The sequence below is a fragment of the Oculina patagonica genome, chromosome 1 (genome assembly GCF_052425735.1).
Source record: "Oculina patagonica isolate OP01 chromosome 1, crgOcupat, whole genome shotgun sequence".
Lineage (NCBI taxonomy): Eukaryota > Metazoa > Cnidaria > Anthozoa > Scleractinia > Oculinidae > Oculina > Oculina patagonica.
Genome location: NC_135758.1, coordinates 6,529,572 through 6,742,071, shown reverse-complemented (window position 1 = coordinate 6,742,071; position 212,500 = coordinate 6,529,572). Strand labels below are relative to the sequence as shown.

Sequence of the window (212,500 nt, the reverse complement as noted above, 5' to 3'; positions counted from 1 at the left end):
AGCCATCTTCAAAAGTGGCCCTGCATTCTTTAGTTGCTCCAAAATATTTAAATAATAAAGTTTAAGTTAAGATAAGAGATCAGGGGAGCTTGACAGTTCATTACTGTTGATTCGTACTTTATTTTCCAGGACTGCAAATATTTTTTTTTTTTCAATCGAAAGGACATATGTCCCACTAAGACACCATCTTGGTCGACAAAACAAAAGAGTGGTCGGACAGATTTAATTCATCGTTGCTGTAAAATGATTTATGATCAAAAAAATTGTCTGGACATACATGTCTGACCACACTTAGGATTTCGTCGGACATGAGAAAAGTTTGGTCGGCAAATGTCCGATGACCGACTGTTATTTGCAGCCCTGTTTTCTGTAGCTTGAAGAAACTAGGAGTATTGTTCCCCGTACCCCCACCATACCTTTTCTCTCAAGTAATCCATGATCTTGCTGGATGTTGTCAAAATATCCTCACCAGATTGTAAAACGGGGAATTCTCCTTCAGAAAAAACAAACGTTATGAGTTGTTGCAAAAACATTTCTACGCCAATTAGCAAGAGTAATTAAGAGCATGTGGGTAGACATTTTTAAATGTCTACCCACATGCTCTTAATTACAGGGGAGCTTGACAGTTCATTACACCAATACTTTTTTTGATTAGAAGGGAAATGTAACCTTAAAAGGTTACATTTCCCTTCTAATCAAAAAAAGTATTGGTGTCCTAAGCTAAGAGTCTGTCGTGTTTTGCGACGAAAGTGCAGATGCAAAGTTACCAGAAGGAGCATTTCCAGGCCTTTACTATGTTCTACAGTTTTACCGGCTTTCCTTACTTTTAAGGGACTCGCGCTATATATAAGGAAAACAACTGTCTAAATGCAAGCCTACCTACCCATAGGAGATTTCCAAGGGTTGTTGCAGCGATTTACTCTTAGCGGGCATCCAGCAAATTTAGCATAAGCCTGCAGAGAAAATGAATAGCTTAAGAAATAGGCTAAAAAAAAAACGTAAAGGAAACTAATTTACGAACCAAAACTTCTAAACAGCTGATGTCTATGGAAGGAAGATTCCAATCGCCAGACCAAGATAGGACCTCCATTTTGAATTTAGTACATATTACCCAGCATAGATTGCGGCCCCTGACACGGTAAATGACTGGGCACGAGACACTGAAGACTCTGCACTAGTCTCCTTCAGCCGCGAAGGTACGGCGGTACCTAAAAAAATTGAGTCTAAATAGGACGACAAATAGCTTTGCAAATACAGCCCCCTATCAGTGCCTCCCGATTTCGCACGTAGTAGCGGGAGCGAATGAGAGGTAACCTTCTATCAGGCGTTCTTTTTTGATAAGTAGGGAGGGAGTGCATGATCTCAGCTAAATGAGAGGTGGTTGTATTCACAGACTAGACGGCAAATTGTGCTCCTAAAAGAGCTCGAGCCTAAAGGGGACATATTTTGCTGCAAAAGGTTAGGATAGTTCAGGTTCCTCTGTTTCTGCCATCCTCTTTGTAATAGCGATTTCGGTTGTCTCCTTCCTGTTCGACTTAGCCTGCGTAGCTGGCGGGATTCGCCACCGAGTGCAGGTGCTTTGTTTACGGCGTTTGGCAGAGAGCCGGAACGGCGGAGCCGCGAGGAAATTAGAAAGAGTCTCGCTATTCCCGCCAGCTACGCAGGCTATGTTCCACTCTTTTTTTCTTTCAGCTTGCTGTTCGATCCCTTTAAACAGAGCTGTAACTAGCAAGAGGCAATGGAGAAGCACTTGCCTCGCCTTGATTTCAACCAAAAATTGAAAAGATGGTTTAGCTGAAAAAAATATTCCTCAGAGAACATTTGCCGTTGGGTTATGAAGAACAAAACCGGTTATGAAGAACAATTTGCCGTCAGCTACAGTGAGTGAAATAATGAAAAAAGTCATTAAGATGAAGGCAATTTGTCCTGCGTGAACTGTGCGTGTCAAAAAATGTTCTTCAAATGCTGTACTGAGGTGTGTCTCTGACGTGCTTAAAGTTGTAAATGCCCGACTGGTAACTGGCGCTTTTGTAATACCTCTGCCTTGAAAGAACACAAGGTCGGGAATCAAGTCAATGCAAACGCTGCAAAATTAACAATCTTATCGACGCCAAATAGAAAGCAAAGAAGTACTAGGCTCTATACAACTGTGTTAAACAGGCCGTTTTTTCCTTTGAAGGTTCCTAAAAGTGCCGTTTGCATTATTTGGCTGAGGCGTAAGAGAGGCGTTTCCAAATCTTTGACGGAGTTCCAATAGGTTTTCCTCAAGAACACTCCGTGCTGTTTATATGAGAATCAGTTGTCCCGCACACCTCTGTGCCTAGCTAGCTTAACAAAGGAACAGGGAAGGGGGGAGGGGGGGGGGGGGTTGTATAAAAAAACAAAAAACAAGAAAGTGTAGGAATACTAAAACTAAACTCAAAACAGTATAAACATTAACATGGCAAAAGTATCACTTGCCATAGCATCTAAAAGGCAAAACACTTGTCATTTTTCACTAACGTGTTAAACGAGATGGATTTTTCTGAAGAATTGCTTCATGAAAAGTACTCAAAATAGCATTTTAGAACATCTGCAAATGGTTAGACGTTCTAGTCTTCTCGGATAAGGACGATACTGAAACCGTAGGCCCCGTCTCCTGCATCTTCAGTGTTATTATCAGCAGGGGACGTTAAAGAACCCACACACTAATCGTAAAGAGTAGGGCACGAAGTTCCCGGTGTTGTGGTCTGTTCTTTCACATATATCTCTAAGTTGGGTGGTGGGGTGAGATCATACACATGGACGGATAGCGGCTGCCCAAGGCGCCTGATATGCTGATATCCGGTCTCATCATTGTAATTGTGAAGCGCATTGAGCTTTGTAAATGCGCTATATAAGAACCTAAAATATATATCTATAATGGGGGGCATGCCCCTAGACCACCTAACACCTAGCGCCTTCGGCGCTCGGATTCTCTTTCTTCCTCTATGTAAAAAGTCTGGTTTCGTCCCTGTTCTAACTTTACACGATTAGCTCTCACAAATGATGTACTTAATTCTTGGACACCTCTCTTGTTCATTCTAAAAACTTCGCGTTAAAAAAACCTCATTTGTGAACATGTTTGTGTTTTTCTTGCGACGTTGACTACTGCCTCCCTTCAATGGAACCAAGGATAAATCTTGCCTTAGTTGTATTATTCTCGTTTAGTTAACCTTTGCTTGTCTTATTAAGTCAGCTAGGTGCGACTTAAAACATCGTGACACTGCTTCTTTAAATTAGCTTGCTCCTGTATGATGCAACAGTTTAAAGTACATTGTAAGATATGTGGCAACACTTATTTTCACACAGAGAATTGCTGCAAATATCAATTGCGTTTCAAGTTGAGGTTTATTTCCCACATTTTAAACAGCTTACACTAGCAGTTAACGTCATAAACAGTTTAATTTATGACTGTTCCCTCAAGTCTACCCGATTTTACTGTTACATCCCAAGCTTTTTCCATTTCTTCATACTGTTTAAGTACGGAATGGAATTTTCGCAAATATAACGAAATTTCGCCTTAGCCACAGATAATGTCGCCTTTCATGTCGTCAAAGTTGATGTGACCCCATCCGCCGGAGCTGTTGTCCACCAGTCGAACTTGTGCCCGTTGTCCATAATAGGCAATGACGTCCCAGGTCTCCCTGTGCATTGTCTCGGTGCAGTTACCGGTTGCAGACATAACAGCCTAAAAACGAGAGCAATCATATATTTTCAGATGCGAAAACTAAGGGCCTCTTACATGATTCCGTAATTTTTTCCATTCCGGAACGAGTTCATTCCATCCCCATATATATTTCACTTTAACGATTATCTGTTTACATGGTACCGAGGCGAAAGTCAAGTCATTCCGAAATAATTTCATTCTGGTTTTCATTCCGGAATGAAACTTTAGTTCTGGAATGACAACTCGTTCCGTTATCATGTAAACACAAAACGAATTTCGTTTCGAGATGAAACTGCATCACATGAAACCGCATAAAGAGGCCACAGATTGAACTCGGAGCAAAAATTGCGTAATAGTAGTTCCTGTTTAGCCCAAAGAAGTAGCCACACGGTCAAATTGCTCGTTAAAATTGCAAAAAATGGCCATAAATGGGGACAATAACATGTTTGCGCGAAACGCGCGCCATATTTGTTTTTGATCTCGCGCGAAAACAACGTAACGCACGTGAAAACGCCTTAGGTTGAGCCGGTCGACTTTGTCATGTGAATGCAGAACGAACTTCATTCCGGAACGAGTTTTGTTCCGGAATGAAAGTCTTCCTGGAATAATGTAAACAGTACCTAACACACAGACGCAGGAAATATATTACCTACAGAACATTAGATTCACGCAAGAGAGTACAAACTGGGAAAAGTAACATAAGCGAACATAAATACTGGTATACGTTAAGAGTGCTTCCGAAGGACTGAGCTATTAATCAGTCACTGAAACAGGTTGCTCAGATAGCAAATCCGATTTCTCTCAACGAGAAGCCGAACCGATGACCTTCTGCACACACTACCACTTAGCTACAGGAGACTCGTGGGAGCTAGGCCATATATCTAGGTTCAAATACTACTAGCTTCCTGTATACGTACGGCTACAGGAAGGACCAGTTTTGGTTGACTGAATAATATATTTCTCAAGAAAGCAAACAAAATTTGGAAGGTTGGTGAATTATAAGCCACGAATTAATTTGAAATCCTGCCGGGAGGTTTGAAGCATAGTTAGTATATATGGGGAAGGCAATATTTGAGGTATGTACTGCTCACCCGGTCGTCCACAAGCAACTCAGCACGAACCACGTTTTTATCGCAACCTCCTCCAATCAGGAAGGTAATGTACCTGCCCCTTATGTCAAAGAATCGAGAGGTGAGAGTTCCTTTGGGTCCGTCTCCTTGAATGGCTCCAGCTGTTGCCTCTGGCGAGGGTCGGTCTTCGAATCCTCCAATCCACCAGTCGCCCTGTTGCTTGGCAGGTTGTCCTCTTTTACGGGCTGTAGGGTTGTCACCATAGGTCGGCTGGTTGTCAAAAGCTGTACCGGTCTTTTTCCAACCATCACGAGTTCCGTTTTCAAAGTCGAACTTGCAAGCTGTAAACAAAATATTAAGACATGTAGATGTTAGGGCTTTCCACAAGTTGCTCGAGATTTCCTAAAAAGTTGCCCGTATTTTTTCAAAAAGTTGCTCAAAAGTTGCTCCAAAAATCTAAAAAAGTTGCTCCTGATAATAAAAGTTGCTCGAAAGTTGCTCCAAAAAATTCCAAAACGTTTCTGCTAATCAAGAGAATTTCTCTAAATATATGCTAATATCCCTTTGATAGTAAGATTTCTAAGCAGTTTTATGCAATTGTACAGCAAAATTAGTATCTAATCAAGAATTTCTTTAACTGAGAAAAATCGTGAAGGTATCAATGACGTCATGTTTGCTAACGAGTTTTGTAATGTTTCAATGCAAAATAAGCCGAAAGTTGAAATGTCTTCAGATGTTCCTCGTAAGTCTTCGACAAACTTCGTAAATCTTCGGAAACGTTCGTATTGCCTTTGAACAACACTCGGATAATCTTCGGAGATCTTCGGTCTGGAAATTGCTCAGAATGCAACAAGTTGCTCGAGTGGAAAAAAGTTGCTCGAAGGGTAAAAAGTTGCTCGAATCATGAAAAGTTGCCAAAAAGTTGCCGAGCAACTTGTGGAAAGCCCTAGTAGATGTTAACCTTCCTATTCTTTATTTTGCAAAAGCTGCCTTTCCTTTAATCGTACTTAAGAAAATATACTAGACGTCTGACATTAAGACAAGTAAACCTGTCTATTTATGCATCATCTGTACTTTAAGTTCGTTTTCACAAAAATGTTCTACACATAGATTTTTTTTAAACTTGTCTTTCGGTGATATAATAACGTCGGTGTTGCGAAAAATGGCTGGGTCACCGACTAGAATCAGAGATAAAGCGTGTGGAAAAAAACCTGATTTGAAAAATTGGCCTTTGTAACCCAGCATGGTCTCCGTAGTTTTAAGTTGAAGATATTAAAATGAATCGCTAGAGACAAACCATGTTGGTCAAATCAAGTTAACTGGCTCTGTTGCATAAATACTCAAAGTTAACCCTGAAAGAAGACTTCTGCAAAATAAGAGCGAGATTTAATAAGGTGTTGGCAGAAAAAAAAAATAGAAAAGTTAGATACTGGCGTCTGGGAAACTTGCCAACACAATAGAATGAAATAGTTTTGAGGAACTGAGGAAAGGAGTGGATAAACTGACAAAGCTGGACGATCCGGAAAACTGGCTACTAGATATTGCGACTACCACCAGCTCAGGAAACAAAAACCAAACAAGTATTTTTCTAGAAACCAAACAAGTATTTTTTTTTTTTTTTTCAAGTATCACCTAGCGTAAATCGTTAATTGCACTCGCATTCATACAATTACAGTATAAACACATATTTTGGCAATTACCTGGCTGTTGCATTGCTGCAATCAGTGAACACGCTGAAAAGAAATTAAGAAAATTAACGGATGATGAAACTAATATTCATGGATAGGATAAAACTATGTCAAAAAACAACTTGAATTATTGGTAATCATCTTTTGATAAATACGTTTGTTAAGTCTTTCTTTTCTCACTTTCTTGTCTCGACAGTTGTACTGATTATATAAAGAATACAGTCTATCTAACAACGAAAACCCAAGGGAGATCTCATACAATCATCACGGTGATATGTGCGCTCGACTTGATGTCATTATCAGGGGTAAAATGGGTTAAATGCTGGGTTGGTTAAAATTACAGTATTTTTGTCATAGTTGTAAGAAAGTTAACAATATGGGTTGTGTGGAAAGGGAAAGAAGGGGCCCTTATTTGAACTTCCGTTTTTTTTCTGCAAAAACTTTCCCCACCCCTTCCCAAATTCTAGGCTTTATTCTTAAGTATACTTACGATCGCACTCAACCGTTTTCTCCAGTGCATCTACCCTGGCTTCAAGCTCTTTTAAGCGCCGCCCTGCTTTCTTCCCTGCAAGGACGGGTTTGGTGTCTTCCATCAGAATAAACATTAACATGCAAGTAACAACAGCAATCCTCAATTTACTGGCCATTTCTGTGGGATTAAAAAATGTACGTATACACGTTATCCAAGTAGATGAAGGATAATTTTTATTACTGCTGGGCTGTTTTTACAACATTAAAGGGACTGTGTCACGGATTTTAGCCAAATTTAGTCATAGAAAATGACCGTCAAATTCGGTGAAATATAGAAATAACCTCTTAAAACAGTGAAGGAACATTTCAATAACACATCAAATACAGAAGAAGGTACGGATGGCCAAAAGTGACGAAGATATATTGAAACGGATTGCAATATGGGTTTTTGAAATACTGTTGGGCTGAACAGTTTTCAAAGTAAGTCTTTTTTGCTTGAACTTAAAATTCTATCACCCGGGAGACACACTTGGTTGCAATGAAGCTATGGTTTTGTCATTTAGATCCATAGAATTATTTTCTTTGTAAACATAAAGTTTCATAACAAGTATGTGGCAAAATTTAATAAAATAAAGTTAACTCAACCATGACACAGTCCCTTTAGTAGCTGTTTACAAAGAGCTTAGTTTGGCAAAAGAGATGCATGATCATTCTGTCGAGCTAAATATCATCTCGAAGTAAATAGGTTTTTTCCAATTTTTGCCGTTTGAAAAATACAGATATCGCAATTTATTTTTCACACCAAATTTTAACTGACTTCAGAAGGTCAAAACACTTCTAGTATACGTATATCTTGGCCAATAAGACGTTCCAAAGAAAGAGTTATGCTAATAGTTTGTCCCGTGGAAATTAAGCGCGCTAGACGAAAAACTATGAAGGGCATTTTAGGCAACAACATATGACTTTGCGCGCGTTTTTATAAGTTTACGTGTGTTTCAGTTTGCGTGCGTTTTTAAGCTTGCGTGCGTTTTTAAGTTTGCGTGCGTTTTTAAGTTTGCGTTCGTTTTTTGCGTGTGTTTAAGTACGTTTAAGTACGTTTGCGTGCGTTTTTAAGTTTGCGTGTGTTTTTAAGGTATTCATGCTTCCCTGTTTTCATTTTTGCCAAAAGCCAAGCATGTTGCTAAGGAAAGTGTTTTTCGGTAATTCTTTGTTTAACGATAGTTTTATGGCCTCATCAAAATCATAATTATGGCAAACAAAAAATTGGATTGCGTATACAGCAATACAAACCAAACCGAAAATAAAAATTCATACAAATTAAACAACAGGAGCTTACAGAACCTGTTTTTGCTCATCAAAACAATCACTTCAACCGCGATTTCAGCTGAAATTGTTACGCTTTATACAGCGTGCCTTTATCAGTGTAACTATACTCATTTTTGTTCACCGGTGCTGTAGTAGGGCTTTCCACAAGTTGCTCGGCAACTTTTTGGCAACTTTTCATGTTTAGAGCAACTTTTCGAGCAACTTTTTTCCTCTCGAGCAACTTGTTGCATTTTGAGCAAATTCCATACCGAAGATATCCGAAGATTATCCGAGTGTTGTTCAAAGGCAATACGAACGTTTCCGAAGATTTACGAAGTTTGCCGAAGATTTTAGAGGAACATCTGAAGACGTTTCAACTTTCGGCTCATTCTGCAGAAAAACATTACAAAACTCGTCAGCAAACATGACGTCATCGATATCTTTACGATTTTGCTATTAAACAAATTTTTCCCCTTAATATGTTATTTAGATACTTCTTTTGCTGTAAAAATGCATAACCCTGCTTAGAAATCTTACCCTCAAAGGGAAATTAACATATATTTAGAGAATTAGAAGCAGCGTCTTGGATTTTTTGGAGCAACTTTCGAGCAACTTTTATTATCAGAAGCAACTTTTTTTGGATTTTACTTTTGAGCAACTTTTTGAGAAATTAGGGCAACTTTTTGGGAAATCTCGAGCAACTTGTGGAAAGCCCTATGCTTTAGTGACAAGTGTTTTTAAAAGCGTGCTTCGGTGCGCGTCCTTCAAAAGAGAGTGTTCCAAATAGTTGTTGATACATTAGTGATGTTATTATCATTTTTAGCGTCATGCTCCTGTATCTGGCGTACGGACGTCGATGAGTTTTACAGTCCCTTGTTTTCTCGAAGTGCAACGAACTGCGAGCCCGATGCTCCGGAGAATGCGTCGGGGAAAGATTCGAAATGACGAGACCCCTGAAATTTTGCCAAAACTCTACTAGACGCGCATTTTTTGAAGGACCATTCGACACGTCGATCTATGCAGTTTTTGTCGGGATACTGAGATCTTACCTACCTTGGGTAGTTGCTAAATGATTTTTATCAATGTTTAATTACCTCAGATGAAGCAACTGATCGGCTGACCTGCAAAACATAAACGGACAGTCGCAGATTTAGTTGCAGTGTTATACGTAGAAAGAACATGAACAAATTTGAAAAAGTGCTTAGTCTTAATATCACCCTACCTGACTTTCTCTAGGAAATACACAGTCTGAACCGACGAAAATAAGGACGGATATTTAAAAACCCAATCGACGGCGTGTGATATGCTAAAACTGTTTTCGCATTTTTCTATTGGTTGGTTATGACACTTGACTTTTCTGATTGGTCGCATTGAAATGGTAACTTCTGTCATTCTGTTAGCCTAGGGATAGATGTTAACTCTTTCAATCATATCCTTGTGCACGAAAATTTCGCTCCTTAGGCAACGGTATGAAGTTCACAAGCACGTTAAAAAGCGGGCACGTCCGCAGTACAGCCATACACATAAATTGTATGTGGTAAAATTAAATAATGTTACATTTTGTTAAGATCCGAAAAATACGAAATAACAGCCAGCAGTTTTTATGATCAAAATGTATAAAAATAGGGTGTCATTCATACGTTTTTGCTGTATTGTGTCTATTGCGAACCCGTTAATTTGATTTAATTCTGCGTGTGTTTGCGTGTGTTTTTGTTGTTGCGTGAAGTTCTTTGGCAACGGCAATTATTTCACAAGCATGTTAAAAGGCAGGCGAGACTGAAGTAAGGCCATACCCGTTAATTTTATTTTATTTTGCGTGTATGATTTAAGGTTTTGACACGATATCCTGTTTCACAAGCACGTAAAGTGTACTTTGTAAAATGTAATGTAAACTATATTTTTTTTTACCCAAATAACACAGAAGAGATCTCAGGGGCTGTATTATGTCTATTGCGAATCCGTAAATTTGATTCATTTTGTGTGTGTTTGTTTGCGTGTGTTTTTACGGTTGCGTGAAGTTCTTTGGCAACGGCAATGATTTCACAAGCATGTTAAAAGGCAGACGAGACTGAAGTAAGGCCATACATATTCTGAATTATATGTGGTAAAATAAATGAATTTTACTTTGTTGTAAGATGCAAAAAATACAAAATAGCAGCCAGCAGTTTTCATGATCAAAATGTATAAAAATAGAGTTTCATACATACTTTTTTGCTGTATTATGTCTATTGCGAATCCGTTAATTTGATTTGATTTTGTGTGTGTGTGTTTGCGTGTGTTTTTACGGTTGCGTGAAATTTTTTGGCAACGGCAATGATTTCACAAGCATGTTAAAAGGCAGGCGAGACTGAAGTAAGGCCATACATATTCTGAATTATACGTGGTAAAACAAATGAATTTAACTTAAATACTACAAAAGCAGCCACCAGTGTTCAAAATGAACATGTAAACTAAACACAAAGGGTGTCATTCATACTTTTTTGTTGTATAAAAATGGGTCTATTTCGAACCTGATAATATTTTATTTTGTTTTGCGTGTATGATCTAAGATATTGACACGCTATCCTGTTTCACAAGCACGTTAAGTGTACTTTGTAAAATGTAATGTAAACTATATTTTTTTACCCACATAAGACAGAAGAGATCTCAGGGGCTCGTTACAAAGTGTGCGTGCATCGAAGATCGAATTGGAATTCGGCAGGCAGGCGAGACAAAGGCAGGCGAAACTTTAGTGTAGCCGTACCCTTTTTCTGTACCCTTTTTCTGTACTACAAGAAAATAGGTGAAAATAGGTGTCATTTATCCATTTGTTCTGCTGGATTGGGTCTTTACGAACCCGTTGATTTTATTTAGGGGGGGGGGGGGGGGGCAGGGATAGCGCAGTGGCGAGTTCGCTTGCTTACCACCATACAATGTGGCCCGGGTTCGATTTCCGAACCCGGCGTTATCTGTGGGATGAGTTTGTTGTTGGTTCTTGTCCTTGCTCCGAGGATTTTTCTCCGGGTTCTCCAGTTTTCTTCCCTCCAAAACCAACACTTCGAACTTTCAATTCGATCGGGAGTCCGAAGCCCACACGTTCGCCTGTCGCAAGACGGTTACCACGTGCAACCCTCTTTAAGCAAAGTCGATTTGTTTAAGACGGACACCTCCATAAGACGTACACCTGGTGATGGTCTCTGCCGTTTTTCAGTTACTTTAATGTAACCAAACTCCCTTTATAAAACGGACACCTCTCTAAATAAGACGGACAACCGACACTTTGAAACCGTCAACGGACACTTGAGAACGGTTGTTTTTTTTAGTGAACAATACTTCAAAACTTTTTATAGACATAGAACAAAGCTAGTCAGCACCTTAAAGGCACCAAACATACCGACCAAAAACAATCCGCTACAACGGACTACTTCTCTCCTTAAGTGTTTGGGCAACAATGAGGACGTTTTCTACTACAGTTGAGTATTACAGTTAAAAGCTCTAGACTTTTGCTTCAACAAGCGAACACGGTCTTTTTATTGTTTTAGTCTTGTTCCAGTTTGCAAAATGTACAGTACGTTTTAGACTAGAAACCGTGAACGTTATTACTTTGCTTGAACAAGAGAATAAATAATCACAGACATAGTAAATAATAAAGATGGTAGATTTTAAGCTCGGTGATAAATAGTGAAGAAATTATTCTACATGACACGAGCGTGGGACAAAGAAAAAAAAGAAAAAAATCTGAGTCCCCGACGGGAATCGAACCCATGGCCTCCCAGATACCGGTTGGGCGCTCTAACCAACTGAGCTACGTGAGACTCGCTGCAGTCTCGCTGCAGTCTCGTGTCATGTAGAATAATTTCTTCACTAATCACAGACATGTTACAGTTTGCAACATGTATGTACTGCTCGCCTTTCAAAAGCAGTAAACTAGCTATCGATTGTTACGATAGGCGAGGTGTCCCTAGCGTATACAAGACCATACAAGGCAGCTAGGGTTTTCTTGCTGTAGGATATTAATTTTTTTAGGGGATATTACGTACTTTGATCAATACTAAATAAATTACTATTCTTGATTCTTGTTGAGTACCGGTAAAGACTATTAAATAATGACTATTAAATTCGTGCGCATATATGCGCGTTATATTTGAACGGTAAAAATGTAGTCTGTCGTTTATTTGTTGGGAAGTAAGAAGTGGGGAAAGGAAAACATGTTGAAGCGTTGGTCTGCACCCAACACTGTCTGCGACAGTTACTCTCAAACATCCCCCCCCCCCCCTTCCCCCCAGTTGTCAACGTGGCCGCACGTTGAAACATTTTAAAAAACCTCGGCTAAACGATCAAACATTTTCGTCCAACATCATGTTGGAAGAGCATGTTTGACTGTTCAGCCGCCTCTCTCAATATTGCATTTAAATGGTTTCCTATGTTTGATATAGATCAAATATTTTTACCCAACATTTTGCTTCACGCGCAAATGTTTGATCGTTTAGCCACCTCTGCAAACAAAGCAAGCCCAAGCGGGAAAAAGCAACCAATCAGAAACCAATCTCGAGCCCAGAGTCCATCCAGTCGGTCAGCGGTATGGGATGAACTCTGGGAAACTGGAATCGATCAGATCAGATCAATTTCAGTTCGATTTCAGGAAGAACCTTGGTCTTCCGTTTTTTATTGCGCATGCTCGTAGCTCCAAGCGGAAGTAAATTTCCCAGAACGGAAGTAAATCGAAAAAGTTGAATTACAGTATTACTGGTGTTTATTGATTCAACAAAAGTAACAATAACGTCCTGCAGTTAACAAAAGAGAGAGTAAACAAAAATGCGTCTGGTGTTTTGATTTCCTTTAGTCTCTTTCTTGGGCATTCTGCTATGTTTGTTTTAAAATCAATGGTGTTGTTAGCCGTCCAGGATTCCGTCCGTGAAGACTGCATGCGTGTGTCCGTTGTTGTTTTGCCGAGGACAGCTAAGAAATTTACATAATACACAGCGCACAAACAAGCTATTGTTCTGTTCATAAAAAAATTTTGTTTGGCGACTTTCGCATACTTTTGTTTGGCGACTTTTGTATATTGGAAAGGCTTCTCGCTGACAGCGCATCTTTTCAGGATAGGTTGCATGTTTTCAAGCAAACAATTTTTTCCTCGTTGAATGGCGGTGATATAAATAAAGACGTTGAAGGCCACACGCACACAGGTCAACGCTATTCAAAAGGCGTAATTAGCATTTTGGCGACTTAGCACGTGCACACGTGTGTTTTAATTTTTGTACAATTCATTTTCTTCAGCAAAACAACAACGCGTTTTGTTCAAATTCTGCGTCATTAGTAATTATTTTGAATCGTGCACTGTCTGCCATATTCAGTTTTTCAACCGGAACGGAGATTTGAATAAAAACAGTAGTTCTAGCGAGATTAGTAAGTCAACTATAAATTGAGTTTTCAATCGACCTTGTCCTTGGTGACGCCGTCGTTTGTTATTTATAAAACTTCGTTCAGAATCGACGTTTAAAGGAAGTCCTTTTTTATTCATGGTATCTTTTACGTTCAAAGAGAAGGGAAGAATTAGAAAATACTTCATTTATTTAGAGCCATATCACGATTTCTTAGGTGTTTTTACAAAATTAAGCTGATACTTCTGAACATTTGACCATGGAAAACAAAAAAATGTTTTTCCAGGGTTTCCGGTTTGGTTTACTTTCGGGAAGATTTTCAGACTTCCGTGTTGATTTCTATTGTTCTGTGAGGGCCAATAGAGAAAGAGAAATACATTTCAGTTTCCCAGAGTGTCTACCGGCGACCCTACTGCTGACCAACCGCTGACGGACCGCGGAGCCGGGAGACACTCTGGGCTCGAGATTGATCAGAAACCGAAAATATGTGACGTTTCAGCGGTAATACGCACAAAGTGTTTTGCGGGCTCACTTAGGTAGATGTTTGATCAAACATTGTTTGCTCTTTTAGCCACTCCATGTAGCGTGCGACAAACACGATGTTGGACGAAAATGTTCCATCGTTTAGCCAGGATACGCAAACAAAATTGTTGAGGGTAGGAAGCTTTATAGCAATGTTTTTCTAATTGGAGAAAAGTCGAAGCAATTAAGGGGGCTACGTCACGTGGATTTCGCAGATGTTTGGTCTGTATTGCCCTGAAATTTAACAGTGGTAGGCAACTTCACCCATGAAAAACATTATCTTTGAACATCTAAAGGAAGATATAACCTTAATTTGCCGATGGAAATCAAGTTACGGCTATTAATATCGATTTTTTGAAGTCGCGCGGAAACAGCTTAAAAAGTTAAGCCTTAATTTTTCAAATTGCAAAGCATATCCATCCGAGCCATCCGCAACTAAAGACGCTTGTTTACAGTTTCAGTGCTCCAATATAGCATTCTTTTTTAAAAAGATGAAACATTATTTTTAGGTTTCCTACGAAACAATATAAATTTTGGCTGTTCAAAAATCTGGTAAGTGACCAAAAGGCAGTAAATGACTGATAGTTGTATCCGTCGTTACGCGCAATATTGAGGATACCGAAGCAGAACGCTTTTCACTTTCGTCGGATCGTTTTAATTTTACCTCGTCTACCTCGTTTCGCGCCAACGAAACTGCCAGCTACGCAGACTACTTTTTGCCTAATTAGCCAGTTGGTAGTTAACCTCGGTCGGTCGGGATTTGTACTTCAACTTCACCTACCCTGTCTACAAATGAGTTTAAAGGGTAGAAAATGTAAACGCGTTCCTAATACAAGTTGGTTTCCTCTCGTTTGCTTTTATTTTCACATTTGAGACGAAAAAACACACACTTTCTTTCCTTTTTTGTTTAAGGAAATAATTCGAAGTGAGAAGGAGTGAAGTATATTATTTTCACAACGTACGCTTACAATGAACTGCATGCATTATTATTGCGATCCTCGGGGGAAAGGGGTGGTGTCTGACTGACTGGTCTGGACTGGTCTGGACTGCCTGGTCTGTATTGGCCTGGACTGACTGGTGTGAATTGGTCTGGTCTGCCTTCTCTGGATTGGTCTAGCTGATCTTGATTGGTGTGGACTGGTGGATCTGGTTTGAGGTCCTTCCCGATTATACTAGCCTTTTTTACGGCATAATTTCGCTCAACGAGCATTTTTTGGCACTTTTTCTCCAAAAACGTATTGCTAGTATAATTTAGCATTTTCTGCCAATTGTATTTACATTTTTTTGTCAAAAGCTTTCCTCTTTTTTCTGTTCCAACACTTCTAACGACCTTTAGGATCGAAAACTTCAATTCTTCAAGCTCTCCACATAACTTGGAAGGCCTAGCCGGGGTCAGCGGTTAATTTTCAGAGGTTATTCCCAGTCCCAGTCCTTGCTGAGAATAAAAACAAGATGGCGTCAGCCACGCCATCATGTCGCCTTACAATAAGCGATGAACGCTTTGAACATGTCATAAAACGTGTAAGAGCTAACGTTGTGTTATAATTATAATACCAGACACATTTGAGAAACATTAACAAGTGTTGTATAGGTGCAAAAATAAACGGAAAGATGTTTTTACTTCATTCAGTTGAAACTAGTTGAAGTAAAACACACGTGATGCCTTATTTTTTTTAAGTATTTTTTCAACAAAAGGAGCATAACTTTTAAAAATGAGCATAACTTGAGTATTTTTGTACATAAAATGAGCATGCTAGGAGCATAAAATGCCGATTTTACGAGCATATTCGGGAAGGGCCTATCTGGTTTGGCCTGGACTGGCTGGTCTGGATTAGTCTGGACTGACTGGTCTGCGCTGGTCTGACTGGTCTAGACTGGTTCGTTTGGATTGGTCTGGTCTGGCTTGTCTGGGTTGGCATGGTCTGGTTGGCCTGGATTGGTCTGTACTGGCAACTATGGATTGGTCTGGACTGGCTGGTCCGGATTACTCTAGACTGACTAGTCTGGATTGGTCTGAGCTGACTGTTGTGGATTAGTCTAGCCTGGCTTGTCTGGATTGGTTTGGATTGGCCGGTCTGGATTGGTCTGAACTGGTTAGACTGGAATGTTCTGGTCTGGAATGGTCTAGACTGGCTCGGCTGGATTGGTCGGGTTTGTCTGATCTGGATAGGTATCGTCTGGCGGGTCTGCATTGGTCTAGACTGACTGATCTGAACTGGCTGATCTGGATTGGTCTGATAAGGATCAAAATAGGGGTTAGTAAATATGTTTTCGTTTTGGTTTGCTGTATATGCAGTGGGAGTATGATAAGTAGTAAAATATGTTGCCATTTATTGCCAATTATAATATATCAGTGCCTCTACATAATTATCTTATTATCAACTTTAAGGAGTTGAAGGTGACAATTAACGATATAAAGACTGACAGGGGAACTTATTAAAGTATATGCACCTGTCAATGTTAAACTAGAGGACCGGATGGAGGGCAAAGGTAGGGCATTTAAAATAAGCTGAGATTTTTTCCCACCCTTCCTCTAGCTTAACACTGATATGTGCGTTATACCGCATGTTTATCGGAAATATAAAATATCACCACAGCAGTCACCTGACTCAGCCCAGACATTATTGCTCGACTGTCAGTTGCGTCGTTTCTTCTGATCATGCGCACGTCCTCACTTATTGTTGTAATTGCCCCCTGCGAACAAGACAGAGATAGACAAGGTCACTTAGTGACAAAGAGATGTAAAAAATTTAAAAAAGTATTATTTTTACTTGAATGCCAGTCTCGTCTGTCCTGACGATAGTCACTTCCTCATATACTTCAGAGACTGCTTCCTGCAAACATAAAATTGAAATGAGTAAAGCTTTTAGCCTTCAATCAAAATAAATATTTAATAAATAGCCATGTTATGTGAAAGTGGCTCGCAATGGTTAACAGCTTTTGTTCTTTGGCGCATGTGGAATTCAAATTGAATACCTGTAATTGGACACCTACGTCACTTACATCATTTACGTGCATTTAAATGGGATCTTCCCCTGGGGGTGGGACTCCCATATGAAAGGGGCGAGGATGCTCGTCGGAAATTTTGAAAAGGACCTCTGGGCGTGGCTAGGCCTTTCTCGATTATGCTAGTAAAACTGGCATTTAATGCTACTAGAAATTCTCGAAAAAAGCCATAAAAATGCTAAAATAACGCCTGATTTCTTTAAAAAATGCCACTTGAATTCCAAAGAATGCTTTGTTTTATTTCAAACAAAACGTACAAACTCTTACATTATATGCTCGTATCAACAACAGGTGATACTGTAGTGGACTGTAGTGATCGATCTCTTGCTATAGATGATGGAACTAGTCTATCTTGCAAGTTCGTGGCCGACGCCATCTTTGCTGATCTTGGCCGAGCAAGAGAAAGAGTTACCCGTTGACCACCCATACCTTTTTTCCGTTGGTGTACACACACAAGTATAACACAACGCACAAACAGTCGACTCGAAACAGACAGAAAACAATAAAATTAAGTAATTAAAATTGTGAAACTTTAGGATTATTTATCCTTCTGAGTTCTGAGTGCTGCAATCTGGATCACATTCATGAAAAATGACAGAAAATGCTAGCAATTCTTTTTCAAGAAAAAAACGAAAAAAAAATGCTCGTTTTCCCCAAAAATGCCGAAAAAATGCTAGCATAATCGAGAAAGGCCTATGCGTGGCTCAATTTTTCTTTCACCCCTTAAAGATACCAAAAAAAAATAGAATTTATATTTGTATATTTGTATATTTCTTCGTGTGCAACCCTAAACGAGACCTTAACGGCTAGAAATATTGGCATTTTGCCGGGAACGCCCTAAGCGAGACCAAAAATCCGAAATTTACACCCCTAAGCGAGACGACAAACATCCCCGACCTGTTCATATGGGAGTGCCCCCGCCCCCGGGGGATCTTCCTTGCTGTCTCTGTGCTGCTTTGTAAAAGCGATTAAACAAACTGCTGACACTTTCACTAAAAAAAGTTTCTATCAGACTTCCTAACCTGGACTTTGTTATCGATACGATTATTTGGTAATTGGACCTCCTGACATATAGTAAAACTCAAGGAGTAATCGTGCTCGTAGTTTACGCGCTCGACCGATTTCGAAATCACTCGCCCGATTGCAACATACCTTAATTGTGGTATCAATTTTCCACGCATGTAACATAATAGTTTTCAATAGATTGTAATTACTCGAGCCAATCACAAAGGATGCAAACTTTTCCGTGATTCAATCAAAACTCGAAGCAAATACATGAAGCCAGAACGAAGCGCGGGTAAGCTTGTGTGAGCGGGTCACGTTTAATTTTGGTTTCACTTCTTACTGGTTGAGAAAGTGGCAAGCAAATGCGAATTACTCTAACTACTTCCGACACTCATAAGAAAACGCTCTAACCCTATAAATTACTTACTTTTGAACCACTGTTGAACAACTTCACAAAATTGCCATCGGCGCTTCCCTCTTCAATCTGAATGCCTGCTTTGTTTGAATAGTCCATTCCTTCGATGTGCTTAAGTGATGCGATGTTCAGCCTGAAACCCATGTTTGTTTTGACAAAAAGAGATCAATGAGGGAAAGGTATATCGCGTGATATATACCGTATACCACACTTGATATCTCCGAGTTTACGGGCAAGAAACCGATAAAGATACATGTACTTCGGTTACGTTATTCTTCAGTGACAATACAACTTAACCATATTTCGACTGAGAGTTTTTTGTACACTTTTCTAAGTTTTTGTACGTACCTCATGGAATATCGCTCATGCAAAATCTTGCACGAACAAGTTCTACTGGTCAATTTTGCACCATTTTCGCTAATTCCAAAGCCCGCAAAATTAAAAGGGTATTCCGTAGGGTAAATAGAGTTTTGGGAAAAAAGCATATTCCAGGTTTCGTCCCAGTTAAAATTTAAGAAGCAGAAAATGGACGAAAAACTAAAAATTCTCATGAAAAACAACTATTTTACTTTCTTCATTTTGTTTAATTCTTTATCTAGTCTGGAAGTCTAGATTCCAGCGATACTAAAGTTCCGTGGCAAAGTTCTCAGTGGCAAGATCTATGTTTGGGATAGAGCAGTTTTCAATTGAGTGTCGTACATTCACTGCCATGACAAAGAAACGAATGAACAATAACTGGCAGTGCCGGCCGGCGCGGGCGTGCGCGCGGTGAGGATTGGTTTTGGTTTTAGTTCTGATTGGCTGAGGTGGCGCGAGATCGGCCATCCTGGCGAAGTAATGCAAAACAAAGCAAACGCGAAACCGCTCAAGTGAAAATCGCTCTAATAGACAAAAATGATAGTTTGTCAAACCTTGCTTCTTCTCCTTCAATCATTTTTCTGAAAGCTGTAATATCTAAATCCAGCGCACTTTTCACTCCCATTAGGGCCTCGTCGTACTCGTATTCCGAGTCGATTATCTTCTGCATTTCTTTGATTTGAGCATCTCGCTTAGCAATGGTCTCATCAGCCCTCCTTAGGTCGCCAGCTCGCAATTTTTCCAAGTCTTCAATTCTCAGCACTAAGCTTGCATTCTAAGAGAATTGATAGATTTAGAATAGCTTTGGTCAACTTTGCTTATACAGAGGCAAAATGACAAATGAAGTGTATTAGTGAATCATATTCATGAACTGATAGTTCTATCACTTCACGGGGGTACATGAATTCATGATTTTCTTTTCTACCAATGTGCAGTTTTATGGCTGAGATTATTGAGGTGATCGATCTCGTTAAGAGAGACACCTTGGGGTGGAGATATAAATTATATACATAAAAATTTACTTCTAGACATGGTCAGTGTTGACGACTGACTCCCCCCGGGGGAGGGGGGCACCCTGTACATTTTTGGGTGGGGGATGTGCCGCTGGAACTCTGAAACCCTTTCCCTATACCAGAAAATCTTCAGCTTATTTTGCAACCCCACACTAGACTAGACACCGAAAATCCCTACCCTATCCCAGACTTGCTTCTTTTTAGAACTGCATCACTATAGTGTTTTTAATGGAAAACCATCAAATGATACCCTGTTCTAGACCTAAACTCTCTGATTTCTATACCCCATTCCAGACTAAACTGCTTGAAAAGGATACCCTTTACAGCGGCACATAGCAACCATGGCGCCACAGCAAACAAAATGTGAAAAATGTTACGCTATTTCCATATTACCTTTGACTGCCACTGTCCAATCTGTGCTTTGAGATTTTCGATACTAATGGACAAAGTTCTGTTTTCTTCTCGAACATTTGATAACTCTTCCCAGTCGTTTGCACACATCTGCTGCAGCTCTTCATACTGAAGAGGAAACAGTACATGACCCGCAGTTTATTTTTTTAGTTAAATATCAAATGAGAGAATCGTGGGTTGTGTAAGTGTTTATTTAACGAGAGAAAGAAATTAGGTCAGAGGTCTGTGGCAGTTAACTTAGTAACAGGCAGTGTAAAATTCAGACCACCTACTAACCCTGAAACTCACTCTATCTCTTAAAGGGAAGCTCGGCTGTAAAACAGTTCTGGCCAAAACCGTTTTGGTTGTTAAAAGTCGCGGATTCGTTTTTTCATTCGAATATTGGGCCTTTGATTTGTCATTTTTTGTGTTTTTAAATTTCCCGCGTGCATCAGTGCATAAAGTCGTAATTAAATGCCTTTATAGTTAGTAACTCTATATTACCTTGGATTGCCACTGACTCAACTCTGATTTGAGATTCTCGACAGTCATGGACAAAGTTCTTTTTTCTTCTTGAACAGTTGACAACTCTTCCGCAATTTTTGCATACATTTTCTGCAGCTCGTCATACTAAAAATATATTAAAAAATACAGTAACCAACGCCTTTTTTTCACGTATTATATTACTTCTTATTTTTCGGACAATCTTTCAGCCTCGGGCATTATCCCCCATTATTACCCCCCCCCCCCCCCCCCCATTAATTTTTGCGCACGCTCATTGGACAAAACGCATCACGTGGTACTAAATCGGACGACAGGTATCAGCAAATATACCCCGTCCGATTTGATATTCGTCGCCCGATTTTGTAGGCAAGCACAAAACAAACGAATGAAGTCACCTTATTCAATTCTAACTTTTATTAAAATCACAGAGTTAAAAATTCATGTAAACCAATCAACTTACATTTGTTTCAGCCACAGTTACGCCAAATTTATTACGAAGGTTTTTTTCTATAAATTTACTGGCGATAAAGCGGGTTGTAGAAATTAATCGGAGGGTTAAAAAATAAATAAATCCCCGTTCTTACTTGCCGGTATATTGGAGGATAACGTCCTTGGCTGAAAGACTGTCCTCAAAATTTCACAGTTGCCCTCGAAGCTTCGCTTCTCGGCCAACTGTTCATTTTTCGACAATCTTTCAGCCTCGGGCATTATCCTCCATTATTCAACACATGCGCGCGCTGCCCATATATGGTCAAAATGTTAACGTTATTTGTCATCCGTACATAACAGATATCCTGCGATATACGTAGGTTGCGAAGATCGTCCGAAGTAATGTAAAACGCTGCATATTACAGTTTTTCTTCTGTAAAATGTGTTTGTAATTGAAAAAACAAATCCGCTACGAATTCGTCACCCGCCTCGGGCTAGTGAGATCCCGCGTCGCAGGATAATTGTTAAATATACCAGCCGCCTGAATGGGTTTATTGTTTATTTACTAAATAGCTTTGCATATGTGTTACTGAGGTGACTTTAATTTTCCTACCTTAGAATTGTGTCCTTTGTCAGCTTCTTTCCTCAGTTCTTCCAGCTTCTGGGCCAAAATACCCTCATATCGCGCTTTCATTTCCGACTCAATTTTAAAACGCTCTGACTCTTCGATAAGTAACTGAGAATGGACCTCAAGCATTTCCTTAAAAAAGAAAATTTTAAAAGCTATATATTTTACGGCACACCGTTCACTTTTGAGTTGTCAAACCTCCCAAGTGTATTACCTAAAAGGGACAACCGTTTGAGTAGATAACAGACGTGGCGCACAGTTATCAATATTTCAGGACTATATGGAGGGATGTATTCTTAGTAAGAAGCTTTTCAAAATTACTGAGAAAATCTTGAAGTATAGTTACATTTTACTTTTTCTGCGTCGTTCCGGCTAGTGCCATGTCTCGTCACATTGGCAGCTCGCGCTCAAGTTGGAGACGTTCGTTAGCGTCCACCCATATGCATGGGCAAATGTGGGCAAATGATAAACGCTTTATTAACCAATCAGAGATCGCGCTTTCAAGTAGTTACAAGTCACAAAATGACATGACATGATATGACAAAAATTTAACTGCACTGAATTATCACCATTAGCTGGAAGACGGAGCTACAAGTCTTGCATTGGCCTTCATAGATGTAGTACGTTCTAAGATTTGTACAGGTTCTGATGGTTTTAGAAAGTGAGAAAACTGGACAGATATTTTGAAAAGTCGCAGAGACCAGAACGGCATTTCAAAACCACATTTTTAGCAACTGAGGTAGTTAAAATTCTTACCTTTTTATGTTTTTCCTTCTTAGAAACGAATTCTGCTTTCTTTGACTGCAGTTTGCTTTCAAGGTCCACCTTTAAAAGGCGCTCTTGTTCAAGGCCATATTTAGCTAATTCCAGAGCTTCTTTCAGCTCTTGGCATTCTTTCCTCAGCTCCTGTATAACAGCTTCTAAGTTCCTGACTTCTTGATTAACTGCTGCTAGCTGCCCTTCTCTGTCGGACAGTTTCCTCTGAGCTGCTTTCAAGGCATCTTCGGTCTTCCTGTGCGCTGCGATCTCTTTATCGACCCTTCATGTTAAGAGCAACAAGAAAATTGGTGCTACATGAATTCGTTACAACAAGTTATTTTTTTTACAAAGAAAAGTCCAAAGGTGGCTGTGTACATGACTACCGTTTGCTTGCTTTCATTCGGTTTGAGTCACATTAGATTGGTTGCCACGCAATTCACATGTCAAAGTCATAACAAAGAGTTCACGGTTGTCTGATTTGCAAGAAAGGAAGCCAACCCTTTCGAGTCTTGCACAGACTAAAAGGTTAGGATAGTTCAGGTTAAAAAAGAACAAAACACAATATACGTATACTAGGAGAAATTGTTCTTTATGCTTTCCACCGATTGCCACAAACTAACAAATAACACTTATCAAGAAAAATTATCCAATAGAAATTTCAAGAAAAAATTTGCTCATCCATACTCCGTGGTGACGAGAAAAAAAACGTACTTGTCACGAGTCTCGTTCTGTGTGCATTGGGCTGTTCTGTTACCCCTAACAACAACGCAGGCTTATCGGGGAATCGTTATAACTGATAAGGGTAACTTTTCTCAGACAAACGTTCCACTGCTTTACAAGGCAGAATTGACAAGAATCCCGAGGAAACAATGAGTTTAATTTATTAACTTACTTCTTCTTGTATTCATCCACCAATGCTGTGTTTTCCTATTCTCGAACTGCTCACGTGTTTTCTCCCTTGTGGACTCTTCGAGCATCCAATTTACATCTGCCAACTTCGACTCATAAAAATTTCTCAAGTTAGCTACCTCTGTTTCTGTTATCCTCTTCGTTATAGCGATTTCGGCTGTCAATTTCGTGTTCAACTCTTGTAATGCTTTCTTCTCTTCTGTCAGCTTGCCATTCGACCCCTCCAAAGTTCTGACTTTGCCGATACACAAGGCAAGACGTTCATTCAGTAACTTAAATTCTTCTTCTTTCTTTTCTAGGAAATAACGAAGCGCCTTCTTCGTCGGGGAGGTGGGAGGTAAACTCGCCATTTTGGAAAGCAATTTTTAGCAGGAGCGATAAGTTTTTGTTCTTCGAAATTTTTTTCTCCGTCATGCAGGTTGTGCCGGGTAGCTGAGTCATAGACCTAATAGCCCTAGGGACCCAAGCGCCAGGCATTGAATGGCTGCCTTGCTAGAGGGGTGGGCAAAAAAAACAATTGGTCAAGTTTTGGGTCACTTTCAACAGACTTTGCCAGTCAGACCAATGACATGGTCTTTTAAGCTTTAAGCATTGTTTCTGTGAACTACCAGTCAAAAACAGAAGGACAACGCACCAACATAAAACAACAGCCTGGGTGATAAGCAACGAAAGTTTATATGTTTGTAATATAGACAAAAAAAATTATTATCTAGTACAAAATGCGTAGCCTCGCAAGAGTACTTGTTTTTTTAAAACACACGTTCTTAAACCACACCTTAAAACACAATGTTTTTAGAACACACTTTCTTTATTTTTACTCTCCCTTTGTTAATTACTGACAAAACTACGCCAAGAATATCAGAAACATTCATAAAATACACTTTCTTAAAGCACACTTTAGAATACCTTTTTTCTTTTTTTTTTTTTTTAAAAAAGCGAACTTTCTATTAAACTCGGGCAGGAGTAAAATTTGACTTTTAAGATACTAAGAAACAATATCCAGAAAACACTGTTACACTGAGGAATCTGTGACGTTCTGCCGTTTAAATCACTAGCTTAATCGCTCTACACCTTTAAGCCCCGCTAGTTCTGAATCCCTCATTCTCTATTCCCCCCTACAATAAGGCATGACTTACTAAAAACATAAAAAGCTCAACAAATTAAAAGATTAAAACAGTAGTCATATTTTTTACTGAATTATGCAGCTTTTTCTACCCTCAACCTAGAAAAGAAAGCAAAAAAAGAAAGATAAATATATACAGAAAGCAATATACAACAACGAAGAAGCTTACTCTACAACAATACAGTAGAACCCCGGTAACTCGAACTCGGATAACTCGAACAACCCCGCTAACTCGAACTAACTTCCATTTCCCTTGGATTTGACTCCACTTTTCAGTCATTTTTACTCGGTTAGGGACTGGTCAATAAGTATCAGGGGGGGTGGGCTGGAGCAATTGGAAAAGAAGTGGCTCAAAAATTTGTGACCCACCCCTTCCGTCTGGCTCAAAACCGACTAACCCACCCCTGACAGGGGGTTGAAAATTACATGACCCACCCCCTTTGCTAAAAAAAAATCAAGGGACCTATCATTTCTTTATCATCTGTTAGGGGTTGGAGATTTTTTATTTGACTTCAGCTTTTTAAGTGAAATTCCCTACATAGACATTTTCCCTGATGAACACTGCTGTTCCATGTACGTCTTTTTTCCATTTCTTGACACACCAAAGAAGGATGAATTTATCACTTCTCATACTAGCCTTTTGTAAGTTTTTCACATATTTGTGTGTAAAGTCCATGGGGAAATTTAGACACAAACATATGCAAAAAACTGAATCAGTATATGATATTAATTCATAATCAATTATATATTGAAGAGTTCATATTTTTATACAGAAATTAATAACATAAATAAAATACAACCACTGTCCATCATTCATATTTGCAAATTGTTTGAGAAATATATCTTATTATTAAATTTTCAGCCACGGATATTGCATTTCTAGCATTCTGATTGGTTCACTCAATCCCGGTTGTCAGCTCGTATACCTTAGTTTGACCTTATTTGGAAAATGATTGCGTTACTTTTGCCAAGCTAAAATTTTTCTACGGGAAGCGACAGTTCCATCGGAAAAATGGTTGAAAAACAGCAAATTTGGCGAACTTTATGAACAAAAAATAATCAGCGGTGCCTACCACAACCACAGAAATGTCATAGTAAAATTAACTACGCAAAACAAAAGGATTGATGCGAAAAGTTTAATTAATAACACTTGTAAACACACAACAAGAGCGAGTCAATAAAGTAGAAAAGCAGCAAATAATTTACGAAAGAACGGCAAACTGACACAGTTTCATTCAGTGTACGTCATAAAACTAGGCTCAGCACTTCCGTAAAGTTTGTTACCTTTCAATCTTGGTTTTGTCCTTTTATACTTCAACAAACCTGTTCCACTTTAAGCTGAATTTCGCTTCAAATAATATAGCAGTCTTGATGACAGCCGTGGAGCCGTAAAGAAGTACAATGTAAACACTTGCTTCGTTCGACTTGCACAAGACTTGTAGTTTCCAGAAAAGCTTTTGCTTAGGATCTTCTCGTAAATCTTAACTGTTGTCACAATTTCCAGGATATTTAGACGACTTTAGAGGGGATTGTTCGAGGAAAATCTTGGAAAGAAAACTCTCTGGCTCGCTTTCCTCGTATGTTTCATTCAACTCAAGAAGTGAAACCGCGCCAGAAATTTTCGCGCCTCCTCATACTATCACTTCGTTTACATCAAAATGAAATGTCCAGTCGATTTAAACTTGAGAAGAATTTAATAAAACAATTATTCCATTCGCCCTTGTTGGATACGAGTCGTTATAGCCAACTCGGCGCTTCGCGCCTCGTTGGCTATTTACCACCTCGTATCCAACGCGGGCTCATGGAATAATTGTTAATTAACCACGCGCGAGGGCCGTACTGGGCGAATATTAGCCCGAGGTCTTGACAGTACGGTCCCGAGCAAGCTTGGTTAATAAGAGATTTATTACACGACTAGAAACTTTGTGTAGTGGGAATTGCTACCCGGTAGATGTCGTGGAAAACAATGTGCGGCAGAACTTTTACGCTCGCTATTTATTTCTGTGTTTAAGGTCATTTCATTTTCAAAGCAATAAAAACTCCGAAAAAATCTTGCAAAAAAAATCTAGCAAAAATCTTGCGCTAAATCGCGAGGGAATTAGCGCGGGATCATCCGGGACAAAACCCGGTCCGATACTTGGAAAATATCGGCCCTCGCAGGACCGGAAATTAAGTAATCTGATTGACTGATTTAGTTATTAGCCCTCGGACCACCTTAGTTGTGTAATAAAAGAGTTTACTGGTATTTAAAGGCCTAAAGCCCAGCGTGAATCTATGCAGGTTGAAGAGAGTCAGGTTAAACTAATGATATGATTACAAGCCATCTAGGGGGGTCAGGGGGTATGCTCCCCGGGAAAATTTTATATTTGGGCCTTTTGAAATCGCTAGAAATTCATTTAAAACTGCTTACATGGAGAAATTTATCAATTTTATATACTGATGAATACAACTTTTCTTGGAACTATAACAGTTAAAAGTAAGTGAATAAATAAGATGACCCACCCCCTACGTGTAGATCAAAATTACATAACCCACCCCTTTTCGAGGGCTCAAAAACTGATGACCCACCCCCTTTCTGCTCCGGCCCACCCCCCCCCCCCCCCCCCCTGTACTTATTGACCAGTCCCTTAACTCGAACTCGAATAACTCGAAAACCCCGCTAACTCGAACTAAATTTCGTTTCCTTTGAACAAAATTTGGGTCAAATTTACCCCGATAACTCGAATTTCGGTTCTTGCAACTCACTACGGTTGCCTATTGATCAGAGCAAGGCTGCAACGAACAGATCAAGTATTTGACAGCCATTTTCCACTCTTATCATAAGAATGTATGGTCGTGTTAGACTTTCTGACAAGATAAGTTTAATATGCACTGTACTGTATACTGAAGTGCTGAAAAATTAGCAAACTATCAATTATTTACTTGGCAAATTACTGTATTTAATCCGGACCCCGGTAACTCGAACTGTTTTCGTTTTCCGACAGAGTTCGAGTTAACGGGGTTCTACTGTAATTTCCTCTACATAATGTAGGTGTATTATTTTTGAGGCGTGGGGGTTGGTGTAACGGCGGAGAACTATTTTAAGATTCATTTCAAGGCTAAGAGGCGGGGGAGGAGGGGGGAATACAAAAACCTATATGGCATGTTAAGCAAAATATGTTTGGACACCACAGCACTCACCTGACGTAGTCCAGGAATTATTTCACGGTTGTCAGTTTGGTCAGTCCTTATCACACGCACTTCTTCACTTATTGCAGTAATGGCCTCCTGCTAACAAAAAAATAAAATGAGTGAGGAAGAGATGATTACTAAACGAGAAGAGAGTGTAAAAGAAATGTTCTTACTTGAACATCAGTTTCGTCACTTCTGATGATAGTGACTTCTTCATGTACTTCAGAGGCTGCTTCCTGCAAATATAAAAAACCTAAATCAAAATATAAATTAAATAATACAAATAAAATAAATATACCTCCCCGCCGAAGGTAGCATTGACAATAACAAAAGCGGGGCCAAGTAGGCCTTTCTCGATTATGCTACCATTTTTTTCGGCATTTTTTGGGAAAACGAGCATTTTTTTTTTCGTTTTTTCTTGAAAAAGAATTGCTAGCATTTTCTGTCATTTTTCATGACTGTGATCCAGATTTCAGCACTCAGAACTCAGAAGGATAAATAATCCTAAAGTTTCACAATTTTGATTACTTAATTTGATTGTTTTCTGTCTGTTTCGACTGTTTGTGCGTTGTGTTACTTATTTACTTGTGTTGTGTTACTTGTGTGTGTTTTTTTTAATTTTTTTAAATAATTTTTTCTATTTTTTTTTAAATAATTTGTTTTAAATATATATATATATTTTTTATAAACAAACAATTATTAAGTATCACCTGTTGTTGATATGAGCATACAATGTAAGAGTTTGTACGTTTTGTTTGAAATAAAACAGAGCATTCTTTGGAATTCAAGTGGCATTTTTTAAAGAAATCAGGCATTATTTTAGCATTTTTTTGGCTTTATGCGAGAATTTCTAGTAGCATTAAATGCCAGTTTTACTAGCATAATCGAGAAAGGCCTAGGGGCAAGCCACGTCTGATGAGTAAAATTAGCAAGTAAGTTAAAGTAACATTGACATGAAGCGTAACATCACTGGACATCGCCAATCAATTGTTATTTTCTGAGAAAATAGGATAATTATATCATGTAGCATTGTACATTTTATCTTATTTTATCTTATTATCTTAAGATCTCCGGTTTTTTGCATCGCGTTCATTCAAACATTCTAAGCTTTCAAAATCCACAAAATTAACAGAAAAAAGTATGGGGGAATGCAGAATTTAAAACATTATTTACGTTGAAAATGAGCAAGACCCAATCGTCTAAAGGCATTACAACGACTGGAAAATAAATTCAAGTTCAAAGCATTTTTCCCCACCTTCTTGTCGGTAAACTAACAAACACAAACCTGGCCATCAGAATCCCTCAAAACTGTCTTTGTTTCTTTGCCCACACCCCAGCTCGCCTTCTGTCTAAATACCAGATCTGTTGGTGGTTTGTGTTGACCGCCAGCTTTGGATGCCCAAATCTAGAAAGGCACAAAAGTTCGAAGTTGAAGCGGAATAGTGGCGAATCTAGGGGTGCTGCCCGGACCCCCTCCCCTCACACCCCCGCCTCTTTTGCCGCAAGACAGAGCCCATCTTCGCTACCCCGTCCTAAGACAACATGAAGCAACCCAAGCCAAGATATGGAGTGCGTCATTTAGAAAAGAATTCACTATACCACATATGATTTTAACATTTTAGCTTTTGTCAGTGTTGTATCAGCGATACCGGTTCGATCTCAAGGGTTGCCATCCTTTTATTTTATTTGAAATAAAAAATGTACTTTCTGGTTTAGGTTTTTGATGTTTAAGGCATTCCGTTTCACTGTTATTAGTTTCTTCGTGTAAGCACTTGGAAGAAAGCACTTGTTTCTTCCTCGAAGGATCCGCTGTCTCCCAGTTTGTTTCTTTGTTCGTTTTTTCAACGGTTTTATGACTGATCGATAGCTTCTTGTCCATGATTCTGAATTGACGACCGGATTGGTTTAGAGTTGGTCCTCAGAAGAAGCGTTTGTCCAGTAGAAGTTCAGTAGTATTTTGCCTAAAGAGCGTATTTTGCCTACGATTATCGTATGCGACACGCTAACGCCATGACTAGAACACGAATCGCGTCGTGTAAATCAACCTACCACATCCTTACGACAGACGCGCGTGAGTAAATGGTCGTAAGTCGTGTCGTAGGCCTGTCGCCCTCCTCCGCAGATGCTCCTTTAGTAGAGGTGAAAAGGCGAAAAAAACAAGGCACCGCGCGCTTACTTTTCACCTCTCCCCATTTCCCAGCCCGTGCCAAAAATTTTAAATTGGCAGTCTAAACAAACAGGTAGAGGAAATATCGATATATAAGAAGATTCTACTTACTGTAACATACGATCCACTTTTCAAAACATATTTGGAAGTGAACTTGTAAATGACTGGTGGTTTACCATCAACTGATCTTTCCACACTCCAACCACCAAGAGGGAAATCCTAGAAGCCGACAGTACAACAAACGACAATATAGTACAAATTAACGCAATGTTAATTTTAATAAAATAGAGCTTGCTTTGGTTTTGCATTACTACGCTCAGTGATTGGCTCATGAAACTTGCACAACTTTCTCGGCCAATCAGAAGTAAAACCAAAACAAATTGTGATTCGCTCGCGCACTTTTTCCCGCGCTTCGTGCCGGCTTCGTGTATTTGCTTCGTTTTCATTGGTTCAGTGGATTGCCTGTGTCCTTTGTGAATGGCCAGAGTGATTACCTTGGTTTTGGTTTTACGTAACTCAATTGAAAATTGCTCTATAGCTGGATATATTTTTCAAAACGTGGTTCATACTAATTTCGCCGCTTTCACTGCAACTCACTCACAACGCTTTTTTAAAAACTCGTACATAGGAATTCATCATCAACTAGCTATATATAGTAATTTTTGTCCCGGCTGACAACATGAAGGGCCACGCATGTTATGATTAACAATAATTCCATGAACGCGCATTGGATATGATATGGTGGATAGTCAACGACGCGCGTAGCGCCGAGTTAGCTACAGTCAAACCTCGATTATCCGGACCTCGATTATCCGGATTTCTCGATTATCCGGACTTCCTTCCCTGGTCCCAATTCAATGGCTAAATTCATAATGTTTTATCCTTCCATGAGGTCAAAAACATCGTTGAGTGTTTGATCGTTCGACGCCGCAAGTTAGCAACCACGTGTAGTCACCAGGCCCAATACGAAAAGATGTACAACTAGTACTGCTCAATATCCAACAAGCGCGTAATAATTGTTTTATTAAAAATATCTAAAGAATTGCGATATTCAGTGAGCTCCCCGGCTGTATTCGCTGTTCAACGCGTACACCTACCATATTTGTGGTCCATGGTATATATGAGCTCACATAACCATGACCTGTAAACCAATCAAAACTCAGGAATTGCTTACTTTAGATCCATTGTTGTACAACTGAACAAATTTGCCGTCAGCGCTTGCCTCCTCAATCTGAATACATCCTTCGTAGTCAGGTACTTCAATTCGTCTACGCTTACGTTTACTTGGGGACGTGATGTTCCACCTGCAAGAATATTTTACAGGCCACGTTTGTATTGGTAGACAAAAAAAAAAAAAAAAAACAGGTCAAACAAGGGAAATGTATATCGAGTGATATTTATTATATAGGGTACGTGCGCGGCAGCCATGTTGGGGGAGTAAAACAATAAAACCATTCTCCTTTGGGAAAAAGTTTCATTTCTATGCAAATAATATTTTATTGTTTACTCCTCCAACATGGCCGCCGCGCACAGACTCTATAAACTGCGGTTGTTTATTGGGATTTTGACCACCGAGAAAAACAGTATCACGACGTGTGTAAAATGACGATAATTTTTACGTGTTTGATATCACCAATCACGTGCTGACAAGTTTGCCATGTTTCAAGGGTGAATGAGCCAAAGTTTATCGATATTAAGTCGAAACATCTTCGGATCTTCCTCGGAAACTTCGGCAATCTTTGGGAAAATTCGGAAAAAGTCTATATATCACACCTGATATCTCCGAGCCTAAGGACAAGTTACAGTCTCGTGGTTACTCGTTTACATATGTTTGACCAATCACCTTTCAGATGGCGTGATTCTTTTTATTTTTGCATGGATTTAAGAGCGGTTTTTAGTTGAGTATCGAAAGTAATACGCATTTGCTTTGGTTTTGCATTACTAGTACGCTTAGTGATTGGTTCAAAAATCTCGCGCCACTTTCTCAATCAATCAACAGTAAAACGAAAACCAATCATTGCTTAGCTACAACAAAGCACGACACCATAAGCTGTTTTAGCTTTAAGTTTTATCGCGAGTAAATAAAAGTTGTTGTTGTCGTTGTTGGCTCGTTCGCGCACGTTTTCCCGCGCTTCGTGCTAGCTACATGTATTTACTTTGAGATTTGAATTGGTTCAATGTCTCTTGTGATTGGTCAGAGTGATAACTCCTGTTTTGGTTTTACAAACAGCGCTCTATGTCTTTGTTATTTCCGCATATCGTTATTAATTAAAGGCTCGCGGAAAAAAACCTGCGAAAGTTAATATTAATCCGCAGAAAGGAAATGGAACGATGTTAATCGCTCACTTGCTATAACACGGGTTGTAACTATATATTTGTCATGACAACCGATAAAGATTTTCTTCGTATTATTAATAATAAAAATCTATCAGTTTTTGGACTCAGCGCTTTGTACTTTTTTCAGTTTTTGTACGTGTTTCTTGGAATATCGCTTACGAAAAAATGTTTTACTGGCCAATTTTGCGCAATTTTCGCTAATTTTAACGCCCGCAAAAAGGCTGGGAAATTAGAGTTATTTTAAAGAAAGCATGTGACAGGTTCCGTCCCAGTTAGAACCTAAAATGCAGAAAACGGAAGAAAAAAACTAAAACATTTCATAGAAACAGCTGTTTTATATTGAATTTCTTCATTTTGTTTTTATATGTTATAAGTCAATAAAAGAAGTCTGGGAGACTGGGTTCCAGTGATCCAAAATTTCCGTGGCAAAGTTCTCAGTGGATAAAATCTATGTTTTTTAACATCATAACTACAGTTTCTCATACCTTGCTTCTTCTTCTTCAATCATCTTTCTATAAGCTATAATATCCGAGTCCAGCGCACTCTTCACTCCCATGAGGGACTCGTCATATTTGAAGTCGGACTGAATCCTCTTCTGGAGTTCTTTGATTTGAGCATCTCGGTTAGCAATAGTTTCCTCGGCCCTCTTTTGGTCACCTGCTCGCAATTTTTCCAAATCTTCAATTCTCAGTTCCAAGCTTGCGTGCTACAGATAGATAAAAAACATAAAAACTTCCGCAAGTTTTAAGACAGGGTGTTGTTTTCAACATTCGCCAGGTAATGATATCTTCAAGTTGCTTGCAACAATTTTAAGTGCATAGAAGTAAGGACACGTTGGAGTAAAAGATATATACTTAAAGACCTTCTGCAGGTTATAGGCTCAACTTCTGCCAACGAAAACAATATTCCAGTTAACCCACCCTCCCCCCTCCTTCGGTGTCCGAATTAGAAAGGCTTAACTGTACTTTCCTTGCATCAGAGAAATCAAGTCGTTTCTTTTCAGCTCATTTCCAAACAGTTCCTTAGTGAGAAGCCTACCCAAAATGCCTTACAAAGTTGTATATAAGCTCAGGGCTTACAACCGGCATTTCACATGTATCTCCAGAAGATACTCGGATGGTAGTAATGACTTTTTGCATCTTTGTTATATAAATAAGCAGGGAAGATATGTCCACTGAATAATTAAAGGGATTTACTTTGAAATCACAGTAAACAAAAAGTGAAGAATGTTATTTCCATATTACCTTTGACTGCCACTGGCCAATCTGTGCTTTGAGATTTTCGACACTAATGGACAAAGTTCTGTTTTCTTCTCGAACATTTGACAACTCCTCCCAGTCGTTTGCACACATCTGCTGCAGCTCTTCATACTAAAGAGGTAATAGTACATGACCCGTGAGTGCTTATATAGTTACGTCAACTTCCTAATAATGGTACAATGGCAGTTAATTAACCCTATTCAGACCGGGCTTTTTTTGGACCTTCTCAGACCGGGGGGGGGGCTTCGGAAGCCTCCCCCCCCCCCCCCATGTAACTTCCAGAATATTTAAGCAATCAACATGAAACTTATAGGATGTATTGTAAGTCCGAAACTGTTTCTTTTGGTATACGTCACGTGGGATGGTGACGTCACATCACGTGACAATTACATCATGATGTCAAAACAGCCGCCATCTTGGATCCGCCATCTTGGATTTCAAAATTTTTTCAAAATGCTAGAAAACCACCCAAAATTACCGCAAAGTACTCAAAATAAATAAAAATGTGCTTTAAACCCGTAAAAATGTAAAAATAATTCCATTTAAGTTGATTTTTATAAACAGAAACACGCAAAATTACAAATTTGGGAAAACATGCCTGTCAAAATGCCGTTGCCATGGTGATGTCAAGTTACTGACACATCATCCAACCCAACTAAATTGTTGCCAGATAAATTTTAGGAAAACTCAGAAAGTTTGGCAGCGTTTGGTTAAATCTTAAAAAAGTTATAAAAGTTCAAAGTCAGAGCGGGTCTCAAAAGCCCCTCCTCCCCGGTCTGAATAGCGTTAATCTTATAGCCCATTCACATCAAAGCTAAATCACATTTTGAACACATTTTTAAATTGTTTTTTTTTTTCGCTAAATTAAGTCGCTAACAGATGCTTGCCGACTTTTAACTTGACAAAAAAAAAAGCATATGTTAGAACTTTTAAAATACTTGAACCCTAAGTATGTAACATTCAGTCTCAGTTTTAAGTTTCATTTTTTCTCGCTTAGCCTGGTTTAGAATGGAGTATAAGTTATAACGTTTCAAGTTGATAAGGATCAAGTGATTTCATTAAAGCAAGGAGTCCAAAAGTGTCAGTACTTTTAATTAATTTGCATTCTTTTTTGCAGTTATTATCCAATCAGAAGCCGAGAACGGCTTCCAGTAAAATTCTGGTTGGAATAAACTGCACGCCATTACAGCACATTGAAACAAAAGTAAACTTTCGAAGTACATAAAAGCATTTGAAACGTTATAACGATGCAAGACACAACCACAATGAACTAGTAAATATTTGAGCACTTTGCCAAAACCAAAAGTGAAAGTTATTATTTCTATATTTTATACCTTGGACTTCCACTGGTTACGCTCTGATTTGAGATTTTCGACAGTCATTGTCAAAGTTCTCTTTTTTTCTCGAACAGCTGACAACTCTTCCGCAATTTTTGCATACATCTCCTGCAGCTCAGCATACTAGGAAATAATAATACGAAAACCAAGGCTGTAGGTTTGTTAACAACTAAAAAAGAGTAAAGCAGGGGGCTAAAGTTTTTTTACGTGTGGGACGGAAGAGTTCAAGCCGGTTTTTTTTTTTTTTTTTTTTTTTAAAAAAAATCTGAAACAGTGGTAAGGAAGCTATCAATCATACAGTAAAGCCAACCGAAGTGACAGATTTCTACAGGGGATTCTCACTTATGACTAAAATTCATGTACACCAGTCGCGCTCATGCTCTGAGGCAGTTAGAGCTATACAGGAGGGTCTTGGAAGGCTGGTTTAGTGAAAACTGGGCCCATGTCGTAACTTCCTGTACATTGCTAGGTTTCTCCAAAATATGACTGTAAGAGAAAGTGATAATGCAGCTTAGTGAATACGATGAAAAATGGAATTCATTCTGCCAGGAACAGGAACCTACAGTTGGGGCTGTTTAACAAAGCCACCCAGAAGACAGAATGAACTGGCCATTCGGCAGAGAGGTGTCTCTTGTAAAGGTAGAGATGTGACCCAGAGAGGGTGGCCTGTGCTCCCAAGATTTGGCCATACGAGGAGGCTCCGCCACCAAGGGGTACCATTTCAGGCCGGAGGTATATAAAAGCGCAGTTTAAGTATACGAAAGGGTGTGGGAGAATGTTATTTAGGTATTAAAAAGGGCCTTCCAAAGCATCTAACGGTTGATTGATCTGAGTATTTTAAGAGGTATTTCTACTGTAGGAATGAGAAAGGGGTATCATGCAAGTATTGAGTGTCATATCGATCGAGGTGTCCACGAGAAGAGGTCCCTCTATAGTTCAGAGCTTTGCTGTCGATTGTGAAGAGTTTGTGTTATTCTCCTTACCTTAGAATTGTGACGTTTTTCATCTTCTTTCCTGAGTTCTTCCAGCTTCTTGGCCAAATTTTCTTCATACTGGACTTTCATTTGAGACATAATTTCAATGCGCTTTGACTCTTCGATTCGTAACAGAGAGCGGAACTCAACTATTTCCTAAAGAAAAGACGAAAATAAACTTATATGTCATCAATCTCGTCACATCGCATCTATCACATCAGTATATCACATCACATCACATTACATCTCATCACATCACATCACATCACATCACATCTCATCTCATCACATCGCATCACATCACATCACATCACATCACATCTCATCACATCTCATCTCATCACATCACATCACATCATCACATCTAATCTCATCTCATCTCATCTCATCACATCACATCACATTACACATCACATCTCATCACATCACATCACATCACATCACATCACATCACATCATATCATATCGCATCTCATCTCATCTCATCACATCACATCACATCACATCATCACATCTAATCTCATCTCATCTCATCTCATCACATCACATCACATTACACATCACATCTCATCTCATCACATCACATCACATCACATCATATCATATCGCATCTCATCACATCTCATCACATCACATCAAAAAAAATCTCCTCACATCTCATCGCATCGCATCACATCACATCTCATTTGATCTCATCTCATCACATCTCATCACATCTTATCTCATCTCATCTCATCTCATCTCATCTCATCACATCACATTACACATTACATCTCATCACATCACATCACATCACATCTCATCTCATCACATCACATCAAAAAAATCTCATCACATCTCATTAGGGACGGACCATTATTTTTTTGGAGGGGGGGGGGGGGAAGAAAAATATTCAAAAAAAAATTGTTTGCAGGGCCTGGAAAGACAAAATAAATTGTTTGCAATAACGATATGTATAATAAAAAGTAGTAAGAATTTCGAAAAAACTGTTGCAGAGGTGCATAAACTAAAAAAAAACGTTTGCAGACGAAAATGTTTCATCCCCCCCTCCCAAGAAAATAATGGTCCGTCCCTTACATCTCATCACATCACATCACATCACATCACATCACATCACATCACATCTCATCACATCACATCAAAAAAAATTTCATCACATCTCATCTCATCACATCTCATCTCATCTCATCTCATCTCATCTCATCTCATCACATCTCATCTCATCTCATCTCATCACATCACATCACATCACATCAAAAAAAAACTCATTACATCTCATCTCATCTCGTCTCGTCTTATCACATCAATCTCATCTCATCACATCACATCACATCACACATCACATCGAATCTCATCACATCTCATCATATCGCATCGCATCGCATCTCATCACATTACATCTCATTACATCTCATCACATCTCATCACATCATCAAAAAAATCTCATCACATCTCATCTCGTCTCGTCTTATCACATCGCATCTCATCTCATCACATCACATCTCATCTCATCGCATCACATCACATTTCATCTCAACCCATCTCATCTCATCACATCACATCACATCTCATCTCATCTCATCTCATCTCATCTCATCTCATCTCATCTCATCACATCACATCACATCACATCACATCACATCACATTTCATCTCATCTCATCTCATCACATCACATCACATCACATATCGCATCGCATCACATCACATCACATCACATCACATTCCAAATATTTGGAACAGCTCCCGAAAACTATCAGATGCGATCATCTTAAAACTAGTTTTTTAACAACTAAGATAGTTAAAAGTCTAACCTCTTCATGTTTTTTCTTCATAGAAACGAGTTCTGCATCCCTTATCTGTAGTCTGCTTTCAAGGTCCACCCTTAAAAGGCGCTCTTGTTCAAGGCCATAGTTAGCTAACTCCAGAGCTTCTTTCAGCTCTTGGCATTCTTTCCTCAGCTCCTGTACAACAGCTTCTAAGTTCCTGACTTCTTGATTAACTGCTGCTAGCTGCCCTTCTTTGTCAGATAGTTTCCTCTGAGCTGCTTTTAAGGCATCTTGGGTCTTCTTGTGCGCTGCGATCTCTTTATCAAGCCTTCATGTGAAGAGTGAAAAGAAAATTTAGGTGAATTCATTGCTTCGCGGATATTGGGCGGAACGCTTCCACCGTTTTGCTGTAACTACAGGTAAAATAGACAAGCAATCAGTTTGTTTTGTCAAAACGCGATTTAATACATGACTATCCGTTTGCTTGCTTTTCATGCGGTTTGATCTCGCATTTGATTGGTAGATACGCAATTAACATGCCAAAGTCTAACAAAGAGTTCACGGTTTCCTGATTCGCACAGTGTTAACCGCCGGAAGGAAGCGTTTCGCGTCTTGCACAAAACAAAAGGTTAGAATACTTAGGGTTTAAAAACCACAACATACTAGGAGAAACTGTTCTGTATGCCTTCCACCCATCGCCACAAACTAGCAACGAAAATTTGTCCAAAAGAAATTTCAAGTTACAATTTGGTCATCCGTACACCGAGATGTCGTGACGAAAAACACACTTCAGAAGAGTACCGTTCTTTTTGTGCATTCGACTTTGCTGTTACTCCTAACAACAACATAGGTTTAACGGATAATCCTTGTCACTGAATAACGTAGTTTTCATAAATTTTGTTTAAGTTACAAAGGCATAATCCCCCCCCCCCCCCCTCACTGCGGTGCAGAATTGCCCATAATTTTTGGACAATTAGTATTAAAAGAACAAATCATGAACTTACTTCTTCTTGAATTCATCCGCCAATGCCGCGTTCTTCCTATTATCGATCTGTAGGCGTTCTTTCTGCCTTGTGGCCTCTTCGAGCAGCCGATTTACCTCTGCTAGCTTCGATTCAAAGAAACTTCTCAGGTTTTCTAACTCTGTTTCCGCCCTCCTCTTCGATATAGTGATTTCGGATGTCAACTTTGTGTTCGACTCTACCAAGATTTTCTTCTCTTCTATCAACTCGCTGTTCGACCCTTCCAAAGCTCGGAGTTTGTCGAGAAACGAGGCAAGACGTTCATTCAATCGCTTAAGTTCTTCTTCTTTCTTCTCTAGGAAATAACGAAGCGCTCCCTTTGTCGGGGAAGTTGGCGGTAAAGTCGTCATTTTGGAAAGCAATTCAGTTCAGCAGACGCGATACGTTTGTTATTCGCTCCAAACGGATACGGTTAATTTGTTTCTGAGATGTTATTTTCACCAACATGCGATTATTTAAATTGCTGGTGCATGTAAGTTGAAGTGCCTAGTATTAAAATCTACATGTGTTGAATGAAACTCGGAAAACCGTCAACTACCAATCAGATGCGAGACGCCATAGCAATTAGCCAGAAGGGTTGTATTTTATAGCTGTAGTCACGACATAAAACAACGAGTTCTAAAGTTGATACCCCTTCCGAAACTAGTTGAACCATTCTTCTTAACTTTACTATTTCACAGTCGCGACACATGCGTAGGACAGTGAACGACTTTTTAGTAATATATGTTAAACTCAGTGGATGTGACAAAAAGGCAACGGTTTCACGGATCACCTCAGGCAACTTTTTTTTTTTTTGCGGTTTCATCATTCATCTGCTGATTGGTAGCGACACAATAAACATTGCTTAAAAGCAATATTCGGTGTGTCCACGGTCAAGGTTTCACAGTAAACTGAGCGTGGTCTATTGCATTGCACAAATATCAAATAAAGACTTACTACATTTGATTCTTTGATTATCTGTTATCTATTATGTGCATATTTTTCGCTTTAACCCATCACGAATTATATTGAATAGTCATTATACATAAGCCACATACAGAGGTTGCAAAAACTCGGAAACAACTTTGTCCACGAAGGCCGAGTGACGTAAGCCCGCTAAGGGCCTGTTTTCGTTTGATAACGAAAAGTTTTCCTTGTTGAAGGTCAACCTCAGCTCCATACCGAGCCACCCCGGCTGGGACAACTTTTTTTACATTTCTTTATAAATAGCAGCGAACTGTCAACATGAGAAATCAATACTTTGTTTGGGAACTGGCAGCGTAATGCGCAGATCTGATCGTCTTTGTAATAATTTCGAACAGGTAGTTTAACTTATCTTGTATTAAGAGTGTGCCCGTGAGAGAACAGGGCAGAACCAGGTAACAAGTGATACAGCTCATATCACCGATTTCGCCCAAACTTAGCATAAATGTTGGGTATGGTGAGCTATTTACTGTGGCAAAACATTAACTCAAAATATTTTATTCCCTTCAAGTTATGGCACCTTTTGAAAAAATGGCCATTTTTCACTAATTTATGCATATTTAATTAGCTGACTTTGATTGACCAGTTCCACAAGAAAAAAATACTTCTGAAAATAAAATTCACTGCGTTATATTCTGTGGTTATTAGGCTTTAAGTACAATAATTCACTTCAACCGTCTGATTTGATTTCTTCTCCTCAAACGGTCTTTTGGAAGGTACACATTTCGTACAGTTGGAAATAGCCTTTAACTAGTGCCCAATATCTCCCATGAGCAACAACTTATATACATTATTCTTACATGGGTAATGAAATCCATTATTAAACTTCACAAAAATGCCACAAAATGTCTGGGGACTTCAATATTTTATTAGTATTGAGGAACTAAACACACGTGACTTAACGATTTCTTGCTATTTCATCAAAATTCACCGAAACACAAAAGCCATTTATTTGCCTCAATTTGGCATAAAATCGGTACGAAATAGCTAATCAAGCATAAATCTAAAGATAACAATCAAAATATTGGCGAAGAAAAGGCAGTTGGGACATTTTTCGGAGCGTTTTCAGAGCCATATAATTCGGCAATGTTGTGATAGCAAATGTAAAAATAGCAGCGAAAGATTTTCTTCAAAAGCTCGCTCAATTCAACATTTAGGCACATCAAAGTTAAGAAACAAGAAAGTAATACTACATACATGCCACTTATCGACACACAGATGCTTTCTTTTGAAGAATTTGTTCTTCCTCGCTGCACTTCGATCCTTCGATCGATCTCAATTGACATGTACTGTTGCTTTGAGGGGCGATGAACTTAGCCAATACATCGTGGTTCATTCTTCGTGAAAGTTGTAAACAGGTTGTCAATAAAGTCATTCAAAGAGCTGTTCAAAGTTCACGGAAGGACACTTGTCTCAGCCAGTTTGCATGAAATAAATTTAACTGGAAAATAAACAGCCGCCATGTTGAATTTCTACCTTTGAGCCTGCCGTTTCAGTCAGCGGTACGGCCGTTCACTGGGTATCACGCGTCCATCACGCGTGACCACACGCGCGATCATTTGCTTTTCTTCCGCGAGTGTTCGTTGGATGCGTTTGTGATGAAAATGAGAATATTTTCAAATTGTCGTAGGGAAAACAATTTCCTCCGCTACAGCTTGACGTGTTTGCCGCAATGTGATGCTGAACGAACTCTAGGGTGCTTACCATTTGTTGGAGAGAACCGGTTGGAATGACCACTGAAAAATGGAAAGGCTTCTTTCCAAAATTAGCAAACTAAGATGTCGCTTACCATTTGTAGCTCAGTTTCCTGTTATTTCTTTCCGTTGTTGGGAGACTTGAAGGATGGGAGACTAGAACTGGGAAACCTTACAAATGGTAATTAAATTTCTGACGTTCCGTCAATTTCCGAAGAGATTTTCCAGAAAAAAAACTGTTCCATTTGACTTTCACCGAAACAGAGTTCTTGATTTTTCTGTTCAACGGTCGGCATGCACGACAACCAAATCAAAATAATTGTTTATGTTCCAAAATGACGCTAAATGGCGGTATTAAACTGCTCCGACGTCTCGGCAATACTGCCTTTTTTGGGGTGGCACCCTGAAGAAGGCAGTATTGCCGAAACGTCGGAGCAGTTTTATACCGCCATTTAGCGTCATTTTGGAGCATAAACAATTATTTTTAGCATAAAAGACGCCACACAGTTAAACAAATCAAAATGTCAACGGTCTCCCAGTTACTTTTCAGACATTTGTATTTTTTTTATAGCTTGTTCAAATTCCCCTCCCCTGGCGGAAATAGTGATTAATACCGCGCATAACGATTACATTTTTTGACCAAATTCCCCTACCCCTGGGGCATGAATGGGGAAAAATGAATAACTCAGCAAAATTGGAGAATAACATTTACCACGGGATAAATCACTATACGGTGGATAGCGAGGTAGGTTTTGTAATCGTTTCTTGCGCAAGTGCTTTAGTTGGGGGAACGTCTGTGCTGAACTGAACAAAGTATTCACGTACGAAATGCCTTTAGCGACGCAGTCTATATGGCGCAGCAAATATATACATATATCTATAAAGGTGTGATTGTAGAGAGAGAAAACAACAAAGAATAAAACGGGTTTCCCTCGCGTTGACCTCGAAAAAGTCAGAAGACTACCTGTGCTGGTTGAAACATTAGCTAATAAGTTTGGCCGTCTTGCATAGTCCTAGTCTTGCAATAAATTTGTTAAAGAAATAAAAAACGCACCCGAGTGCATTGTTGAGTTATATAAGCACGCGGGAATTTTTAAGAACACGAGAGAAGTGCATAGAGAAGCACGAGGCGCAGCCGAGTGCTTCTCGCACTTCTCGAGTGTTCTTAAAAATTCCCAAGTGCTTATATAACTCAACAATGCACGAGGAGAAAGTTTTTTATTTCTTTTATGAAATGTTAAAGAAATTGCGCGCGCTAAAACTCGTGACGTAAGCAGCGTGCATTATAACTCGATAAAGCACGCGCGTGACGTATGCAGCGTGCTTTATTGAGCTTTAATATACAATCTTCGTTCACTGTCCAAAATCCACACGCGCAATTGGTTAAAATAGATCACGTGATTTTGCTTTACCTGTCGTCAGCAAACTCCGACAGTGCAGTATTGACAATAATGCACACAAATCGTGCATTATTGAAATGTCTTCAGCTTCAAGGCTTGTAGAAGTGGAAGAAAAATATATTCTTCAAATTATCAACGATCCAATACCAAACAAAATCGAAGAGGATAACAACTTGAAGCGCTTTTATGGTCAAAGGTAAACTGCAGCTCAATAAATAGATTTTTGTGTGCGATTGACTTGCTTGTAGTTGCTTGATTGTGAAAGCCATCGACTTGCTGACTGTTTCACTGCTGTTTTTATGAACGACCACAGCTGATGGACGACTTTACGAACCATTTTAAGCTTTATTTCTGTACGGGTTATTTGTGAATTTTATACTATTGATGTTATCCCGTGTAATTATGTACTACTAGACTTCTTTAATACTTTTAAACACAAAGCTTATTGTTTGAAGGTTGTTAAGTCGATGATCGCTTGCAGTGTACTCAGATTGTATATTAAAAGGGTTAGAGTCTGTCCGTTCGTGTTTTGTTGACAAATACACGCACTTGCTGGCCTCACAATGAACTCGAAATTTTCAATACTGCACTCGGCTACGCCTCGTGCAGTATTGAACATTTCTCGTTCATTGTGCGGCCAGCGCGTGCGTGTATTTGTCAACAAAACACTCACAACAGTCTCTAACCCATAAATAATGAATTCAAACTGACCAATCACAGCGCGCGCAATAACTCGGACATTTTATAATTAGTTTTAATGCGGGGTTTAAGCACTCTACAAAAGTCTGCATTTGCGTCTTTGTAACTCACATAGCCACTTAAATTGAGTCGGTGATGAAGAAAATTATCATTTGAAGCCGCAATTCGTCACTTGCAATGTGGGCATTCAAGAGGAAAAATTTGTCCCCATAAAAGCCCTTTTCTAAAACAAAACTGCAGTAATGACGTTTATCGGTAAATGGACAGATGGAGAACTTTGTGGAATCCCGAAAAAGAGAGTGGGTACAAATTCAGTCTCCTAGCTACCAAAGTGTAATATAATATAGACGATTTGAACAGAAGGAATAGATGTACACAGGCCAGGCTAACAACCTGACCGCCATTTCTTCGAATGTCCATATTCACCCCCTCCCCCACCTCCTAAAAAAGACAGAAACAACAAAAAAAAAACAATAAACATACTAGTTTTAACCTGATATAAGATGGAAAAACTTGCTCTGATTATTTAATGGTTTCCGACATTTCAGAGCTCAATTTCAGAGCATCAAAACCGATTGCATCGTATACATTACACTGCATCCAGTGTATTTCTCTTCAACTATTTATCAAAAAAATTCAATGGAGAAGTTGAAAAAAATTCTCACTTTTACAAGAAACGCACACTACTTATAAGGCTAAGATCAAGCCCCGGTTGTTCAGAGGGTAGATAACGCCATGCGCTACTTATTCCGACGAAAACAAACATTTGCGGAGGAAAAGCAAATGAACACGAGTGTGTATAGCTGTGTATAGCTGTGTAGGGCTATGTATAGGCGTGTATAGCTGTGTAAGCCTAGGCTATGTATCCCTTCTATGAATATCCCTATATAGGATTTAGTCAAACAACTATATGATGACTACACTACGTACTTGCCCCAGTGAACGCCCGTACCGCTGACTGAAACGGCAGGCTCAAAGGTAGAAATACAACATGGCGGCTGTTTATTTTCCAGTTAAATTTATTTCATGCAAACTGGCTGAGACAAGTGTCCTTCCGTGAACTTTGAACAGCTCTTTGAATGACTTTATTGACAACCTGTTTACAACTTTCACGAAGAATGAACCACGATGTATTGGCTAAGTTCATCGCCCCTCAAAGCAACAGTACATGTCAATTGAGATCGATCGAAGGATCGAAGTGCAGCGAGGAAGAACAAATTCTTCAAAAGAAAGCATCTGTGTGTCGATAAGTGGCATGTATGTAGTATTACTTTCTTGTTTCTTAACTTTGATGTGCCTAAATGTTGAATTGAGCGAGCTTTTGAAGAAAATCTTTCGCTGCTATTTTTACATTTGCTATCACAACATTGCCGAATTATATGGCTCTGAAAACGCTCCGAAAAATGCCCTAACTGCCAATCTTCGCCAATATTTTGATTGTTATCTATAGATTTATGCTTGATTAGCTATTTCGAACCGATTTTATGCCAAATTGAGGCAAATAAATGGCTTTTGTGTTTCGGTGAATTTTGATGAAATAGCAAGACATCGTTAAGTCACGTGTGTTTAGTTCCTCAATACTAATAAAATATTGAAGTCCCCAGACATTTTGTGGCATTTTTGTGAAGTTTAATGATGGATTTCATTACCCATGTAAGAATAATGTATATAAGTTGTTGCTCATGGGAGATATTGGGCACTAGTTAAAGGCTATTTCCAACAGTACGAAATGTGTACCTTCCAAAAGACCGTTTGAGGAGAAGAAATCAAATCAGACGGTTGAAAGGAATTATTGTACTTAAAGCCTAATAACCACAGAATATAACGCAGTGAATTTTATTTTCAGAAGTATTTTTTTCTTGTGGAACTGGTCAATCAAAGTCAGCTAATTAAATATGCATAAATTAGTGAAAAATGGCCATTTTTTCAAAAGGTGCCATAACTTGAAGGGAATAAAATATTTTGAGTTGATGTTTTGCCACAGTAAATAGCTCACCATACCCAACATTTATGCTAAGTTTGGGCAAAATCGGTGATATGGGCTGTATCACCTGTTGCCTGGTCCTCTTATGGACACACTCTTAAACCACCAAAAATGTGAGGCTCTACCTTTATTTCATAGTATTTGCTGTATTAGCGGAGCTCCACAGCGGCCCGAAGGGCCGCAGAGCGGAGTCCCATAACCATAAAAAATCCACAGAAATAGGAAAACCATGAACTTGAGTTTTCATGGTCATCACGGCTAGCGGCATGGCTCGCAGGCGCGTAAGGTTTGTTCTAAGGTTTGTTCAAAATAGCCTACTCGCGAATCTGATAGTTCAAGATGAATACTTTTTGGATTGTGAACTTCTGGCTGGGATAATTACTTGGAGTTTTTGCCTTATCGGAATTTCACTCTCGGGTTCACTGTACTCAACATAGAAAGAAAGAAAACACAACTCTGGGACGTTAGTTACCAAAGTTTATTTACGATATAGACAAAAACTGCAATGGCGACTAACTTCATACAAAATCTAGCCTCGCAGGATACATCTCTTCTAAAAAAATCTTTTATTGTACTGGCACAACCAGACGTTTATGACAAAGATGACTTATGGTAGAGTACTCGAGTTGACCGCTAAAGCGTTTACGAAACAACATAAACAGATCAAGCACTGTTTTGCTAGTTCCACTTCAAAAGTTTTGGTTAAACAGTAACATGCCTTTTCTCTTGTAAACTGAACTTTGTTTAAAGTACTTTAAAAATGCCTTTTCTGGTTTGCTTTATGAGAAAAACTTGCATCCAGTGAATCACTAACTCAATTATTTTATCCTTCAAACCCACTCACTGATGAATTCCTAAGTTCTGTTTACCGAGCTTCATAAAAATCCAAGCATGATGAAAGAGTTGAGAACACAAATAATATATGAGCAAGAGTTAGGGCCATTTAAGACTGGTAGTAGTGGAAATTAAGACGCATGCTTTAGAAGCTGTTGTAAACTGGTCCTTATCTTCCAGCATAAATTAAATATTAACGACACCGAGTTTACCATAAGTTAGAAAAAGTAACAATACTTATGTTGACAGTCATTCAAAGAATGTTCAAAATTTGTGTAAAAATCATAATACAATTACATTAGTTCACAGTCGAGTATTGCAAATAAAAAGAGCATCTCCAAGAATTCCTTTTTACAGAAAAAAGATATAAACCTAATTATTATAATTCAAACTGTTTCATTCTAAGGGCTAACTAAAAAGCTCAAAAATCAGTGGTTGAGTTCACATGTAAAATTGCTACTGAATTGTACAGCCTTTTGCAGTATCTCCCTAGAAAGAAAAATAAAAAGTTCATATAAAAAATTGAAACAAAAAACAAACAAACAAAAACTGAAGCACATTGTTTTCATTTGAATATAGCACGTGGTGAAGGGGAAGGGATGGAAGCAAGATGTTGTTGTGTCAGTTACTTAAATTATGATTGCTCGTATCAAACAATAGATATGTTCATAACTCTGTCAGAGCAAATCCCAAGAAAAGATCTACAAGATATTCACACTAAAAGTATAATAATTATATCACCAGCTCTACATGAAGGTTTTCTTACATGTATTCCAAAACTATCTTGAGTTACCATTTTTGAGAGGGGAGGACTGTGATTGGAGAAATCTAAGGGCTGAGTAGCGTGCATAGCTGATGGTTTTGTTGGGGTAAACACGTGCACGAGCAAGAGGCAAAGCCGCGACAACTAGCCAGGGGCCTAGGGAGAAGACAGCTTTCTTCTCCCTAGGCCACTCACGGCTTTGCCCCTTGCTTGCACACATGTTAACCCCAAGAAAACAGCCAGCTACGCAGGCTAAGGGCCAAAGGGGAATATTGCTATTTAGCAAGATATCAGCACTAACCTCACGGTGTCCAGACATTATTGCTCGACTGTCAGTTTCGTCAGTCCTTATGATACTCACTTCCTCACTTATCGCAGAAGCTGCTTCCTGCAAACAAACAAAAAATGAGCAAGACATAGACAAACAAGGTGGACTGGCCATCACAAAATACCTGTTAAGCTTTCAGTTTATACATGTATTTTTATATTTAGTAGACTCAGCTGTGTTCTATTGGAAATCCGCGAATCTGATTGGTTCTCCTACTGTTTTCTATTAGCCGATAGAAAACAGTCGCGCGCGCATAGCACTATGAGCAGTAATGTTCTTGATTTTTGTCTTCAAAGTGCACAAAATTGTAGGTTTTGGACTGCAATCCTTTAGAGTTTCTACTAAAACAATTAGACTACTCGCCCTCGTTTTCTATGAGCGATAGTCAACTCGGCTGCGCCTTGTTGACTATTCGCTCATAGAAAACTCGGGCTCGTAGTCTAATTGTTAAATAGACATACAATACATGGTTAAGTTTCACAATAATTTTATGAATAGCTGTTATTACAGTTCCCAGCAGTTTTACATACAAACCAGGCAAAAGGGTCATTCTGCATTCTTTTAAACCAATGTGTTGACCCCACTGCCTCATTCGCATACCTGCTCAACAAAAGCATATATTATTGCAGACTCAACTGCAGTAACAGCTATTGTCATGGGTCATTTACGAATTACAGAACAGAATTCTATTAAAACCAGGGGTCAAAGTCCACCTATCTGATTAAATGCATTACCAATATCTCACTGACAAATGGAAAAAACAACAACAGGCCTCTCTTTTTACTTTAACACCAAGTTCATAATCATATTGGAAATATACTCAACCCTCCAAGTTTATTTTTTTTCCTTAGTGGCCATTTGGCCACCGACTGCTCAAGTTTGGTCGTCAGTGAAAAATTTTAGTCGCTAAATTAAGCTCGCGCTTTCAATTCTTCTTCTCAATTTTAGTCTCCAGGCTGGCGACTTCAGTTCCAATTAAGCTGTCAGCTCCAAAATTTTAGTCGCCATGGCGACAAAAATGGTCTTTACTTGGAGGGTTGATACCGTTTAGTTTACCACTCCTTACAGAGCTTCTGTCTCAACCCTTCAATGCCCAAGATGAAACACTTAATTCTCCTTCTGATTACCATGTTTCTTTTATGTTAGTTTTGAAAATTTGGTGGTAGACCAAGACAATATTCCCAAGTTGATGACTTTCATTTTTCTCATCACATGTCTGTTCACAGTGCATTGAAAATGTAAGGAGAAACTGCATTTTGACTGCTACTGAGAATATGGGATGTTTCTAAAAGAGGAGCTACATGTAATTTCCATTGTCACTGTAGACAATAGCTGCAATGATGCAGTGAAAACGTAGAGAGAACTTAAAAGCAGCTTCCCAATGCTTGCATTCACATTTTGAACATCCAACAAAGAGCTTTATGCCTTTGGAAAAATTATAGTGTATATCAAAATTCTAAAGAGAGGACCCACTCATTGTCAAATCTAAGATACTTTAATCTTCACTTGAAGCTATAAATTAAAACAGTCTACTGTACATGTATAAGGGGTCATATTTACATATAAAAATTGACAGGGAGGTGACTTAAGCTACTTGTATAATGACTGTCTTAAATAATTATATAAATACAATTGAAGCACAACAATCAACTGACCAGGTGGCTTTTTCAATCAGACATTTAAAATATTTCTTATTACTAACTGCTACAGGGAAATAATTGGTATTTACAGTTATTTTCAAAAGTCAAATATGAATTATAAAATTGGAGACAACGACATCAACAAATTACAAAATAAAACTTCTTATCCTACATGTTGTACATTACACAAAGCTGTCATTTTTGGGTGACCCTATTCAGCGAAATGACGGAATGGCAGCAATGTTCACTCCAAATTTCTCCAGGTAGCTTCATTCCAGCTTGCTTGCAGTTAGCTTTTATTTGTTGGTTAGGGCAACCTATATTTTTGCCCCAACCAACCAATAAAAGCTAACCGCAGGCAAACTGGGATGAAACTACCTGCAATCAAGCAGTGCCATTCCAACATTCTGCCATTCTGCCACATAGGGTCACCCGCCATTTTTATATGTGTTGGATTTTAAAAAATATTCAATAAGTCCAACATTAACTGCTTACTTAATGAAGAAGCCACTAACAGGTAGAAATGGGAAGGAGTGAATAGAGTGAATTCGTGTAACCCGTTTTTTATATGTTAATGAGTCGTATAATATTCTTATGTTTGTGTACAACAACAAAAAATACACGAGTGGTCAGAAGACCTCAAAGAAATCACTTTAATAGTTATACGGAAAATAAGTATAAACAGAAAGTGTCTTTCTTTCAGCACTTCAAGAACATGTTCAACCTAAATTGAAAAATTAGCGGTCTGGTTCAAAATACGCAGGATTTAGTCATTTCACGTTGTTGTTTTTCAGAAGATGGGAAATAAATTTGCCAAGGAGTAATAGAACACATGCACAGCTATTTTCCTGCTCATTAAACCTTTTGTTTGCTAAACAAAAGTTGTTTGTCATCGTGATTTGCTAAAGCTCCCCATTGGATTGCGCGCGCAGAATTGCGTTACAGTCAAGTTTAATTTGTTTTTCTTTACGCGATGTAGAATATAAAATGAGTATCTAAAATCGCAAGACAATTCAAGGCATGATAATTTTTAAGCCCCGTTATCTGTTTTGGTTTTTACATATTGGTAAATGCTTGAATTTTAACCTGACTTCCACATGCAAACACTTACGATTTGTCTGCAATTTTCTGTTTTCTTGTACAGCTCATTAAAATAATACACAGCCCATTAGCATATAAAAAACGGGTTACACGAATTCACTCTAATGACAAGAAAACCCTATAAAATTATGGTTGAACCACACATTCACTTAATTAAACTGCCCTGTCATGAAAATGAGCAAAATCCAGATATTTAAAAGGCACTCCAACTTGACTGGAGAGAAGCTCAAGTTCAAAGATTTCTTCCTCTACATCTTCATTGGCAAACTGACAAACACAGACACAAACCTGGCCATCAGAGTCCCTCAAAACTGTCTTTGTTTCTTTGCCAACGCCCCAACTCGCCTTCTGTCTAAAAACCAGTTCTGTTGGCGGTTTGTGTTGGCCGCCTCCCTGGGATGCCCAAATCTAGAATTTGCAAGTGTTATTTGTTAGTCTTATCTGTTGCACTTGGCTGCAACTGATCTGTTTATAAAACTTGTAATTCTTGCTATGTATGTCACAGAAGTCAATGTACATTATACATAAATTTGTGTTACCGGAGAGAGAACATTGGCAAGTCGAAAAGAAACATTAACAAAGACTGGAGTTAAATGTACCTACTGAAACAACATTCCTCAACTTTTCTCTCACTTAAGCAGAAAAGCACTTAATGGAAAAATTGGGTGCTTTCCATTAAGCTAAATATTTTGGAAATTTTGGTTGAAAGTAAAATTGAAAGGTCTATTTCGGTTTGGTCTGATAAGAAGAGGTAAGGTAAGGTAAGGTAAAACTTTATTTATGTAGGGTGGCCCATTCAGCACAGTGGCTGGTATCCAGAGGGGCCCCGCTAAATACAATTTCTAAAAATATAAAATATCTAATAGTTTAAAATAGTTATAAAAATATAGTTAAAAACTAATGTCTAGTAGTTGAAATAGTTATATAAAAGAGTTTAAAAACTGAAACGAATTACACGCTTGAACTGGTATAAAAAAATTTATTTATCATAAATTAGGTGCTATGAACAATGGTCAGTTCCTGTTGGTCCGACCGGTCGCACTTTGAAAATGGAAAGTACCCAATGATTCCATCTTCCTTGACCTTTAATGCTTCTGTATTTTTCTTGGTTTTGCGACCCCTGTGCTTATTGCGAAACCAGGACTCTAATTACAACCCTACCTGACCCCAGTTTTGTGTTTACTATCATTTGAGACTACAAACAGCAGAAGAAACATACTTGCAAGAAGAAGTTTTCAAACTTACTGTCACATATGATCCAGTTTTCAAGACATATTTAGGAGTGAACTTGTAAATGGCTGGTGGTTCACCATCCACTGATCTTTCCACGCTCCAGCCACCAAGAGGACAATCCTGAAAGCAAACAAAAAAAAAAAACAAGGTTTGTTAACTAAGGTATAAAAAAATGCAAAATTAATAAATATCTAGGAGCTGCATGGAATCCTTTGTGAAATTTGACAAATCTACTGTTCTGAAACTATTGGCCATTTAAAGTAAATCACATTAATTCATAAGTGCGCATTAGATCAATGTTTGCACAGGCAGCATATAGGCGTGTGATATCAGAAAAGCCATGAAAAATACATATCGTGTCGAGATCAACAAATTGTTTAAATCAACAAATCAAGACACTTCCCATACTTTTTCAAAATTATTTTTATAACGCTCTTTCCACTTGTTATAGCTTGAACAAAATTCTAGACTTTTTCCAGGCCTGAAAATCTATTCTTGAAAATATTTTTAAACTTGGTTGACATTTCAGAATTTTCCAGACTATGCAGGGAAAGGCCTGGTTCACACTAGTGACATAACAACATGACGACTTGGTCATAACAACTTAAAGAAAAGTTCAGTTCTTTCTAATGTTGTTATGCTTATGTCATTGTGTTGCAGCTACGTCGTTATGTTATGTTGTTCACACTGGTGACATAAAACATCAACGTGAGGTGTTTTTTTTTTTTGCATTTGCATGACCGTGCCATTATATCGTTATGTACCGGTAGCTAGTGTGAACCAGGCCAAACAGAAACTATTTGTGCAATACGGACGGGGAGTACTTACTTTAGCACCACTGTTGAACAGTTTCACAAAAGTTCCATCATTGCTTGCCTCCTTAATCTGAATATAACCCTGGTTTGAATATTTAGTTCCTATGGTCTCTTCCTCTGTGCGTATACGTTTGGCGGAACGTCTACCAGATTTAGCAGAAGCTCCAAACACAGGCGACGCTGGGGGAGTGATGTTCAACCTGAAAGTTGATGTTACTGTTAGATACTTGATAAATAACATTTGCTGCGAAGCGTTAGCGTAGCAGCAGAACTATTTTTGACTGTCCGCGCGGGGCCTGGGCGCTTTATATAGGCGACACACTCGATTTGACTACGTATGATCAGCGGCATGTAAAATGTGGAAGCTGCGTTTGTCGTTTGCGATGTCCTTTTCGCTAAAGAGCAAGAAGTTAAATTTTAAAGCGCTGCCGCTTGCGCTTCTGTTCAGTACGTTGTAAATGCTTCCCAAGAAACCTCTCTCGAGCAAGATGGTCAAGTATAGTGCCGGGAAAACGGTCTTTTCATCCCTTATGCGCCAGCTCTGATGAATAACGAATTTACGAGGCCTTCTTATAATTCGGTTTGATAATTCCCGTGTAATTGGATATCCTAAAACATGCCCTGGCATTTTCAGAGCTACGAGAAACGACTTCCGAACGTGTAATAGTCAGTCAGAAAAAGTCAGAAAGCCAAGTTGTTGTCAAACACGAAATCGAAACTTACTCAATTTATACCGTTAATTTAAAGGTCTTTGTTCTGCAACCAAACACTAAAATTATTCATTCCTAAGCTTATTTAAGGAGAAATTTTACTTTCTGAGTCTTAAGCGCGAAATATGCACAGCAAAAAGTACAATGACTTGCGAAGGCTCCACGCAAACGTTTTCATAATGACCTCGCGCTGGAATGGAACAAGCTTTGAGCTTTTTGACGTCATAAATTGGTGTTTCTGATGGCTTTGCGATCGAATATTGCACGTGCACGCAAGGTTGTGTTTGGAAACAGTCATTAACATTACCAGCATTTCACTCGCTGAGAGAAATCACATCTTTCACATCTGAAAATGTGAAAATTCGAAACATTCCTATGACCTTCCGTTCCGTTCCTACTATTATTCTTATTCTTATAACTCTCTTCGCAGCACTTTACTTGCTATCAGCAACTCCTAGTTTATAAATTATAGACCCTTTGCATAAATGGCCTCCTCATTTGAATAACAATATAGATACATCTTATGCCTCAAATTCACGTACGGAATCCTTGTCTATAAACATTTACATGAGGCTAAGGATGTACTAAGTATTGTTATGCAAATCTGGGTGCCATTTATGCAAAGGGCCTATGGTAGTCAGGGATGTAGCTAAGAGCCAGCTACTGGCTTATTTCACCAGGGATCCATATTCGTTTTTTCTCCAAGTCGTCAGCCGGGCAAGTATTCAAGATGACATACTTGCCCTGGCAAAATTTTACTTGCCCGTTGAAAAGTGAAGAATGGCGACCGTACAACAAGTAAATGAAAAGTTGACTTTTTTGTTATTATCACATGTATGTAACACTGTGTATACATGAAATCTTCAAGACAACGAATCTGTTTTAATAAAGTTTGATTCACAAGTATTTGTTAATGAGACTTTTTACTTGTCTACCTTGGCTGCCGGTTTACAAATTTCACAAAACATCACGCCCCAAGCGGCTTGCGATGTTGCGGAAGCGTATGATGCGGGCACAAATGAAAGCCAGGGCCTCTTCGACTGCAACCACGGAAGAAAAGAACGCTTTTGCTCTTCTTATTCATATTTGGTTTGTTTTTCTGAAGTGTTAACATTGCTTTTTTTTCTTTGCTGGCGGCGCCAGACCAAGATAACGGCAAATTTTGATCAAAACATCAGCTGATGCGATCGCCTCGTGTTTTCGCGGATGCAGCTGCAGTACAAAATATCAGCGGTTGAGAGCTTGAAAATTGAGCCTGCAATGATTTCATTGATGGAAAATACCGCATCAGCCAAGATGGCGGCCAAAATTATGATTTTATCGCGACAGAAAGTTGCAAATTATGTTGTGTTTTCGAAAAGTTATGAATGGATGACAAGTGGTCAGAACGCAAGTAACTCATAAGAAAACTTAATAATTGTTTTTTTTTTCATTAAGTCAAACTTAAGTCGTCCAGCGGACGAGTTTATGTAATCATTTGGTCGTCCATACGATGTTTTAGTCGTCTCGGATGACCGGACGACTGCGAATATGGATCCCTGTTTCACCGGTTGAAAGAGAGCTTATCACCGGCTAAAATTTTACAAGGAAACAAAGATTTGGAGTTGTTTTGAAGGTGTAGAGACCAAAAGAGCCAGCTGGGCTTTTCATTGAGCCAGCTTAGTTATTATTTTCTTAGTAGTCAAATCATATTCAAAGTACCGTACACAGGAAGCAGCAGGGCAGGAATGGCTTAGGGCACTGGTGCTGAAATCCGAAGGTCTTGGGTTCAAACCCTCCACCCTGCCACTATGTGTAGCTGGATTTGTTCTCAGTATTGAGTTCAAATCCTTGGTCACGATTTATATAGCCAACTGGTCTTCCTCCTGCCAGTTGGGATTTTTAACTAATTTTGTTATGTTTATTTAAAATATTTGTTTCCTCTCCTTCAGTGGCATGCCTGTAAACTAGCTATCTCAAAGATATGAAACTATTAAAGCGCATGACCACTATAAACAACATACTGGGCCCAGGCTGCGAAGCTACCTATTCAAATACATTTCACTCATCTATGATTACCGCTAGTTTTATTATTATTTAAAGTCAGATCAGAGACTGGGATATAGGATGGCTTTATCACACCTTGTTTCCTCTCCTTCTAGCATCTTTCTGTATGTTAAAATCTCCAAGTCCAGTGCAGTCTTCACTCCCATAAGGTCTTCGTAATCTCTAAGGGCAGTGTCAATTCTCTTGCGCAGTTCTTTGATTTGAAGATCTCGGCCAGCAATGGCCTCATCTGCTCTCTTTTGGTCACCAGCTCGCAGTTTTTCTAAGTCTTCAATTCTCACTACCAGGCTTGAATTCTGAAAGTTAATTAATGAGTATTTCAGTAAATAACTCTGTTTTAAAAACCAAGTCTCTAGAAAGGCATAACTTACTAATGAAACTTTTATATATACAATGTACTGCTACAAGTTTTACAACTTGCCAAGCACACTGTGCAGTTCTGAAAGTAGTGAACCCTCATCAGAGCTGTTTCTAGCAGAGCCCGAGTGCCACAGGCGACCTACTTTTGTCTTTGGGCAACGTGTATAATTTTGCTATCATAAAAGCTTGTAAGAACTGGGCACCCAAAAAGAACATTCGGGCACCCTGCAATTATTCTCAGAGCACAGCTTTGCCTATCCTCATTCAATTCCCTTGTACATGTAGGTAATAATAATAATAATAATAATAAGGTTTTTTGGGCGCATTTAAAAAACTCAATGCGCTTACATTTCTCTATTAAAAGAAATATTAATGGGAGTAAACAGTGATAAATCCAAGAACAACCCTTATTGACATTAATTTAAGATGTGGAGCTGATTTTGTAAACTGCAGAAATGACTACAAGTGGCATTTCCAACCAGCTGAATATGCAAAGGCTAATAACTAAAAGCTGGTGAGAGGTGGAGAGGGGTGCAGGGAGATAGGAAAAAAACAGAATGCCAAATTTACATTAACTTTTAGTGTTTCCTGACAAACATTTACACTGTACACTAAAAGTATCAAGGTGAATAAAACGTTTTCTGGTAAGAAATATTAAAAACTATGAGCTTTTGTCAGCCAGGCTGTTGACTTTACGAATAAAAATAATTTTGAGAGACTTTGGGGAAATTATGATTTCCTGAATACCTTGGACTGCAACTGGCTCAACTCAGACTTGACATTTTCAACAGTCATTGACAAAGTTCTTTTTTCTTCTCTGATGATTGACAACTCTTCTACATCCTTGGCAGACATCTTCTGCAGCTCATCATACTAAAACAAAATAACATTGCAGTTAAAAGTCGAGAAATGGTTGTAGCAGTTGTGTTTGTCATATTTGTTTACAACTGCAAAGAACCCTGAATAGCTGAATAATAATGACCTTTGTGTTACTGGTATGATGCACTACATTTGTACTTGAATTAGGAAAGAAGCCAAATAATTAATTAAGTATGCAAGGATCAAGCAAAACTATCAGTAGCTGTTATAGATATTCTGTTTTAAGCTGCATGACATGCTATTATTCACAATTATAACATGCTGGGCTACTTTATGTGGTCCTTCACTTGCCTGCCAAGCAAGTGAAGCATCATTTTGCATTGTGCATTAGAATTTGGGGGGTGGGGGTGGGGGTTTGGGACAACCTAAATATATTTAACAATTATCCTGCGAAATCGTGACGAATATCGCCTGATACTTAGCTGACAAGGCCGTTTGCAGAGTTGACTAAAATCAGACAATATTTCGCAAGATTGAGCAGGAAAATATTATTGTTTTATTATTCAACAAATTGAACAGAAAAATTGTAATTATGCAGCGCTTTTCAAGGCTTCGGTCGAATCTTTGCAACCTACATATATCGCAGGATACCTGTTACATGTACAATGTATGAAGGGATGACAGATAACGTTAACATTTTGACCAATATGGGCAGCGCATGCATTAATTTTGTTGAATAACACCATCCTTGGAGACCCAGGGGCAGTTAGTGGGGCTAGGGAAATGCGAAAATGCGGGTAAAAAATAGCGCGAAACAGCGGGGAAAAAAATCGGCATATAAAAGTTGGAGTGACTCAAAGGTGCCCCTGGGGAAAGAGTCTTACCAGACCAGTTCAAAAAGCTCTCTGAATACTGCCTCCTGATTGGGCAGAAAAATCTTTTGTATTCCCTTTGTATTATTCTGCCCAATCGGCGACCAGCCTGACTATAGTCCTTTTGGTGTGTTCTCGTGCGAAGCATGTACACAAAGCCAGTTCGCTCGCCACATCTGTATTGCTTGTTCGCCAAGAATTTGTTCGGGAAGAATTTGCCAAGAATTTGCTATTGTTTACCCGCATTTTCGCGTTTCCCTCGCCCCACTATCTGCCCCTGGGTCTCCGAGGATGGAATAACACAGGATATCTGTTATGTACAGATGACAGATAACAAGGACTTCCTGACCATATTTTGTATGTTGTGGTAATTTATTGTATAATAAAATGCTGTTATCATAACTAATTTTGTGCCCTTACCTTATTACTGTAAAGGTTGTCAGTTTCATCCCTGTACTGTTTGGCCTCAGTATCATACAAATCCCTCAGCTCCTGCAGTTTCTCAGACAAAATTCCTTCATATCGTGTCTTGGTATCAGATTCAATTTTAAAATGCTGTGATTCCACACTTGATAACTGAGAGCGGATTTCAAGTATTTCCTAAAGAAAAGAAGATTATCTTGTTTCTTTATCAAGTTACGACACTCACTATAACATACATTGCACATGTAATTGAGAAATAAAATTTTCTAGCTCTTTCACTTGATGAGGTTAAATGCGATTTAACCAAGTTAAATAAAGCAATTTAACCAAGTTAACCACAAAGAGCGGGTAGTCGGCTGTCCTGGTGGTCAGCGGTTACTAGCTCTTGTCAGGCTCAGTGCGTTGCGTTCTCGGACATGACAGCGTGGTGTCAGGTCTTCGTTCAATGGAGGGTTTTCAGGGATGTTTTGCGAGTTTTTTCTGCGTTCACGGAAGGATTTCACGGGCCTCTAGCCCAGTTTGTCAAGTCTTTTACATGCACGTAGTTTGCAGCCGTGTTTCCATTCGTTCCAGGTGGTTCTCCGCGCTCCGACGTCGGTTTGATAGTTATTCATGGTCCGAATATACACAGAAGCGTCGACGTACAAGCGGCTGGCCACGCTGCCTGTTAGGGTTTAGCTTTCCATTTGTTGTTCCGCTCGCCGTTGCCAGCGGCTTTGTTGCTCCGTTGTTCGTTCTTCTGCAGTCTTCTGGCTTAAAAACCTCTGTTGTAGCGTTGGTCTTGGTCATGCCTGGAGGTATCGTGTTATCGCGTTACCGTGTTGGTCCTCGTTTTTCCCGCGCAAATCATTTTCTACAAATCAGTTACGGTAGTTTGCGAGCGTTTTTTCTGCGTTGCTCGTTTGCTCTATGTAACATATGAGGTAGGGACTATAATTATTACAGCACATAGTCGTTTTGTTAGTTTTATTGCGTGTTGCCTATTTAGATTTGCTCAGCACAACATTATTTTATGCGGGCATTGTAGTACGGCTTTTTGCGTGTTGCCTATTTAGCTTTGCTTAGCACAACATTATTTTATGCGGGCATATTGTAGTACGGCTTTTTGTTTGCCCATGTTTACTGCCAGTTTTTTTTTTGTATTTCGGGATTGGTACATCGTTTTATGCATTTGCTATGTTTTTTAGATCAGGCATTCAAGTATTGCATTTTAGTGTGTGCGCTGTTGTCTGCTTTAGTTCATTCATATGGGGTAGCTTGGCATTTTAGCTAGTGTTTGCTGTGCCAGTTTTGGCATTGTTATTGAGTTTTTAGTATGTTCGCTGTTGTATGTTTACTGTAGTTCAGGCATTGTAGTGGCACATTTCTTTCAGTGTTACGGGTTTTGCTGTTGTTTACTTATCGCAGCGGGTTATCTTTATCCCGGGTCTTTATCATGTCTTTGATCCCTCAGCTGGGTTGTGTTAGCTCAAGGAGTAGCATGGCATGCGTTCTTGGGCATTTCATACTGGTCTTACGGTTTACCTGTTTAGTTCAGGCGTAGCAGGGCATTTTAGGGTTGAACTGTCATCTGTTTTTTGTTTGGTATGTAGTAGCAGTCTGGGGGTTACTTTGCTTGTTTAGTTCGGGATTTATAGTTGTCTGCTTAGTTGAGCTTCGCATGGTATGTTTTAATAGTGGTGCCTTGTTAGATCAGGCATGGCATGGCACTAGGGTACCTTCATTGATTACTGGTTCCCATTTTGTGCAGACTTATAGCAGGGGATTTCTGTTGCCCGTCTAGTTTGGACATAGCAGGGCATCTTAAGGGGCTTACTGTTTACTTGTTTCGTTCAACCATAGCAGGGCATTTTAAGGGGGTACTGTCGTCCGTTTTAGTTTGTTGTTTGTTGTAGCATTTTGGGGGGTTACTTTGCTTGTTTAGTTCAGGCTTCGTTACCTATTCAGCCTTCCCATGGCAGGGCTCTCACGGGGATATAATTATATATAGATATTTTTAATTAGGTTTTTATATACTTATTTAACTTAGTAACAACCAGGAGCTAGCTGCTCTGTAGCTGGTGAGGCGTTTTGTTTGGCATGGTTTGGCATTCATTAGCGGACTTTGAGATACAGAGTCTGTAGCTAGTAATGGGTTTGTTTGGCGTTAGCTTGGTATTGGCGGGGTGTTTATCAGCATACTTTGACGGGCTCTGGCACTTACCGTTAGTGGTGTGCAGTCGCGTTTGTATCTGTGCGCCAGTCCGTGTGCTTGTAGTCTTACTGTGCGTAGTGCTTAGGGGTTCCTTGCTCGCTGTATGATTACCTAGCCTACAGGTCAGCTCAGGCAGGCATGTGTCTGGTTACCTATTCAGCCTTGATTTGGCAGGGCATTCACGGGGATAGCATCCATAAGGTCTACTTTGCTTACAGGTCTAGCCAGGCATTAGTTTGGGGCTCGAGTGGTTTACAGTTTCCTGTACCTTGTGGGCAAGCTTAGGCACACGTATATCTAGGCCTTTTTTTTTTTTTTTTTTTTTTTTTTTTTTGGGGGGGGGGGGGGGGCTCAGGCATAGCTTTCAGTTTTTGCATGTTTTTTCAGGCATAACATGGCATCTAGCTTGATTACTCTCTGCCTGTTCCGTTGCCAAGCATAGCAGGGCGTTTAGGGGTTCTATATCTGCCTGTTAGCTTGGGTCTAGCAAGCTGCAGTTATTTGCAGTTAGGCGTTGTAGTGGCGTAGCGTGTGTGGCGTTTTAGCGTGTGTGGTGCGTGTCATGGTTACTCATTGCCTGTCATGTCATGACTGTCGTGCATAGCAGGACTCCAAGGGGGTTTACTGTTCCTTGTTTTGTCAGGCATAGCATGGCATCTAGCATTACTACAGTGCACTCTGCCTGTTCCGTTGCCAGGCATAGCAGGGCATTTAGGGGTTCTCCATCTGCCTGTTAGCTTGGGCTTAGCAAGCTGCAGTTAGGCCTTGTATGGCGTAGCGTGTGTGGCGTTATAGCATGTGTGGCCTGTGTTGTTTTAGCGTGTGGGTGGGTCATGTTTACTCATTGCCCAATGTGTCATGTCTGTCATGCATAGTGGGACTCCAAGGGGGTTTACTGTTCCTTGTTTTTGTCAGGCATAGCATGGCATCTAGCATTACTACAGTGCACTCTGCCTGTTTCGTTGTCAGGCATAGCAGGGCATTTAGGGGTTCTACATCTGCCTGTTAGCTTAGCTTTAGCTTGCCCGATGTGTCATGTCTGTCATGCATAGTGGGACTCCAAGGGGGTTTACTGTTCCTTGTTTTTGTCAGGCATAGCATGGCATCTAGCATTACTACAGTGCACTCTGCCTGTTTCGTTGTCAGGCATAGCATGGCATCTAGCATTACTACAGTGAACTCTGCCTGTTCCGTTGCCAGGCATAGCAGGGCGTTAGGGGTTCTACATCTGCCTGTTAGCTTGGGTTTAGCATGCTGCAGTTGTTTGCAGTTAGGCGTTGTAGTGGCGTTGTAGTGTGTATGGCGTTATAGTGTGTGTGGCGTTATAGTGTGTGTGGCGTTATAGCGTGTGTGGCGTTATAGCGGGTGTGGCGTATTAGCGTGTTTGGCGTTATAGCGGGTGTGGCGTGATAGTGTTGTATCAGTTAATCATGCAGATGGGTGCCTCGGGATGTGGGTGGTGTTCGGGGCTATGGCTTCTCAGCCATGAGCCTCTTGCTCTGTTCTGACCTGGTGGTCAGCACAGAGATCCCTTCGGCTTGGCGTGGGGGCTCATGGCTGTTTTGTTGGGATTGCCAGCCTTGGCAGCTTTATCCTATCTGGGGAGGGCCGGCTGACCTCAGTGGAGGCCCTCCCGGGTATCCCAGGCACCCATCCTCCATATTCGCGAGGCAGTGGTTAAATGAGGTTAAATGCGATTTAACCAAGTTAAATAAAGCAATTTAACCAAGTTAACCACAAAGAGCGGGTAGTCGGCTGTCCTGGTGGTCAGCGGTTACTAGCTCTTGTCAGGCTCAGTGCGTTGCGTTCTCGGACATGACAGCGTGGTGTCAGGTCTTCGTTCAATGGAGGGTTTTCAGGGATGTTTTGCGAGTTTTTTCCCCTCCCTCCCTCCCTTTCCTGCTTCTTTTTATTAGTTATAAATTCATTTTTCCACTGATTTATCAGTGTGACGGGTGTCTGTGCGTGGGGGCTCATGGCTGTTTTGTTGGGATTGCCAGCCTTGGCAGCTTTATCCTATCTGGGGAGGGCCGGCTGACCTCAGTGGAGGCCCTCCCGGGTATCCCAGGCACCCATCCTCCATATTCGCGAGGCAGTGGTTAATAAAGTTAAAATGATCATATCAGCAGTTTTCAGGGCTCGAAAAATCCTTAAATTCCAGCTTGCCTTTTGGACATGCATGCTTATCTTTTTTAACGATTTAGTGGGCAGACAAGTTGCCTGGGCTCTTGCTAATCAGGCAAGTAAGCACAAAAAGTTCTATGCTTGACAGGAAAATATACAGTTTGTCCCGGATGACAAGACGACACTATTTTCAAGCCCTAGTTTTTCTTTAATAAACTGTACAATTCCTCTGTACTGACAACAATTCCTGCACATTTCACTTGTAGAATCTGGTGATTCTTATAATCTTGCATGCAATCTTTACGCACAAACTTTTCAAAAAAATTTTGCTAAAATTTCATACAAAGTAATTAAGCCATTACTTGAACACTGTCGCACGTAGAATCTAGATAAGGCTCTGGAATGTAAGTCACCAAAAAAATAACTTTCTGCATTTACTAGAACATACACAGGTACATGTTTAAACAAAAAAGAATTACAGTGTATTTTCCAGTAATGTTGGCATGTTTAAAATGTTTGAATCAATCAATTAACAAAGACAGGGGTTTCAAAATGTTTTGGAGTAGTCAGGGTTTTCATAACAAGCCAGCACCTGCCGGAGTTCCACTGGCTACTTAATTTTATAGCACCGGTTACTTTGGCCATAGCAATCAGCTTGTGAGAAACAAGATTGGCTTGTCACAGGCGCCTACTCATCCAGTTGCTGACGCCTACTTCAAAACATTTTGAGATCCCTGGAGTAGGCGTCAGCAACTTGAAGAGTAGGCGGCTGTGACACTGAGCTTGTTTGTCGCAAGCTAATTGCTATTACCAGAGTAATCGGCAACATGTTATCAAGTAGCCGGTGTAGCTCCAACAGTCACCGGCTTGTTTTGAAAACCCTGAAAGAGTTCAAACTCTCTTACCTTGTTGTACATTTCCTTCTTGAAATTGAGCTCTTCTTCTCTGGATTGTAGTTTGTTCTCAAGGTCCACCCTAGAGAGGGTCTCTTGTTCAAGGCCATATTTAGCTGACTCCAGAGCTTCTTTCAGCTCTTGGCATTCTTTCCTCAGCTCCTGTATAACAGCTTCTAAGTTCTTGGCTTCTTGATTTACTGCTGCTAGCTGCCCTTCTCTGTCAGACAGTTTCCTCTGAGCTGCTTTCAAGGCATCTTCGGTCTTTTTGTGAGCCGCAACCTCTTTGTCATACCTTAAAATACACAAAATACCTTATTTTAGGAAATTACCACTCCGACCCATAAATTGAAGGCGTAAGCGCAAGAAACGCACTTTGTGTTTTGGCCAAATTGAAAATTCTCACAAACAACTCCAAATTTCGCACGCAAGTTCGTTTACGTGTGCTCAACACTGCCCTGTATTTAATTTTGCTGGTCTTTCCTTCGTTTTCGAAAAATAACACATGCAAAAAGACAAGGTTTTTGCTTGCGCGGCGTCTTTTGACTTTTCTTTTACAAACGATTAATAAAGGAAACCTTTTGTTTCTCAAGACGATGAAGTCAGCTAAATTTTTAGGGTTAAAGTCCTAGCCCTAACGCAAAAGGTAACCCCAAGGCCGTAGGGTCGGGATTAGAGTTTCAGATTAGGGTTACAGACTTAGCCCTAACGCAAAAGCCTAGCCCTAACGCAAAAAAAAAAAAAAAAGTTTAACACTAACCCCAAGGGATTAGGGAGTTAAGCCGTTTCAAGTTAAGTTTAGGATCAGAGTCAGCCTCAACCTTTTATAGATCGCGCTTTTAATGCAGTAAGCTTTCACGCCAGTTTGCTTGCAGCTAGCTTTTTCTGCAGTCTGTTTGCGGTTATCTAGTTTTTGTTGTTTCGGGCAAGACTATTCTACTCTGTTACCGTTACCGTTAGCTGTACTGAATTTGCCGAGGTGAAAGTGAAATAAAGACTGATTGTTGATTGAATACGTTTGCTCGTGTTGTCACATTATACTAGTTTTGCTTTCAGTTGAGTGCCGCCGGCTTGCTCTCACTTCTATCTCCACTCCTCACATCATCACACATCTACAAAATCCCGCGAAAACAAGATAAACTTATGAGGTTTTCGTTCGCACGAATCGATAGATTCATTGATGAATATTTAATGAGACACAGAAAATATTTTGCGAAGGGAAGGTGTCCTGGGGAACATATAAAGAATTTTTTAAAGTCTAAAACCAGGTCACTTCTCGGCAACTTTGTCGCGGCAGCACCCAAGCGGATCCTGCAAAACTCGCGTTGACGAAGTTCCCGGCAAGAAACCTCTTGTTTTAGACTCTCTATGCCGCCAGGCTCAAAACTACCTCGGTTTGTGCAACGTTTTTTCCGAAGCGCTAAACAGCGCTGTTGTACAAAACAAAGGCAGAAACATCACTCAGTTCTTCGAGCGATGCTGTAAACTTACGGGTATTCAGACTTAATGATGTCCTTCAACCACCTGGCAGCAGCACTTACGCTAAAACTAACCAAAGGCTTCAAATGATTTTCAGGAACAAACGGCCATTTTTTTTTCTCTCTTTCCTCTCACGTGACGCCTATCAGGTGACATCGCGTCACAATGTGTTCAGTCCAGTCCTTTTCTTAAAGCGAATCCTCAAAATGGTGGATAGGAACTAAAATCATGGCTCTGACACGTTTTTCAACCTCCCCGGACAGTTGAATAGCGCTAGAAGGAAAGATTTACACGCGATGTGTCAAAAAACTCATGCTGCTGGCTGACGGTGGAGAACGTAAGCTTTGCAAAACGCCTTTGTTCTTTGCATACGTAATTTCTAAAAAACGAAGCTAGATTCAGCGAATTTGAATACAGATCAATGTTAAGCACACGTAAACGAACTTGCATGCGAAATTTGGAGTTGTTTGTGACATTGTTTTAATTTGGCCAAAACACAAAGTGCGTTTCTTGCGCTTAGGCCTTCAAGTGTCGGCTCGAGATGTTCGCTAATTCGATTATTGAGCCAAAACTAAAAGACTTGAAGGCGTAAGCGCAAGAAACGCACTTTGTGTTTTGGCCAAATTGAAAATTCTCACAAACAACTCCAAATTTCGCACGCAAGTTCGTTTACGTGTGCTCAACACTGCCCTGTATTTAATTTTGCTGGTCTTTCCTTCGTTTTCGAAAAATAACACATGCAAAAAGACAAGGTTTTTGCTTGCGCGGCGTCTTTTGACTTTTCTTTTACAAACGATTAATAAAGGAAACCTTTTGTTTCTCAAGACGATGAAGTCAGCTAAATTTTTAGGGTTAAAGTCCTAGCCCTAACGCAAAAGGTAACCCCAAGGCCGTAGGGTCGGGATTAGAGTTTCAGATTAGGGTTACAGACTTAGCCCTAACGCAAAAGCCTAGCCCTAACGCAAAAAAAAAAAAAAAAAAGTTTAACACTAACCCCAAGGGATTAGGGAGTTAAGCCGTTTCAAGTTAAGTTTAGGATCAGAGTCAGCCTCAACCTTTTATAGATCGCGCTTTTAATGCAGTAAGCTTTCACGCCAGTTTGCTTGCAGCTAGCTTTTTCTGCAGTCTGTTTGCGGTTATCTAGTTTTTGTTGTTTCGGGCAAGACTATTCTACTCTGTTACCGTTACCGTTAGCTGTACTGAATTTGCCGAGGTGAAAGTGAAATAAAGACTGATTGTTGATTGAATACGTTTGCTCGTGTTGTCACATTATACTAGTTTTGCTTTCAGTTGAGTGCCGCCGGCTTGCTCTCACTTCTATCTCCACTCCTCACATCATCACACATCTACAAAATCCCGCGAAAACAAGATAAACTTATGAGGTTTTCGTTCGCACGAATCGATAGATTCATTGATGAATATTTAATGAGACACAGAAAATATTTTGCGAAGGGAAGGTGTCCTGGGGAACATATAAAGAATTTTTTAAAGTCTAAAACCAGGTCACTTCTCGGCAACTTTGTCGCGGCAGCACCCAAGCGGATCCTGCAAAACTCGCGTTGACGAAGTTCCCGGCAAGAAACCTCTTGTTTTAGACTCTCTATGCCGCCAGGCTCAAAACTACCTCGGTTTGTGCAACGTTTTTTCCGAAGCGCTAAACAGCGCTGTTGTACAAAACAAAGGCAGAAACATCACTCAGTTCTTCGAGCGATGCTGTAAACTTACGGGTATTCAGACTTAATGATGTCCTTCAACCACCTGGCAGCAGCACTTACGCTAAAACTAACCAAAGGCTTCAAATGATTTTCAGGAACAAACGGCCATTTTTTTTTCTCTCTTTCCTCTCACGTGACGCCTATCAGGTGACATCGCGTCACAATGTGTTCAGTCCAGTCCTTTTCTTAAAGCGAATCCTCAAAATGGTGGATAGGAACTAAAATCATGGCTCTGACACGTTTTTCAACCTCCCCGGACAGTTGAATAGCGCTAGAAGGAAAGATTTACACGCGATGTGTCAAAAAACTCATGCTGCTGGCTGACGGTGGAGAACGTAAGCTTTGCAAAACGCCTTTGTTCTTTGCATACGTAATTTCTAAAAAACGAAGCTAGATTCAGCGAATTTGAATACAGATCAATGTTAAGCACACGTAAACGAACTTGCATGCGAAATTTGGAGTTGTTTGTGACATTGTTTTAATTTGGCCAAAACACAAAGTGCGTTTCTTGCGCTTAGGCCTTCAAGTGTCGGCTCGAGATGTTCGCTAATTCGATTATTGAGCCAAAACTAAAAGACTTGAAGGCGTAAGCGCAAGAAACGCACTTTGTGTTTTGGCCAAATTGAAAATTCTCACAAACAACTCCAAATTTCGCACGCAAGTTCGTTTACGTGTGCTCAACACTGCCCTGTATTTAATTTTGCTGGTCTTTCCTTCGTTTTCGAAAAATAACACATGCAAAAAGACAAGGTTTTTGCTTGCGCGGCGTCTTTTGACTTTTCTTTTACAAACGATTAATAAAGGAAACCTTTTGTTTCTCAAGACGATGAAGTCAGCTAAATTTTTAGGGTTAAAGTCCTAGCCCTAACGCAAAAGGTAACCCCAAGGCCGTAGGGTCGGGATTAGAGTTTCAGATTAGGGTTACAGACTTAGCCCTAACGCAAAAGCCTAGCCCTAACGCAAAAAAAAAAAAAAAAAGTTTAACACTAACCCCAAGGGATTAGGGAGTTAAGCCGTTTCAAGTTAAGTTTAGGATCAGAGTCAGCCTCAACCTTTTATAGATCGCGCTTTTAATGCAGTAAGCTTTCACGCCAGTTTGCTTGCAGCTAGCTTTTTCTGCAGTCTGTTTGCGGTTATCTAGTTTTTGTTGTTTCGGGCAAGACTATTCTACTCTGTTACCGTTACCGTTAGCTGTACTGAATTTGCCGAGGTGAAAGTGAAATAAAGACTGATTGTTGATTGAATACGTTTGCTCGTGTTGTCACATTATACTAGTTTTGCTTTCAGTTGAGTGCCGCCGGCTTGCTCTCACTTCTATCTCCACTCCTCACATCATCACACATCTACAAAATCCCGCGAAAACAAGATAAACTTATGAGGTTTTCGTTCGCACGAATCGATAGATTCATTGATGAATATTTAATGAGACACAGAAAATATTTTGCGAAGGGAAGGTGTCCTGGGGAACATATAAAGAATTTTTTAAAGTCTAAAACCAGGTCACTTCTCGGCAACTTTGTCGCGGCAGCACCCAAGCGGATCCTGCAAAACTCGCGTTGACGAAGTTCCCGGCAAGAAACCTCTTGTTTTAGACTCTCTATGCCGCCAGGCTCAAAACTACCTCGGTTTGTGCAACGTTTTTTCCGAAGCGCTAAACAGCGCTGTTGTACAAAACAAAGGCAGAAACATCACTCAGTTCTTCGAGCGATGCTGTAAACTTACGGGTATTCAGACTTAATGATGTCCTTCAACCACCTGGCAGCAGCACTTACGCTAAAACTAACCAAAGGCTTCAAATGATTTTCAGGAACAAACGGCCATTTTTTTTTCTCTCTTTCCTCTCACGTGACGCCTATCAGGTGACATCGCGTCACAATGTGTTCAGTCCAGTCCTTTTCTTAAAGCGAATCCTCAAAATGGTGGATAGGAACTAAAATCATGGCTCTGACACGTTTTTCAACCTCCCCGGACAGTTGAATAGCGCTAGAAGGAAAGATTTACACGCGATGTGTCAAAAAACTCATGCTGCTGGCTGACGGTGGAGAACGTAAGCTTTGCAAAACGCCTTTGTTCTTTGCATACGTAATTTCTAAAAAACGAAGCTAGATTCAGCGAATTTGAATACAGATCAATGTTAAGCACACGTAAACGAACTTGCATGCGAAATTTGGAGTTGTTTGTGACATTGTTTTAATTTGGCCAAAACACAAAGTGCGTTTCTTGCGCTTAGGCCTTCAAGTGTCGGCTCGAGATGTTCGCTAATTCGATTATTGAGCCAAAACTAAAAGACTTGAAGGCGTAAGCGCAAGAAACGCACTTTGTGTTTTGGCCAAATTGAAAATTCTCACAAACAACTCCAAATTTCGCACGCAAGTTCGTTTACGTGTGCTCAACACTGCCCTGTATTTAATTTTGCTGGTCTTTCCTTCGTTTTCGAAAAATAACACATGCAAAAAGACAAGGTTTTTGCTTGCGCGGCGTCTTTTGACTTTTCTTTTACAAACGATTAATAAAGGAAACCTTTTGTTTCTCAAGACGATGAAGTCAGCTAAATTTTTAGGGTTAAAGTCCTAGCCCTAACGCAAAAGGTAACCCCAAGGCCGTAGGGTCGGGATTAGAGTTTCAGATTAGGGTTACAGACTTAGCCCTAACGCAAAAGCCTAGCCCTAACGCAAAAAAAAAAAAAAAAAGTTTAACACTAACCCCAAGGGATTAGGGAGTTAAGCCGTTTCAAGTTAAGTTTAGGATCAGAGTCAGCCTCAACCTTTTATAGATCGCGCTTTTAATGCAGTAAGCTTTCACGCCAGTTTGCTTGCAGCTAGCTTTTTCTGCAGTCTGTTTGCGGTTATCTAGTTTTTGTTGTTTCGGGCAAGACTATTCTACTCTGTTACCGTTACCGTTAGCTGTACTGAATTTGCCGAGGTGAAAGTGAAATAAAGACTGATTGTTGATTGAATACGTTTGCTCGTGTTGTCACATTATACTAGTTTTGCTTTCAGTTGAGTGCCGCCGGCTTGCTCTCACTTCTATCTCCACTCCTCACATCATCACACATCTACAAAATCCCGCGAAAACAAGATAAACTTATGAGGTTTTCGTTCGCACGAATCGATAGATTCATTGATGAATATTTAATGAGACACAGAAAATATTTTGCGAAGGGAAGGTGTCCTGGGGAACATATAAAGAATTTTTTAAAGTCTAAAACCAGGTCACTTCTCGGCAACTTTGTCGCGGCAGCACCCAAGCGGATCCTGCAAAACTCGCGTTGACGAAGTTCCCGGCAAGAAACCTCTTGTTTTAGACTCTCTATGCCGCCAGGCTCAAAACTACCTCGGTTTGTGCAACGTTTTTTCCGAAGCGCTAAACAGCGCTGTTGTACAAAACAAAGGCAGAAACATCACTCAGTTCTTCGAGCGATGCTGTAAACTTACGGGTATTCAGACTTAATGATGTCCTTCAACCACCTGGCAGCAGCACTTACGCTAAAACTAACCAAAGGCTTCAAATGATTTTCAGGAACAAACGGCCATTTTTTTTTCTCTCTTTCCTCTCACGTGACGCCTATCAGGTGACATCGCGTCACAATGTGTTCAGTCCAGTCCTTTTCTTAAAGCGAATCCTCAAAATGGTGGATAGGAACTAAAATCATGGCTCTGACACGTTTTTCAACCTCCCCGGACAGTTGAATAGCGCTAGAAGGAAAGATTTACACGCGATGTGTCAAAAAACTCATGCTGCTGGCTGACGGTGGAGAACGTAAGCTTTGCAAAACGCCTTTGTTCTTTGCATACGTAATTTCTAAAAAACGAAGCTAGATTCAGCGAATTTGAATACAGATCAATGTTAAGCACACGTAAACGAACTTGCATGCGAAATTTGGAGTTGTTTGTGACATTGTTTTAATTTGGCCAAAACACAAAGTGCGTTTCTTGCGCTTAGGCCTTCAATTAAGGTCTTTGAAATTAACGAAACTTAAAATTAACACGCATTTTTATGTCTCTTAAGATATTTTGGATGTTGTACCGCTCTTCTGAAAGCTAAAAATTAATAAACTGGAAACTGATATTGCAGATGGCATATCTTTAAGGCTTTTACATTGTAAAAGACTGAAATATAGTGTACAGAAAAGAGAAGTTTTTGTTTCCTAGTTTCTCTGTGTTTCGACAGTATTCAGTACCGGGGTATTTGGATTTGAAATTAGGGTCTTCACTCTTGGAAATTAAAGTTTAACTAAAATAACGTCGCGGAATTTAATGCTCACAAAAAATAAAGCGACTAAATGGAGAATTCCTGTTAATTTCATGGCTACACAAAATTGTCTATGCCAAGTTACAAATTTATACTTTTTTAATAGTGAAACTCTGTAAGACATGAACAGTAGAATTTATTTCAGGAATGCTATCGGTATGTTGAAACAAACCAGGGGAGAGATGAAACAAGAATGTCAGGACAAACCAAACACCTTTTAAAAGGGAAATAATAAAATTAATGCAAAATGTTTCAATTCATCACAAACTAATATATACACAAGTTAAAATGATCACAAAAACATCTGTTTTTGGTGAAATCATTTTCCATTGTCTTTTCGCAGAAGTTTGACCCCTTAAAGATACTATTTTCAGGCCTGATCCATCTTGACAACCAAAACAGCATGACAGCATTATAATTTTTTTACGTGAACCCTAAAAAGGCCATAAGCCTTCTGTCCATTTGGGGGACCGAATTCCATAATTTACACCTCAAGGCAACTCAACAAGCATCCTCCTTTCATTTGGGAGTCCCAGGATGTCAATAAGGCCGTAATTAGAGAGCATTATGTGCTACCCAAATTAGAGGATACTTTGCATAAGATCCAGAAAAAAAGAAATTGTTTAATAAGAGTTATCATATTTTGCTTGAGTTACTGGTCGAAGACGTAGCCATTTACAGTGAAACCTTGATTTAACGAAGTGCCAAGGGACATGGGAAATTTGTTCGTTATATTGAAAACCTCGATATAATGAATTTGTGGAAAAACAACCAAAATGTTCGTTATATCTAGGTATAGTTAATAATTGTTTTTCACCCTCTGTTATGTTGTACTAGCCAGCATTTACTGATCTGAAAGACTGTCAAAAATTACATTTTGTACTTTAATGTCTAACATCCATGTAGATATGGACATATGTTTCGTTGCGTGTTAACTATAATTCATTATATCGGGGTACATTTTATGTTTGGGCTTTCAGATTGTGTTCGTGATAAGGAGGATTTCGTTATATCAAGGTTCGTTTTATCAAGGTAGTGTTCCATATATTTTGTTGTAACTTTGGCCAGGCTGAAGAATATTGTTTGTTATACCGAGGACTTCGTTATATAGAGGTTCGTTAAATCGAGGTTTCACTGTACTTACTTATTTAGGCCTCTTTACACCACATTAGAAACAGCAATTACTATGGAAAATTTTTCTCAATTTAGGATTCAAATGAGGGGATTATTTGGAACTATATTTGTTGAGTCATGCAAAAAAATAGTTTGCATAATTTATGGAAGAAAAAATTGCAAAAGAAATGTAAAAAAACACTTTTTGTTCCAATTTTTCAATGGGATTACTGTCATTTGTAATTAGCCATTTGCTTTTGAGGATATTATCATATATGATGCTACTCTGTGAATCCATAGTCAAATAAGATTTATGCATGATAATAATATATGACAACAGACAGTCTGTCTTGTATAAAAGAAATGTGAATAGTCTGACATTATGCCTGTTTTCATTTGCATAAAACCAGTGGCAATAAAATGTTATGCCTTTCCTTAACCAAACACAATAAATGTTTACAGTAAAGGTGGCTACAGACACAATTGTTAATAATTTTGTTGGGTGAATAACACAAAACATTCTAGACCAAACAAACATGAAAGAAAAAGGTAAAAACATTAAATTGCATTTTTGAAAGACGATCGCAAAATTATGCATTTGCATATTTAAAAATAAGTTAGCGTTTATAATTTTGTACATCAAACAAAATAAACCTTGTTCATTTCAGACTTTGTAACGTTTTCACATACAGTAAGCTTTTAAGATTTACAAAAGAAAACAACAAGTTAAGGTCTGACATGATTTGATCGGACAAAAATTTATGTTAACGAAATTTAATTAGAAACAACGCTCCTTGATTTCCACAGAAATATTTTCGATTTTATTCCTGACCTTATCAACCTCGCCTACTGGGGTTTGATCGATTGAGGCATGATTTGTGGAATGCGCTGGCTTCCATGGCTATTTACATTTAAAATTCTAAAGATGTCGGGTATTTTAGCATTCATTTTGCAGAGACGCTGGGACCCACCCATCATAATACAATTTTCTTTTGTCACTACACATGAACACAGCTTAGAGCTCGAGATTGATCACGGAACATTTTCAAACGCGCGTGAAATTGGTCAATTACTTGATGAAATCGACAAGCTTGTAACAACACATATCAAGAAATCGACATCAACTTTTGGATTGAAATCAATCGGCGTTACTTGATATAGTAAAAGTGATCGATCAACCGAAACATGAAAATGAAGAGACTTAATATAAATGCTTGCTTCACTGCTCTACACACGTGCCATGACTGATAGAATATAATGTCATATTTATACCCCAACACAACCTCAGTAAAGGAAAAAACTATCAAAACAATCTCAAAGATCAATGAACTTGGGAAGGCATTTCTTTTAAGATGCAGCTTTTGCGGTGCTTACGTGATTTAGCAATCCCGGGAGGGAAATAAGTTAAGGTCAATTAACTTACTTCTTCTTGAATTCATCAGCCGAGGCCGCGTTCTTCCTATTCTCAATCTGCTCGCGTGCTTTCTCTTTTGCGGTCTCGTCTAGCAGTCGCCTCGCATCTGCAAGCTCAGATTCAAACAAACTTCTCACGTTGTCCACCTCCGTCTGTGTTCGCGTCTTAGTCATAGTAATTTCCGCGGTCAACTTGCTGTTTGATTCTTCCAAAAATTTGACCCGGTCGATGTACACAGCGAGGCGATCGTTCAAGTGTTGAAGCTCTTCTTTCTCTTGCACTCGAGTCATCTTGGTTGGAGAAGCTGCTCCGAGCCTCTCTGCAGACGCTGGGGTACGAGGTGAAGCCGCAGTTGTAGCCATTTTGGAAAGCAAGCTAAACTCAAAGGAAAGCAAAACAAAGTTTGAGCGGCGATAGAACTTCTAGAAGACGCGCTCAAACCTTCTCAAGTTTTGGCGGTTCTCTGATAACACGTGACGAGAATTGACCAATGAAATGGCGTGTTTTTTCAAAAATTCTTTCAAAGCAAATAAATGATTGGTTGAATTTGAGGCGTGACTCTTCTGAGCACAGTCACGAATTCAATTAAAATTTTTCTTCAATAAAATTGATATGCGCGAATTATGAAAACCGGTGGGTAAACCTGCGATGGACTAGCATCCCATCAAGGGGGGGGGGGGGGGGAGCAGAAACTAGAAATACTCGTCGTAGTCGCTTCATGCTACGGAAACCGAAATAAGCTCAGGCAAAACAACACAAAAAAAACCTAGTCTTGTCGGCTGGCTAAAAAGCCATATCCCAAGAAAAAATAATATGAAAAGAGGGTCCTGAGGGGGGCTATAAAATCCCATTTCCCAGCCCAAATTTTACATTTCCAAGCCTATTATTTTCCTGATTTTTCAAATCCCAGTCCCAGTACTATTTTTCGTTGGTTTGTTTATGTTTCCCAGTCCCAGTGCCCCAAATCCCATTTTCCCAGTGAAAATTTGCCCAAATCACAGTTCCCATTTCACCGCTTCAAAATCAAAGCAAATCATCTTTTTCCACTATTTATATTGGAATTGACCTGAAAATGTATCTTTATCGAAGAATCAAACTACAATACAAGATTCATTCATTTCATCGCGGCTTTTGGTGAACGAGTCACGTAGAAGCCACGCCCATGGTTTATCTGTTCGATATCTTTCATCGTGTTATTTTTTATCAAAAAGTTATTTTCGTTTTTTACTTCTAGTCCACACTAGATTCGAAGGACGAAAATTGTGAAAAATGTGCCTTTTTCTTTAATACGAACAAAGTTTACAAGGCAAAATTAAGGCAAGACTCCTTGGTACAGATACGGAGGCCACCGGGGATGGGCCAGCACTTACCGTGCGTTACTTTTAAGCTTCTTATTCTCCTCTTCCAAACTCCTCACTCGGTCTATGTAAGACGCAAAACGATCGTTTAGATGTCTGAGTTCTTCCTTCTCTTTAGTGAGAGACATCTTCTTTCGGGAAGCATTCACAAGTCGATCTCCGGATGGAGAATTTCGAGTGGATTTCACTGCAGAAGCCATGTCAGATAACACGCTTCAAAATAAAACAGATCGCAGAAAACGTAAGAACAGCAATATAGCGTGGTTGCCACAGACCTCAATTTTCAAAACTCCCTGACTTTTCCTTGATAAAAATTAAATTTCCCTGACCAAAAACTGCAAAATGTTAAACAGTTGCAGCCTGACTCCATTTCCAAAAGAAAAAAACATCGCAAGATCACATTGACCTGAAAAATTTCTTCCAGCCTTCAATGGTATTACATCAGCGGTAATATATCTTCAATTTTCGCTGACTTTCCTTCATCTTGCCAATTTTTCCTGAAATCAATTTTCCTTACTTTTTCCTGACCTTGTAGAACTTTATTTTTCCCTGACCTGTGGCAACCCTGCACAGGTTTGCAGATTATCGAAAGGCACTCACCTGAAATATTTGTCGCACTTGCATTGCTTCATGCTTCGAGAAACTTTTTTTCCGTTCAATTACCTAATTAATTCGCTTCATAAAAGGTACGACGTAATATTCCATTTAGAATACAATGCAATTCCAAAATAGAAGCACGAATGAGAAAACTGATTTCATATTACAACTAGGGGTGTTGTTCATTTTACTTTTTTTTTTTTATTTGACTTTACTTTTTCGGCCGATAAATTGTTTATGTTAGACCTCCCTAGTTCAATTGCTGCGGTTGCAGTCGAACTCATACTACTGATTATCCCAGTTAGGACTAGGCGCCAGTAGATAGCGTTAAGTAGAACCGAAAGAGATCATGTGTGCGCTGATAAAAGACAACAAAAACACATTACAGGAAGCGGGTGTTATTTGAATCTCCAACAAAGCCATTATAACTAACCAGTGTGGCGTAAGTATGGCATTTGTTACTTTTGAATTGAAAGAACAGTAAAAAAAATGCGCGCGCTGAACACAAGGCAATACTTGGTGACGTCACAAGAACAGACCAGTCCTTCTCGATCCCCGGGAGTATTTTGAGATCCGATAGAGTTCTGGAGTTGGTTCAGTTGTTACGGGCAGGAGCTACTAGCCTGTTCCAGGCATTCGGTTACATGGGGAGCAGCGCGAAAAACTGGATATGCACAAAGACCGGCGAATGGAAAAAATGGCGAGGGGACTAAGGCGAGGAAGCCACGCCTTCTCCTCCACACCGCTCCCCTATTCTTTTTTTTTTTTTGGATCGCCGTCTTTTGCTTTGCTAACTAACCGAATGCCTGGAACAGGCTTCCCAGAGCACTCCGACGGCGGCGCGAAAATTTTGCAGGCTAGAGTAAACTGGTTTTGCGGTGTTTGAACAGAACGAGTATTACATTCGCGTGGTGCCAGAGCATGAGACAGTGGGACCCAATCTGGAGTCATCGGCGTCCCGCCGTAAAACTTTCGTATCACATGTAAATAAATAATAAATAAATTTACTCTATTTAGAGAGGAAGCCACATCAGCCCTAGCTGGTTTTCGTGCAGGTCCTCTATCCAGGTCGAATTGGAATTTGGAAATGTAGGGAGAAAAACCAGAGTACCCGCAGAAAATCCTCGGCTGGAATCGAAGTCGGACCACATTGGTGGTAAGCGAGCGATCTCACAACTGCGCCATCCCCGCTCTCGCCACTGTACCTCCCCTCCCCCACTCATTTTAAACTGCCTATCCTTATGTTCTTAAGTGATATTTTCATTCTGCTGACTGATAAGTGAAAATGAAGAAACATAGTGCGTATAACACTGTGTTGCAAAAATATTATATAAGCCTTTAAATTTTTCAGGTATTTTTTTTTTTTTTTTTTATAAAACTACTCAACGACGTCTCTGCTGCACAGTTAACAAAAGATGTTCATTTTAAACAGCATTCAAATTCGTATCGTTTATATTCTTTAAGAGTAGCAACTCAACGCAGCCAAGCTAATTGACGTCAGCAACAGGACAGGACATCGTCCTATCCCTAAGAAGTACATTTTAGAGCAGGCCCCGGCCGTGTCCACTTTAAATCAGTTTGTAATATTGACTGTTGTGATAAAATAATTGAAAAGTCAACGAAGAACTAACAAGAACCAAAGAAAACACGACGGGAACGCCTGGGGCGATTGACGAGGTCTAGTAGTTGTTAATGTTATTCAATCCAATCACTTCGTCTTTTAGTTCAGAAACGTATAATGTAAGTAAGCTATTGCTTTATATGCCGACATGGTTCGTGTCTAAATAGCTAGCCTGTGTACAGCCGCCCCCTGAGGGGAGGGGCTGGCTGTACACAGGCTACTAAATAGCAGGATATAAATTTAATCGTAGCAGGACCGAGACGATGGACTAAGAAAACAAGGTCACTCCTATTGGCGTAATTGGCACACATAATGTCTGACGAACGTTTTTCAAAGTGAAAGGTTCATTTTTTTCCTGCAATTCCAAGATTTTTGACTGAATGGGCAACAATGTCAGTGTCTTTTTTGTGATTTTTATCCACCTTGTAGCGGAGAACGCCATCCAAGATTCACACTCTGTATCACTGTCTGAAGAGCACATCAACTTTCATGTCAGTCGTCTTCTCCCTACTTTTACAGAGTGGTTACTGTGGAATGAAAAATCTTTAACCGAGGGTCTGTTATGCAAACTTGATGGTTTTTACTGCTTGCTACACAGACGCTGGGGAATTGCCGCTTCACTTGTGCTTTAGCTAAAAAACCAGCTTCTTCGCTCTTATTGTACCTGAAGAAAAAAAGGCAAGAGCAAATGTAAGCAAATAACTTCTTGAACAGCGTGCACGTTTAAAAGAAATTATTCCAGCTTGTTGACGGACCGAAATTCACCTCTGTCTCCTGTGTGGTCTTTGCTAGAAATATTTACCAACATTTTAAAAAAATCGCTTATCATCTCTACTAAATAGTTATTTTACGACCATCACCTGTGTCAGACATTGAATCAATTATTTTTCTCTTCAGTGAATTTTCCTCCTCTTTCGTGCTTGCTGCAGGGCCTGGTATTTTAGGGCGTGGCAATAAGTGTCCAGGGGTGGGTACCGGCTTGTTAGAACAGTACGGCATCTTGAGAGCCTAAAAATAATGTTAAATAATAAATATTCATCATCATCATCATCATCATCATCATCATCAATATCATCGTCATCAAAAGACATTACTCATGAGGGTAACAAAATTTACTGGTTGCCCAGTACTGCAGTTTACAATATGACCCTCCCTAGTTTTACATAAAATAGAATAAAGAAAATATAATTAACAACATATTATAATACTAATGACTAATCTACTACAGTAAACACCCGCGTGTAAGAACCTACAATTTTCTAAGTTTGGCAAAATAGGTTCTTGTATTTGGGGGTAGTTATTGGTAATTTAGGCTAAACAGGTTCTTAATAAGGTTCTTAATTTCTTGATTGTACGAGAAGAAAAAAAATGGGTTTGGTCCTACATTATGCAGCATTTATTCATAACTGTATTGCTTCAAGCCTCATGCAAGGTCCAAAGAAGACAATTACAGTCTATGTGAATCTGTCTTTTCTTTATTTGTAAATACAGTTTGGGATGTTCTGTTAAAAATGTTCGTAAAAAATTTCTATAACCCACATATAAGAACCTGCTGAAATTTGCTTGGCTAAACAGGTTCTTATATTTTGGGGTTTAAAAATGGCAAATTTCTGCAGCCTGTTCTTAAACCACTAGGTTCTTACATCATCATCATCATCCCAGGTGGGTTTGAACTGATGTTAAGCCATGTAAATACCAGAGAAAAAGCTCTTGTCTTCAATGAGTTAATTTTGAACATTTTTTGTACTGTACCTGTGTTGCATTTACTCTGCCTGAAGGGTTACAGTCCAGCAATCTATCCAGCATATCTAACAGATCATCACCCGCTGCAGAAAATATGTCCTTCAGGGGAATTCCTGGAAATTTCTTAAACTCCACATAGTCTGGCAAAGATGTTACACCCTAGGATAGAGAAGGAAGGAGGATTTAGCATTATGAAATACGAATAATTACCGTATTTACCCGTGTATAAGTCAACCTTTTTTCACCTAAAAATCAGTCCAAAAAATCGCCCTTGACTTATACACGGGTCAAAATTTTCGACCCAAGCACCAGTTAAATAAATTCTGCACAATTAGCATAACAATTGTTTTATATGTCAACAAACATCAAATAAACAATGTTCAGTACAGGTTATGATGTCCTTTCACTTTGCTACCTGTGTCTAAATTGGCAGTTCAAGTCAAAATTCTTTAAGATTTATCCACTTAATATAAACCTGAATGTTGTATATCATTTCAAATGAAAACTCCCAATATGTTTATGATTTGCTAACAAATAAAAAAAAATACTATTAAAAGTTAAAGTACTATTAAGTTTTGAAAGGGACAACTCACTAAAGGTAGCAAACACTTCAGAAAATTTTTTTAACTGGCTGTACAATTTCAAGCATAATCGTATCTATAACAAAATTCTCGATTTTGATTGGTTCTGGGTGCGCATATTTGTCGCGTAATTGGCACACATTCACATGGGTGTCCAATTACAGGTATCCAAATATTTGAACAACTCAAATTGGATACCTGAAATTGGACACCTATGCCATTTGCGCATCAATCATGCACATTTAAATGGGTTCTTTCTTCAGTTGCTGTTTTCCCACTTTTCGTACAACCAATTGAATTAATCCTCTGACTTTTTCACACAAAAAACCTTCTTAAAGAGTTCCTGATCTCGATACGATTAATAAGTAGTTGGACCTCAAACAATTCAAAGAGTAATCGAGCTTGTAATTTCAAATCGACCTTGTGCTACACACTTAGCCGATTTTAAAATTACTCGCCCAATTACTCCCTTAATATCATAGGTGACAAATTACTCCTTAATTTTGGCGCGAAATTTTAACGTTAATTTATAATTTTACATGTGAAATTATAAAATTGCCATGGCAACGTAGTTAGCGGCAAGATGGCGTCCGTAATAAAAGATGTTTTAAAGCTTAAACTTTGTACATATTTGCTTGAATTTCATCTTAGCCAGCTAGCCTTGACCATGTAATAAAACTTTTGATGATATTTTATATTTCAAAACGTCAAAACGACTTCAAGACTTAAGCCAATTATATAAATGGCATCGAGCGGATTTTTTAGGCGTTTTACACGGGTCCCGCTTTCAGTTCATTCAAGACAAACTACGGTCATAATGAGAGAAAAAATTGAAAGTTGATTCATCTTTGAAACTTTTTGTAAACAGCAAAAAGGAATCTCTAAGAGGTTTTCCTCAAGACTAAAAAACTTGCGAATTTGAGCAAAATGTATGCTTTCAATTTTCAAAGCTCGGAGTTCGCAATGCAATATACCAGTCAAAAACCTACCATTGCACGCGTAATTTGTCACCTCTGATATTAAAATGTAATCAAATGGTATACTTGTGAAATTGGAAAATAATTTCACTTGCATTTTGTCAAAATGCAAATAATTAGTATTTTGACAAAACGCGCGTGAAATTATTTCCTAATTTCACTCGTCACCATTTGATTACCAATACAAATTGTACTCCATTCAGTCCAATTACTATTACTAATTAATATCCTAATGGTTTTACTGTTGACTATTCTCATCAGTTTAGAAAAATTACTTACAGGCCAGGAATCTTCAGATGGTGTCCCTAAAGTTTCAAATATTTTGCTAAGTTGATCTAAATCAGACATTCCAGGCAAGAAAGGAACCTTTAGAGAATGCAAAAACAAAGACGTCAGCAAGGTTGAAGTCAGGTTGCAAATAAATAATTTTATACATGTAGTAATTTTAAATTACTACATAAAATTATTTCTGGAATGTGCATTTGGTTCATGACCTACCCGAAGAAGAAGTTCTGCCAGTATACAGCCAACAGCCCACATATCAACACCTGTACCATAGATTCTTGCTCCAAATAACAGCTCCGGTGAGCGATACCACCTATAGCCAAAAAGGTCATGAGAAGAACTTGTCATGAGACAAATATTAATAAATTCTAAACTATAAAGCTCTGAAAAATAAACTGAGAATACATTCCTGTCCCCAGGGTCTGCGATCCTTTAGGTCAATCAGCACTAAGAAAAATGACCTCTGGTGGACTTCAACTTAAAAGGCTGCAATTCACAGATGCTTGCTCAACTCAGATTGGCTGACAGACAAAAATAAGTACTGAGTGCAAGCTTAATCAAAGGTCTCTATGAGACTACGACTATTTTGCTATGGTCTATCTGTTGGCTGTCAATTGTGGTATGGAGTAGTGTTTTGCTAAAGGGTAGCCTGCGTAGCTGGCGGTATTGTTGGGTTTTTAAGTGCCTAACAGAAAGCGGCGAAGCCGCGACAACGAGCGGCGCAGCCGCGAGTGGCTTGGGGAGGAGAAGCTGAAATTTCAGCTTCTCCTCTCCAAGCCACTCGCGGCTGCGCCGCTCGTTGTCGCGGCTTCGCCGCTTGCTGTTGGGCACTTAAAAACCCAAAAATACCGCCAGCTACGCAGGCTAGCTAAAAGGTGAAAGACGCTTTTCATGTTGTTTAGGAGTGGAAGTCTTGAAAATAACTTAGCTTACCTGAATACTTTACACTTTCACATCACATTCTAAATTAAAACTGAAACCTAGAAGTCAACAACGCGCTGTTTAGAAAACTCAACCGCAAATTAAGGAGCCAAAGAAAACCCAATCGAAAACACATTGAATATACTGTAGTACTCGTGTCGCGTATACGCTTATTCCGGCCTACTAAAGCAAACAAACAGTTCAGCGGTTCAATACATTCTTCATATATACCCACACCCCCGGCCCACACCGAAAAGAAATCCCTAGAATTGAGAACGCGAATAAATGATTATTTACTCGTGTTTAGCGAGACTAACGCAATCGATTGTCGCGAATGTGAAAGACTTGTAAAAGTACAAATTTGCGTTCTTAATCGTTTTAGGTTAAATATTAGCGCTCCTTTAGTGTGTTAGACGCTTGTACCAGTCCAAACTTGCGTTCTTACGTTCTTGGTTACATATTAGCGTCGCTTTAGTCTGTGAAAGACTTATACATTGCCTTCAAGTGTTGGCTGACGCTTTGTTCACCCACACCGAAAAGAAATCCCTTGAATTGAGAACGCGAATGATTATTTACTTGTGTTTAGCGTGACTAACGCAATCGATTGTCGCGAAAACAAATCCTTTAGGTTAAATATTAGCGCGACTTATACGTTGCCTTCAAGTGTTGACTGACGCATTGTTCACCCACACCGAAAAGAAATCCCTTGAATTGAGAACGCGAATAAATGATTATTCACTCGTGTTAAGCGTGACTAACGCAATCAAATGTCGCGAAAACAAATCCTTAGTTGTGTCATATCGGATTTGAGATACTCACGCATAAAAATAATTGTTATATAACGTTTATACATGTGACAAGTCACGTTTTTAACACGAGATAACAAGTGTTGACGCAATACTAATGAGATACCCTTTCATCACCCACAGCGGCTAATGGAGTTCAAGTCGAATTTCCGGTCCAAAAATATCGCACGTAGACAAAAACAATTGTTATCATGGCGGGTGTTGAGCGCAGGTTGAGGAATGAAGTAGAAAGCGAGTTCTTCTAGGTTTTAGAAAATCTCTCAAGAGTTTTGTTCACAAAACATTTAAAGACGAACAAAGGGAGTGTATTCGACGAATAGTTTGTGAAAGAAAAGATGATTTGGCGGTGCTTCCGTTGGGATTCGGTAAGAGCGTGATCTATCACCAGTGGTGTCGAAGAGTATTACATCACACCACCAAAGACGCCAGACGATCGTGCCAGTGACGAAAACTACGACCTTTAAATGACTGACCTGAGCCTTACACAAAATCAGCCTTTGCAGAAATCAAATTTTAAAAACCATCCGATCAGCTCGTAATGTGAGTCTTATGCGTATTTTTCTCGTCTTTTGCCCGATAAAATGTGCGAAACATTCATTTTTCCGTGCTACGGCGGAATTTTAAAATAAATAAATATTATCGCTGAAAAGGGTTTCTTGAAAGTTGGGACAAGCATGTTGCCTCACTGCTCGGTGTAAGAAGAACGCGAATAAATGATTATTTACTCGTGTTTAGCGAGACTAACGCAATCGATTGTCGCGAATGTGAAAGACTTGTAAAAGTACAAATTTGCATTCTTAATCGTTTTAGGTTAAATATTAGCGCTCCTTTAGTGTGTTAGACGCTTGTACCAGTCCAAACTTGCGTTCTTACGTTCTTGGTTACATATTAGCGTCGCTTTAGTCTGTGAAAGACTTATACATTGCCTTCAAGTGTTGGCTGACGCTTTGTTCACCCACACCGAAAAGAAATCCCTTGAATTGAGAACGCGAATGATTATTTACTCGTGTTTAGCGTGACTAACGCAATCGATTGTTGCGAAAACAAATCCTTTAGGTTAAATATTAGCGCGACTTATACGTTGCCTTCAAGTGTTGACTGACGCATTGTTCACCCACACCGAAAAGAAATCCCTTGAATTGAGAACGCGAATAAATGATTATTCACTCGTGTTAAGCGTGACTAACGCAATCAAATGTCGCGAATTCAAATCCTTAGTTGTGTCATATCGGATTTGAGATACTCACGCATAAAAATAATTGTTAATGTCACAGTTCCTACGAAGTTTTACTTTAAAATACTTAAATAATCAGACACAAAACCACACCGTATATGGCGTAAAGGGGGGAACACCGCTCCGCAATCGGCGTGACAGACGAACTTCCGTTGCGTGACCAAAAGCCAAACTTATCTCCCCAGCGGTAAAACCCGCGCTGGATCGGACAAGTCGGCAAGGCCAAAAGCTTACGCGCCCTAGAAGTCTAACTCTAAACGGCACTACGAGCTGACCTCCGGTCAGCATCGTGCTAGAGTGTAGACAGTTGTCAAGCCTTACTTATCTCCCCAGCACTACGAGCCGACTCCGCCGGCACGTGCTGGATCGGACAAGAAGAGGCATAAGAGCGTAAAATAGCGCCACTAAAATAGCGAAAACGAAGCTTGGGGAAGTCGCTGCGAGACTTAACCGATAGCGTCATGCAAGAGGTGAACCCCAGTTTATTCAATTAATTACAACAACAATCAAGCCTCCAAAGGGAGGGAGGGTGGGATTTACAAATTTCGAACTAGGTTACAGTAACAAGCGATACAACTAGCGAATGATGCTAAAGTTCATTCTATAAACTTTTATAGCCAGACAGTTGTCTGGATTTAGGCCAATGGCAAATAGTGTACCATGGAAAGCAAGGATCCCATGCAGGCCCAAATGAGACATGAATAGAGATATTTAAAAGACTAGCCACACAAAATGCATGATATAATTGTGCTAGACAGTGTTGCAACATTTGTATCTAAACGGCCATTGTAATCATTGTCCTTTCGAGACAAGAAAAGCGTACAGTTTCATTGCGTTACATTACACAATCAAAATAAACATTAACGACCCTGCAGGGGCCACGGGCGTCTCGCTCCATTAACTGCGCTTTAATGTTTGGCCTTAAAGCTTAATTAATGTCACAGTTCCTACGAAGTTTTACTTTAAAATACTTAAATAATCAGACACAAAACCACACCGTATATGGCGTAAAGGGGGGAACACCGCTCCGCAATCGGCGTGACAGACGAACTTCCGTTGCGTGACCAAAAGCCAAACTTATCTCCCCAGCGGTAAAACCCGCGCTGGATCGGACAAGTCGGCAAGGCCAAAAGCTTACGCGCCCTAGAAGTCTAACTCTAAACGGCACTACGAGCTGACCTCCGGTCAGCATCGTGCTAGAGTGTAGACAGTTGTCAAGCCTTACTTATCTCCCCAGCACAACGAGCCGACTCCGCCGGCACGTGCTGGATCGGACAAGAAGAGGCATAAGAGCGTAAAATAGCGCCACTAAAATAGCGAAAACGAAGCTTGGGGAAGTCGCTGCGAGACTTAACCGCCACTGATAGCTGCGAAGCAGGTATCCCCCCAAGCAAATATAGCACAAACTTAACAGAAAGAAACGCTGGCCATTCGCGGCGCAGCGGAAAGTAAAACGTTTTGAGGTGTTCTAATATATAGTTGATAGCAGTCTGAAGACCATCTACCAAGAACTTTAATTAACCAATCTGGCAAGCCGGCAGCAGCTGCTGTAGAGGCCGCGCCGATCCGAAAACTGTGCCCCTTAAGGGATTTGTAAGGGAGACCGGCGTAACGGGCTGCGTCCCGAAGAAGGTTAACGACCGCTGACCTAGTAAGGTAGCGGCCTGACTGAAAAGCAAATAGTGGACCCCGAGGGCGCGCAGATAAAAAATAAGAACGCATGGCGGACACCGCGCATAACGGTGATGGTGAGCATGCAAGTAAAAGCCGGTGACCTTCCCGAAAATTGTCGGTCTTGGATGACTTAAGAAGAATAGACATCTGCTGCGGGCTGGCCAGAGAGGGGGAGAATGACACACAGTCGGCTGATAGGTCAAATAAAGGGCGAAACTTAGATACCCCTTGACAGGTAAACTCGCTACAACGAAGAAAACAAAAGAATGCAAGTGTAAAAGCTGCCCAAATCATAGAAAAATCCTGTTCCCCTAACCAAGAACGTAAAATGGGACGTATAGCGAGTAAAACCCCTGGGGAAACCGGCTGGCGGAGGATACGGGAGCGGCCCTGGAAGCGAAGGATACCCCTAAGAACTTTTTTCAATAATAGTTTTCCCTGGAGAGGGTCGCCATACCCGCAGGAAATGTGAAGATTCCGTACCGCCGCCAAATAAAGCCTTATGGTGCTGTGTTTAACCTTTCTCGCCAGATAAGAGGAAAAATATATAAGGGTGCCCTCAGATGCTGGAAGAATGTCCCCCTCACTAGAGACTAATCTGTTCATGAGACAAAATTGAAGAAAGTGTCTTTCCCCAGAGGCGTACGTACGGTTAGTAGTCCATGCCAGGCCCCAGTTCGCATACAACATGACTTCGTCTTTTAAAGGGTCATGAGCGAAGGCGGGATGGTGCAGGGGGTGTGCTCGGCTGTTGGAGCTGCTGCCCGGAAACGAGAAACCTGAAAACGTGAGAGAGCATCAGCAATCTCATTGGAGACCCCTGGGACATGGCGGGCCCTGACATAGAAGTTATGCTTCATAGATATAAGGACAAGGAACCGAAGAAGGTCCATGATGCGGGGGGCTTTGGAGCGACCCGAGTTCAAAATGGCAACGACTGATTCGTTGTCGCACCAGAACTGAATCCGCTTCCCGGAAAAATATGGGAACCATATCGCGCATGCCACGACTATGGGGAAAAGTTCCTGCCATTCGATGCTTATGCCCCGGTCCTTGTTAAGTTGCATATGGGGGAGCCACTTTCCTTGGAACCATTTCCCATTGAAATATCCCCCAAAGCCAACAGTACCCGAAGCATCGGTATATAAGTTCATGTCTGGGGACGGGGTGACTGTGGAGTCTAAGAAAAAAGAGCGACCATTCCATCCCGCAAGGAAGGCTTTCCACATAATAAGGTCCTTGAAGAATTCCTTGTTTAGACGAATATGATGAAAACGGTTGTGTACACCCCTAGTAAGATCTATTATACGTTGCAAGAAAGTTCGCCCTGGGACAACCGCTTTGCAGGCGAATTGAAGGGTTCCAATGAGTGATTGGAGCTCAATCAAGCGCACAGAGCGGCGACTATCGAAAGAATTTAACAATTCCCGGGCGCGGAGAAGCTTATCTTCGGGGAGACGGGCCTCCATAAGAGTGCTGTCAAGCTCAATACCCATGAATTCTAGAACTTGGGAGGGGCCCAGGGTCTTGGACGCGACAGCGGGGGCTTGAACCGACATAAACAGGCGTAATAGGGTAGCGAAGCTGGACAAACATTGTACCCGGGATGGCTCGGCAATAAAAAAGTCATCTAAAATGTGAATGACGTTTTTTAAACCATAGTTATGTTTTAAGATCCACTCCAGACCCTCAGACAATTGGTTAAAGAGAAACGGAGCACTGCGAAGCCCAAAGGGGAGGTATAAGTCGATGAAGTATTGGCTCTGCCAATAAATGCCTAACAGGTGCCAATGATCGGGGTGGACAGGGATCAGGCGAAATGCTGATTTTAGATCGGTTTTTGCCATGAAAGAACCCGGGCCCAGGGACTTAAGGATGCGAATAGCATCGTCTACCCGAACATATTGGAGGCTGTAGGGATCCTTGGGGATATGGTCGTTAATGCTGTCGCCCTCGGGATAAGAAAGGTGATAGATAGTACGCCATTCAGAGGAATGTTTTTTAGGCACCACACCCACCGGGTGACATTGGAGGTTAGGGAGGGGTGGGGAGTTGAAAGGGCCCGCTACCCGCCCAAGGTTAATCTCCTTAGAAAGGTTTGAAGAAACCACCTCAGGGTGCTGGTTAGCGGAAATGAGATTACGGGATACCCGGGATTTTTCAGGACCGGTATAGCCGACATGTGTGCCATAGCGTAAACCATTAATTAAACTAGTAACAAAATTACGATCGGGATGTAGGGATAATTCCCTTTCTAAAACATTAACATTAATCGGGGTGGATACATTAGGTGTCTTCTGCTTGGCCAGGAGGTGTACTTTATCTTTTGCTGCTTCCGCCATGAATGGAGCTCTGGTATCGCTGGCTGCTGTGGTCCTTCCTGCTGATGCTTCTTGGACAGTTGAGGATAGAGTGGCTGTTGGAATAGCAGCGACGGCAGACATGCGGGAACTGGCAGGAGCTGGTGGTACACCCAGAGGTGCGGTTGAACCGGAAGCACACTGGTCCACTCTTTGTCTGCTGGCGGGATTCGCGGGAAGGGTTGGCACTCGGGCAGTCGCTCTGGTTGTGGTGCGGGCTAGAGCAGATAGGACAGTGTGGCTTAGCTAAGCCCGAAAATGTCACTGTCCAAAGTTCAAGGTCTACCTGGCCCCAGTTGATAGTTAAGTCCTGTGCGGCTCGTTTACGGAATTGTTCGTCGTAGGTGAGCCAGGACAGACCTTTAAATTTGGTAGCCGCACAGCTTATAGTTTGTTGGTACTTTAGTAGTTCCAAAGAACGGCGAGGGTAGGCTGTGACAAGGACTAACATGTATGTGGTGTAAGCGTCTAACCACTTGTGAAAGGTGTCGATCACTGGTTTCCGCTTACGGACCATGGTCATGTTCGAGGAGCCTGGGCCCGAATCATCAAATCTAACCTGAAGCTCGGGGACCTGGGGCTGGTTTAGCGAGTCGGGGAGTAAAACAGTAAAATCGAGGTACTCACCCCGCAAGATTTTTTCCTCTGTACTTTTATCCACTGGATTTTGGAGGCCAAGTGGAGTAGCGGCGCCAGGTCGACGTGGTGGAACAAGGGATGGCGACACGGCAAGGCCATGGTGCGGCTGGGGAGGCGATTGTTGCAGTGCTTCTGCGATGGATCGTTGCACTGTCTCGCGGATGGTGGCCAACTGCGATGCCGTAAAAGGCGCAGGCTGGGTTTCTTCCAAAGCTATCTCCGCCAAAGGGTCGTCGATATCCAGCGGATCTTCAATGTCCTCCGCCGAGCTAACTGAGGAAAAATCGTTGTCAGCCTCGTCGACGGTGCCAGTCCTTGTAGGATCGCGTTCGTCTGGTTGATTGTTTGGATTCGGCTGTTTGTCACGGCGCTCACGTACCACGCGAGTGTTCGCTTTGCGTTTGCGAACACGACCAGGGTTCTCCATCAGAGCTTGCTGTGGTGGTAAAGCGGCTTTTAAACGCTTGACCATTTGCGCTTTGTTTCCTGTAATAGGAAGGTTCAACGCTTGGAGACGAAGGCGAAGTACTTCGGAGGTGAGTTGAGCCAAGTTCTCGTTCTCAGCACGGCGAGGACGACGGCCATTTGGTTTTTTGCCACGTGGACGAGCCATTGCGATCTCCAATTTACAAATTTCGAACTAGGTTACAGTAACAAGCGATACAACTAGTTTCATTGCGTTACATTACACAATCAAAATAAACATTAACGACCCTGCAGGGGCCACGGGCGTCTCGCTCCATTAACTGCGCTTTAATGTTTGGCCTTAAAGCTTAATTATATAACGTTTATACATGTGACAAGTCACGTTTTTAACACGAGATAACAAGTGTTGACGCAATACTAATGAGATACCCTTTCATCACCCACAGCGGCTAATGGAGTTCAAGTCGAATTTCCGGTCCAAAAATATCGCACGTAGACAAAAACAATTGTTATCATGGCGGGTGTTGAGCGCAGGTTGAGGAATGAAGTAGAAAGCGAGTTCTTCTAGGTTTTAGAAAATCTCTCAAGAGTTTTGTTCACAAAACATTTAAAGACGAACAAAGGGAGTGTATTCGACGAATAGTTTGTGAAAGAAAAGATAATTTCCGTTCTTAATCATTTTAGGTTAAATATTAGCGCCCGGCTTCAGTGAGTGAGACGCTTGTACTAGTACAACGCTTTAGACTGTGAAACACTGAACCACTCACATTCTCGATTAGTTGTGTCATATCTCATTTGAGATACTCACGCATAAAAATAACTGTTATATAACGTTTATATTATACATGTGACAAGTCACGTTTTTAACACGAGATCGCAATTGTTTACGCAATACTAATGAGAGACCCTTTCATCACCTACAGCGGAATATGTGACAAGTCACGTCTTTAACACGAGATCGAAAGTGTTGACGCAATAATAATAAGAGACCCTTTCATCGCCCACTAAGCGGAAAGAACTCCCTTGAGAAATTAAAACAGTCCCTTGAGAAATTAAAAAAGTCCCTTGAGAGTAGACAAGAATGTTCCAAATTTTGCCCACATCACTCCTAATCTCCTATTTGCTTGTAAACAAGCAAAATAGTCGAAAAAAGGCAAGTGTTCTTTACTGCCAGACTGTATCCTTGTTTCAGTAGCATTAAGCGTCTATAATGATAATGATAATGAATTTATATAGCGCATTTTTCATATATATATGTTCAAATGCGCTGTACACAAACTGTAATTTACTACACAAGGCCAGACAACAACACCAGGAGCTTCGTGCCCTACTCTTTGCGATTAGTGTGTGGGTTCTTTAATGTCCCCTGTGATAAGAATGAAGATACGGGAGACGGGACCTATGGTTTATCGTCCTTTTCTGAGAAGACTAGAATGTATAACCATTTGCAGATGTAATTACAAAGGCAGCACAGTCTATGAGTAATTTTCAGTACTACCCTCTGGATGGAATGCTAGTCCATCGCAGGGTGACCCCCAGCGTTAATTTTAAAAACTTGCTGGAACATGTACCCATGGCTGGGTGGAGAGAGGCACTGTTAGAGTAAAGTGTCTTTCCCAAGAACACAACACAGTGAAGCAAGCCAGGGCTGAAACCCGAATGGCTTGATCCCCAATCCAGCACACTAAACATTAGGCCTCAGCACCTCCCATTTAATATTTTGTTCACATGTAGTTCTGCTATACAGTATAAAACTATTGTAACTAGTTTTTCTAAAATCTCCACTTCATATACAGCCATAGAATGATGAATGACCACATTGAAAATTTTAACAGCGAGCCGCGTGGACGCCATTTTGGTCATTTGCTCTCTAGCAAGGAGTGAGAGACTGGGAACCAGTTGGGAAGAACAATACAACCCAAATATGGGGTTTAAAAAAAAGTCCCTTATGCAGAACTTAAGATTTTCTCTGCCTATACACTCATACGCACACAGCTCTATGATTCTGCCGCCTCGACAGCCTCGCCTCTTGGCTCGGCTGTCTCGTTGGCAATAATCAATTATTCTTCATTCTGACCTTGTCACCACTTGATGTGTATAAACCTTTGTTGGACTTCCAAAAGATCTAGCAAGTCCAAAATCACCAATCTTCAACACTCCTTTATCGTCAATCAATAAGTTGTTTGGTTTTAAATCCTGAGGAATGATATCATAATAAATTATTTATTAATGAGAAAACAGTTAGTAGTTATTTTATGTTGCAAGGCCACAGGGCGGTATTCCAGCTTGTAAATGAGGGGGGTGATCGAATGGAGGCAAAACTCAGGACCCAAAAAAATCCCTAAGTCTTCCGACATTACCCAAAAAAATCCTTGGACCAAAAATAACCCCCCAAAAAATCCCTTGTCAAATTACCCCTAAATTGCCAGGAGGGGCAATAACATAACACAAAGAACACTCGTTTTGTTTATTCATCATACCATAAATACGCCAAGGCCGCACCAAGGCACTTCAGTTCATTTTTAATACCCAAAAAAATCCCCTATCTAAATCAAGTCACCCAAAAAAATACTTGCCAAATTTTTCAACCCAAAATAATCGCGGAATCAAATACTTCAAACTAAAAAAAATCCTTCGAACATTCCCTGTCGTTACCAAGCCTGAGTACCCCCCCCCCCTCCCTTGGGTGCAAGGCCAAGGTCAAGAGTACATGTACATTACACATCACTTACTCTGTTTACTTACTCTGTGAAGTATCCAGTTCATGTGAAGATATTCCAGACCTTGTAATGTCATGATGATGTAACTTTTTATGTTTGCTGGACTTAATACAAGACTTGTGTCCTTTATTATAACCTAACACAGAGAAACAAAAATAACTAATTCTCTTAGTTCCTTGCCCCCTGGTGGGGGATAGGGCTGGAAAATAACTAATTTATGCAACAAAAACATTCTGCAGAATGTCAGCCATTTGAAAGCAAAAGGGCTGCAGAAAGGCTTCCAGTCCAGTCAAAAACAAACTTTTCGCCGAGCTTCCAACACGGGTAGACGTCATATTTTGTTTCGATTTGTTACTGGGATGTTCTGTGAAACCGTTCCAAAAATTACTATTGGGAAACTGTCATAAACAATGCTGTCTACCTCCTACGTTCAGTAATGATTATGCTCAAATAATTTGGCATTTCAAACCCTATTAAATGCGTTTTCTGCATTTGAAACGCTCTAAATTCAAAAGGTGTTTGAAACGCGTTTGAGATCTGTTTGAAACTGTTTGACACCCGTTTCAAATGCGTTTCAAACGCTGCGTTTAAACGCGTTTGAGAGAAATTACGTTAAGCCCCCTTTTCATATGGAGGGTCACATATTTTGTGAAAAATGCAAATTAAGCATTCTGGGGTCTTAATCACTACTAAGTACTTGGTACATGTTCACCTCAAGATCTGTCTCCATAAAGTCAAAGACAAGACTGATGTTGGATTTGTGACCAAACACATCAACAAGCTGGGAGAAAAAGACAATCAAATTATGTTAGACTGCAAATGAATAATTTAATGATTCATCAATGAAACTTATTATGACACAAGCCAGGAACAGACTTTTGAGAATGAGCTGATCCAAACTGTTCAGAAAGTTCTGTTTTACTTATATCACACAACACCATGATGCCATGCCGCACATATTGGTCTGCAGCTTTGTTGTTACTATATGTGCATGCATGCCATGTGCGCACCTTAGTTAATTACTGTAATAACTATTGTATCGAAACCTCTGTAAGCATGTTTGTTAAGGTGACTCAATCAAAATAAATGACGTGCTTTATGCCAGTCAAAAATTTATTATAACTTCACCATTTCTGACTCGATTTCCCTGAAACTTTTGCATTTTACTAACGCAATTTTACTACTATGCAAATTATTGACGTGCATATTATTCTTTGATACATTTCGAGTAAAATGCGAAAGTTTCAGGGAAATCGAGTCAGAAATGGTGAAGTTATTAGAAATTTTTGACAGGCATACAGCACGTCATTTATTTCGATCGAGTCACCTTAAACCATTATTGACTGATCTACCCCACAAGACACAACACATGGTTGGTAAAGAACTGCATAATTTATATACATATGGAGTCAAAATGTTTTCCAATGTGATTTCAATCTTTCACTTACAGTGTAGATGTAACACAACAGTTGATACAGAAAGAAAAAGGTTTTGAGTTTCAAAATGTCTATTATCTCTAGAATACTTGACAGCTAGATCTCCATAATACTTACCCCTATAATGTTAGGATGCTTCAGTTCCTGCAAAAGCTTGATTTCACGCAATGCAGTCCTGTTAATTCCTGTGAGGTACAAATTTAAGTATATATTAAATATTTTTATATAAAGTATGTCGCTTTATTCATTGCTGTACAATATAACTGGTATACACTTCTTCACTTCTCATATAGTAAGACCCAAAAATATAAAGAGACACTACACACTATGACTCAATCAAAATATTATTCTTTCTTTTTTTTTTAATTCAAAACTTGCTAGTCACTAACCATCTTTTGCTTCGCTCCTCTGTCCAAGTTTAATCTGTAAAGGAATACAACAGGCTATATTAAGAAAACATACATGTAGGCCTATGTCGTTGTGAAATATAGTTGAACCTCCTAGTGCTATCACATCCCATACGCAATCACTATTCCATAAGTTATGGATAGTGGAAAAAATAAAAAATAATCACTTTATTCAAGTGTCAATTTATTTAGCACTACTGTGCTAATTGAGGACACTTACACCTGTAAAATACAAGGGAAAAAAATACAATAAAATCAAACAGAAAACTTGTTTTAAATCCCACTGGCAGGAGGCTAACCAATTGGCTATTTACAAAGCAATGTGGAGTTGAATTCGCGACCACCAAAAAAAAAAACATCTAGTGGCAGGGAATGTTTTGGTGATAAAAGTTGTTATTAGGCGCGCGCATTGTTACAGTTTATGTTGCGTGCACACTAGTTTGAAAAATACAGTCGACACACAGTCGCGTGTGATCGATCACGTATGAACTCGTTTAAGTAGCGTAATGAACCGTTTTTTAGTTCAGTTGTTAAGAAAACTCAGTGCTAACCAGTTATGCTAACCAGTTATAAACAATCAGTGTTTATAAACAGCCAAAAATCAGTACCACAGTTAACGCCATACAGAGGCAACATTAAAAGTAAGTTGTAAACAGTTTTATCATGATTTTTTGTAAGTTTTCTACAAGATTTGTACGTTCAAGTTATGTTGTTAGCTAGCACTAACGTAGTTTTATTTATTTTGTATAAATTTTTAGATCAAATTGCTATATATTATCATTAAATGCGATTGTCGACCTCTGTGTGGCTTGTTCTTTGTTCAACGGAACAGGAAAGAGGATTTGAAGCTGGGACCACCGAATTACAAGTCCAGAACCCTAACCATTATGCCACGCTGCCTCCTTATTACAGTGGAACCTTGATTTAACGAACCTCTATATAGCGAAGTTCTCGATATAACGAACAATATAGACTATTTCAAGGTTACCGACGCCATATTGCAGGAGGTGCAAAACTACTGGGGCGAGCGCAAAGTTTATAGTAAATGTATGGAAAAAGTCGAGAGTTTTATCCTCAATAATTTGACTGAAGGTCAACATTCTGCAATTTCTATAATTACAAACTAAAGAAACCAGTTGAAAGAATTTGCCGAACAAACTTGAGAAATTAAGTCTCACGAAGAAAGCCGCAAATTAAGATTTTTATTTCCATACATTTATCTCTATGAAAAACTAAAAATATGATTTCTCGCTTCTCAGTTATCCTGAACACTTCAAATTTAATTGTCAAAATCTTTTGCTGGGTAGCCTTACTTCGTAATTCATAAACATTGCAGAATGTCAATCTTTTCTCAAGTTATCGAGCATCAAACTCCTGATTTTTCCCATACATTTACTGTAACTTTTGCGCTTGCACCATTAGTTTTGCACCCTTGGCAAAATGGCGTTGGTAACCTTAAAATGGTCTATTCTTCGCCCCAGTAATAGTAAAATGTATCAGAAAGTACCTCGATATAACGAGACCTCGTTATAGCAAACAAATTTTGCCAGTCCCTTGGCCCTTCATTATATCGAGGTTCCACTGTTTACCAAAGGGCATAGGATCTGGGAGATCAGATTTCAGAGATTTCCTATTTGTAAGAAAATGAGAGCCTTGTAATTGTGCAGGACCTTCAAACTTTTGAAACATTTGAACTACCACTAAGTATTACAATTAACAGAATGAATTCTTCCAATTTCACTATTTTCTAGTTTAGGTAATTCTTATTCAACTTACCGGTATATTTCTCCATCTATTAAAGTTGTATCATAGTTGACTGCTATGTACATAAATTTTGTTATACTGCTATATACTGACATGTATATGTTGTGGTTTAATTTTATCTTTGGTTTAAACTTTTTTAAACCAGTTTGAATTTTATTTCCCTTTGTTTCAGATTATGATGATGAACATAAGACAATGAAAAATAAAAATCAAACTGGTTTGAAAAATTTTAAACCAAATATAAAATTGAACCACAACATATACATTGCCTGACGAGTTCCTGATACTTTAAAGTTCTTATAATATAACGTATATAAGACAAACTAAGCTTCAGTAAACCAGTTTAGCAGTCTTAACAGTATTGTTCGGTCTTGTCATTTACTTTTTGTGCACCAGAACACGAAGACAGGGTCTAAATCTTACCTTCTTTACTGCTACAATTGTGTGAGTTTCCTGGTCTTCAGCTTTGTAAACTGTCGCGAACTACCCAATACAAATAATCACTGTAAGAATAGTAAACTTTTAACCTAAAAGCAAGACCTTACTCGATCGCTTTATACCTGTCCTTCGCCCAAAAAATCGATCTTCTTGTAACGTTTCGAACGTCCCTCCATTTTGTTTTCATGATTGTGAGCTGCGTTGAGCCTGGGTACCAGCAAAATAGTTTAGAACCCAGATTACCTCACGGTCAAGTGAGAGAATTTCAAAATGGCGGACGGGTTGCCACGAAAAAGTGTTTTGATTTGCATTGTATTATTTTGGGGACTTTTGACGAAATCTTCACCATGATGAACTTCAAGTTAGTCTTACCGCAATTAACTTTTATAATCTTTGATTTACTGCACTCTGTTTCTAGTGAAGCGTGATTTAAACTGGTTTTTTCAATATTTGTAAGTGAATTGCTTTATTTAATTTAGTGGAAGTTCACTTATAATGTTCCTTTAATAGCCTCATAAACTTAGCACGAAGCTCGCTTCAGTGACATTCTGGGGAAATGTGGAGATATTTGATTGATGTTTTCAGATAAACACGTTCTTAAAATGGAATTAGTCTCACGGGAAAAATCTTGTTTTGGAAGCTCAAAGAACATATCACTTCCTAAACCTTGTGGAGTCATCATATCTTTGCAGTTTTTGATCAATAATAACGAATTTTGCAACCATCGAACCGCGATGAAATATTTCTTCAACGCTATGCTGTTGGGTTATTTTGTAGCGGCACTTGCAAACCCAAATCTGACCACGAAACCCACGAAGAATGACAACGAAACGAAGAAAGCTTCGCTATGTAATGTCAATAATAACAATTGTAAAATTCATTAACTATTCATGAGGGTGCAAACCAATCCCAGCACAGTATTCAGATCACATCTACACAACTGTAAACCCCAATACAAATCAAACAAGAGAATTAACTTTTGATACAAACTCCTGCTCAGCTAATTAGTATTCATTAACTTTTGATACAGATCTCTACTGATTCACATAACAATACTTTGCATTCAAATTATTGTTTTCATTTCACAAGTAGAATAAAATATTCGCGTCCGATCTGTATGGTCATTTACAATGGCTCGCCTAACGGCTCGCCATTGTAAATGCCCATACAGATCTCCCGCTCATATTTTATATACTACTTACAACAGCTTCTACGCGGGACCAAACGCCAAGAAAATCGAAAGTATTGTTTCTGAAGTTAAGCAACAGCTGGTCGAAATAAAAGAAGAAATCAGAGAGATGAAAGAAAACCAAACTGGCGGCCCGGGTGGGTAAAAAACTCACTTTATTCAATACTTGGTCGAGTTTGATACTGATGTTTTCAGACTGTATCACTAGTGGTATAGTAGCCTCGATTGTTAACCTTAAGAATAATGTGAAAAAAGGCGCGTTTACACGACAGAAAAATTTAGGTACGGACTCGTCAGAAAATTGGTCCGTACCCGTCAAAATTTGGTCCGCACCTTATCACTTTTGTAGGGAAACAGTCAAATCAAAACAGGGCCATAGGCGCCTATGGCCCCGTTTTGATTTAACTGTTTCTCTACAAAAATGATTAGGTGCGGACCAAATTTTGACGGGAACGGACTAACTTTTTGACGAGTCTGTACCTAAGTTTTTGTGTCGTGTAAACGCGCCTAATAGAACACCAAGTACATTTTGATTTATATCACTAAACTTTTATTTCCTGATATAGCTGACAACAACATAAGGAATGCTTCGCAGTGTAATGTTATCTACAACAGTTACTATGCTGAACCAAACCACACCAGGAAAATTGAAAATATGTTTTCTGAAATGAAAGAACAGCTGGCCGAACTTAAAGAAGAAATCAGAGAAATAAAGCCGGGAAATCAAACTGGCGGCCCGTGTGGAAAAGGTTTGTAAGAAAGTTTTTTGAAGCTTTATGCACTGTTTCAATGCTCAGAAGCCTCGCTTGTAGCCGAAATAATAGAAAAATTAGAATTTATTCTGAAAAGGGAATCACTGAAAAGCAGTTTGAATAAATTGCCTCCAACTCGACCCAACATTTGACCGAAGTATATCCCGCGGGAAAACGATCAGAAAAAAATCTTAATAAAAGTAGATTGTATTTTGCAATAATTTTTTTTTTGTAGTTTATAAGCGGAACTGTGCCGAAGTTTACCAGTCCGGTGACAAGATCAGTGGAGTGCACAAAATCGATCCTGACGGTTTGGGAGAATTTGAAGTCTTCTGTGATCAGAAAACAGCCGGTGGAGGATGGACGGTGTTTCAGAAGAGACTGGATGGCTCTGTAGATTTCTACCGTGGTTGGGATGACTACAAACGAGGCTTTGGCAATCTGAGCGGCGAGTTTTGGCTTGGACTGGACAAGATTAACCGCCTGACTGTAAGCAGCAGTAACAAGCTTCGTGTTGACTTGGAAGACGTCCCTGGAAAAACAGCTTTTGCAGAATACAACTCGTTTGCTGTAGCAAATGAGACAAATAAATACAGGCTTAGTTTGGGAAGTTATTCAGGTGGGTTTTATCTCGTCATACTCGACTAAAGGTGGCTGAACACAGTTTTTCAATCTTTGGAGTACCTATCCTATATTTAGATTTCTCGGGCCGTAACCAGACCTTTGACATAGACGAGGCAAGGTCTTGCTATTGGGTTCCGGGGGCATTCCCTCCAGAAAATTTTGAAATCTAGAAACTACGAAACTCTTTCAGAGACATTTTTCATGAGGTATTTCTTGAGAAAAATCAATCTTGTTCAACTGGGGATTATTTTTCCAACAAAAGATATTTTGTTTTTAATTTTGGGTAAAAATTTGGACAAGGCAAGTGCCTCGTCTTGCCTCTTGCTAGTTACAGCCCTGGTCCAAACGTTGCAGTTGACAAGCCCAAAACTGGCACGTTACTAGATAAGCTACTGCACTTGCAATTTTCAAGTCACATTTATACTTCACACCCAGGTTACTTTTTGGTTGTCCTCTCTTGGGAACTCTCAATCTCTAGTGCGTATATCTGCTCATCCATTATACACGCTAAACGCGGTATACAGTAAAAACCCGCGAGTAACAACCCATTTTTTCCAGGTTTATTAGCCTAAACAGGTTCTTATATAAATGGTAGTTAACACAGATTAAGGCTATTCAGGTTATAAAAAGGTCCTTTTTTCTGAAGAAAAGTTACATTGATGCTAATAGAACTTTAAGTGACATTCGGCCTATTCCTTGTATAAAAGTTGCTTATGTAAAAATGAAGCACTAATCATTTGAAATATGGCATGATATACATGCACAGTAATGCTTTGTCCAAACGTATTTCCCAAGAGTAAACATTTTAAATCGATTTTAGAAAATAAGAACCTGTTTCTAGACCTTTCTAAATTTGAGGCTTAATATGTTCTTTTAAAAATGGGGTCTAATTTGTAAATTTTAGCCTAACATGTTCTTTAATGTTAGGTTCTTACTCATGGGTTTTTACTGTATCGCGTTTAATTCACCAATTTTCCGCTGTCGGTTTTGTCCTTCCACAGGAACTGCTGGTGATTCTTTAGGAGGCGATCGCGGCGCAGCATTTTCCACCAAGGATCGCGATAATGACAGGTTTTCATCCTACAACTGTGTCGTGTTTTATAAAAGCGCCTGGTGGCACAACACTTGCCATAAGGCAAACCTCAATGGCGAATACCATGCTGGAAAGATCACTACAAAAGGAGTAACATGGTACCACTGGAAATCAAGTTATTACTCTGTGAAGAGGTCTGAGATGAAGATTCGCCCAAAAGACTTCTAAGACGTCATGTTACTCTGGAGTGAAATACATGGGTGCTTTTGCTGTAGACTCCTTGGCGCTTTTTTAACGACCAGAAATTATTCTTTATCTAACTCATGCACATAAACTTTAAGAACAGTAATTTTGGAAAAGAAAATATTTAACACTTCCTATTTTACAAGTTGTGTATCGGGTCCGTAAACAGGTTCAGGTCATTCTTGCTAGAAAGACACTTTGTAGAAAACAGTTCCAGAAGAAGAAAAATGTGTTGCATCATAAGATGAACTTGCTTGCTGCACATAAAAGTTTTCTTTAATTTGATTTTTTCCCAAAACCCGAATGATTTCTTAGACTGAAAAAAGGTACTTCAAATTTTTGGTTTTCCGGTTTAATTTTAGGTTTACCTTCCAATAATGTTCAAGCGAATTTGACGTCGAGAAATGGTTCCAAGGGGAAACTGTAGATAAGCTTGTGGTGCAAATAAAAATAAATGATTGTGAAAGATGTTCTCCCCACTTTTTTCTTTTAATAGCAAATTGATTTCCTTAAATGATCGGCATCTAATTTCTTCTAATTAAAAGCGAAGCTTCCTACCTAAGGGAATTTTGTAAACTAAGAGAAATAATACGTAATCGTACGTCCGTTAGCCTCCTACACAGTCGTTCTTAGGGGCGATTGTGGGGAGGAGTGAAAGACGATGGCCCCTAAGAGCGACTGCGTGGGAGGCTATACGTCCGTACGCATAGGTACGTTTGCTGTTTTTTTTTTTTGCTGCGCAAACTAATAAAAAATTCTCAACCCTGAAAACGGCATCACTGAACGGTAAAATAAAAATATGTGGAGCTCCGCTTTTCGGCAAAAATTCACAATGATTTGCGAAGATGTTCTGAAGACGATAGGATCTTTTTACACTGGTAAAAGTAAATGTGCAAGTAGGAAAGTTTAGCAATTATTTAAGTTATAAGTTTCTACCACTTCATATTCATGTCATTCCTTTCTGCTGGAAGTGAGTCATCGGACTTGTAAGTGTTCTAAGTTTTCCAAGTCTGGCCAGGCCAATCATGCTCAGTGTAAGGGACCGCGGAGCCGGGGGGGTACTCGGGGGCTGAACCCCCACCCAATATTTCCGAAAAAAAAAAGACTTACTAAGAGAAGAGTCTCTAAAGCCCCCTACTTCAAGTCACTAGTCACAACCCCCCCCCCCCCCCCCAATTGGAAAAATGCTCCACGGTCCCAACAAAATTTTTGCCGAAGCTCGTCCACACGGGTAACGTCTCTAGTATAAAAACGGCCAATGACAAGCGTGCGATGACACGCGTGTGATGATTGCGTGCAATGACAGGCGTATTATGACACGCGTGCGATGACACGCGTGCAATGACACGCGTGCGATGACACGCGTGCGATAACACGCGTGAATTGACACGCGTGCGATGACACGCGTGCAATGACACGCGTACAATGACACGCGTGCCATGACACGCGTGCGATAACACGCGTGAATTGACACGCGTGCGATGACACGCGTGCAATGACACGCGTGCGATGACACGCGTGCGATGACACGCGTGCAATGACACGCGTGCGATGACGCGTGCGATGACACGCGTGCGATGACACGCGTGCAATGACACGCGTGCGATGACACGCGTGCGATAACACGCGTGAATTGACACGCGTGCGATGACACGCGTGCAATGACACGCGTGCAATGACACGCGTGCCATGACACGCGTGCCATGACACGCGTGCAATGACACGCGTGCGATGACACGCGTGCAATGACACGCGTGCGATGACACGCGTTAAATGACACGCGTGCAATGACACGCATGCGATGACACGCGTGCGATGACACGCGTGCAATGACACGTGTGCAATGACACGCGTGCAATGACACGCGTGCGACGACACGCGTGCGATGACACGCGTGCGATGACACGCGTGCCATGACACGCGTGCCATGACACGCGTGCCATGACACGCGTGCAATGACACGCGTGCGATTACACGCGTGCAATGACATGCGTACAATGACACGCGTGCGATGACAGGCGTGCAATGACACGCGTGCGATGACACGCGTGCAATGACACGCGTGCAATGACACGCGTGCAATGACACGCGTGCGATGACACGCGTGCGATGACACGCGTGCGATGACACGCGTGCGATGACACGCGTGCGATGACACGCGTGCCATGACACGCGTGCCATGACACGCGTGCAATGACACGCGTGCGATGACACGCGTGCGATTACACGCGTGCAATGACATGCGTACAATGACACGCGTGCGATGACAGGCGTGCAATGACACGCGTGCGATGACACGCGTGCAATGACACGCGTGCAATGACACGCGTGCAATGACACGCGTGCGATGACACGCGTGCGATGACACGCGTGCAATGACACGCGTGCGATGACACGCGTCCGATGACACGCGTGCCATGACACGCGTGTCATGGCACGTGTGCGATGACACGTGTGCCATGACACGCGTGTTATGACACACGCACTATGACTCATGACACGCGTGCCATGACAAGCGTGCATTGGCACGCGTGCGATGGCACGCGTGTTATGACACGCGTGCCATTACACGCATTATGACAGCGGACAATGACACGCGTGTCATCGCGTGCCATGACGCTGCCATGACGGTAACGTCTCTAGTATAAAAACGGCCAATGACACACGTGCGATGACACTTATAAAATTTACCTGTTAAATCGATTCAACTTTCAAAAATTCCTGACGAGTGTAGATAGAGGTCGTTTCTTCTTAAAGAACGAGGGTTTTTCCCTTGAATTTTCTTCAAGGCTTCATGAAGAAGGAAGATAATGTGGAAAAGTTTCACCTTCGATCGCCATGTTTTTTTCGGACCCAGGCTCTTCGCAGTTCTATCAAAACGGGATTTTCAAAACAAAAGGAACAGCCCTTTCCATTCCGCTTACGTGATGGGAAGATTTGCACTGTTCCATTTGTCGAAAAATTCTCACGGAAAATTCCATGCAAATGGAAAGAGTGTATAATGATTAAAGACAGCAAAACCCTGCATTCACACTTCCTTTATTAGACTATAAAGCCATCATAAATGTCAATTATTAAAGCCTAGCTATAATGGTGATATCACACTTGTTACCTAATGTGTTTGCTACAATAATTAAAAAATTGTCTATTGCTTATAACTAGTTACGTCACGTGGTAACTCTACATGAAAATGGTTATAGAAAAGCTGCCCTTAAATATGCATTCGGTTGTTGAAAAATTTGGTCCCGTTACGGTTTAAAGCAGGCAATCTACTCAGAACGTTTTCGCAGCTACTCGTATTCGAGACGAATTTGTTGCCGTTTGTTATCCGAAGACACCTGAAGTCAGCAGACATGAAGCTCCACTGTGAGTAGGGTACCCTGTGGCCTACTGTGGAGTAGACTGATAAGTAATGTGTTTCGTTTTAGTTCTCTTAGTGGTCCTTAGTTAACGTCGCGTTTTGATGAGATTAAGCAAAGTCACAACCGAATGAAGAAAATGAGGACAGATAACAAACACACTCATTGTTAAAAGAAATATAAAAAAACATTGGGAGCCAAAATCCGTAATTTGCTTTTGCTGTGGCTCCTGCATGCTTAAAGGGACTGTGTCACGGATTTTAGCCAAATTTACGCATCGGAAATGGCCAACAAATTTCGGTAAAATTATAAAAAATAACCTGTTAATGTTAGATCAATGATAGAACATTTCAATAACTTATTGAAATGTTCTTTCATGGACACAGCAAATACAAACGAAGGAACGGATGACCAAAAGTGACGAAGATTGAAATGGATTGCGATATGGGTTTTTGAAATATTGTTGGGCTGAACAGTTTTCAAAGTTAGTTTCGTTTGCATGTAACTTTAAATTGTAACGCCCGGTGAGACACATATGGTTGCAATCAATCTATAGTTTTGACATTTCGATCCATTGGAGTAATTTCTTTGCAAACGTGTAGTTTCATAGCAAGTATTTGGCAAAACTTAAAAATATAAACTTTACTCAGCCGTGACACAGTCCCTTTAAATATATATGCTAGTCGAGACTGCAAGCATCCCTTGATCGTCGAATGTGAAACGAAAAACGTGTCAGAAAATTTTGAACCTAGCTCATGTTCAAACGTCAACATTGGTTCCGTCTTCAGCTGCTGAAGTAATTCTTAATATATTATTATCACAGTATTTAAATAAAAGTCATTGAAAGTGAATCTTTTTAACAAGCTTATGATTTCCGACGACAACTCAATGGCCAGCTCAGTGGCAAAATGGGCTATCTAAAAACGTATGACTGAAAATTGTCTATTTTGCATAAAGATACAATTACAATCGACCTCCTCTTCCCTCCCCCTTTCGTTCTAAAACACACTTTGACACTATTTTAAAATAGCAGAACTAGCTGTTCGCAATTTCGACAGAAAACGGATCTTCTTCGCTGTATATAATGGAATAGAGAGGGTTGAAATGTAAATTTTAATTAACAAGTTTAAAAACTTGTCTTGTTATAATGTGCTGTGATTTTCTACTGTTGCGAATTGATTGTTTAATTAATTCTGAGTTAAAGATAATCTAAATCGCAGTGCTATTGAAAAGCCTTGATGACCTAAGTTGTGCTGAAACATCTTTTTGTGCATCAAAAAAGTAAATTCAACCTTGTTCAGACCGGGTTTATTACCGTCCCCCTCCCCCTCTTCGCCCCCTCCCTCCCCCCACCTCGTAACTCCAATAGTAATAAGCACGTTGAAGAAATATTAAGTTTCACAAACAGTGACACGTCAGATGAGCAGTTTTCAATTGAGTGTCGTAAAACCAAAACCAAAGTAATTACTCTGGCCAATCACAAAGGACACAGACAATCCAGTGAACCAATCAAAACTCGAAGCAAATACATGTAGACGGCACGAAGCGCGGGAAAACGTGCGCGGGCGAGTCACGATTGGTTTTGGTTTTAGTTCTGATTGGCTGAGAAAGTGGCGCGAATTTTTAAGCCAATCACTAAGCGAAGCAATGCAAAACCAAAGCAAACGCAATTAACTTTCGACACCAAGTGAAAACCGCTCTAAAGTCACAAAGATCTGTAATTAACATTTAAAATTCGTGCAAGCAGATTCCGACCCCGCCCAGACCACCCTGGTCTGAAGAAGTAATGTTTCAATAAAAGTAGAACACAGGGCCGTTCCAGCGTTTGCAGAGACGGGCATCTTGCTGGAGGTCGGGGGGCCGCCCTGAATGTTTTCTGCGCTCTGCCGTCTTCTGTTTTCCTGGTCATCTTTTCACTTGGGCCGTCGTTTGTGGGCCGCGGCAGCGCTCGTCTTGCCTCTCTAGTTACGGCCCTGAAACAGGAGGTCTGCTACATGCAAAAATGTGAAGAGCTACATTCAGTAACATATTTTAATACTAAGGGGTGGTGTTTTATTTAATTAATTATTTTTTTTAATTTTTTGTGCAGCTCTTTCCGTCCAAAGCCAAACTTAATTCAATATAGCACTGCAAAACTAGCTTCAGAAAAAGCGATCACTAAATGTTAAATAGCGCTGGGTTATCATACGTAATGCCTCCTTGGGTATGGCCATTTATAATAGCTTAAGTGTTCTGAAGAGTCCTTTCTTTCAAAACTCTTTATAGCATCAACATTTGCAGGTTTTAAGATGAACTCACAACCGGACATTTTAGGATCCAACTTGCAGGCAACAAACTGCTTGATGTGACTTTCGAGGAAGCTCAATGGTGCAGAACCTTGGTTGAGAATCTATAACAAAAAAGCAGATGAAAATTATTCTTATAAGAGATAACTGTTTTGTAATAATCCAGTGGCTAAGACCAAGTAGTTCTTCAAAAGGAATTCCCTTTACATTCAAGCAAAACTGAACCAAATGCTGCGAACTCATGAATCTGATTGGCTGTGCCATTTTTGACTACACGCCATTTAATAGTCAACGCTCGACTTGGCGTCATATCCTGAGCGCCCCCAGAGGGTAGGGGGTAGGGGGTCCTTGTTCCCAACAAAACATTGTCACTTGTATTGTGGTTCAGTCCGTGTTCTCGCGAAAATATTTCTTCGATTTTGATGTTCCCTGTTCACTACAGTATGGTTTTCTTCCTGTGTTGCCAGTTTTATTTTCCTTTTCTTCCCATGTTTCCAAAAGGTTAATGGCCATGTTCTCTTGTAAGGAAAAAAGTCATTTCTTTTTTGGGGGTTACTCGTGTGTAAAGTTTAGTGTATCTACTGTAGATATGTGAAAGGGGGGAAAAATTAAGGAGGGGGAGGGAGAATTTAGAGAGGGAGAGAGAAATATAGAGTGAGGGGGGAAAATTTTCCCAGTGGGGGAGGCATAGTGTGGTCCTTATAACAAAAAAAAAAAAAACCGCAAAAAAAAAGGGGGGGAAAAAACCGCAAAAAAAAAAGAGGGGAGATAACCGCAAACAACTCGAACTCGATATTTTAACACGAACACAAAATAGAAAACAACACGAAAATATAACTCGAACTCGAACACACGAAATGGACAGACCCATGTGAAAGGGGCACTATTTAATTATGAAAGATATATGAAGGGTTTACCTTTACTGTAAAAAAAAATCCACATAAAATGTTTTGCTCCTAAAGGCGAATCGTTCCCTTATTAAACTTTGGGTCGCTCGTAAAAAAAGTTGAGCTCGTTGTCTACGACGGTGGAAAAATGAGCAGTCATTCGTAGCGAAAAACGTTAACAGACGACAGAATTTTAAAATATCTCTGTTAAATCGGCAGCTAAAAACAGCGCGCGCGCGCTTTTACCTGGTAATGAAACTCCTTCAAGTTAAACTCTTCCTTCAATGTTTCTTCAGCATAATCCCTCAAATTTAAAATCATCAGCTGACCAATCATGTATGCGCTGGCTTGACCCGGCCCGGACTGGTAACGAGTCATTTCTTTCCGTGCAACATCTGAAGTATCCCAAGCGTATTGAGCCAGAAGATCCAGTCCCTCCTGTCGGGTCATGCCCTTGCTATGGAGCCCTGCATCAAGCACAAGACGAAGTGCACGCCACAGCTAAAAGGAAAAAAAGCGAAAAAAACATTATTGTTTGGACTGTTTTCTTGCGCTCAAAGCTTTAAGCGAACGGAGAATATTGTTCCTCCCCCCCCCCCCCCCCCTTCCTGGATGGGATGCTTGTCTATGTCTATCCCAGATTGCTACTTCAACCGATCGCCGCCATCTTTTTACACACGTGGGTGAAGAGAAGTCGCGAGAGTAAACGCAACACAAAACTCTCGGGCAGGACTCGATCTTAACTCCAGCACGCATATGCAACGCATCCTCTCTAATGCTGGATTTCCACTGATGCGTAATTTTTTACCTGCGTTTACGTGCGTGAAAAAAATTAGAGACAATGTATGAACGACTTGCGTACACGTGTACACAAGTCGTTCATACATTGTCACAAGTCGTTCATACATTCTCTCTTAATTAAGCGTCAGTGGAAATCCACCATAAAGGTATATAAAGAAACCTATAGTACTAAGACTAGTGCCCAGTCGTTTGGAGCCCGAAAGGTTTTTTTTCCCGCCGTTTCAAACCTTTTCTTAGTTACAGTTAGCCACTATCCAAATTTATACGAGCTGATCTAATACTAATGAGAAAAAAGATCACTAATAACTTAAAGTTATTAGTTTACGGTTTTATAAGGTACTTTGAAACCGGATTCAAAGTTGTCACTAATCTTTAGTAAGTTAAATCGGTTTATGAACAATAATGCCCAGAACTTTAAGATGGGAAACGGGTACCCAAACTTATAAACCTACCCTCCATTTAAGTGCCCCATATTTCTGCCACAACTTGTCTTTGTATGAGTCAGTGTCTTCAGCGACAAGATACTCCGCGTAGAGGCCCCAGCCCTCCGCAAACGCTATGGACTGGGTGGCCTGGTTAACCCAACTGATCACTCCGCCACATTTGTCCGTAAAATGCTCAACAAAACCTTGTGCCTGGAACAGACAGTAAAAAAGATAATAAGTTCAGAAGTTAAAGTGTTAGATCACTAACTAAGGATTGCCTATTCCCTGAGTTTGAGTTGAAGTCTCGATTTGTTTTGTTAGCAGTGAGTGGATAGTTAAAGGGATAATTTTTGATAATTAATTTTCATTAATTATTATTTCGCTCCCATGGCTTAACTTATCTTCAATGCAGGACAGATTATCGCATTGCAGAACTCATGAACTTACCTGTGTGTGGTGCCCAGGCCTCGCCTCGTGAGCGTTGACACTCCATTCGCTGAAGATTGGACCCATGTTTTCCAAAAAGAAAGGAATATGATACCTACAAAAATACAATGAACAGAGCTGTTAGGAGAGAGAATTATAAACTGTGGAACTGTGTTCGGCTGAGGATTGGGCCAACATTAAACATACTTCTTCTCCATGCACATGCTTCATTAGTCTTGCATTGCCTCTCCCTGCACAAATGGGTTGCGGCGATTCCACGGACGAATTCCCAAAAAACGCTAAATTTAATATGCTTATTTTGGGTTATCAGATGTTCATCTGTCAGTGTCGGAGCTGAATGGCTTTCTCGTCGCGTTCTGTCAAGCTTAGAAACAGATAACAAAATTTCTTTCCACAGTGCGGAATAAATGAGTAAAATTATATTGGCTTGCATCTGTTGCATCATTGGCAGGCGACACGTGCAGAGAGCAATGCAGCATTGTAACTGAAGCCCTTTGTACACATTGCATTGCTACAATCTTGGATAAAACTGTTGAAACGCTTAGCACATTTCAACTAATTTAGCTTACGGAGTTCAGTTTTGTAACCCCCCTCCCCCATTTCAATGTTGTTAATGCTCTAGTGTTTTCAAAACAAAGCCTGTCGAACCACAAACCTCAAGAAACAACATTGAGTAGGGGGAGAGGAGCATAAATTATTTTTACCTGCTTGCAGGTCAGGAAATTTGTGAAAAATGCGTGAAATGCGTTTGTTTCAACTAGTTTTGCCCAAAATTGTAGACAATAACTCTTGGCTGCCTTACCTGCAGTTTTCTGAGCACGCCGCATCACTGTTCATGTAACTTTGAGAAGCGGAGGACGGATTGAAATCAGGCACAAGTTGCACAGGACAGCTGGGTGTGGTCTGCTGTTTACCAGTGAAGTAAAACATGTTTACCGTCTTTGGTTCCAAAAAACTCATTGCCTGTGAAAAGCACAATAAAACGAGCAAAAATTTAGAAATATGAGAGATAAAACGATCAATCCAGTTCGTGGAGCGATGGGTAGTAATTTATCATATAATCTCCAAGGGAACTGTCACGTACCATAATCATTCAATTCAAGATAAGTTTTTTATTTAAACATGTAAGAAAGTAGGCAAAAGCTAGAGAAGAGGGCCAAAGAGGCTAGCTAGTAACCCATATCTTAAAAGTGGCATCTAAACATTGAATTAACTACCTCCCTGGAAGCCTTGAACCACTTTTGCAAAGTTTCCCATCTTTTCGGGCAGAACTTCATAGCGCCTTCAATTGAATTGCACAGTCTGAAAGCTTGTTCGCCTGTCTCGTTGGCTGGTAATGGTTCTTTGTTGAAGTACATGTCTTGGGATGAAATGTTCTTTTTGAATTCCTTCACTGCGGCTTCTGTATCTTTTATTCCTGTTATCTTTTTCGCCAATGAAACGATCTTGTTGATAAGAAATAACAAACAACAGATTATGGCGATTGCGCATCCAACGAAGTAATGTTTGAGGTTAATAGCTTTATACTCTTTAATTCTTAGAATAGGCCCCCTTATTGGACTTAATTATTGGGATTGGGCGCTTATTAGAATATGGGCGTTTATTGCTAGAAAGAACACCTTAACGTCGGAGGAGATCATTTAAGGGAAAATACGTTCTACTTTCCCCAGTAATGCTGCAAAACTTGCTCATTCCGAGTTACCGTTTCTTAAAACCGTTAATTTTTCGCAACAAAACAGTGCGACACAATTTTTCAAAGATGTCTGAGTGTGTAACACCGCCTAAATCTCCAAACAGGTCTCATCCTTAATTTTCACAATGCACACAACGCAATTCAAAGTGGTAGATATTTCTGTCGAAAATTTGGAAGGTTTTTCATCATTTCGCTGTTATTTGGTATAAACAGGATGTGTATATGGCGATCTTTGTTGATGTCATTTATTGCTAATGTCATTGCCTAGAGAAGCATCTTGCTATATCCAAAATAACTCCAGAAGTTAAAAGAGCTTGTGAAACGTCTTAATCGGCGACATTTTCAGCTCTTTGCGTGTTATATTGAAGGAAATATTAGCTTTCAAAAACTGCAAAATTTCTGGAGGGAAAAGCGCTCCAGTCTATACGTTCTTTGAAAAATTTTGAGTTTCCAAACCCGCGGCAAGAAAAGGTATTTAATATTCAAGCTCAAATTTATAGCGAAAGTTAATCGTGACACGCTCTTTCAACATACATTAAGTTCTGATATTTTTGTGGCTCGATCAGAAACTGAAGTTCTTATGCTAATAAGGCAAATATGTATACAAAGATTTCCCTAATAGGCCTAATAGTGAAGCGCACGAGTGACGATTTTCCTAAAACACTTTCTAAAGCAGCCGGTATCCCTAAAACACTTTCATAAGACGAGAACTTCGCCTAGATTCCTTCTATTTCCTTCAGAACACGCTGATGTTTTTGAGCCTTGTGGCGGTTATATTCATTTGCATTCTATTTTTAGACCTCGCGTACTTCGCTATTGGTGCTCTGATAGTAAATTTCTCATCTCGCAGCTCAAAATACCTGAGGATATGTCTTATTCACCATCTCCCATCCTTTCTTGTAAACCTCGTCAGGTGTCATGTCAGTCGTGGTAAAATAAGACAAAATGCTGGCATATGTCTGAAGTCCACCGTAAATCTCTCCCGTGCTCAGGTTCTGAGAGGTCGGCTGTGATATGTCGGGTTTGCCGTCAGTGTAAATGTACTTCAGAGGACGGTTGTAAAGACCGCTGGATATGTTGCTCGGAACACAGTGGCGCATGTGCTCGTTTTCCAAGTAGCTGAAAATAAACAAATGTGTTTTTTCGTGTAGTGAACAATTATTCCACGCGAGCGCACGTTGGATTTAATCTTCTCGAACTTTGCCCATCCATTCCCCATTTTGGCTTTCTGTTATGCCCCCTTTTGGCTTTCGTTATTGTGATATTTCAGTTAATTCTATGAACAGTTGGTCAGTGCCGAAATTGCCTAACATTGCGTGACATAGCCCCTTAAATGAAACAATTTTTCATCTGGCGTTTGTTGGATATGAGATGATTTTATCCTAATCTAAATTTGGCTAAAATTCGTGACAAAGTTCCTTAAAGATCCGGTGCAGAGTTGTTAGTATTGAAATTATCCCAGCTGCGTATCTATTCTAATTTCATGCACTCATCCCCGTGGGGGGGGGGGGGGGGGGGGTTTTTTTGGGGGGGGGAGCCGGCGGGGGGGTGGGGGGGGCCCCCGCGGGGGGGTGCGCCCCCCCCCCCCCCCCCCCCCCCCCCCCCCCCAAAAAATTTCCCGGCTCCCCGGTTCCCTCTCTTTTCCGTTCCCCCGCCCCTCTTAAAACAAACACTCGCACTCGAATCCCGCCAGCTACGCAGGCTATGCATTGGGCCGCTTTGGGATTCTACATCTACTGTGATTGGGTCTCGCCCTGCCCCACGTATACGTGCCTGTTGCTCAGAAGTGAAGAGCGCTCACACGAGTTCCAAGTTGATCGTTTCTATCGCATCGATCGTTTGCAAATACTGAGACGATCGTAGGCGATCAAAGCGATTGGAAGCGATCAGGGGTTCTCATATGATCGTCCCGATCGCCTAGTATGAGCAAAGACCTACGAAAAGCAATCATTGTAGCTCTAGATCCAACAAAATGACAGCCTTTTATGGAAGAGCACAACTCGTGGCCTCCTATCTTCTAAGTTATTGCAGTTTTACGGCAAAGAAGGGGAAGAGCTAGAGGGATAGAACACGGGCGATCCAAGCGATCGTGATCGCCCCAATCGCCGCAGATGCGTGATCGCCTGTGTAAAATAATCGCTTCGATCGCAAGAAAACTTCTTGAAGCGATAGAGGCGATTGAAACGATTCGGGGTGATTATATGAAAACAAGCTTTTAGAAATAAAGCAACTCTTACCTGAGCAATTTGTTCATCGGTGCGCCGACATTTTCAATCAAGAATTCTTTCATGGAATTCACAACACTCTTGCCTGTCTGTTTTTGCCATTCACTTTTCATTTCTTGTGTCATGTCTTTATAAAAATCTGGCTTAAGAAACTTCGCTGCAAATGCTTCCTTCAACACACCTGAGTGAGAAGTAAAAGTGACATTTTTAACTATTCATGTTTCAGCATTAAGACCTTTTAGAGGTCCTTTCATCAAAACATTTTATATATACTTAAATGTCTAAACTATGTCACGGATTTTATCAGAATTTTGAGCATCCAAAATTTATATTTCTGTCACAGGAAACCTGAAAATTATAATAAGGTATATTAGGGCACTGAAACTGTTAACGAGCATGTTTAGCTGCGGATGGCTCAGATGGAGACGGATTGCAACTCTTGAAAAAGTAAGGCTTACTGTTTCCAAAAAAAATCGATATTTATAGCCGTACGTAGCTTGATTTCTATCCGCAAATAGGGTATGGTTTTTGAGGTTTTCGGTCCTTAAATAGGGTATCATTTTTGCTCCTTTTGGCAATGTGTTCCCGGTGTGATCCTCAGATAGGGTACCTAAATTCTATTAGCTAAAATAAACGCCCAGCTAAACGAAAAGAAAAAGGTTTCTTCAGGTATTGGTAAGGCGATTTTATAAAGATTTGTGTCTTGCCGTGCGCGGTTAGCCGTTATTTGGGTCGTCACGGAACGCTTCTCCTCTCCTTGAATAGGGTGTTATTTTTCGGTTTTGGGCCTTAAAAAGGGTATCAATTTTCGCTTTCTTTATCCTTAAATAGGGTCAGGGTTTAAGAACCTTGGCGGCACACCCCAATCCGAAATTTATGGGAGTACCCCCCCCCCCCGGGGGTTATATATTCCTTTAGATGTTCAAAGATAATGTTTTTATGGGTTAAGTTGCCTACCACTAATTTCAGAACAGTTTAGACCAAAAATCGGCGAAATTCCCGTGATATAGCTCCTTTAATTTCTACAACCAAACGAACAAATTGACTGAGCGAGCGAACAAAAGAAAAAACAGCTTCAGTTCGATGCCCGTTGTTCAAGAGGCGTCATACCGTTTTATACAAATATTTTTAATTAACAATGGATCAAAACAACAGCTGAATTCAACAATGAAGAAATTAAACAATTGCAGTTAACGTTTGCTCTGGTGCTGTTAAAGCGACGCCTATTAATAAGGCATGGAAGTTGGAGTTTTCTAAATGAGTTTTTTTCATGAATTTCTTCTTCACAACTGATTCAAAGAATGCGTACCTTTCTCCTGAAATCGTTCCACATTAAATTATTTCATTTCTTCGCCAAATGGTCTCGTGTTTTCCAAACTACTAAGTTAATTAACCGGTATATTTGCAGATTTATCATAATCAGTATATTATATCTCCTGGATTCCTCATATGATAATTCGACAGGCTACAGGTTTTTTAAAAAAAAAAAAAAAAAAAAAAAAAAAAAAAAAAAAAAAAAAAAAAAAAAAATTATGGAAAAAAAAAAAATAAAAAAAAAATTTTTTAGAGGGGAAAAAAAAAAAAAAAAAATTTAAAAAAAAAAAAATATTCCCCCCCCCCCCCCCCCCAAAAAAAACCTAAAAAAAATATAATCTAAAAAAAAAAAAATGAAAAAAAAAAAAACAATATTTTTAGATTTCCTACGAAAAAAAAATAAAATTGGGCTTTTCAAAAAGCGGTTAAGATACGAGGCCCTTTAAAAGGTACTGCACTTCAATTAACCTTGACCACCTATTCTATTTAAATTTTGGACGACATTTAGGACCTTCAAAATAACAACTACTAAAGGCCAAATATTTTGACTTGCCAGTAGAAGGCGAAGTCAGAGGGATCCATAATCAGTGCAGCTACGAGTTCTGTTTGTTTACATGAATCCCCACAGATAAATTTATTAATTTAACGAAAAGGTTATAACTAAGTAAGCTTTTCAGTCCACGTAATTAAACCGTCGGCAAACATAACGCCTTTATCCCTCATTGTTGTTAAACTATTCAATTTTCGCAAAAAAGGGTAAACTTGAGATCTTAACTTTTGGTTAGGCCTAAACATACGATGGCTTGACAAGTAATTATTAACTATAGTAAAGAAGCCTACCTGCTTTGTCAGCGGAAATAAAGCTGAAGACTCCCTTCAAGGAATCCAGTCCTCCTCGACACTCTTCAACCGAGCCAACCATTCCAGTCCTGACCCCCAGTTTCACGTTTTCCATGTACTGGCTAATTGATTTTCTGTAAGCCTCCAAGATTCCACGAATTATTTGCATATCGCTTGTATTTCGTGGCGCGAATGAAGCCAGGTGGTCAGACATCTCTCTTCCGATGGAACAAATTGGCTGCCAGCAGAAAAAATTTGGGCCTAACATCCAATCGCCTGCATAGTAATTGCCGTCGTATGGTTGACCGAAGACGTGCCGAAGATAAAATTTCACCTGCGATAGCGCTTTCCTCTCTCGGGGTTTCAGTTTGGCTACCTCGACATTCGTCTCGTTGATCTCCGCCAGTAGTCGCCAAGCTTCGTCGGTTCTTCGTTTGATCTCGGAAGGTGTCGGATCGTAGGGTTTAAAATGTTGTCGGATCTCTTCACTCGTTGTTTGCGGCTTAAACAGCAATATATTGGGATTTAGTGCAAATGTTTCTGTTTGAATTTTGTCAAGAATTTCATATAGCGAAACTCGTACAGCCTCGTCTGACGGTGCGCAAACATCAGAGGTCACTTTTGCAGTTCCGTTGTCTTGTCCGTTTGGTTTCTGTTCTTCATCACATTCGTCCTTATCTTTTGCCAAAGAGATTAAAACGATTCCAGTTATCAAGCATATAACTCCAAGTAGAACTATAATTCCAACGATTAATCGCTGGCTGTTACAACATCTGGGATTTTCCACATCGACATCTTGGTAATCGGAGCCACCGCGAATTGCAGCAGTGGATGGGTTTGTTACCATAAAACTGTCCAATTCTGTGCTTTCAGCCGAATATGCAGTACCTGTAGAATTTTCTGCCATTTTCGTCCGCAAGCCGAGATTTGCAAAGACCAAAAACTGCAAGAGCGTTGCAGGAACGCGCTCGCTTTGCTATCCACTGCGGGTCTATCTAATTAAATAAAGTACTCAAATATTCAAGCTAGTTAGTTAGCGCGCAAATTAGGTTCTATAACCCCCTTTGGTGACATCACGCGTCAGATTTGTAATATTTGATGATATTATCAGTTCAGAGTTTTTCTTGCTTCAATAGGTCCCGAGTTCAAAATAAAGAAACCACAAGTAAACAGATTTTGGGGGTGAGAGAAATTGTCCTCGGTTTCGTGTTAAAATTGCCAGCCGAAATTAATTTTCAGTGACAAGCAATAACCTCCAATTTTATTGCCCCGGCAGAAATTTTGATCCGCAGGTGAATTTGTGCAATAATCTCAAAAACTTATGGTAATTACCATTGTGTTTATTATGGTTATTATTATTATTTTGAAGAAGAAAAATCTCTTCAGTAATAAAAGCGAGAAAAAGAAACGGCAAAGTTGATTTTTAACAAAAACAATCTTCACTTTTGACTTGGATAAAAAATTAACATCAGGATTTTTTTAAGACAAATTTTAAGATTTAAAATCAACATCAGTTGCATGAGAATTTCCTGATAAACAAAAATAGAGGAAATTGGTAAATGTTTGCAAGTGTAGATCCGTCGGAAAATTTTGGAACGCTTTAAATTTACTTTATGTGATCGACATTTGGGGGTAAATCAGTGTGATTTTAGTTCGGTATTGACCCCTTTGTCATTTCAGTTCTAATCCATCGTAGAAGATTTAATTCTTTATTGTTTTGTAACATTCAAATTAATTTCTCTCATTTTGGTTGGGTAAGTTTTGTTTGTTTTTGTTTGTGTCTGAAACGTTTTCTTTGTGAACACATTCAAGTAAAGGTAGCCCGCATTTCAACGTAGCAGGAAATTCGTCGAATTATGGCGTTTATTTACAGATAATAACACAAAATCGAGTGCGTTTTGGGGCAATTGTGACAAATTCACCTGCCTGCTGGTTTGGTATCGTGCTGACCCAGTAGGCTTTACCTCAGAGCGGCATCAAAGATAACTAATCAACACTTAAGATAAAAAGTCAATATAAGCGGACAAATTACGCGTGCATAGCGTGTTGAAATCAGATTACGATTTACATTCACTGCGTTTCAACCTCAAGCTTCAATATTTTGTCAACTAAAATATATTTTGTGGCTAAAATAAACGTCGCAGAGCTTAATTATCAGCATGATTCAGCCCAAAATTGTTCTGTTAAAAACCTTTTTGTGTTTTTATTAGCGTTCGTTGTAAGGATCCATTAATATTTGAACGCTTGACTACAGCCCACACGAAAATAAATCAGTCCTGACTTTTGTCACAAGCTAAACCACAAACTCTAACATAATTACCCCACGCTAAATTTCAGGCCGGTTTAGATACCCACACAAAAATTTATACAATTAATACATTCAGTTACTTTAACCGCAGACAGCATTTAAAGTGCCGTGATCGTTGAAGTTGTTTTCACACAAAAAGTATTGTTCAACATCAGCAGCTTAGTAAATGTTTTGTTTTACAGAATAAACCGAGTTAACAAAAGAAAATGTTTTAGCAATGGAGGTTAAAAAATACTTCAAATAAATTTTATTGACGGTTCCGTTTTGGAAAAATTCACTGGGGCCACACGGCATTTTCAGTGAGCAGGATAAATATAAGAATAGCGCAGTAGTAAAAGCTTTTTTGTAAAATAAAATAAGGCCAGATCATGCGTAGAATATTATCAGCTATAAATTGGATAACTGGACTGTAGTCAACGCCATGGAAATTCAGAGTCATGTTTGTTTACGTCTGGGCACCAGGCCACTGTCATATTATTACAGCATGGAAGCGAGGCAAAGTACGAGGCGGCTTGTTTGGGCATTCTTGTTTACTGATTGGCTGAGGCGTATTTATGGTTGACTATATATAGCGTGCTGTTATTTTTACTGGTCCTCAATCATATCAAGAGAGTAGTAACTTGTACTTAATTAAAGGGGGGACTGGAGTCAAGTGATTTTAATATGACCACCTTGAAACCGTGAAATCATGAAGCTAATAAACTCTGTCCAGTCCCAAACAGACAAACACACGAACAAACAAAAAAAGACGGAAATAAACACACACAAAAAACGGAAAACGACGTAAATAGTAAATTATTCTTGTAATACGCATGAAATCGTTCATGACAACGTGCATTCCTTGACTCTTCCTCTTACAATAAAATGAGGAAACAACAATGCTTAGTTTTTGTGGGGGCAAAGCCCGCACATTGGCGTCGACTGAGGGATTTATTTATTTATTTATTTATTTATTTGTGTGTGGGTTTGCTTGTGTCACGTGGTCTTCTGCGAAAGAGCCTGAGGCCGGAGCCTGGGGATGAGGTCGGCGGAGCGTGTCGAGTAGAAATCGGCCATATTGGATTTTGGCGTGTCGTTTCGTGCGGTTTCTTTTTGTACTGTTTTGATTTCAGCTGTTCCTGTAGTTGCTCGTCATTACAGCAGCTCACGAAGTCATACTAGCCAACATTTCGTTTGGCTGGAAGTCTGTGCAGGTTGCACATCAATTCAAGAGGAGCTTTTACGCTTACGCAAGCCAATATTGAGAGCCGCAAAAGCGATGTAATGATTGATCTCTTTCGTATCTGTCGAGCTAGGGTCGTACATGTAGGAATATTCGAAAACTAAATCGGGTTTCACATAAGCTTCATTAACGATGGATCTATCTAGAAACCAGAGCGTTGGCTAAAATCGAGTGCGTGGCTGCTTGTTCGGAACAAAAGGAAGAGCTTTTCAGATGAAACAGCACAATTTAATACATTTGTACTTGAATCAGTCTATATGGCTATATGTTCTGATATATGTAAATTATTCTGCAATGCATACCTACGGAGCGATATAATAAACAAACCATTTTAGTGCTACTGGTTAAAAAAGAAAAAAAAAGGAAAAAAGAAAAAAATTGTCTCCTCTGGGATTCGAACTCGGGACCTATAGCGACCTCTCGTTCCCCAGTCAGATGCCTACCCGAGTGTGCTACTCAGACATACTTAATAACGTGAGGCGAAAATATCTTATATCAATGTAATAGACATTCCGCTGTTTATCTGTTATCATGTGCATCAAAGAAATGTTTGAATCACCTGCTGCTCATAAATTTTCAAGGAATGAAAACTAAACTTTTAAACTTGGCAAAAAATTCAGTCATGGCTCGAAGAGCTGTTTGATCTTGTTTGTTTGCTTCTTTGCTTGTTTGTTTGTTTGCTTTCTTCTTTACTCACTTAATTTTATTTACTCACTCAGTTTTATTGCATATCAAGATTCTTGCGGCATTTCTTTGACTTAGACTTAAACTAAGTAACAATCATGGAACCATTTAATATTCAAAGAAAAAAGTAATTAATATGTTTTACCAGCTGGGGGTCGAACCTGTGGCCTTCCACACAGTAGTCGGACGTTCTACCATAGAGTCCTAAAGTGATGACGTCATAAATACTTTTTTCGATTTAACAACATTTGACCCCTGATTTGGAAAGAGCAATATGAAAGGACTTTACAGGCCAAATTTGAGGTGTATACGATAAATAGCAGTCGAGATATGGCCACCAGAATACATAATTAACTTTCATCTGTTTTCTCGTGTTTGGAAATCGTGATGAAACACTCGCACTCGTTTTTGAAATAGTACTTCAAGTTGTTACCAACAATTTAACCACTCCTTTTATACACGATGATTTTGGTATTAAATGTATACCTTAAGGCTACTATTTATTGCGATTCTTAAATTTTGTGATATCGGAAACTGCGTATTTTGCGAGTGTTTTGATTTTGCGATTTTTCAAAGATTTTGCTTGAGAAAAAATAATTCCGAAAATGAAAAAGAGTGAGGAACAGGGCAAGAAATAATTATTTGAATTTATTTATGTTAAGGAAAGATAAGGTTAGTTATTCTTGGTAGGGAAACACAAAAAGTAACGTACTAATCTCAACAAAAACACTTTGTCAAAACAAAAAAACGTCAAAAAGCGTCCTTTTTTGATGTTGCTTAAACTGCAAAACAGGGTAAATTTCGCGAGTAGAAATTACTGCGGCTACTAAATTTGGCCATGGCGATTTGCAAAAAATCGCAAAGATTATTTGCCGCAATAAATAGCAGCCTTAAGGTAATTGAATGTACTAAATGAATTCACAAAAAAGAAGAATCAAATTTGAAATTATCAAGCCCCCACACGTACGCATTGCGGACCTATTTTTTTATCCGTGCTCGTATTGCTTTCGTTGTTTTTGGCTACCCGCCATTCAGTCAAAAACCGAGAGGCAACCAATCTTGATGTAGCGGAACACTCGAACACTTTGGTGCCGTGTCAGGCATTTCGTCTTTTGGCAATGTTGCAACATGCTCTTTCGTTCTCTTCACTTTCTCGTTTGTCTGTCTTAGGGCTGAGAAAAGCTGGCCTTGTGTTAATTGAAGTCTTCTGGCATCTGCCTGTGCTTGCCTATTTCGATTCTGCAACAGTTGTCTAAGCTTGTGAGGGTGATATTTCATCCAACTCATGGGCTCCTGTCCAACTCTAACAACTAGGACAACAACGAACTCTTTCTTCTGGTTTTAATTCCTCCGAATCAACCAATCCCCTGGACTTGCCACAAGTCGACCTCTCCGATAGAGTAGTACCGTAAAATTCCGGTTATATAAAACCCTAGGCCTATACAACTTCGTAAGGGGTTTTGGGTGGGCTTATAAACGGGAGGGCTTATACCCGGCGATTTTAAGGTATTGTATCTTCAAGGACCCCACCGGATCCCAGACAAGGAATTTTGTGAAAGGCGCCCTCGATCGATCACTCGTCACCAGGGCCCTCAATCGAGGTCTCTGGGAGAGGAGAATAGTAGCAGCTCCATTGCACCATGATTGCATCGTTTGCAATATAAATTCACCTGTTTTTAATACTTTTCTACACACAAGAAAGGAATTGTGACGATGGCCGGAAACTATAGTCCCTTTGGTGGGGATTCTGAAAGTCCTTTCTCCGTAAGTATGTTGTGATTTGCAAACGTGACCAATTCGTGCAAAACTTCCTTGTAGCTGACATGCTGAAAGCTCTTCAGCTGTGGTTTGAAGCAGGGCTGGAAATAACGGCCGGTCAACGGACAATGTCCGGTCTGATTGGGGATTTGACCGGTCAAACTTTCCACTTGCCGGTCATGTTGACCGGTCACATTGCTGTTCAGTTGTTTTCTATACGTAGGCACATCGCTTAATTGTGGAACTTTGACCTGAAATGATCTGTAACTGTTGCATTTGAAACAGACATCGGCGTTCTCACACATCCGGTCTAGACGGTCTTATACTCTTTATTCCGTAATTTTCAAGTTCTCCATTTCCTCCCGCATTTAAAAAAGCTCTAAATCCCAGAAATAAAAAAAATATAATTTAAAGAAGTTACAATTAAAACAATATTTCACATCTTTGCACGTTTTGTAGTGTGTTACTTGCTGTGGCATTTTCGCAGTGTAAATACGTGCGGCGAACGTAGCAATACGAACCCAGTTGTTTACATTGAATAATTTCATGTCTATAAATACTACAAGCAGTTGAATGAAAAAATGAAAAAGCCTTTTATTGTCGTGAATGAGAACGGCTCTCAAATAGTTAATAAACAGAAAATAACAATCAGATCAGAACACAAAAATTATTAGAGCGAGTTTTCATTCTTAATTAATGTCTCAACTACTTTTATTTGCAAGTTCAAATTTATGCAAATTTCGTGTGAAATGTAATTTGATTCTACAGTCTTGTTTTTCATGTTTATGAATGGTGAAAACAAAACTTTTATAAAGCAAGTTGTATTTTCATGAATGAAACACTGTTTCACTTGAATTTAAAAGTCAATTGCTAACTACAATGTAATTTAATTTCTATTTTTCGAAGTTTTTTTGTAACATGAAACGAATGATGTGATTTTGCAAGTGTCTCACGTCTGGCTCATAATTTGTATTTGTCTGAATCGCTAAACTTAACAAATGGGACATTACTTTTCAATGCTTGGGGCCATGGGTTATAAGCCCTTTTTAGATTATCAATGATTTGTACAGTAACAAAATCTGTGGTCTCCTTTTTGGAACTTTTGCAAAATCTAATTTTAGACACAAGTATCACCTCCGGAATTTTTTCATGAAAAGATGTAGATTTCATGTTGCGTTTTGCATCTATTAAAATAAACAAGCAGTAAGAATAAGAACATTTTCAACAGCTTTAGAAAAAAGGTCGGCTAGTACTTTAGGGATGGGGGGTCAATTGTATTTGATTAGAAGAAAACGTCATGTTGTGTTTGACCGGCCAGAAATGAGGTATGACCGAGCTAAAATTTATTTGGCCGGACATCTTGACCGGCGATCATGCGGCCGTTATTTCCAGCCCTGGAAGTTAACTTATAAACCTGTTAAACTTGTCTTTCCCTTGCAGGATCCATCGGTGGCTTCTTTTACTAGCAATCCAGCCCGAGGACTTCAAGAGTTCAATCCTTTCGATGATGATCAAGGCAGTTCTCAAGCCAGAGGCGACTCAAAGGTTGTTCATTTCTTGGTTTCGTATTACACGAGCGCGTGCTGTACATGGTACACACAAGTACAGTCAACAGTGCGCGTAGCACCGAGTTGGCTATTTCATCTTTATTCAGATATAATCTTTGCAATTCTTTAAAAAATCTTAAAACGAAAGGACCACCCGAAAAATAGCAAGATCTATTCTATGCACATGTACATGGTATTAATTAAGAAATTTAGTAAAATATTCATTATTTATAATGCATAACATGTCGTGTCAAATATTTGAACAGCGGGTGCAAAATGTAACAAATGGTAGATCATTTTAGTTTGCAGTTGCAAAAAAACCCTGAAATAAAAACTTCTCGGGCTTGAACGGTATTTGAACCCATCATGATGACCTGTGTGATGTGGGTGCAGTGCTCTACCAACTGTCAGCTAGCAAGCCAATTGGGAGATAGAAGATGAAGATGTGAAAGTGATTATGCGAATTGTCAAATACCCCGGGGGGGGGGGGGTACTCAAAAAAGTTTTATATGGGGAGTCTCCGCCCCAAGTTCTAACCCCTTACCCTTTTATATACCATTTTTGACAGAAATTGTACCCCTTTCGTATACCTTTCACTGAAAAAAGGTACCCCTTTCATATACCTAAGAGACATGGCGTGGACTTAAAATAGGACGTTTTCTTGTCATTTTTATGAAGCGCTTTATAAATTAAAATAATACAGCCATAAATTGCATCTGTTTGAAATATTTTAATTAAAGGCCCTTTTAAATAGCCAAATGACAGATTTCCATACCCTTCCATTAATCCCTACCCTTTTATATACCTGAAGCCTGAAAAAGGTACCCCTTTTGGGCGGAGCCTCCCCGTATAGGCCATTATAGGGAATACCCCCCCCCCCCCGGGTCAAATACTTGATCTGTGGGTGAAAGATGAAACAACTGGAAGATTGTCACAGTCTTCTATGCAAATTATACAGTTAGCTTGATAGCTCAGTTGGTAGAGCACATTCTCCACCAGTATTGTCAGTTGAGATCATGGGTTCAGATCCCATTCAAGCCTGGTTTTTTGTCAGGCTTTCTTTTCGTAGTACAGAACTGGGATGATCTTCTTAAGTTTATAATCGTGACAATTTGGCTACAAGCTTAACATCTCATATCCAACAAGTGTGAGTGGAATATATCGATCAATCTTGATAAATTTATTTCGTAGAAATTTAAAAGACCAGAGGATGGTTTTTGTTGTTGCATGGTATAATGGCTGTTAGTATTCAACAAATTGCCATGATACCCGTAAATGGTCAGAAAGCCCTTGTTGTCCATCATCTGTACATAAAAGATATCATACAAAGTCTTGTAAAAAACTTGACATACAGTGTATGGTTCCGTTGTAATTATTAATATTAATTTGTTGTTTTTTGTCTGTGCTTTATAGCTCAAGACAACACCTACTGCCCAACTGCCTCCCCCCTCACAGCCGGCTGTACTTCAAACTGGCAAGGAACCTCCATCTAGTGTGGTATGTCATGCAGCACTTAAATATCAAGGATAAAGAGCAATAATGCTTTTGCCCTTGTAACGGCATATTAATAATAGTAGTAATGATGATGATGATGATGATGATAATGATGATGATGAAGATATAGTCACTGTACTGATATTTATCCTGAAATTCCTTTACTTTAACTTGGTTTATTCAATTAGACTACATGTAATAGAGGCAATGTTACTTTGAACTAGATGAGAAGACATTAGAAGGACAGGAGCATATCCACAGTTAATAATTAAACCAGTATAGCCTCTGCTCTGTTGGTTTCAGATAGGATCTGTGCTGTGTGTGTAATCCTCAATCAGCCACAAACCAGGTTGACTAACTGGACTTCATTTATAATTATGATTATTTTTTTTTATAAATCAGTCCATTATTGTCATTTTAATCCCAGGTTGCAGCGGGGCAAGAAAATTTAGAAAGACGGCAGGAGGTAAGTACAACAATGTGCAGAAAAAATTTTCTTATGCCAAACAGTATATAGACCCTGTTATGTTATTTACAACAGTATTAAGTTTACTCATAACACTGAGATGAAATTTTGATAAATTTATGAAGTAATAAATTATTTATTATCTCAGTCTTTTTTATGTTACAGAACTTAGAAAGCACAGTTGCTGAGCTACAAAGAAGAGAACAAGAATTGCAAAGAAGGCAAATGGGAGGTACTATATACATATAATAATATTATGTTTAAGCTGGGATTCTTGCAGCTAGGTATCTTTTCTTATGATTTTTATCAGAATACATTAAGACATGGAAAGTGGGGTTTAACATTTCTCAGTGAATAAAAATGATAAACAAACCTCTTATTTTGGGAATTTAGTAATAATTAACTTGGCGCTGAACACTTGTGAAATTACAACATTCAATCCCAAGTCCATATCTTTGGCTTTCTAATTCAGTCAAAACAACTACACTGATATGCATGGCTTAGAAACAGTAAGCTGACATTGATGCTTTTATGGTTGCATTCAAATGTGATGTCAGGGTGTCTTAAATGACACATCCATAGAGTCAATCAGATTTCGAGTTAAACAAAATGGACTCAAATTCATGTTTACCATTAAGTTATTAGAGCTTAATTCGTTTCTGTTGCTGGTTACAGGTCTAAGAGCAAACAACTTTCCTCCTCTGCCAGCCAAATGTCCCTGCAAGCCATGTTTTTTCAATGATATCAGTATTGATATTCCCATTAATTACCAGAAGACATGCAGGGGATTATACATCAGGTGGCAAGGTACATACAGGCGCTTGATACTGATATTAACACAGTGAAAACAGCCAAATGTTGTTCAGATTTCATCAGTTGAATCCCAGGAGTGTGTGTGTGTGTGTGGGGGGGGAGGGGGGGGGGTTGAAGTTTTCCTCACATTTTTTCGGTGGGGGTGTGCCACAGGTGTAGGGGGTGGACTAGCATTACATCTGGAGAGGGGGGTTGGGGGGGGGTAGAAACTAAAACAAGAGATAAGCACAGGAATGATGGGCTGCAGGCTTAATCAACTGCATCATATAGTAAATAATAAAAATATATGCCATTGGGAAGCCTCAAGCCATTCGGCTCATACTACCAGAGCTTATCCCGGTTTGTGTAGCATTAAGTGGCTAGGAATATCTCTACTCCCCCCTGAATGGGATGCTAGTCCTTCACAGGGTACCCCCGAGCATTATGTCGCCAGTACCCATTTATACACCTGGGTGGAGAGAGGCATTGTGAGAGTAAAGTGTCTTGCCCAAGAACACAATACAATGACCAGTGTTTGAACCCGGACTGCTTGATCCGTAGTCTGATGCACTAACCATTAGGTCACCGTGCCTCCCATGATATAGACCTGTGCAAATAACTGTTGGACATCAGTCATAGTTTCAGGGCCTGTCAATGTTATATAAGGGTGCATTTCTTTGGGAAAAATCCAAATCCGGATTGTTTCTTGATCCAAAAACGGATTTTGCGTTTCTTTACCCATATCCGAAAATGGATTAATCTCGGATCAGTGATCTGAAGAATCCACACTCCGAGTGGATACATCAGATCATATCTGAATCCGGATTTTTAGGATTCATGATCCGTGCGTTTCTTTGGGAAAGGATTCGAAAAAAGTACATTGGCCCAGCGGTCTTTGCTGTGAAAATACAGGTTCGTTGTTTGTAAAGACTGTCATACGGTAAGTTTTCAGGCGCTTATTTCGATCAAAATACAAAAATATTTCACGACAAAAGGAAACGGTAGCTTGATAGGTATGAAGTGTCATTTTAAACTGGATACAGGTTTTCTAGAACAGCCACCGTGTGTCTACGGAAGTCGTATCCTTTTGAAATTGTCACGAGTGAAGTTTGAATTGATCATTTCGCAAACATTCTTCGCTCTCAAATGCGTTCTGGCCATGTTGTGCTTGGGGCTAAAGAAGAACTGTTTCAACATGCGAGTTTTGTAAAAGATTTTGTATGCTGAAATTATTTTAGCTAGGATACATTCGACGAAAAATAAATTTGTGCTGATATTTTATGTTCTGTGCGAAATGTGTTTACGGGGTTGTCATGGCAAAAAATCCATTTTCGGATTCTTTGAACTTTCTTTGGGAGCAAAGTATCCGTGTGATCCGAGATCAATGATCCAATTTTGGATTTTCCCAAAGAAACGCACCCTAAATTAGCATTTTAATTATTATGAATATTATATGTCTTTATAAAAGGGGTGGGGGAGGGGTGGTGCTTCTTAAATCGCTCCAAACTCAACTTTGGTATTTAACTATGTACCGATTGGAAACTACAGTGTAGATTAAAGCAATAGAGAAGGGGAAAACTAAAAAGTGAACCCTTCAGCAACATTACCCTGATCTGTTTTATATTTGACTGTTATGATATTTTGTTTCTTTTTTTAGTGTACAGTTTTACCTTGGTTTTTAACTTCCTCTCTGCCCTTGCATTACTTGTTGACAATGATGAACCTGTACATGAAGGCCAAACATTTGGAATTTCAATAGCATACTTAATATTTAACGTACCTCTGTCCTTTCTTGGTTGGTACCGGACTGCCTATAATGCACTAAAGTAAGTAAATATTGAATTGGGCTAAGTTTCAGTTCATTAGTCTATTTAACAAACTGACCACATTTTCCATGGTCTATACTCTATTTAAACGTAATAGGTTGATTTGTTTTATACAACAAGGAAAATTTACTGGCGAAATATAGGTGGAAAATCAGTTTGAAGTTTTGCACACTCACACTCATAAGATCAGGGTTTTCAAAATGATTTGAAGTAGCAGGAGATATTTTGATAGTAGACGGCACCGGCAGACTCTGGCCTCCCATCATGCGGGGGGTCTAGGGACCGAACAGGCCCCACAACGATGTACGGGGGCAGCGCCCCTGTTGGGGGTCTAGGTGGTGAAGCCCTCGGGAGCAAAATGGATTTGAGGTTTTTTGCACTAGCTGAAATTGCCTCTCCTCAATGCAATTCTATCAATTATACAATGTAAGTCCCACTTTCTCCAATATCATGCTCAGAACTGACCTACTAGCATTCGGAGTAGCTGGCGCAGTATTCAGAATAGCCGGTGAAATGCGCCGGTTGCCGGCTTATTTTGACAACTCTGATAAGATCCCAGTTTTTCGATATTTCACAACTTGGCAGATTCTGCTTTTTGGGGAAAGATGCGCCATTTTCTTATTTTTTCCAAAATGTGCCTAACATTACATGTTACTGGTCATGTCATTTTCATGGCCTATCCTCTTATTAGCGCATAGCTCTGGACCAATGAGCATGAGAATTCTCTCAGTTATTGTATAAAAGTGGTCGATGATTAGGTGAGCACTCAACTTGGATCACCCACGACATATCTTAGAATGAGGCACATAACTGTACTGTAAGGGGCAGTGAGTAGCACGGATTTTACCAGATTTTTGAACAGCCAAAATTTATATTTGTCATAGGAAACCTAAAAAATGGTCCACTTCCATTAAAAAATGCTATATTAGAGCACTGAAACTGTTAATGAGCGTCATTGGCTGCAGATGGCTCAGATGGAAATTGATTGCAATTTGAAAAGTTAAGGCTAAACTTTTCAAGTTGTTTCCACGCGTCTTCAAAAATTCGATTTTTATAGCTGTAGATTGATTTCTATCTGCGAATTAAGGTTATATCTTTGTTTATACAAGTATGTTGAAAGATAATGTTCTTCACAGGTTAAGTCGCCTACCACTGATTTCTGAACAGTTTAGACCAAAAATCTGCGAAATTCCCGTGACATAGCTCCTTTAAGATTCCAGTGTGCTATGCAGTAACTCACTGCCCCTCCTTCTCTCCCTCTGAAGTGTCAGTAAAGTTAAGATGGCATTGTGTATGAAATCGAGGGAAATTCAAGTCAGACTATCCAAACAGAGGAGGCAGCCAAAATACAGGGTTCAAAACAGACTACTTAGTATGTTTTATTTCCCTTGTGTTTTACAGGGATGATGGCTCCTTTTGCTTTGTGATGTTCCTCATCATATACTTTCTTCACATTTTGGTTAATATATTTTACTGTATTGGTGCACCTGGCTATGGGGCCTGGTAAGTTGTAACATACTATAATCATGTTTAGAATGCCTGCAGGTCTCAATTTCTATTCTGCAAACTGTTGATATGTTTTTCTGTTGTATAATTATTTATTTGATTAAACCCCTAACCTTGAATAAGCACCCACCTCGAAAAACTAAAATGTTGAAGGTAAAATCCCCAAAGGTCCCGATAAAGGAGTTACAGTTGGCAAAGTTTTTCAGAAATGATTTAATGTTTGTGTATTCGACACGATCAAGTAGCGATCCATGAGACCGTCCAATTGCGTTCCAGAGGACGGCCCCTCTGTGGGCAATGGAGTTCTGCACATTTTTGGATGATGACCTCGGTGTTGTTAGCCCATGTCTTAGTCTGGAAGCCTGTTTGTTTGACAGTTATCCACTAGGTAGTGATTCATCTGGTGGAGAGCGTCATCCACCCTTCGAACAACTGGGCCCAGGTTGCTAAAGGTTTTGTCATTTCTCTAGCGGTTTTATTAATGGAACAGAAGCATTCCATCAAAGTGTACCAGTGGGAGCCATGATGTTTGCATGTGGAGGATTGTTCTTAGGTGGTGCTATCGTGGATATGGTCCTTCTTGTCAAGGTATTTCTAAATTATCTGCTAAGTTTCACAAGCTAAGTAACCTAACTGTAACCCCAGAGAGCATTTGTTTTTTTTTTTTTTTTTTTTTTAAAAATTACTATGACAATTTTTTTGACAATGTTTTGATGGGTTTCGTTAGAGTAAACCAGTGAAAAATTCCACTGAAAATTTTGGCGCGAAATAATACGAAAACATGCGGCTTGCAAAAATTTGAATCCTGCCTTTTTTGAACGAAAGCAAGCGTCTCGAAAAAAAAAATGTCTCCTGTTATACATTATCTCGGATTCTGTATGGATTTATGCATGGCTTGAAGTAGTTGGTGATAGAGCGTTTTTCACTAATGAGTGACGAAAGTAATTGCGTGATGAATAATAAATGATGAATAATAAATGATGATGATGATGACGATGATTGCGTTTGCAGTGGTTTTGCATTGCTACGCTTAGTGCCAATCGTGACTGGCTCGCGCACGTTTTCCCGCACTTCGTGTTGGGTACATGTATTTGGTTCAGTTTTGATTGGTTCACTAAATTGTCCCTGTCGTTTGTGATTGGTTAGACCATGAACCGAAAACCTAACTTTACTGCGGTATAAATCTCGATTTAGCATCTTACGCTACCTTTAGAATTTTTTAAGCTAACCTTTATACCAGCATTACCCTCAAGTTTATAGTCGGATAAAGAGACCCCTTTACTCCAAGTTTAAGTCAACTTTGTACATGGTAGCGTAAATGACAGTTTAACGACCTTTAACAACATAGCTTAGAGTTGGATAACCAACTTGAAGCCAACTTTAAACCAACTTCAATTTTCCGTAAATCTAAAATTACATGCTGTGTATGTTCATACGTAATTGTAATCCCATTTTTCTAGATACACAGGTTTTATCGCCTGGCCGGTGCAAGCGTTCAGAAGGCACAGGAGGAGTTTGCAACTGGTGTGGCATTTAACCCACAAGTGAAGAGTGCTGCCGCAGATGCAGCCGCTTACGGAGTGCAAAGTGCCATCAGAAGAGAGTGATAAACAAGCTGAATTTAGCACATTAGAGCGGTTTTCACTTGAGTGTCAATAGTAATTTGCGTTTGCATTGGTTTTGGATAAGTACGCTAAGTGATTGGTTTAAAACTGTCGCGCCACTTTCTCAGCCAATCAGATGTTAAACCAAAACCAATCGTGTGTCGCTCGCACACGTTTTCCCGCGCTTCGTGCCGGCTACATATATTTGCTTCGAGTTTTGATTGGTTTACTGGATTGTCTGTGTTCTTTGTGATTGGCTATAGTCATAACTTTGGATTAGGTTTTACGACACTCAATTGAAAACTGCTCTAAGTACGCTAAGTGATTGGTTTAAAACTGTCGCGCCACTTTCTCAGCCAATCAGATGTTAAACCAAAACCAATCGTGTGTCGCTTGCACACGTTTTCCCGGGCTTCGTGCCGGCTACATGTATTTGCTTCGAGTTTTGATTGGTTTACTGGATTGTCTGTGTTCTTTGTGATTGTCTAGAGTCATAACTTTGGATTAGGTTTTACGACACTCAATTAAAAACTGCTCTATACACTGTAAAATCCCTGACAAAACAATTAAGGTTGGCTGGGAGTGGGGGAGAGTGGATTATTACCAAGTATTGAAGTGAAAACACGCTAAAAGCATACGTAAAATAGTACATTAGTGAACCGTTGTATTAGAGCTCTATCGCTTACTGTGGAAACGGGGTCCTTTTGTTAACTAATACAGAAAAGAAGGGGATAGATAGTAATAAAGAAGAACACCGTACTCTTGCCTTACAACCGAATGCAGGACTCTGCCCCCCCCCCTCATTTGTCATAAAATAAAGTCGCGTCACAAACGAAACAATAGATTAAAGTTGTAAGGTAATTGAAGCAGCCATTTTACTGCGAACATTACATCAATTATATCAAGAAATTTAAAAGTCGTCAAAGAACAGGGAGACATGTTTCTCAAATTACTTTTAATTGTATTAATGGTGCGTTATTAGAGTTATCCTCAGAAACTTGTTCTTAAGGTAAATCTGTTCTGCCATTCCATAGTTAGTTCTTGGTAAGGGAAGTGAGATTCTTAACATTGGCTCCTTAGCATTCTTAAAGCTCTATTTTCAGTAGTGTAGGTATCCAGTATTCACTTTTCCGTGAAAATGTGGTCATTATTTCTGGGTTAGGAAATATGTTTTTAAATACTCCTTTTTTATAGGTAGTATTAGCATGATGTTACTTTAACCCTGCGTGGCTCGCGGGATTTTTCGCGCACGAGTGCTTTACATGTAATTCGGCGGCGGAACGTCTAACGACAGCGGCGAAGCCACGAAGAAAATCTGGAGTAGTCAAGTAGAGTTAAACAATATAACTGTTACTTTTTTAAGGCAATATTCAATGCTTAAACTGCAGAACCCATAAGTTTGTAATGAAATAATAATAATTGTTGAAATTACAATAATCTAAAGAATTCTAATATAATAGTTCTAACACGTTCTTGGTGGTCGCGAGTCCAACTCCTCGGCTACGTTTAACCCACAAACTTAAGTAACCGTACTATGTAAAGTAAAAGACATAGTTGTAAAACATAAGTGTCGCATAAGTGTCGTCAACATAAGTGTCGCACAGTTGTAATATATATAGAAACCTTTTTATAATTAAGCCTAGTACTTTACAAAGTAAGCTAGGGTCGATGAAATATTTTGTTTCGTAGAGATTGTTCTACAAACCGTGCATATGTAGCGTTCGAAGGTGTTGGTTTGTTAAGAAACTAAAAACAGTTAAATCCCAATAACTCGAACCCAAACCTCCCGCTAACTCGAACCTTTTTCGATTCCCCTCCAGATTGTTTTCTTACTATTTTTACCCTCGATAACTCAAACTCCCGATATCTCGAACCTTTTTCGATTTCCCTTGAAGGTTCGAGTTCTCGGGATTCAACTGTAATAGTATTCGTTGAAATTACAGTAATCTAAAGAATTTTAATATAATAGTTTTAACACGTTCTTGGTGGTAGCGAGTCCATTCCTCGGCCACGTTAAACCCACAAACTTTAGTAACCGTAGTATCTAAAGTAAAAAACATAGTTGTCGCACAGTTGTAATATATATACAGTTGAATTTCCCTTGAAGGTTCGAGTTATCGGGATTCAACTGCAGTTTTAACGTTTTTGCGCCAGTGTATTTAGGAGTAGAATTCTCATTACGGACACTCTAAACTTCATACAAAAAAAATACAACAATAAAATTAAAATATATTTTTAGTGAGTTCTCTTCGTTTTATAGTTTTGAGAAGTTACATTTTAACATGAATACAGATACATCTGGTTTTGTAATGAGTGCTAGCGTTATGTGTATTTAAACTATTCAGACAACAAATATTGTTGGTACATGTTTTCTAAACTTAAAACGATTTAGTCTTACAGCAAGGCGCCCAAAAGTGTGACCACTTTTAATTTATTCACATTCTTTCGTGCAGATTTAATCCAATCAAAAGCCGTGGATAGCTTGCAGTTGACTTCTGATTGGATTAAATCTGCACGAAAGAATGTGAATAAATTAAAAGTGGTCACACTTTTGGGTTCCTTGCTGTAAAACGGCTTGTTCATAACGAATGTAAGCCTTTTGTAACAGAACTGATAAACTACACAGGCTACATAGAGAGAACTTGCCTGTAGTAATTAAATTAAAGTTATATTTGTATGCATGTATCTTGTGTTTCAATGGTATCCGGTCGTTTAGCCCCCAAGATCTTTAGCTCTCAGCAGATTAGCCCCCAGTTGATAGCCTGCGTAGCAGGCGTCGAAAGGGGAGGGAGGGGGAGTTGAGAAGAGGGAGAGGTGGGGTGGGGGGGGGGGGGGGACGAGAAGAAACAGTGGGTAGCGTTTTTGGCGCGCGCTGATTGGCTACTCCAACTCCGAACTGATTCTTTGCAGCTATCATTCTCTTATTAGGTCTTATTAGAGGGTAGCAAAGGGTTTGTGCGTGACACGTGAAAAGAGCAAAACTCGCAGTAGTCCGTGACACGTGAAAATAGTGACTCTGACCGTGACGCGTGAAAATAGCTAGAAAAGACACGTGATTCGTGAATTCTGCTGTTTCAAGTATACGTGACGCGTGAATTCGGTTAATCACGGGATCACGACACCTCCTTTGCCACCCTCTTATTTTGCTGAGGAAAATGGCGCTATGTATATCCCCGTAATGTATTTCCGCGGCCCGGGTTTCGCGGATTTTTTTTTTTGCCATTTTAAAATGGCAGAATTTTCACCAGGGGCTGTTTTCCCCGAGTGATAATGGTATATGGGAAACATATCTGATCATATCTGGCTAGTCATGCGATTTCAATACTTGAAGGCTCTGGTCTTGTCACGTCTTTTTACAGACCCGTGAAAAGCCAAGGAAAAGGAAAACATCTGTTCCATTTTTAGCAACAAAGTTCGAGATTACGTCACCAAACTTCAAGTCACATGACAGAAATCCACGTACACATGCGCAATAAAACTTCCAATCTTGAGAAAATCGTAAAATCCACATCGACCTTCTTGGATTTGAAGCAAAAATCACCCGTTTTGACCCCTTGAAAAAAGGGAAGCTTAGTTATGGCAAATTTCGACGATAACCCCTTCGCGGGGGATTCAGAAAATCCGTTTGCTGTAAGTATTTTCCGTGTGAATAAGTTCCTTTTGCGCCTGATACAAAACACTACACTCTGTTGTGGTCATGGACATATTTCGTAATTCCGGGAAGCGGGTCATTTTATTTATACTTAAAATGTCTTGCTCTTTCAGGATCCGTCAGTTGCTTCAGTTACGAGCAATGCAGCCCGAGGACTTGAAGATTTCAATCCATTTGCGGACCAAAACACGGCTCAAGCGAGCGGCGCAAAGGTTGTTCATTTCCATACTTTGTCAATAATGTTGATTTCGTTTGGGGTTTATGTCTTTCGATTCGTGGAAATTCATGCTTATTCGGGGTCTTTTGATTACTGCAATATCGTTGAGAGGTTATAGCGTAACAGTTTATAAAATCATTCCAATTTCTGAGGGTAACTGCTTAATTTAAGTTATATAAAGCTTAGTATACATAAACTTGCTTTCATATGTTAAAATATTGTACATAAGCTTACATGTACGCGATTTCAGTTTCAGCCATCACGAATGATTTTAAATACAGACAGAATTGTTGTTGTCAAATTGAATTTGCTAAATTTTTATTCTTTTATTTTACCGTAAATTTTGAGACTTGCGAAACTTTGTGAACTTGTGGGTCATCTGTTTTAATATGCTGTTTGCTAATAATTTTCTGCCACGAATGAAGAATAAATAACTTACTTCAGCTGGCTGGACGTGAGAATATTTTTGATCATTCACATTTATTTAACACCTCCACATAGATTTATTAGCTTTGATTTCAGATCACACTTTCTCAGCGTCCGATTTTTTTAAAGCATTTTTATGAACTGAATATAATTTGATCACATCAAACGTATTAATTTTGACGTCAGTGTATAATAAAAATATATGACTAAAGAATTATTTTTAGATATTGGATCAGTGTCCTTCTGCATACAAATATGTTATTTACATACTCGATTGATATATTTCTGGATTGTATACAGGAACAATAATTTTATTACAATGCAGCTTGCTAGCATGCATTTTCACCATCTTGTAAAGGAATAACTTTGTATGCACCTGTTACGGTCTACAAATTCTCATAAAGTATTAACTTTGATTAGCTTCCCTCCAGTATTCTATCTTTATACATGAAGCCCTTAGGTCTTTCTAAAGTACATTCCACATACAAAGATTATCCTTTGAACCTAGTTTCGGGCTTTTTTCCCTTCTATAGTATAGCCTTGAATAAATTGGTCACCGTATTTCAGTGTAAATCCATGCAAGATCAGATAATTACATGTTCTGTCATGTTCTATAAAATATATTGAATGCTTGTGAGTAATTTATAAGTTTGCTGCTAATTAGAAAGTGACGCAGAATCATTCAACATTTTTTTTGTATTGATGTTGTATTTTAAACAAAATATTTATAAAGAAGAGCAATAATAATGCCATGTCTTACGGTACACGTACAGAATATTGTTACAAAAATTAAAATTAATGTGACAGACATTCATTTCAAGGGCATGAGAATGCAGAAAGCTTTGGCTTTTGTATACACTCACAGTGTATTTTTTAAGTTTTGTATGCATGCATACATAAAAACATGGTTTTCTGTGCTTTTTTATTTACGTTGGACCAGTGCAAGTTTTTTTTTTTTTTTTTGTCAGCCACATTGATTGTTATAGCAGAGCTCTCAGCGGCCCGAATGGCCCCAGAGCAGAGCCCTAAACCCATAGAAAATTAGAAGACCCATGCTTTTAGTTTGTCATGGTCACAGGAAAAAAAATCCTAAAATCCCATTAGTGTTTTTTAAAAATTAAGTGGTTTTTGTTCTTTTCCTATTCTGGCTTTTATCCAAAAAACATTAATGGCAAGAGTTCAGCTTTTCCATTAATGTTTTTATTATGGGATTTAGCAAAATTACCATTCAAAAACCAGTGACATTTTTTTGTGAATTTTTCCTGTGATCATGGCTAGCCGCATGGTTTGCGGGCATGTGTGCCTAGCGACAAGGACGTACTTCGCCCCAACACGGTGGCCATAGTCCAGAAATAGGTTAAAATTAAGGTTAACGTCAGCTTAGACATCCATGTTATGGTCAATTAACAGTTGTCAAAACAAGGTATCCACTGGCTAGTTTCACATGACCATATTACAGGCTCAGATAGAAAACTCATCAAGGTCGAATGTTTTTTGAAGTTTACCAGTAATGGTTTGCATTGAATCGCAGGCTCAAGTCCTATAATTATTTTTCTGTCAATGGTCAGTAAATTTGGATTAACAACAAGGGCAAAGTAAATAACCAGGGAGCTTCACTTTTAGGCTTGGCTAAATCTATTTTATATAATAAGCATATGTACATGTGATATTTTGTGGAAGGTTGTCATATTGTATTAAACAACTTTTTAACTCTATCAACTACCGTATTTTCTCGATTAAACGCCGGACCCCGATTAAACGCCGGCTTCAAATAAACGCCGGGTCTCTGAGGCCAAGTTTTAAATAAACGCCCCCGGCGTTTATTCGGGGTCCCGGCGTTTAATCGGGGTCCCGGCGTTTATTTGAGTCGATCCAATAAGTGAAGATATTCACTAGAAAAGCACTGATATGACGCGTACTATATGGTATACGGCTTTTGTTATTTTAATTAATGTTTAACGAATAAGTCTGGCGTAACATTAACTGCGGTTTATGACGTAGAACAACACAAAATTGAAAATATAGTAATGTTAGTCAATGTTCCGCCATGCTCTTTTTGTTTTTTACGCACTCTCTTTCTTTTGTTGTAGTGCTCGCTGTCGCTAAAATCGCGAGGATCCCTCCAGCGTTTGTTTATCAGTTGTTTTAGCCTTGTCAAAAATTGTGCTTTCTGGGTGGAAATCGCGCATTGAACAGTAAAAGGGACTTCAAGGCCGCCTTGTTCCAAGTTGCTAGCTGTTCTGTTTGCACAAAACTGATTACAATATACACGGGCCGTATGTAATGCCGTATGTATGAGAAAAACGGACATAATTTGAGGTCGGGTCCAAGGGATACAACGTCCCGCCACGACAAACTGTTCATGGGTTTCGAAGAATGTGAAATAATAAATCAACTTAAAAATGATTGAAAATTTTACTTCATAAATAAACGCCGGACCCCGATTAAACGCCGGCTTCAAATAAACGCCGGGTCTCTGAGGCCAAGTTTTAAATAAACGCCCCCGGCGTTTATTTGAGAAAATACGGTATGTATAAAACCTATCCACCTACAGTATGATAACAAATGTTTGCTTGTTGATGTTTTTCAGCCTAAGACGACACCTGCTGCCCCACCCCCTGCCCCAAAGCAACCACCTCCCTCCTCACAGCCAGCCGTGCTTCAAACTAAAGAGGAACCTCCACCTTATGTGGTATGCACATTTATGATTTTGAAACTGAATTAGTGCGATTTTCAATTGAGTGTCGTAAAACCAAAACCAAAGTAATTGCTCTGGCCAATCACAAAGGGCACAGGCAATCCAGTGAACCAATCAAAATACAAGTAGCTGGTTCAAAGCCTGGGGAAACATACACACTCCCAGGCGATTTACGATTGGTTTTGGATTTACTTCTGATAAGCTGAGAAAGGGGCACAAATTATTTTCAACCAATCACTAAGCATAGTTATGCAAAACCAATGCAAACTCAAATTACTTTCGACACTCAAGTAAGAACCGCTCTAATCTGTAAGGTTTCAATTCTGAGAACTGAATGGCAAAATTCTAGTATTGTGCTATTACGTATGTATCTGAGCTGACTAGAAATTACGAAATCAGTGCCAAACTATATGTAAATAGAAGTCCTTGAGTTGGGGCAGAAACTTGTTCACAAGATCCGCTTGGGGAGCTTTGATTTTGCCTATTTTTTTACATTATAAATTGGAATTCCAATTTTTCAAACCTCTTGGGTAAGGAAAATTGGTTTCAGAAATTTGGGCAGTTTGAAAAATTGGGGGTAAAACTACAGAAGGGAAACATGGGAGGTTCAAAAAATTGACGGTTTGAGAAATCAGGGGTCCACTTAATAAAAGGACTCAAACTGGTACTTGAAACGTATCTTTATTCCTAAAACTAGTTAATTAGCAGCTTTATATTTTTTAAGCCATGACGTTAGAAATCGCTTATTGCCATCGCACTATGGGCTGTTTTACTCTGTTAGGGCAATCGAACAGAAGTCAAGCTTAACTTAACAAGAAATCGCCATGTAGAACACAAAAGCAAAATACTCCCGTGCAGTTAGAATGGAATACTACAATGTATAAATGAAAGAGATTAAAATTTTACAAATGATGGGATCTATTACAGTCTTATTCACGCACAAGGTGTCAGCTAAGTTATTGACAAATTTCCTCAAAATTATGTACGCCCCTTGTGAATGTAATTGCTTCTGCATGCATTGCGTGCCATTTATTTTACTTTGGCATAGTGCTAAGTTAAGAAATATGAAAAAGTTTAGAAGTATTAGGTAAAAGACATTTTGTAAAATAATGTATTGTACATGAAATTTGTAACTTGAATATTTTATTTTCTGCATTTAAAATCATGTAGATTGAAGAGGAACAAGAAAATTTAAGAAAACGACAAGAGGTATGCTATTGCTATAAGTGTTACAATGTGCACTTATGTTACTAACAATGTTCAGTTCTAGAAAGTGACAAAACTGACAATGTTTGCAAATTTCATTTGTTGTTAGGCTTCCTTTGATTCATAATTTGGTAAATTAGCACTGTTGAACACTACATTAAGTTAGCTGTGATTGGTTTATTGTTGACTTAAATGTTCTAACAAAAACTTATTAATGTCATTTTTTAGGATTTAGAACGCAAAGCAGCAGAGCTGCAAAGAAAAGAACAAGAGTTACAACGAATGCAGTTTGGAGGTAAGATGATAATCTTTGTGTGTTTGTAACACAGTTCAACCTCATTTTAACAAAACTTGTTGTGTTCCATAAATTTGCTTTATATCTGATGTTCATTGTTGGCCTAACATGGATGTCAGTAATGAACATCCAGTATTGTCATCATAAATGTTGACAGTTCTGCTAATCTCTGTGAGCCAAAAATAATGATATCAATGAACAATTTCCTTTCAAATATGTCACTAATACAGTCATAACTGAATTTCATATTTGTTTGTAGTTATGATTCACATGTTATGAGTTGAAACAGATATTGTCAGTTACACTTGTCAGGATTAACCTCCGATACAACCAAAAATTGATGACTTTTACAGCTGTAGTAATTGTTTGATATACATGCATGTGGTTTACAATTAAGTACAATTTAATCATGTTTTAAGAACCTCACTTATTCCTTGCTTGAGTTCAAAGTTTCCCAATAAATCTCTTTGCTTGTCAAAGAGAGCCTGGTTATTTATTTTCCACTGTTTGCATCACAGGCTATAGAGAAAACAACTTTCCACCTCTACCATCCAAATGTCCATGCAAGCCATGTTTCTTTCATGATATCAGTATTGATATTCCTATCGAGTATCAGAAGACATGTAAAGCATTGTTCTTCAGGTGGCAAGGTAAGCCAATACACACATGAGAGAATGCATTTAGTGAAGTTAATTCTTAAGAACAGTGGCTATTTAAAGAGACTGTGTCACAGCTAAGTTAAGTTTATTTTAAATTATTAAGTTTTGCTAAATATGCGCTATAAAACCTAATGTTTGTGAAGAAATTACTTCATCTATGGATCTAAATGACAAAACAAAAGCTTACCAAATCTGTCTCCCGGGCATTGTAATTAAAGTTACAAGCAAACAGGATTAACTTTCAAAACTGTTCAGCCCAACAGTATTTCAAAACCCTAAATCGCAATCGGTTTCAATGGTCACCCCTTAAATTTTGTATTTGGTGTGTTATTGATCTGTTCCTTCACTGTTTTACGAGGTTATTTAATTTAATATTTCAACGAATATGTTGGTCATTTATCTGTGACACAGTCCCTTTAACAACTATTCATCAAAGTGGAGGTGGCTAGTGGTGAATACTTAACGAGCTACGAGATGGTGAGGTAAATATCTTCCACTGGCCACCAACACTGAGGTGAATGGCTGTTTTTAGTATACAGCTATTTTGAGAAACGTTGTCTGAAAAAAAGCACAAAACTGCACAAGCCAATCCCTAAAGGTAGGATGAGTAGACGTATTGAGCTACTGCACGTGTTGAATACTAATGAGATAAAACAACAAAATAAGCGCAATTTTCAGGTTTTCTTTCTTTTTAGACATGTAGAAACAAGGTACGTTTAGACCCTCTGAAGTTCAGAAGAAGAACATGCGACAGTAAAAGTAAAGCTACAGATATAGGCCTCCTGAGAAGAATTTTAACAAATTCTCCACGTGCAAAAATACAAACTTGTAAATTTCCTCTAGGCCAATATGCAAAATTCCAGTGAATACCCAGACCACCTTTCGGTCTTGTCACGTGCACTTTGATGTTTTTTTTTTTCCGACAACCTTTCTCGAAATAGCTGTATACTAAAACAGTGAAATAAAATAACCCAAAGAGGATGATTTTTAACTCATTTATTCCTGTCAATAATTACAATTTTTGCACACGAGTTGGTAGCAAAGGAGGTCCAGAGTTTGAGTAGCCAATCAGAGGGCACCAACAACACTTTCCACTGTTTTAGTACATACTAATACTATTTAGTAGAAATTCAGCTGTGTTCTATTGGAAATCCGCGAATCTGATTGGTTCTCCCACTGATTTCTATTTTAACAATAGAGTGTTTCTGTCGAGGAACTATCGGCTGATAGTTGCCCCGCGGAAATTTGATGTTCTTAAAACAAATATTAGCCCGAGAAGCGAAGCTTCGAGGGCAAATATGCTAGTTTTAAGAACATCAAATTTCCAAGGGGCAACTATCAGACCGATAGTTGCGAGACAGAAACACTCTATTGTTTTTATTGTTCACCATTAAATTTTCTTCCGCGCGCACATACAAAAACGAGCATCGTGAATTATTTTTACTTTTCAGGATAAAAAACTCAATTGAAAGCCGAAATTTAACAAACGAAACAAAACCAGACAAGAAACCCACTAAATGCAGTGAATTTGGTTGGGTTTTTTGTCTGCAGGCAGCTTGTTTACAAAAAAACAGTCACGGGCGGGCACTATCGATCCGGGCATTTTTCACGGGAGGGCACTATGGGCTGATAGTGCCCTCCGGCGGACGGGCACTATCGCGTCACGTGTTCAATTTAAACCAATCAGAATCGGAGAAAATTTAGTGGTGAACTATAATCGCCGATAGAAAACAGTCGCGCGCTTGCGTAGCTCTTTAAGCGGTAAATTTTCTTGATTTTTGTCGTCAAAGTGCACAATATTGTAGGTTTTGAACTGCAATCCTTTAGAGTTTCTACTAAAACAATTAGACTACTCGCCCTCGTTTTCTATGAGCAATAGTCAACGAGGCGCCCTCGTTGACTATTTGCTCATAGAAAACTTGGACTCGTAGTCTAATTGTTTTAAAAATAGAAAACACCTTTTACAGAATATTTGCTTATTGTTCAGATATTATTTTCCTCAAACAATTTAATTTTTTTAAGATTAATTTACCTTACAAAAGAAATTAAATTTTTTCTCACTTAAAAGCAGACCCCTGTAAAATAATTTTTGTGAATAATGAAGTTCAGTTGTGCTAACTGAAATCACATCTAACTTACAATAATTGCAAGTTATAAATTAATACTTTTTAAAATTAATGGTTCTTTAATTTATAAGTGGAATTTGTTTAAGATGTTTGTGTGTGATGTTGGGGTGTTTTTGCTTTGTTTGTCTTTCAGTGTACAGTTTTACAATGTTTTTTAACTTCCTCTCTGCGTTTGCCTTGCTTGTCGACAATGATGAGCCAATACACGAAGGCGAAACATTTGGACTCTCGATACTCTACTTAATAGCAAACGTACCTTTGTCGTTTATTGGTTGGTACCGGCCTTGCTATAATGCGCTGAAGTAAGTAAGATGTAGATTACATTTAGAGAAGTTAAAGTCAGCAAAGTGTTTGCCTGAATTTGTTGATCCAAATTGGCAAGAAATTCTACCAAACATTGCCTGTATATTACCATTTTCTTAGTGTCATTCAGATTATTTTGTCTTCCTATTTTTTTTGCTGTTGTGAAAATTAACCAAGATTTTTAAAGATTTTTGAAATTTAAACTTTTAATTTTTTTGTTAAAGGAAAGGCTCAGATTCAATTAACAGATTTCAAAATTATTTCACATGCAATTGATAAATTCCCACACAAGGTTTAACTCCAAAGAAACATAAAAAAGTATAAATGAGTGAAATAAATTAATCCCAGACATTGATTAAAATAATCCTTAATTGTGAATAACAGTTACAATTTTCATTAAAATTAATAATACAAAAAATTAACATAACTTACAGAGAAGCAACTGATTATTGACTGTTTTTAAAAAAGTAATATATTTGTTAAATAAAGGATCTGATATTTAATATAGGTTTGCTTTCAATTGATAAAAAAGAGAATATAAGACAAATGTTTTGAGTGGCAAGTGCAGCTGAATTTCCACAAGATTCCATTATTGAAACCAATTTTGAACGTCCTTTTAAATAAATAAAACTGGGTGAAATTAGTGTGGAATTATCCCCCTGCTGTACTGTTAATTATTAAAAAGTGACATTCTATCAGCCTAAGAAAAAAAAGTGTGCGCAAAGACGTTTTAGAAATTTCCATGTTCTTGGTTCCAACTTATTCAAGGCAACTATTGCTGACTTAAACTTCCTGATTTTTACTCTAGCGTTAGCTTCCATCTCCTTTTTATTGCAGTGTACTGTATTGTTCTGTTCTTTAACTTCATAACTGCAATGGCCCTTCTGATCAAAGGATCTGGCAATGTCACAGCAAATGATGGTTCAACATTTGGTTTGTCAGGGTTATACTTATTCGCTAATATCCCCTTGTCTTTCATTGGCTGGTACAGGCCATGTTATCGGGCATTCAAGTAAGTTAGAAATTGTACTTATGCATGCACTTGGGTTGTCACAAAGTGCGAGGCAGCGAGGCCTGCTATCCATTTCAGTTAGCCTAAATAGCACTTTGTTTAGCCCAAACAGCAATCTGGTTACTAAGCCTATAGTTAGCTTAGGTAGCTTGCGGTTAGTATAGCCTCGCTCCCTCGCCTTACATCAGTCACATGTCTCCCAGCATTGCCTCGCACGCCTCACACATTATTTTTGTAAGACTCCATGCACTTCAGAAAACTTAGTGGTGGTATTGAGGAATGGTCTTTTATTTGTTGCTGGTAGATACATAGCCTGCGAATACAGCCCCCTCTCATTCGCGTCCCGCAACGAAGAGCGAAATGCGAAGAGAGACGTCTGCGATTCACAGCCAGAAATTCCATACTGATGACGTAAATCTCTCCAGAATCCGGACAGGAACGCTGATTGGTCAGCTAGTTAATTTACATAATGTATGCGAAATATAACACTTCATTACACGAACGGTAAAAAGGTCTAAAAAACCGGATGTTATTGCGGACTAAAAGTTGACCGGGGGAAGGATCGTGAAACTACACCAAAGCTATACCTTAGAATTTCTATAATATCTATAATTTATATGTAATTGGGAAACAAAAAGAAACTGCTTTATAACAAGATGAACGACCTCAAAGATGTACAGAAAGGAAGCGCCACAGTGGCCGTTAAAAATAGATCAATTTTGTCACCTTACTTTAATGGTTGACATAAAGGCAGCCGGCAAACAAACAAGCAACAAAAATGTGAAATACAGATAACCTGAACGACCTGAACCATCCACAACCAAAGAATAAATGCTACAGAAAAACATAATTTTAATTTGACAAACAGCGGGGAAAGAAGAAACTAACTCAGAAGAATTGTTATGATCGTTGCGGTATCGGTATTTACGGCCCAACTCCTCCGAGAGTTGCGCTCAAGTTCCAAAACAATGTCATCTAGTGATTCCGCAGCTTATTTTTCCAAATTTTACTAATGTGCAACTCGTATAGGGATTTCTAATTTTCGCGATGAAGTTGTCCGGTGTAAATGACCCCTAAATGTGTCCTTGAACGCCTTGAAACTTCAAAGTGTTTGTGATCAAGCAAGTAATGTGCGGCTGAAAACAAAAAATATAATTATGCAAGACCAACTGCGTCGAAACTGCGTGGGGTGTGGGAAATCTAATTAGTGGTTAACGTCATCAGTATGGAATTTCTGGCCGTAAATCCCAGACGTCTCTCTTCGTGTTTCGCTCTTCGTTGGGGGACGCGAATGAGAGGCAGCTGTATTTGCAGGCTAGTAGATACATGTCTGTCAACAGATTTGCTTCCTGAAATTGCACATACAGTTTTACACCTGACCCAGCTAGTGTGGCCATAAGAGTTTGATTATGCAGTCATGTACGACATTTCTTGTACTAAAATTGGCTGTAACTTGTAACACTGTAACTTACAGTACAACTTTTCCTATACAATGGCTTCACCAGTTCCTCCCCCCCCCCCCCCACACACACACACACACTCACTCGCACATACCAAAAAAATTCAGCCGAGGTAGCCCTTTTTATGCAGTGGATGAACACAAGTACTGTGAAAGCAAGGTCTTGCCAATGAACAAAGCAAAGCTTGCACCCTTGAGCATGTGCAATGCACTTATTGACCATTATTCCTGCCTGTTATCTAGCCCTGCTACATGTACAGCTGTACATAGCATAGTTTTCTGTGAGTTGGTGTGAGCGAACCCTACAGGTCATGCAATAACAAAATGTTGATTAGTCATCCATAGTTACACAACACTCATCCTGTTGTATACTACAGCAGAGTGTAGTGCTCTACCTACAAACCACAGCCGTTGTGACTGTGTTTTAGGCGTGTCTGTTCCATGATCACATCAGCACCTCAGTCTATTAGCTATGTAGTGGTGTGACTTGTCACTCAGGGTCGCAAAGCTAGATTGAATGAGAATCAGAGTCAATGAGAGATAACGGTTAAAAGTCTTGCTACAACTCTATTGGCTACCATCTATGTGCGTCAAATGAACTGAAAATAGTATGTAAGAGTTAATACACTTATTAACTGCCTGTCAAACCAACAAAAAGTATTATCCACTCTCTGTATTAACATTTGGTAGTCAAAGAATAGGAAGTACTTTAAAAATTCTCACCAACTCTGATTTTTGTTGGATTTGACCCAATGAACAGTCTGATGATGATCTCTCAGCTCATGTTCTGGTCTTTTGTTGTTGTATTTTTCAGGAATGACAGCTCCTTCAGCTATGTGATTTTCTTCCTCATCTACTTTCTTCATATAGGAATTAATATTTTTTACTGCCTGGGTATTCCTGGAGGAGGGGCCTGGTAAGTTGTTCGGTGGTCATGTTATCAGGTCTTATTTCTCCCCACAAATTTTGACATTGCTACGGAGGACTTTTTTCCCTGTGATGGACTATTATCCCATCCAGGGGGGAGTAGAAGTACTCCTAGTCCCTTTATGCTACAGAAACTGGGATAAGCTCTGGCTTGATGGGCCACTGGGCTCAAATGCAGACTGTACCTTACCTTTTTAAATGAATGACTTAGAACCAAGAAGACAAAAAACCCATATCATATTGCCTTTTAATTTGACAGTCTTCTCAAAAATTCCAAACTGACCATTTAAATTCTCTCAATTTCAAACTGACATTTTTGGTTGAAATAGAAAGTTCCCCAGCACTTGGCATGTGTTTTCTATAAATGAATCTTAAGCTAAAACTTAATCAAGATTTTGTTTCATGTTGTACATATAGTGGCTTTATCAATGCGACTCAAGCAGTCCATAACAGTTTACCAGTGGGAGCCATGATGTACACGTCAGGAGCACTGTTCTTAGCTGGTGCACTCGTAGATGTTTTTCTTCTTATAAGGGTAAGTACTGTATCTCCACTGATTTCTAGAGCTGTCTTTAAAAAGCGTCTTGCCGGAAGAAGAGCATACCGAATGCTTTTCCACACTGACAGCGAACTTGTATTCATTAGATAAGAGCATGGTAGCATTTTTCTATGTGGTAATGTATGCGGGAGGCATGGTGGCCTAGTGGTAGTCATTGGACTCCAGATCAAGCGGTCTGTGTTTTGAGCCCTGGTTGGGGTCACTGTGTTTTGTTTTTGGGCAAGACACTTTACTCTCAAAGTGCCTATCTCCACCCAGGGCCCAGTTGTTCAAAGGGTAGATAATGCTATCTGCCAGATAATTTGTCATCCAGTGGATAAGTGCTGGCAAAACAAACTACGCAATCAGCAAGATAGTGATTTATTATATGGATAGCCTTATCCAACCCTTGAAACTGGGCAACTGGGGCAAGGTGTTTAAATAGGTACCAGCGAATTTGAATGTTGGGGGCAACCCTGCGATGGACTAGCATCCCATCCAGGGGGAATTAAAAATACATGTACTCCTAGTCACTTCATTCTATGGAAACAGGGATAATCTCTGGCCTGTTAGGCCACTTGCGTAGCAATTTTATTTATAATCTTTAATAATGTTAAATTATCATTAATTTTGTTCCTTTCACCGTTTCTTTAGGTACACAGGATATACCGCTTGGCTGGTGCAAGCTTCCAGAAAGCACAAGGCGAGTTTGCAAGGGGCGTGGCCTCCAATCCCCATGTGCAGAGTGCGGCTACTGAAGCAGCCGCCGCTGGAGTGCGTAATGCCATGACAGGGGACAACAGGAAGTGAACAGCAAGCCAGAAGATACAGAGAAAGTAACTAGGAAATTATAATGATACATGTATGTGTGTAAAAAGACAGGCTACGGACAGATGAATCATGCCCGGGCACTGGTATGTGTATCTAGCAGTGGTGTACATGTAACTTGTTGTTTGGTTATGAGGAAGAAATCATGTACACCACATTTTCTAAGGTAGTGATAAAACATTGTATCGTAATGAAGTATATTTAAAGAGAGCTATGTTATGGATGATGAACTGTAGCCAAAAATTCAAAGAAAAGTTTCCCTAGATTTTAACTTTGCAATTTCGATTTTCCCAAGTGTTTGGGACCCTTTTTTAAGTTTTGGTTAAGCATTTATTGCGATGCTGACTTGATAAACTGTGACATAGCTCCATCATTGCAGTTTAGGAATGAATTTTCCATCAGACAGCAAACAAAGTTTTTGAAGCTCCCAAATAAGTTTACGACTCAGTGGCTTTTCTTTTGGATCGTTTGACTTTTTTGTTGTCTGAGAAGCACTGTCTGTCATATTGGACGCAGTCAATTGTATAAACTATTTCTGTGTAGTAATTTTATTAAGTCCTTCCCTAGCATAATTTTTTTTTACCCAGCCGACAGAACTCTGTAACTTTCATACAACTTTGCAGATGATTGCGTGACTGATAAGTGTATTGTTTGTTGCAACTGTCACGCAAACTTCTGTATTGCTATTTAGACTTTTGAATAGTCTTTTTTTAGGATTCGATGATCAAAACGGTTTGAACAATTAAACTAGAAGTTTGAATAATATAGGTATATTCTAACTAGATAAATGTTTAAAAATGGAAAATTTTTAAGAACATGCTTTTTGGAATGTTGGCGACTTATTAGGCCAGCTTTTTTGGTTATCATACATTATTCCCACCTTAAAATTAAAGGAAGCATGCTGCTCAAACGTCTTAAAAAAATCATTCTGCAAAGAATAATTATAGTGGTAACCAGATCACTTCCAAGCTGTTGAAAGGACGGGCTTCAAAGTTTTTCGAACTTATAGTACATGTTAATGATTTAGTTTAAATTATGCAACAAAAATTATATTAAGTACTATAATATATCGGTTAAACCTGTGGTCAATCATTGCCTTTTGTGTTTATTTTGTTAGGGCTCGGACCACAACAGTAAAAAAAAAACAGCGCCCCCTCCGCCCCCCCCCCCCCCGATCCCCCGGCCACGCCGTCATTACCGAGTATATGCAATAAAAGACATAAAGATTGTGTCTTATAACAAGACAACTTCCCTTAGTCGGTATTTTTCCGTTCTCGTTATCTGGCCCCTAAATTACTGGAAAATTAATGCGATATCTGTAATTATCTATTTAAGGATTGTTGCCTTAGCGCTAGGCATTGAAGTTATAGCTGTCATAATTAACTTACTTGCAGAAATACTTGTAAGTTGTGGTCCGTAAAAAAACATGCGAACCAGTTGGAACACGGGCCGTGTTAGGTAAATTCCGAAGATCATAATAAACCAATCAGAAAGTTCCACGAGCACACAAAGACTTATCACGTGATTTTATCGTCATATGACCGTCACGTGTTGCCAAACAAAAATAGCAGAACTAGAGTAGTATCTCGGGAAATGTAATAAACTTGTGAATACAAGTAGATTGAACTGATGTAAATGGTAACTTGATGAAGTTAAATACAAAGAAAGCTTGTACTACAATGTTGTCCCCTGAAGTGTTTTGTACTCAACTTCCTTGCATTCCCTCTCCCACCCCCTTTTTGCATCCTTCCCATTCCTCTCAATTCTCTTCTTTTCCTTTTCTCCTTCCCCCCCCCATTATTCACTTTGGTTTCTTTCAAGGTCCCCTCTTTATTCCTTCCTTGTTCCTTGTCCTCAAATTCCCCTACCTCTTTTTTCTCCCATTTACCTCCTTCTGTATTTCGCTTTCTGCCTGACCCCTTATCCCTTTTCCTCTACTTCCTTGTCCAATTTCCGTTTTCCTCCCTTAATAGTCACGGGGATTTCACAGATTTTTGGTCTAAACTGTTCTGAAACTAGTGGTATGCATCTAAACCCATAAAAAAGATTATCTTTGAATAGCTAAAGGAAGATATAACCTTAATTTCCGGAAAGAAATCAACCTACGGCCACTAAATTATTATAATCGATTTTTTGCTGACGCGCGGAAACAACTTGAAAATGTTGGGGTTTCCTGTCCATTTCATGAGTTCGAGTTCGAGTTAGAATTTCCAGTTCGAGTTAAAATATCGAGTTCGAGTTGCCTGCCGGTTAGCCCTCCACTCTGGTTTGCATTGCGGTTAGTTCCACTCCTATTTGCTTACGGTTAGCTTTCATTTGGTTAAACTGATATATAATAAGGGTTGCATCTACACCCAAAAAAAAGATTATGCGTGACCAACTGATGGAAAATGTTACCCCATAACTAGTATAACTCGAACTCAAAGGCCAAATTTTCGATTTTATGATGACTCGCGGAAACAACTCATAAATTCGATACACTCGGTTTCCTGTGACACAAAATATAAATTTTGGCTGTTAAAACTGTTAAAAATTAAAATCTGGTAAAATCCGCGAAATAGTCCCTTTAACTCAGGTTATTCCCTTTACACCTATCTTTTTCCCTCCTTCGGTATTCTCTCGTTAGATCCTCTCGTTACACTTCCCTTCTCTCAGTCTACTTCTTTTGCTTTGCTCTCCTTTCCAGTGGCATCTGAACAGTACAATAGAACCGCTTCCAATAAAAGAGATGTCAAGAGAGCATTTCTTGTGTTCTCCCAACACCACACGTGGGCGCAGATAGGTAAAGTCTGGCCCATCAGGCCAGAGCTTATCTCGGTTTCCGTAACATAAAGCAACTAGGAGTACGGGGGTTTTTGAGGGGGGGGGGGGGGGGTTTTCCTTTTTTTTTTTTTTTAAAAAAAAAAAAAAAAAAAAAATAAAAAAAAAAAACTTTTTTATGGTGGGGGGGGGGCGCCGGGGGGCGCGAGGGGGCGCCTAATCGAATAAATACGGTATTTCTATTCCCTCCCTGGATGGGATGCTAGTTCATTGCAGGGTTATACCACAGCATTAAATTCGCCGGTACCCATTTATTCACCTGGGTGAAGAAAGACACTACGAGAGTAAAGTATCTTGCCCAAAAGAACGCAACGCAGTGCCCCGCCCAGGGCTAGAACCCGGACCGCTTGATCCGAAGTCCAGCGCACTAGCGATTAGCTAGGCCACCGAGACTTATGGCTCAGGTAGACCCAACGAAGAAAAGGCGTTCTAGTGCCTTATTTACAAAGTCAAATTTTGACAAGCTACATCTCAGTAGTACATGTGATATACAGGCATCTTTGGAAATGGAAGTTATAACGTTTTTCTTTTATATTACTTTGACACAAGTATTGAGTGGAGGGGGATTATCCTATTCGTTCTAACTGTCTAAGTTTCGCGCGTACTGTTTATTTCGCGAAAATTCAGGAGCCGAATTTCGCAAGTATTAATTTTCGAAATTGCAAGAAAAAAATAAGTACAATTTCGCGATTTTGTCAGTGTTTTCTGGATCAGTCAACAAAGACTAAGGAACTACTGTAAAAGGTCTGGTTCAATGTCAATACAAGGAGCCTGCAAACAGGAACTTGGGTGAATGTACTAGGAAGGTCTTGGCCGATTTACAAGCTGAAGAAAGTAATCAGAGGAAGGGTACCAGTCGAAAACAAGACGGATCCCGAAAGATATTTTCAAGGATGGTTGCAGGAATTTTAATTGTTTTGATATAGAATATGGTATTAATTAATTAATTAATTAATTTTCGCGTTTAAATTTCGCGCGATGTTTTTTTTCGCACGTATTAAATTTCGCGAATTTTTTGAAATCGCGAAAATTAGTAAGAATAAGGTATATAAACAGGAGGGGCTGGGAAGGGGAGTATTTCAGTTCGAGAGCCAACTACAAGTGAATACTATAAACAAACTTCCATTGAGTAGTATTATTCTAAGCAACAAAGAAAATGAGATAATTGGTGATCAAATTCTGACTTAGCGCTCCGATTTTAATTAACTCACACATTGACCTGAATGCAAGCCTCGTTTCCCGGGTAAATACCAGTATTTGTTCGTCACTTTTCCCTGGGAGTGTTCCGGTTCTGGTGTGCGCTCCTTCACATGGAGACTTGGTCGTTATCCCAAACAGGTGACATCTTTTGGGGCGCTATACTTCAATGAGCAGACTGAAATTACAACAGTTTGGGCGGGGGGGAAGGGGGGGGGGATGTTTTATTTCAAATTTTTATTAAAAGCGGGTGGAGAGAGGATGGACTAGATATCATTATCGAGACTACTAGCTTCCTACGCAGACGTTCTTTGGGCTCGTCACACGTTTCTCCTCCCACGTGGGGTAGAAAAGGGTAGAGCTCAAAGAACGTCTGCGTAGGAGGCTAGGAAACTACAGGATTTAAACAGAATGCACTGTCAGTTGTAATTTCATATTGACCACTGTTCAAAAATCGGATGGCATTTGTTGAATCTCCTCGTATTGAGAAGAACCAAGTTTGTTCATCAATTGTGGCAACTCGTCCACACATCCCCGGTCGTCATAATGGAGACAGTAATCCAAGATATATCGGATACACTTGTTGTTATTATCAGCACTCTCTGCTTCCCAGCACGCTCTGAAGTGACACGGGCTTTTCTTGTTTGTGTAGTCAAAGTCGCATGGCATCAAATCTTTGTTTTCTGGCTTGTTCATGTCACTGGCCTTAATTCCCAATTCCTTTCCAAAAATAAAAATAAAAAGTCAGGAAGTTTTAAGTTATCTGCAGTGGGGGCCAACTAGAGAACCTAAGCAGGCTTTCATTTATTAGTGTATTAGGAGAGGGGGTGGCAGGATTGTGGGGGGCTACCTTATTTTGGAAAGCAAAGTGGGGATTACAGCAAATTGTGGGCAACAAAAAAAATAAAAAAAGCGGGTGGATTACTGGAGGGGATTACCAACAAGAAAGCTAGGGATGGGGGGGGGGGGGGGAGGTTAATAGGTAATATTTGAATGTTGTAATTTTTTAAATACGAAATAAGTTGTAACTAAAGGAAAAATAAAGTTAAAGTCACTTGCCAAAACTGAAGCAACTGTGGCTGGCAGAGCCCAAAACCAACATCATCATGGTAGAGGTATAGTAGCCAGAGCTACAATCCACGCCACTTTTTTTGGGACACTCGTCGTTTTTGGCACTTCGGAAGAGGAAAAAAATCAATAATTACCCCCCGCCCCATTACAATGTTGTGTACCTTGAAAAACCAATGCCTACCGTTGCTGTCTGTTTTGCAACATTGGTTTCGGGGGGAGAGGGTTCTCCATTTCTGAGAAATTGTGACGAAATGTCATGTTATACTTGCTGAAATGGGTGTCCCAAGTCTTTATGCCGCGGATTGTAGATGAGTTGGCAACATTCAGTAGACCTCAAAAATTCCATTCAATGTCGCTAATGATTTGACACAGCAGAAAAACACAAACTTAAGATACTGTACACATTATCAAAAGTATAAATTATACAGCACTAGGTATCATACCTCTTCCAAGTAGCCTCCATCGCCCTGCGTCTGAGGTGCATCTGCTGTTTTGTCTGTTTCAAACTGATAATCACTCATGAACATCTGCTGAGCCTTGCACTCAGGTCTTGGGGTTATATCACTCACATTCTGCACCCATAACTCATACTGAGCTAAAATGTTCCCAAACGAATACTTTTCTGCAAGGGAAAAGAACAGTGTTTTGATGAGGAAGAAAGTGGTAATCATCTGGCATCATAAAGGCTGTGCACCAAACGTCCTAGACTTGCTTCAAGTCGCTCGTTATATTCGCAGGATGTCCGCTGTATACCTCGCCGGGTGTATACAGAGTGTGCACATGGGCTTGAAGATCAAAATGGTGGCTGATCGTGGAATGCACTATTTTTGTATTTGGTGTGCTTCGTGGGTGGCACTCATGGGCAAATAGACTCATTCCGCATGGTCTTCAACGTATGATTTTAAATTACTTGGACATCTTCCTTAGCGATCTATTTAAATAACTCTATCGACACAAAGAAAAAACAAATGACAGGAATAAAAATATATATTTGTGACGTCGACCTTTCACGCGAAAACGTACTCTAACAACTTTCTATTAATCGGGTGAAATAAACGACTATGGCACGGGTTATAAACGAGTCTTCAATTTGTTTGAAACGGGTTCCACTGAAAGCTTGAATGGGTTATTAAGTATTCCAAACGGGCAGCCAAGTTGTTCGAATGACTCATGAAAAATTGCAAGCGGGAAGTTGAACCCCTCGAACGCAAAAAAGCAAGCTAGTTTGAAAAGTTTCAAACCCAAACGATTTTAAGCACACTGATTACAAACTCTCCCCTCACAAACCCTTTCACTGTTACTTGACTAATTTGCATGCCAGCTGGCCATAGGAATTATTTGGAGCATTAATTGCTAACAATCCAGATTGCCTACCTTTGTCAAGGCTTTCAAGCTGCAATGGAGATGCAAGTCTCCCAAGTTTTTTGAATCCTGGTTTTGATTTCCACCACATTGCCACTGCCTGTTGACGTTCAGGTCTAATACAATAAAAATAATTGTTACTGTTATCATTTTTTTATATAATAACAAAGTTAAACACACAAGGGTAATATTTAAACAAAATTTACCGGTACTTTAAAATAATATTTGGCACTATCAATGATAATTTTTCTTGGGTTTACTGCACAAATGTGATTAGTTTATATGAATAGTGGCAGAAAGGTTACCATGCACAACACTCACTGAGACAATCTTATCGATATTATTCATATGCTACAGTTTATGTACAGTACCATAAGGTTACTGGCCCAGCAGCTACTAAACGAAATGATTTATGAGTGTTTCTTTCCCAAATCAGTGGCAGTATTATGGTATTCAAACTCATCTAAAACATTAACATATACTGAGATTCTTTTCTGTAAAATAACACAATGTACATGTAGATGTCATTCCTTTAATACGAAAATAGACAATATTTTAAAAAAAAAAAAAAAAAAAAAAAAAAAAAAAAAAAAAAAAAAAAAAGGAAGGGGGGGAGAAAAAATTTTGTATAAATAAGGAGAAAAAGGGAGAGATTAGAACAAAAAAAAGAAAAAAAAAAACCAAAGAAACGAATTAACTTTCGACACTCAAGTGAAAACCGCTCTATTACATCTCACTGTATAATACAAAGTCCTCAGCAGTACCTTGATATAACTTGATGCCACCACATCTGTGGAATATAAACAATATCTCCTTCCTCCACGTTTGCAGAGTGATATCTGACATTCATGACACCAGGATATTTCTCTAGGTCCACTGCTTGTGGGTTGATGTCTGACACACCCAGCACCCGTGCCTCGTCAGAATAAAGATAAGTTGAATATACTGGAGACACCATAAGGACAGCCTTGTGTCCGTGAATCACACACAGTAGGTTCTCGTCTGTGTCAATGTGAATCGATGATGATGTCCCCCCTGTGCTCATCCAAAAGTATGATACAAAAAAGTATGAGCTCATTTCCTCACAGCGTAAACATAACGGGAGAATAACATCTCTCCGCATGTCTGGTAGAACTTCATCTACTAGATAGCGATTTGAATGATTGTACTGACTGAGAAATTCGTCCAGTCTCATGTCTGGTGGTACGTTCCATTTGTCATCATCTCTAGTTTCCATGCGAAAGCTTTCACTGCCATAAGTTGCATTCAGGTATTCATCAGTCCACTTGGTGTAAGCAGGCCAGTATTTCACAGCACCTTTATGAAAAAAAAAGATAACATTAAAAACAAAACAAAAATGAAGAATACAACAGAATAAAAAGACGTAGTTAAAAAATACCCTATACATAGTGGAGGCTCACACATATATGGGAGGCTCCACCCAAATGTGGTACCTTTTTCAGGTTGTGTGTACAGTATATGGTGGGCATTCAGAAGGGTGGTCCGGTATTTCACACATCAGAGTATAGAATCAGGTAGGGAAAACTGCTATTTAAGGTAAATACTATTTAAAAGTGTTAAGGGCCTTTCAAATTAAAACATCTCAAAAAGGGTAACTTTTCTGTCACTACATAAAAGGCAAGGGTTTGGACCCTTGGGATAGACTATTGACTGAGTACTGAATACTGCAGTATATTTTTCACTTTTCACTGTCTCATATTCATTACGATAATCATAATCTGAAACAAAAGGAAATAAAAAATATCCTTAAAGAATTTTTAAATCAAAGATAAATTTAAACCACAACACATTTTTACATATACTAAGTAAACCGGAAATAAAAACTAAGAAAAAAAATACTTTTAGAACTCTGGAAGCTCATTCTGTATAAAGTAAGGAAAAACTGCTGGACGGTACTTAATATTTGAGTGACATGCAAATTAATTTAAAAATGCATATTTTTGTTAAACATGACCAAAAAGCAACAAAAAGCAAAATACCTTTAAAAACAACTGGTTTGTGCTTTAAAACATAATTCATGTAGAAATCCTCTGGAGAAATCATATATGGAAGCTCTTCCACAATGTAATCAGGAGGGCGGTGTGATCCAAACGGCTTCATGTGGCCACGTTCAAACATCTCTTCATTTGTAAGATCATCCTTCTCAACATTACAGGCTTCACTGTAGTGATTGCCACATGAATGAGACTCTGGATGGTCCGAAGACTCATGTTCATGACACAACATAAAGTTTGCAAGACAAAGAAACTCAACAAGAGTTAAGATCTGAATAGTCCTTGAGAAGTGCATGATCTGTGAATCCTGTGTAAAAACAAAATAGACAGTTACTGTAGTTTTCTTCCTGACTGTATACAATGTATCTCCTAAGATCTGTAAACCAAGCTTTAAAATGGCTTACGAATATTTTAGAGATTGTTTCAGGATTATATTGCTCCAAGGAATTGAAACACATTTATTTGACAAACTTGTTTAATGAGGACATTGTTTGAAGTGCAGCCAGCTGTACACACACAAACTACACAATTACCAGTACCTAGATACCACAAACCCCAACTGGAATTCAAACAGTCATATGAACAAGAGAATATTAATGGTACCGCAATAATTAGTACATGTATCTTACAAGCTACAGCATTTAGAAATGTAAATGCATGCTATAAAGTTCAAAAATCAATATCAACAGATTTAGAGTCTTAATACCTGTAAAGACCATAAATATACAGTGACGTTCAGGGTCGGCCAGGGGGCATACCCAGTACACCCAAAATTTCCCCTCAAGATCATGCTAAATACCAAAATGTGGAATAACACAGTATACTTAATACCCAAAAGGCCCAATTTTAGATAAAAATACAGTATACCCAGATTAAAATGCCCCTCTATACTGTATACCTAAAAACCCTGACCGATCGACCCTGAAGGTTAATCTTTTCACTTTCAAGTTTAAAATATTTCAGAAATTTTCTTTACTGAATGCATGATAAATATCTTTAAATTTCAGTCAATACAAATAGACAACTCTCTTTATGCAATCAGCTATCTGCTTGGCAATGCCACAAAAAGTTTTGTTTTGTTAGTTAGAAGAAATTAAAAAGGGTTAAAAAATGGCTCAGTTATGAAATATTATTTTGTTTGAGAGTTAATATTTGCAGGGAATGTCGCTCTTGTGGTTTAAATTATTTTGCTTCTACAGTAACTTTAACTTTCGTCAGTTTCTTTGATATTTATATTCCTTTATATATATTTGTTTCACATTATTATTATTATGTAAAGTTATTATTATGGGAAAAGAAAACAAAATCAAACTTACTCGGCTCGAAAATTTTCAAACCAGAAACTTTTTAAACTAGAATTAAGAATACTTAGAATTTTTTAGCTAGATTTAGTATAATTAGAAGTGAGGAACTGGGAAGGTTATACTTCAAAGCACACAATGCAACGTCTGCAAAAATTATTACAATGTAGTTTGACCTCCAAAAGAATTATGCTTCAAACATGAAAAAGTATCAGGCTGATATCAGCGATTGAGGAAGTAAATCAGTTTGTTCAAGCTCACACTCTAAGTTATAAAGCTTGATCATGAATGCTTACCAAGTTATTTAAACTTTGACAACAGTTTGTATGACTCTTTTGGAAATACCGTTTTCTGATAAATAAAAGAGCAGAACTTTCAAGATTTTTTTACAATATTAGCATGAAACTGTTTTATCCTGTCAGCTTACCTTCGGAATTTTATAAAAGCTTACTCTTTTGCAAGTCCAGTTTTGGCGTCTTTCTTCATTAAGGAAACTGTAAGACCCCCTGCAATCTTCAACTTGAGTATTCTACGTGAAATTCATGTTTTATTTTAATAAAACATGAACAAAAACACCATCTGTGCCCCTCGTTCAGGTGGACTGTCAAGTGTTGGCTTTTGTGTCTTTTGTGCGAGAGAGGTCGCGAGAGAGTCCTGGGACGGACGACGCGTCGGACGACGATGGCTTTGGACAGTGGTAGTTCCAGCAAAAGCATGTGCAATAGTAGACGACTAGTAGACTTGTTACTAGTCTCCAACTGAAAGTTTCGGGATTTTGGCGCTCACTTAATACAACTCAAACAAGTCAAAACATTTGTAGAAAGTTAAAGAGATCTTCTTTCGGCATTAAAATGGCTTCTGCTAATTCAGATCCTAAGCGACAACTTAAAATAAAGACTGGAGTGGTGAAAAGGTAAGCTCACGTTTCTTATAATTTGTCCCGAATTTGTGTTCGATCCTGTCTGGCCATACAGTTGTACTCTGTCAGACGTGAAGCAAGCTTCAACAAGCTAGCTTAAATATTAATTTCTAGTTTTCCTACAGAATGCAACTTAGCACAAAGCTTTCCAGAATAGGACTTCCTCCAGAAATGCTGGATACATTTTATTTTGATAGCCATGCCCCCCGAAATCCTTTGTTTTTAATGATATCAGCGCTCTGACTCCAATTGACAGGTGTGGTGATCCTGGTGATGGAAATATCCCACAGCACTGGTCTAGAAATAGTAACATTTTGATTGGTTCCCAGGCAAAGGGGTCCGAATTTTGCAGTCAGTCACTCATTAATTAATTTGCATGCACATTTGTAGTCAGGAAATTGCGCTTTTAAAACATCGCAAAAGGAAACAGCTTGCCAGGCAAGGGGTGGTGAATGGTCATTCAAAAAAATGCGTGTCTCCCAAAATTTTAGCCAAATTTCAAGGGTCTCGTTGTCTCGAATTTTTCTTTGACACCTTCTCGGAGTCTCGATTTCTTTTACAAGGCTAAAAAGCTCTCAAAAGGTCTCTGGCTCGCACAAAAGATATCAGTCTCGCCGTCTCGCAAAGTCTCGCATTTACCATTCGACACCCCTCAGGCAAGTTGCATTGCCTGAAAATTGCTGGTATGTGCCTGACATGGGCTCTGCTTAGGGAAAACTGTGCCTGACATCTTGGGAGTGGTCCTTATTGCCATAGGTTGAGGACCATACTAAAGACCATGGGCCGGCAAAAAAAAGATTTTTTATTTTATTCTGACTGCTTGGCAAAGAAACTAACAATCAGTGGCAAAAGTAGTCGTGGCACTCTTTTTAAAAAATGACACTAAATGATTGCATCTACCAGTGATCAATCTCTTATACTCCCAATCCCCCAGTTCAATAATAACAACATAATATAACTGTAAACGTAAAAAAGGTTTTTTAAATTTTCTTTAAAAAAGTTGTGAGGAAAATAAATTTACCCTATTTTAATTTTTTGCAGACTAGCAAAGGAGAAGCAGATGTATGAAAAAGAAGTTGTGGACCAAGGGGCAAAAGTTGAAAAAATGAAGGCAGAGAACAAAGATGAATATGACATAAGGAAACAGGTTTGTTGAGTGAAAGTGATACTGGTCTTCCCATCTAGTCAGCTACTTTGTAAATGTTTGGCGAGGTGGTGTAATCCATCACAATGATTGATATGGACCGAAATAAAAAAGAAATGCTTGTAGCCACCTAATAAAATCAATAAACTTATTTACCGAGCTAAAAATTTAACTTATTTTGACTTATTAATTTAACTTATTTACCGAACTAAAAATTTACCATCTTTATTGTTTACTACAAACTTGATGATTTCGACATTGCTGATCCTAGCAGTATGCAGAACACGTGTCACATATCAACCTAGTAAATGGCCCAGCTCACAACAAGTCTCTCGTAGCTCAGTTGGTTAGAGCGCCCAACCGGTATCTGGGAGGCCATGGGTTCGATTCCCGTCGGGGACTCAGATTTTTTCTTTGTCCCATGCTCGTGTCATGTTGAATACTTCATCTTCACTATCAATTAAAGTGTTCATGACAGATATTTTTTAATTGCTTGATATAATCTACGTGGGATGCTGATTTGAACATTGAAAAAAAATCTGAAAACTATTTTTCTTTAACACCGGTTTTAGTTGTCCACGCGAGGTGGGGACCTGCGGCTAATTGAGCCGTAACATCAAAATAAGAAGTTAATGTGCTCAAGATAATTTTCATTGAGTAAACAATATTGAAACCGAATAGAAAAGTTTCCTATGCAGGTTTTAACTAATTTGACAGAAAAGTTATGTCTAAGATTGAATTTGATTTTGGGAGCGATTCAGCACAGTCAGATGCAGTTTTTGGACGATTAAAACACAGTGACTTCAGAATTAAGTAGGTTTTAAGATTTGTTTTTCAATGTTCAAATCAGCATCCCACATGAATTACATCAAGCAAATTTAAAAAAATTATCTCTCATGTACACTTAAACTGAGATCCCACATCCTGAATCCAATGACTTTGTTGTAAGAATTTCCAGTTTTGAAAAATGATTACAACCGGGGCAAAGAAAATAGAATTTCCAGCTTGCCCTTTGGACAAGTTGGAACCCCTGTGTGCTTTTGCCTGAAGATGTTTATTAAAGGGATATGGTCAGCGTTCAGACTGCGCTGACCTGGACACTAGTTTTCGTGTTTTGAAAAAAGTCCACCTTAACCCGAAATCAAAAATACGCGTAGAGAACCTTCAGAAATCTGCTTCAATAGATCTTCTCGGTGTTTTTTTTTTCTAAATTTTTCCATTTAGAAAAAAATACGCGTAGAGAACCTTCAGAAATCTGCTTCAATCTTCTCGGTGTTTTTTTTTTCTAAATTTTTCCATTTAGTGAAACACTGAGAAGATTGAAGCAGATTTCTGAAGGTTCGTTTTGAAAAAAGTCCACGGTAGACTTTTTTCAAAACATGAAACTAATGTCCAGGTCAGCGCGGTAAGAACGTTGACCATATCCCTTTAAGGGCCCATTACAGTATCTTTTGGGGCCGTTGCTAGGGAAATTTCAATTGGCTATAACTTGATATATCTTTGATATTATGTAACCAAATTTAGACAATAGTTTTAAAGTGCAAGTTCAAGCCAGTTGATGACGTCATCGTGGCACGTCTAATGTCACGTGACCTGGCACAAAAAACTGAGTTCGCAAAAAACTTACGGTTTTATTCATAGTTTGTAGTATTATTTCAATCCGTACGTTGATCTTAAAAAATGCAACCATGCGTTTTCCGAAAGCACAAAAACTTGAAAAATAAGGACGGAAAATGTGTTCTGTTGACCACCTTTTGAACACAACTTTTACGTTGTTTTGAATCCGAAAATGCATGCTTACATGTACATTTCAAGAAAAATGTATTTTCTTTCGATTTACTGCAAAAAAACAGAAGGTACGCTTTTTTTTATTCCGAGAAAAGTACGCATTTTTGTCCATACCGGAAGTAAAATTTTATGGTGACTGATTGGTTGAAATCATTGTAATTGACATTGCCGCACTAAGTTGGCTTTTCCCCCGCTCACGTACGCTTCAAAAATTATAATTTTTCGACACAGCAAACTTTACTACTTGCTTGTATTAGTACCGGTAAAGCTTTAACGGCGTTTAATGTTGCTCAACTAACATGTACAGGCAATGACAAAGTATGAAAAAGAATTTGGTGTGAGTTTCTTTATTTTTGGTTCGTAATTTTCGAATAAGCGTAAACAGCGTTATGTTTTAAGCAAGAAGGCTACTATACGTAGTTCAGTTGAATAAAATTAATAAGGTAACGTTTGTGAGCTGAAATGTTTTTATACGGTGTTTAATATAGTTTAGTTTTAGCAGTTTTGTACTTTTGTGAAGTTGTCATGTTGTAGGACTGCTGTACTAATCATTTTAACAGTTTTCTGCAAGCAATTTACGGCAGATGAATTGAGTTCATTCCTTCAGGAATATATATTCGGTGACTGTGTAAAAATCACCTTATCTTTGTTTCGAGGACAAAATGAATCACTGTTTTTTCTATGAGCCTCGTTTAGTTCTAGTGACAATACTTAAATTTTTGCCTGTGGCTTTCACAGATTTCTTCAGTGAGCTGAAGGGGAAGCAATGAAAACGCGGTAGCGCCGCACATTCGTATGTTTTCTAATGCATCGACACTGCTGTCAAAAATATTTCGGCGGTTTCAGATTCTGATACTTGCTTCAGGCTTCGTATATGTTTTCGATCATTTAGCATGACAAACGTTTTTTTATTTCAATTTACCCAGTTTGCTTATACTGCAGAACAAATTTCCGTGATAGAAATATGATTCAGAATCAACCGAAAGAGAACGAACTTGCGTAAAATTAAGCCGCTAAGCTGAATCACGAATGAGAGAAAACCGGAAATAAAATTGCACTTGCGTGGCAAACCGCGTAGCTTGGCAACGAGATACTGTAATGGGCCCTTAAGGCCTGTTTATACAGGCAATTTTTGTCGCGCAACTCAATGCAATATCGCGGTTACTTTATGCAACTTCGCCGCAAAATCTTGCTGCAGTTACAAACTCGCGACGATTTCATGGTGATTTTATAGCTGCCACAATATCGCGGCGACTTGATGCAACTTTGGTGCCACAAAAATTGCATTGAGTTGCGTGAAAAAAATCGCCTGTGTAATGTACCAGTCAAATCGAAGGTTCAACATGCCCCCCCCCCCCCCCCCCCCCGGGCATTTGAATTTTTGAAAAAATTGTGTTCAAATTCCCCCCTCCCCGGGCCAAAAGGCCGTTCAAATGCCCCACCATAGATCCATTTGCAGGTGTTTAAAATGCCTTTTTTCTAAGAATTAATTCACGCGCCAAGTCTAGATAAAATACAGGAAAAGCCTTTTGTAACCCTTCGCTTTTTATCCAAGTTGTCACAAAGCGGCAATCTTTCTTTTAAAACCCTTAACTCGCCATTTCGGACCTTATTTCGGCCTCCACCATGATTTATCAACACATGTTCACTCACTGGGACACATAGCACTACACATGTAAGTTGAGTTTAGAGTTCAAATTCCCCACCCCATATGCGTTGTGATCAAGCTCCCCACTCCAAGGGATGGCAAAGGCGTCAAATGCCTGGGGTATGCTTGGGGGGATGTTCAACCTTTGATTTGACTGATACATAAACAGGCCTTTAATATCCTTACTTCATCTGGCAAGTGATGGATAAAATCCACTTCATCAGCCCTTCTTCAGTGAAAAGTCAAGATTTCAGTTAAAAATGGCGTGCACCTTTGAACTCAAATTTGGTTTTATGCCACAAGCTGTCATTTTTAATTGAAAACTTGAAAGAAAAAATGTTCAGCCAGAATCACAAATCATGATCCTCAAAATAAGCAGATCTCACGTTTAACTACACCAGCAACTCATGGATCATGACAAGATTTCAGTTGTTTTCATGCCCCAGGCATAACCCCTTTACCACCCTGCTGGTATGCTGAAGAATTGCATTGTAATCCAGTTAGACTGGTTTTCTTGACAGATTGAAGTCCTTGACGAGTCCAAGATCATGATTCCAGACTGTAAAAGACGACTCAAGACTGCTTATGACGATTTGACAAAACTTGTAGTAAGTGGTTGTTCTTTCTTGAATAAGGTTTCTAAGCAAATATACTGAAAACCTTTATTTCACTAATATGGGGGTTAGGGTTAAGGGGGGGGGGGGGGAAGATGAGTGGAATTTTACCTACCTTGCTTAATTTAGAAAGGGGGGAAGGGTAGGAGGCAAAACATTTTCAAAAACAAGTTGCTAAAAATATCCTTTTATTTTGAAATGATATTCAAAAAGCCCAAAACTTACTGTACGTTTTATTATTTGGTACATTTACATTTTGGCTTGGAAATTGACCAGTATAATTTTCTCCAATACAGATCTCATTCTGCATAGAACTTTGTATAAATAAAAATGTTTAAAATACTATTTACCCTGTAAAATAGTGTTTTGACTTACAACCAAGAAAATTGTAAAATATGTTTGATAGACAGAGAATATTGTTATTGACAAAAGTTTGTACAATTTTCCTGTCTTTGACTTTAGGCAGATACAACTGAAGAGTTTGGTGAGACTGAGGAACACAAAAATGCCAAGGAAATTTTGGAAAACACAGTTCTAGAAGATTAGGATTTTGATTTATAGTGCAATTTACCAGATTACAAGAAGTGTCGGCAAGGTTCAAGAAGTAGTGTTATTGTGTGAAAAATACTTAAATGTATTCTAAGAGGTTGTTACATGTTAAAGACATTCTGAGAAAATCAAGGAGAATGATTGGTTGGGCTTACCTCAGTGTTTAGTGGTGCGTTTCTGTGTCAAGGTTGTATCGTAAGTGACTAATTATCTCTTCGTGTATTAAATTATTTCATTTTATAGGTTTTTATAATTTGTATCTTGAATATACATGTACTGTACCATGTGGATCAAATTATTAAACTCATGGTTTAAAATAAATAAATGGATCGACTTTGTTGAACAAGGGTAGCACACAGCAGTCTTGCATGCTGAAAACCTGTGGCTCTCAGCTTTTAGAATGAATCAGAATTTAGAAATCTTGGGTTTTTCTTGAGGGGAGGAAAATTGGAGAACCCAGAGAGAAACAAACAGAACAAGGAAACAAACTTAAAGCAAACTGAACCCAGTGCATAAAACGTCAGGTCCACAAATCACACTTGGACATACATACAACATTGATAGAAGGGGAGGGCTTACATAAAGAGCAGGCACAATCTTCACTATACTAGTAATAGTTCTCACTATAAAGCTGCCCCCGCCTTTTTATAATTTGTTTTACAGCAATAATCTAGGATTAGTGGACTCTTTTTGTCGCCTTTATTGATGCCGACGTCATGACATTGTTTGCTGCGGAATTTCTTGTTGTGTGACACCGTTGCGTCCAAAAAATATTAATTCACAAGTCCAAGTCGAATATATTACCTAGCGCGCGGAAATATTAACCTAGCGGAAATAACACAACACATTATTCGTGGTGACAACACGCAAGCTTATTCCCGGGCTTATAACATCCAAAATTAACTCTAATACTAACAATAATTTCCAGGCCAAAAAGCCTACAAATTCCGCGAGTAACAAATATATATGGCACAGTTCAAAGATTCGAGAAAACAATTTTTGATCCTTATTCAACCCACTCTTTGGATCAAATAATCTGACAGTTTGTGAGCGAAACGAATTACCTTGTATTACATTTTTGTTTATTACTCGTAGTAAGATGTATACGATACAAACCCCCGAAAGCAAACGTTGACGCTCGAACCAGCTCTTGGAACACACGTAGCCAAGAATAAGAAACCAATTGCTCGAAATCTTTCGACGTATTACTAACAACTGCCTCAAATATCACTTAAAGCAGAGAAACCGCTCGAACAAATCTGTGAACAGGCGTAAACCAAATCCGGAAAACGAAATGCTGCTAGAAGATGCTAAGATGGTGAAGCTCGAAGGTGACAAAACGCGACCTCATGGTTGCAAGTACCCGACACCACCGTGCGCGCTTGCTAAAATATTACCCGAGACGACCGTGCGCGCCTAGTTTTGTCAAATCGAGAACGCTTTGCCCATTACAAACACATTTCTTACTTTTTCAACAAACATTCTTTGTCCTTGTATGTATACAGCCGGGGACTCCTAGGGTGCAACCATCTCTGATACACTGAACACTGTAAGTCCAGTTTGGAAGCAGAACATCTGGCTTCTCAATTTGAATCGAAAAATGAATCACTTCTTTCTCTTGAATCTACTATATCCACTACCACTTAAAGTTTGGCCATTTTAACCATGGTTAATTTGGTCAAAATTTGGCCATTTTAACCATGGTTAATTTGGTCAAAATTTGGCCATTTTAACCATGGTTAATTTGGCCAAAATTTGACCATTTTAACCATGGTTAATTTGGTAAAAATTTGGCTATTTTAACCATGGTTAACTTGACCAAATTAACCATGGTTAAAATGGTCAAATTTTGGCCAAATTAACCATGGTTAAAATGGTCAAATTTTGACCAAATTTAACCATGGTTAAAATGGCCAAATTATGACCAAATTAACCATGGTTAAAATGGTCAAATTTTCACCAAATTTAACCATGGTTAAAATGGCCAAATTATGACCAAATTAACCATGGTTAAAATGGCCAAATTTTGACCAAACTAACCATGGTTAAAATGACCAAATTTTGACCAAATTAACCATGGTTAAAATGGTCAAATTTTGACCAAATTTAACCATGGTTAAAATGGCCAAATTTTGACCAAATTAACCATGGTTAAAATGACCAAATTTTGACCAAATTAACCATGGTTAAAATGGCCAAATTTTGACCAAATTAACCATGGTTAAAATGGTCAAATTTTGGCCAAATTAACCATGGTTAAAATGGTCAAATTCTGGCCAAATTAACCATGGTTAAAATGGTCAAATTTTGACCAAATTAACCATGGTTAAAATGGCCAAATTTTGACCAAATTAACCATGGTTAAAATGGCCAAATTTTGACCAAATTAACCATGGTTAAAATGACCAAATTTTGACCAAATTAACCATGGTTAAAATGGCCAAATTTTGACCAAATTAACCATGGTTAAAATGGTCAAATTTTGGCCAAATTAACCATGGTTAAAATGGCCAAATTTTGACCAAATTAACCATGGTTAAAATGACCAAATTAACCATGGTTAAAATGGTCAAATTTTGGTCAAATTAACCATGGTTAAAATGGTCAAATTTTGACCAAATTAACCATGGTTAAAATGGTCAAATTTTGTCCAAAATAACCATGGTTAAAATGGTCAAATTTTGGCCAAAAAAAAACAGAAACAGATATTATGTTTGTGCCCCGTGCCTGTATGGATGAAAACTTTAGGATCCATTCTCAGTCTTTTTTTTCGCCAAACCCCTGGTTATGTGTCCCCTATTACGCCAAACATTTAGTTGTGTATTGTTATTTATTACTTCATTATATAATTCAATACGGAACAGAGACATTAATAAGCTTTAAATTTATAACTTCAATAGGTCTGAGTAGAATCTAGCCTGCGTGGCCGGCGTTCGAAGGGAAAAGAAGGAGAATTGGGAGGGGGGATTGGCAGGGCTCCCCCTCCCATCTCCACGATCGCACTTCGCGCGCGAACTCCCCTTCTCCCTTCCCCTCCGAACGCCGGCCATGCAGCCTTATGGAGTCCGATTCAGTCTGTAATCATACAAATGATTAAAATCGGATGACAGCTAAGCAGGAATACGGTTTGCGTATCACGAGTATGCTTTCAGACAAGTGGACGACATGAAGTCCTGTACCAATAAGTTACTCATAGGAATACTTGATACTAGCCCTTGCCCCCACTTTTAATGCATTTATTTCTTGAACTTTACTTTTTGTTTTTTGTCTTTTTTTTTGTGCACTTAGCATTTCACTATGATATTTTTATGAAGAGTCTCAGAAAATAGGTATCCTGGGCGGGGGCTTACTTGTTTTCAGGACTTTTAGAGGATGGGAGGGGGCGGCGTGCTTATTTCAGCCGGTTTCAACTGAGGCTTATTTCTCTTTAATAACGCACCTCTACAAAAACATAACGATAGCAATTACGAAAGTTTATCATACAGTTTACTGTCCTGGTTTAGGCATGCAAGGGACCCTTGCACAACTTGGTCACATGGTACAAAATTTGGCAGTCTTGCCCCAGGGGGGGGGGGGGGGTATTCTGGCTTGTAAATGACGGGGATGATCGAAGGATTTTTTTTGGGTTTGAAATTTTCGATTCCGGGATTTTTTTGGGTTGGAAAATTTGGCAAGTATTTTTTGGGGTGACTAGATTTAAATAGGGGAATTTTTGGGGTATTAAAAACGAACGAAAGTGCCTTGGCGCGGCCTTGGCGTATTTATGGTATTCGCTTTTTTCACGATCCCATAATACATCTTGTTTTATTTAAATAACCCCCAAAATTTTTGCATAAGCATTGTTTTCAATTTCTCTGGGGACGATTGCACGTCACTGTAAATCCCAAGAGAAATTGAAAACAATGCTTATGCAAAAATTTTGGGGGGTAAACAAGATGTATTATGGGAACGGTGAAAACAGCGAATGATGAATAAACAAACACGAGCGTTCAATTTTTTATGTTTTTCTTTGTGTTATATTATTGCCCCTCCTGGCAATTTAGGGGTAATTTGACAAGGGATTTTTGGGGGTATTATTTTTGGTCCAGGGATTTTTTTGGGTAATGTTGGAAGACTTAAGGATTTTTTTGGGGTCCTGAGTTTTGCCTCCATTCGATCATCCCCGTCATTTACAAGCCGGAGTACCCCCCCTGGGAGTCTTGCATTCTTTTGAAGCCTAGCATCATGCCCAATTGTGTACCACGTGACCGGCTCGTTTAGCACGCCTCTTTAAAAACAGTAAACATTGACAGTAAAACAAGTTTCATTTTTTATTACAAATGTTACAACTATTTAAATACGTCGACTATATATTAACAAATATTTCTGTACACGCACAAGAGAAATCTAAAAAGAAAATAAAAGATATTTTGGGCCGTCATCTGCAAAACCTTTTTAACAAATTTTCTCTTAATCATGAAATCTACGTATTGTCTCTCTAGAAATGGGATCTCCTGCAAAACAAGATGGAAACAGCACAAGACATCGAGAAGACGTTTGTCAAATTGTTCTCTTTTTTTCTTTTTTTAATAAAAATAAAAAATACACACCTATAGTCACCTTTGGACGTATCAGCAACATTATCGACATCGACAGTCAGAACCAAACTCAATTTAAATAATAATTGGAACAAATTCATAAATACAACGCAACAAACATAATAATTTACCACGTCTTGTATTTTATGTATCGGAAAGTTTTCCAAGCTTTGTACAATTATTTGTTAACTTGGTAAAATTGAGTGACGGCTGAGTGAAACACCACAGGTAAAATATTTCTCGCATAAGAATTCATTTTGCTGTCACGATCCTAGAAGAAAACACCTCGCATCTTCCCACCTCGAAGATGGAAACCTGTTGACGAGAGCGAACCTCTGGGACACTTCCCCATCTGCAAGAACAACAAGAACACGTGTAAATATGCCTACTTCCACAAGTTCATGAGCCACTTCTACTACCTCGTATTAAAGCAACACTTTTACAAATTGATACTTCGTTAAAATCATTTCAAGTGAAACAAAATGGTACGGCTGATTCACGGGCTAGAGAAAAATCGGTACCTTATAGGGAATTTTAATTCCCTATAAGCGAAGGAATCTTAGAATTTTAATGCCTTATGAAATTAACGCGAATTAATTTAAGTCCGTTATTTGTTGTTAACGTTAATTTCCGCGACCTTAATTTCCATTATTTTGGCCCCAATTTCTCGATAGAGTCTAGACGTTTTAATCTCCTAGGAAGAAGCATTATTTTGTCAGGGTATCTACTGGTATCACTGAAACTGTGAAGAACGCTCGAAGCGGTTAGATTCCTTCGTTATCCCATACGTCATACGTTTGGGTAAAGTATAGCGAACATTGTTTCCGTCTCGGATTAGAGCGGTTTTCACTTGTGTCGAAAGTAAATTGCGTTTGCTTTGGTTTTGCATTACTAGGCTTAGTGATTGGTTTAAAAATCTCGCGCCACTTTCTCAGCCAATCAGAAGAATAATGGGTTTAAATCGTTTTTTTCCGCAAAAAAAACCCAAACAAAAAAAATTAAACCCCTATCAGAACTAAAACCAAAACCAATCGTGACTTGCTCACACACGTTTTCCCGCGCTTCGTGCCGGCAACATGTATTTGCTTCGAGTTTTGATTGGTTCACTGGATTGTCTGTGTTCTTTGTGATTGGCCGGAGTAATTACTTTGGTTTTGGTTTTTCGACACTCAATTGAAAACTGCTTGCATGCTCTATACGTCTATTGTTGACATAAACTTGTTCCTGTTGTCTAAACAAGTGTTTTCCTTTGTGCATGTCGCGTTAATTTCCTTTATTTTGAAATGTTACCCTCTCTTTTGCGATAACTTCCTTTACTGGGAAGTTATTTTTTCTTTGATTCCCGTTAATTTAAGTCGCGTTAATTTCAGCGTTAATTTCCTATACAGTAAAAACCCGCGCATAAGAACCTAGGTTTTTTCAAGTTAGCCTAAACAGGTTCTTATATAAATGGTATTTAGTGTAAAATTAGGCTAACTTGGTTCTTAATTAGGTTCTTAAGTTTTGCTCAAGAAATAAAGTAGAATTTTTAAATGATCTGGTCTTTAATGCCCAATAACAGTATTTTTGGAGGCTTCGGTAAGCAAAATACTATACTATTTAAATCTGATTCTGTTAAAATCAAACTCATACTATAACCTTCACTATAATTCCCAATAATTCTATATTTTTGAGAAGATTTTTTTTTTTTTGAAAATTAGAACCTGTTTTAGAATTTTAGCCTAAAATGGTTCTTATGTGAAGGGTGCTTAAAAATGAAATTTTAGCCTAACAGGTTCTTGAATGTTAGGTTCTTTTACGCGGGTTTTTACTGTAATACTAAAGTAAGTGTTACCGTTACCTGAACGTCTTCCGCTCTGTGAGGGTAGCAGGTGATCATGATGTAGATCTAATATTTGCTCCTGCAAAATGACAAGCAATGCGTTCATTAATGACAACATTAAAACGAGAGATGACACAGTTTGCTCCCTGTGTTTTGAGGACCATTTTTCATCAAAGGTCCAATCATACAAGGTAACAGGAAGAGGCGACTTGTTAGAGCAACTTGGCAAAATACTCCCAGTTGATTCATTCTACAGAGACTACAATTATAGCGACACGAGCAATTTTAATGTAAAAATGTTTATTTGTTGGTTTGCTGGCTAGTTTTATGTGACAAATATATTTGTTGACAAGCTGGCACGTTAGCTTTTATGTGACAAATAAAAGTTATCACATACGAAAAATTGCTCGAGTAGACGACTCATCACATAAAATATGGCAAGTATTGTTTCTTCGTATCTCTGCTGTGCGAAGCTATTACTGGCGACTAAACTTTGAGCTGTTGACAAATAATTGTTGTGCATGCCATCTACACCATTAAATATATTTGTCACATAAAACACATTGCTCGTGTAAATACTAGTTATGCAACGCTTTCGAGTGGTATACTATGGAATATCCCACGAGTCACTTGTATTTTCTCGGTATACACACGAGCCTTTAGGCGAGTGTGTATGCCAAGAAAATACAAGTGACAAGTGGGATATTCCATAGTATACCACGAGAAAGTGTTTTGTAACTATTTTATACCATGCCATAGAAAATACGCTTACTAAATTTCGTCGAGAATACAGTCGCAGCGCACTATGGGAAGGTTGGGTTGAATACCGTCGAATATACAACGGCTTTCCTGTATTCTGATTGGCTGTATTTTCTATGGCATGGTATAAAGCACAATAGTCAATAGCCACAATAGTCACATCAAAAATGCAGTTCTCATTCACATACCTCGATATAGTTCTCGAGCAAGGCGCAGCTTACTTCCTGCTCAATTATCTTCTTGTTTTCTTCATTTTCAAAACAGGCGGCGATAAGCGTTGGAAACAAGACATTTCTAAGTCTGCAACAAAATAGAAAAAGACGAATCATCACTACAAAGTTACACGGCAGTAGATCGGTGAAGACGAATTGTGAGCAGTCGGCTTGGTGTCAGTTCATAATTCCTGAGTTCGTAAAACATTACAACATGTTGGCGAGAGTGCACGAAAAAAATCTCCAAGGCTAACATTTCATCATTGCCTGAGTGAAAGTTTGCAGTCGCCAAAAACTGCAAGTACTCCAAGCTACTTCATGCTACAGAACCAGAGTAAAGAAACCCTAGTGACTCGTAAATGGCCAAGACAGCCACCGATACGCAGTCTGGTGCGTTCTTGGTAATTCACTCAAAAGTATTAAAATTTAGCCGGAAAGGTGACAAATTGCTGCATCCTGTAGAAGACTTACCTCGGATCACTGAAATACTGAAAAGGAAGAGAACACAAATGCTGCAGCAACGTAGGAGGTCTCCCAGTCTGAACAAACACCTGGAACGTAAAAATGGAACTAAGTTAGCTGGCAAAGAAAATACACAGTCCTCTGTCTTTCTCAAACTCATTAATAATTCAGCAAGTTAAAACAAAGAAAATCATAACCGTGAAGGAGGTTTGGATACCCGGTCTTAATAAGCATATGTTTTTACGAATTTATTTCTCCGTTTAGTCCGTAGTTTTTATTTCGATTGAGAAGATATATCAAACACTTAAGACAGTGTTTCACCGGCTTTCCCAGCACCTCGTCAAAAATACTCCGCTGCGCGTCATATTTTCAACTCTATTCTCGGTGTTTTGGATATCCCGATGAAACACTGTCTCTCGTGTTTGATATAATGCATCCACAATTTCCCCCCGCCTCTTCTCTTCCACACACCCCCTGTTGACTAACCAAACCCTGTTTTTTTTTTTATGAAAACTGCTTTTATCCATTGAATAAATGCTTACAAGTTTTGTGTACTAACCTGGTTGTCGTTGTTTAAAACAGTGAAGTATCCAACAATTAATATAACTTCATGGAGAAGATCTTCGTTCTTTCCTTCGCTACAAACACTGACACAAAACAAAATCACCGAACATGTCAACGAAATATTTGACAAGTTAGCTGATTAGAGCGGTTTTCACTTGAATTGAGTGATTTTCTCGTCTGCAATGGTTTTGCATTACTACGCTTAGTGATTGGCTCAAAAAACTCGCGCCACTTTCTCAGCCAATCAGAAGTAAAACCAAAACCAATCGTGACTCGCTCGCGCACGTTTTTCCCGCGCTTCGTGCGGCTACATCTATTTGCTTCAAGTTTTGATTGGTTTACTGGATTGTCTGTGTCTTTTGTGATTGGCCTGAGTGATTACTTTGGTTTTGGTTTTACGACACTCATTTGTAAAATGCTCTATTTAGCAGCTCCGATACAACCTTTGCTGTCCCTTACAAGTTTCCTAGCCGTCTTGCTACCGGTTTCCTTTTTGAGGAAGTTTATCATAACTAGCGGACATAGTGATTCATTCTATGAGTTTTTCGTTGTAATTATCTTGACTGTCATTCAAAACCGCGCTACAATAACTGTGGAACGGCCTACCAATGGCACTTATTTTTTATTTGACATAATTATGGGGTATAGCAACGGTGAGGTGCAATTCACTGCCGCTAAAATGTTGAAACGTAGATGTCTACGATCTAAGAACGTTATATAAGTGACTCACCACAAAAGATGACTGATAATATGCCGAAATTCCAGAGAAACACCCTCTGCTCCCAAAGATGCCTACAAACACATAGACAGAGAAAAAGATGATTAGACAAGTGACTGTTATGAAATGCTGCATTCGACCATCTGCTTCAGCTTACTGGAGCAAGTTCATTCTTAAACACAGATCCAGAGCAGTTGCTAAGGAATTGCTAAAGATGGTTTTTGGTGGCAAGCCATTTTGGAGCGTTTGGTAATAATAATGCATGGTAAATTTTTGGTGGGAAGGACAACTGCATTGAAAAAATTGATACTGCGCACTCGTAAATAGTGCCAGTCCCACATCGCGCGCTAGAATTTAAAATCCCTAAAACATGGAGGAAAGGTGGTAGAGTTCCGAGTTTTTTAAGAATTAAAGATAACATAGTCCTCTTTATAAACCTACGTATAGTTACCGTTTATGTGAAAGAATGGAACGCTACTGCAGAAAGTCTGAAAATACGGGTGTTTATTACGCTCTAACTTTTATAATAATGGGAAATTCATTTATCTGTTGGCACTGATTTTAATTTTCAGACCAATATGCTCTTTCAGTTTTTGGCTCTTTTCTATTCCGGTCGCGTGACTCGTCAAATATGGCCGTGATTTGAAACACTTGAAGGATAAAGTTGTGCAAAACTGTTATCTGTAGGAGGGTTGGTTTCCAAAAAATGACAATCAGAAACTTTTCTTAGCAACAAATTGGTAGTTAAGAAGGACTCCCCTTAATTTTCAATAATCATTTGCATGTGACGAAATGAAGTTTTCATTTGCAGTACTTACTTGCAACACCTTTAAATCAACTGTTGCCATAAAGTTCAACATACACAGCGCTTCTGTGACCACGTTTATAGTTGAGTCTGGAAGTGTTGGACTCAACGACTGAGCGTTCCCAACATTCATCAGAATAGCATACAGAAACGATACGATTTCTACAACAGCAACAAAATAGAAAAACGCCCATGAGTTTTGGTCAGGTACATTGAAATAACCTGCCATAAGATAGAGAAAGTAAAGGAAATTTGATCAACTTTTAAAACGGGAATATAACAAACGAACTTTCGCTAGACCCATAAGGAATTATCTTGTGGGTCACCTCTCTAAGTGGGAACTAACAATAACTAAAATGTCTTCGCAGTTTTCGTGTTTTAAATTTAATTTCACCTACCTACAAGCTCGGTCTGTTGAAATGTCACGACAAATTGGGTGAGGTCTTCTTTTCTTGTTTCAAAAATATTACTAAGCCTATAATACAACAATAAAAAGAAAGTTTTTCCCAGTAAGTATCGTATATGAAATTACATGTAAAATGTAATACGCATGTTATCATGTGTAACCATTCCAATGAATAGTACTGTTTATAATGCTCTACATTGTGATTCTAAGACGTGATTCTAATTTTTGAGATTGTGGATAAGAACCCTCAAGTGTTAAATCCACATGACTGCCACTTGTTGGTAAGGGCAAACTTTTAAGAAGTAAGAGGTACTATTTGTTACGTTGTGGTTACAATTTTGAATTTCACAACACAAACGTCTTGCGCAATTTGAATTTTTTTGAAATTTTTTTTTCTTTTGATTTCTTAGCAAACTATAGCTACTCACCGCGACCCAAGATATTGAGCAGTTGCGGATAAAAGAGCCAAACACGCCTGAGCGTAATTAACTGCAGGAGGGTCGTCGTCTAGAGGCCCATGAATTCTACTGAAGAAACTTCTGATGCCATCTACCACTCCAGAGCAGACCACATAGCTAAGAGAAACAGAAAGTTATAAAGATGGTAAATTTTAAGCTCGGTGATAATGAAGATGAATTGTTCAACAATGACACGGGCATGGCCTCCCAGATACCGGTTGGGCGCGCTAACCAACTGAGCTACGAGAGACTCGTGGTAAGCTGGGCCATTTACTAGGTTGATATGTGACACGCGTCCTGCATACTGCTAGGATCGGCAATGTCGAAGTCATCAAGTGTGTAGTAAATATTAAAGATGGTAAATTTTAAGCTCGGTGATAAACTTTAAAGATTAAGTTTTCAACAATGACACGAGCATAGGACAAAGGAAAGTTCTGAGTCCCCGACAGGAATCGAACCCATGGCCTACCACATACCAGTTGGGCGCTCTTACCAACTGAGCTACGAGAGACTCGTGGTGAGCTGGGCTCAGTATTTACTAGGTTGATATGTGACACGCGTCCTGCATACTGCCACAGTAATTTCGAAATCGTCAAGTGTGTAGTAAATAAGCTCGGTCATAAATAATGAAGAAAAAGTTGAAATGATTGTTAATCTACTTCATAAATGTCACAATCTTTTTTAGCCAGATTCCCAACGAAAGAATGAATGATATATTTACCCGATCAAATCCACCATTCTTTGCACAAGTGTGGCTAATTCCTTCTCCTCTGGTGAAGCTGTGGCAAAGCACTGAAGCACTGTGGCCAGCACCTTCAACAGCGCTGTTGCTAAGGGGTCTGGTAATGATTGGTTTATAGCACTGCTCCCAGGCTCCTTTTCTGCTCCTTTTTTGGCAGACCCTTGGGACGAAGGGACACCCTGTGTGGACAAACATGACACAACTTAGTAAAGCCATAAGTCTCTCTCTAAGAATTGTAATTTTAGATATTTTAATTGTAATTTTAATCTTAGCATAGTTAAATTTAAATACACGACCCCACAAGCTTTTAGCTTTTTAGTATTGTCGTGTTAAAATAAAGCTTTATCTGTCTATCGACTATGAGACTACGCTGAGTGATGCTCATGCTTTGCAACAAAATATAATTATAAAACAGAGCTACAAGTACAGTTGAACCCTAAGGGGACATGCCAAAGTGTCCGTATTAAGCGGGCTCTTAGACAAAAAATTCACGGTTGCATGTTTTTATTGACACAAAGTCGAAGGCAGACATTTTTACGGCAACAAAACGTTGTTCAATTGTACTGTAATTGTAACAAGTTTAAACTAATTAAACTGACCTTATGGTCATTTTTCATACAGTAAAAAACCGCGTATAAGAACCTAGGTTTTTTCAAGTTAGCCTAAACAGGTTCTTATATAAATGGTGTTTAGTGTAAAATTAGGCTAACTAGGTTCTTAATTAGGTTCTTAACTTTTGTTCAAAAAAATAAAGTAGAATTTTTAAATGATCTGGTCTTTAATGTCCAATAACAGTATTCTTGGAGGCTTCAGTAAGCAAAATACTATACTATTTTAATCTGATTCTGTTAAAATCAAACCTATACTGTAACCTTCATATTAATTCCCAAATGAATCTTGTATACAAAACAACATAACATGATAAAATGTCAAAGTTCCTCTTTAAAAACAGACTGTGTTATAAATATATTTTTGAGATTTTTTAATTCTATATTTTTGAGAAGACTATTTTTTTTCTTTTTTTAAAATAAGAACCTGTTTTAGAATTTTAGCCTAAAATGGTTCTTATTTGAAGGGTGCTTAACAATGAAATTTTAGCCTAACAGGTTCTTAAATGTTAGGTTCTTATACGCGGGTTTTTACTGTACTCTTTCAAGTAAACTCATTTTATAGTAATGCTCTTGAAATCAGTTGAAAAATTCCGTGACTTCTCTTTATACAAGGAATAGAGCAGACATTTAACAGCAACAAAACTTTTCTTCTGTAACTGTAACTGTAACAAGTTTGAACTAGGGAAACCTTCGATCATCTTCTCATACTCTTGAACTAAAATTACTTTACTGTTCCTGAAACTCGACAGTAGAATCGTTAGATTATACAGGGTTCAGGCATTTTAACAGCAACAGAAGGCTGCCTCGTGTCTTCTGTAACTGTAACGCTGTATAGTAAAACAGAGCTACAAGTATTGGAAATATATAATACGACCTTGGACAGGTATCGCTTCTCTGATGTTCTAATGTCAGACAGCTTAAACAAACAAGGGAAGTAGATTTCTAGTCTTATGTCCAATTATCATCTCACCTTCATCTGATAGGCAAGAAGATCCACAACTGAACTGAGTTTGTTTGTACAAACCATGTAGCGACAGTTATCCAAGCAATCACCACAGGCAAGTGTCAACACATTGGCCACGCTACAAAGAGCTCTGACAACAAAACAAAAAGCGAAATCAAATAAAGGTTTTACCAATGCGACCCTCGGTTTAAGCAATAATCTCACGACAATCACTGGCTTCTGTTCTGCTTGTCTAAAACTTACTTGTTAGGGATGATTGGTTTAACTGGAGGCTTGTCGCTGGCAATGTCTGGTACTAACAGTACCCTGGTCAGGGCTGTCAATCCTCCAAGATTACAAAATGTCACCTGGTCTGCGGTTACCTGCAGTTAAAACAAATTTAAAGTTACTCGGCTAGTTCTGTTTAGTTAATTGCGCAGTTAACATTACAACGATTACAACGAGATATAACCGTACGGTAGAAAACCATGCTAGCAGAGATTAGAATTAACCGCTGTTTTTCCCAAATCGTTGTTAAAATACCTAAAGAAATTCGGGCTCACATGCAGTTTGGGAAAATTATTTCGTCGGGTCAGAAAACGGTCGAGCACTCCCATGTTGTCACGTGGGCCTGCCATGTCACGAGGGAAGACAAATTGTCTTCAGGTTGTAAGATGACGAATTAGAGTGACGAATTGTAAGATGACGTTTTTTTTGAGAAAGACAGAAGTTCAAATGACGAGATTCCACTGTGAAAATATGTTTCACAGCATTGAACAGCTTCTCAATGTTTCACGTACCTTGGACTCCAAAATCCTGCTTAATTCTCCCAAGGACCTCTCAACTAACGAAACACGATTGGCTGGCCAGGGACCCGAACCTTGTGACTGCAACTGGCGATTGATATCCTTTACAATTTTCTGAAGCCTAACGAAATAAGGTGTGCAGAAAGCATTATTATTGTTTTATGACAATGAGGCAGCCGGAAAAGGGATTATACACGTCAAGTCTTGTTTTCTTGATTTCAATTGTCTTTGATTAAGTCTTGTAGTACGTGGGGCTAAAGAAGATCGTATCCTTTTGACACGAAATTTCATCCATTTATAAAGTGAACCTATGAATACGCTTTCTTTCTCGTATTCCTTTAACTCCACTAGGTCAAAAGTGAAATTCTTCTTGGTGCTTTTCGCTCAATTTCTATAATTCAATTACGGGGAATATGGTTATCAATCAAGATGTCTTTCAATAATTACTAAGAACGTTGATAGAGTTTAGAAATTTAACACTGTTAGGAAATTATATAGTGTTACTCTGACATAACAATCTGAGATTCCACTTGCTGTGTTGCACATCTCTGCGGATCGTTAATCGCTTGCTCTTTAGTGGCTGTCTCAGTTCACCAAAAGGCAGGAATATCTTGGCGTAAATCGCCAAGGAGGTTTTTTAATAACTGACACCATTACTTACTTCGGCTTTTTTGCAGATTCCTGTCTTTGTGACGATAAATTGGTCAAATTACTTTCATACTCTCGTCCTCTGTGGAGGAAAATGTTAATAAAACAGTACAACTTGTTAGCTCTCTGACAGACTCGTACCAGAATGCCTATTGAGGAATTGATGGCCTTTGGATATAAAAGTGATTTTTTGAAAATAGATTCCAACTCACTTGGCCGCCATCCTGGTTCTCAGTTTTTTGGCTCTTTTCCTGAGAGCTTTCTGTCGTTCCTGATCTGCCTTCTCTGTCTCACCTGCCTTGTCAGAAGGCATCTCCTTGATATACTGAAGCGAAATCGTATCCTAAGAGAACAAAGCAAATTTACACTGTTACACATGTTGACAGAATTCCTCAGTTCTGACTGGCTAAAATAGCGTAACACAAAAGCAAAGATGTAATTGAGATATAAGTTACATCGAACATATTCAAACTGAGGACACAAGAAGACCCCATAGGGCTGCCGACAGGCAGTCATGGATTTCGATATATTTTCCGATGTTGTGGAGCAGGGATGGCGAAGTGGTCAGAGCGCTCGCCTCCCACCAATGTGAGCCGGGTTTGATTCCTGGACCTGGCATCAAATGTGGGTTGAGTTTGTTGTTGGTCCTTGTCCTTGCTCCGAGGGTTTTTCTCTGGGTTCTCCGGATTTCCTCCCTCCACAAAACCAACACTGCAAATTCCAGTTCGATCGGGAAAAGTGGACAAAGGGCCATTCTGTGGAAGTGTCACTGCAAATTCCCATTTATTATTTATTATCATTTTCTTTATTTTATGAGCTCCTAAAATTGCTGAATAATTATGATGATTGCCGAGGATCCAAGATTTTGGAAGATCACGGAGGGACACGATGAGTTGCGAAGATTGCTGAATATAACTGATGATTACCCGAATATTTTCAAAGTACCGGACTACCAGTCTAAATCATACTGACCTTGTCCTCTGGAGTGCCTTTCGCTGCTGGTATTTCAGACAATGCTTGCTGATGTTTTTTTCCTCGCAAATGACTCAACAAGTAAACTTCTGACACAATCTGCAAAATAGTTATTAAACCAGACTGTAAATTACAATACTGCCAATAATTGAAGGAGCTATATGTCACGGATTTTGCAGATTTTTAGTCTTAACTGTTCTGAAATTAGTGGTAGACAACTTAACCCATAAAAAACACTATCTTTAAACATCTAAAGGAAGATATATTATAACCTCAATTTGCGGATAGAAATCAAGCTACGGCTATAAATATCGATTTTTTTAAGACGCGCGGAAACAACTTGAAAAAGTAAGCCTTACTTTTTCAATTTGCAATCCGTTTCCATCCGAGCCATCCGCAGCCAAAGATGCTCGTTAACAGTTTTAGTGCTCTAATATAGGAATTTTTAATAAAAATGGACCATTATTTTTTTTGTTTCCTGCGTTTTGCTGTTCAAAAATCTGGTAAAATCCGTGACATAGTCCCTTTAAAACGCAAACAATGTCTGTAAAGGAAACTGTCTGAGGAGTAAAGGGCATTTAATTTCTCCACAGAATATCAGGGGCACTCAACGGATTCTTTCGGTATTTATACCTAATCGTACCTTTTTGGTACGCTTCGGCGGCATATCAGGCGAGTTTGGTCGAGCCATGGTTCGTATTTTGGCGAGACGCAGTCGAGCCAAAATACCCATGGCGAGACCAAACGAGCCCGATATGCAGCCGAAGCGTACCAAAAAGGTACGACTAGGTATTTACCGTACCCAAATTCAGCCAAAAGTCCGGTTATATTTATCGCTCTGTTGAAGCCATGCTTGCAAAAAAAGTACTGCAAATTATGTTGACTTGGACCTCAACACTTTTACCAAGTTCTTCTTCTGCCTTTTTTTTCCACTCGTTTGTTTAGAGTTTCATTCTCTAAATTTTCAAAATCAAAATTAAGCGAAAAATTTGGAAATTCCAACTCCATTTTTTCATTTTCATTTTTTACTCGTCGGCAAACATCGCGCAATTGGCAAGCGCACTCAAGTTTAGTTTTGGCGGGAAAGTTTTTCTCTTTTTACGAGCGCTAAAGACCGCTAAATTTAAATTACAAAGTTCTGTTTTTATTGGTAAAACCTCCTCCTTAATTCATCGTACAGTAACACTACTTTACTTCAAAGTGACCGTGATATGGGGTCAGTGACCAGTGCATATCAGGTCAGTGACTTGATATCGTAGGATATCAGGACAGTAGATCGCGCTTCTGATTGGCTACTTGCAAATTTGGGTACGGTAAATAATAATATCTGTTCAAAGGGCCTGCAAACGCCTTAAAAGAAATAAGATTTCATTTTCTTACAGTTTCTGCCACTGTTATATTCAGCTAAAAAATCCGAACAGATTCGACTCAAAGTAAAACACAAAGACATAAAAGAGAATATAGAACGGCTAACCGACGGGACGTTGTCCTGACGTACAGCAAATTTCTCCCAACTAAATGTATTACCAGAGAAATGTATGGAGGCCAGTATTAGAATCTGTAAATTGATCATAGGGTTTTAAGGGTTTACCTACAAGTTATAACTTTTCGTTTATGTACTGCACAACTATGGGCCTTACCTCAACGTTGCACAAAGTGCACATCTTCTTCCTGTCATATGGCGTGACAGCAGGGACCTCGTCCTGGGTAGAATGGCGTGACACACCTGCCGCCTAGAACAAGTGGACGTAACAAAATGAAAATCACGAAACCTTCACCGCAGCACAATGGTAAAGGTTAAGTCTGCATCGAGCCTAGTGGCCCATACTGGCCTAGTGGCCCCCCTGGATGGGATGCTAGTCCAACGAAGGGTTACCCCCAGCATTAGTTCGCCGGGGGCGAGGCACTATTAGAGTAAAGTGTCTTGCCCAAGAACACAACACAATGACCCCGGGCAGACTCAAACCCGGACCGCTTGATCCGGAGTCCGCCGCATTGACATTTACTTTCTGAAAGATTCACATTTCATTTACCTTTTCTTTGACTTGTTCCAACACTTGCTCGTGCCGTCTTGTTGTTTCAGCTTGCTGGATATCATAAAACAAACGAAACATTTGTCCATGCAGAAAAGAATTGATTGTAATACACACCCGCACACCACTGAATTCCAAAGACTAGTCGTGAACCCTATTCGGTTAATTTAACACTGTACATGTTTGAAAAAGGTCAAAACTGTGCACTTGAAGGTAAAGTCTGCGTCGGGCCTAGTGGCTTATCAGGCCTGAGCTTATCCCCGTTTCCGCAGAATGAAGCGACTAGGAGTATTTTAACTCCCCCTGGATGGGATGCTAGTCAATCGCAGGGTTACCACCCAGCATTAAATTTGCCGGTAACCATTTAAAGATGAATTCCAGTCCGTACTGCGCAATCTCGGCTGCAATGTTTATGTGAGCCCACACGAAGGGAATGTTTACAAGCAAAACTAAAAATTCCGCGACAAACTTACCTTTTTCTTCATTATTAACGCCAGATATCCTTGCAGAACAAATAATAACGAGTAGAAGAACCTTGACGCTATTTCAAACCGACGTTTTAGCTCATCGGAACTTCTTGAATGAAACGAACTGTAATGGCGGACTAAAAAACGTCATGTATGCTGTCAACGAAGTGTAACGTTTCAACGAATTCAAAACAAAAACGTAAACAAAGCCCGAGTCTGCGCAGTACGGACTGGAAATCATCTTTAAACCTGGGCGGAGAGAGGCACTGTAAGGGTAAAGTGTCTTGCCCCAGAACGTGCAACGTAGTGCCCCGGCTGGAACTCGAACCCAGACCGCTCGATCAAGAGTCCAGCGCGCTAACCATTAGGCCACTGCTCCTCCCACTTGAAGCCGAAAGGAAAAACCTACACTGGAAACCCCTCAAAACATTTTTACAGTAAGTTTAGTCACATTTTTTGCACCAAGAATTTATTGTAGACTGGCACTCTCTCCATAATTTTGCATCAGCAGAATTACTATAGCTGTTTATACCTTCTGTTGGATTTTCAGTTGCAGTTGTTCTGTTGCTGTCTGCAGGGCCTCATTACGAGCAGCAATACGCATCTCCCTCTCTCTAAAAACAAAACAACAAAAAAAGAACACTTAAAAGAATAAATGAACGAGCGCACGAACCGAACGAACACACTTTTTAACTTCACACCAAAAGCTACAGTGGCTGTTGATTCATACAAACCTGGCTTTTTCTTTAGCAGCTTCTTCTCTAGCCTTCTCTTTTTCGTGTTTCTCCCTTTTGTATTTAGCTTCCTAAATTGGTCATGATTAAAGACAGTATGTATTTTCAATCATTATCATCATAGGGGCCTTAGGCAGGATCTTGCATGGGTGGGTGCGAGCACCAGAGGCGTGAGCGTCTCGGAGGGTCCGGAGGTTTTCTCCCCCGGGAAATTTTGAAAAATCAGACTGTACCAGTGATACGCATTGATAGTACGTACCTGTTCTAGCTTTTTAAGCTGCATCTCTTCAAGTCGTGCTAGTCTTTCAGCCTCCAACTGGCGACGTCTCTCCTACAATCATGTCAAATTAACACCAAGTAAAGTTTTCAATCGTGCAAATCTCCCCAATCATAAAAAAGTGTATTTTCACTCACTAACTGTTACCTGTGCAGCTGCTTCTTTCGCTTGTTGTTCTTCTTTCTTTCTTTGCCTTTCTTCCTGTAATCAAAATCAAAATTAATGATCATTGTTTAACATTAGTAGCAAATGACTAATTGATGAAACGTATATGGTCAGTTGTAAACCAAGAAGATCTAGAATGCTCAACAGCAATGACACTTAACTCCCGTTAAGCGTTTCCGTAAAATGAAGCGAGTAGGAGTATTGCTACACCCCTCCTTTCCCTGGATGGGATGCTTGTCTATCGCGGGTTACTCCCCCCCCCCCCCAGCTTTTTTGTCAGACTGCTCCTGAAGAACTCATTTACACGTATACTTCTGGGTGGATAGAGGCCGTTGGGCACTTTGAGTGTAAAGTCTTATCCCACGAAAACTGAACCATTATGCACTGAGCATTAATTAGGCAGCTGTGCCTCCCACAGAAAGTTAACGACACTCAACTTATCAGAATTGCAATTTAATAGTCAAACCCACAAGAGAATGAATTGGGGTCCCTTTGAATAACTGTATAAATTATTCTTGTAAGCACAAAAGGTTACCTGAATGTCTTGTAGCCTTGCTTCATGTCCCTACGACAAAGCAAAATAACTAGTAGTATTTACAAAAACTTTATTTTAGTAGGGCCGCTACTTTTAGTAAAGTATTGGTCAAAATCAACGACCACAATTCACAATCCTGCTATGTACATATTATTATACTGAGGAAATAGGAGAGTTATTACCTGATGTCTTGTGAGAACTTCAATCTTCTTATTCTGTGCTTCCAATGTATTAATGAAGGCTATTTCATTGACCTGAAAATGCCAGCAATGATGACAGCACTAGTTAATACTTAAAGGAACTGTGCCGGAACTCACCTGGATTTTACCCAAATTTAGGCATGGGAAATGGTAATTAAATTCGGTGAAATATAAAAATAACCGCTTAAAACGGCGAAGGAACGTTTCAATAACACATCAAATACAAAAGAAGGTACGGATGGCCAAAAGTGAAGAAGATTGAAACGAGTTTTTGAAATACCGTTGGGCTAAACAGTTTTTAAAGTTAATCTTGTTTGCTTGTAACTTTAAATTATAACGCCCGGGAGAAACATTTATGGTTTTGTCATTTAGATCCATAGAAGTAATTTCTAAGTTGCAAACATTACGTTTCCTAGCGAGTATTTATCAAAACGTAATAAAATAAACTCAACTCGGCCGTGACACAGTCCCTTTAAGCTAATTATTTTCTAACTCAAGATCATCAAGATCCCTTAGAACAAATACAGTAAATAAAAGGTAGGACATGAATGAAGAATTCTAGCACCTGAGCAATGTCATCTTGACCTTAAACTAAATTCCCCTGAGAAAAATTCAAGATAATGCATGCAAAACAACAAGAAAAGTTTTGAAGACAGTCTTAGAATATCAACTAGCCTTGGCTTCTTCCTCTTGTGCTTTGCGGACTTTTTCTTGAAGAACCGACAGTCGCTGTTGTTCTGCTCTTCTCTGCTTCTCGTCTAGATGTTGTTGACGCTGCTGAATGAGTTCATCCTTCAACTCACGAGCTTTCTCAACCTTAAAAGCAACAACCATTTCAAGCCATGGAGTTGAAAAATTAGCGAAAAATGCCCTCTCTCTAAACCAATCCAAATGCAGAAAATACTTGTAGGGTAGGCAAGGTAGGAAATGTAAGAAAGGTAGCCTCTTACCCAGAGTCTTCTTTCCAACATTGCATTGGGGGAAATAGAGTCGGTTTTCACTTGAGTGTCGAAAGTAATTTGCGTTTGCTTTCGGTTTTGCGTTCACTACGCTTAGTGATTGGTTTAAAAATTTCGCGCCACTGGGATTCTCGGCCAATCAGGAGTAAAACCAAAACCAATCATGACTCGCTCGTGCACGTTTTCCCGGGGGGGCGCTTCGTGCCAGCTTCATGTATTTGCTTCGAGTTTTGATTGGTTCACTCGGATTGTCTGCGGTCCTTTGTGATTGGTCAGAGCTAATTACTTTGGTTTTGGTTTTACGACACTCAATTGAAAACTGCTCTAAGCGACCCTGGAAAATTCTGATTGGAAGTTCAAAAATATCGGACTTCCCGTTGAATTACGCATGACTCACTTTCAAAAGCATGCCCAACAAACTCCTTGGTGTTTTGTTATGGCCTTTTTTTTTGTTTTCTAAATCAGTCAAACAACAAAACTCTCAAGGGACACTTGTTTCCTCAAGCTTGCACAGTAGAGAATTAAGACCAGAGGTAGATTGATCAACCTCTTGATCTTAATCCAGGGCACTGAAAATGGTCTCAAGTAACACATGGGTTGGCCCACACAGCTTGAGCTAAATATGTTTTACTTCAGTAACTGTGGATGGGATGGTAGTCCATCATAGGTTACTCCACCATCTAACACTTTAATGTCTTACAACAATAAATTACCGGTAATCACATTTTGTAAAATACCTTTTCAGAAAGCATTTGAAGACTTTGTAGCCTTTCTTCCAGCATTCGTTCTCTTTGTTGCTGTGCTTTTAACTGTTAACAAATGTAATGGCATAAGAACAGACTTGACTATCACTTCATTTTTTTTTTTTTTTTGCAATAAAAAGCTTTTATTGGTGTTAGGGCTTACAGTACAAGGAAACAATAAAAATTAACAGGAATAAAGAAAAAAATAATAAGAAATTGTAAAGGTATTTACATGCGTTACAATTTGTTTTACATACAGTGCATATCACTTCATCCTTCATTAAAACAGCAATGGTCAACAAGTATTTTTTTTTAATTACAGTAATACAGAACTTCTCTAATACCTTATTGTTACTATAGATAGTTTGTTATAATTAACCAACGTTACGGTCAGTTTGCTACAGAATTATCTTAGTACAGTCGTCAAACTAGTTCTACTTTGTTACAAAAGAACATGTCAAACTGTTTTGAGTTTCGTTTTGTTATATGGTCTTTTTCAGTGTCATTGGAAACTATTGCTGGTGGAAAATTACAATCAGTTACAAGTGCCAATTTTGAGACTTACTCTTTGTTTATGCAGACCAGTATTTTGACTGTTTTCACGAAATTTAGTTCCTTTATACGTATTGCTTTGGCCAAATCGTGAAATTTAACATTTAAGTCCCGCGAAATATGCCCGTTCCATTTTCGTAAGTAACAATAAGGTACAACGTCAGTGCATGTGTTGACACTACAACGTCAGGACATACAACTGGCCTAAGGTGGTTACATTTTGTATTAGTTTGCAGTATGAAAACTGGTAACTGAAGGTGGCAGGGGTATTTTGCAGAACACAGAACGATGCTCTAACCAACAAATAAAAGCTAACTGCAAGCAAACCGGAGTGAAAGATAACCGCAAGCAAACCGGGGCAAAGCTAACTGCCATCAAACCAGAGTGAAAGCTAACCACATGCAAACTGCCCGCTGACCATCGCTCTGCGTTCTGCATTATGCCTTCTACGTTCTTCACCCTAGTTTGCTTGCGGTTAGCTTTTATTTGTTGGTTAGGGCATCATTTTGTGTTCTACAAAATACTCATGTCAATCTGAAGGTACAAAGTAATCACCACTTAGCAACTGCAGATTTTGTAATACATGTAACTCTCACTTTTGAATAGTTGATAAAAGCAGCACAGCTCACAATTTCATGAAAAAAGCCTCCACTGTATGTAAATAACACATTATATAACCTTAAGTGAATTATCAGGATTTCTCTCCCTGAGAAAAATCATATCTTCACACTGTAAAAAATATATCTTTCACATGTGAAGATATAGATTTTGACAAGTTTGCTGACGAGTTTATAAAATAAACAAAATCATACATGGTTGCTTGAAGATATGAAATTTCCCTTCTTGTCTTCAAATCAATATTTGAACACTCAAAGATAAGTTTCATATCAACGCACAACCATGTATTATCCTCTATTTGTAAAAAGTATGGTTTACCATTGTTATCATTTAAAATGGTAAACCAAAGAAGTTGTAATACAGGTACCTGTTTCTCCTCATGAATTCGAACAACTTCCTCCAATGGTCTGTGGACAAAATAATACATGTTACAGTCATGTACAAGTCATGTAATTGTTATAAGAAAAAAACAGCCAGTGAGTTCCGATTGTTTTCACAAAGATAAACACAATCTTATGTCAGTACACATGTACATCTACACATTTGATTCAGTCGGTAAAGTCGTTAGACATCACACTCACTTTCCTTAAAAATATCTCACAAATGTGAAGCTAAATACCGGTAAACGAAAAAATAAAAGTAAAAAGTAAAAAATAATGTCTAAAAATTTAAGAAGAAAATTACATAAAGTCATTTTTTCTAGCTTTACATTTTAATATTATTGCTAAATTTGGTTTTAAAACTTTGTAATAAACTAGAATTAACAATCTCTGGAGGCAAGGAATTCCATTTGCATATGGATCTTGGAAAAAACCCTTAAAAACGTCCTTTCTAATTTTAGGTATTCTATATTTAAATACATGACTTGTGTGTTCTTCTCTGGCTATTAGGCAAGAGATATTTGTTTGTCTCTGTGTCTATGAGATTATGGCTCAGTTTATGTAGCCTTGAACAACCCATAAAGTGGGCATAGATACTGTACATGTACATGTATGTTTGAGCCACAAGAAAAGGACACTAGGACCTCAGTAGCAGAAGGGAACTGACCACGAACTACAAGAAAAAATGTTTCATGCACTTTAACAATGTCTAATTTATTATGCCAGTAAGGCCACTTTGCTAGGGCATTGAGCCCCTCCAGATTGATGTCGACAGCTTCTTGACATTATGTTAACATGTTCCAATGGATTATTATAATTACACATTACCTTTTCCTTGAGGGTGATGATAATCTCTGATGAAGATGGACAGCCCGTCCAGGAGGTCTCTCTGCTCGCTCCACTAAATCACCCCAGCTACTTTCCTGATCAGGAGAATGGTCAGCTACAAGACAGTACATTGTATATTACAACAAATTTTATAATAATGTAATGTAACAGGCTAATGTGGCTCCAAAGAAACAACTGCGTTGAAACGAAATGTGCTGCAAAGAAACTTCTCCAGACTCATTAAATTTTATAATTCATCAAGTTAAACTTAATCATAACCGTGAAAGACGTTTGGATATCTGATCTTAATTAACATAAATTTAAATTACGATTTTATTTCTTTGTACTCTGTAGTTTTTGTTTCAATTTAGAAGATATATGAAACATGAAAAACAGTATTTCATCAGGATTTCCAAACACCTCAAATTTCATCAACTCTCTTTTCAGTGTTTGGATATCCTGATGAAACACTGTCAATCATGTTTGATATATTACATGAAAAACTGCTAGTAATTAACTCTATTTATGTACATGCCCAAGTATTCATAATAATTGCTAATTTTGTGTTTATCGGAATCAGTTCACTTACTGACTTGATTTGCCACTGCAAAATTTGAATGATTATTGTGAGCTACAATGTACTTGTTAATAACAGTGAGTTGGTCTATCATCCATTTGTACATACCATCATACTTAGCAATCATTTCTTCCCATGTCAGGTTAGTTGCTGAGTTTACTAACGAATTCTGAAAACAAGCAACAAACAAAAAACAAATTTTGCTCAAAAACTTGGGTTTTATGATAACTGATTGTGAAGCGATAATTGAGAGGTGTGCCATTCCAATATATTACGTAACCTGTATGTTAATTAAAATAATCATTTGTGGATGTAATGCAGAGTAAATCCAGTTTAGATGTACGTGTACGTACATCCAGGAAAACCAAAAATAATGCCTTGCAAGCAGGAACCAAAATTTCCCATAAAACCAATTATAATAGCTCAACTGTATGCAGTTGATGTACTGAATTTTTCGTCGACCGAGATCTCAGCAACCAGGATGGAAATTTTCCCAATTGAAAACTCCAGCGCAGTAACTGCGATGAACCTTTTTTTTAAAAAAATAGCTTTGCTTTTGCAACTGTGCGGTCAAAAAGGCATAATTTTGCCTTGTATTTCCACTTTTATTATTGCTTTATACATAAAGAACTTTGGTAGTGTTGATAAAGCTACGATAGTTGCGAATGATGCAACTTTATGAGTCGCTATTTTGGTTCCGTCTCTTGAATTTCATCCTGGTCAATCGGGCTGAAATTTTCCAAATGAACACATGTCGAAATTTGTCCCCATAAACGAGACAGCCCGTTTTCCAGCCCCATATGAAGAGGCCCTCAGTGGGCACTTCTTGGATATTAAATTATTTTTTAATCAACAACTTACACTTTCTCCATTTGTAGCACCGCTGCAATTCAAAGAGTTGTCCTCTTCTCCATCCATATTTTCCATATCTTCCTCCTGTCCAATATCAGAAACATTACCCTCACTTTCACCATTTATTGCTGTCACTAATTCTTCTTGTTCTGCAATCTCCTTCGTCAAACTTTTCTCGTGCTCAATAACAGATGCAATTGCTTGGTCGTGCCATTCCTCTATTTGTCTTGATAAACTCTCTTCTTCCTCCATCGCTGCTGACAGAGCTTTCTCGTGTTCAATATCTGATAAAGTATCCTGCTCCTCTTCGTCATCAAGAGAAATAGCAGGAGTTTCTTTGTCATTAGAAACATCCATTGACTTCTCAGAAGCTTCACCTACATTTGATTTAGGTTCAGTGCAAACTTCTGTATCACCATGATGATTCCCAACATCACCATCTCCCTTATTACACAGACCATTCGAAGTTTTCTGTGTTCTCAAATTATTTGTTTTACTTTCCGTTTTTCCATTTGAAGGTTTTTCACCACCAATCTTAGTCCCTTTCTTTGTATGACTGCTGTGCGATTTTCTTCCACGATGAACAGTTTCCCATCCCTCGTCATCACCATCATCGTTCACATCTTGAACAACGCAATCTTCCAAATTTCCTGATGAATGTTTTAATCCAGGATTGGCATTTTGATGTTCTCTTTCTTTCAAATCAGTGTTTTTCGATGTAGCACCAGCAGTAGTTCCACTAGGTGTTGTCCCTCGAACTTTATCAGCCCAAGATTGCATTGGTGCCACATTGCCTGATTGATGATTAAGTGGCTGACTTAGTGGTGGAACAGGTTGTGGACTGAAGTCTAGTGTACGGACAGGACTGGTTGAATTTCTGTCAAGTGATGTTTGTAAAACATTGGCACTAGAGAACAGTGTTTTCCCTGGGGAAGATAATTTTCTTACTTCCCATGCAAGAGATGTTGGTCTGTAGAGAAAGAAAAAATCCCTTCTACCTTAGTGATGCACATAATTACACAGTAAGTTGACAAACTTAAGTCAAATATTGCAGGCATGTAGGGGCTTAATATGTAATTCAAAAAAATATACAGTTATAATTACCAACTGAAGGATTACAAACAAATAATTTACTTTAAGCCAATTTTAAGTTCCAGGTTAATAGGTTTAAAATGCAGTATATGAAATCTGGAGAGAAATAATATTATAACTAACATACACTGTACATGTGTACAAAACTAAAATTAATATAAACTCAAGGTTGATTTTAATTATCCCAAACTACCTGGCATGTAGCTTAAGGCCTATACACACAAGGGCATTAATTATTAATCACAATTTTTCCGTGATTGCCTTGATTTTAATACGTAACACTGGATTCCAGAAGTACAAGCAAGCATACCTATCCTTGTAATCTGCTTTCTCAAATGCATCTTGCACGTTTATTCTGTCAATCAAAGCACTGAAATCCCGACGACACTGATCCAACATCATAATTACCTCCTGTTTAATTAAAATAGAATGTTGCATGAACACACAATACACACAGAGAAGACAGAATCACAACACAAGAAGCATGATGCAATTATTAATAACTACATACATGATTTTACATGACCATTCATCCCCAGAGCCACTTGTCCCTCTTAGCCGGTTAAGCCTAAGGCACTAGAAACAAGTGGCTCTGGGGACACATGATTTGATTGACTGAATTTTTAACAAAGAGAATTAAAATCTAGCCAATCAAATCAACCATTATAGTAAAATCTCTTACAACAAAGGGATTTTAAAACGGCTGATTTGATTTGTTGAAAAACTAGCCAATCAAATCATGTGTCCCCAGAGCCACTAGTTCCTGGTGTCACAAGCTCTGCTGGCTAAGAGGGACAATTTGTTCTGGGGAAGAGAATGGTGCATTCATGACAGGGTAGGGAATTGTCTATCATCTCAGGGTGCGTACTGGTGCCGGTACATCTACTGTACACACACGTCACTCATTTAAAAAATTGGCATCTACAGCACTGCTGTAGTTTACATTTATTATAATATTATACCATCTCCAGCTCCTGTAATTTTTTGAAGGACTGAATAGACTCACAAACACATTGTACAGAATGATGTACATGCACTCTAACAGTCATTTTGAAAAAAACAACAACAAGAAAACAAACAAGCCAGCCAACTCTTCTTCACCAGTGAAAATGTGTCTAAAAGGCCACCCTAATCCCTGAGATTTTAACTGGAAAAACTCATTAATCAAACTAACTATAAAAGTATTGCCAATCTCTTTTAACTGAGGGAGCATTTAAAATTTATGGGGAAGGAGCTATGAGGATTAGGAGGGCGGTCAACCATTTTCTCTGGTAACAATTATGGGGGGGGGGGGGGGGCTACTGAAAATACTTTTGAAGACAGAGACCTGGAAGTGGGGCAACATCAAAGAAATTAATGTCAGCTTATTTTACATTGATTACAAATTAAACAAGCCATGTTGATGTGCATCCACTTCTGGTGGAAGATCACTGTCAACCTCCTAACTGCCCCCCCCCCCCTGCAGCCACTGCAGGTGGGGGGGGGGGGGTCGCTGAAAAAAATCTTAGGTTTGAGTGGGGCCACCCATAAAATATATTGTGGGAGGCGTGGTAGCCTAATGGTTAGCGGGCTCGCCTCCGAGTCGAACGGCCTGGGTTTGAGGCCTGGTCGGGGCGCTGTGTTGTGTTCTTGGGCAAGACACTTTACTCTCACGATGCCTCTCTCCACCCAGGTGTATAAATGGGTACCGGCGAATTTACTGCTGGGGGGTAACCCTGCGATGGACTAGCATCCCATCCAGGGGGGAGTAGCAATACTCCTAGTCGCTTAATGCTACGGAAACCGGGATAAGCTCCGGCCTGTATGGGCCACTAGGCTCGAAGCAGACTTTACCTTTACCACCCATAAAATATTGCCTCAGACTGCAAAATCCTCAAAGCCCTCCTCCCCAGCAATTCCAACAAATGACTGTTGTACCATTACCTGACATTCTGTAAAAAAATATTACCTGACATTCTACGATGCTCTCATCTGCCTCACAAGTGCCATAAATCTCATCCACTGCTCTCTTCAGGTTATCAAATAAGTAGCTCCAGTAGCGAGCTCTCAAGTCATTCTTCTTTCCTGAGAATGAGCCAGACAGCTTTCTGCTCCCTGAGCGAGATCTTGCCGGAGATTTGCCCCCTCTCTTCTGAGCAGGTGACCCCTCCCTCTCTGAGGAGCCTGATTTTTCTGGAGTGGAGGTGCGCTTTCTGTTCACCATCCTAGGTTTAGATTTCTTTGCCTTTTCTGGTTTATGGAGATAAAGAAATAACACGATCAAAAACTACTGAACAGCGTATACATGTACATTCATTGTACTATAGTGTGCATACACAAAAATATTAATTGTAAAAAGAAATATGGGGTTATATTTTTTATATTGTAAAAAATCAGACTGCAACACTGTTCTCAGGGTAAATCAGTAATTTCACAAGATCGTCTTTTAAGTTCTTTCACTCAGTACAACAAAGTTTGACCAAATTTCACTAGTAGAATACAAAGTCATGTAAATATTTTACTGTTTGAGTAAACACAGACAATATCTTACTGTTTTGTAACAGTACTATTTTTTTAAAATTATTGATTCTATAGTAAAAGATCATAGTCTGTATGATGGTATGTGTCAAATTAAGAAATAGCCAATACTGTATGTTTGACTTATTTGGAACCTGACAAACTGTATGCAATTTGTTCAATTTGATTTTTTTTTAGGAAATAAAGTGTACTTTGCACTATACTGTAATAATAATAATTACGATTTTTGTCACACCTTAGCCTTTTAAAATCCTAATGTCTGTTTTTCCCTGACACCTTTATAGTTATACTCTATTAATATTAACGTTATTTATTCAGACATTTTTTATAATTCACTTTTAATTAACACAAAATTAACTTCATGTGGCTATTGTCATTTATAAGTAATTTTCTTTGAACATTTTGGAAGTAAAGCTTTGAAAGAGTACTACAAATGTTTGCTCCTAGCATGTACAGAGTATACCTTAATCTACATAATGCAAAAAAATGTAGACAATACAATGTACATACACATGTACATGTAAAATGTTGCTGCAAAATATGTTACAAAATCTATCTTAATTCTACCATTTCATTCTAGACTAGAAGATATTATTTTTTTTAATGGATTCTCTCCTGTGAAATGCGTTATGTACACCTGAATACTTTGAACTAGTATTATACATCAATAATATTATTGGTGTAAGTTTATGAGAACATTCTCTTTTTATAATTCCTGGGAGTGGTTTCAGACAAAATACATTATTTATGAATCCTACAAAATGTCTCTGAACTTACGCCGCAGACTGAATGTAAAACCTGAATTAGTTCCAGTTACATACAATAACATGAACATGTAACGTGTCAGTAATTTGAATTAAAAAAGAAAAACACACACACACACAAAACCCTGCAACATATATTCAAGCATTACTAATTACAAAATTGCCCAACCACTGCTACAACATGAATAAAAAATATTTTCTCTTTCTGTTTGCGTAAAATTTGAGACAAAAAAATATTCTTCAGACATGTAGTAAACATGGCGGCACTTTGGTCACAGTATTTAAACACTGGCCTCTTCAAAACAAGCTGAATCTTAAATAATTTTGGAAAAGGGACACTTAAAGATATAAAGATTTTTCTACAGAAATCTGCATAGCTTCATGTACTATTGCTATATAGCTCTACAAAGACTACAGTCTTTCTCTATAAAGTTATTTTCATTTAGGCACATCAATAAAATTGTGTTTACAATGCTCACAGTGCACGGTTTTGCATAACACTTCAGTGATTAATTTTTCATGGCTGTCTAGCTTTGGTTTTTGAATTTTAAAAGCAGCACTGTTCTGCCCTCAATAGTAAATCCTTTCAGCTGAAATGCAATTGATATCAGATGTAAAATTTATGACAGCAAAAGTAAGGTTTTTCAACCCACTTTTTTAAATTCGGAACACAAAGTTCCCCCCTACCATGATAAAGCTAATCGGCAAAGCTTGCTGCTGGTCTATTTATGAATGTGGTGTGTTTCAGCCTGACATAAAATTCATGAATCAATAAGATTTCATCCTACCCAGCAAATTTCTTCTTTTAAATGCGTCCCTTTGTTGATTTTATAAAATGTTTCTTCATTTTAGTAGCAAGAGATGAGACGTTGTTCCGCTGTGCCCCAGCACAATGCATAGTGCACTTCATTAAATTGAATTTTGAGTTCAAATTTAAAAGGATGTATTCTGCAAATATTGTAAATAATATGACTGAGAAACACAATATGGTTCACAAACAAAGGGGAATGATTATTAATAAGGAGAGGGTTTGAATATCATTAACCACAACAAATGTGATCAAAATCAATTATTTATAGTACCTACATAAAAGCTACCATGGTGGGCATGATTTTAAACAACTGTGCTGTAAATTACAAAGTAGATTTTTCATTCATCATTAAGCTGACATCCCAGCAGGAAAATAGCAAAATGTTGAATTCATAACAAAGAGTTTCACTTTGTAACTGCATTAAGATGAAACAGACTATGATAATTTAAAAACCAAATTTGCATGTTTGACTGTCTACATTCTCGCAAGCAGGAAAAAATAATCTACTGTAATGAGTGGGTGTCAGCTTTAAATATTCTTTGAAGCAAACATTACTAACTACATGTAGATAATTTAGCGTCATTCTGACTATTAAACAAAAATGTTCTCAGCTCTGAAAAAAAAGGATCAATGCGAAGCACACCCCACATGACAGGAACTCTGATTAAACTAAAATCACAAGTTTTGATACATTTTTTTAATAATGTACATGTAATAAATTATGTTTCAAGAAATTTAGAGAGGACGCATATGCAAAGGAGAGAAATAATCATGAAACAACTCCAACAAGTTCAAGTTCATGAAGCCATGAACTTTAAATACAATTTAAATGTGTAGCCATGGGAATAAATTTATGATTTGTTTATCAGTTACCATTTTATGAAAATTTGGCACCCTGAGGTCACCCAGACACAATAATTACAAAATACTGGTCTTTAATTTTAATTAAGTTGTCAAAGAGTATCAAAACAAAGATGTTAGAACTTTTTGACAAGTGTTGTATATAATTATGTAACTGGCATTTTTGCTGTTACAATTGATTGTACAAATGAACTTCTATTGGCAGCAAACCTACTGCTCACTGAGTATGTCGCAGTTATACACTAGGGTTACTGTGTTGCATTCTTATGTGTAGGTAAGACTCTCAAGACACTTGCCGTAATTGTCATAGTTAGCTAATTAGTTATTATTGAAAGTTTACAGTTGTACAGTGTAATACTCCAGACCTGTCTTTTGTTACTGATTTTGGAAAGCTGACATTTTGAGTATTTACCCTTATTTAGCTTGACATTGTACTTAAGAGTGACTTTTACGAACGGCCGAGCAAGAATTTGATTTCCTGGCAGAAATTGGATAATCGATTTTTCTTCGTTTTTTGCTCATTATTAGCTTTAAGGTAGATAAGAAACCTGATGTAGTTTGTTTCCCCTAGAGGTCTTCTAATTTTGAGAAAACAAAGAAAATCGATTTCGGTGGTCGAAGTCACAAATTTCCTAACTTTTAAACCCGAAATTAGCTATTATGAACACTCCTCGCGTTCGCTTACAAAACCGCGCAGAGAAATTTGGTCACTTCCTATCTACATAAAAACTCTTTTTCTTTTGCTAGAATATAATTTCAGGGCTTTATCGCAACTCTTCCAACTGAAAAAAATGAACTGACGAGGAATGCTTTTTACGATAACAACAATTTGAATGAAATAGTAATTTTCAACGGTAGTATTTAGCATGTGGTATAACATTAAATTTTTTCAATTCTCGCTCAAACATGCATACAGATATTCTTATTAAACATACCTGAGAATTGGCTCGGGTTATTGGAAAGATTCTCACTTAGAGGGCATCAAACTTCGGCAAATTTTCACAGCATGACCGTAAACTGTGTAAATACTTCTAATTGCCAAACGCCACGATAATGAATGTTTTAACCCCAAATGCTCTTCTTTCCTTCTTCTTGCCGAATGTTCCATTGCAAAATTCCCTTTTCAACGAAAGAGTGAGATAAAAAAGCCAACCTGGGTCAATTAAGGTCCATTTTGATCGCAAAACCTTCGAAAACCTCTTCGCCATTTTGCTACAAGATTAGATTTGTGACTTACGTGACATAATACACGTGACATGAAACACGATATTGTCACGTAAGTGAGTCTGCGCAGTAAGAGCTCTGGGGTCGAGAATGTCACGGAGTTAAAATAACGCAAAACAATTCTCCAGCACCGACAACGCAGTTTGAGGAAGCAAATTGAGCGTTCTGGCGTTCTGTACACACTTTCGTCAAGAGAAAAGAACCACGATAAAGGACAATTGCTAAGGATGAAGATGCAAAAGGAATTTTTGCGCTTAACAGTTGCTTTGTTGCATTTTGGAGCCAAGAAATGTTTAGCTGTAAGTTAGGCTATTTTGATCGATATCACAACATTTTGTGGGACTACGATGCATTGATAAATATGCTGCCTTCAACAACCCAAGCAAATTCTCAGGTATGTCTTAGATAAACATTTACATGTGTGTTTAAACGACAATTGAGGAAATTTGGAGTTATACCACATAATAAATAATTCCGTTGAAAACTGCCGTTTAATTCGACTTTCTAGTATCGTGAAAAGTATTCCCCACCTTTTTAATTATTTCAGTTCGAAGAGTTTTGCTTAAGCCCTGAAATTATATTTTAGCGAATGGAAAAGAGTTTCTCTGTTGATAGAAAGCATCCAAAGTTTTCAATATGGCTTTGTTTGTGAACGCGACCAGAGTTAACGATAGCGAATTTCGGGTTGAAAATTGTGTCACTTTGAGGCTCCGATCTGGTTTTTTTTCTCGAAATTAGAAGACTTCTGGGGGGAACAAAATACATCAGGTTTCTTATCTACCTAAAAGCTATTAATGAGCAAAATAATGAAGGAATTTGATTTTTCAATTTTCTGCCAGTGCAAGCGCGGTTTTTATTTAAAGTCCTTCTTAAACCTCAGTCAGCCTCTGCCATTTTTGATGTCATCAAAATTATCAAAATTGTATGGTGAAGCGAAATCTTATTGCATTGCTGTAAGTTGTGTTACTAGAAGTCTGTTACTCTCGTATGTCAACAAAAACAAAGGTGTGGCTGACTAGAGTTCTTTAATTACATTATGCTCCAATAAAATCACTAATTATTATTTTAATAATGAACTTTTTTAACATAGCTAACAGAGCTGAACAATCAAATTCAGTATACATTGTACTTATTAAGCATGCACCATAAAATTATGATAATCCAATACTGTATGCTGACAGCATGAGCAAATCACTTGCTTTGTTTTTCTTTCATTTTTGACACAGATTTTCGCTGGCAACATTATAAAACGATTGCTTTTAGCTGTGTGGTTAATGTGGGAAGTTTGGAGAGTACTCAAGAAGCTAGTAGAGTTGCTCTTGGCTATCACCTCAAGCAACTCTTACACTTCTTTTGTGCTCTCCAAACTTCCTGCATCACCGACACTCGATAGTGCAATCTAAAGCATGAACCAATTGTTAAGGTCATTGCCCTGAAATAGAACTGAACACAATTTTTTAACCAAACTTCGCCTACTGGTTTATTTTTTTAAGGGAACTTAAATTTTGAAATAAAAAAGTGGGGTCACCAGAACTGATTCGTTTAGGAGCAGGAAGACCTTGTATATTCCATAAAATTCCTTTAAAATTCCTCTGCGAGTACTAGCAAAGTACACGTTTTAGCGATAATTTATTTTTCAAACACAAGAATTGATCTGTTTTCATTTTACAGAAAGAATTTGATCGCTACACGAGAAAAAAATGATAGGTCACCAGACTCGTTTATGAGATTAAAGCAACAATTTACTTCTCTCGCGGACTAAGCCACATAGAAAAAAGCCGCCATTTTGTTTATGTGCGCTCGCTCGCGTGCGCTTATTACATGTACGCGTAAAATTCTGCGCAGTAAGGATGCGCAATGCAATACAGGGCAATGACCTTAAGTACAGTAAAGTGCCCTTTACCTGAACAGTCTCCAAAGGCACTAAGATATAAAAATATTAAATAAATATAAAAATATAACAGTAAAAATACTATGGAATTAAAACAAAAAACCTTACTCACCTTCCTGGTTGGGATTTGTAACAGGAACAGACCATGTGACCAGGTTCCGAGCAGCTCTTCCTTCCTGTTCAACCAGTTTACGAACATGATCATGGCTGTTTGTGCGATGAACATTTTTCTGCTGATGCTGTTGAGATTAGATTAAAGATTTCTTATCAGTACATCTGGTTTCACATGGACATGCCATTGGCCACTTCATTTCACACACTGCAAGGTCGGGGGAGAGGCGTGGTGAAGCAAGTTCAAGTTGTTGAATATATCATATGTGCTCTACATACATGTACACAGTACATGTATGCATAGTACGGTGTACATAGCATATAAGCAGATATTAGCCCTCCAAGTTAAATGCTTCTTGCCTATGAGCTAATATTTGTTTTAAGAACATCAAATTTCCATGGGGCAACTACATGTATTTAAACAATAGAGTGTTTCTGTCAAGGAACTATCGGCTGATAGTTGCCCTGTGGAAATTTGATGTTCTTAAAACAAATGTTAGCTTGAAAAGTGAAGCATTGAGGGCTTATAGAACATCAAATTTTCAAGGGGCAACTATCAGACCGATAGTTCCGAGACAAAAACACTGACTTACTATTGTTTTGATTGTTCACCACTAAATTTTCTTCTGCGCACCCATTCAAAAACGAGCATCTTGAATTATTTTTTACCTTTTTGGATGAAAGTCTTGAAATAACCAGACAAGAAAACCACTAAATGCAGTGAAATTGGTGGGTTTTTCTGTCTGCAGGCAAACTTGTTTACAAAATATTTTCATGGACGAGTACTATCCATCCGGGCATTTTCCTCAGGCGGGCAAGCTATTTTAACAATAGAGTGTTTCTGTTGAGGAACTATCAGCTGATAGTTGCCCCGTGGAAATTTGATGTTCTTAAAACAAATATGCTAGTTTTAAGAACATCAAATTTCTAAGGGGCAACTATCAGACCGATAGTTCTGAGACAGAAACACTCTATTGTCTTTATTGTTCACCACTAAATTTTCTTCCGCGTGCACATACAAAAACGAGCATCGCCCCCATATCGTGAATTATTTTTAGTTTTCAGGATAAAAAATTCAATTGAAAGCCGAAATTTAACAAACGAAACAAAACCAGACAAGAAACCCACTAAATGCAGTGAATTTGGTTGTTTTTTTTTTTGTCTGCAGCCACGCTTGTTTACAAAAAAAAAAGTCACGGGCGGGCACTATCGATCCGGGCATTTTTCTTCGGCGGGCACTATGGGCTGATCGCGTCACGTGATCAATTTAAACCAATCAGAATCGGAGAAAATTTAGTGGTGAACTATAAGGGCTGATAGTGCCCTCCGCAGTTAAGCACTATCGCGTCACATGATCAATATAAACCAATCAGAATCAGAGAAAATATAGTGGTGAACCGTAATAGCTGATAGTTCCTCGACAGAAACACACTAATTGTTAAATATGCACATTGCATTTATTTACATGTCGTTAAACAAATTCATAAACACACTTAGTAATTTACAATATTGGAATGTAACAGCAGAAATAGTGATGCATCAACCCTTCACATGTCAGATGCAGTCCTGAGGCAGCGTGACGTAGCTGTTAGGGCACTGGACTTATAATTTGGAGATCCCAGGTTCGGAACTTATTAATATTCATCAACCGATTAGGTGTCTTCGTTCAAACAATGATCACCTGCGACTGCAGAGACCAGTCTTTAAAACCAAGAATTACGGTGGGCGCGCTTTTTCATCTTGCGCGCCAACATTGTGGAACAGTCTCCCGCTTGATGTGAGAAGTGCTCCATCGGTTGACACTTTTAAAACCAAGCTTAAAACGTTTTTATTCAATAATGATCTTTAGTATTTTTTTTCTTTTCTTTTTTAATGAATTTTAGTATTTTATATGAATTTTAGTATTTTTAATGAACTTTAGATTTTAAGAATTTAGTATTTTTATCCTATTGTAATTTTAAATATTTTTACTTGTAAGGGCATTGAGATTTTTAATGTAATGCACTAGAAATAAATTATTATTATTATTAATCCTCCTAACTGCCACTAGATGGATTTCTGTTCGGTGGTCCTGAATTCAACTCTCCATGCTATTTACATTTCTTCAGAATTAATTCTCTTTTTTGTGTAAAATTTGGAAAAAAATCAGAACTCTTCCTTCCCTTGAATTTAAGGGATTTTAATGCAGTTTGGGACTGGCACTAACTATGTTCACAATCATATTTTTTCAAAGCAGGTGTTCTCCAAATATAAAATTCACCATTTAGCATTACAAAATGCTTCAAAAATCGCTTGCTACAAAAATTTTTCTTCAGCAATCCCTTAGGAACTGCTCTGCATCTGTAGATAAGAAGGACCCCCATAAATGTTCTTGCGTGCGTCATGTGTAAACAAAGCTGTACAGTCTGGTCCCTCAACAATTTTGTACTGGCATTGATTGGAAATATAAAATATGATGACAAGATTTCTGGTCGTGATCATCTTTGGAAAAATGACTTATTGAGGTGTACATGATACAATATCTTCGAATAAAGTTCAACCCTTTATATGAAAATTAAAACCTGTATCCTCAAGTCAGGGAGATTGGTACGGATAAACATACGGAACATCCCAAATTAATAAGATTAAGCTTATCTGGCTAGCAGAGAAATGAATTATTAATATATTATTTATAATACCTGCACAGAAGAATGCAAACTCAACGGATCTTTGTAAAAAATAATTGGATTCACAAAGGAAAGTAATACTTAGCCAGTAAAAAGATCAGTTTAAAAAAAAAGTGATACACGTTTTTAAGCTAAAAATAAAGCCAAGATATCAATGACGTCGTCACGTTTTCTGCACTGACAGCAAAACACTTGCAAAGCGTTTAGCAAAATCTCCAAGTACATACCTTTCCAGGATTGTTCTTCCTTCCAGAGGAATTTTCTCGATGTTGATTTTTTTCGGAACTATACCCAGAAAGGCTCTCGTTCGATCGAGAACTGGAGGAAGAAGTGCGAGGACTGGACCGTTTTCTGCGACCACTGTCTTGCGATGACATCAATATTATTTTCTGTGTCCTTAATCCCGATAACCACGACTCGACTACAGATTATACAAAAAACTCCTACCACAAGTTATATGGTCTCGAAATATCACGTTTTGCTACTAATCATTGACGAAAATATTCCTGGAGCTTTGTTTTCAAAAGCTTTACAGAACCCGCCATTTTGTAACTTGGAAACCTCGAGGAGTGCCTCGCTCTGGTGCTAACTCATTTCCACTCCTTTCTGAGTTGACGGCGCGAAAAGCGAAAAGCACATGCATATGAAGGACCATGAAAGAGAATTCAATTTTTTTGATGTATGTTAAATCCAGCTAATAATTTTGCTCCTTAGTTTTTATACAACAGATCTGTAGCGATTTAATGGTCTTTTTAAAATGAGAAATGTGGCTGATTACACTTGGTTAATTTTTGTTAATATTTTGCTGCCATTAACGTAGTTGCTAATAAGCCAGGTTATCATAAACCGCAAGAAGCTGAGTGGAGTGGAAGAAGCTCAACCTTTTCCCCCAATCCGGTATTACAGCATCGGACAAGTGAGTCAAGTGAAGCTGCTACATATGAAGCAGGCTGGTCGGCCGGTGGCAGAACTCGCAGGACGAGAAATTCGAAGACAGGGGAAAAACGGCAAATGTAAGTAGCCCTGCGAATTGTGCGCAAGGCGAGTAGATACTTTTTTAGTTTAAAAACTGTACTTGAGCTTCTTGCAATGTTAACTTGAACGGTCGTTACATGTAGATGTCAGGCTTTTCGGAAGCTCAATTTTCTCAGAACTTTTCCCGGTCACGATCGCAGTAGGATCCCAGGATCCAGTAGCAAGAGTCCACTGTAAGCTGAGTGCCGTACAGGAAGAAAAAACAAAGCAGTGTGCGGTCACCTAACCTGCGATCAGGCGTTATTTTTCGAAATTAAGCCTGATCGCAGGTCAACGGTCACCCAGCTCCTCGCTACGAGGTTCAAGCGTTAATTGGTGGTGGTCATTGTGTCGAGCTCTTGCTTGTGTGTACAATGTTTGTCACGTACTACCCCCAGTTTACTCTCATAGAGTAAACGCGATATGATTAACCTTGACTGCAAACAAGCTCCCTATTGGTATAGAGCGAAAACTGAAAGATGGGGGAGCGGGGTGAGAAGAGTGCGGTCGGGGATCTCACCGGAGAACGCACTCGTTTTTCCGATTTTTTCGGCTCGCTCTGCGCGCTGACTTATTTTTCTGCCTTATATCCAACAGGCTATCTAAGAGGAACCAGCATCCCGTGAGGTGAGGGGGTGGGGAGGGTAGTCGTTATATGATACGGAAAGCGCCGGAATAAATCACCAGCCTGTTGACCTGGAGCCACTGAGCTTTGAAAGGGCTTCCGGCGCTACCCGTTGACGAACATTTTATTTAAAGTTGCAGCCTAGCTGGACACAAGTCTCCACGTTGTAAACAACTACAACAACAAAAGTTAAATCAGCGCTGATAGCATGCGCTTCGCTTGTATTCTCGCGTTTGCTTGCTTTGAATATATTTTTTTCCACGCTGAAATTCTCGGCTACAGCACTAAGGTTGAGTCGGGTTCGACTGTGTAACTTGAAAAAAGACGTATAGATCTAGAAAACAGCTCGAAAAAAGCCTGGAAACCATTTCTACTAGAATTGAAGCAGAGTCTTTGGGAATAGAGTAATATTTCCAACAAGTCCATCAACAGAGAAAAAGGGAATTCGAAGAAAAAACAATGTGGGGCACTGATACCCCTTTGCAAATTTGGATCACGTAGATATATTGGTCCTTTTCACGCGTTACGGATTATAACCAAACTTCTTTCACGTTCACGCAAAAATCGCGATGATCCCTGTTTTGACTGTTACGTCATACAAAAGTGCAAACCGCAGAAATATGACTTTCAGATCGCAGCAAGGCGTGACATGGTACACACGACAAAACTGCTGACAAGACTTGCTGTTTACAACCTAACAACTGCGCTAAAAACAAAGATGTACAATTATTAGAACACCAAAAAAACAAACAGAAAATGAGTTACCCAAACAAAATTATATTCGACTCACATTTAATTTTACTCTTCGTTCACGAGTAGAAATTGCGCTCGCGATCTATAAATCACGAACAAATGAAAGCTCAAATCACGTTTCACAGAAGAATAAGTAGCCCCAATCACGATTCACGAAAAAAGTAAACGTAAGCCTCGACAAAGTCTGTTTCTATAAACCACCCCAAGTCTCTATACTAGAGACACCTGATGGCGAAATTGAGAACCAGCCTCTTTACTTAACTTTTACAGGATCTTCAGTAGAATAGACAAGATCTTTATATAGTGAAAACCCACATATAAGAAGAAAAGAACCAAAAATTTAAGAACTGTTGGACTAAAATTTTCATTTTTAACCTCCTTTTCATAAGGATCTCTTTAGCCTAAAATTTTCAAAAGGTTCTTATTTTACAAAAATGAAGGGACAGATGAAAATACAGAAAAATATTCAGTCTACTGTAGAAATGCATGCTAGTACCTAGGAGACGCGGTGGTCGGGGGGGGGGGGGGGGAGTAGAAGGATAAGCTCCGGTAAGTATGGGCTACTGTGGTTCGTGGCTTCCCATAGGCTTCCCCTTTATCATCTAAATTGTTTTCTAGATAATTATTTAATACAGCAATATATTCCATATCACATATGCCCTGTAGTAATTATCTGTGCTGATCTCTAGTGCCCCTATCAAATTAAGAATCTATTTAAGAACCTAAGTAACCTAAAATCCCACTAAATACCACTTCTATAGGAAGCTGTTTAGGCTGAGTTGGAAAAATCTAGGTTCTTATACGTCCGATTCTTCTATAATACTGACGGTTCGTCTGCTGATTTATGTCTCTCTGTGTTAAAAGGTGAAAAGGTTCTATGGCATCTGGCAATATTTTGGAGCTGTGGCTTGCCCAAACTGACCTAGAAATAAACCCTTAGAGCCGATTCAAACGACTTTTGAGCCCTAAATAGAGTAACAATGGTTCAGTGACTGATAGGTAGCTTGGGCTTCCTCAAGTAAACAAGATTTGAAAAAAAAAAAACAGCAACAGAATACTTGTTCTACTTACGTCAAGGTCCATGCAGGTTTGTTTGCCCCTGTAAACTCTGCGAGATAAACTGCTTTGAAGGCTTACAATCAAAAGCGGACAGTAAATAAACACAACGGCAGGGTTCAAGCGAGGTCAAACCTAATATGTGCTACATGATCGTATTTCTATACTAATCGATGGCGGTTTTAGCAAGAGCTGTTGATAGGCCTTTTGGTCTGATTACGCCAATTGCGTATCATAACACTGTAATGTTAAACGCAAAGATGGATAACTGCCAATAAGCTAGTTTTAGGAGAGAAGGGGAGATTATCATAAAAGCACAAAAAGAGAGGGCATGTTTTGGGTTTTAGGGATAGATAATACTCAAAGGTGATTCTAGTCGCACAATTAAAAGTTTTCATTTACCGGGGTAAGTCGGGATTACTGTTGGTGAAGCATTCACTAGACCTCCGTGCAAGTGTAGGTTCGCACTATGATGCGTCTAACACGTATACAGTTAGTGAGAACCGTAAAATATACGCATAGGGCACTTTTTGTTACCTTGATATATGTAACACATGCGCGAATCTAAGCATTTTCTGTAACCTACTTATGTTGTCAGTGCAAATTAGTCAAAAAACTGAGAGCCAAGTAACCACAGACCATCAAACTTCAAAGGATAGCTTTCAGAAGTATCACGATCATAAGTTACAAAGCTGCAAAACTGCAAATTCTTTCCTAATCAGTATACATCAGGGCGGCCACGCTACTTCCTCTATTGTGAACAACGGCAGCGGTATCAGCAGCAGTAGGCTGTAATAACAGGAACAGTATTAGTAGCAACAGCAGTAGCAGTAGCAGTGCAGCAGCAGCAGTAGCAGCAGTAGCAGCAGTAGCAGCAGTAGCAGTAGCAGTAGCAGCAACATCAGTAGCAGTGCAGCAGCAGCAGCAGCAGCAGTAGCAGCAGCAGCAGCAGCAGCAGCAGCAGTAGCAGCAGCAGCAGCAGCAGCAGTAGCAGTAGCAGTAGCAGCAGCTGTAGCAGTAGTATCAGTAGCGGTAGAAGTAACAGCAGCGGTAGCAGTAGTAGCAGCAGTAGCAGTAGCAGCAGCAGCAGTAGTAGTATCAGTAGCGGTACGAGTAACAGCAACAGTATCAGCTGCGTATCAGTAGCAACAACAACGGCAGTAGCAGCTGTCACCGCAGCAGTGGCAGAATGAGCAAAATTAGCAGTAGCAGCTCCAGAAATTGTATCAGCAGCACCAGCATAAACTGTTTCAGCGGCAGCAGTAGTCAGCAGCAGAAGAAGTAGCAGCAGCAGCAGGGAGGGGAAGGAGTAGCAGCAGCAGCAGCAGTGGTAGTAGCAGCAGTAGTACGGGTGAATCGAGAAAGCCTGGCCCAAAATGTTGTCATCAAATTCGAAATCCTTCGAGCGAAAAAGTGTCGGTAAATCGTCGTTTAAAAATAGGGTTTACAAAGATGGTTGCGTTCCTGCGATGCATTGTTCCCCTCCTTGTGCTTCTATTTACATTTGCCTTGTCTTGTGCAGTTGAAGCTCTGCCAAACGACGTCGAAGTGAAGAAGAATAGCAAAATAGTAATGGCGGCAATATTTTCCATGAGCAAAATCATTCTTTATTTGAAGCACATCAACAAGTAAGTAAGTATACCGTCAAAATAGTATTCTCGCCCGAGGGGGGAGTTTTTAGAAAACGTTGCGTGTTCCATGCAGTTGAAATGGATTTCGTATAGGTAAGCCAAACATTGTCGCAAAGGATCATCGAGGCGTAGCAAACGAACTTTCCTTACACATCCTTAGTTGTTTATAGCTGTTTATAGTTGAGTCAGAGGCGCGCGACATTTCGAAAAGTACAAATGTCGATGGTCTTTGCACGGCGTGAAGTCAGCCATTCATACAATGAGAAATCAACATGGCTTACTTTGCAAAATTTCGACTCATTGAATTTCTGGGCACCATCTTCGCGAAGGATATGCTCTCCGCCTCATTCCCCGAACAGTGGACTGGCATTCGAACCTAAGCTTCCCATCGTTTCTGAAAAAGCGATTACGCGTGCAATTCTTTTGTGAAACTTCTTTTGCCAAGCAAACGTTTGTTTAAGTGTGGTCATCGCTTGTTTTTCAACTCCGTCGCGTAGAGAACACGTCAAAGAAAGTTACTTAGATGACAAGAGTAATTTTGAATTTGCGACGAAGTATGTGATTCCATTGAAAAAGAATTTGTTATCAAATTTTGTGAAAACTTTGCACAGTTGTTAATTACAACTAGTACATCAAGAAAATGCGCTTTAGAACTAGAATTTATAAGTACTTTGCTTGTTTGTAAAAGCAATATTAAAAACATAACCTTGGTCAGGTTGAGGGCGCTCCTTGCATGCAGAATGGTTTCTGCTAGCTGTTGAATATGAGAATAATCCCTAAGTGATACAGCAATGTTACAGTGAAACGCCTAAATTTTGCCGAAGAAAGCAAAAGTAATGAAATAATAGGGATATTGAACCACAACGCTAACAATTTGGAGATATCATAGCCGTTTTTTCTTTAAATGTATGTAATGAAAAGGGAGGCTTCCACGCTCGTTTAAAAGAAAACTACCATTTATTTCTCCCTGCCAAGCTTTTCCTGAAGGAAACCCCGTAATGTTCTGTGTGCGCGCGCGCTCGTGCACGCGTTAAATGACGTAAAAAAAACGCCCGCCGGCCGTTAGTGACATCACACGTGGCGCGCGTGAGCGCTTACTGACATAAGACGCAACTTTTGAGGAACTAACACAACAACGAGAAATTGTTTAGAGCGAACCAAGCGGTCGCAGTCGTTGAGCTCCTGAAAAGAGAAGCGTTCAGATGAAAAATGGAATCTGCTCACGAGAAAAGACCATTGCAATCAGCCGTATTTACCATACAAGACGGGCAAAATGCCATCGCAAGATTGCAACAACAAGTCACCCAACTTGAAGAACGAATTGCAAATTATTTCCACCGTTTAGAAGAACTAGAAAAGTTTTGCCAGCGAACACAAGACAAATTTGAAACTACCCAGCAAAGAATAAGGAAGGAATACGAACTAATTCAGAAACAACACACAGCAGGGAAAAACGAACATACTGCAGCTCTCAAACGGATAAACGAAAAGTTTAAAAGAATGAACGAGAAAGCTACATCGAGATCTGCAGACGAAAACGACCCAGATGTGCCAGTAGATTCCGGAACACATAAAGAAACAGCTTCTTTGGATCTTTAACACAATATTCTCATGTACGGTGAATGTTTTGTTATTATGTCAATATTAAGGGATATAAGAATAAATTTAGCTCCGGATCCGTAATGGATCTGGGACTAGTTCTCCAGAAAAGCGTGTGAGGTAATCGGCATTAGGCGCCTCCTAATTCAAACGTCAAACTTTTCTCAATCTTTTCTGATATTGATTCGTCAAGGTATATCGTACCGTCTTGCAGCTGGCAGTAGTACTCTTTATATTTATCCGAATTTATTGAAGCGCATTTAGAGAGGCTTTACTTTTCGTGTTGCCTGTACAGGAATCACTTTTGATTGTCATTGTTTGTCAGCTTTGCTCCCCATCCACCGTTTTGACCTTACGTGAAGATCATCTAAGATCAGCCAATACATTGTTTTTGCGTACGAATCTTAGATCTTTGCGTTTGTTGTTGCTTGCCAACTGAAATTTGGCGGCAAAATGTTCTCATTTTGCGAAAATCAGGAGTCTAGTTTTTCTTCGTTTTGAGGTCTGCTGTACTAGTGGTAAATTTGCTCTGTTATATTAATCGATAACTTAGACAGCTGGGCCGGGTTGTTTAAAGGACGATTAAACTAATCCAGGATTAGCGTAAAATTTGATTTCAATTTTATATAATTTTGTTGAGGTTTTCTGTTAATATTTTCTGTCCCACAGTTTTGACATGGACCAATCTCAAACTTAACAAAATATTAGCTTTGGGAAACCCTTTGAAACAAGAGAAATTAAAATCTTGATCATCTTTTAATCCTGGGTTAGCGTTAATCATCTTTCGAACAACCCGACCCTGGAGTCTGAGTCAACAAGGAAACTCCAACACTTACTAAACTATACCGCGATCTTTACCGCGAAGCTGGGGATGTGATAACTCTTCAGAACCTAGTATCGCCTGTGCATGTGGCTTTGTTTGTCCACGTTATATAAACACGCTCGGAACTGCTATGAAGTTCGCGTGCGCTTGATATTCAAACTTTTCCCCAAGCACTCTCGGAGATCAGTCGTATTAAATCTCATACCACGTGCCGGTTATTTTCCATAGTCGTTTATACCTGTGCCTAGTACATTAAACTGGCCAGAAAAAAACTGTGTAGCGCATGTAAGATATGACGAAAATATTGTTAATGTGCTGAAATACAACATTTCTCGGACGTTTCGAAACTTCTGTCTCTTTATCAGTGTACAAATGCCGTTTACCGACAGCAAGCGCTCATAGATTAAAAATAACTTAAATTAAAGTGCGTCTTCGACATACATATGCGCGCGCTTGTAATGTCACAGAAAAGCAAAGTCGATGTTCAGTTAGTGATTTCGTTTGGATGCAGAGTCTTGTGACGAAACATTAGCTTATGACGTGAATTTGAAAAAGAAGAAACCGTTATCAAATTATAAGACGCGCGTTTCAGTGCATCACAGTAGCGCGCGCGCTATCGCGCACGGTAACAAAACTCAATTGTTACGTATACTCAACAACTAGAACAAAGACATGGAATCTGCTCTCGTGAAAAAACCGGTGCAATCAACCGTATTTTCCATGCAAGAAGGGGAAAATGCCATCGACCAATATCATCGACTGTTATGCCTACTCACACATAAAGTTGAAAAATACTTTTGCAGTTTAGACGAATTAGAAAAGTTATGCAAGCAAGTGCAAGAAGAACTGGAAACCTGCAAGCTGCAAATGAGAGAGAAATACGACATTATAGAAGAGAATGCTGAAAGAAAAAAACTCAAGTTCATTTGCACTCTTTTAGAGATGAAGAAAAAGATTAGAAGAATGAAGAGGGAAAATGCTGCAAGATCAGTGAAAGAACAAAACGCGTTAAGGATCACAGCAAGCGCTCGATTGTACCGCTTCATAAAAATTCCTTGCGCCTTGGTCTTTTACAGTGTGGCAACTTACGGGCTGTTAAAACTAACACAGCTATTTTTGTAAAACGCGGACGATTGATGTTGATAAACTATCACAGGAACTGACTTGTTGAGTTTTTTTCTCTGGGTAATTATAACATTTCTACTCAATAGCATAAAATCATGTTGACGGTTAATTTGATTGCAGTTGTCCTTGTTTTCAGGTTGTTTGTACGCCAAGTAAACGGTAAAGGTAAAGTTTGTGTCCGAGCCATGTGGTCCATACAGCCGGGGCTTATCCAGGTTTCCGTAGCATTAAGCGACAAAGAATAATACTACTCCCCCTGGATGGGATGCTAGTCCATCGCAGGGTTACCCCCAGCATTAAAATTGCCGGTTCTCATTTATACACCTGGGTGGAGAGAGGCACTATGAGAGTAAAGTGTCTTGCCCAAGAACACAACGTAGCGCCCCGGCCAGGGCTCAAACCCGAGCCGTTCGACTCGGGGTCGAGCGCACTAACCATTAGGTCACCGCGCCTCCCATTTGCACGTCAAGTAGCAGATAGTTAATACATCATGGCTGATGGATGTGTACGGTTTCTATTTGCGGGTGGCACAGAATCAAAACCAAAAGAAAAAGTCTTCGAGAAGTTTTGCTACCAAAAATATACAGCAATGACAATCAGCTGTTAAGGTCATTGCCCCGAAATAGAGCTAAACATAGATTTTCAAACAAACTTTGCCTACATGTTGACTACCTCAAGGGAACTTGAATTTTGAAATAAAAAAGTGGGGTCCCCATATTCGTTTAGGACCACGAGGACCTTGTATGTACCACATAATTCCTTCCTCAATAATTCCTTTACGAGTACTAAGAAAGTTCACATTTCCAGTGATAAATAATTTAGTTTTCAAACATAAGAATTGATTTGTTTTCGTTTTACAGAAAGAACTTGATCGATACACCCAAAATATGAGAAAACATTGATAGGTCACCACACTTGTTTACGAGAAAGAGACCATTTATTTTTCTCGCGGACCAAGCCGCATAAAAAAGCCGCCATTTTGTTTATGTGCGCGCACTAATTACGCGTAAAATTCTGCGCAGAAAGTTTGCGCATTGCAATACAGGGCAATGATCTTAACCGAGTTCAAGGGCGGAATTCGTGGAATAAATCGTATTTGTTGTGTAATAATCTTCTTGACAACCCATCCTGTTTACTGGGCTTTAAAATGTCCGCTTTCTTGTTTTAGTATATATTAAAATAATGGATATCGTTTTTGGCAAGGGCTGATTGGCTACTCAAACTCCGAAAATCCTTTGTTATTAAAAACTAGCCATGGTATATTACAATTCCTGAATATGGTTGGTATACGCGTCAACGACAACAGCCGGGGAGCTCAAATATTGCACTCGCGCTTGTTGCATACAGCTATTTCAGTTAACGTTGTCCGGATCAAAGCTAAAAGACAAGACTGAAAGGCAGTATGGGTAGAAGAAGAGAGCAACTGCGCGTGCTGAATACTAAAATATATAGTGACATGACAAACGCGAATTTGTACGTTTTCTTTCTTTTCAGACATGTGAAACAAGGTGCTTTTGGTCACACTGAATTTAAAAAAACTTTTCAAATGTCAGAGCTAAGCGATAGTGAAAGTAAAGCTACAGAAAGGCCTCCTGAAAAGAAAAAACAAACTCGTGAATTCTCCACGTGCGAAATACAAATTTGTGCATTTAATGAAGCTTATATGCAAATTTGTAGTGAATACCCAGAACGCCATACGGTCTTGCCATTTAGCTTTAAGCTTTGACCCGACAACGTTTATTGAAATAGCTGTATATGATAGATATAGCTACCATCTCATATTCAACGTGCACTCATGGAATAATTGTTAACTAACTTCTCAGTGCGGTGTTAAAGTTAAAAACAAATCGTTTTAGCCAATCACATTCAGAAATTGTTACAATTTGGTTTTACAGTAGTGATATCAACATGTGCATGCGCGCAAGAAATTAACCTTGCCCGTCGCCTAGCTCTAAACAAAAAGACTCATAGGATATGTACTAAAATTTTTCTATCAAGAGAATTAAAAGATCGAGCGACCCATTTCTCGAATATGTTTCCGTGATGAACTAATTGATGTTTTAAGTTACCCTCCATGTAATTTGTGCGGCTGTCGACCTTGCCGCTTCCCGCTCACGAATCATCAGTCTATGTTTGCTTTGCTTCCATCTTCGGGAAAAAGACAGACCGCTTGATCTGATCGCGAAAGAGAATAAGAATGTGCTTTTAATGGAATTTGTGAACGGTTATACGTAAGCACGGTGCCCTAAGACAGTCCACAGTGCCTCATGCCCGTGAGGTCGTAGAGGCCGATCGTTGAGTTCGAGGGGCCGCCTTCTTGGTTTCTAAAGGCGAGCGAAAGCCACGCCATCGCCGTTCACACCCAGCGCCCCCCGCCCAGCCCTACCCACGGACATTTTGCTCTCTCCCCAGATTTCTCTCGCCTTTAGAAACCAAGATGGCGGCCCCGGGAACTCAACGATCCACCTTCACGACTTCACGGAAAAAATAGGGGACTGTGAACAGTCTACGGTGCCCTATGTTGCATCAAATCTCTTAAATACTTCATGTTCCGGTTGAACTCTAAGATATTTTGCGTGCCAGAGTAATTTTGCATGAAACATTTACCAGACCAAGGTGAGCTGTTAATTAAAATACAATGAACAATTGCTGATAGAATTTGTCTATCTATAAGAGAAGTAGACACTTGACTATAAGATATGATTTAAGATTTGATTTAAATTGACTTAATCTATACGTTTTATACAGGGGAAAATCATTCCATTCTTTTTACTACACGGTGAAAACAGTATGACAAATATGAGGACTTCAAAAGGTTGGTTCTAGCAACAGTATAATTGATCATAAAGTTGAGCTCAGCGTTTCTTAGACTACACGATGTATTACAAGCCGCTTCTAAATAATATTTAAATTAATATCATATAAACCTAGTTTGATCTTAAATAAGTTATGGTTGCTGAAGAGAGTAATTTAAGTTCCTTGTGTCTTTCTCCACTAGGCTTATTTTACAAGATAATTCTTGTTCTCCGCTGTACACCTTCGGTAATGTCAAATAAGTTTGAGAGGGAGTCCAGACTTTTAGGTATATGCTGTGGTTCAGTTTTATCATTGGTTCAAATTTTATTTTATTTTGTTTTTAACTCATATACCATACCCAAAATCAAAGGAGAATAAACTTTAAACCAAGGAAAAAATTGAAGCACAACAGATACTTCAGATGTGGTCTGACATCTGACCAAATAGATATATAAGTTCAAGGCACAGTTATTATAAGGCTGAGGGCAACTGCAACAGGATCTTCATGTAACATCTTGTTGGCTGTGTTCACCCTGTCAGGTTATGCCAGCAGCTGAAGTGTGGATGATGGTTATCCCCAAGTCCTTTTCCTCATTAATTCTCAAAATTTCATTTGGGCTAAGACGTTTTGTGAATACCGTGGGGTTGCTCTTCTTAGTTAGTCGTATTGTCTTCATACGATAACATCGACCGGGCAAATAACGAACGAAATTCCCTTATGTTAGTAATTGAGACAGCGCGAGCCTTTAGAATATGTCCGAATCCAAATTACCTATAGAAGAAAGCTGCAATTGCTCTTTCTGTTGACTGTAATTTTTCAAAGACCTTTTTAATTGTAATTTTAGCTTCATTTTTAATTAAAATTGTAATTTTTAATGAACTTTTTATTGTAATTTTAGATACCTTTTTAATTGAAATTGTAATTACCTTTTAACTAGAATTATATTTATATAGATTTCTATTTATTCATATCATAATCACAATTTTGTACATATACACTTTTTACCTTTTAACCCTATTCAGACCGGGCTTTTTTTGGTCTTTTCAGACCGGGGGGGGCGGATTCCGCCCCCCCTCCGTAACTTCCAGAATATTTAAGCAATCACAATGAAACTTACAGGATATATAGTATGTCCCAATATCTATCTTTTGGTATATGTCACGTGGGATGATGACGTCACATCACGTGACAATTACATCATAATGTCAATACAGCCGCCATCTTGGATCCGCCATCTTGGATTTCGAAATTTTTTTCAAAACGTCAGAAAACCGCCCAAAATTACTGGAAAATACCCAAAACCAATAAAAATGTGCTTAAAACCCGTAAACAGGTGAATATAATTGCTTTAAAGTTATTTTTCAGTAATAGAAACACGAAAATTACAAATTTGGGAAAACATGCCTGTCAAAATGCCGTTGCCATGGTGACGTCAAGTTCCTGACACAACAACCTACCCTACCAAATTATTCCCAGATAAATTTTAGATAAAGTCGCAAAGTTTGGCAGCCTTTGGTTGAATATTAAAAAAGTTATAAACGTTCAAAGTCGGCGCGGGCACTTTCCGCCCCCCCCCGGTCTGGATAGGGTTAACCGTCTTTTATTTGTAATTTTTAGACCTTTTTTATTTCACGAGAGCGTTTTAACGAGCTACGGCTCCTGAGCTCTTCGTGGTTAAATAAACTATGTCTATGTCTATGTCTATGTCTATGAATGAACAGTCCAGACAGGAAGACAGACAGACAGACAGACAGACAGACAGACAGAGAGACAGACAACAGACAGACAGACAGACAGACAGACAGAGAAAGAAGCAGGTTTGCATGAAAATAAGTATAAGAAAGCGGGCCAAGATAAACAAGTGATTCAGCAAACGTATTAACATAAAGCAAACGGAAGTAATCCGTTTTTAGAGCCCGTACAGACACCATAAATGCGTACTTTGTTTTGCAACACGAAATTGTAACTACAGACGGAAGAAAACCACAGTCCACATAAAGTAGAATATTGCCAGAAGAATAGTAATTACCGTATTTATTCGATTAAGCGCCCAACCTCAAATAAGCGCCCACCTCGAATAAGCGCCCACCCTGAAGGTAGGAAAGTTAATAAGCGCCCAGCCTCGAATGAGCGCCCACCCTGAAGGTAGGAAAAGTTAATAAGCGCCCACCTCGAATAAGCGCCCACCCTGAAGGTAGGAAAAGTTAATAAGCGCCCACCCTGAAGGTAGGAAAAGTTAATAAGCGCCCACCCTGAAGGTAGGAAAAGTTAATAAGCGCCCACCCTGAAGGTAGGAAAAGTTAATAAGCGCCCACCCTGAAGGTAGGAAAGTTAATAAGCGCCCACCCTGAAGGTAGGAAAGTTAATAAGCGCCGAGCCTCGAATAAGCGCCCACCCCCACCCCACAAAAAAGGTGAAGTGCAGAAGAGGAGCTAAAATTGACTAAGTACTACTAAGAGACTTCCCCGAAGACCAAGACCGATTTTTTCTTAGTATTTTACAGAAACGTTCAATGAACAGTTAAAATTCTGCTTTGGTACATCTTCACGTTTTGTTATTAATCGGGCGGGGCCTGGGCCCGATTCATAATCTGCACGGAATTTTTTTTTTTTTTTTTTTGTCGGTAAATCGATCCAGACCCACGCGGCCCAGCCGGCTCTTCTGTCACGGTCACGCAAGATTTAATATTTTATAGCGATCAGCCGATCACTCGCGTTTAACATTAACACTCTGCTCTCTGAAATGTATAATTTTGTTTCATTCCATATTTTACAAGAGAGGGCTGAATATAATCACGTTGCGAAAACAAAGACCGCTTGGACATGTCCAAGCTATTTAAAACTACCACTACGTCAGACCCATGTCACGCGATCTCTCGCTTGTTTTACGAGTACTCTATGCTCTGTTAAACGCGAAATATATATATATTTTTGTGTCCGGTATTTAAGTCTTGACTTGGAGCGAGTACTGGAGATTCGTATTGCAAAATCTTGCTTTCTTTGCCATGTCCAAACTATTTTAATATTGTGAACGCAATACCAATTAATAAATTCCACGGCTCAGACACGCACAATTTTTACGGC

General features: G+C 39.1%; 13 protein-coding genes, 1 long non-coding RNA gene and 1 pseudogene across 22 annotated transcripts in view; 5 read left to right on the top strand and 10 right to left on the bottom strand.

The window, feature by feature from the left end:
• Positions 1–1,099, bottom strand: part of LOC144653582 (metaxin-1-like) — a 13,613-nt gene extending 12,514 nt beyond the window's left edge. For both annotated transcript variants that reach the window (XR_013570765.1, XM_078513622.1), the window contains exons 1-3: positions 1,022–1,099; positions 884–953; positions 417–493 (exon numbers count right to left, since the gene is read on the bottom strand). Coding sequence is in view for 1 of the 2 variants with exons in the window: in XM_078513622.1 (XP_078369748.1) it covers positions 417–493; positions 884–953; positions 1,022–1,090 (216 nt within the window). In the remaining variant the exon portion in view is untranslated. The remainder of the gene's footprint in view (positions 1–416; positions 494–883; positions 954–1,021) is intronic.
• Positions 1,100–3,350: 2,251 nt separating this feature from the next.
• Positions 3,351–9,509, bottom strand: LOC144653566 (uncharacterized). Of its 2 annotated transcripts, XM_078513603.1 has the most exons (6): positions 9,445–9,509; positions 9,317–9,343; positions 6,937–7,095; positions 6,459–6,491; positions 4,780–5,099; positions 3,351–3,709 (listed from the first exon to the last, which is right to left on the bottom strand). In XM_078513603.1, the coding sequence occupies exons 3-6, from the start codon at positions 7,091–7,093 to the stop codon at positions 3,542–3,544; spliced, it is 678 nt and encodes a 225-aa protein (XP_078369729.1). In that variant the 5' UTR covers positions 7,094–7,095; positions 9,317–9,343; positions 9,445–9,509; the 3' UTR covers positions 3,351–3,541. The 2 variants fall into 2 exon arrangements, with proteins under 2 accessions (XP_078369729.1, XP_078369737.1); XM_078513611.1 differs by lacking the exon at positions 9,445–9,509 and having other exon boundaries at positions 9,276–9,340.
• Positions 9,510–15,489: 5,980 nt separating this feature from the next.
• On the bottom strand, positions 15,490–23,902 carry LOC144653824 (lamin-B2-like; annotated as a pseudogene). The gene is made up of 10 exons (XR_013570832.1): positions 23,506–23,902; positions 22,611–22,893; positions 21,840–21,986; positions 20,798–20,923; positions 20,297–20,422; positions 19,445–19,665; positions 18,546–18,666; positions 16,879–16,941; positions 16,712–16,801; positions 15,490–16,341 (listed from the first exon to the last, which is right to left on the bottom strand). The product of XR_013570832.1 is annotated as a lamin-B2-like (transcript).
• A 407-nt stretch (positions 23,903–24,309) lies between these two features.
• Positions 24,310–39,123, bottom strand: LOC144653845 (lamin-B1.S-like). Of its 2 annotated transcripts, none has more exons than XM_078513955.1 (12): positions 38,663–39,123; positions 37,704–37,986; positions 35,900–36,046; positions 34,914–35,039; positions 33,565–33,690; positions 32,806–33,026; positions 31,158–31,287; positions 30,095–30,202; positions 29,102–29,221; positions 27,990–28,052; positions 27,826–27,915; positions 24,310–24,744 (listed from the first exon to the last, which is right to left on the bottom strand). In XM_078513955.1, the coding sequence occupies exons 1-12, from the start codon at positions 39,028–39,030 to the stop codon at positions 24,712–24,714; spliced, it is 1,815 nt and encodes a 604-aa protein (XP_078370081.1). In that variant the 5' UTR covers positions 39,031–39,123; the 3' UTR covers positions 24,310–24,711. The 2 variants fall into 2 exon arrangements, with proteins under 2 accessions (XP_078370081.1, XP_078370089.1); XM_078513963.1 differs by having other exon boundaries at positions 27,826–27,912.
• A 6,761-nt stretch (positions 39,124–45,884) lies between these two features.
• LOC144653836 (lamin-B1-like) lies at positions 45,885–74,638 on the bottom strand. The gene is made up of 12 exons (XM_078513943.1): positions 74,506–74,638; positions 73,918–74,118; positions 72,557–72,922; positions 62,588–62,870; positions 57,362–57,541; positions 55,998–56,123; positions 54,966–55,186; positions 52,148–52,334; positions 51,332–51,439; positions 50,375–50,494; positions 47,319–47,405; positions 45,885–46,743 (listed from the first exon to the last, which is right to left on the bottom strand). The coding sequence occupies exons 1-12, from the start codon at positions 74,535–74,537 to the stop codon at positions 46,711–46,713; spliced, it is 1,944 nt and encodes a 647-aa protein (XP_078370069.1). The 5' UTR covers positions 74,538–74,638; the 3' UTR covers positions 45,885–46,710.
• A 1,184-nt stretch (positions 74,639–75,822) lies between these two features.
• On the bottom strand, positions 75,823–94,738 carry LOC144653513 (cyclin-dependent kinase 7-like). Its single transcript, XM_078513510.1, has 12 exons — positions 94,657–94,738; positions 94,520–94,579; positions 92,315–92,348; positions 92,043–92,110; positions 91,202–91,270; positions 90,515–90,625; positions 89,847–89,965; positions 79,923–80,022; positions 79,704–79,790; positions 77,876–78,025; positions 76,984–77,131; positions 75,823–76,787 (listed from the first exon to the last, which is right to left on the bottom strand). The coding sequence occupies exons 1-12, from the start codon at positions 94,708–94,710 to the stop codon at positions 76,756–76,758; spliced, it is 1,032 nt and encodes a 343-aa protein (XP_078369636.1). The 5' UTR covers positions 94,711–94,738; the 3' UTR covers positions 75,823–76,755.
• LOC144653473 (uncharacterized) lies at positions 83,941–87,993 on the bottom strand. Its single transcript, XM_078513469.1, has 2 exons — positions 87,332–87,993; positions 83,941–85,123 (listed from the first exon to the last, which is right to left on the bottom strand). The coding sequence occupies exons 1-2, from the start codon at positions 87,954–87,956 to the stop codon at positions 84,078–84,080; spliced, it is 1,671 nt and encodes a 556-aa protein (XP_078369595.1). The 5' UTR covers positions 87,957–87,993; the 3' UTR covers positions 83,941–84,077.
• LOC144653546 (tubulin-specific chaperone A-like) lies at positions 85,962–160,957 on the top strand. Of its 2 annotated transcripts, XM_078513586.1 has the most exons (5): positions 85,962–85,968; positions 154,823–154,883; positions 155,931–156,036; positions 159,991–160,077; positions 160,546–160,957. In XM_078513586.1, coding segments are annotated over exons 1-5 (339 nt in total). In that variant the 5' UTR covers positions 85,962–85,967; the 3' UTR covers positions 160,630–160,957. The 2 variants fall into 2 exon arrangements, with proteins under 2 accessions (XP_078369712.1, XP_078369705.1); XM_078513579.1 differs by lacking the exon at positions 85,962–85,968 and having other exon boundaries at positions 154,741–154,883.
• On the top strand, positions 95,400–98,839 carry LOC144653246 (fibrinogen-like protein 1). Its single transcript, XM_078513197.1, has 4 exons — positions 95,400–95,860; positions 96,290–96,472; positions 96,711–97,094; positions 98,101–98,839. The coding sequence occupies exons 1-4, from the start codon at positions 95,665–95,667 to the stop codon at positions 98,358–98,360; spliced, it is 1,023 nt and encodes a 340-aa protein (XP_078369323.1). The 5' UTR covers positions 95,400–95,664; the 3' UTR covers positions 98,361–98,839.
• On the bottom strand, positions 103,717–113,710 carry LOC144653363 (uncharacterized). Its single transcript, XM_078513341.1, has 9 exons — positions 112,652–113,710; positions 110,510–110,678; positions 109,133–109,391; positions 107,797–108,024; positions 107,382–107,542; positions 106,580–106,673; positions 106,160–106,342; positions 105,153–105,407; positions 103,717–104,123 (listed from the first exon to the last, which is right to left on the bottom strand). The coding sequence occupies exons 1-9, from the start codon at positions 113,556–113,558 to the stop codon at positions 103,917–103,919; spliced, it is 2,463 nt and encodes an 820-aa protein (XP_078369467.1). The 5' UTR covers positions 113,559–113,710; the 3' UTR covers positions 103,717–103,916.
• LOC144653524 (secretory carrier-associated membrane protein 2-like) lies at positions 118,480–130,539 on the top strand. 2 transcript variants are annotated; one of them, XR_013570757.1, is made up of 11 exons: positions 118,480–118,629; positions 120,064–120,168; positions 121,584–121,667; positions 122,092–122,130; positions 122,296–122,362; positions 122,806–122,937; positions 124,580–124,748; positions 126,150–126,251; positions 126,725–126,842; positions 127,715–129,753; positions 129,966–130,539. XR_013570757.1 is itself a non-coding variant. In XM_078513521.1 (10 exons), exons 1-10 carry the CDS (start codon positions 118,579–118,581, stop codon positions 127,859–127,861), a joined length of 1,014 nt encoding a protein of 337 aa, XP_078369647.1. In that variant the 5' UTR covers positions 118,480–118,578; the 3' UTR covers positions 127,862–130,539. The 2 variants fall into 2 exon arrangements, 1 of the variants encoding a protein (XP_078369647.1); XM_078513521.1 differs by having other exon boundaries at positions 127,715–130,539.
• LOC144653230 (secretory carrier-associated membrane protein 1-like) lies at positions 131,325–144,861 on the top strand. 2 transcript variants are annotated; one of them, XM_078513181.1, is made up of 10 exons: positions 131,325–131,488; positions 131,624–131,722; positions 134,744–134,845; positions 136,022–136,060; positions 136,286–136,352; positions 136,871–137,002; positions 140,278–140,452; positions 142,726–142,827; positions 143,256–143,373; positions 144,031–144,861. In XM_078513181.1, the coding sequence occupies exons 1-10, from the start codon at positions 131,435–131,437 to the stop codon at positions 144,184–144,186; spliced, it is 1,044 nt and encodes a 347-aa protein (XP_078369307.1). In that variant the 5' UTR covers positions 131,325–131,434; the 3' UTR covers positions 144,187–144,861. The 2 variants fall into 2 exon arrangements, with proteins under 2 accessions (XP_078369307.1, XP_078369314.1); XM_078513188.1 differs by lacking the exon at positions 140,278–140,452 and adding an exon at positions 139,271–139,439 and having other exon boundaries at positions 131,326–131,488.
• LOC144653221 (uncharacterized) lies at positions 148,377–154,584 on the bottom strand. The gene is made up of 6 exons (XM_078513171.1): positions 154,398–154,584; positions 152,655–152,976; positions 151,419–151,971; positions 150,667–150,770; positions 149,736–149,914; positions 148,377–148,941 (listed from the first exon to the last, which is right to left on the bottom strand). Exons 2-6 carry the CDS (start codon positions 152,962–152,964, stop codon positions 148,669–148,671), a joined length of 1,419 nt encoding a protein of 472 aa, XP_078369297.1. The 5' UTR covers positions 152,965–152,976; positions 154,398–154,584; the 3' UTR covers positions 148,377–148,668.
• A 3,971-nt stretch (positions 160,958–164,928) lies between the features above and the next one.
• Positions 164,929–198,573, bottom strand: LOC144653205 (S phase cyclin A-associated protein in the endoplasmic reticulum-like). 2 transcript variants are annotated; one of them, XM_078513152.1, is made up of 34 exons: positions 198,222–198,573; positions 195,330–195,456; positions 189,098–189,378; positions 187,460–187,560; positions 186,067–187,027; positions 185,314–185,374; positions 184,629–184,743; positions 183,788–183,827; positions 182,245–182,316; positions 181,224–181,364; positions 180,531–180,602; positions 180,349–180,378; positions 179,796–179,849; positions 179,631–179,702; positions 179,372–179,442; positions 179,170–179,251; positions 178,171–178,224; positions 177,778–177,870; positions 176,138–176,236; positions 175,378–175,508; positions 175,179–175,247; positions 174,512–174,638; positions 173,976–174,094; positions 173,739–173,862; positions 172,137–172,336; positions 171,386–171,532; positions 170,950–171,026; positions 170,565–170,713; positions 169,759–169,820; positions 169,024–169,111; positions 168,474–168,553; positions 167,979–168,090; positions 167,050–167,110; positions 164,929–165,561 (listed from the first exon to the last, which is right to left on the bottom strand). In XM_078513152.1, exons 1-34 carry the CDS (start codon positions 198,369–198,371, stop codon positions 165,473–165,475), a joined length of 4,311 nt encoding a protein of 1,436 aa, XP_078369278.1. In that variant the 5' UTR covers positions 198,372–198,573; the 3' UTR covers positions 164,929–165,472. The 2 variants fall into 2 exon arrangements, with proteins under 2 accessions (XP_078369278.1, XP_078369284.1); XM_078513158.1 differs by lacking the exons at positions 195,330–195,456; positions 198,222–198,573 and adding an exon at positions 191,219–191,361.
• A 10,496-nt stretch (positions 198,574–209,069) lies between these two features.
• LOC144648148 (uncharacterized) lies at positions 209,070–209,687 on the top strand. The gene is made up of 3 exons (XR_013569665.1): positions 209,070–209,236; positions 209,369–209,435; positions 209,619–209,687. It is a non-coding gene; the product is annotated as an uncharacterized LOC144648148 (long non-coding RNA).
• Positions 209,688–212,500: the final 2,813 nt, after the last annotated feature.

Excerpts from the sequence above, each read along its gene's own strand:
- LOC144653221 (XM_078513171.1), bottom strand. The coding sequence starts at position 152,964 with ATGCACTTCTCAAGGACTATTCAGATCTTAACTCTTGTTGAGTTTCTT. Across the intron at positions 150,771-151,418 it reads TGGCATCAAGTTATATCAAG|ACCTGAACGTCAACAGGCAG; the intron begins GTACTGCTGAGG and ends TTATTGTATTAG. Across the intron at positions 149,915-150,666 it reads GCTTGAAAGCCTTGACAAAG|AAAAGTATTCGTTTGGGAAC; the intron begins GTAGGCAATCTG and ends TTTCCCTTGCAG.
- LOC144653473 (XM_078513469.1), bottom strand. The coding sequence starts at position 87,956 with ATGGCTCGTCCACGTGGCAAAAAACCAAATGGCCGTCGTCCTCGCCGT. Across the intron at positions 85,124-87,331 it reads AGAGGAAAAAATCTTGCGGG|GTTTCTCGTTTCCGGGCAGC; the intron begins GTGAGTACCTCG and ends TCACGTTTTCAG.
- LOC144653246 (XM_078513197.1), top strand. The coding sequence starts at position 95,665 with ATGGCTCGCCTAACGGCTCGCCATTGTAAATGCCCATACAGATCTCCC. Across the intron at positions 95,861-96,289 it reads AAACCAAACTGGCGGCCCGG|CTGACAACAACATAAGGAAT; the intron begins GTGGGTAAAAAA and ends TTCCTGATATAG. Across the intron at positions 96,473-96,710 it reads TGGCGGCCCGTGTGGAAAAG|TTTATAAGCGGAACTGTGCC; the intron begins GTTTGTAAGAAA and ends TTTTTTTTGTAG.
- LOC144653205 (XM_078513152.1), bottom strand. The coding sequence starts at position 198,371 with ATGTCATCGCAAGACAGTGGTCGCAGAAAACGGTCCAGTCCTCGCACT. Across the intron at positions 174,639-175,178 it reads GAATCTGCAAAAAAGCCGAA|GCTTCAGAAAATTGTAAAGG; the intron begins GTAAGTAATGGT and ends TTATTTCGTTAG. Across the intron at positions 173,863-173,975 it reads AAACCAATCATCCCTAACAA|AGCTCTTTGTAGCGTGGCCA; the intron begins GTAAGTTTTAGA and ends TTTTGTTGTCAG.
- LOC144653836 (XM_078513943.1), bottom strand. The coding sequence starts at position 74,537 with ATGAAGCAATGCAAGTGCGACAAATATTTCAG. Across the intron at positions 62,871-72,556 it reads GCTGATGAATTCAAGAAGAA|GTATGACAAAGAGGTTGCGG; the intron begins GTAAGTTAATTG and ends GTGTATTTTAAG. Across the intron at positions 55,187-55,997 it reads TGAGCCAGTTGCAGTCCAAG|AATTCAAGCCTGGTAGTGAG; the intron begins GTATTCAGGAAA and ends ATTAACTTTCAG.
- LOC144653230 (XM_078513181.1), top strand. The coding sequence starts at position 131,435 with ATGGCAAATTTCGACGATAACCCCTTCGCGGGGGATTCAGAAAATCCG. Across the intron at positions 136,061-136,285 it reads ATTTAAGAAAACGACAAGAG|GATTTAGAACGCAAAGCAGC; the intron begins GTATGCTATTGC and ends GTCATTTTTTAG. Across the intron at positions 142,828-143,255 it reads ATTCCTGGAGGAGGGGCCTG|TGGCTTTATCAATGCGACTC; the intron begins GTAAGTTGTTCG and ends TTGTACATATAG.
- LOC144653566 (XM_078513603.1), bottom strand. The coding sequence starts at position 7,093 with ATGGCCAGTAAATTGAGGATTGCTGTTGTTACTTGCATGTTAATGTTT. Across the intron at positions 5,100-6,458 it reads TGCAGCAATGCAACAGCCAG|CTTGCAAGTTCGACTTTGAA; the intron begins GTAATTGCCAAA and ends TTTTGTTTACAG. Across the intron at positions 3,710-4,779 it reads AGTTGCTTGTGGACGACCGG|GCTGTTATGTCTGCAACCGG; the intron begins GTGAGCAGTACA and ends TCTCGTTTTTAG.
- LOC144653845 (XM_078513955.1), bottom strand. The coding sequence starts at position 39,030 with ATGACGACTTTACCGCCAACTTCCCCGACAAAGGGAGCGCTTCGTTAT. Across the intron at positions 33,027-33,564 it reads TTGGCCAGTGGCAGTCAAAG|CACGCAAGCTTGGAACTGAG; the intron begins GTAATATGGAAA and ends ATCTATCTGTAG. Across the intron at positions 24,745-27,825 it reads TAATTCCTGGACTACGTCAG|GTTGAGGGTAGAAAAAGCTG; the intron begins GTGAGTGCTGTG and ends TTTCTTTTCTAG.
- LOC144653363 (XM_078513341.1), bottom strand. The coding sequence starts at position 113,558 with ATGGCAGAAAATTCTACAGGTACTGCATATTCGGCTGAAAGCACAGAA. Across the intron at positions 110,679-112,651 it reads TATTTCCGCTGACAAAGCAG|GTGTGTTGAAGGAAGCATTT; the intron begins GTAGGCTTCTTT and ends CTTCTCACTCAG. Across the intron at positions 106,343-106,579 it reads GGCCTGGGCACCACACACAG|GCACAAGGTTTTGTTGAGCA; the intron begins GTAAGTTCATGA and ends TGTCTGTTCCAG.
- LOC144653546 (XM_078513586.1), top strand. Across the intron at positions 154,884-155,930 it reads AAGACTGGAGTGGTGAAAAG|ACTAGCAAAGGAGAAGCAGA; the intron begins GTAAGCTCACGT and ends AATTTTTTGCAG. Across the intron at positions 156,037-159,990 it reads AATATGACATAAGGAAACAG|ATTGAAGTCCTTGACGAGTC; the intron begins GTTTGTTGAGTG and ends TTTTCTTGACAG.
- LOC144653524 (XM_078513521.1), top strand. The coding sequence starts at position 118,579 with ATGGCCGGAAACTATAGTCCCTTTGGTGGGGATTCTGAAAGTCCTTTC. Across the intron at positions 122,938-124,579 it reads ATTATACATCAGGTGGCAAG|TGTACAGTTTTACCTTGGTT; the intron begins GTACATACAGGC and ends TTCTTTTTTTAG. Across the intron at positions 126,843-127,714 it reads ATATGGTCCTTCTTGTCAAG|ATACACAGGTTTTATCGCCT; the intron begins GTATTTCTAAAT and ends CCATTTTTCTAG.
- LOC144653513 (XM_078513510.1), bottom strand. The coding sequence starts at position 94,710 with ATGGAGGGACGTTCGAAACGTTACAAGAAGATCGATTTTTTGGGCGAA. Across the intron at positions 89,966-90,514 it reads TGAACTGGATACTTCACAGA|GATTTAAAACCAAACAACTT; the intron begins GTAAGTAAACAG and ends ATCATTCCTCAG. Across the intron at positions 77,132-77,875 it reads GCAGAGTAAATGCAACACAG|GCTCTCAAGATGCCGTACTG; the intron begins GTACAGTACAAA and ends CATTATTTTTAG.